The sequence below is a fragment of the Falco biarmicus genome, chromosome 1, assembly GCF_023638135.1.
Source record: "Falco biarmicus isolate bFalBia1 chromosome 1, bFalBia1.pri, whole genome shotgun sequence".
Lineage (NCBI taxonomy): Eukaryota > Metazoa > Chordata > Aves > Falconiformes > Falconidae > Falco > Falco biarmicus.
This window is the reverse complement of record NC_079288.1, coordinates 9,057,827-9,344,616: the sequence shown is the minus strand read 5'-3', so window position 1 is coordinate 9,344,616 and position 286,790 is coordinate 9,057,827. Positions and strand designations below refer to the sequence as shown.

The window sequence follows — 286,790 nt, the reverse complement described above, 5'->3', positions numbered from 1 at the left end:
ATCACATCCCAAGTGCTGGAAGAGCCCGTTATTCTCACCCACATGGGGATGGCACCTGGTGTCACAGGGGTGAGGCCCCTCATGGTGCCAGGCTGGATGGAAAGTTCCCAGCATGGGGTGTCCCCTCCATGTCAGCCAGTGGGAGAGCACCCCACTGCCTGCCCCCATGCCCTCCCCACCATGAAAAAGCAAAAAGCCTTGTAGTGTCTGCCAGGCACCTGCAGCCCTGGGCCAGCCTCCTTCAGTGGCACTTTGCAGCATGTGGCCTTAGGGCTTGGTGCTGGCAGCATCGTCCTCCTGCCCCACAGACCCTGGGGTCCAGCTGCACTCATGCATGTGTGCCTAGCCGCAGAGTGTGTGCGAGAGCGACTGAGTCTGCTGGTGCAGTGGGTTGTGCCTTCCAGCTGTCCTGTGTTACCTGCACGCTGGTGCCAGCTCTCCCCCCAGTCTCTTGGGCTCCCATTCCTCCCTGTGCTCTTCTCCTGGAGAGATGTTTCATCACCTTTGAGCAGAGCTGCCTGTGTCTGCATGCTGCCTTGCCCCAGGGACAGCCATTGATCCCGGCCCCAGGCTGTGCTGAGGCTGCCAGCTGTGGGATTTACACTGTGCTTCTCTTGGTTTCACCGCAGTTTGTTCCTCCACCAGCACAGCCTCTCCCAGAGCCTGCTCCTGCACTGACCCCTCTGTGTTAGCAGGAGGCTGCCGAGCTGGAGCCCATGTGCCACCTGACTGTGGCTTCCCCACAGTGCTGGCACTTGGGGTGGCACAGTGGTGCCCAGGGTGATCTGCTGGTACCAGTCCCCCCGACAAGCTCAAAGCTCCCTGGGGTCACCCTGCCCAGCTGCGGGCTGTGCGGTGTCACTTCTTTGCTCCCTCCTCCCCGCAAGACAACCCCTCTCTTAGGTCTTGCAGAGTTAAAAATAGAGCCTTGCTTATGGAAAGTTCATGCTGGATAAGAGACTTAGCAGGACGCCACTGAGATCCTCATCTGAACGTAAATCAATCGCTGCACTCCAGGCAGACCAGGCAGGCAGGAGAAGGACAAGCCCCCAGCACACGACAAGTCCTCTCTAATTAAAAAGAGACTGGTGAATGTGCTCCACTTTATTTTCATCAGTGGGAGAGCAGGGCAGCTGCCAGGCTATGACACCCAGGCTCTGGCTGCATCTGGCCACAAGCAGTGTGGACAAAGCTGCTAGACCAGTGTCCCCCTCCTGGCTGTGGCACTGCCAGGGTGAAGGGTCCTGCCTGGATGGGCTGTGGGCGAGACCCTGACTGCTGCTGGGGGCCCTGGGTGCAGTGCCAGCAGCCGTGCATTCGCAATGCAGCATCTCCGCTCGGTGCATCTGGCTGAGCCCAGCACCGTGTCACTGCTCCCCGTGCAAGCACAGGTTGAGACTTGTGCCCGTGGATTTCAGCATGGCTCAGGGAGGGGAAAGGCTTTATGACACTCTGCCAAATGCTCTCTGCTCCCCGTGTGACACTGTGGGTGGCTGCAGTGCAGTGGGAGAGGGGTTAAAGCAGTCTCCGGTGTGCTGTGGGCGGGTGCTTGAGCCACTAACAAAGAATAGTAATGAATGGAAAAAGTGAAGTGTTTTTTCCCTAAAGCAAACAACTCGGTCAGATTAGAAGCTCGGAGTGCGCTTTACCCAACTATTAATACATTCCTCGCTCATCTCAAACTAAACAGCCGTACTGAGCTCCAAGTTCATAAAAACAGCATCAAATCCATGAGAGCACAGTACATTTATAGTGTCAGCCAGTAAAACTGCCTGCTGGAGGTGATGGTACTCTGGCTCTCTGCCTGCTGGGGAGGGACAGGCTGCGCCAAGCAAGAGGAAGACAGTGGGCCCTGAGCGAAGGGACCCTTGCCCTCCTCAGCAGAGACTGCTGGCAGCCATGGATGGAGCCTGGAGAAAGCCCCTGCCACTGCTGTGCCAGTTTCCCTGCTTAGAAATACTAAAACACGGCAGGCTGGGGCTGTCAGGACCTGGGGCTTGTGTCCGTGGCTGCCAGCACGTCCTCTGGGATCGGCAGGGATGTCGGTTGGGCTCAGTTACTCATCACGCCTGCATCCCACCAGCCCGGACGGCCATGCTCACCTCACCTCCAGCCAAGGAAGGCTGAGGAGGGGGCTGGCTGCAGCGCAGGGCAGAGCCTGCGTGAGATCCTAGTGTGGTGTGAGCGAGAAACACAGGCAGATTCATGCTTCCCTGTCTTCTCGTGCGGAGCAGAGGGACCGTCTCCATTGAGGACCCGTGGCTGGGCGCCTGTGGCACGCAGCGTGCTGGGCCAGGTGGCTGCCCAGGGCCCCCTGCAGCGAAGGAGATCCCCCCTCCGCTCTCCTTGCTGACAAGTGCCGAGGCAGCCAGCTGCTCGCCAGATCCCCACAGCTGTGCAATCCATCTGCAGCACACGCCACGTGCCAGCTGCAGCCCTGTGCATGCGTGGGAGCAGAGGGAGGCTGCAAGGCAAGGCCACGAACGGCAGCATCCCCTTTGCCTTCTGCAGCCTGGCGGGGCCGGGTGGGTGGTAAAAGCCCTGCACCTGCAAAGGGGAAGGGGACAGTGGCCTGCTGGGGCTTTGCCTCGTCCTTGGGCTGGCCATGGTGTTCGACCCGACGTGTGAGCACTGCAGACTCACTCCCTGTGCACCAAGCGTCCCTGGCCTCCCTGCCACCTACTTAAAGGCAGATGCAGATGTTTTGTCCCTGAGGCTTGGTGCACCAGCGGGTCTGCAGGAACAAGGTGCAAAACCTTTCTACATTTGGCAACTGGTACCTGGTGGTGCATTGCTTTTTGTAGTATCTTGCCATTGGGCTGGTCTATGCTCAATGTTTTATCTGTTAGGGTAGCTCAGGCTGGGGTTGTTTGAGGTGACACAGCCTGGGACAGATGCTTGCACTGGACATTGCTTGCAGGCTGCAGCTTTCTAGAGAGAGCCGAACGGAAGGTGTGCAAGAGCCAGGATTATTCGTAAGCTCCCCCAAAGACCACCAGGCTGTTGCCCCAGGATGGAGATATTGAGATCTTCTCCTGTTGAGCTGGAGCTGAGCAGAGGGCTGCTGCTCTGAAGGAAGCTCTTATTCCTCTTCTTTGTCCTGACCCAGTTTGAGAAACTGAATCATGTCTCAAAAAGCAAAATATTCAGGAAAAAAAAGCCATTCCAGAAGTGATTAAATAGTTTCTTTTGCCTGGGCTGCACATTACACAGCGTCTGCCCTGGCAGGGCTCTACCCCTTGGAGCTGGGTGCCCGGTGCCCAGCCTGCCCTCTGTCCAGGGCTCACTGGCCAGGTGGTTCTAGCCTGCTCAGTGGCCACAAGGCTCCCATGAGGCTTACCCAATCTGCTCAGTGGATCGAGCCCATCGTGGGGGACAGATTTGGACAAGGAGCCCAGCTGACTGGGCAGACTGGGAATGCCGAGAATGCAGTGCAGCAGCTGAAGCAGGCACAGAAATGCCAAACAGAACTGCTGGGAAAGAAAAAAAATTTCTTTGCAAAACTGTGATTTTGGTTTTGTACAGGTACATTTTCCTGCAGGAAAAAGAACACTGTGGCAGAAAGCAGAGCTCACTTGTCCTGCAGAGGAATTGAGTTTATTCTGGTTTATTCTGTATTTTGCATCCAGCTTCTAAGCAGGATCTGCTTCTACGTGCACTTCTACAAAACCAAGCTGAAAGCCACCAGGCGCTTGCAGTGGGTTTGAACACAGTGGCCTTGCACGTGTCTAACGGCTGGCAGAGCTCTGAACAAACCTTCTCTGGCTGGTGAAGAGACACTTGCCAGGGTGGCTGTTTGGAAAACTAGACTTTTGCTTGCTAACTGCCTGTGTTAGGGAACAAATGAGGCTTCTTCGATGACAATTATAAATTTTGTGAGCAATAACAGTACAGCTACTTCATGCTGCCAGGGACTAGCCCCACACTCGGAAGGTTCCTTCATACAGCTCTTTATACCTAATACATGCCTCTACGCTGAAAAGATCCTATAAAGTGTGCCAGGACACAGGACTCGTTCCAGAAACCGTTGCTTATTAAATCATCTGGGTGGCAGAGGAAGAAGCTGATCAGAGATGAACTGATAAAGCATGGCTCTGGGAGCTGACTGACCTCAGTGTCATGTTCTGCCCCCTTTTTTATCTTTCCCACACATTGCAAAAAGACCGAGTCTGAAGTGATGCTATATATACAGCTTGCTGTACCATTCATCTGGGCAGCACGAAGCCCGGGTTTATATGGATCTGTCTGGCATTAGAGGATCGAAAGGTTATGTTTTTGGTACATTTCTGCACATCCAAACCATGAGTCATCATTTCCAGGAAGCCAAATACTTACTTAAAGAGCTGTGATGCAAATTGTGTTTCCCAAATATTTTACTCTTAATGCAACCCTGGACATCAAATCTGGGCACACAGTTTATGAACAGCTGATCTACAGCAAAAGGTTGAGGTAATGGGTCAAAGCTGCCTCTGACTTTAGCCTGATTTATGGACCAAGTAATTTTGTTATGAAAAATAAGTGTATAAAGTACTTGGATACTACAGTAAAACCATAAACAGCGTGCTCTGCCCTCTGCATACAAAAACTAATTGCAAGTATGCATCAGAGCAGAAAACAAGCTGAGATGTGCTTGCTAGTATTTCATACTGCTAGTTGTTGTTGCTGCTAGTATTATCATTATTATTATTATTATTATTATTACTGACAAGGGTGAAATAGTTTTTAACTAGATATGTTTTGAAACTTCCATGGCACTCTGTGCTGCAACACTAAACCATCATTATCGTCCCCCTAAGAATTAAGATAAAAAGCTACAAACCAAACCCAAACACAACTACCCAACCAGAAAAAAAAGGGCAAATTTCTTCCAAAACCATGAAATTTCAAGAAAATTGAAACATTTTCAGGATGGCTGTTTGCACACCCTGTCCATGCCCAATGGCATGACCGCTTAGCCGGGTTCTTTGCTCTCATGGCAGTAAGTGTCACGCTGCACCAGCAGCTGTACTGGCAGGGCAATGGAAGCTGCGATCTGTCCCATGGTGGCAGGGATCCTGCACGGTGCTGAGCAGCAGAACAGTCCCAGGCCTGCCTGGGGAGCACAGCCCGGCCTCAGCGCTGGGCACTGAAGGTACCTGGCACCACAGAGGAGAGATGCATGCAAAACCAGTACCTGAATGGGAAATGCACCTTTGCAGATGGGACACACCAGGGAGATTAGGCGCTTGTAGCTGAGACTTTCCAGTCTATATGCCAAGGGGACTAGATCCAGGCCCTCTTCCAAAAGCTTGTGTCTGTAAACCAGAGCTGGAAAGCCCTGAAGTTTTCTCTTTTTCTGGTTAAAGTTTCTTTTCTTCTGGTTAAATCTCATTGGAGCTGCCAGCTTGGCAATATTGCTTCTAGTAAAGATAAGAGCAGGACATCCTGGCTTGGAGCAGCCTCCTTCAATCCACCTCCCCGGCTCAGCAGGTGCCTGAGCTGAGCCCCGCTGCACGGCCCAGCTGGGTGCAGGGTCTGCCTGGGCTCGAGGAACGGGGCTCCGTGTCCCCGCCAGGATTGCCTGGGCTCAGGCTGCCTGCTGCTCGGGTAACGGCCCCGGTGCTGAGCTGCAGCCATCCATCATGTGTCCCTGTGTGTCCCCAACGTGGCTGCAGCACAGGCAGTGAGGGCTCTCCTGGGCAGTTCCGAGGCAAGCGTGGGTGAGGGGCACTTCCCAGTGGGCAGGATGGAAGAGCCCTGTGCTTTGTGGAAGAGAGTTCAGGTGTGTAGACACAAACCATGTCACTGCTGTTGTCCTTAGGGACAGAGAACAGCCCATGAGCTTTTAGTTGCTACTTATTCAGCCTCCACCTCTCCAGAGTCTCTCCAGCAATGCCCAGCCTCGTCCCCACCAGGCATGTGCTCGGATGGCAGCTGGACCAAGACCTGGCGATGGCTGGGCTTATCTGCAAGTGATAAATAATATTGTCCTGTGCCTGGCTTACCCCTCGCCAGGCTGCTGCTCCTCATTCCCACGGAGCCAGCTCTGTGATTCGGCAGCCTGACGTTTCTCAGAGCTGAACTGAGCAGAAATGACTGAGGGGGTGGATAAGACCGTTTCGTCTCTCTGGGATCTTCTGTGGTATCTATTCTAAGGTTTGTCGTATCAGACTCTGGGAATGGGCTCGGAGGCTGCCTCTCGGGCTGCCTGTGGTCCCTGGGGACCTCGTGGCTACACATGTGCTCTTCCCAGGTCGCATGGCCATGGTCCCTGACAGGGGAGATGCTGCTGGAGCTTTTCGCCGGCCGGACCTCTGGCAGGCTGCATGCTGGGCATCCCTCAGCTTTCCTGAGACTCTGGAAACCAGGCTTTGGACTCTGAAATTCATAGGTATGGCTCTGTTACCTGGCATTCTGCCTTACTGAACATCACCTCACAGCTTTATAAGCCAGGTCCTGGGGTAGGTGTCTGCAAGGAGGGTTCCCCTTGTGACTGTGCGCCGCGTTTCCTTGGTTGCTAGCAATGGGGTTAGTTATTTTACCATTTACTCAGCCTGATGCATAGGTACATAGATGCAGGTACGCAAGAATCTGGAGCACGGTACTCTAAGCATAGCACACAAGGTAGAGAGTTTCTGAGATGGGTGAGTTTCCTTTCCTTTCCCACATGTTCTTTGAGGTCTTGTCAGAAAAGTTGTGCAGGGAGTTTCAGGCTCCGTCTCTGACAGTGGTGGGACCAGGGGACCAGAGTCAGTCTCTCTAGCACCTCTGCAGTCACCGTCAGTTGGACCTTGCTGGGCCCACGACTGAAAAGAACTTATCTCCAAGAGCCAGATCCTTCTAGGACTGAAAGAGGAAAGAAAAGGAAAAGAAACAAAGACATCTATGCCAAAGTTTAATTTTAAGAATGGGAACAAGATAAAAATACAAAAGTAGTTAAAAAGGAATTCAAAAGTAAAGCTAAATGGGTAAAATATTTACAGAAGACATAAAAACTGTTTAAAGACAAAGTATTAGAGGCTCTGAATAAATATATACAACCAATCTAGAATGTGCTAAAATATCCAGGAAAAAAAAATAATGCCATGCTTTAGTAGTGAAAGAAGTTATAAGAAGAAAGAGAGATTCAGCAAAATTGAAATAATTTCCAAAGAAGGAAGATAGAATGGAGTACAAAGTATGTCTGTCAAATGTAATACCCATAATAAAGACAGGCCAAAAATATTTTTAGGAAAAACTTGCTAAAAGCATAAAAGCCAATAAAAAAAAATTTCTCAAAGCATAATTAGTAGGAAGCTCATCAGAAAGTGGCCCTGATTCAGATCTGTGTAGGAAAAGACGGAAGAAAGTGGATGTTGCAGTGCCAGAGCTAAAGAGCTAAGCTGATGCTTGGTGGGAGGAGAAGGGAGCATCCTGCGCTGTGCCCATTATCTACAATCTACACAGACCCCCATCCCATAACCAAGCAAACAGCAAGAATCTGTGATTATTTCTCAGACTGGAATGTCTAACCTGGAAGTACTCTTAGGTGCAAACCCACGTGGGATTTGATGAAGCATTTGGGAGGATGGCTGACCTGAAACCCTGTGTCCCACAGCAAGGTCCCCACCAGCACAGGCACTTGCATTCCCGGGGAGTGTGAGCTCCCACCCTTCGCCTGCCCTGCACATCTCCCTGCCCCAGTGCCACCGCTGCCACTCAGGCTGTGACACCACCCCTGGCTCCACCTGGCATGAGGGGCTTCTGACCCTGCTTCGGGGCAGCTGGGCACTGTGTGATTCCCCTTTTCCCATAGCAGAGGACTTGAATGCTGTTGCTAGCAAATCCATCGGTCCCCATTCCCCACCGCCATCCTCTGGTTTGTCTGGCTGCGTGTCCCTTACACCCTGTGCTCCTCTCCCCAGTCCCACTGTCACAGTGCTGGCACCAGACACAGCAGAGCACAGCACTGCAGCTCCTCGGCAGCGTGCAGACCGGGGACACAAGAAAAGCTGTGCTGGCATCGGAGAGGTGCCAAGGAGAGGGGGACAAGTGGCAGGGGCTCATGCCCACCCTTGGCTGAAGCCCTGTGAGGTGGGCACCTCCTGTGACCCCAGGCAACTTTTGCATGCAAACAGCTAATGAACTACTATTAGCTTAGGACTGGAATCCCTTCAGTCACATCTGAGCCCAAACGAACAGAATGAAAAAAATGTAGTGGTTGGACTCCCTGCTAACAGCACTGGGGTCTGAATTAGCAATTACTGCTGGGGGAAGATATCTGGGGGTTTTGGGCTAGGTCACGGAAAACATCAGCTCAGTAGGGGGTAAAAAGGGAAATCAGATTTTGGGAATGATTAGGGGAGGAACTGAGAACAAACCAGAAAATGCAGTTCTGCCCTGGGAAGTCCACAATATCCTCATGCCCCAAGGTGGCCAGCATATCCATTCGTGTCTCCTCCTCCTCCCTTCACAGGAGAGTTCAGAAAAACCAGAAAAGGGCAAGCACCATGACCACAAGCATTTATTGGTGTCCATAGGAACCACTAAATAGATAAGAGCTTTTTCACTTCAACAGGAGACATTTGGGTGGGGTGACAGGAGTGGTGTACAGCAGTCTGGAGCAGTCTGGTGAGGGTGGTTAGGGGATGCTCAGTCACTGCTTCTTTCGATTCAGGAACTAGGAGGCACTCCATGAAATTGTCAGGTAGCAGATTTAAAACAAACAAAAGGAAGTACTTTTTCACACAACTCATAATTCATCATGAAACTCATTACCATGAGACAGTGTAAGGCCAAAAGTGTAACTGGCTGCAAAAAGCAGTTACATTCAGGAAGAAAAATCATTCAGACTATTGAACACGAGGGTCCAGTGATAACCTCTTGCTTGCCAGATACAAAGGCTGGGAATTGCACAAAGAAGTGTCATAGCAGAGATCCTTGCTGTCTTATGTATTCCTTCAGCATACATAATGCCACCAGTGGAGAGGGCACACTGGCACAGCGGGATATAAGGCTGGCACAGTATAGCCATTGTATACTGTCTCCTATTCAAAGCTGTTCTTGCCTTCTTGACTCTCAGCCTAAGAGGAATTAATTTCTATCTTCTCTTTGAGCTTTGGTTTTGAAACAGGCCAAAGACAGCCATCCCCATCAGAGAGAAGTAGACTTCTCCAGTGCATGAGTCATTTGCCTGGGGGTAGACATGCCCATTCCCCAGCCCTCTGCAGAGGAGCTGGAAAACCTCCTCTTGCCAAGGTTTGGCCGGACCGTTTGTTCTGGGTGAACAAGATCTACTCAGGGCTGTTATTACCAGCCTGTTCCCAGTTAGGTGTACAGGAGCCATCCATCCTGCCTAGCAACAGAGACATGAGGCCAAAACACAGAACCACCAACGTGCTGGGTAGCTCATAAGCAGAGGTTAGGGGCTGGTCTCAGCAGGTTCCCTCTGAGGCTGATGTAGAAAGAGCAATTAATCCCCAGACTGATCTATTTTACCTGCCATAGCTTTCAGACGAGATGAATCATTCTCTGCAGAAGTGCACCTTCACCTACCACCCTTTTGCCATCAGGATGCTTGTGCTGCCACTGACCCGCTCAGAGCTCAGGCTTTGCAAAGAGGAATCGTATAATCATTTAGGTTGGAAAAGACCTTTAAGACCATCGAGTCCAACCATAAACCTAACACTGCCAAATCCACCGAGGAGGAGAAGGCACCTGAGATGATACCAGCTGCCGGTGGGTAGCTGCTACCTTCTGCTGGGATAAATGCACCTCCTGGTGCTGTGCCAAATGGCAGTGCTCCTACAAATGGCACTAGCACTGGCATTGCCTGGGCACACAGCTGTGTGTTGGTGGTTACAAGACACCAGGGAAACCAGAGACCCTGACATGCACACATGAAGGCTGGGTGGGAGGCACGGTGGGGGCTCTGCTAGCACTGCTGGGTGTGGGGTGTTGGGGCAGAACCGGCCCCTGAGGCTGTCATTAATGCTGTAATCACACGTGATTACTGCAAACAGAGACACAGCCAGCTGCACAGCTCTATAGTAACAAACACAGACATCTTCCAAGTACATTCAGTTCACTGCCCTGCTTCCCATCCACCCCCGCATTGGTGAATACGTAAAGAGAGGATATTCTTAGCAGAGAGGATTCCCAAGAAAATGCCATGTCTCCTTGATGCGAGCAAGGATTTAGTGCACTGGCATAGGGAAACACTGAGGTCTTCCTAGCAACAAGGGAGTCAGAGCCTATGACAGGCCCAGGGATGGGGCAAGGATTCAGGAACGCTTGCTCTGCTCTTCCCCGTACTGGTGAAATTAAAAGGGGCATGGATGTTAATCAAGTACCGGAGCTAGCCAGTGCTCGATTCATGAGACAGAAGACCTGCTAGACCTGGAGTGAATTGTTTATCTGATCTGGTGATGTGCTCTATGCACTTCTTCCTCCTACCCTGTGATGCCTTGGGGACCATGGGTACTTCCCATACAGAGCAGACGTGTGGTGCAAGCAGAGCCTTGGCCCCTGTTTAGCTGGGCAGCAGCGGGTGTCCTCCGGTGTGACAACACACTGCCAGCCTGCAGCATGTCATTCAGGGCCACCCCGGTGTGACGCAGTACAGGACAAGGCAAGGCGGCAGGGTGGGTGAGAGCTGCTCACGCGGCCGTGGTGCACACTCAGGGCTGCACAGAGCCGGGGGCCAGGCACAGGCAGCAGGGGCAGGGCAGTGCAGGCTGAGACGTAGCTGAATTTCAAGCCCAAAATAGGGACCTTTCTTTCCCTTGCGGCTGCCATGCAAGGAGCATAGCAATAGCCTCCCCAGGCGAAAGGCATATCATGGAAGCTGTGAAATCTGGGCACAGCTTCTCAACATGCCTGACAAAGATAGATGCAGAACTCATACTTCACTCTGATGTAACCCGGGGCGGTGGTGCTTGTGGTGGTGGTGTAGCTGGGATGCACCAGCACAACAGCCTGTGGGGCCTCGCCTGGCTGCTTGGGGATGTGTCACTTGTTCCTGGCAGTACCTGGTGGGCACACAGGCTGTTGTGGGGCAGTGGGTTTGGCAGGATGCTGTGCTCAGGGGCAGAGAGGTGCCGCAGGATTTTGGAGCAGTACATTTCAGCCCCCAGTCCCACGCACATCTGGACTTGCTGTGTTCAGCGGGCATGGACAGAATCTGCTCTGGGTCTGAGCGTGGTTTGGAAATGCACACAACACCTGAACTTCCTTGGGAAGTGGGAGGTTCAGGTGGGTGTTCAGCCCAGAGTGCCAGGCTGGCACGTAGTATCATAGGGAAGTACCCACAGCCGCATCTTTGTACTAGTTTCTGCCGTGGCGGTGCTGTGCGCTGTAGGTGATTGCCAGCTCTGCCTTACTGGATGTGCTGCCTCCTCCTGCCCTCAGGAACCTGCCTGCAAACACATTCCTGTGCCTTTCCCACCCTGCTGCCTGGCTGAGTCTCTCCAGCGTGCTCGGAGGAAGGCACAGAGCCATGCATGGCCCTCCTGACCCACCGCCTGCCCCAGGCGCAGGGGACAGGAGAGGCTCCGCTTGCCCTGCCCTGCCCTGCCCTGGCGGGTCCTGCCCCAGCTTGGCCGGAGGCTGCGCTGGCACTGCCACCCATCTCCCCCCCGACCCCCCGGGGTGCACCCACGTTCACCTCACCGCTCAGCCGGCTGCTCCATGCTGAAGGGTTTGCAAGACTGTTTGCAATATACAGTTTCATACAGTTCCATGTGTGCTGCTTTTCAAAATCCTACGTAATGTTTGGTCACATTTAATAACAATAAAATTCTCCTTCACAGCCGCATTCTGGAAAATGGGGCCGATTTTACTAAAAACAATGAATGTGAATAGTTCATGGTCTTCTTGCATTACCCAGAGATTTATCACATCTCTTGCATAATTTAATCTCTACATCTGTGGGACACAAATGTTTTACATTTCTTACATTTATGGGCAGACATCGAAAACATCTGTGCAGACCCAACGCACAAAAACATCTGGAAGACATCTCTGCCTTTTTATGACATACGTCTCCTGATCTTTTGTCTGGAACAAGTGTGCTGCTATCAGTAGTAGCTTTATGTGTCGGTTACTGGGCTTCCCGTTTGGGCTTTGACAGGCACAGGGGAAAATGTGATCAGCTCTGAATTTCAGCCCATTTCAGCAAGTGGGGAAGCAATTCAGGGAGCTTCCCACCCACCCACGCTGTGAGAATTTGGACCAGGATGGGAACAAAGCAGCCAGGGTTTGCTGCTAAGCTTGTGGACAAGACTGTTTCCTAAAGGTTCAGGCTCAGAGCTGTGCTGAGCCGCTGCTGTCATCCTTCTGGAGTATCCCAGACTGGGACAGCAAAGTGGCTGAGGAGGGGGTTTTCTCTGCAGCTCCTGAAACAGGAGCTGGCTTGGCAGGGACTTCAGACGAGGGGGAGGCCAGCTTGCCTGTAGGGACCTGGGGGGGCCATGTGTCCCCCGAGTATTGGACATATTGTGGCTGCTGCTGTTAATATCCCAGCCCTCTGGGAGTGAGATAAGCACCTCCTACAGGTGGGATGGAAGGCAATAACAGCACAGGGAGATCTTTTTTTTTTCTCTGTGGTTTCTGTACATTCATAGCAGTGTGTCAGACCTGCTGGCTACACCCAGGTGAGCAAACAGACCGGGGCATGGCCCTGGGCAGGCAGCACCACTGGGCACGGGGTGGCCGGGGCTCACCAGCCCTTCCCCTGCCTGTACCCGGGTGCAGCGCTGTGCCTGGCTCAGGCCAGCCACCCATCCCACTTCAAAAGTAGCCAGCCTCTTCTGGGATGAAGACAGTTTAGTCACCATCCCTAGAGATTGTATGTCCTTCTACCCTGTCATTTGGTCATGGGGCTGGGGAATAGTCCCTGGCTTTTTTTTACTTTAGTAGTATGGATGGAGCCATTGCAACCCACAGCTGGGCTGTGGCTATCACTGTTTGCATCAGAGGTTTGGCTGGGAACCTGCTGTGGCCGATGCTGTACAGAAGATGAATAAAGAAGTTGCTTTTTCCAGCATGGGCATGATGTGGAGCAGAGGCTGGTGAGAGGAACCAGTGAAGTTGATGAAGTGGCTGTGTGGGATGGAGCAGGAAGGTATGGGCATGTCCTCACAGGTGTAGCAGGGAGCCACTGTGATCAGCTGAAATGAGTTGATAAATCATGTCACTGGTGACTGATAAGGGGGAAGGGAGAACTCAGAAGAGGTTTTGGAGAGAAGCAACACCAGCAGGGATGCAACAAGACAGGTGAGCAGTACACTGGGGAATTACTGTGGCAGGTGTGAACCTGTGTTTAATGTAGAAATTGGCTTAAGTAGAACTGAAAGCTTGGTGGAAACCAAATGGTTAAGCTCTCCTCAAGTCTCTGTTCTTGGTCATTTGTGCCAGAAACACACCCTGCGTGGTGTCTGTGTTGGTCCTTCAGTACTGGCCTAGTCAGTGGAGTTGGGCTGGGGTGAGTAAAGGCAGCTGCCTTCTGCCTGGGTCGAGCTCTGCAAAAGATGGCTGGGGTGAACAAGCCCAGCTTTTTGCAACCAGTTATCCAATGCCTTCATTCCTACTTCTCCTGCCTGTCCCAGGAAGGAGTCCTGGTTGCCTGCCCTGGGCTGTCAGTGGTGTTTGCTGCAGGGTGGCTGCCCCACAGTGGTGCATGGACACTGTGGCAGAGGGGAGCTGTGTCCTATCTTCTGCCACCCTTAGGAAGACGGGGGACTCATGGTGTCCTCGCAGCCAGCCATTGATTTCCTTGCAGTGGGTTGTGTAAAGAGGTTTAGAGGGCAGCACAGGCTGCCTGGACGGGTTGGCTGAGGATAACAGGTATGGGGCAGGTGTATCTCTTGGGCATTCATGGAAATCTGGGTGCATGCTGTGCATGCCTGGTCAGGTACTGAGCATGGGCAAGTCACTGGCTGTTGCACCTGTACAGTGTTGTACCTGTTGAGCGTACAGCTCCTGGCACCAAGCCCTAAGGCCATCCTGTGCTCCCCTTCCTCCCACTCCCTATCCTCTGCAGGTACTTTCCTCAGGCCTGGTGCCTGGGCAGGTGGGGACGTGGTGATGTCTGTATGATGTCTTGGGCTGGTGGCCTGCACTGAGCCACCAAGAGAGGGAGAGGGTGGAGCAGAACCCTGCATCTCTAGGGATTAGGAAGAGGAGAAATGCCAAGTGTTACCCTTGCCTTTGTGCACCTGAGAGTCCATGGGGCAGCAGTGACACTCTGTGGGCTGGATGGGGGATACGCATGGCTCCTGGATTTGCTGGGGAGATGTGGGGTTGTCTGGAAATTCCTGAACTAGCATTATGGTTGGCACAGACTGGGGGGAGGTAGCCAGCTCCTCCAGCCTGCAAGCTCTGCTCTTTTCCCTGTGGACAGCAGCACAGAGGCTGAGCAATGGTGGATGCAACCCAACAACGTGTTTCAGGCTGCCTGTGGCCAAAGGCTCCACTGGGAGAGCCCCTCTGCCCCAACAGGGCTCTGCACCATTTGGACTTGCAGTGACTAAAGGGGGCTTCTCCCTGTGTGCAGAGCTGCTGGGGGCTGCTGGGCTCCAAAACCATCTGCCTCATCCATGCCAAATCTGTCTGCAGAGTTAAGACAGACCTTCCCAGAGCTTCACACTGTGGCACCCCTGCTCGCTTGGTGTGCTTACCCAGCCCTGTCCTGCCCCTGTGGGTGTGTGCTCACCTGGCACACGCTTGTTCCAGCAGGTGGGGACCCCAGCCCAGTCTCCCCCTGTGCAGTAAGGACCTATCTGTAAGGGCAGGGGATGCAACGAGGGTTGAGATAAGCCCCACTAATATCCCAAGTAAATCCGTGGGTGAGACAAAGCCACATGTCCTGGCGCTGTGTGCTCCCAAACCCCAGCACATCCTATTGCCCTTGGCCCTTCGGTCAGGTTTCCCTCTTCCCCTGCCCGTCTCCACATTTCTCTGAGCAAGAGCTACCCAGGCTCCAGGTAGCCCTGCCTCACGGCTGCAGCCGGCAGGCAATTTCACTCACAGCTCAGAGCGTGTGGTGTCCCAGCCGCTGCCCTGGGGTGAGCGTGGGTGCACATCTCGGGATGTCAGCACTATTGCTGTTAGTCACGTGCAAAGGAGCAGGACATCCCTAGAGGATCTTGTCTCTTTGGTTAGAAGCAAGGCAGAGGAACGTGCACAGCACCTGTCCTGTGCTCACAGCCTTATGAACACAAGGCTGTGGGGGGGGGGGGGCAGTGAATGACAGGTGAGGAAAGAGGCTGTGGGATGAAGGATGTGATGGTGGCTGCTCACACATGCACAATGCTTATAGATCTGAGCACTGAAAAGCACCGTCTGGGTTTGCTGGATAGATGATGAGCTAGGAAGGTGGCTTTCCAGCCAGGCACTCCTTCTGACATTCAAAAGATTCTGTTATGTTCCAAATAAAGAGTCGAGATAGCATTTGTTTTGCTCACAGGTGAGCACTTTAAAAAAAAAAAAATAATGCTCAGATCAGAACAGAAAAAATTTCATATTTCAGAAAATTTGAAATGTTTCACATGAGGTTTGGTCTTTATTTTTGTTAAAAACAAACAAAATGCAGCAATCTGAAACTTTAAACAATGTGTCGTTGTGAGAGGAAAACCTGGAAAGGTTTTGCAGATGTCTATGTGGGAGTTCTTACAACAACTTCAAATGTATACCTTTCTAATTCTTTTTAGCAAGCAAGATGAAAAAAGTCAGTATGTTCCTGCAGGTTGAAATTTTGAAAGATCTGCATTTTCTAATGCCAAAATATCTGACTCAAATTTTGTGAATAAATTTTCAGACTTTTCTGATTGACAAGGCAATTTCCTTTGCCTGCGTTCTGATATGATATGGCATTACATGAACAGATGCTGTTTTTTTCCATGGGACTTGATGTGTAAACTCAGACCTTTGGAGATGTTTAACTTGACCAAATGTAGCTGGGTTTTCCCAAAGATAACTGGTTATGAGCTCTTGTTTCAAAATTAAGTGCTTCAAACTTCTGAATGGTGGCTTTGAGGAGCTTTTCATCATGGATAAAGCACAGTATTTTTCCCAAAGCCTGTTGTGAGGAATCGCTGACCTGTTTAAGTTGAGCACTTGCGAAATCTTCAAGTGGAAGCAGACGTCCTGGCAGACAAATCTGGGGTTTGGCAAACCCTAAGCCAGGAAGGGTTTACAGCAGAGAATTGATTGACATTACCTGTCTATGTTAATCACAGAGCTTGTGTTTTCCATGGGGTTTTTGTAATACTTCTGAATTTCAGGATGGAAATAAAAAATCAGCACAGTAGCTTTTTCCATCTTCCTCCATGAGTAGGGGGAGACACACTGAGCACATCATGGCTTGAATAGTTACGAGGTACTGGCAGGGGGAAAGGAGAAGCATCCGTATCGTGCCTGATTTCAAGACATATTGCAGGAGCCGAGGCCAGGGTTGAGTATCACCGGGGTGGTAGATGTGGTAGTGGAGGTGCAGAGCAGCACCGTGGGCCTGCTGCTGCTGGGGAGCTATCACTGATTGAGCCTGCTCCTTACCACAAAACAATTCACCCTTGCAAACACCACATTTCATTATATCATCAGGATCAGATCCTTGGTTGTACCACGAGAGGCTGACTTGTATGTCCTCCTCAACCTGGGCCAGTGCCCGTAGGCTGGAGCTGAGCCCAGAGCTTTGGCAAGCCTCAATGGCTATCTGGCTCCTGAATCGCAGCTTTAAGATGACAAAAATTTGCAGCCAAAATGCAGCCAACTCCCAAATAACACCCTCCAGACTCCCAAGCTGACAGGTCAAGGTGACAGAGCCAGCCTTCCCGTGCCCCTGCAGCAGGGACTGTGGGAGTGGGATGGTCCCCTGCTCTGAAGCACTGCGAGAACCAGGAGGCTGGGGACATGCCCATCTCAGCCTCCTGCAGAGATGGAGCCTCCAGGGCTTTGGGAGTTGGCAGTAAAGATATAGTCAGAACCGAGACTTGGCAGGAAAGTTCTGCAGGAGGAGAGCTCCCCAGGGGCAGCCACTGCTCCCCCCAGACACAATACTCCGCTGCTTCCAAGTGCATTTTTCTCAGGCAGTGCTGGATAATCTACGGGAATGTTAAACACCAAAATGAGTAACAAGCCTGGCTGGAATTTCTCTGCAGGACAAGCAATGAGCTCGTGTTCCTCTCCAGGAGTAAGCAAAGGGTGGTGGAAGCGGTCAGTGTTCCCAGGTCACCCAAGTGGCTCAGCCCATGTTGAAAGCGCCTGGGAGACTTTAGGAGTTGAACAGTCTGGGTAAGAGGAGACTGGCAAAATCACTTCTGTGTATGTTGCTACCTTGCTTCTCTGTTGGGAACAGCAGTTCTCCTGCAAGCTGCAAGGAGCGCTGAGTCTACCCCACTTAGCAGCTCTGCAGCTCACAGCTCTGGAAAAGGCCTTTGTACCCCCAGTCTGCCCTGTCCCCCTCCACAGCCAGGCCCTGCACCAGGGCAGTGGGATCCCCAGATGGAGGAGAGAGGGCTGGAGGGTCTCCTGCCTGGGACACCTCCTCCCAGTGAAGGAAATAGGCATCCAGTCCCCTTGGAGCAGAGGTTAGGTCTTCTGCCACAATGGTTCCCAATGCTGGACAGGGACACTCTGCATTCTGGATCCCAAAAAGCTCAGGGCACAAGAGCGGCACCTCCAGCCCCCCAGGCTTTACTGCTAGAGCTGTAACCACTTGCCTCCCCTTCTCACACCGGGAGCAAGTTGTGCCCCATCCAGAGTGCCGTGCCATCTCACGGCTGGGGGGCACGTCCCCTGGGGAGGTTCCTCCTCCTGATGCAAAGCCAGTGCTCGGGGTGCAGCAGGCAGGGGCTGGGGGCCCAGCTCGCCATGCACCTGTGGCACCGCATGTCCCAAAGACACGTGGTGGCATACAGCTTCCATCCCTGTAGCATGGATGCACACCCAGTCAAGGCCAAAAGCCTCTGGAGCTATGGGGAGGTAATGTGGAATTGATTTTTCCTTTCACAAAAACATAGCATTTTCATCTTTTTAATAAAGTGTTCCTGTTTACATGGGAATACAACATGGGTTGTTTATTTATTTGCTTTTAATAACTGAGAAATATTTACTTCTGAAGGGTCCTCCTGGTTTTCTTCCATGAAAATCCTTCCAAAAGTTCAAGAGGAGAAAGACGAGGTGTTTGGCTTGGTCTTTTTTTAATTAAGATTTCTGCTTTGGAAGAAATACCACTCTCCAGTAAGGGATGAAATATCTGCCCAGCCCCAGGGGAAACAGTGCTGTGTGACAGATCTCTCCAGTGCCCATCGGAGCTGCTGGCATTTGCAAACAAGCAGAAACTCCCTGGTTCAGGACTCGTTCAGGGTGCTGGGACCAGCATGTTGAGGTTGTTCGTGCTCCAAGCCACTCCAGGAAACCTCCCTCAGATTCTTGGCGCGGGCCTGGGCTCTGTGATCTGGCATTGACCCCCTGAAAGGCACATGGAGGCTCATTATCATTTGCTGACCCAACTCCTGTTTTCATTCCTCATGACAGGAATCTGCACAGTGTTTAATGCAAACAGAGGAAACACATTTATTGCCCTTTCTAAAAAATTCTGATGTTTCAAAGCCATGTTCAGAAAGATGGAGTGACTAAAATCTTCTGTCTCTGCAACCCCAAATGAATACTTTATGCTCTCTGGTTGGGAAAACATCTTATAAAAAATATCTTAGGCAGATTTTTTTTTTTTATGTACTGGACCTTCACTGAGGGGCTGCTGGGCTCGGTGTAAGGTCAGTTGTGCTGCCTGCCCACAGGAACAGTCAGTTCTGTGCACAAAACTGTGTTTCTGCTGTAATTCTCCCCTGCAGACACCAGATTTGACAGTATCTTGATCTTCTCATGGGCTTAGCCGGATGTGTGGGTCTTCACTAGCTGCATGGCCATTTGCACCAGCAAATATGGGGTTTTCCAGCTTTTAAGAGTAAATAATCATTACAGCACTGTTAAATAGAAAGCAAACCTGACCCCAGGGACAGGCTGCTGCTGAGTCAGCTGAGATGCTTGTGTGCAATGAGCATGGCCTCAAGCAAACTTCCTGAAGAAGTCTGGGATTGAGTGCACCCTCGGGAAGTTTGCAGATGGCACCAAGCTGAGTGGTGTGGTTGATACTCCAGAGGGAGGGGATGCTATCCAGAGGGATCCTGACAGGCTGGAGAGGGAGGCCCATGTGAACATCATGAAGTTTAGAAAGTCCAAGTACAAGGTCCTGCACTTGGGTTGGGGCAATCCATTTGGGTGACGAGTGGGCTGAGAGCACCCTTATGGAGAAGGACTTGGGGGTACTGGTAGATAAAGAACTGAACATGAGCTGACAATGTGTGTTTGCAGCCCAGAAAGCCAATGGCACCTGGTCTGCACTGAAAGAAGTGTGGCCAGCAGGTTGAGGGAGGTGATTTCCCCCTTCTGCTCTGCTCCGGTGAGACCCCACTGAAGCACTGTGTTCAGCTCTGGGGCCCCCAGCATAAAAAAGAGATGGATCTGCTCAAGGGAGTCCAGAGGAGGCCATGAAGATCGTCAGGGGGCTGGAGCCCATCCCGTATGAGGACAGACTGAGACAGTTGGTGGTGTTTAGCCTGGAGAAGAGAAGGTCTGGGGAGACCTTATTAGCAGCTGTCTGGTACTTAAAGGGGGCCTGCAGAAAAGATGGGGAGGGACTTCGTATCAGGCAATGGAGGGATAGAATGAGGGGTAACGGTTTTAAACTGAAAGAGGGTGAATTTAAGTTAAACATAAGGAAAAGATACTTCACCGTGAGGATGGTGAGACACCAGCACAGGTTGCCTAGAGAAGCTGTGGATGCCCATCCCTAGAAGTGTTCGAGGCCAGGTTGGACGGGGCTGTGAGCAACCTGGTCTGGTGGGAGGTGCCCCTGCCCATGGCAGGGGGTTGGAACTGGATGATCCTTAAGGTGTCTTCCAGCCCAAACCATTTTGTGGTTCTGTGATTCTAAGAAGCACCTCAGCACAGCAGGACTGGAGAAACACTCCCCTCTTTAAAGCCTTTCTCCAGCATCTGTCTCCAATCCCCAATTTTACTTTGTCCTCTGAGGGCTTTGACTACAGCCTGCTCACAAGATCAGGGCTTAAAAGAGCTCCGGCTTTCATTGAATCTTCATCAGGACACTGCTGCATGAAAGGCAGCCAGATCACTTCCCTAAGACACCGAGGTCCTGGCATCTCCCACCTCATATGGTGGGTGCTCATGGCCAGCAGTAGTTGGGAGGGCTATGGCACATCTGCTTCATCTATGCACTCGAGGAGGCAGGGCTGAATTCCTTTGTGTGAAGCTCCCAGATAACGATCAAGGAGTGCTTTCAGCAGGAGATGAATGAAACTCAGTATCAAAGAGGCTTTGGAGGTTTTACAGAGGGCAAAAGACCTCCAAAATAAGATTTCTCTGGTTTTTAGAGACTGGAACAAAGTGGGTTCAGCTCTAATCTTTAGACCCCTTTTACTCTAGCTTAATGCCACTGACTGACGTGCAGTTAGACCTCATAGGCTCAGACAAGATCAGGATATGATCCAGCCCTCGCAGGGGTACAGCCGAAGGGGAGCCTGACCACAGCATCATTTCCCCTGCCATGTGCTGGCACAGACCTTGGGACCTGCCCCAACAATTTTCAGTCTGAGGCAGATATGAAAGGAAAAGACTTATTTTAATCAAATTAGAGCTCTGAGCATTGCTGCTTAGAACAGCCTAAAGGATAACGCATTGTTTTGAGGGTGCTTCACTGACCTAAGTGCTGTGACCTGTTAAATCATGTCAGGAAACTCATTTTGAACGGCTTCAAACATTTCTGCCATCTTTAAAGGGGTTTGTAATTTCCAGTTTATCACAGCAGAGCGATTTACACTTGCATCCTTGCAGAAACTGAGAAATACCATTTAAATATTCACCACTTCAGTCCACCCAGAGTTTGCTGGGCCTGCTAGAAAGACTCAGTTGCTTCCTTGAATGCCACAGCGTCGCAGATCTTTGGCAGTAAACTGATGCCTTTGATAAGTCCGGGCTGACACAGCTCTGCTTTTTGCTGCACAAATGAAATCTTAGCCCAGAAGATAGCAACAAGTCTTAAGTCAGTGAACAGTGGTTTGCTGTAGCTCCAAGACGCCTGTTTGTGGGACAGGGTGGAAGCAAAAGTTTCCTGTGGATACGGGCGTGTTGCACAAGACCTCGGAGATGTGTTGCCTGGGCTGCTAAGAGCTTTGCCAGATCCTCCCATTGCCCCTGTGTCTGCAGGGTCACTAGGGGCATTGGTGCTTATAGCAGCCTTGCAAAGGCTTCTGCCTCGGCCAGCGAGGACTGTTTGCTGTTACCAGCTGACTCTCTAAGGGGGGGATCTGGCAGTGATGGGCAGCGCTGCGGTCTGTGTTGCTTACAGAAAGAGTTAGGAGCACACAGCTCAAAATCCCTGCTCTTCAGTTAGGTTAATTGTGTATCTTACCAGGACTGCAGATGAAATAAAGTGCTGTCAGGCCAAAAGTGGCTTTGCAGTCTTACCCATCCTCAATATACAGATTAAGGGAAGCAGTTCTGGTTCAAGTGTTTAAGTGGGTGCCCATATAATTGAATTTCATGCTTGTTCATTCCCTCTGAAGTAGTGTACACAGGCAGTCACTTGAAAAGGGGGAAAATCTTGCTCAAACCCTCTGTGAACTTTACTACATTCAGTGAGACTTTTAATAACGGATAAATCCTGATTCAGACTCGTTTAACCATGGCATGCTGATGAGAAAGGGCTTCTTTCTGTAAATGTTTCAGAGGACAAGGGGTCACTATGATCTCCTTACATCCAACGACCTGAAATGTTTTGCACATACCAGAAGTGATGCGTGCATGTGAATTAATTGCGGCCGGTTTCCATCATTAAGTAGTGGAGTGAGACCGTGCACAGGTCTCCTCTGCCTGCCTGGCCCTTGCTAGAAGCTTCAATGTCTTCTGATGAAAGCTCCTGAGGAAGCACCAATATTCCCATTATTTGCAACCCCTGCTTCTGTAACCGTGCATCTGAACGGCTCGTAGAGATGGTGCCATGGGTCTCCCCATGGGCCTTTGTGCTGTGGTGGCATGGCATCCACCGGCCACGTTGGCCCAGGTCCTGGTAGACTGGTATCCAAGTAATAAAGAAAAGCAAAAGATGTTATATTTGGTGATAAATATAACTCAGGCTATGGGAGTCTAAAACTGTCTCTGGAAAAAGTTGACTTGCTCTTGTGAGCCCTAAAGCAGTCCAGCACAGCGGTTTGTGAAAGCGTTCAGCTGTTATGGAGGAATGTTATTTTCTTTACCACTCTGAAGAGGTGCAACACAGTATTTTGCTTTCATGACGATGGCAAGACTCCTTGCTTAGGTGCTGATGATTGAAAGATTAGACTGGACAGTAGTGGCATTACCAGGACTGCTAAGCCTAGTAGGCTTTGTGTCACAGTGCTTCTCTGGGGACATATGAGCTCTGTGGCTGTGAGGTGTATCAGCCAAGCAGTGTCACACCGCTGCAGTCCAGTGTCTGGGCCACACCGGCCAGTGAGTCACACCAGGGTGCAGAGTTTTCTTACGTCACCAGCAGGTGAGTGTAACTTGGGAGGATGCTCACACACTAATCAGTCATCTTCCTTGCAGGCTGGCAGGATCGTTGGTGCACTTGGCCCCGGTGGCCAGTGGGACAGGATTCATCCCGCCTCCTCTGTGGGATTGCCTGCCTGCAGCCACAGAGCAGGTGACCTGAGCCTCACGTGCAGTGGGTTTGATAGCTGGAAAGCAAACCAACAACGAGAGCAGACGGGAGGCCTTGCTTAGTCATACATGCTTGTGTGCGCTCAGGTGGGCAGGCAGGATAGCTGGGGAGCCTGCTCAGAGGGCACGGCATTGCCTGGCATTGCGGCAAGGCAGTTTGCAGGCAGCAGGAGCACAGGTTGTGGCCAGCCTGCCACAATGACATGTTGAGCGTGGGAAACCGGTGAGCTCTAGGGCCTCCTGGCTGATATCCCCTTTAGTGTGTCCATTTACATATATATGTATATGCATACATACATACATAGAAGTGTATATGTATATTCACTAAGTTCATGATTTCAGATCTTGCATCCTTTCTGGGTCACCTCTGTGCTTCCAAGGTGATGCAGAGCTTGAGATCTCTGGGTGTACATGCCAGTGTGCCACATGGAGAGCTGCCAGAGCCTACTCCTGCCCTTTCACTTTGAGGCAGTAAGACAGCAGCGCTGGCTGCAGTGAGGATGAGGATGATTATGGTGCACTGCTGCAGGGCCACAGCAGGACAGATATCACTGCAGATCCCAGCTGCACTTGTTCTGTAGGGCCTGAGGAAGACATAGGTACCCAAAGCAGCTTCCCTGGCACACCCAGGACATCTTAGAGAGCTCAGTAAAATTCAGCATGCCCCCCCACAAGTACACATGGCTAACAGCACCCTGCTGGGTTACAGCCTCAGTATGTCTGGAGTGCAAAAACACAGGGCAGTCATGGCATCTTCCTGGTTACTGTTGAGCCCATAGGATTCTTCCCGACCCCATGCCTGTATTTTATCCTGGTGTGCTGTTAGCACTTCTTTTCAGGGTTGTTGGAAGAACAAACAGCTTGTTTAAATGTGGCAGCTCTGCATTTCTGTTTCAGTGCATGTTTGTCTCTGGGACGTGTGTGAGTGCTGCTGGCAGGCAGCAGGCAGGTTGGAATCTGGGCGTCTGTGTAGGTGTGGGTATGCCATATGTGTGTGTAGGAGAGGGGATCTGGGAGTGGGGAGGGGTGTGCATTCACTCAGGTGTTAAGGATATGTACATGTCATCATGGGCTTTTGCACATGTGTTTGTGAAATAATTGTTTGGGAAGGTCTTTGCACAGAGGAGTGGATCAGCATCACTTGCAAGCGCAAGCTCTGTAGCAGAGGTGTTCATCTGCCCTGGTCCTGTCCCTCTGCCACTGCTGTTCCACCTGCCTGGCATTTAGCTCTTGCAGCAAAAGCTGGCCGCATAGGCAGGCTGTGGGGAAATGAATTCATGGGACGCGCAGGGCTTGTGCCACAGAGTTTTGAGTAATAGATACGCCTTACACCCAGAGGCTGGCGTTAGTCAGAAGCAAGTGCAGACTCAGGGTGTCAGCCAGAAAAGTTAAAAGCTGGGGCTGTTCCCAGTAAAATGAGACAAAAATTATCTGACTATCGGCAGAAGGAGAAGGTATTATTTTGCCCACCGTGGCATTTGGGCAGCCAGGAGCAGCGAGGAATCCAGGGGGACGACAGGGCTGCAGATACCTTGGCAGGGAAGAGCAGATGCTGTTGACAGATCAAGATGCTGGAGAGGAGGTGAACTCTCCAGTGCTTCCTTCTGCCTACGCGCTGGGGGAACTGGGAGACAGAGGTGTGTGGTGTTGATATTGGCCAGACACCAAGAGATTTCCTGTTCTTCGGAGAGCCCTTGTCAGCAAACCGCAGCTCTGCAGGCAGCAGCGCAGCGAAGTCGTCCTCCAGGGCAGGGGTCTGCGAGGCCAGGCTGCCGCTGGTGGGCAGGAGGGGATGGCTGCTCATGGCAAAATGCCTGACCTGGGGGAGCGGTGAGAGGTGGTCACTGCTGCAGCAGCCTGTCCTGCAGAGGTCAGGGGACAGGGGTGGCACAGTCAGGTTTCACACTTCTCCCAGCTGTTATCCTGCCCTCACACATTCTTATCTCCAGTTTGCCCCCAACATCATGGAAACAGGATGCTTCATCAGGGGATGGAGCCAGTAAAAGCAGAGTGCAGGGTCACAGGAGTGCCCTTCTTCCTTGTCCCCCATTGCAGGAAGATAAGCTGTGGCTGCAGCCCCAGGGCATCTCCCCGAGCAAACCTCTGCCTCCATAGTGCCATGCCTGTTGGCCAGCTGAGGTGAGGCCCTGAGAAGCTGCCAGCCCTCCGCCAGCCCTCCTCGTTCCAGGATATCACAGCAGCCGGCCCCAGGCAGCGCCTTGTGGAGAGCCCAGCCGCCCGGGGCTGATGCTTGCAGATGGGTTCCCAGCTGAAATCCCGTTGCTGCACCTCCTTGCACCCATGCATGCCATAACTGCGTTTCTGGCCCATCGTCTGTACTGAGGGCGCTTGCTGGGCAGCAGGGCCAGCGATGGAGCTGGCATTTCCCTTGAGAAACATGGAGCACCTCTGTGCTGAAAGCAGGGTGACACTGAAGGCAGGATTTACAGCTGCATTGTCCTCTTGCCAGTAGACATTTGACCAGCACCCCTACACATGACATTTGTTTGTTCAAATGTAACACAATTCATAGGCTCTTTAGGAGAGTGTTGATGCTGTGACATTAAGCAGCCGATTACTCCTGTGCTTGGCAGGCTCTCAGTCCCGCTGCGATATGGCTCGTGCCCAGCACCTCCCCTAGCACAGTGCATTGGCATAAATATGTGAGTAATGCAGGTGACAGGCACTGTGGCTCTGGCTGATTATCCGTTGCTTTTATGTAATTTATGCTCCAAAAGTAACTGTGCTCAGTCTTGTTCATGAACTTGATTCCTTTCATGTGGTTTTCTGTGCTAACGAGATTAAATCAGTTCCAATAGGCACCGTTTCAATGGAGATGATAAACTTTTATTGAACTCAAGCACATTAAAATGAAATGTAAGCAATAGGTGACTTTAGCATTAGTCTAGAGTCTTTTCCAATCTGGATCAAGCCAGCATACCTTCCCCGTTAAGCAAGAGCGAGCACCCCAGCACGTTTTATGAGCTTCTAAAAGGGCCGAAAAATCCTCCCACCAGGCGCTTCCACATTGCAGTGCGGTGGGAGGCTGGGGCTGAGCATTAGGAGGAGCAGGTCCGTGACCTGCCGGTGCAGCCACGAAATGTGGCATAAACACAGCTAAGTACAGGACTTCACATCTCACAAAAACAGGAAAGCAGGGGATGGGTAATTTGGTGTTTTACAGCAGCTTTGTCTGCTAATCTGTGATCTGTTTGGTCTGCCAGTAGGATTATTATGGTGGGTTTACTGAAGAAGTGCCAAAAATGATGTTAAATAAACTGTTTACACAATGTAACTACAGGCTGAAAAGCTAAACAGAGAGTCCCAAACTCAGCCCTGTTGCAGGTTTTAAGAAAAATAAACTTCTCAACACTTTCCACTGGACACTGCCGCTCTGCAGCGTCTGCTCTGTTTGTTGAATATTAAAACATAAAATTAATGTGTTTCCCCCTCTTTCTGGGGCTCTTTCCAAAGGTCTCATGGTTGGAAACACGATCGGCTCATTTTGAGCTCCTTGGCTGTCCTTGGAATTTGCTGTGATCATTTTATCCGTTATAAAATATTCAAGTTTCAGAATGATTATAAGACTGACTATCATTCTTTAGAAGTGGCTTGTGTAATATTATTTTTAAGAGGACAGGAAGAGCTAGTGCTTGCTCTTCACTCTCCGAGGAATTTCAAGGGAGACCTTGGGGACAGAAGTTCATGGTGCTCTTCTTTGTGGCACATGGGGAGGTTGGTCATAAAAAGTGTCATCTTCACCAACGGGTGGGTGATGTGGAAGAGTTATCCACCACCCTGAAGGGCAATTTGAAGGGATGCAGGGGCTTTCATCCCTTTCCTCTGTGTTTGCCAGTCTTTGACATGGGTGCATTCATTGCTGAGGAAGAAGCTTGAATGGAATTTGGAGAAGTTAGTGGTGTCAGGTTTTTGGCTAAGGAATTGCATGCAAACAGCTCTTGAATTCTGACTATTTCTTTTAGCCATAGCCTCCCCTCAACAATCCAGACAGTTCCTATAGCACGTGGGACAAGCATGAGGTTCGTGCAGAACCCGTCGGTTACAGCCAGTGTTCATTCCAAGTCCTTGTTTCAGTGTCTGAGGGTGTGGATTTCATTTTTTAGCTGTGGTGAGATGAACGGGGCATAACTGGCATTGACAACAGCTTTAGGGCCCCATGCAGGACAGGACTTTGGTGCTTGTGCAGGGTTTGTGAGCAGCCAGTTCTGCAGAGACCAAGGAGCCGCACGTGTGCTGGCCATTGACAACAGTGGTAGGACAGCATGTGCCTGGCACCATTTGCGCAAAGGTTGTAATAATGTTCTCTGAGCATGTCAAAACAGTGGGCAAAGAAGGATTGCTGACAGAATTCACACGGGCTTTCAAAAGTTGCTCACAAGAGGCAGCTGAAGGAGCTGGAATATTTGGGACCCAGCCAGGGGTCAAAACCTGGAGGCAGGAAGAGAAGACAGACCTCTTTGTCTTCATGCAGAGCTACAACGGGGCTTCTAAGTTTCCTGCCAGGTTCTGTGCTGTCAGGTATCGTTACAGATTTTGTACAAAAATGAAGGAAGATGATACGAATGTGCAATGTAGAAAATGCCATTTGAACCTGCCTGTGCAGTTTAGCTTAGTCCCCTGTGTGTGTGTTCTGTGAGATAGTTTTAGTCATGTGAAGACAGTATTTTTTTTTTTCCACAGGAACCAGCTTTATTAATTATAGAATCTTTGTTCCCCAAGATCTTGTGATTAGATAAAACGAAGTGCGGTGACATTATACATGCAATCGCATAGATGCCGCAGCATACAATATATTGAAAAGTGGGGAAAAAAACTGTAATTAAATGCAGTTTCTGTTTTTAAAAAGACAGCAAAACCAGATCTGCCCTCATAGCGATGCACAAAAGGTGACTACAGAATTAGTTTCCCTCCAGAACCCAAAACCAACGGAGCCAGAGCACCAGGCAGAGTGTCACCCACAGCGTGTGCCAGCCAGCCAAGCCCTCTCCTGATGGCTTCTCAGCAGCTTGCTGACAGCAGAGGAATTTGGAGACACGCCAGTCAGGCGTTGCAGTGTCCCAGCACCCAGGAGAGGCAGGGTCCCTGTTATCCACCCCAGTGGCACCTTGGGGTGGGAGCTCAGGGGCTGGCGCGGGGCTGGGGCTGCACCGTGCCCCCCAGTGCGGGGTCCGGCTGGGCTGGGAGGGGGGCGCGGGGCGCTGCAGCAGCAGTCGCAGGGCACAGCCTGGCACGGTGCTGTTTCAAAGGCGCTTGAGAAAATGTGATTTTCAGCCCCTTATGTAATTGGGTGGGTTTGTCACAAGAGACGCAAGAGTCAGCCACGGACCCAAGACCAAAGCAGCCTCCCCAAGTAATCTGGCAAATCTCTGAAAGACGGGCTTCCCAGCAAAGCCTCCATAAGAAGGAGCAAACAAAGTGTTTCTCCCTAATTTTGCTTTTCAAAAAGACTGAACTTCTTCTCGCTGAAGCTATCCCAAATTATTCAGTTCGAAGGGTTAAAGCTTGGCAGTGTTGTAAGCAACTGAACAATGGGTCATATCATGGAAACTGTCAGGCAACCTTAAATATAGCTGTTATGATCTGCATAGTCTGCAATGCTCTGGAAACCAGGATGAGCAGTAAGGGGAAAAAATTCATAGAGCCCATAGAGTTGTTTAGGTTAGTCAAGAACAGAGAAGACTGCAGGGAGCTGAAGAAAGCAAAAGGGCACTCAGGGAAAGGGGCGGGTAGTGGGAGCGTAGGAGCAGGGCAAGGAGCCCACCAGGAGGAAGGCAAGATTGAGGCAGACCTGAGAGCAGTTGGGGAGGGGGTGATGCTTGCTGCCTGCCTGGTTTGGGAAGGTCAGTTGGCTTATCTGATGGCAGCTGGTGACCGCATCTTCCCCCCAGCCATTCTCCTCATCTGGCCTCTCCAATACACCCAGACACTAAAGAACTGATCCAGCGTTTGCACAAACCAATCTAACAATGAGTCAGAAGTCGGGATTAGGCTCAGCATTGAAGTGGGGGTCCCAGATCCTCACAGGGGAGCTGAAATCCACCCCTTACCACTCACCAGGGGTGCGGCATGTGGGTGTCTGCTCCTTCCCCAGACAGCATCCCAAGTAACCCAACTGAGGCAGCCAGCAAACATGGACTGAACTTGGAGCCCGAAAACTTCAAAGTGAGTCGGAAACTATTTTATCACGGCAAGATCAGTGCAAGCCACAGTGCTGGATGTGATCGGGACTGGGGCTGAGAAGCCCTCTTATGGGAAATGGCTCTTCATGTGCTGTCTGAGCATGAGCCTGGTGCAAGGAGGGAGTCACTGAGGAGCACTGCACTGTGTAGGAGGTCAGACCCACCATCCCTTTGGCCTCCAGCTCTACAGACAGATGCTCAGCTGGAATAATGTTATAGCCATGGAGTCTGAATAATTTATACTACTAGAAGAGTTTTTTCTTTCCCTTCTTCCTCCCTGCTACCCTGCTCTCCCTCCCTCTCCGTCAGCACTGAGGCAGCTGAAGGGCAAGGGGAGCATCCAAGTGCCCAGCCGCATCGATGCCCCTGGCTCTGGCATGTCACAGGGAATGGAGCCTCATGGGATGCTGCTGCCCTGTTGCCTCTGCAGGCACCAAAGTGGTGGTTTCTCTGCTGGTTTATGGCCTGTCATTTGCTGGCCCTGTCTTCAGAGGCCCTTGGGGACAAGATGCAGCTCTGGCCAGATATAGAGGCAGCACAGTGAACTTTGGAGGGGGCTTTGCCTCCTCTGAGTGCCCTGGGGCTGCCTGTCCATTCCTCCCAGCAGCCCCTCATCCCTCTGCTGTGGGCTGTGCTCAATGCCTCTGTGGGTTCCCACAACATCCCTGCCACCCCCTGACCCACACAGCCTCCCCTTGTACCTGTCTTCTCCCCTCATCTCTAGCTGCCATCATGGCTAAGACCAGTGTCCTGCATGCCAGGCAGGGACAGGAGCAGCTCTTGGACAGATCCTTGCTCCCAGTGTCTCTGGAAGGTCTGCTGGGGCAGGTTTGGGGCAGGTCCATGCCAGGGGAGAGCTCTAAGGCACAGAAGGACACCCCCGTCCTACGTGGCACAGTGCTGACCTGAGTATTTCCACTGGCCTTTTCTTGACCATTTTTGGTCCCTTTCATTTGTTTTTGAATCTGTTCCTCCTCTTTGCCCAAGTTCTTTGTGCTAATTGGGAACTGGCTCCTCTCGGGGTGGGAGGTCTGTCAGGACTGCCTTATGACAGATCTACTTTGTCTCTCTGTCTCTGCATTTTGGCACTTTGGTTCTTCTGCAATGTTCTGGATTTGGATTTTGCTTTTCAGTGCTGATATCCTCACAATAGGCAGCCTATGGATTGACTAAATTAAAACATAACAAGCTGGAATGCAACTGGCAGCTCTGCAAGATCCCCATCAGCACGGCAGTGGCTTGCAAACGCACAGCTGAGCTGCATCTCCGGGTGGGCGTGAGCTGATGGCCACAGCCCTGCTGCGGGTGGCTGAGACCAGGGGATGCAGGTGCCCTGCTCAGCGTGCCACAGCGATGACACTAGTGTCTTGCACGGGCACCCTGCTGTGGGAAGGGGCTGCGGGTGCTTGGAGGAATGGCATGCTGCACTGCAGCAAGGGGCTGACGGGTGTGAAGTGTTGCTCAATAGAGATCAGGGGGTGCAGGTTCAGGAGGAGGTCGAGTCAGTGAGCTCAGCTGCTGTTGCTAGAAGGCAGGGGACATTGCTGCTCCTCTTCACCAGTGTTGATCCTCACACCCTACAGGCTCCGGGTGCATCAACCCTGTTCACTCCTCCCTCCTCGCCAGCCCATTGCCGTGCTATGAATGCCACCAAAGCCTTCTGCAGCGGAGTTCCCTTCTGCTGCATAGTGGCACTGTGATCGTGCCAGCCACACACCTTGGAGAGAGGTGGCTGTATCATCCTGCCCACCGCCTTGCTTCCCCGTCAACTGTAGTGTCCACACAGGGGCTGCACTGTTACCAGCACACCCTGTCCTGCTTCTGCTTCCCCCCAGAAATGTCCCTTTTCATGAGCAACAGACTTCCCCAGGCTCATTTTCAAGCCAAAGGGGCTTTGCTAACCCACTGCTAACTTGGCTCGGTCTGGCATGTCAGCAGATGCGATGGCGTCAGAGGAAAGCCCCGTTTTCTTCTCCTGTGCACGGAGGTGACACACAGGACCACTCGGTTTGTGAAGAACAGCCAGTGGGCGGAAGAAAAGGAAATCCTGGGTGGCACTGAGTGTGGGAGTCTGTGGCCAGGGTGGGATTGTGAGAGCGCTCATCCCAGCTTGCAAGGTTTCAGAAGGAGGTCCAAACCCAGGGAAGGCCCTTGAGAACTGGATAACGTGCAGGCTGTGACGGGAACCCAGGCAGCAAATGGGAAATAGCGGAGAAGGGTGAGAAAGCGGTTTGCTCTCCCTCCTGAGGATGCTGCTGCTCACTGCAAGTGAGCTCTGGAAAAGCTCTGCAACCCTCCCGCCTGTTGTGCTTGCCAGCACCTGGCAGCTGCAAATGGGAAAGCACTGCGGAGCGTATGGCATAGGTACTGTTTAGTTTGGGTCAAACACGCCAATCAGCAGCACAACAGGAAAACTGCTGTGACACATGCACGCGTCAGAGCTCGCTCACATTTCCTGAGACGGCTCTGACCAGCGGGCTGCGAGCGGGGCTGGCCGGCATGTGCTTGCAATTAGGCCACCAGTCTTCCCCAATGCCTGTCTGCAGTCAGTCATCGGAGGAGAAAGACAAGCACGTTAGCAAAATCTAGAAGGACGGGGCTGCCCGGACATGGGTGAGATGAGCGGATAACTTCTCTCTCCTGGAAGGAGAAGGGAGAGGGAGAAGAGCAACGGTCATGGAAAGGCACTGCCGGGGGAAGGGCAGGAGGAGGTTGGCTTCAGAGCAGCGGGATGAAGAAACCCTCCCGGAGCAGCTAGTCTGGGTACCCTGAGGTGTGCATCAGGGCATTTTCCTTCTTGTTTCTCATGATTTTCTCATAATTAGTGAGAATCTGCTGTTCTTAGGGATCTGGACAAACTCTGCATTCCCTCTCCCTGAGGTCTGGGTGCCCACCTTGCTTATGGAAACAGAATCCTTGCACAGAAACCAGTTCACCTCCAAACCCACCTACACTCCTTTTCCAAGGTAGTGGGACAATAGTAGGACCACAGATAAAGTTTCCAAGATTGTTCTCTTGTTTATCGCTTGTGGGACATCTCTAAATCCTGACAGCAAGGCAGGGAACTACCAAACCTCACCAGTGCTGGTGTAACGTATGTCAATAACTGAACTAGGTAACTAAGTAAAGCCAGAGGGATGGTTGGAGAAGGGGCTTAGAGATTCATTGCTAGTTAGTCCAAGAAGGGACGTCATCTGGCTTGTCTTCCTGCACAAAGTAGGCCAGTGTGTTTCCCCAAGTGAGTACTTGCAGAGCACAGATTTTCGGCAATTGTTTTTTTGTATTGATTTTTGAACTGGCAACGATAGGAACTCCTCCCACAGTCCTGGCTGACTTGTTTCAGTGCATCTTATTCTCCATCAGATCATCAAATTAACCTAATGATCAGCTTGATTAAATTATAGTATATCAAGTAACAGATCCACGTCAGCTTTCTGGAAAGACATCAGTCTTGTTTAGCTCTGAACTTCTCAAATCAGCTGTCATTTGACTATCTGTGTCTCTTCCAACCCAATGGGGATTTTGGACTAGACATCCTCCTGAAGTCCCTCCAACCAATGTTTCTTTGCTTCTATTAATAAAGTTAACCCTTTACATGGCCTCCAGCTTCTCTAGGGGACCACTCTGCTGAGCTCAGCTGCCAGTTGATGCAGTAACAGATGTAACAGTCTGTTTCTTTCTTTAAACTCAGTGTCATGTACACTAACCCCAGCCAACCTGAAAGAGTAGAGCGTGTCGCACTTCCCATTCAAAGGACAGACCTGGATGAAAAGACTGTGATTCTTATATGCATTAAAAATCTAATTTGTTACCTACCAACTACATACGTGGGGGAGAGAGAAAAACAGAGAGGGAGGGAGATGTTTCAGAGAGCAAAGCTGTGGTAGGTGTCACTACACTCACGTGTGCTAGCTTGCTCCCAGCCAGCTGGACAGGCTAACGTAGACATCAGGACCCAGTGCTAAGGTTGAGGCAATGCTGTTTGATGCTAGGGATTAGAAAAAGAAGTATGGCCCTGCAAGTTAAAATCTGCGGGTGCTGTGATTTTGTTCAGCCTCTGGAGCCTGGCTTGCTGTTGAGAAGATTAGCAGGTGATCTAGAGGACCCTGCTGCTTTGTGTCAGCATGATCACTGACTGCTGGAGATTGCTTACCCAGGGTCGGTAAATCAAATTTTGTAAGCTGAGGGATGTGTCTAGCCTGATGGCCAATTAATGGATATGAGAATATAAGCACAGGTTATCAACTGTGCTGGCATCAGGAAGTTGCAAGACTGAAACCAATATCCATCAGTGGCCCTGAGCTGCCTGCTGGCTGCAAGGACCCTTCTTTTGCCCATTTTTGAGCTGTTGTTCTGAAAGGTCCCTCTGTCAGATGTCCCTCAGTGGCTACAATAAGACACCATTGCACTGAGGCTATGCGCACAACCCAATGGATCTCATTAATCTCATTTCTGCCTATAATTATTGATTTTTGAATGAAATTTGATTTATGACTATAAATCAAAATTCATTATGATTTATAGTCATAAATCTCATTTAGGGACCTTATCTTTCCAATATTTTAAGGTCCTTGGATCAAAAAATATTCCCACTGCACAGGACTGTGGGTCTTCTGAGACCCTTCAGGAGATGGGACTCAGCCACCTCTAAAAGCCCATTTCAAACAATAATTAAGAAATGCGAAGTTTGCATGATTTTCTATTATTTCATCTCAACTTTTCACAGCTACATTTGGGTAACCTTTGCAAAGCAACACACTTACTGTAGCCCAGGTGAAGCCCTTGGAGTTCCCTATATTTATTTTGCTCTTTGACAGCTTAGCACATGCACAAGCAGCACATGAACCCATAACTAGCATGGATTCTAGCTATGGGTTCATAGCATTCTAACTGCATGAATATCCATCTCCAACAGCTGTTATGGCAGCTTTTTCAGCTGTTGCAGCTGTCCATGCTGCAGTCCTGACACGTTGTCCTACCCCTCAGCAGACACATCCTCCCTGAGGCCCCTCACTTGTGCAGCTATCTGCACAGCCAGGGGCTGAGCTGGCTCCTGCACCCTCATCGCTCAGCCAGGTACCTACTGAGACTCATGCTGGAGAAGGAGTGGCAAGTGCTGGTGCTCTCAGGGTGAAATTCAGGGGAGCATCTGGCTGGGTGGACAGAAGTGAGGAGAGGGGGCACCACGCACATCTCATCAGCATGGAAAGTTGCCAGGGTATGAAGAGAAAGAAGCTGCTAGAAATGCCTCCTCTTGACGTGGCAATGTTTGCGTGGCACCTCCTGCCCCTGCTTCCCCAGGGCAGGCAGCAGGAGAGGCAGGACGGGTATTCCCTTCCGTTAGGTTGGAGGAGAGTCCAGCTTTCAGGAGCATTGCTCACATAAGCCTTCAGGGTCCCAGCTGATGAGGCCCTGGGGAGCCGCAGCGTCCGGAGGAACAGAGGTGGGGCCGTGACCCGGTGCTTATAGAGAAACTCAGCAGGAATTAGATCTGTTCCATAAAATAAACAGTGCAAGTCTCTAATTTCCAAACAAGCCCCAATGGCCCCTTTCCCTGAGCAGTTCTGCTGTGACTAATCATACTGGTAGGTGTTGGGTCAAAATCAACAATGGCTCTCCACTAAGGTCACTCACTTTCTCTGTTTACACTACTAATTTTATCACTGCTCAGAGTGGCTAATGGTATTATTTATATGTTTAGCAATGATAAATGTCGATGCTAAATAAAGGCTTCCTGGCGTAGGCAGGTTGAGGGCTGATATGGCACATCCAGAACTTTATCATCAAAAGAATTAACACTGTGGGTAAGAGTTTTCCTGGTTCTCTGCAAAGCCGAAGACTTATGAATGGGAAGTGGTGTTAGCAATTAGCCCTGCCTGATAACAAAGCGCATCGCTAATAAGCAGTGCCTTTAAGGGGCTGGATTTCACACCGCTCCCAAGGAGACCAAAGAGAAATCCCCCAGCCTCCTTGCCACGGTGAAAAGCTGCATCACAAAGTGCTTGTACCTTCAGGTTTGTGAAAGCGGGTGCGTGGGCGAGCGGGGGGGGGGGTGCAGGGCTGCAGCCACACAGCCCCCCCTGAGCAGCCATGGGAGCGGGTCTGCATGGCCCAGGGGGCAGCTGGACCCCCGGGGGGGGGGCAGGCTGAAGAGGAGCGCTGAGGTTATTGCAATGATCAGATGAGCTTCTCGTAAATAAGGTTGTTTGGGTTTTTTTCTCTGGAAAAATGTTGATTTTCTAGTGAAAATCACCGCCGACATGATTTGGATGGGAGGCTGCCTGAAGCCAAGCAGTGTGACCCAGGATGCCACAGGGTGACTCATGGGACTTGCAGCGTTGGAAACCCCTGTCAGTGCCACCCTGCCCAGGACAGCCTGTGGGCTGGGACCGGCAGCACCCATGGTCCGGGGGGGGCTCACCTGGGAGCTGGGCTGGTGGGCGGTGAAAGTTCCCAGCCACAGTCCAGCCTGCCCCAAACACCGGGAGGCTCTGGCATGTCTTTTCTAATTAGAAAACTCACCCATTCCCAGTGAGAGATGGTATTTTAAGAAGCCTTCTGTGATACTTGATTCCATTTTGAGAGAAAACTTTTGACCTTTTTTAATGTTGGAAAAAGGAGCACAAAAGGGGTTTCAAGGCCAGGGAGGCAAGAAGATCTGGTCTGGGGGCATTGTGGCTGTGGGCAGCAGAGAAGGGGCAGCAGTTAAAGCAGATTTTGGAGAGGGCAACAGTGAACTGGTACCCCAGAGCTGTGGGGTGGCAGCAAAGTAAGCAAAGGAAGGGAGCATGAAGAGCCAATGCGCAGGAATTGAACTGTACATCAAGACGACATCCATAGTGGTGGGAAGGCTGGTGGATGTGCTCTGAGATCCTCATTTCTCATAGTGTCTGCAACTAATGCATTGTGATGCCCACAGCATCCCAAATCCAAAACTTAACATCCGAAGAACTCCTTGATCCTGATCTTCATTCGAACTAAAGCTGCCGTATACAGATGCTGCTCTCCTAGATTAAATGAGCGAACCACAATTCAGTTTCAACCCCTGGTTGTGCTCCCTGCATGTCTGCTTTCTTTCCTGCCCCGTTTCTGTCCCTTTCCCAGCTCCTTCTGTATGGTGAGACAGTGAAGGTGACTGCTGGTCCCTGGGCTAAAGAGGCAGGGAGCAGAGTCCCCATTTATGGCAGTGTATTTTTTCTAGGAACATCTGGATGTAGCCATGTGGTTCTGGGATGTACTGTAGGGCCAAGGACTGGGGTGATTGCAGACTAAGAACAGCTCATGGAGGATCTTGCCTCAGTGGCAGCTGGGCAGCATGCAGTGCCTGCAGTAATCTGGTTCCTGTGGTGGGTGCAAACAGATCCAGCTCACAGCCCAACTTCAGAGAAATTCACTTCAGGGCAGATTTGGGTCAAGGGAGTGGAGGAGGTGACAAGGCTGCATCGTGCTGTCCTCCTCCATTCATGAACTCACCAAACCCAACCCAGTGCACCACGCAGAGCTGGGTCTGTGTTTCAGGTGCTGTAGCTGATGTGTGGCCGCTCTGTGGGTCAGTCTGGATACATCATCATCCCTGTGGATTTACTCATGCCTTATACCAGCTTCACTGAGATCAGGATTAGACTGACAAGGGTCTGGATTTAGTTCAGGAGGTCCCCTGGGCATGGATTTCCTCTATGCAGGTAGCCTGCTGCTCCCAGTAGGGTCTGGTGGCTGAACCACACAGTTCATTTTGATGACACAGCCAGGCTATGAAGCGAAATCTGTCATCTATGTCCACTGAGGCCTCCTCTGGCAGTGCTCCTGCCTGGCATCACAGATTCTGGATTTGCTGAGAACCAGCCAATGGCTTTGGCACTGGACAGCAGGGCATCTCCACCTCCTATCAACCTTTTAGATGATAGGACTTTCATATTGTCTGGAAGTCCTTCAATACTAACTCACAGCAACTCCTCAGCTCTATCGCCCTGCCAATGTGATAGCAGAAAGGAAAAACCCAGGCATGTGGTCACCCGTGCATTTGACATGCCATGCCACATGTGCTCAGGGGTCATTCCCAAATGTCTGCAATGCTGCTATTTCAGGATAAATGATTTCCAGTTGTGAGAGAGGCACTGTGGTTGGTTGCATATGTCAAGTTTGTGGGTTTCAAACAGGCACCTAACATTTCTGAGTAGCCTTTCCTCTCTTATCACAATGAAGGCACTAGGAAATCCTCCAGAGGATTGTTGTTAGATGTCAAAACACTGGATGCTTTGTGACATTGAACTCAGATGACAGTTTTTGGAGGGAACTGGGGTACTTGTGAGCAGGGACATTACAGTTGTAAACCCAGGTAAAGGTGGACCTATTTTGGATGGTGATGCTTGCTGCTCCTTCTCCTAGTGTGGCACCTGACTCAGCAGGGTGTTGTTGGGTCAGGCAGCCTTGGTGTTCACTATCTTGGGCTGCGTCCTGATGGTCCATCAGAAAGCAGAGGGGTGTTTCAGTGCAGCTGGGAGGTAGAACTTGTAGATCTTCTTAATTTTGAAGACTGTAATAACTGTTAGCTGCTTTGGGTCATGTAAAGATCTTTCACTGTGACAATAATGGAGCCTTCAGAAACAGTTGCTTGATGCTGTACTTGGATCCCCTTCCCCATGGAAATGGTGGCCATGTCCTCCCTCATGTTCTTGCCCTCAGTGTGATGCATCTTGGGAATGGTGGGGTGTGTGGCCGTCTGGCATGATGCTGGCTCAGGTCTTGTCTTGGGGCTTCATCACAGGAGGTGGAGGTGACGAGGTTGAGGAATGCCAGTGCCACAGAATGGGAGGTTCTGTTCTGTCCAGCCCTCCCTGGAGAGCCGATGCCTGCAAACTGGGCTAGTCTGGGTGCATCCTCTATCCTACCAAACGTCTGAGTTTGTGCTCTGCCAGATGAAGCTGCAGTTGCAGGGCCGCCCAAGCACCATTTTTTGTTGAATGCTTCCTCTGGGTAATACAGCACGGCTGTGCTTGGTTCCTGTCCTTAGGACTGGAGTCAAGAGCTATACATTCTGTTATGTGAGCTAGCACATTAATGTAAACAGCAGTCTCCAAAACAGTGGCAGGAGAATTAACTGATGCTATATGCTGCTGCTTCATGTTTTCTTTGGAGTTGAGGAATAGGTTTTGGAGAGATTTTCTTCCCCATTTTCTACTCATGCCCTTGGACACAGCTCTGTTATCCCCAGCTGACTTGCTTAAGCCTATAATCCCTCGTGCTCAAGAGAGTGAGAAGAAAATAGGATTCAGAGTCCAAATGCCTTATGTGTCGGACTCTAGAAGATTCCTACCATATGCTTTGGCCACCAAGCAAAGGGGCTGAGCTCATTTTGCATCCTGCCATGTACTGTGGTTGTGCATAAGGAGCTGGAAAAGCCATGGTGAGGTCTGTCTGTCTCAGGTTTGGTACATGGACCTGCTGAAGCATCGGGAATGCAGCACACACCTGCCGTGAGCTGCCCCTGATGCAGTGCAGTGTCTAATAAGCTCCTATGCATCACCCCACAGAAGTGTGATAGGCAGAAAGATAGGCAGGTCCTGCGTACCCAACTCAAGTAGAGATCTTCTAGTTTGAAAGAGTTTATCTTGCATGCTTCAAACTGAAAACATCAGCAATCATTCTGCTGTCTGAGGACAGGATAGCTAATGACCCAACACATTTCCTCAGAGCAACCACTGACATACAAAGGGGTCTCCAATATCATATCCAACCCTCTGCTTCTTGCCAGCCAGAGATCAGAAGCATCCTGGTCTGCCGGGGCACCTTGCTGGCTCCTCCATGCAATGCCAGCTGCTGTCATGCTCTAGGAATGCCCAGCTGGGGAGATCCAGCTGCTTTTCTACCCGGTGTGTTGCCACAACACTTGAAAGGTGTCAAGTTCCAGCAGTGAGGATGGACCCCTATTATTTTTGACAGTCTGTGTTGGTTTGGTTTACATGCTTGGGTAAAACCTGTAAGCAGCTGTTGGCATGGAAGAAATGTTTATTGTTAGTTGAGGTGAAATCCTCTCTTGCCAATGAAGTCCGTTGCTGCCTTGTATTGCTGCATAAGATAAATTCACAGTCTTAATTTAATATGCTGTCACATACCTGGACTCAGTGCAGCCAGCACTTCCAACAGCTTGCAAATTCAGTCCTCTCCAAGCCCTGTTGTGTAATGGCAACAGCCATCACTGCTGGGGTCTAATGCATCAGGGTTATGAATCCTGTGGATGCTTTCCAGAATCATAGCACAATTCTGGGGAACAGATGGCACAAGAGGCCTTTGCTTTCCAGAATTGATGTACAGATCCCTGGCTGCAAGTCAGGGGCAGCTACAGGGCAGAGATCATGCCCAGAAATGTCCATGTGCCACTCTCCAGCACTGGTTCTGTGGAAAGTGGGGTCCAGCCACACACTCCAGGGAAAAGGAGCTACCACTGTGTCCCTTAGCTGAGATGCTGATTTTGTTGAACTGGATACCTCCATTACAGCTGGCATAGTATCACTTCCACCACCAGCTAGTAAGCCCTGTTCTTTATTTTTCCACTAAATCAAAGATTCTTCTTGTAGAGATGTGGACTTATAAACACTGTTCAGTCACTTCATCATCTTTTCTTGGATATGTTAAATTAATTGTCCTACTTTAATCTCTCACTAAAACATGCCCTTTAGACACAATGTCTTTTCTGTAGCTCTTTTCTGAACTCTTTTTTTCATTTTTCAGTATCTTAAAAGAAACTCACAAGGCTAAAAATGTGAAGACTCTTCCAGTACGGTCTTATTGATGTCATAAGCAGATAACTTTAACACTCTTCTCCAAATCAGTGTTATCCAGTTTCTGCAGGCAAGATTGCATTCCCACATACAGACAAAGCATCACTTTGGCAATTTGTGCTAATATTATCAACAGTGACCCTTAGGTCATTTTCAAGGTCGTGGATTTCCAGGGTACAGTACACTGTCCTGTCAATGACATCTTCATCTTCCTTCTTGAAAGCATAAAATTTATCTGGTTTTAGTGATATTACAATGCATGGTCAGTGATGCCTAGTTGACCGAAACCTCAGTTATCAAATGGTTCAAATGCTGCATATGCAAAATAGATGTTTTCCCACTACAACACATTTCCTAAACTTTGAAAATAACAACTGCAAGTATTTTTCCCCATCAGGAAATCTTTTCTCCAGATTATTAGTAAAGACCTTGTGTTGCGCAGGGTTTGGAGTGGGGCAGTAACGTAGTCCCCCCGGCAGCTCCTGCAGTACCATCGGATGGTGACACCTCTTAGCAGACACGTTGCAGTATCTGACTGTTGGGCAGACCTAAACACACTCAGCAGAGCAAGTGTCCTTTTTGGTCAATGAGAATCTCAAGCCCAAAATTTCACTGAGTTTCAGTCTTTGTCTTCAGGGAAGGCCGGCATGTCAGTTACTACATTTGCAGACCAAACTCCATAAAATTATGTATTGAATTCATGCTTTAACAGCAGAAACAGCTTTTAATTCTCTCTGTGTAGTCTTGTATCAGTTTACCGCAATTTCATCTGGGACTGATGTCAAGTTAAGAGGCTGACAGTTTATTCTATGCTCTGTAAATATTTGTACACTGTTGGCCTTTTCCAGTCCTTTGGAACAATATTCCAACATTTGTTAAAAATAAACATTAATGGGGCAGAGCTCAAGGCCCAATTCTTTGTAAACTCTTGTGTGCAGATTTTCAGGTTCCTGCCATTTGTAAGACAGGCTCTGCTTTCCATGTCTTGGCTTCCCAACCTGCAACCAGTTTGACAGTAGCTGCATCAGTGCTTGCTGTTTTCAGCATGAAGATGTCACCTCAGGGTGTGGGCAGTAGAAAGCATCCAGCAGATGAAAGCCTGCTGCAGCTGGGTATACTGACCCAAGAGACCTCCTCACACTCAGGTTGCGTTTAAGTCTCAGCTTCCACAAAGAGACTGCCAAGAGATGAGAGCTGCAGGGTGGGTCAGCATCAGACAAGGGAGAGGATGGGTGTGAGGCCCCAGCGGGTCATCCGGCACACAGGCAGGGTTGGAGGAATGTCATCTAGCAGGAGTAGGGGATGGTATCAAGGATGTGTGACATCTGGGGTGTCAAATATGTGAGTGGGAAGAAAGCTTGGTCTCCAAACCCATCAGCATTCAGGGATGACTTTTTCCCAACTTTGTCATTACAGGTTAGGATGTTATGCCAAAATTAAGAACTCCAGTTATGCAGAAAGGCTGAGCAAACCTGAGAAGCTAAGTAGGTTCTCCCTTACATCTGACATCAAGCGTCTTCCTCGGGACTAGGCACTGAGTTTGCCAGGGTAGCCAGGAGAAGGTGGGAATTCAGAGCCTTTTCCTGCCCCCTGCTTGTGTAAGGAAGTGGTGATCCCTCCAAACAGCCAAGCTTACTGCAAATCTATTGGGGCAACCCAGAGAAACAAAAGGGAAAGTGGAATGCTTTAAGATGTGAGAGGAGTCCTCCCCTGCCATGGACACCAGGACAACGATACTGGCCAAGGAAGCTGAGAGCTGGTCCAAAAGCTCAGTGCTTCTATGCAGAGCGCCTGGTGCAGCTCTTGACTTGCAGGGTCGAGGTGCTCAGTTAGCACCTCCTGTAAGGTCCCTGGCCACAAAAGAATAGAGGACGTGGGGGAGCACGGACACCTTGTACACCCACTGCCCTGAGACAGGGATGTGGATTGCATATGGAAGATTCCTCCTGGTTGTTTCTTGGCTTTTGCAGTATACCGAACTGGAGAAGATGCCATTGTTGCCTCTTCTGGTCTCACCTGTGTGCTTAGCACCTCTGCCCTTGGTAAGGCCGGGCAGTGGGAATGTGAATCACTGTGCTGCAGCTGGAAGATGTCCTTCCTCCTCATGGGACAGAGGTGCCACTGGCATCCCCAGCACAGAGCCGAGAGTACAGGCTCTCTGCCTTGCTGGGAAAGACTGACAGAGAGAATAAGGATAGGAAAGCAAGCATGCGTCAAACCCCAGGGAAACACTGAGAAAATAGCCTAAGAGCCTGGTACTATTATTATGTTTCTAGTATTATATAATGCCATGAGGTTAAAATAACACACTCCAGTAAAGAAACAAATGACCTACAAGATACCAAAGCAAAACACATAGGGAGGACAAGCGTGTTTGGCTCTAAATACTCCAGAGGAGGCTTGATGGGGGAACCCTCCCCAGCTGCATCTCCCCAGTGGTTTGCATGTAGCCCTGCTGTGGCTTTAACACGTGCAAAGCCAGATGGAGGCGTAAAACCATGCAAGTTTTCTGGGGGTGGGCAGGGAGGCAGGCAGCTGGGCTTGGAGGAGAGGAGGAACCCAAGTATAGACCCAGACACTGAGGAAGCAGAAGTTTCAGTGAGATCTGATTTTTGGTGCCAGCTGGAGCTGGCACAGTCAGTCATTCAGCTTGTTGGGTTTTGTCAGGGCTTCGAGAAGTGGACCATCAAGCAGATATCCCAAGGCAAGGCTCGTTGCAAAGGCTGCTCTTTTCTCCTAGAGAACTCGAATGCTGTGAGCCAAAGACCCACTACCATGGGGGCAGTACTGCTGGAAGAGTCCTAGCCTGCCAGTGAGGATTTATGAGATGTCTGAAGGGTCAGTAGACCCCCACCCTTGGCACTGCAAGGCGTGGACCATGTAGTTTGTGCCATAAATCTGTGCTGTCTTCCCAACTCCAGTACAGCTGGATCCAGTCCCTGGTATGTGTGATCCACATCCAGCGCCAGTACATTTTCAGCAGAGGCAGATGGGAGGACAACGGAATGAATCTGCCATGCATGATTGCGATTGTTGTGGGCGACTTGTTTGGGGACGGTGGTCACATTTGATCAGTGGCAGGAGAAAGTGGCAAGTTCGGCCGCACTCCCCGTGGCAGGGATGGCCCTGCCTGGTGCCGCGGCAGTGCTGGAGAGGCTTTCCCAGGGACTCGTTCCAGTCCCCTGGGTCATGGCAGCTCTTTTGATAAAGCTCCCAAGCGGATCACTGACAAAGTGCAGCCTGAAAAACAGCAAGTGAAACCTTCACACCTTTGAAGCCAATGGGATTTTTGCCTTGGAGTGCAGTGGGGTGAGGAGTTCTCCCAGCCTCTCCCCACTCCACCCTTGGCTGCAGTGTCAGTAGGCTCAGAGTGGTGTCAGCCTTCGGGGCACAGTAAGGCAGGGTGCATGCTGTCCCGTAGAGATGAGACTGAACGGGGAAAAGTGCATGCAGCCTTTCCCCAAATAGTCCCTTCTGAAACCGAGGGTTGCAATGACACAAGCTGTAGAGCTAGGAAATGCCGAAGTGCATCTGCATCTGCTCGTGCAGAAAGGCTAAGAGTAATGGAAAAGTTCCCACGGCCATCAGAGAAGCCAGCCCAGAAGGACACATGGGATGCAGCCCAGCTGGATAGGAAATCACTGCCTCACGGACTGGACGGTGGCTTCAGTTCCCTTTGGTGCTAATTCCTGCAGGCATCTCCACCTGCTCCTGGTTCCAGGGATTTGTGTGGTCAGAGCAGGGTTTCGTGGCTGTGCTGCACTTGTGATGGCTCCTCCTTGCCTTCCCCCAGCCCCAGCACAGCCCTGCCGGCTGTCCCACCCTGAAGCACAGCTCAGGTCAGAGCAGGGGGTGGGCAGCAGCGTCCCCTCACTGCCCGCAGCTCACTCCGAAGACAAATAACTCTCTGCCATAGGACCTGAGTGCTACCTGCCAGCTCTGTCACAGGTCAGCTCTCTGTGTCGCAGCTCTCCATTTCACATGCAGTGTGGTGTTGTCTGCAGAGCTGAAATCCTCTCCCCGTCTTCTTTCTCCTTTTCCCCAAGGTAGGCAATAATTTTTTTGCCTTGTTCTTGGATGGAAAGTCTTCTCCTGACGTACAAGATGAGGTGTCACTTCCACAAAACCTCCTCTCTTTAGCAGGAAATATCTCCCTGTCTGAAACTCTCCTTTGCTGGACTATCATTTATCTTTGGGTTTCCACTGGTTTCATGTTTCCTGTTTTCTTCTTCCAGATTGTGATCCTTAACTGTAGATATTTTACAGCTCTGCTTTGCTTTCCACATATCACTGCAGAGATAATCTCTGAGCAGACAGTTTCTTTTTCCTTGGTAGTTATTGGGAAAAAAAGTAACTGAGCTATCAAAACACGAGTGTGCCTTTGAAACCAAAAAAGCTCCCTCTGACCGTGCATCCGCCTGGCCCCAGCATCTTACCCAGTAATTGGGAACTCTTCATTTCCCAAGTATTTTCTTTCTGTCTGCTTCTCCTTTAAATTCCCAGGAGAGTGATGGCCGGGCTGATGCTGCCTTACCAGTGGGGAATGCCTTGCACTTGGTTTTGTTGATTCTTTAATCTAAACTAAGTCATTCACCCAGAAAGTTCAAGGCTGTGGAAAGATGACACTTTGGGCCCCATCCCAGGTGAATGTTCCTGTGCCCTGCCAGTTCCCAGAAGGGTAACGGCTTTCTAGCTCTCTGCAAGTCCAGCACTACTGGAGTCAACTGTTATAAACCTGCCACGAGGGATGAGAGCTCATGAAAGGAAAAGGAGCCTCTTTATTGTTTGTCTGCTTTCCTGCCTTTGGTGCTGCTTCCCATCACTGCACTTATCTCAGTACTTCCACTTGAGATGTACAGCAGCAGCAAAACTACATGCACACAGAAATGTTCTTGAAGCAACTGAACCCAACCCGGGTCATTTAACCCTGTCACTGGTCTCATCTCGGCCATTTCCAGGAACCTACTTCCCCTGTGTTTGCTTTCTCAGAAATAAAGTGGTTTTGGACTGTTTTTCAGAAGGAAAGACACAAGACATGGAAAGCTGTAGTCCGTGCACTGGAGGAGAGCAGTGCAGCTGGTGATATTTTTCTAGAGGCTGAACTCAGTTGCTGTGATACTGAGGTCTTCCCACTGTTTTTCCATCTACTGCTGCAGAGATCATGAGTGGGAGGTTTCTTGGGATTTTCAGATTTTTGCCCAGAAAGTACTAGGGCGAGTGGCAGCGGAGGCAGGGAGGAGGAGGAGAAATCTGATGTCAGGTTATCTTTCCAAAGGAAAAAAAAAGCAGTGGCTCTTTGCATGAGACAGTCTGGCTCAAGACCTGACCCCTGGTCATGTTTACATCTCTGCTGTTGTATACGGAGCACTGAGATTCCAGTATTGAGAGCCAGCTCAGGTGATGCTAAAGGCATAGGCAGGAGGTGCTGGATTCACATTTTCAGGGAACTGTGACCTTCACGTGGAGTTGCAAGGCAGCTCACACACCTTTCTGAGAACAGCCTAAGATACTTTACAGACAGACCAACCTTTGGACTGGCTTTCATGGTTGCCTGGGCTGGAGTCCAGCCCTTGCTCCCACTGACTCAGGATCTATCACCCTCTTCAGAAGGTGTGAAGCCCCAGGACACGCTGACAGCCAGTGACCATCCTGTCATTACAGCCTGAGTGGCTACACAGGTTCCTTATAACCACACTCCCGTGCCAACCCTGTCCCTCATGTTATATATCTTGCTACCCCCACCGCGTCTGGCATTGATACGTCTCATTGTTGGACTCAAAGCTTCAATTTGGAAAGACCTTTTCAGTGGTTTGGGAGTGCTCGTATGGGGGTCTGGGAAGAGAGGCTATGTCCATACACGTGTGTGCGCATGGTACACCAATATGCTTGTCCTCACTTTTATTGTGAACAATTTTCACACCTGTCAGTCATTTCTCACCTTGCATCTCTCCTTGCTGTAAGCAGATTTATTTCCCCAGCTGATTAAAAGGGCCCTACCTTCACAGACCAGGTGTGCCAGCAAGACCCTGCCCCAGCACTGCCAGCAGCCCAGGGGTCACCTCCCTTTCCTGCTGCTGAGCCACCACATGGACTGTGCCAGTATTTTTTTGATGGGGTGTAGGTGAGGATGAGCTGCAAGCTTGGTCTTCCTCCTGTGTTAGATACTTTCCCTCCTGCAGGCTAGCTTCAGCCCTGCTCAGGACTCTAACGCCACAGCCACATGCTGCCCTGAAATCCTTCTGTTGTTCTATTGGCAGATTAACAAGGGTCTAATTAATTCATTTATCTAATTAATGAATTAATGTGTCTAATTTCATTTTGAACTGATGATAGCACCTGCCTTTATAACCTGCCATGGCTACCTGGTATTTAGGTATTGATTAGTGGCTATAGAAATAAGTGTGTATATATATATATATATAAATATGTTGTAAGTTGGTTTTCTGACAGTTTCATCCTGTGCCCTGCTTCTAGCACAGTGAGAGTCCAACATTCAGCTTACCCACCGCCTCCATGAGCTGTAAGCTATGCTGCCTCAACCTCCTCTTCTCCAGAGCCTCCTTGCAGGTATCTGCTCATGCAGCAGCAGCTTTATCCTCTCTTCATTTCTATCCCTGCTCTCCAGACTTTCTCTGTCTTCCCCATGTCCTCCTTGACGCATAGAGACTGGGTTCTGGTCACCTTCTGTCCTGTTCTCTGTGCAGTCAGAGCTGCCCCAGGCTGGGGAATGTGTTGTGGAGGTCCCTGTAGTGTGCCAGCCTGCAGCACTTGGCAGGGCATGCAGGACTTGGGGTGGTTCATCTCCAAGCTCTCAGTACTTCCCGCATGAGCCCCGGTGCTAATAAGCCCCTGCCCTAACATACCACCAGGCTGTCCCCATGCAGTGTGGCCTAGGTGGCTGTTGCAGGCAGTGGCTGGCACCAGCGTACCCCAGTGATCTCTTCCACCTCCTGAACTTGTGCTAGACCCTACAATAATTGTGTTTGTCAGCTGGGACAGGGATGCTGGGTGGCTACTTTCCAATTCCAGCAGGACGCAGAACTGTAACCCCTGCTGCCAGCCCCAAGTTCCCCTCTGCCTGGTGCACTAGGCAGGGGCTTGAGATGCAGCGAGCGTGTCAGTGCTTTGTAGTGGAGCTGGGAGCACCCCAGGCTCATGGATGCCCTTGGAGCACACCCCTGAGCCAAGGCACACGTGGGGCAGGTCTGGCAGAGGGCATGCTGATGCGGACACAGCGCATGCATCTCTGCAGAGCAGAGCCCCGGATTCTTGGCAGGGCTGGCTTACACCTCCTACATGATTATAGCCTGCACTGCAAAACTGGAGCTGAAATTTCCACACATGGTACTTGTCGACTCGTTCCCCAGCAGCTTTGGGGAGCTGTCTCTGCCGCCTGTCACGTAACTGTTTGCTTGGAGGAATGTGCTGGTGTTTCTTTCAGGGGATTACTAGGTCTTTCCTGTCCTGTTTTTCCTTGGAAAAGCCCTTTCTGTCTGCAGGGCCCAGGCAGGATCTCTGGGCTATGTAAAGCTTCACACCACACGGCACACGCAGGGCTCTTGCCTGCTGCTTGTGTGTCTGTGTCAGCAGGGAGCAGCGCGTGGGGCTGAGCAGCTCTGCAGTGGAGAGGAGCAGGCAGCAGGCCATGGCTTGCAGTGCTGAAGCTGCCCGCTTTGTGTGAGCGAACTGCTGGGGGGGGGGGGGGGGGGGGGGGCGGTTCATCCAGAGGGACCCTCTGCCCAGAGCAGCAAGCAGGGTGCAGGTGTGTGGCAAGCCCCTGCGGAAGCACAGGGAGGCTGTTGTCCGTGCTTTGGGCTCCCCTTTGGTCCCGGGAGATGGGGCACTTGCCTACCGCGGTGCTGCGTGGGCAGGCAGCTCCTGGACTGCCTGTGCGCTCCCACTCGCAGTGAGGAGGAGCCCTTCCTTCCTCCTGGAACCCAGCGTCAAAAGCTGGTGGTTGAGCTGGACACCACCCATCCTGGGATGTCCTCACATCCAACGTACCTTGACATTCCAGTGGCGGGGCAGTACACCTGGCATGCAACAGTGGGATAACCTGGAAATTCAGACTCTGGCCATCATACAGTGGGTTTAGGCCTAATGTTTAAGCTCATCTAGAGAATTTCTTTTCTGAGGTAAGTAGCAGGAAGCATGTGACCCACTTTCTTATTTGGAACCAAGAGACATTTCCCATGGGTCCACCCAATCTGACTGTTGTTTCTGTGGGGCTCAGCTGTGCTGCATCGATGCGTCAGTCTCACAAGTCATTGAGCAGGAGGGGTCAGTAATTCAGAGCTCCCGTGAACTGCAGGCTGGAGAAGGAACTCTTTGAAGTTCATTGTTATGGAGCCCCAGGAGAGCTGGTGTGGGCCCAGGTGGCAGTGCCACCAGGAGAGGCCAGGTGGCCACCCTCAGAAGAAGGCAGAGCAGCACAGGGATGAACAGTTGATACCAGGGCTGTTCCATGTTCCTCAGGACAAGGCAGGCTTAGCCTCTGCTCAGGCTTTCCACTAGTCTTGGTGGCTCTCAGGATCAGTGGCATTTCAGACAGCAGCAGTCATCGGTTGTAAAGGCTCCAGTGCCACCAGTGGCGGTCCAGCCCCAGGTTGGAGACCCTCAGCCAGGCATCCTGCTAGAGAGCCTGCAAGCGTGCTGAGACCTTCTAGCCAGACCTGCAGGGCTGTAAGAAGCAGCTGTGCTGCCCAGTGAGGCCAGGCTCAGGACAGTGCAGCCTACCTGGAGGCATCTCCTGTGTCTGCTCCTAGCTGTCCAAGTGCTGCAACTCCTCTGACAAGCTGTACACTTCAGGCTTTTGGATTAATCCACAATGAGCTCCTATTTTCTTGTGGGCTTTTATATACTCATCTTCCTATGTGCTGACTGCTGAAAGTCACTCTTTCAAAGGATCTCTAGAAAAAAGTCTTTGTTTATGAGGCAGTTGTAAGTCAAGGTCAAAAAATATCTCATGATTTCTGTTTGCCTTATGAGTACAGAGATGAAGCCAGCACTAGCTTGCTTCTGGATCACGCCAGGTTTCATTGAAGCACAGACTCCCTGTTTGCAGCCCCAGAGATGGCGAGGAAGTGCCTTAGTCATTGCACCATTTTGAGGAAGACTGAATCATAGCTTTCCTAGGGAAAACTGTCACCCCTTGAGTCCATTCTGGGCTGCCCATTGCCTGTTTAGGAGTCAGCACTCTCCCTGGTCCTTCAGCCGATACACGAGATGCTTCTGAAGTGATTTGAAGATGTTGCTCAGGCTGGCCCATGGGCAGGACAGAGACTGGTCCCTCTGCTTTGCTTGCTTTGGGTATAGACCCACGGCAGGTGATATGCACTTGTGCTGTGTGCCTGGGAGAGAGCTGGAGACACAGGAGCATGCAAAAGTCTGCGTGTCACAGGCGCATTCTGGGGTGAATGAGAGCATGCACAGGGCTCAGGGTCTGCCTGGGACACTGCAAGGTGCTGCTGCAGACCAGGACTGAGAGACACGAGCATTCTCTGAAGCAGCATTTCCTCTCAACTGATTTCCTCAAGTCTCAAAGGGTGGCTTTTCCCAGAAGCAAATCCATTCATCTAACCTATCGCTGCTAAAAGGACTCTTAGGGTTGGCTGCTACCCTGCATCTGTCCGGGCTGCTCCCTACAGCACGCTTGTAAGTGGATCTGATCTCCGAGAGCAGTGCAGAGCTCCCGTCCCTGAGAAGCCCCTGCGTGCAGCCGCGGTCGGACAGGCTGCAGGACAGCGCAGTGCTGGCGAGAGCGAAGACTTTTGCTGAAGAGGTTAAAGAGTTACCTTGAGCTGGGATCTGTATTTTGTTAAATTATTTGAAAGAATAGCATTTCTGCTGTTTCCTTCTCCAACATGTAGAAGAAAAATGACTGTATTATGGTTGTGTCTAGCATAGTCTTTGGCACAAAGCCAGCGGGATTTACAATGGCAGGGTGAAAAGTCTAGAGGCAAGGCAGTTCATTTTGCTGTGGACAGTACTTACAGGGTCTGCAAGGACCAATCTTACAGTGGAGAAGGGGCCCGTTGAAGCGCCAAGAGGGAAATCTGCCAGCAGAAAGCTGCTGGAGAAGCCATTTGTTCTGTCCATGAAACATGAGGTCAGCAGGACCCTCCACCTCCTGCCAGGCGTGATAAGAGAGGGACAGCAACAGAGTAAGATGGGCTTTGTCAGTTCTGGATAAAAGATCAATTTTATTGCAGCTTTTTAGCATACATAATTTTCATGTTGTGCTTTTCTAGCTGGAAAAGCACATCTCTGATTCAGGACCATTTTCAGAAAGAAGCATCTGGCCTTAATCCTTGGAGGGGAGTAAGCAGCTGAATATTGATTTCTAATACTCTGCACTACATTCACATGCATTCCTGAATCAGATTTTACTCTAGATCAGGTATGGCTGCCAGGATGGGCAGGTCTCTGTTCTGCTCTGGTTCCCATCACAGCAGGTAGTGAGTCCTTTCCGGCTCTGCTTGAATGCTGTGTCCTGTTTTGTTTGCTCTCCTCTCCTCACCAAAGAAAGGAGCTCAGGCAATGAAGAGTCTTGCCCTGAGCAGAGCGTCATTTTGGAGTGTGGACGGGGGCTGTGGCACTGTGTGGACTTGTGTCTCAGCTGGGCACAAGGCATTTACTGGATGGAGGCTGCAGACTGTGCTCTGCAGGGATAAGACCTATTGCTGTCGCAGAGAGGGGATGCACAAAGCTGCAGGATGGGCTGTCCTGTGCTATGTAGAGCTGCAGGCAGTCCTGCAGCTTTGCTGCACCAAGCTGTGGCCTTGGGGGGTGAGGGCTGAAGCTTTGAAATTAATTGGCATGGTTATAAAGATAATGTGTGGCAGCTGGGACTGATGTCTCCCTGCAGGACCTCACCTCATGCTGCTGAAGGGGCACGCAACCTTATTTGATATAAACCAGTGACTCCCCCATGCTGAAGGCTCTGTGCCTTGAGACGGGGCATGGGAGAAGTTCAGCAAGGGTCGCCAGTTGTGGATGATGCTCTGAAAACTCAGGAACCCAATGGTGTTTCTAAACCACCACAAGGTGTGTGAACCTTTTCCAAAGCAGCCCTAGCTCTGCCTGTAAACCTCTCTGCCTGGCTCAGGATGAGTTAAAGTGGCTTTTCATTCCCCCCAGCACTGTGGTGGGTATGTTCATGTAGTACCCATCTGTCACGGGCATGGAAGCCCACCCCTTAGCAGTTCACTTTGTGATTGCAGGCAGTACTGGGTGGGACTGGAGAGATGGACTGTTTGCAGAGGAAACAAGGGATAGTCTGGAGGTGTAAAAGATAATTGATTTGCTTTATTGGTTTGCTCTGATCAGGTCTTACAGTGGGTGGAGCTGGAAGAAACCAGTATGTTCAGGTGGATTTCAGACCTTCAGGGACAGGCAAACCTTTTCTCCAAGGAAGGCACTGGCTTTTGGATCAGGACTGGCTCTGAGTGTTCATAGCCTTAGCTGGTGACCACAGGCAGAGACTGCAGGCACGGACACTGTTGCTCTTGAACTAAGCAAGCAGTAAGTCAGGCTTCACAGGCACCACCTGATGCAGCAAGGTGCCCTGTACCCTGAGCAGTGGTGCTGGACATCTGGATGTGGGTGGGATCCTGCCTTGGGCTGAGCACATCATCCCTTCAACGGAGTGAGCTATGGCTCTCCACTTCTCCAGCTGAACAGGCCAATCCATCACTGAGGTCCATTAAACTTCTGGCCAGAATCTTTCCCTCTGGTGTGGTAAGATCTCCAGCTGGATACATGGGTGACTGGGACACACTAGCCCTGTGTCCTAGCCACCAGGTGTCACATCCAGGAGGATCATTACAACCTGGGTTAGGCGTCCCTTCAGAAGGCACTGCGGGCTTGCTTTCTTGGAATGGACTGTAGCAGATCCGTACCTGACAGCGGCAGCAGACCCTTGTTTTCCTGTGATGAGTGGCTCAGCAGGCTGCGATGAGCAGGGACAAGCACTGATTTACTCAGCCATATCCTCAGATAGGTTTTCAGCAGTAGACAGGTGCTCTTTAAACTGCTTTACTGGTTAGCAATAAGATATATTTTAAAGACTGAAAGAGAAAATTATTCTGAGAACCTGCTCTGGGAAATGTGTAGTAAAGATGAATCCCCATGGACTGAGTAACACTGGGGATACAAGGCTGCTGCTCCCCCTTGTAGGCCAATGTCAGAAAAGTTGCTCTGAACCTACAGGCCAGTGACTGGCCTGCAGCCTGGCCCTTGGTCCCTATCCAACCTGGACACCTCAGGCTTTGTGTCAAGTCTCGGAAAGTGAGCTGAAGCCATCTCATTTTCCTTGCATCATCTTGGATTCTGGTAATGTCCTGGCTGGTGTGTGTGAACTTCACACCTATTGTGTAAATTGAAACACAATAAATTGGCATCTCTGACACCAGCTGTCCAGGACAACCTGCCACTGAACTGGCTGTTGACAACCTGAAAGTCAAGTGAGCCTCCATGCCCCAGCCAGCTGGGAAGGAGAGTTGTCTCCTAGTCACCATGGGCTCTTGGGCCAGGCTGGTGAACTTTGCCGGTCTATGGGGTCAGGGACACAGGTCCTGGCTCTGTGAAGATGTCCCCTGGCCCAGCAGAACCAGGCAGCTGTGTCTGTGAACCACTGTCCTACCTCTCACCAGGGAAGGGCAGGTTGGTGAGCTTTCCTTGTACCCGGGCTTCTAACATCATTGATGCTCCCCATCCCTGAGCACAGGTGGAGGGAATGGGTCAAAGCCAGCTCTGCTGGGGCTTAGGCGAGGGAAAGGGGAGCAGGCATCAGGGCTCAGCTCTGGTGGTGAGTGTCTGCCCGAGCATGCAACTGCCTAAATCCCAGAGATTACTCACAGCAACCTCAGCCCAAGAGTTACTGCTCAAGGAAAAACTTCAATGTCAAGAGCATGAGTAATAACCAAGCTGGCACTTAACGGTTCAAACAGAAGATAAGAGCTAAGGCTGGATTCTCAGAGAGCTCATTTTATCTCTTTTATATATGTCACAACTGAAGAAATGAAGAATATAAAAGTTATTTACTAGCGTTTCATTCTTGCAATACTTTAATCATGTCAAGTGTGCGCTGACCCCATGGTACCATGGAACTGGAGAAGGGATTAACAGATTAAGGGAATCCTCTGCCTCAGTAGGACCAGATTTGGGGTGATCTTCACCCTCTGACCCCTTCACAGCTCTTCCCCGTTCGCTGGTGAAGCTGCAGTGCTACTCCTGCTCAGCTCTGAGCCTTCCCCTCAGGGTGAAGAAGACATTGTGAGCAGGCAGGAGGCTGGAGGTGGTCTGGTGTGGGCAGCTGGCCCGGCCCACGGGTCAGCTCCTCTGGTTGTCGGAGAGGAGAGAGGAGACCATCACCAGGCTGTGCTTCCCTGCTCCCGCCGCACCTACCGGCGCACTCCGTGGTCCTGCCGAGTGGACATGCTGCAAGCACCAGCTGCAACGGTCTGGGACTAACAGCGGAGGCACAGAAAGGTGAGAGAGCTGGTGGGGGCTGGAGGCACGAAATTCAAAGAGGAAAATGTAAGAAACCATCTCTGTGAATGTACTGTGTGGGAAACAAAGGTAGGAAAGAAAATGGGAGAAAGGAGGGGGGAGGTGACAAACTTGAATTCAGTAAGTACAAAATACATCTCAGGCTTCCTTGATTCTCTGATATCGACCTTGGCAATGCTGCGTGTACTATCCTCAGCTGAAAAACGATCTTCCCTATAGTAACTTTGTCCTGGCTGTGAACGAGGTGGTTCTGAAGTGGTGACCCGTGTAGCTGCTGTAAGCGATGAGCGGAATAAGAGCGGCTGGGCAGAGCAGTGGCTGGTGCGGGCACTTGACAGCACCTGGGGCTGCGGGGCTGCAGGCGCTGCGACAGCCTGAATGCAGCCTGAAAACTGAATTGTATTCAAACAAGTTTATATTGGTGCAGAAATGCAAACCATTTAGCGGCGGTTTGAAACATGGCATGTCGAGCTGAGCTAAACAGCAATGAAAGGTGCGGCGTTCTCAGTCTACACAGACCATCAGGGTGTTTACGTGGTGCAGGCAGAAGGATTGCTCCAGGGGTTCAGGCGCAGAAAAGGTCAATAATTAATTATTGAACAGATGTGACAGTTTTGCCTGCATCTTCCTATAATTTGACTGTGAGCAGGTGGTGACTGTCTCAAATCTGTCTGTGATCGGCAATCAATCTCTGTCACTGAATGATTCTTGACCTTTGAAACATTTGCATGCTGGAAATGTAGCAGAAATTCAAGCCGGTGCCCTTTGATGGTGCCCCAGGTAGGTCCGTGCGCTTAGGTCTAGCCTCGCAGGTGGAGAGGGAAGCTAAATGTTTCTGGTCTTGGACAGGCTGTATGCGACGTACCCTTGAAGGGTGAATTTTAAATATGATAGTTCTGACCACCAGCTGCAGTGTGGGCTATTCAAGTGTTTAAACTCTAAGATCACCTTTCTTAATTATTCTTGTTGGTGGTGCTATGTGCTGGCTCATTTATGGAAACCAAGTAAGAAGCAGGTAGGAGTGGGGTACTGGGGTAGACTGCATCTGCCTGAACACCTCAGCGGGCACCAGGGGAGTGTTAGGAGAATCCTCGTGTGCCAAGAACTGTCCAAGTACTGTGATGCTCCTGGTCAAAGTCACATGCGCTTGTTATTCTGAGATCAGGACAAACGCCAGCTGGTAGATGGAAGGGTCTTCCAGGAAAGATGCATCATCACAGGATGGGCAAAGGGCTGGCAAATACAAGTCTGGGTGCAGGCCTGTCTTGGCTGATCTGGGCAGACCAAGAGTGCTCTCAATGGCACTTTAGAGAACGTGTGTTTTGACAGCTTTAATTCCTCTGATCTCATTTTACATAAAATGCCTGCGATTTTGGCATCAACATCACCCTTTACAAAATGATTGGTACCTCTGAAGTAAACCAAACCTCAGTTCAGGGCAATTAAAGCTTACATTTAATATTCAAGATTGAAGATGGGCTTGCTGGTAACGACAAGCAAGTGAGTAATAATCTTTGCAGCTCAAGTCACTCAACATCCCTCACCTCAGGAGTCTATCTTCATTTGTCAGTAAGTCTGATGAACACCCATGCCATGTATCTGCCTTGTGCTAGATTTGTTTGAAACATCGCAGTGAAATCAGTTAAGTTGTACCAGAGAATAAGGTTAGAGAAAAACAGTTGATTTTTGCCTATTTTCCAAAATTCTTCTGACTTTTATTTTGAGAAGCTCCAGCACATGCAGGCTGTGGAGCAGCATATGACATTTGGCAGAGATGGTGGTGCGTATGTCAAGATGTGCCTCTTGCTATCCTAGAGAAAAGATGCCCAAATTTGGGAACGTTAAAAGCATCTGAAAAGTCTCAGTTCACATATCCTCAATGGAAACTAGCTTGAGTTCACACCTAAAATCTTGCAGGAGTTTTTCTATGCTGCCCATGTTGCAGCCCTGTCCAGTGTGTTGTTTTCCACGAGTCCTGCTGAGGAGAGGCATGTGAGAGGAGCGGGCTCTGGACATGCCCGTCCTGAAAAGAAACACAGATCCTGGAGGGCAGAGGAAGAAAAGGTGAGAAGGATCCTGGGGTGGAGATGGACTCGGGAGCCCAGGTAGGAGCGCCGGAGAAACAGTATGGGGATCCAGGTGCGGAATGGGTAGGATGGGTACTGGCATGAAAGTCTCAGATGCCATGTCTCCACCGAGGCCTCAGCTGTCTCCCAGAGCAGCGCAGGCAGCAGCCAGGGAGACCTCCAGGCTGGGGCTTTGCCCTCCCTGCCATGGCAGCTTCACAGCTTTGGGGTCTCTGCCTGAGAAGGCAGTTTTGCCTCCTAGACTTGGAGTGATGTGAAGGAAGGACTGCCACCTGTGCATGGACAAAGAGAAAGCACTCCTGTCTGTGCAGATGACATGTTTCCAATAGTGAGACTGCACTGTCTCATGAGGATTGTTTTTTATTTCTCTGAGAAATGAAAGACCCACTTGTCCATATTCTCATCCCTCAAAAGGCACTAGTCCTTTTAGCAGCAGCATGACCGCTTCCACTTCCAGAATTGAGAGGAAGGCTTCGTGCAGCGGCTTTAGCGATAAGAATCTCCTTGAAGCCACAGAGCTATTGCTTCTGAGCCACTGTATCACTTGTGAAAGAGTCAGGAACCCTGCCAGGATGATGCTCTTGAAACACAAGCAGGCAGCAACTGTTCTGTGCTTGCAGCTCTGGATCATCTCTCTGCAGTGCAAAAATCCAGCAAGCCTCTTAGCTACCACGTGGCATTGTCTTTCCTAGGAAAGCCAGTACCAAATCTGCTGAGCAGTAGATTGCACTTGGAACATACCTGGCCATGCTGAGCTTTAGCTCTGCACACACCGTGGGGTCTGGAAGAGCTCAGCCTGGGGGAGAGCTTTCGGCACAGACAGGTTCCTCCCAGCAGCTGGCCCAGCTGCCTCTGCAGCTGCTGTAACTCAAGAACCTGTGTGATGCAGAGGGACCCGCTGCAGGCGTGGGAGCCCCTGCTATGGCAGGAGTGATGCAGGTGGGAGTGTGTGACACTCGCTGCTCTCGGGGCTGATCAGAAGAAGGAGGGAAGCATTAGGTCTGGAAAGCAGGAACATGCTGAATGCACCTGGTGACTGGATGAGTCTGTTACCTCCGGTCTCACCCTTGCCCTAAGCACAGTGTGATGCTCTGTTACAGTGCTGTGTGAACAGATGGGATAAAAGACAGGAGAGGACTGTGTGTCCCTTCCCTTCTGTGTGGCTGAGCTGGCCGCAAAGTTGTGCCATCAAAGCTCTCAGCCTGCCTGACCTGCACGCCAGGAGAAGGGCTGAGGTGTCAGCCAGCGTATGGCTGTATGGTTCCGTGATCTGTCAGGGCTCTAACTCTACACACCACTAACAGGAGAGGTGGGATGGGCAGGAGAGCTCCTGGATGACAAATAGCACAGAGACATGAGGGGCTGTGGCTTGGCTGCAAAAAGGTGGTTGTCCCCCTGGGTGAGGATAGGAAGAATTAGAAACCTTGCTGGGAAGAGAAGAACTCTTGAGCTTCCTGACATGGACAGGGCTCTCTTGTGGCATCAGCTGCCAACAAGGCAAGCTCTGGGGGTGCCGGGCCTGCCTGTGGCAGAGAGAGGAGTGGGACCTCGCTGCAGCACCCGCTCTGTCCCGATGCCTTGTGTCTGGGACAGCCTCAGTGAGGCTGACAAGCAAGCGCAGCCCAGGTCACACTCTGCTCAGACAAGCAGCATATTCCCAACTCTTACCAGCAGAGCTTCAGCACAAAGTTTAGATCTTTAGATCTTTGGTCCAGCTTTCAGCTTGTAGCTCACCCAGAAGCAGGTGGCATTCAGGTGACCTGCAAGAGGCTATTCTGTGTTCTCCAGACCCACAGCCAAATACCACTTCCCTGGTTCAGCTTCTAAAGGTGGTAGAAACTGTCAGCTGTTCTCATTCTTCCATTTAGAAATGGCTGAGCTGATTTTGCTGAGATTTTAGCAATTCTAGGAAAACTTAACCTTGACATTTGATTTCCAGCTAAGTTGATAGCAGAGCTTGCTAAAAACAAAATATAAAATCTTATCTTTTGAATACTGAAACTGCATTAGTAGCAGATGTTTGTTTTCTGCTTCTGTTTATTTTCATAAAAATATTCTGCACAAAATCTTGTTAGGATTTTTTTTGGCATTTTAGCTAGCGATACTATTATTTCAGTGCTTACAAGTGAGGACTCTCACAGAAGGCATAGGGCAGCACTAATTAGGGACTCAGTATGCTTCTCTGCCTAGAGCAGTCATGCTTAATCTTTCCTTATATGTCAGTCTTCCCAGTGTCTCAACCTTTCCCACCAGTTCCACGCTCTCTGGTCTTTGCCTCAATGCAGTAGCCCTTCTCTGTGATACCTGTTGTGATGGAAATGCTGCAGCCCTGTCCCAAACCTTTATGCAATTTCTGTATCCCCACCCACTTGACACTCTTCTAATCTGTGTGCTTGGAGTCTACAGTCCCCAGCTACAGGGTCCATCTTTAGGTGGTGACTTTAGGTCCAAGAAGACAGCAGACACTCTTGATTTCTGTTATCCCCCAGGGATGGGTGAGTCCGCTGCACATCAGGCAATCACCAGCTTCCTGGAGCAGGAGCCTGGCTGTACCAGTCCATGCAGCCACTACGATGGGAGAGGATAAGAAACCCTTGCCTTCATAAAACCAACAGTTGCAGGACCCAAGAGCATCTCACTGTGCTCGGAGGTAGTCAGGGAACACTCCTGCCCTGATGCTTTGGGCAGGAGGTGGTACTGCAACAAGGCAGGATGGTCAGGGGTCCCAAGGAGATGCCTGAGACGTAGGTTCGCACCCACCTCAGATGTAGGGAAGCTCCCTGGGAAAGGTGGTCATCTCCCCCACTCCCGACAGCGCTTCTTCCTGGCTCAGTACAGGACGCCTCAGTCCCCTTCTGCAGTGGCCCACCTCATGCTGCTGAGGTTGAACCACCGGGTGAGACAACCCTCCGTGCCCTGTAGCAGCCACAGGAGCCGGGTTCTGGTGAGCAACAAAACTTGTGCCTAAGGATTTACCTCTGCTCTCCTACAGCATACAGGGGGCTGACATACACCATCCCTCCTGCTCAAAAGTTCAGCTGGTATCTCATCAATTCGCAAGCCTAGTTCAAGGTAAGGCTGCTGTCATCCCCACGTCCTGACCCCACGTGTGATGGTGTTATTCAACAGAAAGGGTACTAGACTAAACTATCCTGCTCATAAAGATAGTGCAACGCACGGTGTACGTGTGCAGTCGCTGTGCCAGCGCTCTGCAGGCAGGTTTGCTCTGCGAAGTGTGGTCTGACAGGGCGGGAGAGTTAGATTTACGCTACTGGGGTTGTGTCATTACAGGCTGGAAGACCAGGAAAAGGAATGGTGGGGGGGAATTTAGGGAAGGGAAAACCAACCCTGGAAAAGCTGCAGGCTTGGATTCTGGGAGCCTTTCACAGCTTTCAGCCCTCTGCAATCTGATGAGGGTGAGAAAAGTCATGGGAACAGCACCCGGACCTTGGGGCAGATGTATGGCAATATGGGACCACCATGGGCAGAGGTAGGTGCAGGGGAGCCTGTCCATCACCGTGGTCCCTCCCTCACCTCGTACACCCACTGGACCCTGCTTGATCTGTTCCCAGGAGAAGGTCTCTGCTTTCTTCAGGTAGGGTGCAATGTTGTCCATTGCAGTTGCTTCATGGTTAAAAAAGGTGCTGGGCTGGTAGCCCAAGGAAGGTCAAAGAAAGCAAGCCCTGTGATCGGTGCAGAGGGAAGGTTAGCACCAGGTGAAATGGCAGGGCTGAAGAATTCAGTGCTTTCTCTGCTTGGGTTGTTTCTGGAGTTATTAACTTCAGTGAAGTGATTAATGCAATCAACTAGCTACAAAGGGGGAGAAATGTGGATTGAATAAGAAAAGAATCAGTTTGAGAGTGCTTAAATGAGTGAAATCCACTTATTTTCACCTCAGCTGGGCCTACTGAAATTCTGTGGAATTTCTCTAGATCATTTAGGGAACTGAAGCCATCTCACAGCTCCTGGCAGCTTGTCCTGAGAACAAGGGCAGGGACCAGATTGTGTCTGTTCTCAGGTGGGGAGAAAAAGGATCCAGAGATGAGGGATAATCCACATTATGCCAATTCTACTGTGAAATACTGGAACAAATAATCATATGTGCGATTTGCAGACATCTAGACTAGGACACGCTGAGGTGTAGCAGCCAGCTGACAAGGGGTTATGTCAAGAAAAATATTGATGTTGAAATACCTCCTTTCCGTTGTGCTGACATATGTATTGCAGGCAGAGAGAAGCAATAGCTGTGACATAACTTAACGATGCAGAGAGTTTGCATGCTGTCAGGTGACACCCTTGTGTACAGGCAGACAGGAGGTGGTCTGGATGGAATTGGTAAACTTTGAGGTACCAAGCATCCTTAGTGGTTGTTATCGTCCGGTGTCCATCTGAAAGGCTGTGGTGAATGAGACAGCCAAGGTCTGTCCCCAGTAAGGTGCACCTGAAGACTTCCGTGAATTAGCAGGGTGATGGAGCAGAGGGTATTTACTACTTTGGTGGTCGATCATGAGCTGGGAAGAAAAGGAAGTTCACAGCAGGGGCAGCATTAGGATTCAGACTGGTTTAGAGCAACTGGAGAAGCAGCCTGAAAGCAGTGAGGTCCCATCCCTTAGAATGCATGTGGAGGACCACCAAGCATGCATCCAGCCCAGGCCTGGTGGGGGGCTCACCCAGGAGGTAGGAAGATCATACCTGTTTTCCAGGACCTGTAGTGGCTCTTTACCCCAGGGAACCAGCAGGATGGGGACCTCCTGCAGCCACCAGCAGTAAGGAAAACCAACCTCAGGTTGGTTTCTTCAGCCAGCTGCTGCCTCCTGCAGGACTGGCCAAGGGGAGGAGAGCTCTGGTGGAGTGTCCCTGCGGGGAGCTCCCAGGTCACTGCCCACAGTCAGACAGAGCCTCCAGGGCACATACAGCTCTGCTGACAGTCATAGTTTTTCCTTCAGAATAATTTTCCAATGGAAAAGTATCCTTCTTACACTAGCTCAGTAGATTTTATTTGGCAATCTGAAATGCCATCTGTCTGGCAGCTTCATGCCTGCCTGCAGGAAGAAAGCCCAGCTGGCAAGAGCCGGGGGCGGGGGGGCACCGAGCACCCCAGCTATCAGTGTGTCCCGCTCGGGAGCACTCGGGGAAGGACATGTGGGGAGCTGAGGACCTGAGGGCTTTGGATCCAGCAGCCCTTCTGGAGGAAACTGAAGTGGCAGGGGTCAGGGTCCCAGTGACCTCCTATTTTCTCCTCCTTCCACCTGCCCTTGGGAATGGGGGATCCCCAAGGGGGTTGAAAGAGGCAGCCAGTCTGAATTGGTTTCCTACATGGTTCCTCCATCATTGGAGGTGTTCAGGACTCAGCTATACACAGCTGTGGCATGTTTTCCTGCTGTCGTTAGTCCTACTTTGAGCAGAAGCTTGGCCTAGAGATCCCCAGAGGTTTCTTCCACCAACACACCTGTGACTGCACAAGAGTGAGGACAACTCTCCACTGCGGTAGCCCCTACCACATGTGAGCCCCCCCCCCCGCCTGGCAGGACCCACCTGTGCTGCATCTGACAACTGCACCTGCACCCTCTTGCTCACCAGCGTTTAAACCTCCTGGAGCCAAAGCGGACACAGCAGTTTCAGCACTGGTGGTCACAGGCACTGAAGTCAAGATAATCACAGCAGTTAAGGCGTTTTCCCCTCTGCCCTGGCCCACCGTGTGGTGGGAAGGTCGGACACTTTCATAGCCCTTCATCCAAGTGGGGCAGCCGTTCTCTTCCCTCTCCTTGCATGGCCCCACACCTCTTCTAAGCTGAGACACTTTTTGAAAATTAAGTAGAAGAAAGATGCCGATCTATTGTTTGATTGTAGGTTGGCTGGGAGAAAAAAGATGTGTCTGTGAAAAACAAAGATGCAGCTCTTGCCTTTGCCAGGGACAGTATTTTCTATGAGAGGGGGGAATTTTGGTGCTGTTGTGGCAGGTCCTGAAGAGAACTTACCTGGAAGGCGAACATAATTTGTCATTCACTTACAAAAAGAAAATAAAAGGCAAAAAAAAAGCTGAACTTGGATTGAATTAGGTGCAGGAACTTTTTCACAGGATGAGCAGGTGTCTGGTGATGCCTGTGTGCTTGCAGTGTGGGAGGAACAGCAACTCATCCTTAGAGAGGAGCAGTGCTTGCCTGGGTCAGCACCTTGTGTGGGGAGAGACCTGGGAAGGACAGGAGCTGGGAGTGGGTACCTCTCTATCTCAGCCCATGAGAAGATTTCCATGTCTTTCCATTCCTTGCCTGCCAGCAAGGACCTAACAAAATTCCTGGCAGAGGGTCTGGGCTCCCTGCTCCCACTGCCAGCTCAGGAGGTGGCAACGTGCTGTAGGTGTACTGCTGCTCCAGCACGTGCTTTACTTCACCCCAAATCCTTCTTCCACTGGGTACGTACAGCTAGGTGGACACCACAGATAGGCAGAAGCCACTTAACGTTACAGATGGAGAAGGGGACCTGACCTGTCTTCTCGCAAAGCAGTGCAGCCCACCGCTGGGTTTCAGTGGGATTTGGGGGTGTCTTCGTCTTCTCGCATGCATCCAGGCATCCTGATGTCTGCAAAGGGCCACGAGCAGGGAGGCAGAGCCTTTTGCTTCTGGTCCACAGGATGCTGTAAATCTTGGGGAGCTGCCGCTGTGAAGCCCTTCACAGCACCAAGCCTGCTGTCTATTGAGAAAAGCCAATACCCTTCTGTCTGTCAGATGGCACTTAACCACTGCTGTTATTCTAGATGAGTGAACACTTGTGTTATATTTTCCAATAGCAAAAACTGGGGTCAGCAGGGTGTCTGCTGTTTTAGCCAAATCCAGATGGGGTTTTCCTATAAACAAGTGCACACAGAATATTTATACAGGCGATGGCACCTGACGCCTTAACACTTAGGCCATCCTATTGAGTAGCCACTCATACTATAAGTCACTTCAGTGCATTAAGTAAATATTTTAATATAGCCATGTCACTGTTTATTATATAATGGCGGGGGCCCAAATCTTGCCTAATGCTTGGTTAAAAAGTCAGTTTACACCATCCTTTACAGTGAATCAAAGAATGCATAAACGGGGCTCTTTTGTTACTCAGAGCTCTGTTTACTTTACTTTTCTGTAAACCTTTCGAAACACTTGCTTATAAGAGCTGATAGAACCCAGATTTTCCCCCGGGGCTGAGGTGTTCATGATGTCAGGAAGGTACCGCATGGAGTAATCAATGGAGTTTCCACTGAGCAGCCCCAGGCTTGTCCCTCACTACCTGTCCCCTGCTCTGGTTTGACGCCGGCCCAGGGTGGCACAGAGGCTGCTTGTGTCGGAGAGAGACGCCTGGCGGACCCTGCTCCAGCACAGGTAGCTGCCTTGCACACGGACTTGGCGCTAGAAGCAGATGGCTCCTAGCATGGGGGCATCTTTGGGAGCAGAGGTGCAGTCTGCATTAGGAAAGAGTGTTTTCAGCTGCTTCTCCAGCGGAAGGACTGCATGATCTAGTGGCCACAAGGATAAAGTAATCTCTTTTCTTCACTGCCTTCTCGCTTCACCCCCCTAACGCAGCGCGAGCATCACTGCTTCTCCTAGTGCACGGTCTCTGCTTCGCTCTGCAGTGTGCAGCCGAGACCCTTCTGGTCAGGAGACGTGCAAGTCTTACTTAAGGTCAGTGATCAGATTACAGAAATCCATGATAACATGGACTTAGAGACTGGGGACTTCAAAGGTTTCTCACAGGTTCTGGCTCAGGAGGATTTGGGACGTTGCAGAGGAGCGTGTGGTGCTCTCAGCCCTGCACATGGGCACTTCAGTTCTCTGTGCTCAACAGTAGTTCCTCTTGCAGGGGAGAGACTTGCCCTGAGCAGGACATGCATGATTCTTGGGAGGTACTAACAGGACCGGTACTCAATAATGCAGGAGAGTCCCCCAGGGTAGTGTCCACCACTCCCAGCTTGCCCTCAGCTCTTCCTTATACTTTTCCCAAGGGGACAGGTCTCAGCTTAGCAGGCAAAGGCTCTGCAGACAGGAGATGGGGTGAGACTAGAACATGGGAATAACCTGTCTGTAACCAACGTGGCTTTGTCACAAAGTGACATGCAGATCTTCCTAGTGAGAGAAAAGTTTGGACAGGAAGATGCCAGGGACTTTGGGGAAGTGGTTGTGCCTCCTTGTGCCTAGCTCACCAGCTGCACATATGCTTAAAAGGGCTCTGGGGTACTCTGAGCTAATGCACAGCAGGCATGGAGTGGTTTGGGATGGTGGATTCTCCTGTAGAGGTTAAAATCAGCTGGTTAAGTGTGTTCAGCTGCACAGGGAGTGGGGTGAGCAATGTGCATGCACCTGGAGCTGGTGGCAGCAAAATAAAGTACATGGAGCTGCTTTGCAGGGCTTCCCCTTGCAAACAGAAAGAGCACGGTCTGCAAAATGATTGCACAGCCATCCTGCACATGATATGATGCTGGGGCTCAGCTTACCTGTGAAAAGCAGCTAACTGCTGCCAGGAAGGGGCCAAAATGGCCTGGGGGAGAAAATGGGTGGCATAGCATCTTACAAGTACTGAGTAAACCCTGGTGGCCTGTGTGTCCCCCTCCGAGCTTGTCCCCGGGCCCCCATGGCTGAGGAGCGTCACTTTTCCCTAAAAAGCTTCATCTGTGCAGGAGTTCATAGGAGCAAGAAATGCACTCGAGCCAGGGGAGGAAATGCCTGCGGAGCATCAGGGGGGATTCAAGATGTGCTCTGTCACTGGGTCAGCCCAAAGGGACCCTGAAAGAGTGGGGAGAGGACCAGGCCAGTCTCCTGGAGGTGGCAGGGCTCACAGTGGCCCAGGCTGGCTGGCTCTGAACGTGGCACAGTACTTTAGGTAGCAAGAAAATCCTTCCTTGTTCTGGTAGTTTCCGTGTGCTGGGCTGTGTGTACCCATGGGGAGTCCTTAGGCTTCTCGCTGCTTGCTCCATCCAGCATCTGCTTGCAGTTACTCTACCAAAACAACAAGCCTGTATGTAATTTTAAAGCATTGGTTCTGGATCTGATATGAATCAGAAAATTACCCCTCTGTGAGTTTCTAAGGTAACCAACATCCATCTCCTCCCTTGTGCTGTAAGTATTAATGGTTACAGTACTTAGCACCTCAGCTCCCTGGAAAGAGGAATAGGAGGTCTGGGGCTAACCAGACCCAGATGAGGAGGCCCCAGGTAGATCCTTGAGCCTTTTCAGATGGGCAAAAGGATGGCAGGTGTAGGAGGACTCTCAGCTCAGTGCATGGGCTTTGCTTCTCTCCCCAGGGCTCAGCCTGCCCTGTGCTGCTGCCACAGCATGGACACATCTTCACATACTCAGGGCATTCAGCCATCCCCAAGCAACCTTTGGGCTTTCAGCTCCCCGTTGAGAGAAGGATCTTTCTCCAATGCAAAATTTCCAGAACTTGTGGGTTCATTGTGATAGAGAGAAGAGACATTTCTGAGATTGTGAAGACCTTTGTGGGTGGGAATAAAGCTCCTGCTCAACTCCCGGGTTGAGCAGAGTGCTGTGGCTGATACCCAGGGTAAGAAGCACCTACCCTCCACCCCATGGGGGAACCACCTGTCTATCTGCTGAGATGGGCAGGCTGAGGAAGAGGAGGGCCCCTGCGCATGCAGGGAAGTGCAGAGGGGGAGGTATGGCTCCCTGGTGCAGAGCTGACTGACCGCAGGACAGGGCACAGCCCAGAGCCGTGCTACCGCAGCCGTGCTGCTGCCAGGCCTGATCCCTGGGGACCACCAGCTGTGAGCTGGTCCATGGGGCCACACCATATTGGAGCTGTGTTGGTGGGACCTCACGCCCCCTTGTCCAGAGCAGCACGGGTGATGGACAGCTGTGGGCCAGGGTGCTGTGCCACAGCTCTGTGCAGGGCTCTGGTGGCCACGGTGCTCCAAAATCTCAGTGTGAGTGCCTGTCCTGAGGGCTTTTTAACCCCAGCACTACCCCAGCAGCTTTGCCAAGCCTGGTAAAGCAGTAACATATTTTCATCTGAAAAATAGCTCCTGTCCTGAGACTGATGAGGATTTCGTGCAGCCCAGGAGTACTCTTCAACCTCTTTTTAAAGGTCTTCAACTGTTTTCCAGTAAAAGCTGTGCCGCTGGCAGGGTGGTCAGGCTCTGGGATGTCCATGACCTGTTCCTTTGCCTACAGCACGCTGGCCATCACATTCCCACTCCTCTCCTGTCCCAGCCAGCTCTGTTTCCCAGAAGCCGTGTTTGACACGGGGCATTGCATGCCAGAAAAGGGCTGCAGGATGAGGTCCCTGGCACAGTTTCTTCAACCACAGCATCAGGAGCAGCAGATGTTGCCACAGCTGGTAATCAGCTTTCTCACAGTCCCTGTGTTGTCTAGCCCTGTCTCTAGACCTTGGATCTTAGGGCTGAGGGATCACAGGATAGTCATGTGGAGACAAATGTCTGTAGCTCTCCTGGGCACACAGAAAAGCTGGAAAATGCTGGTCTGAGGGAACCCTTGAGCCTGGACAACACCTGGTCCATCAAGGGGAGCCCATGATTATTTTTCACTTAAGTCATGGCTTCTGTGAGGCCTAATGAGGTGTCTAGCGCTTGGGTTTGCAAAACCAGTGCTCCCGGGCATGTCTGCCTTGCTGAGGTGGGTCTTGGTGTCAGGGCTGGTCCATAACAGAGAAAGCTTTCCTGCCTGGGCTGTGCGTGAACAAGGGATCTCCTGCAGAAACAAATGCACATTTATCCACATGTGGGTGGCCTTTAAGGATCACTGTGAGAGCACAGGACACTTACAAGGTCAGAAAGTACCAACGTCAGAGAACAGAGTCTCCAGGAATATATACACTGGGTGACAGAAATCCTGCAGAGCTGCTGCAGTATGCACATCGTTTCCTGGGGAGCAGCTCAGCTCCATGCTCCCAGGGGATGCATGCATGTGCATCCTGGGTGTGGAGAGCATAGAAACCCATAGTTCTCTTGCAGACTTCCTCAGATTTTGTAGTTAAGCTACCTTTGGGTAGTGGAAGACTGTGAGCTACCATGTTTAAAGAGAAAACGCAAGTGATGCTGCGTTATTGAGGGCCAAAATACAGGCAAACACACATTGCTGAGAGCCATCGAGGGATGCTGCCCAGACAAAGCAGTCTGGGCATGAGTACTGCCTGTCCTCCCCCTGCTGCTGTAGAGGTACCTCACCCTGAACTCAAACCCATGCCTTCCTGCAGTCTGACTTCTGTGGGCAGCAAGATGAGCATGAGACCTAGGAGCAGCCCAGAGCATGTCTGTGCTGTGTGCTCGGTGCCACCAGCATCTGCCACAGCCCCGGCACCTTGCACCATTCTCTGAGACCGCCCTGCACTTGCAGCCGTGCTGCAGAGGACAGCGACGTTAGGGCTGGTACCTTGCAGCCAGTCAGTAGCCCTTAGCCCACCCCAGCTTTCTGGTCCACAGAAGCTGCAAAACCCTCGGTGTAAGCCCCCCTCACTGACCCTGGTGCTGCAGGTGGGACCCTGCCCAGCAGTGCACAGGCAAGGGAACACCAGGGAGAGTGGATGGGCTCTCACCCTGCTGCTTTCCTCCCCTACCATGTGTGGATTGTAGGAGTAGTGGAGTGTAAATTCTTAAATCTCCTGGGTCTCTGGCCCCTGTAATATATTGTTCTCCGTTTCCCCCAGGGCGGCCTTGTTCCATTGGGTAATTGGAAAATATTTATCTGTGTCATATTAAGAGCCATTTGGGATAATTGTAAAATTGGCAGCCCCAGCCCTCCTTTGTTTAGACCAGGGTATAATTTGGTTAATTTTAATGTTTTTTTTAACTTTGCCACAAGAAGGCGGAAATTTAGATTCCATTATTTAGCAAGTAGCTCTGAGGAATGTCCTTTGGCAGCAAGGGGATGTGGTGGGGCCATGGAGATCCTCATAGCCTTGGAGCATCTGCTATGCTGGGCGCAATGAGTCTCCCCCAGGCCTCAAGAACCCTCACCACAGATCTCCATCCTTGCCTGATCTATACATGCTTGTCCTCCCTGCCTGCACTCTGCCGTGCTACAAACCAGATCTGGTAGGCAGTCACTGCAGCATGTTCATTTGTGGAAGACAGAGTGTAAGAATGGCTTTATTGGTGGTCAAAAGACAGGTCAGGCTAGTTGAGTGTCTGGTCTCCAACCATGGGAACATGGCTAGAGGAGAACACTGATTGCCCAATGACCCTTCTCCCTGTGGGTCTGTTTTCTAACCATCTGTGCCTCAGTGGCTCCTCGAACCAGACCTAGCATCTCTGTGTCTAATATCTCATGATGGATTTCTCCTTCATGATTATTTTTCTTTTTTAACCCATCCAACTCTTTGGCATGCACAGCATCCTGCAGCAAAGAGCTTCTCAGTTTAACTATGAAGTGGAAGAGAAAATCCCTCCTTTTGTCTTTTTAAACCTGATGCTTGAACACTTTGTTGGTTCTCCCTAGCTCCTGCGGTGAACAATCATTTCCTATCGGTGCTGTTTGGGCCACTCTTGACTGGCCAGTCCTCCAGACTGAGGTCTCCTGAGTCAATCTTCTCCTTCCAAGCTAAGAGTCCAAGCCCCTTTCACCTCTGTTTTGGTCATCCTCGTTGCTCTTCTCTGTGGATTGTGTGGATTGCTTTCCTCACAGACATTACTTTGCATTTGCCTTTTTATCACTCAGACGCTCAGTATCAGGATATCCTTCTATAACTCTTGATATCAGGTTTCTTTTTCACGGCACTGAGTACTTGGTCATTATAAAGAAAATTTATCTGTCTCTTTGTCTAGATCTTTATGTTGACCAGCACAAGCCCTAGCACAATTTCCTGACTTTTGCCTTCCCTAAAACAAACCTGCCCTTTGCTCATTATTTCTAAACACTCATATTCTATAATACCTGTTCAACAGCTTTTGGAAATGTTCTGAAAAGCCAAGATCACTCAAGTCACCTTTATCCAGGTACCTTCAAATAGCTCTGGCAGACTTGAGGCATGAGGCACCACAAAAGCCACATAGGCGTGTCTCGCCTGTACCATATGCCTTTAATTCTTCGTTACTATTCCATACAGCCCCACTGCAGCCTGTGCTGTGTTATTAAAAGCTCTGACCGGGCAGCTCTGTTACTTCGTGCAGCAGCAGGGCCTTGCACGGGAAGCACACCGAGGCCCGGGTGATTCAGCAGGGGAGACCAGGCACAGCTGCCCTCCGTGCAGCAGACACACAGTGCTCCAGCTGTTCCGCTTGCCAACAGTTGCAGGCAAGAAAGACAGAGGTCTCGACAAACATGGCCCATAGTTTTGCTAGACGTTAAGCAAGGGGATAACAGTGCCTACAAAGATTGGCAGCTGCCTGGCCTTTGCTGGCTTCTTGCTCTCTGGGGTAGCTGAAGGCAGAGAGGCTTCAGGTCACCAAGCTGAAACGCAGCATTGGATGTGACCCCTGCCACCAAAGGTGTTCTTATTCAGTGTCGGGATGCACAGACACAGGGATGGAGAGGCAAGGCACAGGGCATCACCCACCTGACGCACAGGTCTGCTCTGTCGTCTGGCTCAGGTTAGTCCCTGCTGCAGTGGGAGCACACCCCCTGGGCATGAGTCCTCTGCCAGCAGTCTGGGACCTTTCCCAAAGCCCTGCTGGGCCAGTCTGTGGCCTTTCCCACCCACTGAAGGCTCCCTCTGCCAACTCAAGCTGGTGAGGCCCCCCGCGCCGGGCAGAAGGACGGTCCGAGGCCAGCAGGCTGGCTCTGCCTCCAGCTGCACTCCTGTTTGAGAACCGCCTTCATCACTTTATTAATAGTGTTTGTCATTGTGGGTTTTGTTTCTTCCCGTCCTTTTGGCATCTATTAAAGAGGCATGGGTCCAGTTTGCGCTCATTTTCCATTTCAAATCTCTGCCATGTTTTCTTTCTTTTAGAAAGATTTTGTTTATTACATTTCTAAAATGTAACAAAATAAGAGAGACAAAGATCAGACACAACCGCAAATGCCGCAAAATTAGGACACGGTTAAACGATGCAGCAATAATCAAAGACATTCAAATGACCTCCTACAAGAGAAGCCAATGCTTGCTTGCACAAATGTGGGGAGGCAGCTGCTGGAAGGGGTGCAAGTGTCGCCAGGAGAGCCTTTCGGGGGCAGCTGCTCACAGCTAGACCTGCCTGGTGGCTGCAGTGCCGCAGTCCGCATGCGGCATGGGAGTCCCATGACCTGGGAGCCGGGCTCCACTGGCCTTTGGCAGACGTGCTGGCGGGGGGGGGCAGCCCTGGGATGTGGGCACACTGCACAAACCCACTGCAAAGGGCAACCGCCCCGTGCAGCACCGGGTGAGCAGGGCAGGCGGGCCTGGGTCTGAGGCAGAAGCTGCCCTGCCCAGCACTGAGCGGTGCAACTCTGCGGGCTGAGGGATCTCAGCTGCTGTTTCATTTTGGTGCTGCAGCCCCCCCCCCCCCCCCCCCCCCACACACACGCACACCAGCCTTGCGAGAGACACAGCCACCTTTCTGGTGGAAGACTCCAGCTTGCCGAGTCCAGGACAGCTCTCCACGTTAGTAAGTTTTTTCCTAAATCCAATGCAATGCTATGAGAAAACTCAGCCTGGATTTTTTGCACACCTATGCCCACGAGCTCAGGAATCCGGGAGTAGGATGGTGAGCCTGCTGGAGGGCCTGGCCTCAGAAACCCTCCACCCTTCATTGCAATGAGAGACCTGCCCACTATGTAGCTGCCAGGGCTGTGACTTGGCAGTAGAAGCAGTGTCAGTGTTAACGGCAGCAGTGATGCTGGTAGTGTTAAGAACCAGGGGGCACTTCCAGAGACCAGAGATTCCCATTTCACTGGAAAAATTGAAAAACGTGAGTTTTGGTCAGGGCTTTATTCACACCAAATTCTGAAAACAATCCTGTTTCCTTTGCCTGGGAGCATGGTTTGTCTTTTGCAAGCAGTCCAGGCTGCACTGCCACTAGCAGAAGCAGCTCATGGATAAATGTTTATAAAGAAAACCAAATCAAATAATAGTTTAGAAATAAGTGTTACTTCTATCGAAAGCTTCATCCTGCCTGTGTCCTTAGCCCACCAAGGCTGCTGGGAACAGGGCTGTCCCCAGGCGTGCAGGGCCCTGCACCCAGTGTCTGGGCAGCAACTGGGATTCCAGCACCACCAGCCCCAGCACACAGGGCTCATGAGTCAGACCTGGACAATTCACAAGATTAGCCTAAAAGCAGTTTTGCAAACAGAACAAGCAGCAAGAATAAATCTGAGTTTGATAGCCATTTTTTGAGCCTTTTCAGCATATTTAGAACATTACCACTTATTCTAAGATTTTAAAGTTTATTTTAAGATTACTTTAAAAACTACAAGCATGGCCCAGATTCGTAAGGAGGTGTTTTATCTAACTCAGAACTATTTGTGTGTGTTGTCCAGTAAAGTTACAGTGGTACATTTAATGGACTGGTTTGCCAGGAAACAGCCCCAGACACATGAGCAGGGCTAAAAACTGGTGGAAAATGCCAGGTAGCGCATGAGCTGCAAGCCTTAAGTACTTGTAATCTCAAGCCAAATGCAGAAACCACGACCACAGCTGACAAAACTCGAAGTGCTTGGAGCAGAGGGCAGAACCACAGCCCGTGCACTGGGGGCTTGTAGCCCCTGCGCCCTGCCCAGTGCTAGCCCACGTCGGGGTAGGGGCTCTGGATGGCTGTGTAGGTTTGTGCTGGGGCTCAGCTCCCAGCCCAACTTCTCCACCATTGTACTGCATTTCTGGGGACTGTATGAGCAGGTTGTAGCTTTGGCCTTCTAGGTGTTTGCCTGTCCGAGCATGGAAAGAGATTGTGAACGGGAGAGCAGGCTGGCTTTAGTGGCAAGGGGCTTGCTCACAGGAGTCAGGGATCAGCACAGGGTCCTGGAGGAAAACTCTGGAGTCTCTGCAGGGGTTGTGCCATGTGGTGTTAGGCAGCATGGAGTCTGCAGGAAGGCCAAAGTACCAGCCCTGTGTCTGCCATCCATACCTCCAATGCTGTTGCTATGAGCAGACCTGAATAAGCTCTGTACAAGAACAGGAGCTGAGAGAACTGGAGTGCTCAGGCTGCCTCACACCAAGATGGAGACATGTCCTCTGTCTTTGATATTCAGAAGTGGAATTTTGCTCCTATGGCTCCTGCAGTCTCACTGTCCAGGCAGACTCTGCTCCTTTTTCCTAAACTTTCATTCTTTCACCCTATGTGGATAAGCCTGGTTTTCCCCCCTTTCCCTCTGGAGCATTTGCTCTGTGTGTCTGGAGCACAGTACAACGTCCCTGTGTTATCACAGCCATCCATCCCTTACACCGCCATCCATCACTCACACCCTTCCTGTGGATGGGTCCTGCTAGCAGTATGCTGGCTGCAGGGATGTCTTTCCCCAGACGGTGCCAGGAGCTGGGGCTGCCTCTGTGCCAACCCTCAGCCTGCGCGGAGGAGCAGTGGTGCCGCAAGAGGAGGCATCAAAACTTGAGGACAGTGCATGTAGAAGGGGTATCCCCTCCACCCCGTCCCAGCACCCAACTTAGCCACGCTGGTGGGCTCTCTGAAAAGATTCTCTCTTTTGACTACTAACACGGGGAGCACTGACAAACTGAGACATCTAAGTATGGTGCTGATCAGTCACAGAGCAAGTAATCTGTTTGCGCAAAGATTTTACAAAATTCCCAGCTCTCTTGGGCAACGTGATGTCCAAGTGCTCAGACTTTCACTCCTGGCCATGCCAGTGATGACCATGTGTCTTGCAGCGTGTGCTGTGAGGAGGGCTTCCTTGCCTGCCTGCCTGGCTGTAGCGCGTCCAGGGCTGAGTTAAATACGATTTGGAGCAAAGAAACAATTTCCTTTTCAAGCTGCTGTGAACAAAGAGACTCCAAGCAAAGCTGAGGCTATGGGTTAAACACCCTGGAGTAATCACTGGAAGCGGTACAGTGTGGCCACTCTCTCAGCTGATGCCAGACCTCTCCATTTGAGTCCATCGCACAGGGTCTTTTTACAGCCAGTGGCAAGAAATAGGAGCGTCAGGGGGCAGATCATCTCACCTGCTCTGCATCTCACAGACGGGCACTAGAAATTCCTGTTTCACCCTGGCGAACACAAAGGGAGCCGAGACCGCCTCGCTGCAGTGCCTGTGCTTGCACCGTGGTGTTTGGTCCGATGGGTGCCAACCCCAGAGATCTCGGAGAGCTGTGCCAGGTTGCCGACCTGAGACGCACTGTTCTCAAAGCCTTGGATGTTTACTGGAGACTGTTGGTGCTCTGGGTCTGATCAGACAGCTGGCAGTGGGCACAACTCTGGATTTTGCACAGATGTCAGCTAAGGGATTCTGTGTAGCACAGGCCTCCTCCCCGTTCCCCCAAGTAAGCTCACTGTTTAGCAAAGCTTTCAAGCTGTTACCTTTTGGAAGGTTAGCACTGACCCAGTGTTTCTCTAAAAACCGCAAGGTCTTGCAGAAGTAGCAGGTAGACATGGAACAGGAGAGGTGTTTTACCATTGCCTTTTCCATACGGTTCCTCACTCAGAATGTCCCGCTGGGCTCACCCCAGATCCCATCCATGCTGCAGGCTCTGCCAGGCATGCCCACACATGTCATGTTCATGTGCAATTTGCTAGCAAGGGAAGGAGATAACAGTAGCGCCAATTCTGCAAACAGGAGGTTGAAGAGGACTGACAGCTCTGGGGGATGTCCTGAAGGACAGTCAGAAGCCACCAGGTGGGTTGCCCTGCAGGGAGACACCTCCTGCCACAGTGTTAGACTCTAGCTACATCACTGTGCCAGCACATTGCCCTGGCAGCCTTACCGTCTTGTGATGGTCACCATGTGCCACCATATCAAACCATAGTCATTCAGCCTCATTTTTAAGGTTCTTCTCAATTCTGACATTTTCTGTGTTTGCCTTCCCTTGCTATCACACGATGACACCACCTGCAATGCTGTACACACTATGTACTCTCCAGATTAGCTTCTGGGTGCTACTAGAATATAATAAAATACATTACAGAGGTCACACCAGCCTGTCTGTGCTCACAGTGCAGCATGAGGGAGTCCTTGTCCTGGGAAGGGCCCTTGGTGAGAGCAGATGTGCCACGGACATAGGTGCACAAGCAGGGAATTGGTTCTTGAGGAATTTGCAAGAGGGAATTTGATCACTATGAGTCCACGTTAACTTTAAGATCAATCATTTCAGAAGCATACAATCTGCCAGTTGGATTTTGCTCCAGATATTTTCAGCCTGTCTAGAGGACTGATGGAGATGTGGATCTCGGGACGGTCTGGGGTAATAACCCATTCCTTCATCGCCACTTCCTCCACTATTTTTCACCACTTTAAAGCTTCATTCTATGAAAAATGAAGGAGAAATCACTCCTTTTCGAAATAGTTCAAGAGGGTGGGGCTGAGGCCGGAGCTGAGATACTACTCTGAGAACAGTCCCTGGCTCTCATCATCCTCCCAGGCTGAAGGCCATGAGCTGCCCTGGGTGAGGACAGCTGCCACCCTCCCATCACTGGGCTCACATGGCCTGTGGTCAGCTTGGAGCAGATAACATTGGAAATTTGGAGGCTGGGAAGGAGATACTATCCTAAAATCCCTGGGGGTATGAAGAGTTGGCAAACTTCACTGAGCGTGGGGCTCATGATGTGACCAAGCACTGGGCAAGTTTGCCTTGAGTGAAGATTTCACGGCATCATGTTTGCACAGCTCTTTTCACTGGGTCTTGGCACTGGCCCCACAGAGGGGTTGCACAAGAAGCTGCACAGAATAACTTGTCAGTGGGGGGGGGGGGGGGCGGGCAGTGGGGTGGGTATCCAAGGCTCGTGGCAGGTTTCCTCGGTTTGTTTTCCATTCACTGGGGAAGTCCCCTGGCCGCCTTTCCAGGCGCTCCTCCTGAGCTCCGCTCCCTGCGGGGAGGTTGCGGCGGTGAGTAGGTCACTTCTCCGGGGCAGGGAAGGAATGTGGTTATCTGTGGGAAAGATGCAGTGGCCTCCACGCCGTGCCGCTGCCCTCAGCGCCAGCACGGGATGGGGCTTTCTGTGTCCCTGAGGAGGCAGTGAAGGGAATCATCCAACGGGGACATCATCTGCAAGGAAAACAGTGAGATAATAGCAGCGGTGCATTCTCTGGCAGCCCCAGCTCCAGGCAGCAAAGGTCTCTTCTTGTTCTGGTTGCAGGGGCAAGTGCTCAGAGTTGTCTTCTGCCTTGCCAAACAAGACATGGCTCTAACAAGGACCAGGCAGGGTTCCTTCTGGAGCTTGTGTGTAGCAGGGCTTGATCAGCATTTGCAATAAGGCAGTGCAAATGTCCATGGGACATTTGCCCATGGAAATCCAGAGCTACTCTTGCTGTCTGAGCGCTGTAAACATCAGCTAAAACACACAAAAGTCCGTGTTTAGTGAGATGGTTTTATCAGCAACATGCCTGCAAGCAGAAGCCCAGGAACACAAACACACCACAACAAATACATGAAGAATTTGATAAGACTGAACTGCATCTCTGAACAACCCTCTCCTGGTTTTTCTCTTGGAGTATTTAAAGTTTTATGATGGGTCACGATTGCTTAAGAGGCACTGTACATGCATTAGAGCTAAATGTATTTACTTCCACTTCAACGTCCATTAAAGCAAACAGGAAAGCAGGGGAGGATTTAGACGAATCCGGTATCTGAGGAAGCGTAAGCTATGCTCATTCCCATCTTGGTGCATGTTGGAAGGTAGCACAGGGGAAAAGGTGAGAAGGTGGAAAGTGAGGATTAGCTGTGTGGGTCTGTGCTGGGCAGGGAATAACTGCAGACCATCAAAGCTGCATCACAGTAACCTAAGCAGGAGCCAGCCTTGTGGACGTGTCATTCATTAAAACATTTCCAAAGGTTAAAAGCAAAGCACTTTTGAGGGGTTGTGCCCAATTCTATGCAGGCTACAAGCAGGGCCCAGGTGCCTGTAGAGGTGCTCAGGACCAGCTGGCATAGGCTCTGCATCCTACCTGCCAGTCGAGCAGGGGTGTCTGAAATGGCGTTGGAAGCCCCTGCTCAGACACCGGGATCAAGCCTGGAGCCCTGCATGCTTCATGTGCCAGGGAGACTCTCCATCTCCTTTTTTTCTTTTCTTTTTGGGTTGCTAGGGTGTACTGGCAGGACAGCAGTGGCACTGAGCACAGGAAGAACTGTCTGTCCCTGTGTTAGATCCCAGAGCAGTGCTCAGGAAGGGTCTTGTTTTTCTCCAGTGAGTGGCGGATCCTATTTCTGCTGCCCACCTTGGCACGAAGCCCACTCCTGGAAAGCCAGAAGGAAGCTTCTTCCAGGCATTTGCTTGACACGTGGAGACCTGAGATGTGGAAGGGGATTGCTGAGACCTGGACAGTGAATTTTTGAATTTAAGTGTTCTTTAGCCAAACCATTTTTTGGTTGGAAGATGAGCTGCTGAAGCCAAAACTGTTTCTCAGGGAGATAAGGCTTCTCCTCACTTCTTAAAATAATTTTCAATTTCAATGGTTTAGTTCATTATTCCTAAGAAGAAATTAAAAATGTTAAAAATTAAAATATATTAGAATTATCCAATGAAAAAATTATGAGTGACCTGCTAGCCTTTCCCCTCCTTCTTAATTTTGCAATATCTTCCTATCTCAATTTGGGATCAGGGAAAATTATAAAAATTTATAAAAATGGTGGAAGCTTTGCTGTGTAGGAAAACAGCTTCCTCACAGCTGTGAGCAATTCAGAGCAGCCTGCAGAGCCCCAGGTGACATGCATGTGGGTGACGATGTGCTTGAGCTCTTCCTCCACTTAAGGCTGGGGGTTTTCACAACAGCACCTCTGCAAAGTCTGAGTAGCACCAAGTATTGAGAGGGATGGGGGCAGTGGTAGCACAGGGCGCAGCCCAGAGCTCAGCAGTGTTTGGTTGTGGCTCTGGCTCTGGTTCCTGGTGGTGGGCTGCCAGGTGGCAGAGGGACACAGCCAGGGCTCAGCAGAGATGGGAAGGAGAGACTGGAGGAAACAGGAGATGCAAAGCCCCTTGCTATGATGGATGGTGGGAACAGGGACCATGTTTTCCTCCAGACAGTCAGCTTTGAGGCAGAGCTGGTCTTGCCAAGCTGCCCCCCACCATGGGGCTATCTCCTTGGTGAGTTACCCCAGCAGCACAGTGAAGAACCCTGTCACCCAAAGGGAGGTCGTGGGGCGGTGTTCACCAGGGATGCGCCTGTGATGTACTTGCCTCAGTTTCTGGTTTCCAGACTTCTCCCTCCATGCAGAAGTGTTTATCCCCAGGGAGCAGGACTGCAGATCTGTGCGTGTCCTGGGGCTGCAGGCTGGCATGGTCCTCAGGCTACGTGTCCCCCAGCAGGACCCAAAAAAGTGTGGTGTCTGTGGCTGCCTGTATGATGGGGGAGCGGGGCAGCCTCTCTGGGTGTGCTGCTTCGTGACCTCCTCCCACAGTGGCAGGAATGGGCAGAAGGCAGCACCCAAGGGTGTTTGCCCAGACCAGTCAGTCTGCACGGCATGGCCGAATGCCATCTGCTAGTGTCATGGCCCCAGGCTCAGCAGCAGCAGGCGCTGGGGACACAACGGGTGACAGTGGAGCATGTGAGCGCCCTACTCTGCTGTGACTCAGAGTTGGGGAAGGGACTATGTGAGAGAGGGCTCTGGATAGCGTGACCTGGCTGTACCCAAAAGCTCAGGTACCTCACCTGCCCCAGTCGTTGCTCCAGAGGCGGTCAGGAGAAGAGTCCATCCAGCCTGGCCCGGGTCCCAGGGCTTTTCAGGACTTTTCCTGAAAAGTTGTACATGAGATGAAGTGTCTGGCCCTTGTGGATCTGCGCTGACTTAGCCTGGGAAATGCTCTGGCCGGGGAGGTTGTGGCTGTGATGCCCCTTTGCTGACCAGACTGACGAAGACTGCTCTCAAAAGACCCTCACATTTATATGTGAGCAAAAGTCCTTGGGAAAGAGACACAACCAAGCCCCATCTGGGCCTTTATGGGTGGGCAAGCATGGCCAGGGGGAGCGCATCTGATCCATGCTACGTTGCTTTCTAACAAGGGGGCTCATAAACCAAGTGTCTGCTCCGGAGGATCTCCGCGGTCTTACCCGTGCACTGCCATGGTAGTCCAGCTTTATGAATTTAATATTTATAGGCAGAGAGAGATGGGACATGGCCTGTACTGTGTATAGCCTTGCAATTTATGTGCTGGCAGCAGTGGTTGATGGGAGATGTTCTCTGAGGCTCAAAAGTGTGCTTAAGCTTTGTAAATACAATCAGTTGGGGCTGAAGCGAGTGAACAATGTGGAATGTTTTGAGGCCAAATTTGACTTCAGAAAAAAGCACCATTGAGCCAGTGGTACTTGAATGTGTTGTGAAAGCATGCGTCTCCGGGGTCGCAGCATAACCTCCTGGCTCAGACAGTAAGGACCCCAGTATGCTCACTGCAAATTAAAACGTTGCATATGCTCTGAGTGCAAAAAGTTTGTACACAGTGCCTGTAAGAAGCCTTCCTGAAAGAGCCTTGCCTCTGCTGGTGGTCCCACAGCTTCAGCACTGCATGTCTGGCTCACACTCTCTATTTTTCAAAAACATTAATAATCATAATCCATATAAAACTGTCATATTGGTTCAACATGTACGTCACCAAAGCCCTGACTAATTTATCAAAGATTTAGTGTTCAGTTGAACAAAGTCTCATTTTTGTAAGCAGATGCAGTTTGCTGGATTGTCCTGTCATCACCCGCTGTTTCCACTGGAAAGATGCATCATATCAGTAACTTCTAAAAGTTTAAAAAAATGTACATTTTAAAATAGTAATGTAAACACTTATTGCATGTTCCATGTTAGTCATGAATTAAATAGAGAGCTTAGGGGCTAACGCTGCTTGTGCCAAAGTAGGTCTGGAGCCCTGCAGCCCCCCCCGGAGCAGATGGGTTGCCTGTCACGGTGGGGATGGTGCACTGCGTAGCAGTTGCACCACCAGAAATAAGACCATGAGCTACTCAGGGGGCTAAAATGCTCAAGCAGAGGTGGGAGTTGAGGTTGTCAGTTTGAAGATGTGGCACGCAGCACAGGCCTGGCCTGGCCTGGTTGGCTGCTTGCAGGGCTGTCTGCGTGCACCGTGGCAGCGTGTCAGGCTCTGGCAGGAACAGCTGGGCACAGGAGGTAGGGAAAGGACCACAAAGGTGAGCGGAGAAGGCAGTGGTGGGAAGCACACAGCAAAAGGGAGGGTCTGGGGGTAAGAACTGAGTTAGGATCAAGAGTGGTTTTGCGTTTTGTTCCAGAGCCCAAACAGCAGGGCTGGGACTGGGACAGAGTCTGTCCCAGTTGATGCACATGGAGACAGTTTCATGTCCCACCTGAAAAGTGACAAAATGACAGAGGCACCTTTGGGACCCCCTCCCTGGCCAGCACATTCAGCCCATGGGCACCCTACAGGGAATCTCCCAGCAGCGGAACCGTGTAAAGCAGGACAGGCAGGCGCAGCATCTGACCTGTAGCCAGTGGGGGAATGGGCAGGGCAGGCAGGGGCAGACAGGGAGGCGGATGAGAGAGCAGATGGCAAAATCCCTTCTGGTGCAGGGTAGGAAGAGGGGTGTGAGACTGCCCTGGCACACGTAGCGTGGAGGAGATGGTGTTGTATACAATGCACTATTCTTACTTCCTTATACAGTAAATTGGTAACTTTTTTTGTATTAAATCAGATTTTATCACTGAATCAATCTTGCACTTTTCTATTCTTGTTCTCTACAAATGACCTTTTTTAGCTCTCCTCAGCTCTTTCCTGATGGGACTCATTAGGAGCTGGTGCTGATTCTTACAGGCATTCACTTTCACTTAGCATCTGGAGATTTATTTTTTTTAGGCAACGCTTTGTTGAAACGGTCCTTGCAGCTTTCTTCTGCTGTGCTTAGTATCAGCAGCTCCTCCTGGGTCACGTGCCTGTATCCCACAAATACATTTGGCATGAGCTGCATCCTTCCCCTCCCTGTTTCTGGTGAGATATGAGTGTCATCAAGGGAAGCTCCTCCTTGCCCAGATGTCTGTAGAAGCACAACCTGAATTTGTAGTATTTCCTGAGAGCTTTTGTGATGTATTTTGACCATATAAACCCCAAATTAAACCTCAGAGTAGAATGATGTGGTAAACAAACAAAACACAACACACACACACACACATCCCCATCCTTCAAGAACTCTCAGAACTTTTTACCTAATGTGGTGGAATTCTTCATAAAGGCTTTAACTCTACCATATGTGCTAATCGCAACTTTGGTGTAAAAAAATAGGTTTTGCATGTGTATTTTACTTTGCAGGGTGTTTGTACGCTTTCCTGGTGTAAAAGCTAGCTGGTGTTTGCTATCTGTATCATGTAACGAGCAGCCTTTTCTGTGCTGTGTGGAATTATTTCTGCCAGTCAGTGTTCTCAGCAAACCAGAGTCTTAAATAAAGGAAGAGTGTTCTCATTTGTAGATCTGTTCTGTATTTCTAACAGTTCAAGAGCTCTCTCATGTGGGTGCTCCATGACTATGTTTTTTCATAACAGCCCTGGCTTTCTGCAAATATTCTGTGCTTATGGGTGGAAATTCTTCCAGCCAAGGGTGCAGACCAAGTAGACAGGGAGAACAGAATCAAGCACACAATAGGGAATCCTGAAGTCTTCCCCCATGCTGTGGCTAATACAGGAGAACAGATGGAGTAACTAGTTGTCTGTGGTCTGAGTGTGTCACAAATGCCAGTCTCTGTTCACTGTTCCGTGGGCTGGTCAGGGACTTCGTCCTTACCTGCTCCTTTTCCTTTCCAGAGGTCACTTTGGTGTCTGCTTCTCTACCTGATCATCCAAAGTGGAGCAGCCAGAACCTGGGCCAGTCCCTTCAGGCATGGTGATGAATGGTGTGGTCAAACAGGATCGCTTGGACCACAAAAGTGCACCGAGTGGAAATGAAGAAGAGAAAGCCCCCAAAGAAAAGACTGCCAGTGAAGTGAGAGAAGGCACCAAGCTCCAGCCACCACCCTTTGCGGAGAGGAAGAACGGTAAGTTCCTCGCGCGGCGGTGTTGGGAGAGGGGAGGTGAGACTGAGTAAATGCTGGTTCAGCATCTCCTGCGAGTGCTGGGTTTGTGGCTCGCCGTTGGTTTTGTGTGTGGTGCTTTTGAGGGTGTTTCCGATAGCAACATTTTAAGGTTTAATGGAAGTGGCTCCTCAGCTCAGTATTTCTGAGTCAGCCCTAAACGCTGTTGTCAGACTTGAGGCAGTGATCGTGTTCCTTGCCAAATCAAAGTGTTTGGTATAATTTTGGCTGAAAAGTGGCATTTCAAGGTGTTAGGAAAAAAACTGGTGTTCTGACTGGGATCGGCTGGGAATCGGGGTGGTATGAAGTTGATTAGTGGAGAAGAAATGGAAAGAGTATTTTGTTTGCAAAGGCACTGCTAGACCTGTTCTGCTCTCGCAGAGCACTGGATGCTTCAGATAACCTTGTCTTCGGCAAAAGTGCCTCAGGTCAATGTAACAGCAGAATTTCACTCAGGCCTCTGCAAGGGTCATTTGTGTTTCCTTGGCCATGGGTCCAGCAACTAGTCTTCCTGGCAGGTATTGACCCAAGTTTCAGTGGAGATCTGTTGGTAGAAAGCTGATGGACAGAAAACCCTACAATCCAGCCTGTGTAAAGCATGCTTAGGCTGAGGAGTTGTTTGCCATTTCTTTCCGGCAACTGTATAATCTATGAAATGAAGAAAATTCCTTTTGTGCACTCTAAGGCTTTCAACATTAAGTCCTCAAACATCACACAATATGAAAGCACAGCTCAAAGGCACTATTTTTGCTTTGTGTCTTTGATTGTTTGCATTATTGTACAGGATCCAATTTTTCTCAATCATTATAAATCAGAAATAATCCAAATGTTGTCATCATGGCAGTGTACTGGTGTTGGACGAGGGTAACACAGCAGAGATCCAGACCCAGAGTCTGCCCATAGCCAGACTCAATCACATCAGTGAGGGCACATCTTTTCTAAAGTCCCAGATATCAAAGTATACCTAGGATAATATGATGGTAACAACAGGAAAGATGACATGGACTTGTAAAGGGGCAGACTGTTTGATAATGTAAAAAAAATCATATTTTCTCTGTAGCTTTCACATTTATTTTTTTTTTCTTTGCATCCTTTCCCCCCCGTGTTTTTTGTTGTGGGAATGCAAAGAAAAAAACACCTCCAGGTGCCCACAGGGCAAAGCTGCCTCCCAGCACAGCCAGCAGACATGCAGATACTGCACTAAGCCCTGCAGCACCATGAGCATCTGCCTTGCAGCTGGTCTTGTGGCAGGGATACGTGCCCTGCAGGGCTGTTGGCTTGATGGTCCACCGGGACACAGCTCCGCTCCTGCAGCTGGCCTATGCTGGGCTGTTTGCACAGTCTCTAGGCAAGAAGAGTCTCCCACAGTCTGGGCATCCCATCAGCCCTTCACTCTCCTCCTTTCGCTGCTTGTCCCTCTTTTGTACATTTATACAGCGCAGGGACTCGGCTCTTCCTGCCATCCCCATTTGGGAACAGCTGGCTGCCTTCATCTCACATCATCTCAGGAGCTGGCAGGCCCACCACATGTCACGCATGTCGTGTGGCACCCGGGCCAGCCTTTGATGTCATGCTTTCTGGTGTGACAGCTCCTGGTGGAGCAGCCTGATGAGCACCCAGCCAGGGAATGAAGAGGGAGGGGGGGCACCCTGTGGCTGCCCTCTGCAGCGGTACACAGTGGTCACCCCCCTTTGCCCTGTGGGACACTGCAGAGCCCTGAAGTAGATGTGTCCCCGCTGAAGGCAGAGCCTCCTTGTCCCACTCAGCACCATTGGCTGGGTTGTCACAGCAGGGACCTCTTACCCCATCACCCCACCACAGGATGGAGGGTCAGTAGTTGGGACTGCCACGGGGAAAAAGCAAGACGTCAGTGTCTTCTTGTATCCCACCCCCAGCAAGGCCACCTGCATGAGCGTGTACACCGCTCTCAACCTCGCCCCACAAGTACAGCGGGGAGAGCAGCAGGAGGGGGCAGGGACCTGTCATTCAAGCTATGCCACCAGAGGAGACAATGCCTGGGAATGAGTTGGGCAGAAGGGATGACACTCTCATCTGTTGTCTTTAGGGATGCCAGGCTGTGTAAGGAGAAGCAAGTGCAAGGTGTGTGACCCCTCCCTCCTCCTGCTGCCCTGTTGCATCCCACCTCCTGAGGGTACAGGGTGTGCACGCCCCAGCTGGGCAGGACCTGGCCCCTGTTCTGGGCTTTTTCCAGCTTCAGGCTGGTGATCTGTGGTGGTCTGGTTGGTGTTGGACAGACACCCGTCTGTCGAGGGCACAGCTTCTCAGAGCGGACTAGCTCCAGCCTGGGTCTGAACTTCCAAACTGCAATCTTTATTTGACTTAACTTTGATTTAATAAAAACGATCTATCTAGACTATTTTTAAATGCGAAAATAGTCTTTTTAACTCTAGTATTACTAAAAATGGCTGAGGGGATTTCATTTAAATTTGTAAAAATAAATCACCTTTGAGCAAGCAGAAAGCCCATTCGGCAGGACCTCCAAAAACCTGGGACTGGATGCACAGGTCCAGGAAAATGGAGACCGTTACCTCTACAACAGGCAGGAATCCTGACATGTGCCTGCCCAGCTGTACCCCCAGCCCCTGGTGCTCTCCTGGGTGGTACACAATCCCCCAGATCATGGTGTTTATATGCTCAGTGACATCTCCTCCTAAGTTTTGGTCCACACTGGCCTAAACTGGGTAGAACTGTGAACTGTATTTTCAGGAGACCCTAAGGCAAGTGTGGCTGTGGGTCTTCCTAATGTCATTAGTGATGCTGGGTTTAGAGATGAGGTCTGCCTAGACCCCCACCCTACCCGTTGTGCGTGCTGGGTACTGGATCCATGGGTTCTTGCACTTCTGTCTTGCCGGGGACAGGCATTTTGAGCTCAATATGGTGACTTCACCCTCTCAACCAATGCTCTACCAGCCCATTTCACTTCTCCATGTAGCAAGACTGTTGAGTCTCAAGGTCAACACATGACATCTCTTAGAGTGAGGATACACCATGTTCTGCCCATGCCTCTGTTCCTCCTAGAGTTGGTTTGGTTGCACACAAAGGCAGGTACAAAAAGCAGTAAGGTAACTCATGATGCAGTGGGCATGCGGGCCTCTGCAGGGCACTGGGGCCCCCAGCAGCCACCTCCCTGGGGTGCTGAAGCCTTCAGCCTGGGAATGATGATGGACAGTGTCCGCACTGCATGGTGTGAGCTGAAGTCCCATTGTGCAGGTGCCAAGGGTCATCACGCCCTGATCCAGAAATGCTTAGTACATGTGTCCCTCACAGGCTCGGTCATGCACAGGTTCAGTGCTCTCTGACCCACAGTCTGAGCCAGAGAGGGCAACCCCCTCCCCATGGGGTCTAATTACTGGCCAAGGAAAACAAACATGATCTCTTTTACTTGTGTCTGAGTAATAAACTGAGTTGCCTGCTGGTTGGATAGCTGTTCCTGACAGCACATTAAGCGTACTTAGGATCCATAAGATGTTTTTCCCTCGCAGGTCCATCCTAAACCCTCTCAGATGTTGACATCAGGACCAGTGGTTAGTCTGAAGCATGAGTGCTTCCAGCATTATTTTCTTCAGCTAGTAACAGTTTCCATCTCACCCCATCCCATTGTGCTGCATGCCTGTACTTTACCTGTGGCAGCTGTGCCATGGGAAGAGCTGTACAACATTTTACTTGTCTTCTCTGGCTTGCATCAAGACTGCCTTTACCCTGCTCATTCCCTGGATAACTGAAGATAACGATTTCTCTGCATGCCTTCCTGGCAATGAGGAAGGCAGTGAGGGTGCAGGCTCTGTGGATAAGTTTGGCCATACATCTCTCCCAGTGTCAATTTGGCCTGGTGGGTTTCAGAAAGAATTTCATGATAACACTTACAGTGACGAGAAAAGGGGCCAGAGAACATGCAGGAGATACTTACTATGGAACAGGTCCTCCAGAACTGTGTCAGTAAGTGTACTTGATGTGTGAGGAGTCAGGCATCCTCTGGTACAGTCCAAAGTTAGCAAAGTCCATGGCTCAGAGCTACTGTCCCTTGTTCCCTGCACTGGGACTCTGAGAGTGAGATGCATTTTGCTTACGGAGCTATCGAAATGTGAGATGTCCTGTCTGATCTGATGAGGTTTCTCTGCCTCAGAAACCGTGCTCAGGATGGGCTCAGTCCCCTCTGGAGGGTCCCATTTCTCTCCAGTGACTATTGGAGTTTACATGACCAGCCCTGACCAAGACACCCCTTGGAGAAGAGATTTTCCCCACTTGTCTCTGCACACATGTCTCCCAGTCTGGGTGTCAGAGCTCCCGCTGCAGGTGGTGAATCTAATCCACAGGCGTGTGGCCAGGGGCCACTGGCTGGCTCCTGCAGTTGGGAGAGCTGAAGAGTTCCCCTTGTGCCTACTCTGGTTCAGCAGTGTGTTTGCTAACTGCTCATAATGTTTCCACATAGGTTTCCCATTGCTGATTTTGGAAAATAATGTAGTTAAACTCTTGTGTTTATTTGTGTAGTGAAATAGACCTTCTGACCACCGACTCCTTTAGCCCCCTGCAACAAAGGGGAGGATTTTCAAGTGCCCATCTGGTTTGTGTTTAATGTAATGTGCAGAAAGGTTGCACATTTTCAGGACCCGTGTTCATAAGTAGTAGATTGTACAACAGTTTATTACACAAATGGAGCTTTATATTGCTGGGCTTTGTTGAGCTGCCAGTTGGGATAAAAAACAAAAGTAACGTGCCTCATAGACCCTATCAAGGAAAATCAGAAAGCATTAAATTCTGCTCAAACTATCAGCCATTGGTGAGCTGGTAATCAAATCCAGAAAGGCTGGTGGGAGGTCAAGACTTTCTTGCTCTTGGTGTTTCTGAATCAATAACTACTACAAAATACATGTGAGTGAAACAACAACAACAACAAAACACAGACAGATGCCTGACCTAGAAATCGTCACAACATCACAGTGCATAGGCCAGAAGAGGCAAGATACTTACGGGTTTGGGGGAGAAAACCCACGTAGTCTCTGCTCAGCTCTTGTGGTAAGCATGTGTTTTAGTTTAAATCTATATTGGAATGGTTATTAAATTACTATCTAGTCCAGAAAAAAATCTATCCTTTGTTCCACATAGCCAGGTAAGAGGTGTATCTACAGGAAGATTTTCCAAATTACCTTTGGATCCAAATCAAATAAATATTGCAAACATTGTATTGAACCCAGGTGATATCTAATCCGCAATGAAATATCAGCCTGCAGCCTTGAACTGCACAGCCCAGCTTTAATGCCACTTAAATCAGAATGTAAGAACTAAAAGAATTCCAGGAATCCAATGATATAAACTGTATTTTTAGAGCTGTGAGTGGCTTGTGAGAGTGAAACATTGCAGTGACTAAAGATAGCACAAGCAAGGTTTTCCATGATTTATCGCAAGAACGCTCACAGTAAGTTAAAGTCATCGAATGTTGTGATAGCAGCACCTACATGTTGGCATGTTTTCAAGACAAGTCATTCATAACGTATTTGTCACAGAGCAAAATTTCCATAACAGAGCTCTGAGCTGCGTCTCACTTGCACAAGCACCACACACATCACTTTTCTATTAAGGCACTGAGAGGCTCATTTGTTTCCTAGGATCTATTTTTTTCTTTAAGACAGCCAGGGGGAACCCACTTGCCTGCATGTTTCAAACCTTTCACAAGCTCCCAGTCTGGCTGAGCCATCAAAGCGGCGGTGGACAAAGACCCTGCCTCGGACCCAGCCAGTCACAGTCCCACTCCGTTCCCTGCTGGCCTTCTGGCATTTAGTTATCGTTTTAATAGGAGTTTGAGTGACCCATCATTCCTCCTTGGGTGTTTGTGTCGCTCTGTGCACTGAGGGGCTGGGTAGGACCTTTCTTTGCTGAGCAAAATGTCTACAGAGGTTATTTTAAGGATAAAGTCATGGCAAACATTTCCTGACACCTCCTGATCAGCGTTGCTCTTGGCTCCTGGCCCTTGGCTAGCTGCAGTTTGCAGGGTAAAGGAACTGGTTTTTTGAGAGGGGGCTATGCTGCAGAACTGTTTTCTCCCGGTTTCTCGCGCGCTGGGCTGCAGTCAGAAGTGGGCCACCCTGCAGAGAACTCGTTGCACAGGCAGGTTGTCCTTTGCTCCTGCAGCCACCTGCCTGGCAGCCTGAGGGTCACCTCAAGTCTCCTTTTCTCATGTGTCAAGTCTCAAGTTTCCCCTCCAGCACGGGAACCCCCTGGAGGTGGGGGGCCCTGGCCATGCTCCCCGGGCAGGTGTCCCTTCTCTGCTGGATGGGGACATCACCTGCAGGGTGAGCATGGTGGCTGGGAGACTGGAGTCAGTTCCCCTCCCCCCTGTCCCTTGCCTAGCCCTGCTCTCGGTCCCACGGAGCACTTGGTATCCAGGCTCTGCCTGTTGTCCTTCCCTTGTAACCATGCCTGTAATTAAATAAACACAGTGTGCCAGTGATTATAAGCTTTCCTCTCCCTGCTGCACTGGGGAAAGAGCACTGATGTCTCCATGCACAGTTTGCATTTGTCTTTAATCTTGTTTACATTTGTGGTTATTTCTGTGTCACTTCCATGATTTGCACACCCTTGAGGCTGTTGTTTGGAGCACCTGCGGTCAGGTTGCACTTAGCATCTCACTCATTTGTAATTGATTTTGAGATCTAGCTAATAAATAGTAAGGTTCGATCCAGGAGGCATTTCTTGATTCATGATCAAGCCTGATAAATGGCATGTGAATGACATTGAGCATGTGAAACTTCTTTCTGCAACTGTGATCTGTGGTATAAAACCTGATAGCCCTCAAATCATAAAAGAAAATATCCTCTTGCAAGAATAACGCCGTGTTTGCTTCACGCATGTTTAACCTGCAGGACTCAGCAGCATGTTGAGCTGACTGACACCAAAAACTCAGAAGGATTCTGGAAAGGGTTAGGTATTTCTGGAGCTAATGAGAATATCCACAGCATCATAGCGAGCAAGCATGCACATACGCAAGGGGGGAATCTAAAGGGAATGGTAGGGGAAGACACCTACTGCAGTAACCCCCTAGGTAAGCTGGCTTAATAGAAAAATTGACTAACAAATGAGGCTTAAATATTTCTTCATGGCAATCTGTCTGTTAGGCCAGGGACTTATTGCAATTTCCAGCACTTCAAGTTTGTCAGCTGGGATGCATTGGCTCCTTCCAAAAGGTCTGTTCTTATGTAAAAGGAAGTTACAGATTTATGCAGAAACATCTAGGGAAGTTTCTCTGGCCCTTGCTTCATAGTCAGTTGCCTCAGTGCTCGCAGCTGGTGAGCAGCGAGACCAGAGGAGTCACAGGAGACACAAAGTACTATAGGTTTCATTGCACTTGGATGCAAAGACATCCTTGCTCCACGTCAGCAAGTTAGAACTGATGCCTCGCTGCTGACACTGATAGCCTTTAAACCTCTGTGTTTGTAGAGCTGGGAAGAGGTGATGATTTGTTATGGCTTTTAGTAGGAGATCACCAAGTTGTAAAGATCAGGTACTTTGCAGAGATGATCATAAATGGCGCGTTCTGTCCTTGATCAGCATGAATATATGAACATACAGGAACAAAAGATGTTTCCAGTTAATGCACCATCTGTGTTAGATCTGTCCATTCACAAAGAGGAAACATATTTTCACTCTGAACGACTTTTTAAATTAAGAGACAACAAGGAAAGCGAGTACGTAAGTTGTATCTGCGTGTCTGCGTGCGCAAGTGTTTGTGGGTGTGGACGTGCACGTGTGCATGTGTGAACCCCACTTCGCTCAGAGCTGCCTGACCTCTGCACAATGTACAGAGGAACGGCACAGAAACCGCACAGCACCACATAATCCTCATGACATTCTTCGCGGTGCAGCACAACCTCTTTTTTAAACTAACTTTATGGAAATTGTCATCAGTAGAGGCAGCGCAGGGTGAAACGCCTGGGAACCAGCCCTGCTGGGGGAAGGGCAGGTAGACTTCAACCAGGGGCTGCCCGTGTGGGTCCTGGCTGTGGGGCTTTCTTGGGCAGCTGGGCAGGCGCTGCTGCAGGGTGCCAGGCTCCTCATGGAGCCACCTCCACCTCAGTGGTAGGCCAGTATCTGGGGTGAACTGGGGCTTGCCTCCATCTTCCTATGCAGGGGATGGACCAGGGCTTTGTGTGCACCTCCACTGCAGCGGTTCACTCACTTGCAAAGCCCAGAGGAGAGGTCTGAGCAGTCAGGGCAGGGATGCTGGCTGCTCTGGTGCTGGGGGGAGACAGTGCAGACACCCCCACCTGGAAAGCATGATGCTTGGTCAGGGTTTGTGTGCTGACAGTGCAGCTGGAGCCACAGACCACGTGAAGAGCTGGAGAGCAGCAGAGAAATGCTGCCATGGCTAATGGGCAGCCGGCAAGGTCACTGTGGGAGACCTGCTCAGAGCTGGTTACATGGGGCTGGATAGGGCTAGTCCTTCCCTTCCTTTGACATTCCTGTCACAATAGCTCTGCCTGCCCTCGTGCTCCCTTGTGCACCCAGTTCCTCTGTTTGTGTGACAAGCAAAATCTCCCAGGGGGATGGACAGGCTGTGATCGCAGCCCTTGCCCTCCATTCCCACGTTTGTTGTAGTTCCTGTTTTCTCAGGGCTGGTTCTGAGCAGACTTGAAGGGGTGGCACTTCCAGGAATCCATCTCCAGACCCAGCGCTGCATCGTCTTCTGGTAACATCTGGCACATTTGCGCAGATGTTTAGTGCTGTGGCTGCTTCCCAGTAGTTCGCTGGGGTGGCGATTGGAGAACAGCTCTACAGATGGGAAAAGCTGCTTCATACTGGGGTTGGGCAAACCAGCTCATATATTTTAAAATGAAAAGAAAGGAAATTCACAGCTGTGTCTTTGTTACATGTACATTTAGGGCCAAATCAGGCCTGTTCTGGCTTGGACGTAGAGAACGCCGCAGGGAGAGGGCTGTTCCTTCTGAGGTTGCTGAGCAGCAGCAAAATCTCTTAATAGCTACTGCTGCAACTCTGGGTCTGCACACCCATTGTTTCTTCTGTGCTGCGTCTCTTAGAAGATATGGGAAATCTCTATGCTGCCTCCTCCTTGTTCCCCCATCCCCTAAATCCTGCTGTTCAGGGGCAGGCAGTGCTGGAGGCTATGAACTAAGGACACAAGATCAATGTGGGTACCAATTCACTGGCCTTTTCTGGACCCATGGGAATGGGGTATGACCTGTACTTTCCTTCCTATATCGCTGAGGTTTCTGCTTTACAAACCTTTCTTCCTGATACAGGCTCCCACGCTACCTCGCTGGGTTCTTCTGCAGGAGGGGAGAAACCTTCTGACCTCCAGAAGGTTTAACAAGTGCTTGGAAGCACCATAACCAGCAGCACCTATAGAGCTGGAGTCGTAATTGCAGATGGATTTTAGGGGTATGGCATCCATTGCTGTTAGCAATGGACATTAAATATTATGTCTGGGGCAATGAACTTCATTTTGTTCCTTTTATGGGTGCTTCTCCCAATACCACAGTCCTACAATGCTCATAACAGATGTGAAGTGCTCCCCTGGCCAGCCAGCAGCACGTGGGACAATAGACATTGTCCTCAGTGGTACGCAGTTTAGCCAAGGATCGCTGCACTGGTCAGGATGCAAAAGACTATTGGGAAATGTGACAGTAAAGATAGAGCAGCACTGTTCACAGTGAAGCGTAGCTTCCAGCTACCCAGTGAAGTTAGAGTAGAGGAAAAAGAAGGACCCAGGACATATAGACATCGTTAATTGATGACATCAGGAGGCTGGCCAAAGTTTTAGCATGCCCATAAACACCAAGCAGCAAGCCTCTGTGTTTGTGATGCGATGGGGAGCAAGAAATCCTAGAGATCCCAGCTGGAGGAGTGCTGCTGAAGCAGCAGGAGCACTAGCCTGCCAGAGCTGCTGTCGCCTGCAGCTATGAGCAGCCATGGTTTGCTGCATAGTGACAGGCATGGAGACCAAGGTGGCTGTGGATTTGTTACAGTAGTGTTGTCCAAATCAGTTACAGGAGAGACTAATGTGAAGCCAGCAGGAGAAGCACTGTATGTTCTGTGCTCAGGATTGTGTTTGCAAACTGCCAGAGCAGTGCTCGGAAGGAACATGGTTACTAGCAAAGATGTTAGTAAAACAAGAGGAATCGTAACATTAGCATAAACATGACAGATCCCTTCCTGATGGATGCATGTAGTCCATAAACATCATTGTCATATTGGAGATCTTGCCAGAGATTCCTGAAGGTGCTTTCAAGCATGCTGCAGTCTCGTCCTGTGGTTCTTGAGGTTTCAAAGTTATGGCCATCTGTTTGCAATTGAGGCCCATTTGGAGCAGAGGAGAGTGCTGCCAAGAGACTCCATTTGGGCTAAGAGTGCCTTTGGTCCTGCTGAGAACTTCCCACAGGCAGGTACTGCCAGAAGGGTTCTGCATCGTCCCAAGATGTGGCAGTCAAGCTCAGCTGAAATGCCTGTGATGGGTATGATGCCAGTCCAGTGCAAGGGTCTGTGAATGTGGTGATGGATAGAGGTTTCTCAGATTCAAGGCCCAGCCCTGCAAACATCTCCTGTCTGCTGTGCTGGCATAGGCAATGCTCAAAATAATAGCTTCCAAGGGTGAGCGTTAAGTTGGCTTCCAGAATGTGCAAATGTAGCCCGGCTATTTGAAGGCTTGGCAGCATATTTGAATTCTTGCTTTGCAATATCTGTTGGGCACAAAGGTCTGTGGGCATGATTCAAGAGGGCTGTGCAGGTCACCTCAGTTTTATCCAGACCCTGATGTGTGTCATGTAGGGATAATGTTCAGGCATCACTTTGAAAGTCCTCTGCCACCCTGGTGAGCTCTGCACAGACACCAAGGGGGGAAGGAAAACTTAGACCCTTTCCATCAGGGAAGGGGATAAAAAGGGAGAAGCAGTCCTGAGAAAGTGGGAGATTTTGCCAGCCCTTGGATGTTTCTGTTGAAATTGCAGAGGGGAAGACAGAGAATCTGTCAATCTACATTGTGTGGCTTGTCCAAGCGTGGGCTGCTGTCGTCCAGATGTGCACCTGGTAGCTTTAAACTATCCCACTGATAGGTGCCTGCTCCCCTTAGCTCTGTGCAACCTCAGGCTCTGTGGGAATGATCAGCGGCTTTGCTGTAAGCCCACAGGTCCCCTGAAGGAGGCTGTCTTTATTAGCACTGAACCAGGGTCTGAAGCGTGGGTTTAAATGTCAATCTGCCTTAAAAGCCTCAGGCAGCCCCTGACGTGTGTGTTGTGATCCTTTTCACTCAGTACAGATCTGCTCTACTGAAAATGAGCCTGAAAGTTGATAAGAGCCCCTCATTAGGCTTGAAATAGCCCTTTGCAATGTGGGACTGTCTGGAATAGGTATCATATGAAGAGGAACATTCACAGCACAGCAGAAAAGAAACTGAGGTCATGCTGGCACTTCGGTCCAGATGCAGGTGCACAGGGTGCTCAGGGGTGGTGCTCTGCTCATGCTGTATGTCACCTAGGACAGTGATGTTTTGGTGCTCCCTCTTGCTGAGATGCAATACCAAGGAAATATATAGAAAGATTGGAGATGCATTGGAGGGACAACTGTACTGGAAAAGATGCAGTGAGTGCAGTCTGGGAACTGAGTAAAGAGACAGGATTCCCACCTCTGTGGCAGCTGCAGAAAAAGGCCAGAGGTTTCTGTTCAGTTGCCTGTAGCTGGGTGAAATGTGGTGTTCCTGATACAACAGTGCCATGGCAGCGATGCATTCACTGCCTTCGGAGAGGGGGGAGTGACTCTCCTATACTTCCAGCCTCCCCTGGTACCGTGTGTGGGAAACACTGTTGACACTGTGGCAGCTGGGATTTCATTCTGTCAGAGTTTTGCTCTGTGCCAATGATAAAACTCTTCTCTCCTTGGTCCCTTTGTAGGGATGGAAAACACGCCTGAGCATTCAGGCACACTTTAAAGTCAGTCAAAACTGTCTGAAAGTATATTTTTCTGCTATAGAACATAAAAATATTATCCTTCTGGCATGCCTCCCTGAGAATATTAAAAATAGCTTACTGAGTTACTCTGTGAAAATCACCAATATAATAAGACTTTTGTGTCTTATTTCATTAATGAAGGAACTCTAATGCTGTGCTTTAATGTGATACTGCTGTAAATCAGTGAAGAATATTTTTGGAAAAACGCAATCCCATTATTCAAAGATATTTTTGTAGGGTGAAGTTAGAAAGAAACATTTATTGCCATGACTTTTGTCCAACTCAATAAGCTATTTGCATCTGAAAACTTTAGTGCTAGTTAAATAAAAGCATGCTTCTGCACAGGGGATGGCATTTGCTTTGCCGGTTTGTTTTACTGCTGTTTGTCCAGCACAGGGGAGAATCTGTTTGGCAGAGAAAGGCTTGGAACCGAATCCTGTCCTGACCCCTCACAGCGGAAACCTGTGGCTTGCTCAGGGAAGAGTCAGAGCAGGACAGGGCTTTTCCTGAACAGCATCCAGAAGGCAGCGAGTCTTGAGATGTAGCCTGACCCCGAGGCGCAGGACTGCTGTCCCGTTTCCAGCCTCCAATTGTTTGTTCATAAACCCCTGGGCCTGCGGCTGTGCTAGAGGAATGCCCCGAGAACGCAGCCCAGGAACACAGGGATGGTCCTGGCAGGGTCAGGGCAGAGGTCACTCTGGCTCACCCTCCCATCTGCATCCCTGTTAGCCAAAAGAAATGTGGAAGCCCAGGGCAAGCGCACAGCAGCAATTCTCCCACCCAGCAATCGGCGATGCAGGGCTTTCTTAACCAGGAGAAAGACTTGAGATTTAATGGCCTCAGTAGATATTTCTTCCACGGATTTGTCCAATTGCCTTTTGAACCCCTGTAAAACAGGTGATTTGCTGCTTTCGCTGTGGCCTACCAAGGGATGTAAATCACGGCTCTGCCACAATAACCAGGGAAAACAGGCAGCATCCCTCCCGCAGCCGCTTCCCCGGCTGCTGCGCCGCTGCCGCCGCTCTGCTCTCCAGAGAAGCAGAAAGTGCTCATATTTTTGGTGTTTACAAAGGCTCCTGTGATGGTCTGTGCTTTGAGAATAGAAACAGGATTCTTATAATGCCTGAGTCCCTGAGGTGCTTATTGCTTGAATTGCTTGCCTTTAAGCCTCTCTGCAAGGTGAGGAATGGCTTATGCAGCAGGAGCACAGATGAGCTGAGGGAAGAGTGTCCTCTTAGACAAGAGCCAGTGTTCAGCTGTTAAAGCTGAGAGCAAATGATATAAAACACCACAGTGTTGTCATGAGCCTGGAACTAAGCATTACACAAACCCTCTAAATCCGTACAACCAGATGGGCATGCTAGGTACATCTGGAGGAAACCTCTCCTGCCCAAAGCCAAGAGCAGCTTTCCCTCAGTCATTCCTGGCAGAAGTTTGTCCACCCTGTTCTTGAAAACAGGTCTTTTTCAGATTAAAAAAACTTATCAGCGTTCCCCTCAGCCCATTTTTCTCCAGACTGACCCTCGGGCTTTGTGTCTTCACTTGAATGCCTTATCTTCCAGACTTCTGGTGTCTCTTTCTGTCCTTTGGGCCCTCTTCTGTCATCTCTCATCTTTCATAATGTGATGCATAGCAGAACTTGGTGCTCGAGCCGAGTGCATGCCCATGCTGAACTGAGCGGGAGGTTTAAGTGATTTGTTTTGTAGCCTGTACTGTGCCAGCCCAGCACTCAGCCTTCTCACACTTGCACAGCATCACTGATGGTCCTGACCTGACTTGTGACCCAGGTCTGCTCCCACAGAAGCGTTTTGCTCTGTACATTGTGTATGTGCAATAGGCCATCCATGACTAATCCTCACTGGATTCATCTCTCTAATTGTCTTCACATCCTAAGTTCCTTTTAAAAATCATTTCTAGCTGGAATGCTGCTCTGCTGCATGTATGTGCCCCTTTACAACTTCGTCTCATTAAATAAATTTCTACTCCCCTTTGTAGACGGACACACAGAAGTCATGCGGACCCTGTGGCATTTAGTGACCCACTGAGGGCTCCTTTCTGAGCGTGCCTTTCTAAGCGTTCAGCACCACCTTGGACAGTTTCATGCAGACCATGTTTTCCCAATAAGCTTTTGAGAATGTCGTGTCAGACAGTGTCAACAGCCTTGTTAAATGGAAGATAGATGACATGAACTGCTTCTTGCCTATCCACAAGTGTCACAGAAGGATTAGATTTCACACATTCATACTGGCTGTTTTTTATTCCTTTTCCCCGATTTGTTTCAGTATTTGTTTGTTGGCTTGATTAGTCATCCCAGTACTTTCCTGGAAATGGAAGTTAAACTGATCCATAATTTCCCTTTTTCAAAAACAGATATTCTGTTCACCATTTCTGAAATCCATAAAGTGTTATACCTCTATTGCAGCCTTGTGTCTTTAATCTGTTTAAGTTGCCAGTACCTCTTAGAACATGACAACAGCTGTATATCTCCCAGTTATTGCATAGAAGGCAGAATTATGTTCATTTGTACATTGACTGATTATTTCCAAGACGTACTTCTTCCTGGGTGGTTGACCCTGTGGGCATGTGACAGCTGCTTAGAGATGCATTCTGCACAAAGGGGTATTACCCTAAAGTGAAAATACACTGATGAGAGACAGAGGACAGCTCTGAGAGTAGCTGCAGGGAGACTGGAAATTTTGTAATTCCATTTTAATAAGAAAATTAAAGTATTCCTACAGTGGAGGTGTCACTGGAAGGGTAGTATAAGAATCAACATTTTCAGTGTAGGGGAGTTTATAGAGCTGAGTCTTGTCCATTGCCAATCCTGCTGTTGCTGTGCATGACATGCATGCTGCTCTCAAAGAGATACAATAATGTTTTATCATAGAATCACGGAATCATTTAGGTTGGAAAAGACCTTGGAGATCATCAAGCCCAACTGTAAACTCAGCACTGCCAAGTCCATCACTAAACCATGTCCCTGAGCTCGTCTTTTAAACATCTCCAGGGATGGAGAATCTACCACCTCCCTGGGCAGCCTGTTCCAATGACCACCCTTTCAGTGTAGACATTTTTCCTACTATCCAGTCTAAACCTCCTCTGGTGCAGCTTGAGGCATTTTCCTCTTGTCCTGTCGCTTGTTACATGGGAGAAGAGACCCCCCCACACACACACCCTGCCTACAGCCCCTGTCAGGCAGCTGTAGAGAGTGACCAGGTCCTCCTGAGCCTCCTCCTCTCCAGGCTGAACATGCCCAGCTCCCCCAGCCGCCCCCCATCAGACTGGTGCCCCAGCCCCTTCCCCAGCCCCCTGCCCGTCCCTGGACACGCTCCAGCCCCCTGTGTCCCTCTTGGAGCGAGGGGCCCAGAGCTGAACCCGGGGTTCGAGGTGCAGCTGCACCAGTGCTGAGCACAGGGGGATGGTCACTGCCCTGGTCCTGCTGGCCACGCTGTCTCAGACACAAGCCAGGATGCTGTTGGCCACCTTGGCCACCTGGGCACACTGCTGGCTCATGTTCAGCTGGCAGTATGAAGAAGTCTTATCTTAAATGAGCTGTAAGCAAATGTACCTCATCAGGTGCATAAAGCCAGGAACATACTAATTAAAGACAGCAGTGGATATGTAAGTAGAGGCATCTTAAGCAGGAGGAAGAAAGGGTATGATTTCACATCCCCACGCTCTGCAGGGTCCCACTGTCCCCCTCACAGGAAACAAGGAGGTGAGGTACTCCAGGGTAAAAAGCAAGGCTGGGTGACAGTACCATGGGAAGAGAAAGAGCAGGTACCTGAAGCATCTCTAAGAAGACTGTGAGTATCACTGCCTGCCCAAGGAAATAAGGGAGTCCAGGAATGACATCTCTTTCTCAATCTGACTCAGAAATATGGTCCTGGTGCCTTCTCCTTCCCAGCTGGACATAATTTTCTTCTGTCTCTGATGTGGAGTTACATCTTGGGAAGCATCAAAATGCCCCTTTCACACCCTGTCCTGCACATACTACAGTCTTTGGGAAAGAGCAAGGCAGAGGATAATAGAGGCTGGCACTGCTCCTTCCTGGCTGCCAAGACCCTCTGGCAGCACCAGAACCAGCCTGGGCTCCTTTCAGGCTGCGAGCAGGAACACTGCAGGCACCCAGCACCCTTCTGCATGTGGTTTCCTTCACTCTCAGTGCTTGTCCTGCTGGAGGGAACAGCTCAAAGCCAGAAGATGTCACCTGCAGTGTCAGATGGAAAGCTTGCACCTGCACCACCTGGGGACACCCAGCACAAGGTGTAACCCCGTTCTGATCACATCAACAAGCCAGCCCTGATAAAACGGCACAGCACTATGGAAGCTGGGGATGCAGGTCAGTTTGTTAACCATATATAGCATAACCCACTACAGCTGACTGGGATCATTTTAATAACTGAGCTTTATTTCCATAAAAATAGAACAAATCTAAAGTTTAATCTTTAATTCACTCAGAAAAAAATACGGACTTGTTTTTTTGTGCCTTTCCAGCACTTCACAGTTCATCATTTCCAATGCATGCGAAACAAATTGGAATGTTACCTTGCTCCGACCAAATCTTGTTTTCAGGTCTTAATTTCTTTTTTTCTTTCTTTCTTTTGATAAGTTTCCCAAACTTCCCTCTCCCATAAATTCAGGAATGTTACCTTGGCAATGATCTCTCCTGCATCTCCTTCTCACAGATGCTGTTTAGCCACTTATGTCCTTTTGGTCCCCACTTTTCCTCCCCTCGCTACCTGTGAGGAGCTCACAGCTTCACAAACTTTTCCCCCCTTTCTCTTCATCCACCAGAAATCCAAACTCCAGCTCTGGTAAACCTGTGGTCAGCTTCACTTTTCCTGTGATGCCAGCTACAACCGTTTTAATTTCCCACATCTGCACAACAGTCTCTTTTCTGTGATTTTTAGAAGTCTGCCCTCCCCACCCTCTCTGGGTGGAAGCACCCAAAGCACAGAGGAGGGAGCCACCAGCAAGGGCAGAGCGATTCCAAGTGCGATAGCGTGATGATATCTGAGCGCAGCGTGGAGCTATGCCGCTCCAGCCCCGGAAGGGCGTTATCCCTGGGATGGACTCCCAGGGCAGATTTGGCCCTGGCTCGGATTCGCTCAGTTGCTGTCGGCGCAGGTGGGTGCTGCGTGTGCCATGTGTAAGCGCGGGTCTGGCTGACTGCAGGTCACAGACAGAAAAAGACAGAATGAGCAGAAGCCTCTCAAACTCTGAAATCTGGCAGTGAGGCGAACGGCCGTTATCTTAGTGATGCTGGCGGTCTACTGATTTTTGCTTTTCATAAGCAGGCTCCTTTCCTGCACTTTTCACCTTCTCCGCTTTGACTTCCACTTGCTCTGGGCTGCTGTGACTTTCTGTGCCATGTTTTATTTTCTGAATAAAATTCTCTGGTTTTGCTCTGCCAGCAAGCAGCAACATTAGATGGCCACCAGAGAAATGCAGCTGTATTTGTGATGACTCATGCTGGAGCTTCTCCCCTCCAGGTCCTTCAGCAGGAGAGGGAAGGGACCAGCGGACGTTCATCCTCGGGTGATCCTTGGCATAGTGTTGGCTGGAAGAACAGGGTTGAAAATATGAATTTCTTTATTGTCCCTTTTTGGATCAAGGAATTTCCCAAGCACCCAGTTGCTCACACAGCTGCAGTGAATGTTGTCCAGCTGTGACTGTGGAGGAGGATGCAGGAACAAGAAACCCTGTGAATAAGGACCCAGCTGAGTTCTTGAGCAGCCACTCAGCCCCATGGGAGCACATGCTGGCCTTGGGTGCCCCACGTCTGCTCTGTCCATGGGATTGCTGTCTCTCGCTGTCTCTCAGGATTACCCATCTCATAACCGTCCCTGTGACATCCCAGCACCCAGCTGTGGGCCAAGCAGCTGCAGTGCAGTGCTTAAATACCAGCTGCTCTGTGCCCTATCCCTCCTCCTCCCATCAAAAGGGCTCTGCATGTTTTATGAGTTGTGGAGGAAATGTTCTCATGAAGAAAGTACTCTTGTCTGCTCTCCAGAATGGCAGTGGTGTTTTCTCATGCATTTCCTCGGCATAGCATTACTTTTTTTGACTGATAAGTGACACATACTGGCAAAAGCTTGCACTGCTTTTTGGGGAGAGGGGTGTCCCCATACTTTGAGCAGGCACGAGAAAAGGATTTCTTGACCCAAAAGTGGAATGCCTCCATGGCAGCTCTCTGGGAGAACAGAGGGGAAGCCTCAACCAGCCCCACTAGTGACCAAAGGCTCCTGCTCCACAGCAGGGTTTTATAATCCAAGCTGGCAACGATTTTACTAAATCTGTGATACCTTCTGTTCATTTGCCATCCCCAATTGCTTGCACTTGGCATTGTCAGCTCCCTTTCTGCCCACAGACTTAGTGTCTGCTGCTTGCCACAGAGAAGACCCAGGTGTAGGGGGGGATTTCAGGCTTCCAGTGGTGCTTCAGCTACAGAGAGGGGCAGGGGAGGGGAGCAGGGCGCCTGATTTCTGCACGGGGACATGTTGGATGTTCTGCTTTGGTAAAACATTCCCAGCTGGGCTGCGGGGGAAGGGCTCTTGGTTGCCGCATCCGGCTCCCTGCCCTTGGGGCAAGTGAAGCCCTGGGGAGATGAGGGGGTGAGGGGAGTCCCTGCAGGACAGACAGAACACAGCCGGGTACTGGAGCAGAGAGAGGAAATCCCTGAGGAGCAGGGAGTAGACACAAGGGCAGTAGTAGAGTGATGGAAAGAAAGGGATTCCTCTCCAGACCCAGAGGTGACAGTGCAGAGCTTGCTGCCATAGAGGGAAGCCCTGAAGGTTGCTGGACATACTTAGGGTCAGAAGACACCGTGTCTGCACAGGCACTGTGAACAGTGCACTGGGGGGTTGTTTCAACCTTCTACATTCTCTTTGCTTTGGAGACCTAAGCATTTCTGCATCAAACGCATCTCAGCTGAAGTTCCTGAAGCTCCTTTCTAGGAAGGGGTGAGATTTGAGTGTTGTCCTTAAAAATCACAGACCAAACTGGACAGCAGCCACGGGGGGGTATAAAGGAAAGGGACAAGACCATGAGGATGGTGATCACATTATTGCCACGCCATGTGCAACAGGACCCTGGTAGGTGATCCTGCATGGATACAGCCACCTGGAAAGACCAACTGGCAAATCCTCAAGGGTTCTAGAAGCAGCAAGGCTCCAGCACACCATGAATGGGAGCAGCCTGAAAACTGCACCCCATACAAAGTCTTACCGAAGATGGTCTCTGCCAGTGCAAAACCCTGGTGTAGGACTCTCTCTGTTTGTGGCAGCGCAACACTGCAGAGATGTTGTCCTGCAGCACAAGGTCCTCTGCGCACATGGGGAAGGGCTGCCAAGAACCAGGAGCTTGAGGAGCTGGTGACAGAGTCATTCTGGATAACCTTTGCTCATGGATGGGCCATTCCAAGCTGACCTCGAGGTGGGGCAGTGAGCCAGGTGGTTGTGTCTGTGACTCACCATGGTCATGAATTCATGGTGTATGGAAGCAAAGCAGGAGGGATGGAGGCAGGCTGCAGTCAGGGCTGTTGCACCAGGCGGAAAGGTGCATCAGGGATCCTGCTCCAGAAAAGCTCTGAGACGTTGAAGATCGTTTGTCCAGAAGTGGGAAGTCTGTGCTAGGATACTTGAATTGTTGTCATTTTGGGAAAGAAAAAAAATACCTTCCATATTTCTGGAAAGAGACCAGACAGTTTGCCTTGCTTCCCAAAGAGAGGTAGAGGAAGCCCACAGTCCTCAGGCACCTGGTGGCCCCCAGGACTTTAGTGCATGGAGCCCAACACCCCCATCAGAGGCCTTTGCAGTGCTCAGGCTCCTGGGTTTGGAGCAGACCAGGGGACGCCGCTGTCCTGCAAGCAGACACACTGGAAGCCATGGGATACCCTGGCAGCCAACCAGTCACTAGTACTTCCAAATAACGTCTGAGTTTCCTTGTAAATTAAGAAAAAATGGTGCATTTCCATGAAATATTTTGATGTCTATGAATCAGCATTTCCCAATAAAATTGTTTCATCGAAAAATTCCCAGTGAGATCCAGCCTGATAAGGTCCAGAGCATTGGCTGCAGTCCAGACGACAAGCCTCAGCCATGGGGCAGTTGTGGAGAGTGATCTCTTCAGGCGATGACGATTATGCCTGACCTTTCCTGCAGTGTGACTGTGTGGCCTGGGCATCTGAAATGTTATTTATAGACAGGAGCAGCAAGTGCTGTGGAGACAGTCTCCAGCAGGCCTTCTAGGCAGCGAGCTGCAGCTGGACATGCAAGAGCTGCTGGCAAGGAGTTTGTCCAGTGGAAAAGCCACTTTACAGAAACACGAATAGAAACAAACTCCCTTTCAGAGATAAATCATTCCTGTTGGGGGCTTTGTTCTGTGCATGTTGTTCTATGTGGTGCAGGGACGCTGCTAGCTGTGTGAACTTACTAACGACAGTGGTTTGATCTCCTTCTGTCATTCCTGTCCCCACTCTGTGCCAGAGGGAGATCCATTACAGCGCAGGGAGGCTCAGTTTCGTTGGGTGTCTATAGCTCTGTGTATATGTACTTTCATAAATCTCAAACTATAAGAATTGCTGGGGAAAGTTTGCTGGTATGTGACTGTAAAGCCCATATCACGAAGAAATACGTTACTTTGGCTTCGCCTGGAGCATGAAACAATGAAATAAAATGACTGCCCCCCAGAGCCGTCTGTACAGGTGTTCCCTGAGTTTCCCAGAGCTTCTGAGCTCTCCAAAGGCAATTGCCTGTATTGGCCCAACATGCAGGAGCTGCCAGAAGGGTCCTGCAGGACTGGGGACAAAACAGACAGTGTCAGGACACTCAGTTGCTCCAGTTTGCTTCAGAAAAAAAAATAACCTAAACCCGTTCTTCCTAAATGAAATATTCAATTTTTCTTCCCATTAGGAAGTTAGGGCTGGTGTTTCCAGAGCTCCCACTAATTACCTGCTGCATACTGGAGGAGTAATTTTCTGCTTCTGGCCCTGCCTCTTCCCTGTAAAATGTGTTTGTTCCAATGTCCCTGCTGCTCCAAGTTCTTGACACTTGCCGATTAATTTCTCCCCTTGTGTACAATAAAACAAAGAAATCAAACCAAGATGTAGTTTCTGCTCAAGTCCCCTTCGGTCATCTGTTTGGAAGCCCCTGTCAGGGACTGGTGGGGTGACAGCCACACTTTACTGCAAGCTAACACCTTGTTTTCCCATAAGCTATAACCCAGCTGGTATGCTGCCGCTGTGAGTGATGAGGTGGTAATAAACCCTCAAAATATAAAGAAGAAGGGACTTTTCCAGAGTTTCTTACTTTATCTGAGCAAGCAACCCAAGAGGCTGAAAATGTCCCTCTGAAGAGAAGAAACACCTCAGAATATGGCACACTGCATCCTTGCTAGAGCCGTCCGAGTATCTGGCAGGACCTGCAATATGAGGCCATCAGAAAACAGAACTGCAGAAGCATCCTGTCTTGTCCAAAGCATGTGCAGGAGCTTCTCTCTCAACAAGGCTGCAGTGTAGATGTTGTTGGATCTGGTACACCCTGAGAAGCCGAGGATGTAAGATTTGCAAGGAGTCTTTTTTATTCAGTTGCCATCTGAGACCAAAAGAGAAGGGAGCAGAGGAAGGGAGTCAGAGGTGGCTGTGGGATCTTCTCTGGGACACAGGAATTGCAACAAAGGCTTGGGACAGAGTGTTTATAGCAACACTTAGGAAATGCCAGATTACAGTTTTAGGCTGAGGAAAGGACAGAACAGTATGAAAATCTGCTACTTCTGGCTGGATTACCTGCTTAGTACTATGGCTCTTGATAGCTATTCCATGCAGAAGATCACAGCCCTGTAGCAAGGGCTCCTAAAGATTTCAGTTCAATAGTGAAAGATGTTAATAGTCAGCTATTATCTAGAAACAGATCAGAAATCTGCCTGGGAAATGGACTAGCTGATGTTTTTTGAAATAAGAGCTTCCTGGTGCTTTTAATGGGTGGTCAAAAGTCTCTGAGTATCTTCACTTTCTTTTCACTTCTCCTGGCACACTGAAAAGCAGCTCTGGGCAGTTCACAGGTCCAGGTATGCAATGTATGGACTTGGGGGAACTTTGGGGTCCATAAGTTACCATATTCTTATGCAAAGTTGCATTTTAGCTTTCATCAGGACACAGAAGTCAAACACCACCACATTAAGACTGCATAATTGCATCTCAGAAAATAATAGATGGGTTTATATGTCCTTGAAAGAAAATTCTGCTTATTAACAAACAAAACCAAATCCTTTATTCCAACTGTCAAGTGACAGTTCAGAGACAGATTTATAACTATGGTTTGATGTAGTGCTATGGCAACATGTATAGTAATGGATTTACTTTGGAGAGACATTTGTTTGCATACATGGTAAAGAGAAATATTTATTCTGACAGCATATATTGTGTCTCCATGTTGGACTGATTCAGGTTTTCATTCAGTGATGGAGAGTTGTGAACCAATTATTAGTTTAAAAGGTACAAATAGACTTTCATTTTTTAATTTGTACTTCTCAGGTAAATCAGCAGTAAGACCAGTTACAATTCTTTCAATTTAACAATATTTTTGTTGGTATCTGGAAACCACTTTGAAATACACTGCCATTGCAGCAGTGCCTTCTGTCAGCCATCTTCAAAAAACTCAAGAATGAAGTGGTGGAAGGAGGCTGAAACCCCTGCCATATTCCTCAGGTGTATACTCCAAGCACTGAGCAAAACCTTCCAAGCGAGCAAGTGTACACTGAAGAGAAACGGCTGCTTCTTGCACCTCCTTGCCCCTGCCTGTTCATACTGTTAAGCATCCATGGCCTTTGGGAGCCTCCCCAGCAGCCCTGCTCTTGCACCCCTTGAGAAACACAGCACAGAGCAGACCCACCCATCTTTCCTGTCCCCTGTTGCACCTGGCAGGAAGCCCCTGCTCTGAAGTGTCCCCCCTGCCCTTGAAAGGTGCTGCTGACGTACAGCCTGCAAATGTGCAGGCTGACTGAGATCAGCCTGCAGGGTCAGCAGCAGATCCAAGCCCCTGAGCACCTCGGCGAGTGCAGGGACCAGGGACCAGCAGCCACCTGCAATGGGGGGCTGAGAGGCTGCCTTTGGGCAGGGCTGGGGGGCAGCGAGGGGCTGGCTGTCACGGGCACGGGGGCACGGCTGCACACGCAGCGCCATTCAAGCATTTTTGTGATTGCTTTTCTCGGCATGAAAAAACAGCTCCTTCAGCCTTCCCTTAATGACAGTGATGCAGTGGAACTGCAGACTGCTTCTGGTGCAAGTTATACCATAATAATTTATGTGATGGTTAATAGCACTTAGTGCTTGTGAAGGAGAGGGTTGGTTACAGCTAAGCTGACATGGCCAACGCATACTAACTCCCTGTGTGCACCTTCCCTTGACAGAGAGCCAAAAACTCCTGTATCCAATGACACAGGGAAAGGAGGTTGTGGAAAACATTTTTCTACCGATAGTGGAACCGCCAGCTTCCATTAACTCTTGTTCATCTTTAAGAGCTGTGCAATGACTCTTTGGCTTTTTTATTATCCCTGATATCTCTGCTGCTGTTTCTCACTCCCCTCCTTCTTCCCAGCATTTGTTCCTTAAAAAAAAAAGAAACAACTTCCTCATATTCAAGTTCATAGGGTCCATAATTTCAGAAATGTCACCCTTCTGCAGGGCTCTCTCCCTACCCCACTGGAGCCAGTGGTGGGTCCTAGCTATCTGATTGTAGCAAAAGAAAACAAATATGCTGGCCCAATGATCCGCTGACCATATATAGGCTTAAATAGCCTTTTTGGAAGATATGGTTGATATCTGTGATCAGTACAGGGCGATTAGAAGCCGTTCTGAAACAACCATCTTACCAGTAATTTATCAGGCAGCCTCCAACTGTTTCCTCTGGGCATGGTTGCCTTCAAGACCACCTCCTGCTCAGGAGATGCAATGGATTAATTTTTATGGAGGATCTGACAGGGAGGATGCAGAGCTCAGAGCAATAGTTGCACGAACTTGAGCGCACAGTTGCATCTCAGAAATGCAAAGTCCCAAAGGAAAGGAGAAAGGAGAGATGTAGCGTTTGTTCTCTTTGAAGCTGCTTTCTGACAGTACTTTGAGAGAGTGATCTTTACCTTTCAATGGCCTCACGATAACCACTTTTCTGTTGCGTGATGAACAAGCAGCACTTTTCCCCACTGTGCAATGGCAAGAAGGGACTGCAGCTCCCTGGGGAGCCGTGCACCGTGGCTGCAGGGAGCTCACCGCCAGGCTCCTGCTGCCTTTGCTCAGGGAAGCTGCCTGGCCAAAGCACAGCCGCAGGGGACGCTGAGCAGACCCAGTGTACTCAGCAGTGGTACTACGATACGTGCTGTTGCACATCACCCTTTGCACCTACAAGTCTGTTCCGTTGGATTTATCAAGATCTTGCTGAGGCACTTAACTTTGCCACGGGTGTAGTAGAAAGAGGCTGAAAGGGAATATCCAGGCCCAAAGAAGCTGTGTTTGAAGGTCTCATCATCATTTTTTAGTAACTTATGTAAAGCACAGAGCAAAGCGGGCAGCTGACAAGGGCTGCCAGGGTGGGAAGGGGCTGGAGGAGCAGCCAGAGATCAGGCGCGGCAGGAGTGGTGCAGGCGATAAAAACAAAGGCTGAACTGCAGACCTGCCTTTTGTTTGGAAATTCATTTGTTGCTAAGAATAACCTGCCTGGACAATGTCCTACAGCATACTCCAACCTAAAGGGCATTTTGGTCTGACAAATGAAAACTAATAGAGTGAAGTTATTACCATATGAACATGGGGATTGAAAACATGTGTTGAGTGATTAAAGGCGAAGGCTTGATGACAGGCCCATACCAGAGATGGTGCATCTCAGGGAGGAGACTTGCTGTTTGGGAAATGCCATATTTTACCATTGAGTTCATTAGTATTTGCCATAAGGAAAACAACAAAGCTTGACTCCAGCAAAAAACTCCAGCTCAGATCCTATCACTGCCTACAAGATGTTTGCTTTGGAAACACCTCGCCGGGGTTTCTGTCAGTGTTGCTCTGCGTATTCCGTCTCATGGACAGTTTAGGATTTCACCCTGCCTGTGTTTGGACTGTGTCCCAGGAGTGTGCTTGGTGTCAGGAATCCAAGCTAGGAAAAGTGTGCATTCTGGAAGGTTAGCCCCTGAAGGCTGTCCCTGCAGTGCCTGTGTGCTGGGCAGGTCAGCACTCACCAGGGCCCGGAGCACCGCAGCCAGCCATGCACCACGGGGCAACCCGGCCAGCCAGCACTATTGCATCTGTCAGCCAGGACGCAGGTAGAGACAGCAGGGAGCTGGGCCCAAGTTTGGGTTCAGTTTGTTTGTTATAAATCACTTTCTGCCTGTCTGTTTACGATACTCTGTCTTTCCTTAATGTTTTTAAGGTAATAGCATACCCTATATTTTAACGTGACAATGGTGTTTTTAGGTGAAAAAATAATTACGCATCCTTGAAGTAGATGTTAACCACAACTATAGGCCCAAACGTCTCACCCCAAACGTTGCAAGCTGAAGAACAAGAACAAATCAGTCACAGTGCAGAAACTTTGCTAGATTTTGTGACAATAACCAGTATCTCTGTGATCAGGTGTGATGCACCTGCCCCAGATTAACGTTTGACAGTCCTTAACAGTCACAGGCCTTGATTGTCCTTGATTGAAGACCTTGTTGATCTTCCATCAACATATTGCATTAAGAGCTGGTACTTAAAACCTGACTGAATTAAATATTTAGGTCCCTGAAAACACATCAGTATGCAGGCAGGGAGCCCACAGCAGAGGGGCCCTCAGTGCCACCGTATTTACAGCACAGTCCTAAGCCACAGAATTCACATCAGAAGAGCCCGCAGAAGCACTCATGCCAGCCAGCTCTCAGGAAGTTTTACGGAGATGAAGCAGCCTGCAGAAAAACTGTTAGCCGGTATAAATTCTTACTCCATCACAGATTTTGCCAAATGCCACGTTGCTGTCGTAATTGTGCCACTGCTGTGTTTGGACTGGGTTTATGCTAGGTGTATCCTCGTCATGCTTGCGTCACAAGAAATTGTAAATGATGGCTAAGAAGGGCTCATTCAGGTGTGTGCCAGGGCCTATTAATTGCAGCTTGTGCAGTGTATTAATTGCTATTAATTGCTGTGGAGTGGGATATCCTGCCTCTGTAGTCTGTTACTCGTTATCCCAGTCCACTCAGAAATGTTTCTCTTTAGTGAAATGCAATTGTTCAAAGTTTTGTAAGTCCAGAGACTAATGAATGATGACGGACAGAATTCATTTTCAGGCTTGAAGGAAATCATGTTATCATGTCTATCTGGCCTGTGTTGTTATACAGATTTAGAGTTTGCAATAAACAAAAAAACCTTTCTTTTTTTTTAACCTACACCATTTCCCTGACCTCTGTTTTGCCACCTAAGTGGTTGTGCCAGTGAAAGGGAAAGGCAGGTGTAGGGACTGAAACTGACTGTTGGCAATGGCTGTGATGGAAGAACAAGATCAAATTTTGTTTTACTTATTTCTGGCAAAGTCAGCTTACAGTCGTTGGAAATCCAGAGAATCGAGAAACCTTTCGGCTTTTGTCTTCACTGCTTTTAAGTCCGTTTCTGGTAAAACAGCCTATTTAGCTCGATTTGTTCATGAAACCCCTCTGGTTTCCTCTCCCCATCCTGAGAGCCTGGAGGGCATAGCGCAGTGCGGACATTTTGGATATCTTTGGATGGCTATCGGTTTTTTTCAAAGTCCCAATGATCTTTTGAGGTTTCAAGTGTGTTTCTAGCCGTTCCTCCCTGGGAGACTCCAGAGTGGTGTGGGCTGGGCAGACACAGGAGTCCCACAGAGGCAGGAGGAGGATGTGCCACAGAGGCAGGGTGGAGGCAGGAGGAGATGCGCATCCATGCCATGGTGCCCCGGGTGCCTGGGGCAGGGGCAGGTCCTGCAGCACCCATTGGAGGGTGACTCTCTCCGTGTTGGAAGCAGGACGTCTGTGTGCCAAGGTTTCATTCAGCACATTGCAAATTCCAGTCTGGTATTGCCCGTGACGTGTAGGAATGTAGTGGTAGAAACACAGAAAGCTGAGACATTTATTGGGCTTGTTGGTTTGATAAGGACTCTGCGTGCTCTGCACAGCACTCTGCAGTAGGGAAAATAAAAATGGGAAGATGTTTGTTGTAGCTCATGTACCTCCTCTGTTCTTCTCTCTCCCAAGATCTAGATAAAAAGCAGTCCACAAAAAAACTGCACGTAGATGGCAGCTGGAGGCTCTGGAGCTCCAGGGAATGGTGGGAATGGGGTCAGAGACAGTGAAGGGACAGCCAAAATAATAGTGAGGTCTCTGCTGCCAAACTTCCCCTGCCCTTTGGGAAAGGGCACAGGCCACAGGGGTGGCTGCAGGGAAGCGGGCTGTCCTGGAGGATGCCAGCATGCCTGCCACAGGAGGGGAACCGCTGCGTGCCCCCGTCCCAGTGAGCAGGCACGCCTGGGCACGAAGCAGGTGGCAGCTCCAGGAGGGTGGTTAGACTGAGCGTGCAGGCAGGGAACGAGAGAGCATCTGCCAGCCAGGCGGAGCTGCCTGTTGCAAAAGGTGACGATGCTCCCACAAGCTCCCAGGAAGAGGACATTTGCTGCAGGGGGATCTCCAAAGCAGACCTGTTTGCTTCAAGTGGCTGCATCCAGAAGAGCGGCGTGGTGCCTGGGCTGACGGGGTGCACTGAGCTGTCACCCCTGGACAGCCCGCAGAGTTTGCATGGACCGGTACAGGAGTTTGCAGTGTGGCAACAGCATCTGTCCTGCTGCACGCATCCAGCACTCCTGGGGCAGAATCACTCTGATGAGCTGCTCAGAAGCAGCAACGCGCCTGCTGCAGCACTGTCCCCTTCCCCTCTGCTGGACCTGCAGCAGGCTGGCAGACTCCCCCCGGCACACGGAGGCAGGCAGGCTCCTTCATCCTGGCAGGGCAGAGCTGCCTCCAGCAGCTGCTTCACATGCACCCGCCCGTGGCTTCAACATGTGCAGCTCTTTCTGCCCATCTGTGTTGGAATACATAAAACTGGTTTCTGTCTCATGGTATTAATAATCCCTTGGATGTCTTTGTTTAAAGTATTGCAGTGGGAAGTGCTATTTTAAGGCTCCATTGAGTCAGGCGGAATGTGAAACCTCCTCCCGCCGGACACTTCACACTTGGTGCTTATCTGCGTGCACGCTGGTATTTTGTCTAATACAATGTGGAGATTAGGTCTCCTTGCAATTTCACTTTCACAATTTACATTTCGTGTGTTTGCAGCAGCCACAACAGTCTGCATGAGATCGTGTCCATATGTTCCTGGTGCACAGTATACCTGGCAGCATAGCTCTTCAGTGGTAGGGCTGCACCCCGGGAGGCACGGAGGGTCAGGTCCTGCGAGGTGCTTGCTGGGCAGACCCTGGAGCTGGCAAGCTGGTCCTGGAGTCATCGAGAAAGTTCAGCTTGCTAACAATTCATCAGGCAGCTACCAACAATGTTTGGCTCTTCAGCTGGAGATAACACTCAGCTGACTTGCTGCATATTCAGTACGTATTTTTGTTTTTGAAGTGCCTCTCAGTTAAACTCCCTGTCCCTGCTGGCTAAATGGCTGCAGGAGAGGACCTGGTGTGCGCATCCCAGGTGGGACGGGATCCACTGTGTGGGAGCCAGCACATCAGGTCCGGACACTCCGCCTCGACCAGCACAAGAAGTGCTTTTCTTTACTTTTTTAAACTTGTTCTGTTTTATTGTGATCGTGGACTGAAAGTCCCTTCCGAAACTCATGGAAGGGAATCCCTTTAGCTAAAAAAAGGCATAAAAGCCATTGCCGAAAAGAAAATATTTTTATTAAGTTTGCAAGAGAAAACTGGAATAAAAAACCTGTCCAAAGAACAGTCCAGGGTGTAATTTTTGTTTAGTAAGTCTTCATGAGATGAAACAACAAGGGAAGGAGAGGTGGACTATCAGATTAAATGCTGTTGTAACTGTAAATTTTTTTGCATAATATGAATATAAAGAAAAAGCCTGTGTGCTATTAATAAGAAGAAAGGGGAGGGAAATGAAAGTGCTGGACAAAAACCTCAGAAATCTGTGATGATAGAAATATCACAAATGTTTTAATTTCTTGTTCTGGCTTTGCAGGACGTGTAGCAATGGTGTAGCAATGGTGCAGCATGGCCAGTTCAGGCTTTTCACGGTTGCAGCCATGGCCAAGACTGGCAAGGGCAGGGGCAGTTGCAGCACTGCTGAATCCTGGGGGAAGCTTCTCCCAGCCCAGCTCTCGGGAGCTGCCCCATGTGCCCCCCTGCTAGGGCAGAGCCAGGGCAGCAGCCAGGGCTGAGGAGCGAATCAAGGCTACACGGAGGCAGGCAGGTTCCTCTCCCTTTCTGTCTGTCCTCTGTCTCGGCCGCTTGACGCTCTTCTTGTAGGGGGAGATGGAAAGGAATTGTCATCAGCTCCTGCTCCTTCAGTCAAGATCTGGGACGATCCCTTTTCTCTTCTTGAAATACCAGGGCTCCTGTGGGATCCCGGCAGCAGGATGAGGGCTCTCTGCCTAACTGTGCAGGGTGAGGGGGGCAGCCCGGTGGGAGCTCCCCTCCACAAAGGAAAACCAGCCAGTTTTGGAGAGGCGAGGTTTGCTGAGCACAGGCTTCCAGGGCTCCCCAGCGCATGTTACTGCTGGATGTCAACAAAACATGTTACTGCTTTACCCTTTGCAACCTTGCTTATAAATATCGCGATCTCTGTTTTACCCATAACTCTGAAAGAACAAAGTTGATTTATTATTGTTCTTTCAACTGTGGCTAATAATAAAGTGCAAACTCCAGGCGAAGCTGATCTCTGTACCAGGGGCTCTGCTGTTATGAGCTCAGTGAATCCAAATACAGGGGAGATGGGAATACGTCAAAGGTGTTGTCGAGGCATTTTTTAAACCCGTTGCAAGGGCCAGCGTGGGGCCAGGAACAGCAGGGTTTAGAGGCTCTGGTCTCCTTTGGCAGGTAGCAGCTGGTACCTTTTTCTTTTTTTTTTTTTCTAAGTGGCACAAGGAGCTTGAAATGATTTACAAGTCAGAAACAACAACATGCCAGCGACACTTTTGAAGCACATTTTTTTCCTCTAAATCATTTTCAAGTATTTTTCTGTGGAAGCTGGAGCCCTGCTGAGGCGCACTGGCTCACGCCTGCATTTCTCCCGTTTATGGTACCCCACGCACAGGCAGTAAATGCCTCCACTCATTGGCCCTGTAGCTCCCTTGCCATCACAGGGCTGCCTTCGAGAGATCCAACCCCTGCTTCTGGCCTGGCAGGGTTTCCTAAATCACAGGGCTTCACATCCTGCCCCTCAGCCATCACATACTCACCACAAACAAGCACTTTCAGTTCTTGCCTGGAAGCTCCTTAACTCTGACCCTGCTGGAAAATGCAGCAAGATGGGGAGGACTGTGTTAAAAAAAGGTAAATAACAACCAAATCCTCCTAGGCATGACATGGAAGAAAAATTAATATTTAAAATGCATGTGTGATGTAATGGGACTTAAAATAGTCTGTATCCTGGAAAAAAGAGATTAACTGCTTAAGGCAAACTAATGAAAAGGTCACTTGGACAATACTTGCAAAGCACTCCCTGTACTACATCACGGACTTATCGGTTCTGTTTGACAGGGACTCACACATGATCCCAAGCACTTATCTCTGTTTTATACTTTATGAAAAATTGATTGACTCCTTTTGCCCAAGAATTTGCATTAAATAAGGAATAAAACATTGTTTATGGGCAACTTTCTCTTCCCATAATCAGCAGGGGCCAGTTTTATAAGAACAGGGCATCAAATCTTAATGCTGCAAAGTACCTGCATATTTGACATGGCAAAATGAACTCTTCTGTTATTATCTCAGCTGGATCAGTTCCTAAAGTTAAACAGAAACAGCGGCGAACATTTTCCATTCTTTCTGCCTTTAACCAGCTTCCAGCACCCTCTGGCACAGACCGCATCCTGCCTGGGTAGTGCCAGTCCGCCCAGCCACGCAGATCGAGGTGAGTGGAGCGGAGATCTCTGTCCCTCGCCACCCCAGTGTGGTGCTGGCAGTGCTGAGATGTCTGAGCTCCTGCCTGCCAGGCTGCGGGGTGCAGCAGGCCCCCCACCTCTGGTTTGCTGCCTGCTGGTCCCCTCCTGCTGACAGACGTGTGGTTCTGTGGTTCTTTCCTCCACTGTGTTTCAGGGGTGCCATTAAAATAGCCATATGGAGAGGACCTCAAATAAGCTTTTCTCCTTTTAAAAACATTTTTATTTTCATAAAGGAAGGATTTTGCAGTCAGCAAGCCTTCCCACCAGACTGTACCTGCTTTTCTCCATTGGAGTTTTATTCTCACAAGATTTCCTTGAGGATTTCTTTGCTTTTCAGCAATGCCACACAGCTGCAGGGTGGAAATGCTTCTTGACCTCCTTCGGTGCTGAGCGTGTGCTCTGCCTCAGGGAGATGGATTCTGTTTGACTTACTTATCTCAAAATAGGACACACACATATTCCCCTGGGTGCTGGGAATATAGCTTCTGAAAGGGATGTTACACAGTCACTCTTCCTAAAGATGGTTTTGTTTTCCCACATAAAGTGTCATAAAGCCTTCAAAAATCTTGCAATATAACTCAAATGCTGTGTAGTGCTGCAGCCAGTGCCAGGCAGAGTGTTAGATCTCACAAACCCAGAAGTGGCAGCTTATAAATTCAGGCAGCCTTTTCAAAGATTATGCTTTAAGCTGGGAGGTATGAGAAATGAAGTTGCTGTTTCAGGGGCTTACACAGGAGCAACACCAAGGCTCATCCAAAACTTGGGGCTGTTCAGATCCAGGCTCTGCCCCATCTTTGAAGTTAAAATTGCTGTCACAGCATGGTCTGAAGTGTGTTGGGAACTGACTTGGACCCGTGTCTCCTCACTTAGCCCAGGTGCTTGTAGTCACAAGAATGTGGGAGAGCCCATACAGCTGCAGAACCTTTCTTCTCCCTCCAATGGGTCTGCACCTGGCACTGAGCTGCCAGTGGAAAACCAATCCCTGAAGTGTGGATTTTCACCCACTTCCACCAGCATCACTGTGGTTGGCATGGGGTGGTAGCTGCGGCAGGAGACCTCCCCCCGGGCTGCGCACACGCTACGCAGAGCAAGAGGAAATGCCAAAAGCATTGGGAAACCGTGCCCTGCCCAAGGACAGTGTCAGGCCGAGGGATCTGGACATGAAGAGCTAGTGGGATGTGTCAGAGGTGGGCACTGAGTGGTAGCATGTGAATAGTCAAAGGGGCTGTGACAGCAACGGGCCCTTACCACAAACACTGTGAGGGAATGATTTAAGACAGCTAGAGCAGAAGATGGCCCTGCGTGCACTCGTGCAGCCTTGGTAGGGTAAGACTTTGTGAGAACTGACGACTCGGACAGAAGAACACGCTCCAGCCTGTGCTGAACTCACATCTTGTTTGCTGGGCTGCCCCAGGCTCTGCTGGAGGAGAGCAACTCTGGAGCAAGAAGAGTTGTTCTGGTTTCACCTGCTGCTGTAGCTTCTGCCTCCTCCAACCCATGTTGGGCTGCGGTTGTCCTCTGTGCCCAGGGCTGAGGCAGCCTGCTCAGAGCAGCATGCAGGACCTCACTGTAACCCCCTTATGACTGCCCGGAGGATTTCATGCTGCGGTGTCATTTCTGCAGCACCTTTCACCAATGATAAATTCCTCCAGAAACAGAGAGAAAATGACCCAGAAACAGTGTTACACATAAACCCCTCAATTATACAAAGTCCTGCAAACATCAGATAAGACAGTAACAGAGAAAAGGTCACAGCAACACCAGCTATGTCATGAATAGCAGCAACAAGTAGCAGCCAGTGCCTGATTCAGTCTAAGGCTAGAAAGATGAAAAGATAGAAATGTTGTTGGCTTTAATGCTTTTGTAGTGCGTTCCAGGCAGCTGTCAACTGCTGAACATTCGAACAACCAGGGCCCCCCAAAGGGAAACAGCATCTTTGGAATGGCCAGGCTCAAGAAAACACCACATCTTAGATGATGCATTGATGGGGAAAAATAAATTCAGAAGAGAATTTGGTGGTTTGCCGAGCAATGTCCTGCAGATAAGCTTGTACCAGTTCTTCAGTCACGCACTAATGATCTTCGGTTCATTACATGTTATAAATCATTCTGATGGATACAGAAAAGGGTAATAAATGAATAAATAAATAACAAACACTCTGTGGATAGTGCTGGTCATAGAAAGATGAATTAATCATAAACACTGTTTCCAAAAGCTATGACACGAATGAGCATTCCTTTGATATCAGCCATGCTCTTCTTCCCACCAACTTGTTCTCAAATAAACATCCCAGTAAATATTTGCCTCCTTGCTCTGGACTTGCAAATAAAATGAGAAAAGGTCACATCCCTTCCTAGCTGCAGGCAGCTATTCCCTTAGGCTGCTGCTGGATTTCAGGTTGGGATTCACCTCAGCTCACTTCAGTTAGCTTCTGGCTTGCCATCCCAGTCCAGACTGGTCTCTCTGGGCTCCCTTTGGAGCCACTTTTCGACTTGCTACCCTCCAGTATGTGCCATTTCTTTTGTCACTGCTTTACCATCTGTTGTCACAGCCAGTTGCCCTCTTCCCTGAAAAGTGCCCCGGGAAGTTTTGTTGCCGCGCTGCAGCACTGCCTGCACTGGGTCCTTTCTGACGAAGTGCTTTCCGCCAGCGTGCACCCAACTTGGGGCACCACGGTGCCCCCCCCAACCTGCCCCTCGCTCCGCTTGGTGCCCTCCTGCACAGCTGTGCCATCGCCCCACGCCGGGGCTGAAGCCTTGGAAGCAGCAGCACCGAGTGGCGTGCCCTGCTCCTCTGGGGGTGGTTTGTCACAGTTCAAAGCGGGCTGTTGGCAGGGGCAGGGGGCTGCTCTGCTGGGTCCTGCCCAGCTGCGGTTCAGCTGCTCCCCTGCCCAGCACCAGCGCTGTCACGCCAGGCTGAGCGAGGCAGCGATGAGCCCCTCTGGGATGCAGGGATGGCTCTGCTGGGTGCAGGGTGAGCCATCCTAATGGTTTCAGGGCTGGTTTCCTCTTTCTGGTGCCATATGATTGCAAACTGTTGTTTCACTCTCCGCCTGCTCTTCTTCCAAGGTGAAGCCCATTCATTATTTTTAACTGTATGGTTGACTTTCCTTTATCTCTGAACCCTACTGTTCCTCCTGCACAGACTGAATACATGACTGCATTCATTTTGTCTCCTGGTAGCTTGCCTGAGCACAAACCATCTTGCTGCTCCCTTTTTATGTTTCCGTAAGAAGCAGCCAGATCCTCCAAGGAGGCATTTCTGATGCACGGCTCTCCAGCCGGTGCCTCATTCCTCAGACTGCAGAGAGGCCACCACCGGAGCAGCAGCCTGCCCTGCTGACATCCATACCAAACCTTCCTGCTCCCTGCAGCCCAGTGTGTGACCTTGGCTATCTCCCACCTGCATTTGTCCTGTTTGACCTCAGGAATCTCTTGGCAACTCCAGCTCACAAGTGGCCTGGAGTGGCTATCACACCACACCTTCATCTTCAAGCTGTTGCTCCCACTATCAGGTTCATCTCTACCAGATTTGAAGCCTAAATTCTCATATGCCAAAGCCAAATGCTGTCTCCAAGTTGTTGGCAGTCCTAGTCAGCTGTTTTCTTGAAAGCAATAAGGGTCAGGCAATGGGAATGCTGCTGTGGATAAATGGTGCTCAAAGGGTTTGGGATCCTCTACTTGACCTGGAGTGTAAAAACCTGCATGAGCAATGCCTTTTTGCAGAAAACCAGATGAATAAATCTGGTTACCTCCCTGAGTATGGCATTCCCTCTGCTTATCCTCCATGTTAGCACTGCCTTGAGATCGCAGGGGTGGAATGTATCTAACGAGATACTTTATTGAGTAATATGAGGCAATCAGCAAGTTCTTAGCTTCCCCTGCTGCTCATTTTCCCTAGATTGGAAATTAAATTGGTGGCAAAAGAACTGGAAGATGTTTTAAGTGTGGTTCTGGCCTGCACAGATGACTCTATAATGTGGATATTGCTGCATATTGTTTCTTAATAGGCCCCTCAATTAGTTCTGCTGAGTACAGCACAGTGGGAGAACTGGTTTTATCTCCCTGCCTCCAGCCTTGATTTTAGCTCAGCCAAAGAGGGCTGTCCGCTGCTGTTTCCCAGCACAGGACTTGAAGAAGCATTGGTAAAGAGAAAGCACAGAGATCTGCACAGCTGCAGGAGGAGGGGATGGAGGAGCAGGTACCTTACTTGATGGTCTTAGCTGACAAACACAGCCATGTCTTCTTTAGCTGGCACCACAGCACGGCAGGGCTGTAAGAAACTTGCTGGGCTCCTTCCAGATGAGATGCCACCATCAGTAACAACAGACGTGCAGGACTTTGTGATGCTTGGTTTAAATCCCAGCCTCAGAGACGCCGGTACAACCCCCTTGCTTTTGCTGTGACTTAGGAGATGCTTGGGCAGGAGTACTCAGCGCTAACAAAGCGGCGCATGCATGGGTGGATGTGGAAGGGGGCAGTTTCTGACAGCCCATGAGGTTCTGTTTGGTGAACGCAGAAAAGCTCTAGACTGCAGGCACAGCTCTGAAACTTGCATGTTCAGGCGTGGAGCACAACAGGTGATGTGTATGCACTCTTCTGTGCCAGAGGCAGTGCTGTGCTCTGAGAAACCACTTGAAGCTGGGATTGCCCTTGTCTGTCCACCTGGAAACGCTGCAGCCCAGAATAGCTTTCACTCTGCCCATCCAGAAAATCGCTTCTACAAATCTGTGTGTTCCAGCCTGGATTCCAGCCTGGATTTGTATTTTTGGGTCCTAGAGGTCTGCTTGTCTTTCCTCTGACCATCTCCTCTGCCTAACCCACAGCAGTTCCAGAGGGCAAGCATGTGCCTCTTTGCTTTGTTGTTCTCTGAATATATACCCACAAACTACTAATAAAGCCATCTCTTTGTTCATTATTGTCCTTCTGCCTGCAAAAAATGAAGTAGGAGAATAATTGGACATCTATGAGAGAGAACCAGCTTCAATGAGATTAATATTAAATAATACACTAATGGCTTCACACAGCGAAGTGGAAAGTATTGTAGGTGTTGGAAAATTATATGACTGCAGTCAAGACTGGAAGGAGCCCAGCTAAACTTAGGTCAGTCTGACAAGTTAATTTTTGAGCTGGTAGTGCAAAGTTTTGCATTCAAAGGAATTATGTGTGTTGAGTCCAAACAGGAGGTTGGTGCAGAAATGCAGTCAAAAGCAACCAAAAATGGGCTTACTTTTAGTGCTACCAAGGGTAGAACCTTCCCCTCTAATAGGCTTGTGTAAAAGGCTGGCATGCATTCACCTGGGATGGATCACCCACCTTGCCTTCAGAGGCAGATGCCAGGAAGACAGAAAAGGTGCAAACAAGCAGAAAAGACAGAAGCAGAAAGCATCCTACCTGAGGACAGGGTACATGGTCGCCATGACATAGTGTATAGACACAAAACCCGAGAGACAGCAGAAAAACATCAGAGCACGCTGAGGTTCCCATTTCATTCTTTGCTGTCATCGTTCAAGTGCTAAGACACATTCAATGAGTTTAGAAAACAACACATTAAAGGTGGTGGAGAACCTGGATGCTGTAAACGCAGAAACTGCAGAGATTTTGAGCACGTTATACATTTATGTGGATAAATCTCCTGCGACAAAGCTTCAGGGGATAAATTTAAGACTTCGAAGCATTACTCAACACTACTGTGCAAAGTAGACACTTGTACTATTTGTCCAGTTTTGCTCTGAAAGTTTTATGTTCTCGGCAAAGCATCCAGTACAGCCTGTGTGCGGGACAGGCACAGGCTGCACTTTCTGCTGCTGCTAGGTTTGAGGGGCTGAGCTTCCAAGGAGCTCTCTGCAGATTGTAGGCTGACAGGCGTTCGGAAGAGCTGATGTAGCAATATGTCTGTTAATTTGGGGGTGAGGGACAGTGGCATCAGGACATTTGGGAGAGAGTTTAAACCAGCAGCGCTCAGGGGAGCACTGGGTGTATGCATGCATGTGTACGTCCGTGCATAAGGTGGCTCTGGGTGGAATTTGTCTCCCGTTACTGTGGAACTCAGTGGCCTTGCTTCCCATCCCCTGGAGAGGCAGGACACCTCTGCTGGGCCTGTTGGTAGATATTGATGTATGCTGGTAGAAGTGGGATTATCCCTGGCATATTTTGCTGCTGGCATGTTGCTGTTCTCATGGCTTGGCAAGCCAGGAGGAACATCTCTTGTCTTCACAACTCTGTGACTTTGCCTCCTAGTAGTCCTTCACCTACTAAGTTTCCTTTAGGAAACTCCTAATTGCAAAGAGCCCCAGGGTCTCTGATGGAGCCCAGAATCACCATGTTGGAGCCCGCGGTTCAGACTAGTCAGAGTCAGCAGTGGGTTTCTGAGTTCCTTCATCCAGAATTAGGATGGAGCAAACAGAGGGTGCATTTTCATTCTTGGCTTTGCATTCACCTCAGGTGATAGTGGCTCATCCAGTCCCCACTGTCTCACCCAAATGCCCTCAAGTTTCTTCTACCAGGCGGATGTGGACTCCTTGGCCCCATTCTCTGAGGTTGAGTGTTAGAGCCTGACCAAAGCCCGGGAGAATATCTGTGCTGGGTACAGCTCCAGCCTTGTCCCTCTTCAGGACTCCGACAGCTTCGGTCCATGGCCAGAGCAGAGCAGAATATGAAGGTAAACATCATACCAGTAAGTGTGAATCCAATTCCAAATCAGAACTTAAGGAGGGCATCCATCCTGCCACGCGAGAGGTGGCTCCACAGAGTACAGGAGGTCCTGCCAAAAGCTTTTTTTGGCTGTTCAGTCAAAACTTCCCTTTGCCTAATTTTCCATTGCTCCTGGGCACAGTATGTGCCTTCTTGGAGCACCCCAAATAACCCTCGCTCGCTACCAGTGAGTTATTGTTTCATTTAAATGATATTGGAAGCTCCTTCAGCCCCAGCCAGGGAGAAAGGCTTTCCCTCCTTGCCAGGGGACTATGTAATGCAACAGTTTTCTGCCAGTACTGCTCCGCGGGGGCCAGGGGAGACGCAGGAGGGACACGATGTGCTTTCCACGAGGGAAGCCCGTTCTATCAAGGTCTGCTGGGGCTCGCGCTGCCGCTGGCATGGTTGCCTCTCCCAAGTTGTACAGGACTTGATAAAGTCAGACAGCTGGATGAAAGAGCATAAATACCCTAAACTTAAACATGCTATTGAGAAGCTGAAGGCAGGACATAAATAACTACACTCTCGCTTTCATGTTTATCATACAATTGCAACAGAACCATATTTGGAATAAATATTCCAATATTTGAATGCAACATGTGATTGGAGTTTATCTGTTGTTATGTTTTGAATAAATATTCAGAAAACTCATGATTTCAGATATCCCCCTCTTCTCACTTTTCCCAAAACGAGGTGGAGCTAGGCAATTTTGACACTGCTCGAGCTGTCCGTGTTTTCAGAAGCCCTTTTTGCCTGGGATGGAGCTCAGCAGAGTTCATTCCTGAACCAGGCAGGAGGCAGAAACCGTGCAGGGCAGCGGCTGGTCCTGCCTGGGATGGCTGGGGTGGCCCTGGGATGGCCACTCTGCTGAGCCACCACTCCTCCTCCCTGGAGACCCTTGCTAGGTAGGTGACTGCGGCTGCTCACACCGTGGGAGGGGACAGTGTGGCTTGCCCTGACAAAGACAAGGGGCCAAAGCAAGGCCATGGCAGGATGGGCTCATGGCAGCTGCTCCACCCTGAAGGGGAGGCAGAGCACGCTGTCTCGCTCTCTTCTCCAAGGACAGGCTCTGCTCACCTGTAGTTCCCAACAGACTTTCACCGTTATAGGGTCAGTTCAGGGCAACCACCTCTCAGGAACGAAAGGAAATGCTGGTGTCATCTCTCAGAGCCAGGAGTGCAGTTTCCTGGCTATGTTGCAGTGGGACACCAGTGTTCAGGTGATGGATGTGTCCCTTTGAAAGGCTCTTGCTCCCCTGAACGTCTGGCAGGTGAAAGCTGCATCACTGGCCTCTTTTCCAAGGTCTTTAATCTCTGAAGGGAGACAGGATGCCACTGCTCCTCTGGGCTTTCCGGGATGGCAGCAGCTGGCTCCTGCAGCCCAGGCTGTGGCCATCCCAGTTCAGCTGGTGCTGTGCCTCCCTGGGGCTGATGTGAGGAGCAGTAGTGCCACTGTTCAGATGCGTGCCAGGGTAAAATGACTGGTATAGTTCACATCAATGTTCTTCAGTCTGTTTTGGATCCTCCAGATGCCCTTATGGTCCCAGTCCTTAACTGCAAAGCATCTTGTATGTTTAGGTAGATCTCCCTTGGCATGCTGGAGTCATGACCCTGCAGGAGCTTTGAAATGAGAGAGGCTGCCCTTCCTCCTGGAGACACTGAACCTGAGCAAAGGCACAGTTCCTTCAGGCCCTGGAGCAGACTGGCAGAACCTTGCTAGGGGAAAGACCTCCACTTAGCATGAGTTATAGGATGAGCAGGAATTTCCATGGTTCTTAAGCTGTCTTCTCTCAAATTATTCCATTAGTCAGACCCGCTTGAGAGCAGCCATGGCGCAAAGAAGCCCAGGGCAGTGGCATCAGGCTGCTGGTGAGCTGCAGAAGCCCAGGCAGGTGTCAGCATCTCCAGCAGGATGAGAGCTCAATGTCAGTGCACCGTGGTGTTCATGCTAAGGGTTCGTGTGTTGGGGATGAGCTCGGTGGGGGTGACAGCACTCCATTTCTGCTGTAGGACACGTCTTGGCCACTGATACATTTCAAACCATGAGCAGCCCATTGAGCACACACTGGCCAGAGCTCAGTGGCACTGGGGGCTGCATGGACCCAGGACAAGACAGTCCTTGCTCACATGGGAACTGTTTTTCCCTTTGAGTTTTAATAACATCAAGTGCAAGAGGTCCCCAACACTGCCAGCCATCATCAGGTAAAGCACAAAAACTTGTCCAAAATCTTTGAGAAGGATGTAACAAAAACAAAGGATCAAGTCAGCTACAAGAATATCTTTACCCCCCCAACAGCGTTGTTAACTGAGGTTATGATTATACACATTTGTAAGAAATTAAAATCTGTTAATGTATGGAGGTCGCACAGGCTGGTCTGCACCAATGCTATGAACATATATAGGTGGAGGGCTGATGTTGGCACCACAAGGGTTGCTTAAAGAAAGATAGTCTCTGGTTAACACGGCTTGCATGCGTTGTGGTGGACACAACAGCCACCGACAGCCAGACAAGGGTGATGTAAAGCTTGACCAAAGCTGCCAGCCAGTGGAACAGCTCAGGGCGCTGCAGACTCACGTGAGCCAGTTACAAGGTCCTGCGTGACAGTGCTGCTCCCAGGGTGCTTTACTCGGTTCTGCTGGCTGAGTTTTGCTCCAGCCTTTCTGAGCGCAGCTGATTAATGCAGTGGTACCTCGTTAGGACAATGTGGATTTGATCAGAGGTTGTACCCAAGGTTATCTTTGCTGGGGAAGTACAGTGTTACAAAGTAGCGTTTCCCGTGACATTCCCTTTATTTTTCCCTTTCACTCTTACTCTTACTAGATCAGATTTTGGCAGAGAACATTTTGCTTAATTCCATTTACTTTTAAAAACATGAGTTCTGCAATTAATTTATGTCTTTCTATTGTCTCAGAAATGTTGGTCAACAGCGAGAATAATAAGCCTTCTGGACTAGATTTCTAGCATACTTCGAGGTACTGCACCACACCGTGTTGCCAACTGACTCCCAGGCATGGGTTGCATTAAAGAGGAAATGGAATCTAAGGGCACGGCATGTGGGAACTCAGGATGTCTCCCTCGCACGTTTACACAATCACTAGCACACATGTGCGCTAACCACTGCCAGTGCACTCACGTGAACATTCACGCTCTTACGTGGACGCTACCACTTGCACCGAGACACATGCGTGTGCCCAGGCAAACAGGCAGGGCTCCCAGCCCAGCTGACATGGCGTGCTCCGGCTTCAGCACCCACACCCCAGTGCCACAGGCTGTCACGGTATTTCTTCCCTAATGTTTGGGGCTTTGTACAGACAGGCCACGGGGTGCTCTGCTTTCTTGGGATTGGTGGAAATGCCGCCTCTCCAGAGCCTGAAGCACAAATCTTCATCAACCCTGACGTTTGCCAAGCTGTCTGTGCTGCAGGGACCACAAGCTATGGATGAACAAACAGTTCATACAACATCTTATCATGTCCTGCTCTCTGCTGGCTCCGTGGCTACACCCCAATTCGCTTTGTGACTGGGACCACTGGGGTACAGAAATCTGTCCCTCCCTTCTCCCGAGTGCCACTGTCCCTTTGCCACATGCCCACCTCCTTCCATGCAGAAGACACTGCAGGCATGACACCAGCCCCCTCTTGCAAGAGGGTGCCCTTGGGTCTGGGTGCAGTCCCTGCTGGGTCTCTGTGTGACTCTGCATGCAGGCGGGGAGGCATTTGGAGCATTCCACCTCCCTGGGTTCATATCAGCATTCAAATGCTCCACTTATACAACTTCTTAATATTTATCTGCCCTTTTTTGAAACTTCATTTTCACCTCTCCAGAGAAGCAATATGAAGAGGGGAGCATCCAGGGCAGACAGAAAGCATTGACCCCCCCAGTCTGTTTCTTCGTGATCCCCACTGCCCTAGGAAAAGGCACTCCGGAACATCTTCCTTCGTGAGGCCCTGCCCTGAGCGTGACTCAGCCCCTGCAGGTTCGAGCTGCTCCTAAACACGGTGCTCCTTTACTTGGAGCAGCTAACGTGGAACAGCGGGTTGAATTTGTTGACACATCTCAGAGAGATCTCACTGATTAATGTGCTGAATCTCAAACACGGGCTAAGAGCATGAAATCCCTAACAGGGGTTTAGATCAGAGATAACATAATAATACACAGAACTCTTGGAAACATTTTCAAACCATGTAATGTCTATATTCTTAGTGTTCCTGACAGTGCTAATGGAACCAGCTAGTTGACAAGATCTCCTCTGTATTCAATTCCCTGATTGCGTTTAAACCCCTTTTCATGTAGTCCTGGTTCTTCCAGCACCATTTCTATCTTCCAAGCATATAGGAACTGGGATCTCGAGCTTAGCAAGTCACTGCCGCTTCTCCCCCCTCTGGGATCAGGGACAAAAGGCTGCCCCACGGGAGATGCCCTTGCAAGGGGCAGGGAAGGCTCAGTTTTATGGTGGAAGGGAAGGTGACACAGGCCAAGAGGAGGATGTGAACTTTGTTTCTCAGCTTTTGTGCGTCTGTTCTGCTTCTCAGCAGTACGGGGAGGGGAACGATGAAACACTGTTTGAGTGTTCAAGGCAGTTAGGCAATGCTTATCACTTTGCTCATCCTGCAGGGAAAGGCAGATGAGAGAGCAGACCACGCAGTGATTCATTAAAAAGCTCTGCTTCCCCCTGTCAGACCCTTACATGGTGCATAGCTTACGCCTGCTGCCTTAATCCTTTGAAGATGCTGGGTCAGTTTTTCCTGTTCATCTGGCTTTAGCTGCACGAGCTCTTGGCGCATTGAGCTGCTGAAGTTTCCTGAGCTCCCTGAAGGGGCAAAGCAAGGTTTTAACTCTTCCTGCTTATCTGCTCTGCGTTTCATGCTTTATTTCTAAAGGCAACAACAAAAGCGGAGATGGCGCCCCTGCCTTTTCCCACCAAGCCCCACATGTGCCCATGCCATCGTGCTTACTCTCTTAAGAATTCATGGGAGGCAGCTCTGGGATTTCGTGCTGAAGCAGTCAGGGATATTTTCCCCGGGTTGTGAGGCAGCGAGGGGGAAGGTTCCCGAACCCCCCTCTGAGTTCTGGCACTGGTGCAATTAAATGAGCTGGAAGAGGTCCCTTCCCAGCAAGGGCCGTGCATGCGCTTACAATGGCATGTGCTCTCAGGAAGGGGGAGGTCCCCATCCAAACCCCACACGCAGCTGGCTTCACAGCACACTTCACCTTCACCTGACTCATTTGTGGGTCTCCTTGCTCACTCTGACTTTATCTGATTTATTTTGCTTGCTTCCTGCCTTTGGCCTAGGATCGCCTTTGCTGATATGGGGCAGACACCTACTGGCAGCAAACCACACGAAAATAGAGATTGCTCAGGGAGCACAGACCCTTAGGAGCAGCCTGCAGAGGGAGATGCCAGCCTGGCGCTGGCAGAAGCAGGTTCCCTCACCTGAGCTGGGCTCCCCAGCTGTGCTCTGGCTTGCTGGTGAAAACACGGAGCACAGGTCTCCAAGTCAAGGCACCGATCACCACCAGATTTAGGCAGGGAATTTGAGGCAGCTGTGACCAAGTCCGCCAAGGAAAGAGTGCCAGGACTGGAGCCAGCTTCTCCCCAGCATCTCAACTGTGAGGGCAGGGTACCCAAAAGCCAGGGCAGCCATCACCTCCTTGCACCACACGGAGTGGTACTGAGAGGCTGCCGCCCCATCACAGGCTGCCCACCCCCATCCCGTCACACACTTCACATCTGGCAGAGGCTGGAGGGTCCTTGCAGGCTTTGGGGGACTGCAGAGAATGGGAACTACATTTGCTAGATGAAATAATCCTTGCTTTTCCTGACAGAATGAGCCCCATACACAACATACCAGTGACAGCCTTCCAGCTCCCCACTGCACAGGTTCAGTGGCACATCACAACATGAGGTAACAGCCTCACAGCAGGATTTGGCCCTCTTAGCTTCTTCCTGGAGCTCTGAATGCCCTTTTAAGACATTGCCCCACATGGTCAAAGGTGCCCTGTACTTCCCTGCATCTCTTGATGGTTCCTTGTCAGCTAGGCATGGTTAAAAAAGCATGTGATATTTGAAATGTTATTTTAGGGAGAGTGAAAATGTCTCAGCAGTCACTGTACTGCAATACTGTGGTTACTTTGCTGAGTTCAGGCAATGCTGAGAGCTCATCCTCAGGCGAGCAGGCACAGGTTGGCCAACGTCAGCATTGATCCCTGATTGTGTTTAGCTGCAGTTCTTTCAGGGCACGAGGAAACGTCCTGCATTTCTGGCTAAAACCTAGGCTGCTCTTTTCAGATAAACGAAATGGTGCTGCCAACCAGTTCCAGCCAAATGCAGTCCTGTTGCATGGGGAGATGGTCAGCACGGTGTGGTGGAAAAGTAAAGCTGGTTTTCCTCTTCATAGACACATGTCTCTCTGGTTTTGGTAGAAGTTTGTTGCTTGCAATTCTCCTGATTAAAGAAAGAAGAAATTTAGTAACAATAAATAATATGGTTTACCAAACTATGGGTACCATAAGCACTACTGTTGCTGCTATGGTAATGGTCTCAGCCATAACAGGACAGAGCTTTGTAGAAATGACACCTTTGATTAGATTAATGATATTTGATCTCAGTTTTAGTTGATCTTGGAGTAGTGGAAATTGGCTGCCACATACAGCATGGATCATGCCCTTGGCAGGTGGGCTTCTCCTCCAGGTCGGGAGTTCAACAGCTGGAAATCGTGGTGAAGACTGGAGTGCACAATTTTATCATAACACAAGTATAACCCACCAATGTAATGTCACCATGAAAGAGGCAAATGCAATGCCAGGATGCCTCAGGATGGCTCCTCCCAGCAGAGATAGGGAAAAACTGGTGCCAGGGAGCCCCGGAGACACCATGTCTGGAAAGGTGCATGCAGTCCTGCTGGTCTGCTTAGAGAGAGACACATTCATTCCTCTCTGCACATAAGTCTGTGGTAAATACCAGCGATTAACAAGAGCTCTTCTTGGTTGCTTAAGCTAAAGATCTTTGATGGCAGAAGAACAAAATAGGTATAAACTGGTCATTATGAATTTAATCTGAAAGTGAAGATATAGGGTCTGAAGGTCAGGAGTGAGATACAGGAACAGACTCCCCTATGAACTGTGAAAACTAATCAAATTGCTTTAAAATGGAGATGATTCACTGGAACATAAAGGCACTTTGCTCTCTGTAGGGTCAGGTCCAGCAAACTGCAGCTCAGTGGTTCCTTGCTTGCACAGGCTGTCCGGTGTCAGCCCACTCTGCCTTGTGTGCAGGGGGCTGCCAGTGCAGAGGCGCTGAGGAGCGCTGAAGCAGAGGCTCTGGTTATCAGCCCTTCCTCTGAAATTCTCTCATCTCTCCAGAATGGTCTGTTTGTTTTGCTCCATCTTTCATCTCCCAGGACGCACTGAAGTCCCATTTTTTCTGGAATGTTGCTGAGAAGAGGCACTGTTGCAGCATGTGCATGCAGATAGAAAGGGTTTGCTAAATATATTGTAGCTCTCTGTGCCTTGAAAATAGTAAATGTTCTCTCAGAAGTTACCCCCAGCCAAACCTCTGTACCACACAGTCCCACAAGGATCTATTTTAGGGCAGACAGTGTATCTGCCACATACAGCCTGTCACCCTGATTCCTCGCTGGGCAGCCCAGCTGTGCACAGCCCCAGGGCACCTCAGCTCCACTCCCAGGTAGGGAGAAGGGGATGCGCAGAGGGCTCAGTAACAGGGGGGTAGGAGGAGGCACAAGTACAACCCACACGGGAACTCAGTAAATCCTTCCTGTCACACACCCAGAGCAGAGAAGAGGCAGCAGCCTGCTGAGATGTGAAAGAAGGATGTGTTTGTTGCACATTAGCACAGGGTAGTGACAGCTTCTCGCATACTGAGGAGCTTTTAACTCCCCTTTCCTGGTGAGACCCAGCAAGCCTCCTCACACAAGCACTTGGCAAGGAGGAGCAGAGAGACCCCACAGCCAGAAATCAGGCTGCTCCCCCCCAAGCTCTGCCAATGCGCGTTTAAACAGCTGTCATTCGACTTGGCTATTTGTTAGCATTCGCATTGTGTGACTGATAGTGTAAATGGTCTGCCATTGTTCCTGTTCCCTAACTGGATGGCTTTTAAACAGGAGACCCAAAAATACACTCTAGTAAGAAATATCAGATGAATAGTCACTTGGGATTGAATTCACATGCTTCTGCCTTGCGAACACTTGCCCCAGCGTGGAGCTGCCATGCACATGCTCACCAGGAATCCCAGCACTCCCAGAAATCCAAGCAAGCTGGACGTCAAGCCATGCGGAGCACACATCTTGGCAAAGCTCCTGCTCTTTACTGTGTGACTGGCTCTGGGGGGTACTGAGCAACTGCTCTGAGCACTGAGGGGTGAGGCTGTCTCCAAGTTGAACCTGTTTTATTTGTCAGCTTTGTGTTCTCTTCTGCACATCTCCCAATGGAGGAGGTGTTGCTTCAGGTCCTTGCTGTGAGCTTTGTCCCGGACAACCGCTGCTGTGACAGCTCACATCACTGTACTGGTTACAGACCGCCCAGGTCCTCTGACACTGCCTCTCCAGCTTTTTCATCCAGGCTGCCGAGCAGAGGTGGAAATCATGGATGTAGTGCAGCATTCATGGTCATGGCTTCTGTCTGGGCAAGTAAGAACCGTGGCAGCCCTGTGCAATGTCTGGTGCATGCCACAACCCCTTCTCTCAAAGCACACGAACATTCAGCCCTCCTGCAAGCCGCCTCTTGGCTGGGCACAGGTGTGCACAGCAGAGAGGAGGAATGCAACGACTTCACATGCACTGACTACAATAACATCTGCAGCTATGTGACTCGGCACCCTTACCTCTTCCTACCCTGCCCACTGCCTGGAGGGAGCAAAAAGGTGTGGAAGGAAAGTGCAGTCATGGGGCAGTGATTTGCACCACAAAGTGCATGCCAGGCACCCTGCTCTTGTCAACTTCACTTGCAAATGTCTCAGTCTGTCTCTCCAGAGGCCTTCTGGAAATAGGACCTGGACCCTCTGAGTCCCTGCAGGAAAACAGGGAGCCAGGCACTGCTGCATAATCTTAGACAGGTGATAAATCCTGCTATTTGCATCAGACAGGGAGTTTCCCTGGCAGGTAGGCAGTGGTGTGCCAGGCACCAGATGCGGCTCAGTGCTCCTCTCTGCACATGGTGAGGAAGCAGCATGGTGCTGGGCTCCTCCGGTGCCTGCCCACAGGGCTGTCTGAGTGACAGATGGGGGACAGCAGGGACAGCTGCACCTCCCAGGGCTGCAGGGATGCTGCAGAGGAAAATCTCCCTTTAGCGGGAGCTGCAGGAACAGGCAGATCTGGGTTGCCTCTGTCAGTGTGGGATGTCCCAGGCAGCTGCTGTGCAGAGTGCAAATGGGAACACAGATCATCTGCGAGGGAGGCTGGAGGAGTGGCTGTTGCTCCCTGCCTGAGTCACTGTGCCACTGCCACTCTGTGCTCCGGGCTGACAGGGTTCCCACAGCCCAAACGCTGCTCAGCAGACCTGCACTTTGCTAACTCCGCCTGCGTTACATACCAAGGTACTTTTCACTTGCTAGAAGGATTCAGGACAGGTTTTATATCCTGAGTAGTGCTGGGGTGGCATTCAAGAAGGTGATTCCGATGCCCAGAGATGCATCCACCCTGATGAGGCTCTCCTTGATGGAGCTGGCTAAGCATCCCATCTTGGAAACTCAAGGGAAGAGTTTGTAGCAGAGCAGTGCCAGGTCGTGATTGTTAGGTTTTTACTGGGGAAGCAACTGAGATTCAGTTCTGGTCTCAAATCACCTCTTTCCTGCAAGCCTATCACTCCCTCCTGGTGAGAGGGAGGGTCCCGTGGACCTTTGATTCTCTGCAAGAGAAGGCTGGCCCATGTCAGTGCAGGAGAGGGCTCACAGCCAAGAGCCTGGAGCCCATCTACATTTGAAGGCCGGGTCAGGACCTGTCCCTTGCCCCAGCCTTTCTTGCTGCCACTGTATATCAGTAAAGAGGATAATATCCAGATGGGCCTCTGCAGGATGGGCTGAAGATGAGTCCTATGGCACGGGACTCCCCACCACACGTCTGGCATAGGACCTCCAAGGGGTTGAAGGACTGATCTGTGTGTTTCCCTGCTCAGCTGGGTAACCTCTCTGACATGACATCTGAGAATGTGACATGGATCTCAGAAAATCAGGGAAATGCAAATATTTGTGATATTAGAAATAGCTACAAAAATATAGACCAATAAAAGCCATGATTAGGATTATAATAAGAAATGCATTCCAGAGCTGCCGCTGTGTCTTAGCTTCCTTGGGAAGCTGGCATCTTGGCCTCCCTCTGCCAGGGCTGGTTTTCCCCAGAGGATTGCCTCGACTACATCTTTCCTGTGTCTATTGTCTGAGATGTCCAACACTATCCCTGGGGGCGAAGAAGGGGGACATGAAATGGAGACTTCTGAGGAACTGTGTCCAACCTCAGCTAAAAAGGCACTTTCCAGGCAGAGAAAACCAAATCTTTTTCTTTTCTCCCAGGTTGTAGTACAGATTTTGTATCGGTCATTTGGTGTGCAGCCAAGAAGGGATGAGAACTGTCCACCACAGCAACCTGATAGTGCTAACGCAGTTCTCTGCTTGCTGAAGGCAGCGGTTGGAGCAGCCAACAAGCAGAGAATCAAGTGAAGCTGGGTACTGTTCAGCTGGTTTCAACAGTTCTGCACTGCTTTTCATCAGATCTTACTGCTGCCTTCATAATGCCACAGAACAGCCTTCTGGAGGACAACCTCTGTCTGCAGAGACTTAAGAGTGTATTCAGCCCTAGCATGCAGGACGGGAGACTGTAGGCACTGGGAGGTAGGAGCACATGGATGCAGTCAGGATCTGGAGGAAGGGAAGTCAAAGGGGTTGGCCACCCAGGGCATGGAGGTGGGACTGAGGCAGGCAGCGATGAGGGGAGGGGTTGTGGGACATGCCTGCCATCTTGTGTTCCCAGACTTTGCTACTGCCAGGAATGCACGTGTGGTCATTCCCATCATGTCTAGTGGCTGTCCCCTTCATCACTATGGTAGTGGTGAAAACCCTCCAGTAAGTCTGTTGAGAGATACTGCTCTTTCCAAGCTGGAATGGCTTGTCCCCCAGCCAACCCCTCCTCCCACACCAACTCAGATGTGTTTGCCTTTCAGAGACATTACAAGTCTAATTGAGGGCAACTTTATATAATCCTCTTAGCCAATAGTTTTCCTCTGGAAAAAAACAATTCCTTTCTGGAAAACACTGGAATTAAGCACATACTGCTGCAGTGAGGTATGAGTGGTCTGCAGCCTGGAAGCAAGGTTTGCCTTGTGAGCGCAGCTCTGCTCACAGCACACACCAGCGCAACGCAGCGATCAGCCCCCCCAGTCCCACCAGCAGCGCCTGCCCCTCTGCCTTGGCCCCACGCACCATCCAGAACAGGAGGAGCATGTTTGCTTGTCTCAAGTGCTTAAGCATCCAGTTTAAAGACTGTCTCATTTTTCTTCATCCTTCCCCCTAGGGATTCACTTATTGCATTTTTAGGCGACGTTTTTGTCTTTTGCTTGCACCTTTGAGTGCACATGCACGCTCAAATCACAGTAAAGTAAAACTATTCCTTCCAAAACAGAAACTTGTTCTTGTCAAAATTCCCATCTAAAAATATCCCTGAAAAGGACAAGAAAGTTTAGCTTGGCATGAAAATGTGGGTACCGTGAGGAATGCCATTTTTCAGTGCTACCAGAATGGGCCCCACAATAGATGCATATCATGGATACACAGGTTCTGCCCAGAATACGTGCCTCTCCTGTGCCTGACTGTGCACTACAACCTATAGATTGGACATGCCTGGTAAGCAAAAGCCTGTGAAAAACTGCAGAGTGCTTCAGGCCATCTGACCGGCCAGGCAACAGTGCACAAATTCCAGAAAAATGCCATCCCCAATGAGGTAACAAGAACACGAGGCATTTCGATGTGGGTGTACAGACCATGGCAAGGGACACCCCCCATCCAGAGGCATTTAAACGTCTCAGTAAACCCCGTGTGAGAGGGGAAGTGGGCCAAGAAGTGGCTTGCTGGAGAGGGACTTCCCTGAGCTGGCAGGTGACAAAGGCTGGTTCCCTGAGCATCAGTGCCGACCAGAGCTCTGTCTCCTACACTAGTTTCTCCAGTTTGACATGCACCCACTCCCCCCAGGAACCGGTGGTCCTGCGCACCTACAGTCAGCACACTGCATTCCTGGCTACTTCTTGATCTCCCCTTGAGCAGTCCTTGCTTTCTCCACGGAACCCTGCCTCATCGTTGTTGGGATGTTGGGAGAACCCACTTTCCACACACCGATCCATCTCTTCCCTTCTGCCCACAGCCGTACCCAGCTCCCACCGGTGCCAGGCTGGCAGGCTGTGCTTCCACGCTTCGCTCCCAGGTAGGCACAGGCAGGAGGCTTCAGGGCAGGGCTGACTGGTACAACTCTCTGTGTGTGGTGGAAGTGCCTGTTTCTCTTCTGATAACACTTCCATAGGCAGGTGGATATCCCCTGAATCAGGTGTCTTCTCAGTAACATGGCAAGAGTTCGCCCAACTTAACTTCTCCAAAGGGATCGCTGCTTTCCCAAGTGGCTGCTCTGATGCCTCTGGCATGCCCCAAGGATCAGGAAGCTGCAAAGGGCACGCTCATCCCCTGCACACCAGACACTAAACTGGGGTCTGTGATGGCAAAACAACCCCTCTTTCCCATTATCAGCTAGATCCCTCTCAGAAAGGTTCCCATCTGTGATGGCTCTGGGGCTGCTGATAGTGAGGTCCTTAGGTCAGGCCGTTTCTGTACAAAGCTGCCTATCTCAGCTCAAAATCCTTCCCCATTCTGTGTTTTAAAACAACGCCTGGAGGGCCTGAGCGCTCTGGACAGGAGACACGTTCAGTAATCTCTGTCTGTGGCTGGCTGCTCAAAGTGCAGCTGACACCTGTCAAAGCGATAGCAGAGGTGGCTTCTCAGAGAGGCCACTTCTTAAAATCCTCTGAGGTTCACAGCAAGCAGGAGCCAGTGTCCCTCAGCCCTTATCTCCCAGCTGCGCTGAGAGGAACCTGAGGTGTGTGAAGGCAGCTTTATCTCCCCAGGAGACAAAATGCATTGAGTAAATAAGCTGCCCAGTGAAATAAGCTGCCGGGTGGGGTTAGGTCCCAGATGTGTTTCTGGGGCACATTTTGAGCCATCACATCTCCCTGCTGAGCAGGGAGGAGCTCATGAAGCGGTGGTGTGCACTGCCAGCACAAGCCTTCCTCACACACCATGGAGAGCAGCAGGACCAGGGCATGGAGCAGCCTCCTGCACTGCCCACGGTAATCAGCATGTGGTGGAGAGAGCAGGTAGAGGGGGTGTCCCCCTCCAGTGGACCTAGGTGAGGGCAGGATGACATGGTGTCACCCAGAAGCAGGTCCCTTGGGAACGTGACGTGAGCTGTCACAAAGATGTTGGCCACCTGCAGTGGTGTCACAACCTGGAAGATGCATGAGGTCCCCCTGGGCTGGAGACATCCATGCAGCATCGCTCTGGCTGTCACCAGGAGAACATTCCCACATTTCCTTTTAGACGAAAACCGGTCTGCTCCTCCTTTCCCAAGCACGGAAACCAGTCAGGTGTCCCATCAGAGGGCAACAGCTCCACCCCACACGTCTGCACAGGGATGTGGATGTTTGCTGGCCTGCGCCCCAGGTTATGCGCTCCAAGGGTGATGAATGTCAGCCCACAGAGGAATACAGCTGAGGAGGACGGGCAGTGCTGTACCAGAGCAGTCATCTCCCCCTTTTAGCTCTCTCCCAGCTGCTTCCCTCCTTCTCCTGTACGAGGGAAACTGGTGACCAGAGTCCGGGGTCAGGGCTGCACTCGGAGGAGCAGGCAGTCCTGCCATGTCCTGATTATGTCATTGGAAGCCAAAAAGAAAACCAGGTTTTCTACATTTTTTCCCCAAATGTCATTTCCATTAGGTCGTCTGTTTCAGCCAATTTAAGCTCTTAGCAGAATTCCCACCAAAATTTATATCAACTATTTTAGGGAAGGGTTTAAAAAAGTGAAAGAGTTTGACTAATTTTAAACCCAGCTTTCCCGAGGGACACTTAACAAAACATACAACGTCTAAAAACCTTTGCCGTTTCAAAGAGTTCAAAATAACATTCCAGAAGGGATCTTTAGAAAAATGTTCCTGCACCGGTCCTGTTCCCGCTGCTGGGCTGGGCCGCCTCCCTTTAATGCACCACATTTGTTTTCCATTTAGTTATCAAACCTACATTAAAATAAAATCTCAGAGTAAATGAAATCAAACTAACCTGCCTCCTTTCATTTTCAGAATATTTAAGGCATATTAAAGGAGCAGAGCCTGTCTATTTTCATTTCCAACGGGGCCAGGTACCGGAGCTTGCCCCGCTGAGCCCATGTGATGGGGATGGGACTGAGCACACCTTTGCCGTCTCTCATCCCACCCCACCGTGCTTTGCACCGTTAGTCCCAAAGCCACTCCAGGAGAGATGCTTTTGGGTGTCCCTGCCACCCCGACTTCGATATGAAGTCACCCTGGCTGCCACTTGCAGGGAATACAGTAAATCTCATTTTACACTAATCCAAGGACTCTGTGAAGCTCCCTCCATAGCCTTTGTTAGGAGACACTGGATGGGTTCAGAGATGGTTTTATTAAGAGAGGCTAGGAAGGAGGTATTTAAATCACCCTGCTTGGTAACCTGATGGAATTTTATCTGTGCTCAGCCCAAAGGAAAATCACCGCATTGCTTGTATAATCCCCTTCCTCATCTAAAAATCAAAGAACTTCCCTCACTTGACCAAAAAATATGTGATTTCCTCTTCCTGCTGTAATTTGTCACTTTTAAGGTGCTCCCCTCACTCACAACCACCCCTCTGCCACTGTTTTGCCCAGGTTACATGCTGTCAGGTCTAGGTGTGGGTGCTGGTCCCCAGCTCGGCAGCAGGGTGCTTGGTTGGGGTTTAAAGCCTGAAATTCCGGGTGGGAACCTCATGGGTGGTCTTACTGGCTGGATGACCCATTCTTGTAGCCCATGGCCTTCATGCAACAGCACAAGCAATCTTGGTGATGGCAGGCAGTGGAAAGCATTCTACATTTGTATTGGTTTGTGTGGTAGGGAGGGTTACTGAAAATATTAGCTCTTTTGGAAGAAAGATCTCTTTTGCCTGATTTATTCCTAGTTTTCATAGTATGGATACCCTTCAGACAAAAACATTTAATTCTTAATTTTTTTTTCTTTTAAAGAAATAAAAATTCAGAATTAATGTATGTGAGTGAAGATCTGCCTACAGAGCATTTACTAAAATATTAACTATACAAGTAACTCAATGTGATTACCTTCTTTTCATTAACAGCAGACGGTATTTCTTTTTGTCAACAAAGATATTTCAGATTTATCGAAGCGTAGTGGAATACGTCTGGGTCCCAAACATACAAACAAAACTATAAATAGTTAGAGAAGATAAGAAAAGTATCTTACGTAAATACTCAGCCTAAAATGAATACAGAACCCAGGAATCCTTCCTTGCTCCCCAGTATATTTAACATTTCCAGATGTGCCTGGATGACCAGTTTGGGATTAAAGTTCTGAAGCTGCGTGATGTGAGGCCCACTCTTCAGGCAGAATTAGTCAGAATAAATGTCCTACAGCACATCCACTTTTCTACAGTTCTCCCTGACTTGAGTAAGCACTTTGATATATCACAACAAAGACATCTTTCACTTGATTTTGTCTGTCCTGCAGACCATTGACAGACAGTTTCTTTTTCTTACTGTGGCTTCAAATTCTTTTTATCCCTTTGGACCATCTGGTCCTGCGGTCATCAGCACTAAACAGATTTAGATGTTATGGTGGACCAAGGACCTCGCTGTCCTCAGCAACCTTCACATTATTTTGTTTGTGAGCTTGGCCAAGGGAAAACGTCGTGTCTTGCAGCGTGTGACATTTCGCAGCAGGAGCCCTTTGATGGTACCTGGACCTTGTCGTACCTTGGGTGTGAACAGCCTCTGCGTGTGTTACAAGTATTATCCCATGCAAAGAGCCCCAGGGATGGCTTTCCAAAGCCTTTTCCAAGAAGACTGAGATTCGTTAGACAGATGGACAGCACGATCCTCGGTGCGAGACATGCCGGGTTTATTGCGCGGTGCCTAAGCTGGCACACGCTCCAGCAGAGCCTCCCCATCCCACCAGACTGGCGGAGGTGTGCTGCGCCTGTGACGGCACACAGGACACGAGAGACGTTAGAGCTAGAGCTGGGCATTTGAGGGCTTCCACTCTGGCCTGTTCTCAATGACCCGATAGCCATTCACCCAGCTCACACCCACTTCAACCACCCCGTTGCTGCATAAAGACCCCTACTGTTGTCCCCTCTGTGCCAGGCCCCCGGAGGGATGCTGACGCTACGTGACACCAGGCTGTAACTGTACAGTATGCATTAAATGCTTCTCCAGCGGTAAGATCAGGCTGAACCACCACCAGGAATCCACCCCTCACACAGCCATAAGGAGATGGGATTTGCCATGTTGTCCCAGCTAACAGGGCACGAGCTGGCCGTAGCTCCACAGCTGAAGCTCTTGATTAAGTCACGTCCTAAGAGTGGCACATTTCATGCTTTTACCATAAACACTACAACTCCTCAATACATCTACACAGATCTGGCTGGCCAGCTGGGGAGGGGTTCAGAAGAGAACTGGAGAGAAGGTGAGGGCAGGGCAGAACAGGACTGGCTCATGTTCAGACCAGGTGCTTCTTGCTCTATATCTCCAGGTTTTCCAGGCTCGTTTTGCTTCCTAATGTCACTGTTCAGTACTGCTTACATCTCTGCCTCCCATCAATTCAGATCTCTTTTCCTACCATGCCACTGCACTGCTCTCACTTCACCAGGAATCTCTTTGGCCCCCACAAGTCCATTCCCTCCATGCCCATCTCTCCATGCCATCCAGGGATCAGCTGTCCTCTCCGTCCTTTGGTCTCGGCCACGTCTGGTGGGATTCATCTCCTCTCACGTCAGTTATCTGAAAGTTAGCAACTAGTCTTAGCTGTCATCTAGGCTTCCTCTCTGCTTGATGGAAAGAGAGTGTTTGCTCCACAGACCAGCTCCTCCCAGTCTGAGCTCAGAGTGGAAGATAAGCAGAGCAGATGGCCCTCTGCCAGCACCTGCTTTTGTCCTCTGCCTGCCCAGGAGACCCGAGAGCTGAACTCTGCATCTAATTTTTAGACCTTCAAGTTGGGAAGGATGAATGTGGCTCTCACAGAACAGCAGCCTTGCTGCTTACAACAGAGCAGGGGGTTGAAGGCAGCCCCTGCTTGTCCCAGGACTGGCAGCTCCCACCAGCCCAGGGAGGAATCGCCTCTCACAGCCAGCACAGGTCACGTGCAGGGTTCTCACAGACTGGCTTCCTTCTTATCCAGAGATGTGAGGCTTTGAAAAATCCCTCAGTGCTTTCAAGGGGGAAAAAATGAGGTTATTTTCTAAAAACAGATTTGTAAGAAATGGGATATTGTAAAGAACGAGGACAGACACCTCCTTTTGGTTGACTTTCCCTCAGAGTGGACGGGGAAAGGCTTTTTAGAGCAGTGTGTGAGATGGTTTTATTTCCAGGTTTCCTATTTACCTGCATTATAGCATTAAGTTTATGTTTACACAGTATTTCAGAGACCTGTCCAAATAACTTTCCTGGTGGTTTACAAGTCAGCAGTAGGAAGCTCTCCGTTACCATTGCTTTACTCTTTCCTCATTGTGGAGGTATGACTACAGGGACACACAGCTATGTGGTTCGAAGTGCAGTGCTGCTCTGTCTCTAGCAGCAACTCTATTTCTCATCATTTGGAAAAAAACAAGCATATACTTAAATGTTAAAAGGTTTTACCTAGCATTGATTTCTGTTTTCATAATCTTTAAAACAGTAGGTAAGTCCCATGGTCATATCAAACTTGTCCCCATTTCTCTTCTTGTTTATTTGGGTTTTATTATCTTGGAAGAGATTTTCTGGAAATTTTGTGTCTCTGCTGCAGCGCCGTAACAAAGTCTTTGCTCAGGTTTTTCAACTCCAGATCTGTGTTTTGCAGACCATGGCACCACCATGGCCCTCCCCAGCTGGGAGAATTTCAAAGACTCTGCTTTGTCTCCTGCTCGAGTAGCCTAAACTGATTGAAGGGGGAGACTTGGGGAGGCTGCTGCAAGCAGGATTAACCGCCAGCTCTCCTGGCTTCATGGCAGTACAGCTCCCATTTCTGGTGAAACGGTGACCAGTGGAGGAAAACATCTCAGCCAGCCCAGGTGAAAGGCTGGCAGGGGAGGATTTTTGCAGGGGAGGGATTTCTGCAGCAGACAGACAGCTGCCCTGTGGAGGGCTGCTGGGGGTACCAGTATTCTTGGGAAGCTGGCAGCCCACACGCTGCAGACGGCGCAGCCCCTGCTGCAGATGATGAACAGATACATGCGTGAATGGAGAACTCCCTGCAGACCTGGCCTTACAACAGGTGCTGCAGAGCAGTGAGCCAAGGTGCAAGACAGTAGCAGTCTGAAATCTTATAAATAAGCAACACAGGCAGATCGCAATGAGCAGATTCCTGCTCTTGCCTCAGGCCTGCGCGGCAGCACAGGGTTAGCTGCTCCCTGAAGGCTGCCATGTGCCAGCGAGAGGCTGCAGTACACAGGGCATCCCAGGCGTGCTGATGGGTGCCAGTCCCCAGGGAGCCTGGCATCATCCATCTCCCCAGCAGCTCTGCTGGGTGTAGGCCATGACCTCACCACATCTTGTGGTGTTTTGGAGGAGGCAGAGCCCTGCAGGAGTCACAGATGCTCTGGTTTTAGGCGTTGTCTCTTCTTGAGAACAGAGGTGGGAGAATTAGGCTGGAGAAGGTCCATGTGTGAGGGAGCCTGGAAGCTAGGGCCCTTCCAGGATGCTCCTGAGGAGGTGAGTGAGCTCAGAGGGCTGGGAGCTGGGTGCTGGACACCAAAGACAAACATCACCATCCATGGGCTCCTGTTCTGCCCCAAACCACCATGGCCACATATATTCCTGCCAGACACTCTGGGCTGAGGGGACACTGAGGAACCCTTTTACACTGGTGAGGAGTCCAGGCTGAGGTGTAAGGGGTAAGATGGGGCAGGACAGGACACATCTGTGTGGAAGCATCTGTGATGGGGCTGGCACCTCCATGAGGGTAAGGACTCTTAGCCCAGGAAGACCAAAGGGAAGTCCTGTCAGGAGAGGCTCAGCTAGGATCAGCGTCTGTGTGTCCCTGTGACTGAGGAGCTCATCTGAGCCCAGAGGTACCTGGGTGGGGAGGGCTGGCAATGCCACAGGCATGTCCTCCAGGAATCTGACAGTTTGAGTGAGATTTGGGATACATCTGCACCCTCTTCCATGGCCAAGGCAAGCAAGCAATGGCACAAGCTTCAGTGAAATAATGCATCTAATCCGCCTGAGTAATGCTAATGCAAGCCTCTTGATTAGTGTTTAGAAACCAGGCAAACAATTGATTTAAAATAATTGGTAAATTATGATTAAATAAAAACATTTATACAAAAGAGTTTGTCATTGATATGGTTAAATAAATATTTGTAGAAGTAACTTATACTTGGCCCCGTGCCTGGGCGATGAGCTCTCTTGGGCTGGCTGTGGTTTCATTTTAATAAAGACCAGGAGGCATTCCAGAAATACATAATGCTCCCAGCCCACCCGATGTATATCTGGGGCTTTAGCTCTGCTCGCCACTAACCCGGGCCCAGCTTTGCTTCTTATCACTTGCAAGTGCCTGTCACATCCCCTCCCCAAAAACACTCTCCTTATTTAGGGCTGAACCACAAAACAAGTGGCTGCGTCGAGGCAGTTTAGTGGGCAGGAGGGAGGGATGTGGATGGAAATGTTCAATTCTTTGCCGCTCTCCTGTGTGGCAGGACAGAGGTAGGGCTGGGTAGGCTGCTTTGTAGCGAAACCTCAAGCTTTGGAGCTGCTGCGGGGCTTACAACAATACAGCTCTTATCTGGCCCTGCTCAGTGGGAGATTTCCAAGAGCTTTACCAAGGGGTTAGCCTCATTACCACCATTCAGAGATAAGGAAAGGAAAGGAGACGTGACTTGCCCGAAGTCCCGCTGCACTGCAGAGGGAACAGAAGCCAGGTCACTCCACCGGCCGGAGCCCTGTGGAGCCTCCACAGCTCTCAGGGTGCTCTGCCCAGCTCAGGCATGTCCTCCTTGGGTCTGTTAGCCTGACAGTTTCTGTGTTGTGTGGCTACCAAGCCACTCCCATGGACTAACGGGACTTGTGTAGCCGCTCCAGACACCTGCGTGCTGGTGAGCATCTCTGCAAACAGTGAGCAGAGGGTGAGGCGGGGAGGCAGGTCTGCAATACATGTAATCTAGGGGGTTTGGAGGTGATGCTGGCACTGCCATTGCTTCTCTCCCTCATTTCCAGCCAGCCATCAAGCCACCAGAGCTTGGAGCAGGCCAGGCACAACTCTCCTCGCCCCTGCCTGCATGCACTGCAAGCAGTGAAAGGGCCATCACTGCTACAAAATGCACCAGCTCATGCTGGAGGCTCACACGCTCCTTATTGCTCTCATATTGGTCCCACAGCTGCTTGCACAAGGCTGGCCTGCTGGGAAGCCCTGCTTGTAGAGATATCACCCCAGCCCCAGCCTTCCCCTTCTTGTGCTTTGGTAGTGGTTCCTGAGCACCGATGCTGCAGCATGCGCTGCCCAAGCTGGGGCAGGATGAGGGCTGCCTGGACGGGGTGTGCATTTGGCTGGCCTTCAAGGCAGGAGAGCCAAGCAGTTACTGCATGCAGCAGCTGGCTCATTCACCGTGACAGCCCTTCAGGAACACGCAATCGACCTGCAGCCTAGACAGGACATAGAGAGTATCTAACTGCAGGGTCTGGGGATGTGAAGGTGTGCTTGGACTCTTGCCTGGGGCCACCCATGTGGCTGGCTGCTCAAGGGAGGAAAAGAAGCTTGAAGGATGCAGGAGGAAGGCTACAGGTAGCCAGTTGTAGGCTTGGTTTGTACCATGCACAAGGCATTCACGGGGTGGAGGGAAGTCCCTGCAGCATTTCAGACTTACCCCATGCACTGCTGCAAGGGGAGCTCAGCACCTGCGAGCACCCTGATTGTGGCCCGAGACATCAGAGCAGCCATGGGTGCTAGAGGAGTCCCATGAAGGGAGCAAGTCACCAGACTCTGCCATCCCTGCCCAGCTCCATTGGGAAACCATCCACAAAAATGTCATCTCCAGCAGATTAAAATAGAAATTTGCCTGCCCCAGCTATGAGACACAGAATTACGCGGTCCCATTCAGCATATGCCTCCCTCAGTTATGCCCTCAGGGAATCAACAAAGTTTGTCACCAGTCCTCCTCCCCACCACCTCCCTATGGGGACAAGACCCTCTGCTGCCTGTGGGTCCCTACCAGGGCTGCACTCAGGGCAGAAGGTGCTGCTGTGCAGATCCCCCTGCTGAGGGCACTGCCCTGACCTTGGTGTCCCACATGGTCATGAGTCAGGAGGCAGCTCTTGGCATCTTCCATCCCATAGACTAGATCACTGATGCTTCTGGACAACATGGGCCATGTCTAGCCCCACTCCCTCCACTCTCTGCATGGACACAGGAGGTCCCCAGGTGCCTTGAACTTCTGCCAGCATGGCCCACTTGACCTGAGAGCTGTGCTCAAGCCAGCATTCCCATTGGGAGCATCACCCCTCCTGCTGACTTCCCCAGCCTCAAACCAGGCTGAGGCTTTGAGCCTTTAACTCTTCCTTCACTCCCTCTGATCTGCCCTACCCTGAGATGCCTGGAGCTGATGGAGTGGCTGCAGCCACCGCTGCCAAAGGTGTCAGGAGGGAGTCCCCCCAACCCTTCCCACTGCCCGGAGCCAGAAAGATGGGTGACTGTTGATGCATCCACCATCCCTGCAGCCTGGACCACGTGGGGAGTGATGGGCAGGGACATGGACAACCACAGTGCCCTCTGCACCCACTGTGCATCCCTGCTCGGTGAACACAACAGGCAGAGTTTTACAATCACATGTTTATGCTAGTAAAAAACATTTTACATAATCTTTAAACAGCTATGTCATATCCCTATTTTCATTCTCTGATCTCTCTGTTTTGAATTGGGAGTGGAGAATTTAGCATATTTACGGGCAAGTAAATATTATGATGAAAACATCAGGCAGCTTAATAGTAGCTTTAGTAAAGTGTTTTTGTGTTCGTGTTGTCAATTGCATAATATCTTCTGGACCTTCGTAAATTAAGGGATCTTGCTTGGATGCTGGCAACACTGTGATAAATAGTTCACAGCTCAAATTCAAGCAAGGCCTGTCTGCTGTCAGAATGGAAAGAGCTCATGACATCTCCACCATAAATTCCTGCCCTCAAGCTCTGTGAGGAGATAGGGTCGTGACAGGCCAGTTTCATGCCTGGCAGGCAGTGGCAAATTCAAAGTAGACAAATGCCGCTGTGATGATGCTTGCCAGGACCTGGTACAATCAGAAGGTAAGGATTTGTGGGTTGTGTTGGACCATCCACGCTCACAGTTTCCTGACCAAATACAATGCTCTGGGTTCAAGTCCTGAGCTAGAACCAAGCTAGGATCAGCACAGTGACGGAGACACTGCTCCTTTGCTAGCTCCAGCTCAGAAAAGCTCTGCCTGTCCCAGGATATGGAGAGGAGTATCCTGGCTATTTTCCATGAGAGCACCAGAGGACCTCTTTTCTGCGCAATTCACCCCTGGGCTCGTTCTCAGGCATGCAAAGACAAGCTCATTGCAGGTCCCTAAAGACCATGACCGACAGCACTGTGGGAGCTCTGCTTGGGCAGTCTCAGAGTAGGAGGTCCATATCTGCCCTAACTTCAGATGACTGCAGTGATCTGTGTCTACATCATTGGGACCCATTAATGAGCAGTTCACCTGGCCCATTTTAAAAGTCTGCCTCAGGGAAAGATTGCTTCTTCCACTCTATTAAGGTATGACACCCTGGCAGTAGGTATCTTCAAAGGATGTCCAGAGCTCCCTGTGATCCTTGGCTACTGGTTTCCCTGTGATGCCTGCCCTCTACCCAGTTTATCACAGATGTACTGGTTATGAATGGAAGAATGCCCCCCTCCCGATTAACATATTTGTAAAGGCAAATCTGCAAATCTCTCTCCAGCCTTCCTCCTCCTTCAGGGTTCAGAGTTATACCAGCATGGGGACATTCAGCACAGAGCTCTGTGCCAGTGCAGCTGTAACTCCCCATGGGACCTTCATGAGCACAACTACACAATCACGCAGCAAATTATCACTAGCCTACACATGGGATGGGGAGAGTCGGGTCATAACTTCATCCCATCAGATTTGTCTTCCCAGAGCATCCTGTGGAGATTGAAGAAATAAGGCCACAGCAGGAGGGATCTTCTCCAAATGGGGCTGCCAGGTGCTAGAGAGAGGAAGCCAAAGGCAAAATGGGCCCAGTCCTACCAGAGAGGATGGTCTGAGCAAATGTGACTGGCAGGATACCAGGTTTGGGGAAAAACTTTGCTTGGACAGTTGCAAACTGTTTATGAGACCTTCTTGGCATTACATGCAACCCTAAGTCTTGCAGTGAGTGTGGTTTGCTGAATTCAGGGGTTTGCAGTTGACAATGCCAATAAATACACTCTGTGCTGGCATCAAGACCAGCAGCAGCTGGAGTACATGGGTGAAATGGCAGTTCTTCCTCTGGTGCAGAGCTGGACCTCCTGCACAACGAGAAAGCAAATGGCAGAGCAGTGGGCTGGGCAACGTGAATCCCCTGCGTGAGGCTGAGAGGGCAGGAGACAGACCCCAGCCTCACCTGGCAGTGCAGCCCTGGCGGGGTCCGGGAGACATCTGCTCCTCGAGCTGCGGTTCCACAGCCCTGAGACCTGCTGGGGCTTCGCCTCCTGCAGCACAGGCACTGTGTCACGCGCGGACCACTCCAGGTCCCCAGAGGGATCTCACAGAAACACCAGCTCATTTGGGTCTTTTTCCCACAGATGCAAATCTACATAGAAACAAACAATCTGTTTTAAAATAAATCAGTACCATAAACAATAGGGTATGCTGGAAGATTAGAAGGGACTGCTTCCTAGTATCTGGTGAGCAACACAGAGCTGATATCCTTATGGCTCTGGGGTGTGACTTCTCAGTTCAAAGGAATTCCCTACCATGACTAATTTATTCTGGTATTTAAGGTTCAGTCGTTCACCCACTGCAGTCGATGTGACCCTGTTTACAGCAGAGATGCCTATAGCAGTGCTGAAAACTGGACAACGGGGAGCAGTATTGGGTTTTGCAGTCTTTGGTACCTATGTGCCTGTATCATCTTCTGAAGAAAGGTGGCAACTGGTGGTGATGCCCGCCCTTTTCAGAGCTGAATAGCGCCTGGTGTGGCACAGTGCCTGGTGGCAGATATGTCCAAGACAGGTGAAGGCTGGGCAGTGTGAACTCTGGAAACACATGAAGACCTCGTGGAGGGTTTTACTATTTCTGGGCTAAGGCAGGTAGCCTCCGGGCAAATGGCTCAGTGTCTGTGGTGTGATCTCAGTGCCTGTCCTCCTTGCCTCTCCTCTGAGTTTTATGGGAGACAACTTATGTCTGTTTCCTGTGGACATCAAGGATACATGTGGTCAGGGCTGACTCTCACATAATGACCAGCACAGGGAAACACCAGCTCTGAACTGTGAATTCAGCAGCTGAGTCATCTGTGGAGATGAGTCCTCTCTTAGAGGTTGCATCACCTCCTAAGAAACAAGCGTGGACAGTGAACCCAGAGCTTGCAAGGTCTGGATGCTGGTATTCCCTGAAGGAGGAAAGGGAGAGGGAGAGAGAGGGAGGGAGGAGGGCAGGAGGAGAAAATGTCTTTCAGCTGTTCCGAACTCTCAGCCTTTGTCAGTGGCATGGTTTTACAGGGTGTAGATTGTGGCTGTTCAGTTTTGGAGAGGGGAGAAAGGATTTCTAAGAGCAGGTCCTGGAATCAGCATCATGGGGTTTGAATCTTCACCCTCTCAGAAGCCTGGGGTCAACTAATAACACGGCCTCCCGCCAGAGCCCACGTGTGCCTGCTCCCTTCCCACACCTGCCTAGCAGGGAGATGCAGCAGCAAGACACAGGACAGACCTGTGACATTGCTCCCCATGGGGGTCCCTCTGTGGGTGCAGCACGTGCACAGAGTCCACAGGGCAGCAAGGGAAGGTTCTCCTGGCCCAGTCAGGCTCAGGCATGGTTTAACAATCTGACTGGTTGGCTTTATTACCGCTTAATTCCATCACAGGCTTATCTCTGCATTAAACAGAGTGGTAAATAGCACACTGGGTTTTAGTTAATTCTCTGAGAGGCTGTCAGATAGGTAGGTGGGAGCAGGAACCTAAGTAGGGTGCCTAGCGGAGATCATGAACTGGCTTGCTTATTCCATAAGTGCGTGTGTAACTCACCTTACCTTACTTACCCGCTTAGTAAGGGCAGGGCATTGCCCTCAGCTGGACTAGACAATTGGCATACTATGTAAAGCATCCCAAGGAGAGAGAAACAGCCATTGCAAGCACCAGCAGAAGAGCAAGAGGTGGAAAGGACGGTGGCCAGGTAATAACAGCTCCGGGGCCAGTAGTATGCTGGGGCCTGTCTTTCCTCCAAGTATGATTAAGGAGAATCAGAAGTGATTTTAGAATAAATTTGTCAAACGAGTAGTAGCAAATCTCTGGGACCTGGTAGTCCCAGAGGACCATAGAACTCTGTTCAAAGGAACACATCACTGCTGCTAAGCACAGTGTGAGTCCCCACTGCCATGAGCAGAGAGGAGCGGTAAATCTGATGCTCATTTTTACTAAAGGCTTCAGTGAGCCCAAGGAACTATAAACAAGTAGATGTTCATGCCAGTTTGCAAATTCGTTGAATAGTTTTAGCAGAAATATGGAGGAATTCTATGTACAAGGGTTACCATGCTCACCAATTGCTCAAAAGCCTTTAAAGTATTCACTGACAGTATGGGTAAGAGTGGGCCAAAGAATACCGTCGCTGTGATTTCCAACCAGCCTTTCAATGAGATTTCTCCTCAGGCATCTCTAGCTCTAAGCTTGCAGGTAGGAAGAGGAAAAGCTTTCCAGGGACTAATGACCTGTTAAAGATAGGAATAAATGGCCATTTGTCACATCTGAGTGAGGTGGATTGTGGAGTGCCGAAGGAGTGCCGGGAGAGGGCTTCTCGGCCGAAACGTTAGGGAAGAGAGGAGATGATTCAAAATGACTAAAGCAGTTAGAAATAAAACTTCCTGCGAACAGCTGCAGGATGCCCTCGCTGTGCTGAATGCCTGGAAGATGAAACATCAAATGAGATTCAGCATCAATAAATGCAATAACGCACAGAGTGGGGAGGAGAAATGACCAGTTTCTGCATCTCCACAGTCAGGAGCCCAGCTCCAGCAATGCCTGCTCAAGGAAGAGAGACTACGGTCACCTCGGAGTTGGGAAATAACAGCCCTGTGTCTGGTGGCTGCCAAAGTGACCAGCACCAGTTTCTGTAGCCTTCTCGGAAGAGCACCTCGGTGCTCTCGGGGTGGTGGCTCCAACACCACCTGGACAGGGAGCTGCATGGAAGTGCCAGAGAAGCAAGATCATCTTGAGGTGTTTGCGCTGCCACAGTTACTCCTCAGCCTCCCTAAGAAAAATCTGGTTTAACTAGGAGGTGAGTTTTTAGATAAGATCATGGCATTTATTTCAGGGCAGCACCACTCATGAGGAGAAATCCATTAGATGGGACATGTCAAACATAGTGGACTAAAATATTATGAAAAATTAGTAAGGAACAAGCCTCCTGGACACCTTGCTGGACACTGCAGTAGGGCTCTGTTTACTGACTCAGGTCAGTGCTTGGAGATGAATTTATTTCAATAACATTGTCAGACATTAAGGAATACCCACATCATCAGACGCAGCATGACCAGGAAGTCACACGTCCAGCCCCTGACAGCTGCTGGGCTCAGCTCAGGACAGCCTCGTTGCATGGACTCTGTGAGGGTGAGGGACCCCAGCACTTCTCAGCTGTAAGTGAGGCGCTGCTGGAATCGGAATCAGAGCTTCTGGGGCTACTGGGTTTCTAAGGTCTCTAGCAACATGAGCCTACAAGTCTGGAAGCCCTGAAATACCTATCACCAAGCCAAAATGTTTAAGAGGACTTTCCAGGAACCACAGGATTAAAAAACCAAACAAACAAAACGCAAAAAAAACCCCACATCCCATCCCCAAATAAAACTCACACCGCAAAACAAAACCCCAAACCAGGTGTGAGGGAGTTTTCAGGTGGGTGTTTATGACCTAGTGGGAATTGAGGCAGCTGCCCACGTGAGACGTATGTGTCAAGGAAGCTGAGACCGGCCCTTGACTTGGCTTGATTTGTACCACTCGTGTTACAAGCTAAAAGGTGTCATCAGTTAATTTTCTTCCAATTACCTCAAGTGAACCAGGCACGGGCTTGGGGAGGGGGAGCTTCAAAAGGTCTGTATCTCTTTACTCCGCATGTTTGCAAAATGTTTTTCTCCTCTGAGAGACCGTTTGGCAGGCAGAGGAGCCCCCTCTATTGCGGCTGTGCCCAGCCTGCTCGGCGGTACTGTGCTCACCTGTAGCGCAGGAAACTTTTAAGATCCAGCCCTGCCTGACGTACTTGGCATTACCCCGAGTGTCCATGTGTATTCGACAGGTAACAGGTCTGAGCCTTCATGTCCCACTGCCCTCCTGCAACACCTGCACTGTCCCGCAGCACAGCCGGAGAAGTCACAGTGCAAACTGCTGCCATTCACAATAGGTCTCCCCCCAACCCTGATGGAGTACCAGTATTAAACACCAGCCGGGCAGGCTGGCAGCAGTCTTGTGGCTTCTTTTTTTTTTTTTTTTAATTGGTTGGAAACAGAAGTGCTGAGGTGCTAACGGACTGACTCCTGTTCTTACCTATGCCATCAAGAGTGGTTCCAAAGAATGTTTATCAATATGGTGATGATATATCCTATATATATAGGATAGCCCCTTTATATATAGATATAAAGCACACACACCCCCGTGCCGCAGCCCGTGCAGCCCCGCGCCGGCCCAGCCACGGCCACAGCATCCCTGGGCTGGCTTGTGGGACCCCACACAGCCCGGACCCTGCAGCATCCCTGGGCTGGCTGGCGGGACCCCACAGCATCCCTGGGCTGGCTTGCGGGACCCCGCACAGCCCAGACCCCGCAGCACTCCTCGGCTGGCTTGCGGGGCCCCGCAGCATCCCTGGGCTGGCTTGTGGGACCCCGCGCAGCCCCGGGCGACCCCGGGCCGCTGCAGCCTCGGGCGCAGCCCGCTCGCTGCGCCTGTACACGGAGCGACCGGGCGAGGGGCGGCAGCAGCGGCCGGGGTCCCGGGGTCCCCGAGCGCCGGGGGGGCGCCCCGCGGAGGCGCTGCGCCGCTCCGTGCCGGGGGTCGCCGCGCCCGCCCCGCCCCGCGCCGCGAAGGGTTAAGCGCGGCCCCGCGGGCGCTTCCGAGCGGCGGCGGCGGCGGCCGGGAGCGCCGGGAGCGCCGCGATTGGCTGCGGCCCGGCCGGCTGCGCTCGGTGTCGGGTGACAAACCGCCCGGCCGGGACCGGCCGCGCTCCCGCCAGACGATGGCACCCGGCGGGACGCCCGGGCGCTGGTAGCGCGCTGCGGGCCGAGGAGGGTCCCGCCGGCCCCGCGGCCACCGTGCGGCTGGGCCCGGGGCGGCGGCGCGGTCGGTGCGGGCCGGGGCCCCCCAGCTCCGGCGCCCTGAGGGCACCCCCGGGGGTCCGAGCCCCGGGCGCGGGGCTTCTCCCTGCGGAGGGCGTTAATGGTTTAAGCGAGGGGCGCCTGGACCTGGCCCCGAGGCACCATGACGCTCCTGGGGTCTGAGCACTCCTTGCTGATCCGGAGCAAGTTCAGATCAGGTAGGGGAAACCTTGGCGTCTCTCTTCAAACCCCTCTCCCCGGCCGGCCGCAGCCACGGGGGGCTGCACTGAACGTTTGGAAGCAGCATGCGAGCAAAACGTGCAGGGGGTCACAGAGCTGCCACAGCTTTGCTCTCAGCTCTCGGGCTGTTCCGCCAGTGGAGAAACGCATCTTCCTTCCTTCTCTGTCGTTTCTTTCTTTTTTTTTTTTTTCCTTTCCTCTTTTCTTTCTGCTTTTTCATTGTCTTCGATTTATGTCTGGGGTTTATTTCGGTAAAACTGCAGTTCCCGGGTCTCCTCCCCTGGCCCTGCTGCAAGGGATTCAGGCAGGAAGCCAGAAGGGCATCTGGGACACACGGAGCACCCGGTGCCATCCCTGTGTTCCAGGTGCTGGTGCGGGTCCGGTGTGGTAACGGCAGCCAGGACGGGCCCGACGCTCTGACAGGCAGGCAGCTGACTCGGTGCCATTAAGTTGTGACTAATTGGAGAAAAATGAATTTGAAGAAATGCGTCATTTTTAGAAGTAAAAATAACAAATGGAACATGAAAAGTATTTAAAGTGACATCATCAGAGAAATAAAACCAGAGCCGCGCGATTGATTGCCGCTCTCGGAGGGTTCGCAAGTAAAACATGCCTCCGTGCCGTAAGTTAGGGGAAGCACCAGTAAGGGGCTTCTCAGAGGACATTCGGCGTGAGTGAAGGTGAGTGAAGGTGAACTATGGGACGGTCACTTCTAAATCAGACCCTCTGCTGGATATTCGTGCCTTTATTCACGGGCTTTATTTATAGTAAGTATGTCGTGTTTGCGAGTGGGTATCTTTACTTGTAATTTTGTTTTAATGACCGTGATGTACTATAATATTAACAGTGATGTCAAAAAATGTTCTTGAGGAGCTTTCTCTGACCTTCCCAGAGGTGAAGTCCTCCCGGGGAGTATTATCTGTGAGGTTGTTCAGACAAACCAGCTGCATGTGCCGTACAGGATGCTGTAAAACCGGACCCGGGAGTCACACTGGAACATGCCCCCGGTCTGGCATGTCACCCACGCTGTGTGTGTTTTTGCTTCCTCAGGCACTGCAGATAATGAAATTGGAGATTTATGATACTGATGGTAGACATGAGTGGTGTTATCAGGATCTCTTAGATAGCTGGGTGGTCAATTTAAACTTTGTTTTCTCAGCAAATACAGAGTTGGCAGTTGGTTGAAAACCCAAGAGTGTGTGTGCAAACACAAGTGTCCTAGTCTGGCTGAATTATACAAAACTTGGGTCCAGGGCTTTGGTGTGGTTTCCATATCGCTCTGATCTTACATTTCATTTGATTAAGTCATTCCTTAGATTTTGTTGGTATATTATGGTACATTGCTGTTCGTCTGAAAAAAATTCTTAGTCTGTAACAATTCCTCCAGCAACTACAAAGCAACACTGCCACCTTTCTGACGAGAGGCGGCTGGGCTGCCTTACATGTCCCCGCATTCTTTTCAAATGAACCAGTATTGTTTTTAAGGCTCATTTCTGGTTTATTTGTAAGCTGGCTTTATTATGGAACCAACAGTGGGATCTCTAAACATATTTTTCAAATGATTCTCCAGTAAAAGTAAAACTTTGTGGGTCTCTCTGTCCATAAATTCTCGTGCCTTTCAGCATTTCTAGGGCAGTCACTTTGTGGGGCATTCTTTGGTTCATGACTGAATCCCACAACTGCCATCCCTCGCTATTGCCTGGTGAAAGACAGGTTTCCCATTTGACAAGATTTCTCTGCCTATTTGTTTTGTTTGCGTTGGGCTTGCCAAACTCCCAAATGCACGCCTGCAGCTCGCTCTCTGCGCTGCTAGGACCGCTGCAGGTGATGCAGGACCTGGTCATCACAGTCTGTGAGACGGGGGAGGAAAGCGGGATGCTGAGGAATACACATAAATCAGTAACTGCTTTCAGTTTGTGCTGGTTTTTTAATAACGTGGGGAATGGAGAAGAAAAGCTAACATTTAATGGTTGAAGTGGTTGAACCTCTTTTATGTGCAAAGACTCTATGGGACAGAGTTTCCTCTGGTGTCCCTGCTCCGTGTGCTGACTTCGGTAGCTGTAAAGCCCCACAAGGATGGCAGGAGGTGCAGTGCTCTGATTTACTGTCCTTCACTCACCTGGAAGAGGGATGAACATCTCAACCCATCGCCCTGCACCACACCACCCTGCACAGCTCAGGGGCTGTAACACGCTACGGGACAGCAGCAGTTCACACAGAGAGTCATGTAGCTCACACGGAGCATGTGAAGGAAAAACCAGGAGGGATCAGGCCCCGAAATGCAAGCCCCAGGGAGCCAGGCTTCACCACGCACAGTTGCTTTGGAGATGGTCTTGCTCAGGCAGGTGTGAGGCTTTGCTTGCTCCCCAGGTTTGGGAAGGCTTAGCTGTGCTCCGTGACTCATGATGACTCTGAATCCCTTTTGAAGGATTCCAGACCGATGTTAATAAGGGCTGAAGTAAATCTTAATAACTAAACTTTTGCTGTCTCTCCGTGGTCTGCACACACTGAGCAGCTGGAAGAGCGATGTGTGTGTTAAAGGGTGCTAGAGATTTATTACTTGCTTTTTGTTTCCTCATCCCAGAATCCCTTTAATCTCTGTGGCACAGAGCAGGGAGAAAGTGGAGCAAGGAGGTGGCAACTAGAAGATGGTGGCACGTAGATGTGCCCCCTAGAGTGGCTCAGGGGTCAGCTTTTCAGTCTCTTGCTTTCATCTGGCAGCATCGGTAGCAAGAAAAAGAAAGTTTGTCCAGGAAAGGCTGAGCTGGTGGAGGCAGCAGCTTTTTTCACACAGTGCCCAGTAATCCTGTCTTGAGCCCCACAGTGTTTTCTCCTGCTCTTCTCTCTCCAGTGGTCCACAGTGAAGGACCAGCAGAACTGCAGTATGGCGAGATGGTAGCTTCCCCAGTGCAGGGCACAGGGAGCTGCTCCAGAGGAGACGGATCAAACCAGCAGCAGCATGCTGCAGGCCTTCAGGTTCCCCCTTCTCTTCCTCGAGGATTTCTGCGCGTGTTTATTTTGTCTGTTTTGCCAAAGATAAATATACTGATCTGAGGTCATCCTGACAAATTTTGCAGGAATGATGATTCTTCAAGCCTGCCATGCTATCCCATGTGCTCCAGTTATCAATGGGTTTGCACTAAATCAACTAGAACATCTAAGGGCTGTTCCAGAAACACATTTAACTCTTCCCAGAGACGATCATTTATGTGAAGTGCTCTCCTGCTTTGAACACAAACCAACTGTACTCCAGCAGCAGAGAAGCGTTGTCATCAGACGGAGCAAACAAAGCTGGCAAATACAGACTTAACCTTAACTCTGTCCTTTTCTGTCCAGCCATACGGAGAGTTTGCAAGGCCAACATCTGCATAACATCAGTGGTAGTTCAGATAATTGGTGAGAAGTGAAAGTTTAACACTAAATACAGTTCTGCATGGATTGACATGGGGTAATATCCAGACCTAATTGTGGACACATGGGTGTGAATTTGCAGAGAAGACGTGCCTGGCCCTGTGGAGGAAGGGCTGCATGCTCACACATCAGGCTTGAATGAAGCTGGTTGAGATGGGAGAAGAATTTACTCTGCCTGCCTCTGGTGGAGAGAGTGATTTGGACCAAAATCAGCAGGTTAACAAAGGCAGAAGAGAGCAGGTCTTGGTAGGGTGTTAGGCCAGGCATTTTGGCAGACCCTTTATTTTCATTTTTCTGGTGTCCAAAGATAAAGCACACACATGTGTTTTCTCTCAGATCATGAACTCGTACAGTTCACAATCAGTGTGTGTGTTCAAACCCTGGCCTCTCTGTGACTGATGACGCTGTTTTGTTATTTCATGAAACTTTTGTAAAACACTGACTTGATGTAGATCAGTTTGTGCTTGATTTTTTGCTTTTCCAGCATCTTATACCTTGGTATTTTAGCTGACAGACATATGTTTCTGTGTCAGCCAGGCAGGTGTTATAGCACAGATTGAAACACACCTTGCTGTGCTGGAGGAGGATGTATAGGCTGCTCATGGGGGTGCAGAAGGGATGACTTCAGGAGGGCTGGTGACAGCCTGTTCTCAGGACCGTGGCAGGGTTGAGGTTGCACATTATGACAAACACAGCCCTCAGTGGGATTTCACAGCTGGTTGTTCTGTAGTGGTGGTCTGGGCTCCTTGCTAGCCAGGTGTGGTCCTACGTGTCTTCTAAGGCACCTGCAGGCCTGGACATGGGTTTAGATGTGTTGTTCCCACCGGTGTAGATGAGGTATTTGGTGCAGTGCAACCTCCTGGCTAACACACGAATTTGTAGCACATCTGCCCAGGAGAAGGCAAAAGGCTCCCACCTCTGAAGTGCTGAGCATCACAGGCAGAGGGAAATAAAGCTGCTCTGGCTGGGCCCCAGGCCGAGGCAGTGCCCAGCTGGGTGAGGACTGACCGGGGCTCTCCACGGCTGTCCCAGCTCAGCGGTGCCATTTTCAGCTGGGCTGTGGCTGCCTGAGCTTCATCTCTGTTCACAGGGGTCCCACGCGGGCCACATTGTCAGAGGATAACATGGGCCTGGAGATGTGATGCTACAGAGAAATCACTTTGTGGCACCTGGCTGTTGGCAGAGCAGAGGGGCTGAGCGCCATGGAGGGGCTCAGAACGGAGCTTGGCCAAGGTGTTTTTGCAAAACAGCAGCTCCAGAAAAGGAGGACCTGTGATGCTCTGGTGGACCAGTGCTTCATGCTGCCAGTGGTGGTGCCCAGGATGTTGGTCAAGGACAGGGACAGATGCTAGGTCAGAAGCTGAGAAGCAGTGATAGACCTGGGCAGCTCCTCTCGGCTGCAGGGCTGGGCTGAGTGCTTGAGAAAACCTTGTGCAGCCTCAGAGTTTCCAGGGAACCTGCTCTGGCTGCTACGTAAGTGTTGGACGTGCTCTGAACCAGCCTCCTTCTTGCAGACAGACCATCACCAACACTAGGTCAGGTCAGCTGTGGCTTTGCCTGCTGCCCTAGTCCTGAACCCTGCAAGAAGGGCAGTTTCCCCAGCTCCCTGGCCAACATGCCTCCGTGCTGCTCAGCCCCCCTGTGCTGTTAAAGCCAGTTCCCCAGAGAGGATGGTGCTGTGAGTGCTGTGGCAATGCCCCAGCATGGGGGATGCCCTGATGCAGGTGATAAAATTCCTATCCTGACTGTCTGCTGAGGATTGGACTCAAAGTGACCCCGCAGACTGAAGCAGAAGGCCAGGTCTGCCTGCTCTGGGGACGGAGAGAGAATTTGAATGTGTCTTTTCCAGTGCATCACCAGGCCAGGCAAGGCCCAAGCTGTCCTCTTAGCTTCCTAAAGCTCTGAGGTTAACTCCTAGGGAGGAGGGTGAGTCATGGGCAGTGCTCAGAGCCTGGGCCACTAGAGCCAGTTACGACTGATGCCAGGAGGTCTTCTCTGCACCGATGACACAGCCCCACTGCACAGGTTTCTAGAAGCTGTATCACTCAATGGGACTTGGGGCTAGCATAGAAAAGGAACTATTTCTAACAGAAAAAGTTAATGAGCAAAATCACTGGAATATCTCTGGCATGCCTGGTATCATCTGGGGAGGGATTTCTCATCATGGAGTACCACAGGAGGGAGCAGGGCTGCTGGAAGCAAGGCTGCTTCTCAGGGCTTGGTACCACAGGGTGACCAGTGTGTGTGACTGCTGCCTTGCGGGTACTTCTCACTGTTCAAGCTGATACAGACAGGCAACAAGTATGCTGGGGGTGTCGGACCAAGATTGTCTCATCGGTGCTCCAGCCATCACTCTCTGTAACATAAATGTTCTTCTGAAGTGTTAGCAAAGCAGTTTCCTTGAAAAAATTAAGAATATTCAGGAAGAAAATAATTCCCTTATCTGGAGGATGACAGTATCCTCAAAGTGAGTCACAGGCAGCACTCAGAGCTCAGACCTCCAGACGTGTAGCAGAGGAAGAGGACAGGAATGCAGCGGGGCTCAGGTACAGCTTCAACAGATTTAAAGTCCCCTTCAAGAAGCAGCTAAGTGATGGTGGTTTGGATGATGCCGGGGGCTCCTCCAGCCCTGTTTTTAAGCACTGTTGGTTGTAAGAGAAGAGTGCAAGCCTTGAGTTGTTGTCTGCCAAGCTGCAAGCTACAGCACTGACTTGGAGGCTGCCGAAAGTAGTGGCTGCTTTACCTGTTCCTGCAGGGATGTTTAGTGTTACGGTCTGATGCTGTCCACAGCTATGTTTCTTCAGATGCTTTGCAGCAGACTTTAGAAGCTCATAGAGGTGGTATTTGGGAGTCAAGGCATGCATCCTACTGCATGAGGAGGTCCAGATCTGGATGAATATTCAGTAGCTGAAATAACTGTTCCAACCGTCAAGCCTGGAATGCTCCTGGAAATGGCCAGCGCTTGCACTCACCTTTTCTGTCAGCATGACCTCAACAAACAAGGCTGGATAAACTTTTCCTTCATTCCCTGTGGCTTAAGGATGGGCCGGGATGTCAGCTCAGCGTGGCCCAAGAGGAACCACGTGTCTGTGGGAGGTCGCATGGCCAGCCCGTAGCCACTCACCCATGGAATTGCTTAGCTCTCATGCTCGGACCAGCTTGTGGCATTGCTTGTTCACAGCCTGTCGACATGAAAAACATTTTGGACACTTTTTTCCCTACACAAATAAACAGCATCAGGTCCCCTCTGTGCTGGTCCCTCTGCGGTGCTTAGCGCAGGAGGCAAAGGAGCACCTGCGGTGGGGCAGCTCCCCCGGGCAGTGCACTGGGCGCTGGAAGGCAGCAGGGTCTGGGAAATCTGGGCTCCTGGGTGCTGATCCTGCATCCAAGCAAAGGGAGAGCTGTGTCAGTGAAACCTACATGTTTTCAGCACTTCTTGCATCAAGACTGATGCTGAAACTTATGGCCACCACACTGGAAATCATCATCACCTTCCAAGCTATGCTTCAAGGGAGTTTGTGCCATCTCCTTTCTCTCTGAACAGGCCTGGCTGACAGCTGACCATGCTCTAAGGCTGTTAAATTACTTGTCTGCTAAGAACGGCTGTGAAATAAGCAGACGCAGCAGAGAATGTGGGCTTTGAATGTATGGTCATCTGATGGATAGCATCCCCCTGGCTCATGTGGGTGTGGTGTAGCACTTGGCCTGGCTCTGTCAGAACTCGGACTGAAATGGTGCAAAAACTTTGGCAGATGTGGGAGCTCTGGAGGGAAGTGATGGAGCATCCTCACTTGGGATGTTTTACAGCTAGATGGGGCAGACTGCCGTGTCCTTGGCAGGGTGTTGTATATGGCTCTAGAAGTCTTTGCTGTCTCTGATTCCCATTTGAAGATGGGATGTTGTATGTAAATTGCCTCAGTTTAAAGCAAGATGCTGTAATGCCTGGGACACTGGACCAGGACCTAGAAGAGTAGAGAACTATTCTTGGGTGAGCTACAAATCTTTATTCTTGGACAGTCTCTGACCTCTGTTAGGTCCCCTATTCCGTAAAGTTACATCTCTTCCTCAGCAGAAGTGCAAAGCTCTCTGTGGTTGTCCAATATCATGACTGATCACAAAGAAGGTTCCACACAGAGAAACCGTGGTCCACCTCAGCCTGCGTAAGATACTACTACGAGCTGGTTACTGTTAAACTGCCTCTATAGTCAAGGATGAAAGAGGCATTCCTCAAGCACGGTCTGTCTAATTTGGTTTTGAGGTCCCCTGAGGGGGGTGACTCCTGTAAAGGAGATGCAGAAAACTGGGTCTGATGTAGATACCTGGAGTGCAAGGGTATAAATATGTGTCCATGGGCAGAACCAGCACTGACTGGGGGTGGTGCCATGGAGCCATGGAGGGCTACACACTTCCCTGGCAGCAAGGTTTGCCAGTGACTTATAGCCACCAGCTTCACTCTGGCATGAGGGGAGCAGCACGCATGCAGACTTTACTGGGTACTGAAGGTGACGTTTTTCCCTTACTGCAAGAATCTATCTTTGGTGTCCCAAGAAGTGCTGGAATTTGGCAGGAGATCATTGTCTCACGTGAGGCCTTCAGTAAACATTTGCTGTGAGTTGTGAGACAGGATTTGTACCGAGGACATGGAAAAGTCACAGGCAATGGCATCTCGGGGAGCCATGTGCTGTGGAGACTCCTCTGGAAGGGATTATTGTCCAGCTCCATCCCACATCCGAGGGAAGCTGCACTGTAGACATGAGCTGTTGACAGAGCTCAGCAGGTTGCTCCCAAGAGCAAAAAAGTTGTTCTTCCCTCTTTTCCCCTTCCAATACCAGCTCTCTCCGGGCAGCTAAGGGGATGCAGTCTGGGGCTGTAATGGCAGGCAGGGGACGTGCATGCAGTTATATTGTGACCTCTGAAAGAGACATGTCCTCGTGGCAAGCTGTACTGAGTTTCCAGCAGGAAAATATGGAAGTGTGGTTTATGTTTTATCTTGTGTTACGTGTCTATATTCTTGAAGAGAAATTTGCAAAAAAAAAAAAAAAAAAAGTATGTGTAGAATATGTTACTGACTCAAAGTTCAGGCAGGGTTAGCTGAGTGATGGGATGAACTAATTTGTGCAGTCCTGGGCCACACAGAGGTCTGTAGCCTTGCACAAGGCAGGCTGCAGGTGTATGGTGGGTTGTCGTTACGTGCTCTAAATATAGAGAGGTGCTTCTTTGTTAGATGTTTAACTGATGCTCTGTAGCTGAGCCCATGCCACTGTGGCACTTAGTGACCCTGATCAGCGGTTCGTTCCCATCTGCCAGTGCCTTGTTTCCAAAAAGAAGTTATACTGGAGGTTGCAGGTCCTTGGAGCACTGGGTTCATACAGGGGTGGCACTAATCTCTCCTCACCACACCATCTGCATCCCCCTCAGTACATTAAGCATATCTGCATCTAGTGCCAAGCCTTGCAGGGCTGGAAATGTGCTGCCAGGCTCTCAGGAGGGTGGTGGAGTTGGAAAGCCTTGCTCAATCCACAGTGCTGGGGCAAGGGAGGACCTCCCAGCTTCAGAGTTCAGAACTGAGTAACTATTTGAGCTAAAGCCGTGGTCACCTGAGGCTGCTGTTACAGGTGCCAGGCAGGGACCAGTCTGCCCCAGGCACCAGGGCACTGCCTGCACCAGCACCAGCCCTGCCCCACTCATCTGCCTGCAAAAGTGGGGACGGGGTAGGTGCGGGCTGCGCAGCTCCTCCCTGGCAGTCCCCGTTGCTTGCAGCTCTCTGCTCCACCAAGGCTGATCCAGCAGCAGCAGGGATCAGTGCCAGAGCTCTGTTCCATGCACAGATCCCTCAACACGTTGTCCCAGATAGATGTCTTAGCACCTCAGTAAAATCCTGCATCCTTCCCTGACACTCTCTCTCTCTCTCACAGTTTTACAGCTACGGCTTCAGCAGAGGAGGACCCGTGAGCAGCTGGCAGACCAAGGCATCATGCCACGTGAGTATCTTTTTCTGCCTTTTTCACCCACCCCTGGCTCAGAGGGGCTGGGCTTATCCTGGGCACTGCTGGGGCACTGTGTGGCACCAGCTGCCTGCTCAGACCCACTCAGCTCTGAGCAGATTGCTACCAGGGGGGCTTTGCTTCCTTCCCTGTTGAAATATTATGGTCCCTGGTGCTGTACAATAGTGCCCAGCATTTGCCACGTGGGTTATAATGCTGCTTCTCAAACTGAAGTAGGAGACATGCTTAGCTTACACCATCCAGAAACTCAGCTGCATAGCTCCCTGTCCCAGAGGTCACTGTAGCAGGACAAGCACATCCAACAAGAAGACTCACACAGCTGTCGTGTAGGCAAGGGCAGAGAATCTCGTGTCCTCCTGTAAAAGCCAGGAGTCTCCGTGGCAGGCTCAGACCGACAGAAGGAGGAAAAGGTGGAGAGGGCCTGTTCTGGGAAGCTGTGGCAGAAGAGAGGGTAACTGCTTGGCCCCAGTGAGGAGAGGCAGCCCCGGGGTGAGTGAGGCTTGTTCAGATCTGTGCCTGTGCCCGGGCAGGACTCCACAGGGCAGAGCTGTCAGGGCACACTTGAGGCCAGTGGGATCCCACCTGGGCCTCCCTGCTGCAGACTGATGGGTGATGTCCCTCGCTGACCACGTTCGCCCTCACTAACGTGGCATCCATGCCTGACGGACGAGCTCCAGGCCAGCATTACCTTGTAGTCATTCAGGACCGGCAGCCAGGTGCCAGAACCCAAAAAGTGAGTGAATGAAAATGCCCCCGTTCTGCACCTGCAGGTGCATCATGAATCCTGTAGCACTGCCAGAGAAATGGTGCTGGGAGCTCAGCCCTGCTCGATGGATAACTCCACCCTGACCTAGCTCAGCTCCATGTGCATGAATCTGTGACCTGGGACCCAGGTAGAGGATTATCCTTCCTGTCTCATCAAGGGCCCCTTGGGTTCACTGCTAAGACCACAACTTTCCAAAGGCTGTGTCACTTTTGTCTCTTCTGGCTGACCTTGAAGGCTGTGACGCAGCTCCTGCCTAAACAACAGAACGACAACTCGCTAAGAGCATGGCTCCGGCACTGCTTGCTGCACCCTGCCCATCCCTCTGCCCTCCTCACGCAGCTGCCTTCCTAAAGGATCCTATCAAGGTAGCCAGCAACAGATGCCTTCTTAGTACAGTATTGCCAGCATCAAGCATTAAGTAAACTTGAGCAGGATGACAAAAATCATGACTGTCAAAATGATCACACAGTTTTAAGACTGATAACGCACATGCTTTCAATTTTTCTTCTGTTTCTTTAAGCGTGCAGATTTTATGCTGCCTGCCACCAAAGGGCAAGCATTCTCATCACAAGACTCCAGGAGTTGGAGCTTTAAGCAAAATATTGTGATATTTGTTATAGCATTGCAAACACTGGCGATACAGTCAGTGGGCAAAAAATATGTCTAACATCTCCTGAACTGCTAAGTCTACTCCGTACAAGTGGGCATGCTCAGATAAGGTGCAGGACGCCCCGTTGCACACATATGGAGCAATAGGGCCGACTGAGAGGTTTGCATACCTGACACGGCTCCGCAAGGCTGAGTGCGTGCGACTGCACTTTTACACGTGGCACCTAACAATTAAACCTTACATGTTGCAGTCCACATACTAAGCCAAATTTATTTGATACTAACTAAAGGGTATTTTCCTGTTCCTTATGGCTTCTTTGCACTCCCAGCTTGTAGGCTGATATTTTTGCAGTCTGGTTTCTGTCCAAGAAGGCCATTTTGGGAAGCTTGAGCACAGTTCACTCAAAGTAATAGAAGAAAAGGCACTTTTGCCATTATAAAAACAAACATGAAGAACTTAACTGCTGAATTTGACCTCAGGAGGAAGTGTCAGACATTTAGCATTTAATACATGGAAGCCCCAGCCAGCTTCCCCATGACTTGAGCATGTGCAGTCATTCCTTATGAAAAAACAAGTCTTTGTTTACCACATCTTCCCATGCCCTGTTGGCTCTGGGAACCACCGCATCTGAGGAGAGGTGGGCTCTGGGAGATGCACCGGGACAGGATCTCGATTCATATGCCTGGCAGGAGGGTAAGAAAGGAACCCATATGGCTATAAGCTACAATAGTTAATAGCCCTTCTGGAAAGAGAAGAGATGGGCATTGCTGGTCTCCCCGGTGAGAGTCAGGTTTGGTTCCCAGCTTGGAGCGTGCACTTGGCCCCACATTGCACATCGGATTCTCCACAAGGATTGCTTTCAACTCATTGCATACATTTTCTGCTGGTATAATGTCAGGTCAGAGAAACTTTTTTTCCCTACTGGTCCATTTTATAAAGAGAGACGGAAGGTCAGAGTGACAGAATACCACTGGACAGAAGACTTGAAGGTCTTGTACAAACCCTGGTAGGAGGGGGAGTTGGTGACTATATGCAGAGCCTCCTGAGCTGTTCAGCAGTGCAGCTATAGCACAGTAAGCACGAAACATTGGAGTAAGTCCTAGGAAACTGTCTGGTTTTGGGTATCCAAGAGCGTAGCGCAAGGAGAAGTATCAGTGTTACCCAAGCATAGTGCAGTGAGATGAATATCCTTAGCGAAGCCCGGTTTGTGTTTGGTTTGACTGGAAAAGATTAATGCCATTGCATTACCTGAGCTCTGTTCACACTCCCCTGGATGCTGCTCTAAGAAATGTGGAATATTCAGATGCCCCGTCACTGGAGAAGGCAGGAAACTGCCTAAAGGAGGATGCTCAGGAGCTCAAGACTTCAGGTTCAAGGCTGGACTCTGATTGTCTGATGTTTTCAGGTAGTAAATCGAACAACTGGCTGGCAAAACAACCAACACTACTGACAAAGTGTCTACAAATAAAAGACAGGCGCAGACTGGTAGGCAAGAGCAGCCCCTGAGTTCCTTCAGCCCTGTGACTGTGTATGGAGGATCCTCTGAAAGCAAGGGGAGATCCAGGTTTGTTGAGACACAGCCACGTTCCTGATGCATTGGAGCGCAGGTGAAAGCAAAGCCTGCCCCACTCTTCAGGCTCACTGAGTAGGAAGTTTCCAGTTCATGCAACAACACAGGCAGTTTTATTGTCCCAGTGAAACTGGTACAGACCCAGCAAAAGCATTTTAAATCAAGAGCATGTGGAGTCATTTGCAGAAGGGCAGGCTGTAGGGCTGAGAAGAGAGGAACCCTCTCCCTAGACCCACACAGATGCCTGCCCTGGACCCCAGCCAGATCCTGTTCACCCACCCAAAAAGAAGGGGAGACAGCCTGCAGGATCAAAGATTCCTCAAAGCAAGGTTCCCCCTGTCGTGATGGGCTGCAGAAATAGCTGTGCTTGAAGTAAAGACCTTCTTGTAACCAGCACCTCATCCTCTAACTGAAACCGCAGAGGCAATAGTGCCAAGGTTATCAATGCTAAGCACAGCAGCTCTGCCCTGTTGCCTCCAGAGCCTCAGCCATTTCAAGCTGACATGTCATCCCCTGACAAATTGTCTGAAGAACCGGTGCTAGCGATGTCTTTATTTGTTTTGCAGACTAATACAAGCTGCAGCATCCACATAATTCCTGCAAAAATCTTGGTAAATGACTAAATTCTGCAACATTTTCCTCTTGAATAGCATGGTGTTTGGTCAGTGCCCATAGCACGCTCCCAGTGGCAGGACTTCACAGTGAGCAGGGCTGTAAAAGTCATCTCTCTTGCTAACTTCATTTTCTCGTGTGCACCATTTTATTTTGCTTCTGATTAAACCAGCTGTCACAAGCCCTCACGGCTGCTCACCGGAGCATGGCACAGTAACGCTAGCTTGTCTGTATGTCTGCTTTCCAAATGTTAGGAGCAGGAATGTGCCTTCTGTGTTTTATCGTGATTTACTGGAGGTTATGGGGGTTGCCCTGCGTGTTGCCTGCTGACAGCCAATTCAGAGGCCCCCCAGACAGTTCCTATCTGCCCCCAGTCTTCTCTTTATCCTCCTCTAGACCGATGGAGAGTAACATGTCCTGCGTGAAGATACTTTCTGCCCCTGTTGGGTCCCATTCAGAAGGTGGAAAGGGAATTCTTGGTGCCAAACAAGGAGCTGTAGCAGACTGGTTTTGTGGGTCAGGACATCTTCCCCTTCCCTGTCCTGATGGTAACAGTTAATTTTGCCTGCTTACACAGACAGAAATTTTTTTTGGCAGGATCTGAGAAATATTAACCCCTTCACCACACAAATTCTGCTCCTATTTCTGCTGAACCAAACAAGGAAATGCGCAAGGTTCTCCATGACTCCAGTGCAGACTGCTCCATGGACTGGTGATCACTGGTCCAAGAGCCAGGGTTCACTGGCCTTTTTTCAGGAGCCCCTCTGGGTTATTCCTCCTTGGTGTCAGGAGATGCTGGGGGCATGGTCTGCTGTCTGGTACCTGGCCAGGCAGCTGCCTGCCACATGTCACACATGCTTCTGGGCAGGGGATGGGACAAATGTCCAGTGAGAGACAGAGGGGTAGTCAGTGATGGAAGAGGGACAGAGAGCCACAGCTGGGGGGCCTTGAAGTACCCTCGCTGGAGGCAGTGCTCACATGGCCCCAGGGGGCAAGGCAGGTCTTTTCAGTTTTCCTGCTGGCCTCAGCCCTCAGTCAGGTTCAGGTTTGCCTTGCAGGTGAGATCCCCTCTCAGATTGTTGCTCTTCCCAGATCTGTCTTCTGGGGCTGTGGTGCTCTCCACGACCTGCAGGAAGCACTCAGGGAAAAGCCACATCCACTCTCTGCCGTGTCCCACGGAGCACTACGTTTCAAAGCCTGCACCCACTCCCTGACTGTGTGCCTCTGGCGCTCCCCGTGCTCCGCGTCCCCCCTGCTCTCTTGCCACAGGCTGGCTGAGAGCACGGGATTTCCCAGAGCTTTCCTGAGTTATTTTTAGTCAGCGCAATAAAGAGAACAGCTAGTTTGTGTCGCTATTTTTATAGCACTCATTAAAATGCTGTTGCTGAATATCCTGGTGGCTGCTTGCTTCCGCTCCTGTGCTGACCGCTCCTCTCTCTTTCCTGTTGCAGCACTGAAAAGCCCATCCGCATTCCATGAACAGCGAAAAAGTCTGGAGCGAGCCAAGGTAACTCCTGCAGCCGTTCCGATGAGGGAGCACGTGGGCTCGCTGTGCATGAGTTGCGGGGTTTGAAAGCACCTGCCACCACTGTCCCCTCCTCGGGCACCCTCCGTTCAGGCTCTGTGGCCAAGGATGAGGGTCAGGGCATGTCCCCTGCTTCCAGATGTGGTGGGGCCAAGACAGGGTTCTGGGGCAGCCTTCTTCAAGCAGGGAAGCTTCAAAAGGGCAGAGGGGCCATCCGTGCCCTGAGCTGTGGGCTTTTACAGCAGCCCCTGTCTCTCAGCAGCGGCTGCGGGCAGAGCGTGGTGCTGTTCCCCTCTCCGGCCAGGTCCACAGCCTGCTCCTTGCTGTGCTGGTGGCTCTCTGCTGCTCAAGGCAGCGGGGTTAAAGCAGGGCCAGCAGCAAAGAGGACTGCAGGAGCCTAACTACTTAGCAAGTGTGCAGGAGGAATGCAGATGTCCTTTGTCACCCGAGTCCCTAGGGAGCTCACGCTTGTCATCAGAGAGGAGCCTGGCTTTTAGCTCAGCAGTGCAGCTTGGCCATTAGGGCACACAGCATCCAGGCAGCTAAGTGGGCCAGGCTCCCACCAGCCCCATTATCTAACTGCGCTCCGGCTTCCCTAAATATTGCTGAAGGCATAGATAAGATAAGTGGCCATTTCCAGAACACATCGAAACACTGCGATGCGATCATTTTGGGAAATCACGCTGCTTTCCGAGCGCCCACCACCCAGCCTTGGCCAATCTGCAGTGATGTCCACTGAAAAGGGAACAGTCAGCAGTCATGCAGGTTTTGCTTAAACACAAGAGTTTGTTCCGTTAATCTGCAAAAACGTGCTTGCAGCCACACGGAAAAGGACTTTTGCAAGGAAGAATGATTGTGAAATATGGAGAAGAGCTCTTCTGAACTTAAACACACTCCAAATCACTTGCCCCAAATCTGCTGCGGTAATAAACGGCTAGCATAAGGAATACAATATGACTCTGAAAAATTAGTATGCTTATGAAATTTCAAGCAATCCAAAGTATCCTTGAAGTGTCATATATTTTACAGTCTAAGTATACATTTCTGTCTCTTTGTCTTTCTCTTCAAAAGCTTTCACTGGCTGGTTGCCTGGGGAAAAGGGAAGGATGGTCTAGTCTCTCCCAAACTGCATGCTTTTTTGGAGCACACTAACAAAGACACTAATGAGCACAGCCCATAACAAACATACACTCCTTTGCAAGGATGCCCTGCTTAGAGCTGTCACAGGGAAGGAGCAGCGGCTGTTTCCAGATAATTACTCAATGGCATTTGTTGTTTAGCTGATATTCCTCCAAACCAATCTTCTGCAAACAGAAAGCAGATAACAATAAACATTTTCATATGTTTTGAAAGCTCTTCTGCTTCAGCTGACACTAAAAAACCCACATCTGAAGTCTTTCTCCACCATTTGCACCCCAGTGACACAAATACAGCTTATAAACAGCAAAGGTCAAAAGGAATTGAATTCACTGCAGAAAGTCAGGCTAACACAGTGTGAACGCTGGGTTCAATACAAACAGTGCCACAGCTGTAGGACAGCAAGTCGGGACCTGATCTGAGGATTAGTTGGATATCCATCAGGAGAATTTAGTAGCGTATGGGTGCAGACACCAGCTTGCTCTGACCTGGCACGGGAACCAGGCAAACCTACGCGTGGCCCAAGCGAGGGATCGTGCTGGTGAAAATAAACTAGGGAAAAAAAATAGGGAGGGGGAGGGTAAGGAATTGTGAAGACTTCAGTAAACAAAATGTCTATTATTTGTTTAAACGTGTCAGTGGCTATGTTAGAGGCTGGCATCAGGCCAGTGCAGCAGACTTTGAAGTCAGTGTCCTGTAACAGATTGCTGGGTTGGAGGACGGAGGGCAGGCTGACTCTCTTCGGCAGTCTGGCTCGGCAGGGCTTCGGCACACACTCCCAGCACCCCAGCAAGCGTGGCAGGGAGGGACTGGGGGGGGGACAGCTGTCGTGCCTCTGCCTCAGAGCAGAACAGCACTGTCTGGGTCATTCCTGACAGATGTGTGAGCACCGAGGGACATCCCACCCCAGCTCCTGTGCCCTCTGTCCTGTGCTGTTAGCAGGTGTCCCCCAAGCCCCAGCCCAAGCTGCTCTGTTGAAGTTTCAGCCCATTGCTTTTTCTCCTATATGCATGTACATGCAAAACTGTCTATCTTTTCTTATAACACTTTTTTAAAGTATTTTGCAGCCTGTTTCCCCATAGCTATCTCACCCCTGGCCTGACCAACCTCCCCTTCCTTCAACCTCTCCCATCTCTGGCTCAATAACGACTTCTGTAGCTGTCACCCAGACCCTTCTCATGGACCCTTTCAGATGCAGGGCACAGAACAGGCCCCTGCTATTCCCAGGACCTATCCAACATCCTTCGTTGTGCCTCCTCGCAACCTGCCTGCTGGTCTCGGCATGTGGTTCAGCTGCTGATCACTAGATTCTCCAGAGCCTTTTATATTTTTTTCTCTGTTTATGGAGAAAATGATTTCTGCGTAAGGCCACTGTCCAGTGACCACTACAGAAGCATCTCTGGTGAATTAAGCCTTCATCCACCCCAGTGCTTAATCAGCTGGCTTAGCTGTGGCTAGCTGTGACCTGAACGCAGCCCTTTCCAAATGTCCTTCTTGAAATTACATCAAATGTATTTCAGATACGTTTGATACTTCAGTTCCTCCAAATCGTGTTGCGTTGTGATCTGTTAGCCTCGAATGATTCAGAGTTAAGAAGTATGTCTTCTGTCATCAAAGGCATTAATGAATACATTGGCTAGTAGGAAAAATTGCTGTGTAACATGATTTGATATATTCTTCTGCTTAGACTGCGAGCCATTGCTAATTCCCCTGGTGACCCACAGCTATGCTCCTTTTTTATGTTAGTCTTATCCAGACCAAATTTCTCTGGCTTGAATATGAGAAAGCCATGTGAGATAATGTCAAAACATGCTTAAATTCATGCTACATGACATTCATGTTTATTCCTGTAACAGAAATCTGTCATCTCTCCATAGAAGAGAATTAGGTTGGTGTGATGTGGCTTGTTCTTGATGAATCCATCCCGGCTGTTACTCACCTCCTTGCTATCTTCAAAATCCATTTATATAGATTGTTTGATTACTTGGTCCAATGTCTTGCTGTTTTATAGTTTCCTGGTTTCTTCTCTCCAGCTCTTTTAAAGCAAGAAATTATGCTCTCCCTTGCCTGGTTTCCTGGAGACCCACAGACAGTTGCTATTACTCTGGCCTTGTGTATCTCAAACTGTTCGGGAACATTTAACTCATCTGAGTGTTCTCCAACCTGTTCTCCAACCTGATAACTGGAGGTTCTTCTCTTTTCTTGCTGAAGGTTCTTGGCTGAGTCATCTGATTGATAAATAGCCGTTTATCTTTTTAGTGAGGATGGTTTAAAAAGGCATTAAATCCTGTAGCCATCTCGGCAGCGTGCACAATTATTTCTCCTGTTTATGGAACACAGACCGCACTTTCCACTGCCTTGTCCTAGCTACAGAAGTCCTTATAAAATCTTTTTCTCATGATTCTGTACATTTTGTACTGTGGGGTTTCAGTTTTGCTCCAGCTGCTTGTACTATTCTTTTATGTTTATCCTGAAGATTTCAACCTCTTTGAACCATGTACATTTTTTGTGCTATTTATTTTTGCATCTCAACTTAGCAAACAGCTAATAACTTGTCCAAGTTGTGCTCTAGCTTTTTTTCACCAGGGATAACCTTATATCTGTATTCTTGAGGTCAGCTGCCCTCAACACTGACTTCTTGGCCCTAATGGACAGCGTTAGTGTACCTCTTTGTGCCTTTCTGTTCCTAAAGCGATGAGGAAGTTGGCACAAGGCTCCAGGACCATGTTCATCACAAGCTCAGCTGAAGTGATCTGCAAAGTGGGTTTTCCCAACCCCACATGATAGGCAGGGTGAGGAATCACAACACACAGGAATTGCAGGACTGCGGGAAGGCATAGCCTCGTGGCTGACCTGGGTAAAGACTCTGGGCATCTTCACGGCTTGCTCAGCCTTACAGCTCACCCCAGAGTGCCAGGCTTCCCACGGGAGCCATTGCTAACCGTCCACACTGGAGCTGCTCTGGTGCAGCTCTCAGGTGACACGGTTTGCTGAGCTGGGAACAGATCCACCGCTCCCAGTGAATAGGTCTCATCCTTCCCTTGAGCTGTCGTAATACTTCAGGCATCAGAAGCCCACGGGAAATTGGGAAGGACACAGCTTAGGAGGGGATCTAGTGAGCAGTCAGCAGCTCCATGCACATTGTTCCTTTTCTGAAGAACACCTGCCCAAGAACAAGCCAGTGCCTGAGTAAGGAAAAAAAAAAAAAAAAAGCCATTTAGGAGCTCACTCAACCCAGTTTGTAATAAATCCAAAAGAAACATGGGATGGCACAGGGGCAGCCACTCTCTGTACCTTATTTCTGCTCTAGCCAGGTAACTCTCTGCATTTGTGTTCTGCAGACTGAAGATTATCTCAAGCACAAGATCAGAAGCAGGCCTGAGCGATCAGACCTGGTCAGTATGCACATTTTACAAGGTAAGACTGCCTGAGCTTCTCCCATGTGCTCCTTGTGCCTCCTGCTTCATGTCTGTCCTGCCCCACTCGGGTTCCCTTCAGGACTCTCATCATGATAGACTTTGTCCCAGCTGCTCGTGAGAGGCAGATTCAAATGGGACACATGTTGTATGGAGTTCAGTCCAAACCTGGTCTTCAGGAGGCAGGACACACGTTTATTCCCTGACAGAAGCAGACCCAAGGCCATCTAATCTTTCTCCCATCTCTGGCAGGGACCAGTTTAAGATGCTTTAGAGGACAGTGGGGTCGAGGACAGCTGTGAGAGGACTCTGTTAGATAGACTTGCTAATGTCTAATCCTCAAGAAAAGCACACTTGGGGCATTTTTTGTCCAGGGCACTGAAATCCCTGTAGCAGGTGGTGACAATACCCTCCCAAAGCTGGGCATCTTTTGTTTTGCCATAATTCTGGATATGCTGTGTGACAATTCATGGCGATGCAGTTGATGACCCAAGCAGAGCCATATGAAGAGTGAGCCCTGCTATCAGTCCGTGAGCCACAGCAGCTCTTCCCTGTCCCATCGTGGCGTCCCCTCCCAGCCAGAGAGCTGGCATGGCTCTGCTGCATCCCATCACAGACTGCAGCACACTGCAGGGTCCCTCCTTATCTTCAGAGATAACAAGCTCCTTAGGGAGGAGGATGTGCAGCCTCTCTCCTCCGGTCCTGTCAGTCACCTGGAAGAAGCAGATCACTCTCTGGCAACTGCAAATGCTGCTCTCGACATGGATGAAGTCCATATTTCTTTTTCCTCTGGCACACAGGAGGGCTGAGCCAGGGCCCGTGCTGGGTCAATGCCGCTGCCTTGCTTTGCCCTTGGGTCTCCATCCCTAAGATGAGCTAGCACCATTGCTTGCTTAACAGGTGGGAAGTGTCTTTCCCTTAGTTTAAGTAATAGAAGCAATACGGACTGGAGCTGGGGCCTGGGGGCTGTAAACCAGATGTGGAGGCAGCTGCAGTCACTGCGCAGGGACCAGGTTGGCCAGGCACAGCTGGAGGAGAAGCAGAGGCTGCCTGGCTGTGTATGGAGCAAGCTGGCTGTGCTGTCCCACACACACATCTCAGCTGGAACCTCTGCTCACACCTCTGTATGTCGTGCCCTGCATTTCGTGGAGGTGTGCCCTGGAATATCAGGGACTTACATGTCCATTTGGTTCATAACAGGACCACCTAGAGGTGATGGAAACTGGCCAGCTAAGACACTTCACATCATCTAAATGCCTCACAGGCATACATTCTGGTACCATTCACCTCAAGGAGCTCACGTGTGTTCGCTGCTCTCTATAAGTTTGAGGCCAGAAGTGAGCCTAGATCAGCCCTGCTGACCTCCTGCAGAGAATTTTTCCTGGTACCCAGCCCTGCAGCTTGTGCTGCCCACAGCATCTCTTCTAGAAGGGAATCCGGTCTTTGAAGAGAGCACAAGCTAGGTGCAGCCCTTCTTACTTCAGACCCCTGAGGGTATAGACAAGGTCTGGCTTAGGATCCCACTCCCTCACTACTTACCCCTGCGCCACCAGAGGTTTGGGAAATTGTTGTGTTTAACTGGCTGCTCTTCTGTCACACTTGATAACTGGGGACTTCTCAGCTGGCTTGGTAGGGCTGTGGCTTCCAGATCTAGCTGCATTTTTTTGTGCTCCCCTCCAGCTTGTTTTTCCCTTGAGCACCTGGAGCACTGTAGTCATGCTGCCCCCAAATGCCCACTCCCAAAGACTCAGCATTTTTTTTGCCAGTGTAATCTATTTACTCCAGTTGTCAAATGCTGTTCATGTTTATTTTCTCCAGCTGTTCCCCAGAAGCAGGGATCCATCTGCACTAGTCACAAGGGCCAATGGGCTCCTGGTAGGCAGGAGCTGGAGTCCGCTTTGGCCCTTATGTTAGTCACAACTTTTTGATGAAGTTTCCTTTGCAGATCGTTCCTGGGCTTTGGGGAGGATGCTGCAGCTGCAGGCTGAGTTTGCAAGCCTAGGCTGGTAGGCAGAGGCTCTTGCTTGGGAATGGAGAAGCTGGATCTAAGGCTCAGAGGAGGACCCGTTTCCCAAACCCCACCAGCCCTATCCAATCCAGCATCCTCCCTCCCAGCCCCAGAGCAGCTCCTGCTGTGCACTGAGCCATGCTTAGGTGCTGGCTGCAGCCCAGAAAGACTGTGCTGAAGGGGAAGCATATTCCTGCTGTGCACTGTGCTTAGAGATGCCCCAGGTCCTGAACTGATGCCTTCCTTTTGGCCTTTTAGACTCAGCTGCAGAGGGGTCCATTCAGTCTACTCAAATGAAGCTGAAAAGAGCCCGACTGGCAGATGATCTCAATGAAAAGATTGCTCTCAGGCCGGGTCCTTTGGAGCTGGTGGAGAAGAATATTATTCCTGTCGACTCAGCTGTGAAAGAGGCCATAAAAGGTAGTGGAAGTGAACGTACGTGTTGTGTGGTGTGCATGGTGCAGGGCAGGGGCTGGCAATGTTGAGGATGTACTGCAGCGACTGTGGGAAGTGGCCTGCCTGGACTTAAGAGCTACATTTATTGCTTAAATTTTATTATTTTCACAGTGAGTAACCCAGTCCAGCACAGTCTGTGCTGTCTTATCCAGACCTATGAAAAGAGAGCTCCCCCCTTCTTAAAGCAACAATCACAACTGCTCAGCCATGTGTCCTCAGAACTCCTTTCTTAAACCCCTTCCCTCCCCAAGGCTTTAAATGTGTAAACGTTACTGCTGGAGACAGGACATTCCTCCCTCCCTTGCGTGGGAGAGGACCTGGGTGCACGTCAGGTTGTGAGGCCAGCCTGGACTCTCCCACTTGTCCCCCACCAAGCTTTTACATCCCAGTGGGTGAAGGGGAAGTGGTTCCAGTTCAGGGAGGCTGCGGGTCTCTTTTTTTCCACCGGTGCTAGTGGGATGCATTGCTGGGATGGGGAAGCATCCCTGGGGTGCTAGACTGCTGGGGAGTATGGCGAGCAGCCTGCGCCCCAAAGCAGGGTACACTCCTACCTACTCAGTGCCTGGCTGATGCCTAAGCTTAGTTTTCCTCTATCACCTGCCCCCGGCTGGAGGAGGGAGGCAGGGTCCTCCACAGTTATGTCCCCCTTGCTGCCGTAGGGAGGCTGGTGTGGCAGCTGACACAAAGCAAAAAAGGAAAAAGGTGACTTAGATTTTTCGAGGGCTTGGTGCCAGGACAAGGAGGTCCAAAAGCAGAGAAAGAGCAGGAACGCCAGCAGCGTCCTGCAGTGCCAGGACAGCAGCCCGTATTTCTGAAGCCTGGGGGCCATCCCTGCATGTCCAAATTGGCCCTCAGGGCTCTAGAGAGATGCTCTGCCCCCTGGGAACTGCTTGTTCTGTGGCTTCTGCTTCCTCAGTTCATGGGATTCTGTCCATTGGCACAATCCCATGTTAAGTGTCAGTTCTGGGGCTCAGAGCAAGCTGGGGACAGTGGCAGGGCTCTGGGACAGGAGGAGCCTTTGAACGACAGGAGTAATGCCAAAAGCGGGAATTGGAACAGGAAGCGCTGTGACTTCCATTGCATCTCAGAAACCAGGATAAAATGACATGAAATACTCCAGGCTCGGATACATTCTGCCCTGCCCCGCAATCGTTCCTGCTCTTGGTTTTGCTGCTGTGAGGCGCACACCGTGTACGTACGGCGGCTTCTCCAGCCCGGCCCCGCAGCTGCTCCGTGCCAGCATTTCGCAGCTCTCGTCTGTGAAGGTGAAATGTTCCAGGACTCTGCCTCAAGAGGAATTTTTAAGAAGAGTTCAAGGAAAATTTCCCCAGCCACTTATCGAAGTACAGGACAGTGGGGGGAAAATCTCTCCCCCCCCCCCCCTTTATAAACATTTGAGGCAGTTTGAGCATGACTTTATCCACTGGAGCTGAGGTTGGGAGGCTAAGCCAGTGTGCCTGAAGTTTGCACAGACTTTCTCTCCAGCTGCCTTGTCAGGACCTTGTGGTAAACGGAGATTTACAGGACAAAATTGTTAAAAATACAAAGTCTGGCTTAAAATGATTTGCTCAGCTTTAAATTTCTCCCTTTCGCAATGACCTTCTATCACATTGCTGGCGAAAAAAATGTGTCCTGTAAGCCAGTTTTATCCCATTTAGGGTGAAACACGCAGCACATTAGGGTCAGAGCTATTTGGTACTGTTGGGTGCCATGAGAAAGAGGTGGTGCAACTGCACCAGGAACACAATCCCAGCCCTCAGGTTTCTGCAGTAGAAAGCCGCAAGCTGAAGGATCCTCAAGTGGGTTTTTGGAGTCAGAGGCATCTTGTGGTGCTCAGGGTTTGGGGCAAAGGGTTGAACACAGAGCAGAGATGAGCACTGGCACTTCTGAATGTTAAGCCTTTTGTTTTCGCAATACCAGAAGGATGACAGGGTTTAAAATCATTTTACTTTAACCTTGGAATCTCAACTGTTTATACAGTGGAAAGTTCAGCTGACGTGTTCCTCTAATCACCTCCGGCAGGGTGAGCAGAAAGTGCCAGACCCCAACAGAAAGCCCTAACGTCCCAGTGACAGGAGGCTGCCAGTGCTCTGCATAGCTCAGCAGTGATATAAGAACCTTTTTTTACCAGGTCCTTGTCATCACTTTGTCCAATTCGCTTGAGAGGACAATACCCAGTGCATTAGAAACAGCCCCGAGCAAACACCATTCTCCCTGAGATTACAGCAGAGACACAGGATCATGAAACAACATGGCCAGCCCCGGGCTGGGCGAGAGCAGGACAGATAAGGGCAGCGTTCCCACCCGCGTGGGCCCCCGGTATCAGGGAGCAGGATGCAGCACATTCCTGTCATGCTCCAGGCTGCCCCTGTGTCCTGAAGGTCCCTTGGGCTCCCGGCTTTGGCTAAGTGACAACCCAGCAGTCTTGCAGATCCGCAAGTCCCCCTTGCTCGGTGTCGTTTTTCCCGAGGGAGGATGCCCCGCTTGGCTGCAGTCACGGGGAGCAGCTCCCACCGGCCCAGGTGGAGGACCCTGCAGCGTTGCAGTTCCAAAGGGAAGACCCGGGTTGGGTGCTGCTGTGACGGAGAGGGGACAGGCCTTGCTCCAGGGCCGTGAGAGGAGCCCCGTGCCCTGGCCAGCAGGGAGGAGAGGCTCTCCACAGGACGCAGTCGCTCTTGTATCCCCAGCCCCACGGTGGCTGGGCAGCAGTGCGGGGCAGGGAGCCAGGGCGCCTGCCTCGTCCCCCGGCAGTGCCCGCGGAGCAGGCGGAGATAACGCCTATCTCCCTGATAGGGGCAGGGGCAGAGCCGGAGGGTGCGTGTTGGTGAGAAGGTGCACATTGCCAGACCGGCGGCAGGGACAGGTGGAAGCTTGTCCCCGGGCCCTTCCCACTTCCCCCTTTGTCACCTCGCTATCGGTGTGCCAGGCTGCCTGACAAACGCCAGACATGAGCACGAGGAGATTATGAGCACAGCCACGCTGCTCCTTCCTCTGCCCCCCACCTGCAGCCCTCCCGAGGCTCACATGAGACCTTTTGGGCTTTTTTTCAGCACTTTATCAGCAAAAGCTGGGAGTCAAGAGCTTTTGCCCATCGTGCCAGGAGCTCTGCAGGGGGGAGAAGCCATGTCAGGGAAGCAATGGCAGGAATCGTGTCGTGCGGGGGAAGCCCTGGGCAGGGACGGGGCCATTTGGCTGCAGCCAGGTCCACCGGTGCTGGCTCTCACACCGTGTGGCCAGGTCACCCTTCGGGTTCCTTTCAACCTCAGTTCTGCCACTGAGAACCGCTTGTGGTCGGGGCGCTCTGCTGATGGAGGGGGTGGCTCCAACGCCTGTCTCCCTATTCCAGCCCCACCTGCCTGCGAGAAACCTCCTGCCCCGGGGGCCGGGCTCCCCCTCGCCCCCTCTGCTGAGCAGCGCGGCCCTGGCACTGGCCGGGAGCAGATGCTGCCCCTCTCCCACCAGCCGCGGCCATGGGGCACAGCCGGGTGCTGCCCCGTGCCTGGCTGTGGACGGGGTGGGCAGCGGAGCTCCCAGGGCACCATGTCCAGGTCTGGAGGAGGTGGGCACAGGCATGGTGGCACCCCATGAGGCTCACCCACCCCATCCTTCCCACTGCCACAGTCGTCTCCCTGCTCAGTGCAAGGCGCTGATCGCTGCCCCTTCTTCCCTGGCAGGCACCCAGGTCAGCTTCCCCAAGCCGGCTGATGCCTTTGCCTTCGAGGAGGACAGCAGCAACGACGGGCTGTCCCCGGAGCAGGCCAGGAGCGAGGACTCCCTCGGCTCCACCGAGCCGGTGACAGGCACCAAGGCCCTGGAACCAGCCCCTGCCACCCCAGCTGGGGTACCCCAGGTAGGGCCCAATGCCCCCTGCCTCCCTGGGGGACGGGGCAGGAGACCCAGACCCAGGGACATGCCTCATGGCCATGGGGGTCCCACGGCCCCCTGTGGAGGGACACAGGGCTGCACGGGCCACCATGTCCCTGCTGACCGGTGACAGCACCAGAGGCAGCTGGAGTGACTGGGGGCAATGGGGTGGACTGGGGGGGACTGAGGCAGACCGGAGGGACTGGGATGGATTGGGAGACTGGGAGGAACTGATGTGGGCTGGGGTGGGGTGGACTGGAACAGAGGGACTGGGGCTGGCCGGCGGTAGGCTGGGGGGACTGGGCTGGGCTGGAGGACACTGAGCAATGGCATACGGGGGCGAGTGAGGAAACAGGGCTGAGTTGGAACGGAGAAGGCTTGGAGATGGGGGTGGACTGGGATGGATGGGGGTGACAGAGGACTGGGGGAGTGGGGGTAGTGGGCTGGGATAGACCTGGGGGGACTGGGATGGACTGCAGCATCTGGGATGAACTGGGGACAACGTGGGGCAGGGGAATGGGGTACCAGGTGCCCCTTGCAGGCAGAGGCCATCCAGGCTGGCCAGCCCCTGGCACCTGCCCCACGTCCCCTGTCCTGTGGCATGGCTCGCCTCTCCCTTGCAGGATCACGCCCACAGCGCCGACAGCCACGCACCGGAGCCAGCCTCGGCACAGGGCAGACAGTGTGACAGCCCCAAGCAGGCGGCGGGGCAGGAGAGCCCAACCCTCCCAGTGCCCTCTGCCGTGAAGGTAATGCTGGTGCCACCAGGCTGCCCAGGAGGGGGATCAAGCCCAGAGCACCTGGCCGCATCCAAGCCTGAAGCACCCGTGTGCTGCACTCCGTGTGTGGGAGGTGCGGGGGTTTAGCCTTAAAGGCTTGGAACAATTCAGGAAGACAAACCTTGTCAAAAACTGTAATTCGATTAATTTCGTAACAGTACAAGGTATAGCTAGAGGCAAGTGCTCAGGTTCTGCACTGGCAACGTCCCCTGGGGCTAGCAGCAAGAAGGAGATACAAGGCAACACTGAAATACCTTCGAGGCAAAGAGGGCCATTGTCCATCTTCTGTGTTCTCCAGCACAGCTGAGCTGGGATGTGGCCCTGAGGGAGCCCCCCACATGCAGGCTCAGCAACTCTTGGAGCTGGAGTGTCAAGGTGCTGGCAGGAGCTGCCCTTGCCCTGTCCCAGGCCTCTGAGCTCTCACGGGGGTGGCAGGAGCTCTTCTCCCAGCTAATTCCTTTCCTTCTTGGACCAACAGTCCAAATCATCCAGTGACAGCAAGAACCGTCACAAAAAGCCCAAGGACACCAAGCCTAAGGTGAAGAAGCTGAAGTATCACCAGTATATCCCTCCAGACCAGAAGGCAGAGAAGTCCCCTCCACCCATGGACTCTGCATATGCCAGGCTCCTCCAGCAGCAGCAGCTCTTTCTGCAGCTCCAGATCCTCAGCCAGCAGCAGCAGCAACAGCAGCAGCAGCAGCAACATTTCAGCTACCCAGGGATGCACCAGGGCCAGCTAAAGTGAGTGGCAATGTGCCAATAGCAGTGTTTAGTCCTGTCTCTCTCTCCGAACTTTCCCCTGCCGTACCCGTGTGTGCCAGTGCAAGGGGGACAGACGCGTGCAAATAAAATGTAAAAGCTTGGGAGCAGCACTCCTCCTGCAAAGCCGTTCTGGCTTTGCACACTGGCTGGGGCACCTGGCGCCTGCTGGTGGATCACCAGCAATCTCCTTCTAGCCCAGCCTGGCTTTCCTTGGGGCTGGAGTCCTTCACACAGGAGATAGCAGCCCCAAGGGAGCAAAGAGATGGTATGCTGGGCGCAGAGACCCCAGGGGGACAGAGAAGTTACCCCAAATTTCCTTTGTTATTTCAGGCAATCAAATGAGCAAATGGTCAAAAGTTCAAATTCTTCATCAACTTCTGTCAACAACACCCCTCTTTCTCCTGTGAAAACCACCTTTTCAGGCCAGACTTGTGTCTCATCTATCAAGCCAGGCCCTCTGCCGTCTAACCTGGATGATCTGAAAGTGAGTGCAAACTTTGTCACCACAGGAGCAGAACCTTATAGCCTGAAGGTGCTTTGCTACCCCTGAAGCGTGCGGTGTGGTGCCGCAGCCTGAGCTACCTGGGAGCGACCGCGTGTTACGGATCAGCAACCCAGAGCCACCGCGCTGTGAGCAAACCCAGGAGTACATCACACTGGGTCGGGAGGTGGGCGCAGCAGTGGCAGCTGAAAACATGGCTTTGCGGCTCTGCAGGTGCTGTTGTGGGTGCATTGCTCCAGAGCATGCACCAGCAAACCTTAGGTATAATGTGACATGGCTGCAGGCAAGGCATCAGGTCAAGAACTAAAGGATGCTCTGTGCTGCTGCTCCTGCAGCTCATGGCTCCATACCTTCTGTGGTTTTCTGGTGGACATCACGGATGCTGCTAGCAGACCAGCCAGAAGCATTGAGGTCAGCATGGGCTGCACTGAGTGACTCAGCTTCTCAGTGGCCATCGCAGCCAGCCCAGCTCAGCTCTGCACAGGCAGGTATCTCCCGGAGCCTGCGGCTGCGAGCACTGCCTTGAACAGTACCTAAGTCTCGTGTAGGCAAGACAGGCAGGGCATAAGGGAGAATCGCTTGCATTAACAGTTCATTCATACTTTGCTAATGGAGCCTCAGCCATGGGGAAGGTCAAGTTCTTTTAGGAGCAGAGACCTGGGGGCAATACTCATTATTAGAGGAAGAAATAAGATCAGGTAGAAATAACATGAGTTTGGCCATAGCAATGCCCCAGCTCAGATGCCTGAACCATGTGCAGATGCCTGAACACGAAGTGTGTGTCTCCAAGGTATGCGCTCGCATTCTCTGAGCTAGAGGATGCCAGCAGCTAGTTCCTGGTCTGTGTGAAAATCCTCTGCTCGTGTAGAAACCTACTGCTAGGAAGGGAATCCTGGGTTACCTCTATGGCCCAGGGACCACTGCTGCTTCGTGGAGAGCAGCCTCAGTTCCTGGAGGAAGAAGGAAGGTGTTCCTGCTGGGAAGGGTGAAGATCCTGCAGGATGTGCGGTGCTCAGGGCCGTGCATGGGGACTCTGGTGGCTGCAGCTGAGACAGTGAGTACCTGGGAGGTCGGAGCCTTAAAGCAGGAAGCTGGGAGCCTGTGATCTGAGACAAAGTTTAGAAACTTTGGTTTTCTAAAGGGCTCATCTGCCACTGGGACTGATTGTTGGTCACTTTCCTTCTAGGTGTCAGAACTGAGGCAGCAGCTCCGAATACGAGGCTTGCCTGTGTCAGGTACCAAAACAGCACTGATGGAACGGCTGCGGCCCTTCCAGGAGTGTGGCAGCAACACGGTGCCAAACTTCAGTGAGATTACCACTGTCACCTTCCCAGTCACTCCAACAAGCACCCTGTCGAGTTACCAGTCGCAGTCCTCCACCAGCATGTTATCAAATGGCTTCTATCACTTTGGCAGCACCAGCTCCACCCCACCCATCTCTCCAGCCTCCTCCGACCTCTCTGTGAGTGGCTCTTTGCCTGACACATTCAACGACGGGCCCATGTCTTCTCCACAGTTTGGTCTCCAGCCATCTCCGGTTCATGGCAGTGCTGAAGAAAGCCTCATGAGCAGCATGAATGGAGGGAGCATCCAGCTGGAGCTGGAAGGGATTGACACAGAGAAAGACAAGATGCTGGTGGAGAAGCAGAAGGTCATCAATGAACTGACATGGAAGCTGCAGCAAGAGCAAAGACAGGTGGAAGAGCTACGGATGCAGCTTCAGAAGCGAAAGAGAAGCAATGGCCTTGAGGAGAAGCAGGGGCCTGCTCAGCATTTCTTTGGTGTCCCCATCAAGCAAGAAAATGCAGTGGCCAGCTGTCCATTTGCATCCAAACAAACTGCCTTGAAAGGCCAGGCCAGCAGCTCGGATAAGTTAAGTAACTGTGGGGTGCCGCAGCTGCCTCACATTGTAAATAGCCACTGCTTGGAGCCTGCAGGGCAAAGCACCATCACCTCCTCGACATTCCTGAGCCCGCAGTGCTCCCCCCAGCACTCTCCACTTGGGGCTGCAAAGAGCCCCCAGCACATCAGCCTGCCGCCGTCCCCCAACAGCCACTATCTCCTCTCGGTGTCCCCCAGCTCGCAGGCAGAAGGGCGCAGCGGGTCCCCGCAGACCAACAGTTGCCTTCGCACGGGATCGGTAAGTGGAGAGCACCCCAGACAGCATCGCGGTGGTGAACGCACTGATGTCTGTGGGCAGTCAGTCAAACATCCCAGTCTGAGGCCTTTCCTATCAGACCAGAACTGCTGGTGCCCAGGGTGGGTACCCGGGGGCCGTGGCAGCATGTGGGGCTGCCTGGAAAGGCAGGGAGTGTCCTCGATGGCCAGTGGGTTGGAAGCTGATGGCACCGCAGGGTCCTTTGGAGGGCATGTCCTGGGGAACCCTGCCACCACTGCACCCAGTTGCTCTGGGGGGGCAGCTCCCATGCCACACGGAGCCCCAGCACAGCTCCCCTCTTCCCCAGGGGACCCCAGCGCAGCTCTCTCTGCCCCTGGGTGAGCACTGGCAAAGCTCCCTGTGTCCTGGAAGAGTCTTGGCAGAGCATCCTCTTCCCCATGGAGCACTGGCACAGCTCCCCCTGCCCCTGGTTAAGCACTGGCACAGCTCCCCCTGCCCCTGGGGGTGTCCTGGCACAGCTCCCCCTGCCCCTGGGGAGCACTGGCACATAACAGAGCCCTAACCCAGCTGCCTCTCCCCTCAGGGGGAGGCCCTGGCACAGCTCCTCCTGCCCGTGGAGCGCTGGCACAGCTCTCTGCACTGTGGGGAAGCCCTGGCACAGCTCCCCCTGCCCCATGGAGCCCTGGCACGGCTCTGTCCACAGCAGGAAAGCACCAGCACAAACCCCCCCAGCCCCTGGGAGAGCACTGGCTCCATTCCTACACCCCGGGAGAGCCCTGTCGCAGTGTTGCAGGGTTTTTCAGCATCTCGCTGAGCCATTGCAGCTCCTAAGAGTGTGTGAGGGATTTTGATCACTGGGTCGAAGGAGGGCAGTTATCCTGGTCTTACGGCAAGCCCTTTCTTGAGAAGGTAGCCTAGGGCTTGCAACTGGGGTCTGCAGTCAGATAGAGCTTGTGCCTCCCCATCAGGCAACCAGCACAGCAGAGAGTTGTCTCTTCACCATCCACCATTTCTCACTCAGCCGTCTGGACAGGTACAAAAGCTTGGAGAGGAGCACACGCTGCCAACACACAAAAGCAGTAGAGGGTTCCTCCCAGCCGATGTCCGCAGAAACGTGGCCAGGATGTGTACAGCCAGGCTGAGTGGCCTCACCGCTGCCCTGGATCCGCTTCCGGATCCAACCTGCCTGCCAGGGCCACGCTGGTTCCCTGGTGCTGGCTCTTACGGGGTGAGGCAGCTGCAGCCAGGCAGTGAGGAAAGGCGTGCAAAGGTCTAAAGTCAACAGGGACAGCAGCTGGCAGGCAGTGGACCTTCAGATGAGGTCCCTCCTAGAAGGGGGAGTGGCAAAAAGCTGGCACTGATATATACAGGTGTTTGGCACAGGCACAGAGAAAGCCTACGTGCTGACCGGGCAGCGACTCTTTTGAGCAGTCTTCCCTGGCCTGGGCTCTGTGAGATGCTCCTGGACAGGTGATGATGGCGAGGCTCCCCAGCAGAGGGGCTAGGAGGCAGCCGGGGAAGCGCTTCATCACCAGCCGGCTGCCGCCAGCCACCTGCGCCCCTTTCCCTCTTCCGCTGGCTCTGCATGGTCACGGCTGGACCGAGCACCAGGATGCTCCGCGGCATCGTGCCTGTGCTCTGGCAGCAGCCGGGGGTCAGCCTGGCCCCACATCGCACAGCCAGCCCGACAGAGCTCGTTCACCGCCCTCTCTCCTGCCAGGAGGCCAGGCACTTTACCTGAGCTGATTTGACTCAGAAAATCATTAGTCTCCCTGGCACCACAGTGGCTTCAACAGGGGTGAAAGAGAGCTGGGCCTCCCGCCGTGCCTCCCTGTGCATTGACTCCGTCTCCCTGTATTTCCCCCATGCAGATGGCTACGCAGGCAGGTCAAAAGTTTTCTATTCCATCCCCAAGTTTTTGTAAGTCAAGCCCAGCCCTCTCAGAGGTAAAGCAGCCTCCACCTTATGAGGATGCAGTAAAGCAGGTAACTGCATGATTTTTATTTTCTATAGGGCTAGGTCTGCGCAGGGTATTCTTCTGTGGTTAATGTAACTCATACGCAGGAGTTACAACCCGTTATGGGGTCTCTGGGTAGGACAGACCTCTTCCCATAAGGAATGGGCTTTTCTTAAAGAATTAGTTGCTGGATGATTGCCACAAAGCACTCGGACACCATGCTGGATGGGATAGCATCTTTTGTGCTGGTGAAATGTGCCAGTCCACCCTGGGGTCCTGACATCCCACACAAATACCCCAGGACCTCAGTATACTCTTCTTTGGAGTGCTCAGGGCTATGTGAGAAACAGACAGACTCTTGAGCATTCCCAAGTCACCAGGAAACCTCATCTTCTCTACTTAGCCCATTAGCAAAGTGCCCTGCTTGGTGCCATCTGCATCCCTTAGCCTTATCCTGGAGTGCTGTTCCCACGGGGAAGACTGTCTTCATCACCCATAAACCCCTCACCCATGAGAGTCTGTCAGCAGCCTCAGTGCTGGTCACGATGGTGCCTTTAGGAATACAGTGATGCTGTTGGCAGTGATAAAAAAAGGGCTTATGCTGGCTGGTAGGGAGGCGTCTCTGGTCAGGGAGCGGAGGATGATGATGATGCCTCAAGGGAGCTGCAGGGAGTGCAAGGAGGCACGTGCCAGTGCAAGGCGCTAGGTCCAAAAAGTCAGTGTGTCCTGGTGGCCTTGGGAAAAGGCAGTGTGTGGTGGCCACTGAGCAGAGGGTCAGTGGCAGGGCGGGGGGAACCTGGCACCGTGCTCCCCGGATTCACCATGCTTGTCCCGGGTCCTTGCAGTGCTCACCTGAATGCCGCTGCCAGCCCCGCGTTGGTGCGGCACTTCTCCTGCACGGGAGAAAGCCATCTGTGGGGTCTAGAGCCACCTACCTGGCTTGTGGCTGGAGGGACTCTCCTCCTAACGCCCTCTACTCTCCTCTTTGTCGTTTGCTGCAGCAGATGACACGAAGTCAGCAGATGGACGAGCTCCTGGACGTGCTGATTGAGAGCGGAGGTACGCACTGCTTCCCTGTTCCCCTCCAGGGCTTCCCCTCCAAGCCAGCGTCAGTCCGTGGGGCTCAGTGCACTCTGTGCACCCCAGCAAAGCTGAGTTGAGTGCAGCTTTCATTTGCCCTCCCTGTGCCAGCAGCCACTGAAACTGAATTCAAAAGCATATTGGCCCTCCTGGAGCCTGCTCCTGCATGTGCAGACCTGGTGGGGTGGTCAGGGCTTGGTTGTCACCTATGCAGACTGCAGAGAGAAGGGATGACGGGGCAACAGCCCTGTGCACAGCACTGCCAGCACCCTCCCCATGCAGACCCCCCAGTATCCCCCGCCGTTCCCAGTGCTGCCAGTGCCATCTCCTGCGTAGAGCACTGCTGGTGCCCTCCCGTGTGCAAAGTGCTGCCTGTGCCCTTGCCCATGCACAACCCCTGCCCAGCCCCATGGGGACAGCTGCCAGTGCTTGTGCCCTAGGGACTGTGTCCAAACCCAGAGGAGCAGAAGTCAGACAGGAAGAACGTGCGAGGCGTCCCACAGGGAGGGTGGGTGAGCGATGCCAAGGGGGTTGAGTGGGGAGCGGGTCCCTGCAGGCATACCCAAGAGCCCAGCTGGGGGATGTGGTGGTGCCTCTGTGTCCAGCAGTGGTGGGCACTGCCAGAGCACCTCAAACCCCTCTCATTTGTTGACAGAAATGCCAGCCAATGCCAAGGAAGATCGGTCCTGCCTCCAGAAAGTACCTCAGATAACGCTGTCTACAGGGAACTCCAGCACCTCGCTCCCGAAGTCATCCACCCCATTTGAGCAGGTCTCCTCAGCCCAGCTCTCCTTTGAGCACTGTCCGGGCAGCAGCGATGCCCACCTCGAGGTCCTGCTGAACGCCCACAGCCCCCTGGGGAGGGTCAGTGAAATCGCCCTGCTGAAGATGGGAGAAGAGTCCCACTTCGAAGGGATGATGGAGGGGTTCTCTGGCAAAGCCGCAGATGAACTGCTCACCTCCCAGGAGATTTTACAGACTCCCCTCTCGCCCATGGAAACCCAGCTCTCCCCTTCCCCTGCCGACGGCTCCGGTTTACAAATGAGTTTCACTGAGTCTCCGTGGGAAACAATGGAGTGGCTGGACCTCACCCCCCCCAGCTCTGCCACTGGCTTTGGCTCGCTCACTCCTGCAGCTCCCAGCATCTTCAACATCGATTTCCTAGATGTTACCGATCTCAACCTAAACACCAGCATGGACCTGCACCTGCAGCAGTGGTGAAAGGGAGGCTGGTGGAGGCAGCGTACTATGAGCCTGCAGCAGCCAGCACAGTGTTTCTGTCGTGCCGGAGAAGACGCAGCGCTAACGTGCCCCATCCAGGGGAAACTGGAGTAATTTTCCCAGCGTATAAACTTGTTTGAATTTCTAGTTACTGCAAATTAACAGCACAACAGCTCTGGTACTTTGGTTTTCCTCCATCTACAGGTCCCCACAGAGGACACCAGTGCCTTTAACAACACTTTTTTGATTGACAAGAACTGAGTTTTGCTTCTTTGATCTTTCCCCCCCACCCCCGGTTTCAGCAGTCACTCTCACGAGAACTGGAGCAGCTCATGGTGAAACTGTGGGGTGAGGAGACCTCACCTGGGCAGCAACGGGAAATCATGGAGAGGAGAGCCCATTGCTGCCCTTTCCTCTGCTCTCCTCCTGCCCATCCAGCCCTTCAGGCAATCCTGGCTCACCTTGGCCATGCCCAGGCCAGGAGGGTGGGAGCAGGGAGGCTCTGCCCAGCCAGGGCAACAAGCACACTTCTCCATACAGCCAGGCTCACCTTGCTTCCTTCCCCTTGCCCTTGAAGCTGCGTTGCCCAGTCCCCGCACAGCTCTGCTCCAGGTGGATGAAAGATGGAGACCACCATGTTCATGGTGCCACCTTGTCATGTCCTCATGGTGCCTGGGGGTTGGAAGCCCAGGAGCCATCCCAGCTGCAGTCTGAACTGCATCAGGCTGAAGCCTGTGACCTTGGAGCAGAGAGCTCTGGACACTGGAGGCAGCTGCTCAGGCTGCAGGTGCAGGTACCACAGGCATGTGGCATCCCAGTGGACCTGCCACATCCCAGCTAGTATGGTACAGATGAAGAGATGTGTAATGTGTTTTGGTCCAAGGGAGGAGCAAGTGGTATGGAAAACACAGACAGGCTTTGGAGGGGCTGTCCTCTGCACAGCCAGACATCAGGATGGGTCTCTACCTCCTTGCATGATCTGGGAGCAGGGGGAGCCAGAAATGGACACTCGGCAATGTGGAGCAGGGCTGAGTGGGTCCTTGCGTGGCTGCAGTTTTGTACAAGCGTCTGCTTTTGTTGCCTCCACTCCTCTGCCATCCATCCCTCTCTCCGTCCTTCTTCCCATTCCTCCCCTTCTTCCCGAGTTTACTCCAGCATCACTGTTCACTCAGCCCAGAGCAAGGCCATCCGGAGAACAGCTGTGAATCACTGGGCCTGGAGGAGCTAGTTCTCCTAAAGCCGGCAGAGATGGATGCTCTCCTGCAGTGATGCCTCCCATTTGAAGACACCAGCATTTCTCCTACGAGTCTCTGTGCAATATACTTCCTCAGGCTCTGGCGAAAAGGAGCCTCTGCTTCACTTCTTGGCTTCCACCAAAGAACTTGCTGCAGACTGTTTGACGGACACGTCTACTTCTTTGAAATTCTGGTTTTGCCAAAGTAAATATTGTTGCTGACAAAGATTGTTAAACTATTTACAGACTGAGCGTATTTAATATTTGTGTTACTGGAAGGACAGCACACGGAGATGCAGCAGCCGGGGAGGAGCCCGACGGGAGCCCCGGGGCTCCCATGGGACACTGCCCCAGGGGTGCTGGAGCTGGCAGAGGAGGCTCCGCAGCCCCTGCTGTGTCTCCAGCTCATGGCGTTGTTGCATGCTGTATAAAGCACGTGGCAGTAGCTTTCAAGTCACTATTTAAAGCACCACTTTTCTATTGTACAAATGGTCACTGTGCACTGCTAGGATAGACAATCACAGGTTGTGTTTTGTTGGGGTTTTTTAAGAGAATTTCTTTTTCTAAGTGAGACATTTTTTGAAGCCGGTCCATGGAGAATATTAATAGCACTTGAAACAGAGTAGTGTTAGCTACTACACTGCGTTATTGTACAGGGCTTTCCAGGTAACTTTTTCCTCTCAGCAAATATATTTCCTTATTTAAAGGGATGCTGTCAGCTTCAAACTTGTAAGCAAGCACATTTCCTTACCTATGTTACCAGCAACACCTTCATTATTAAAACCCTTGTCTTGCCACCCTGTCTGCTCACAGTTTGCTGTTTGATTTCACCAGCTGGGGCAGCCACAGCCGTCCCCGCTGTGCCTGTCGCGATCAGCTCTGTGCCCTGGGACAGCTACAGTCCTGCAAGAGCAGAAGCATTTCTTTCACAGCAACAAGTTCCTCCCAGAAGATTTCTAATCAAGCTAGCCAAAGTCTCCTGTTTCTGAAGGCTTCTTCTTCTGTCAGCTCTGGTTTTGCTTTGTTCTGCAAACCCCAGCTCCTTAGAGGGGCCAGTGTCCCTCTCAAAGGCGGTGGTTGGCACCCTGCCCAAGTCCCAAGGGATTTTAGGCACCGTTTCCCTCCCCAGTCTCGTGGGGAAACATCTGTTTCTCAGCCCTTCTGGGCTCAGCGGGGATACCCTCCACCCTAGGGTGTGGGGTGAGGAGGCGGTGGGGGCAGGAGCTTCCATGTGCCCATCACAGACTCCTTCAGCGTGGGGGGAACCCAGAGCCCAGCACCACAGCTACCAGCGCCTTCCGTCACCCTGTCACTGACAGCACACCAGCACCCCTCGCTGCTCCCCAGTGCCACCTCGGTGCCCACAGCAGCCCACAGCCCAGCAGCCCACAGCCCAGCCCTCTCGTCCTGCGCACCGGCAGCCCTGGCACCCGCGCAGAGCCCCCGCCGCTCCCCCCACCAGTGTGTGTAGCCCTCGTACCTGCTTATCAGCACAGGACCCTCTCTGGCACCCATCCAGACCCCTCTTCTCATCCCCGGCCAGTTCCCCCAAAGCCTCTACCCCCCTTTCACACAAACTCACTTGGGGGAGGCGGGGGGGGGATCAGGGCCAATCCCTGCCCATGCATGGACCCCCCTGCACCCCTTGACATGCTGTCACCCCCATACCTGCAACACCTAAAAGTAAGCCACAAGGAAGGACTTACGGCTGTGCAGGATGCGCTGAGGTTCTCAGGAGGCTTCAGCGTAGCTGATGGCTTATTTTAAAGCCCAGACACTTGTTCACCCTGGAGCACTGGCAATGATACAGCTGTATGGCCGGGGCGGGGGGGGGGTTGAGATCACCGAAGCTGTCATCTGCACATCTTGGCTTACCAACAGGAGGACAAGATGGCCTTCCTAGCAATACCTTTTTATTTTTATTTTATTTTTTTTTTTAATCACAGCACTCCCACCTTCAAACTTATACCAACTCATTGCACGCAAGTCAGGGACTAAGCTCCATGTATTCCTATCAATTTCTTACACAAGTCTTGTTGTATGCCAAAGGAAACATGCTTTTCTACAAATCCATGAATTTATGGTTCGCTTCATTAATGTCTTAAGACTTGAACCAAAAAAACTAGTTTGAATCCAGCTACAATGACACTAATCGTTGGTGTTAGGTACAATTAAAATCAATGCTGACAGACCCCCTGGTGCTACCCCCTTTCCTGGGGGCTCTGCTCACCCTTTGCTGCCTCTCTGGGGCTTCAGCCTGGAGGAGGGTGCGGGGTGCCATGGCCATCGGCAGCCTCAGGCTTTGCCAGAGCCAAGGCACAGGTGTGGCTGGGTCTTTCCTCCTCACTCTACAATCCGCTGTAGAAAACCGGGGTAATTTTTACACCTTTGCAAACATGCTCATTCTTCCTTGGCACCTAACTCCACAGCACACCTGAATTTACAGTACTTGGTGTCATTTACATATGTCAGAGGCTTGTTCTTTGTTCTCTTTGTTTAAGGCTGGTTTTACGCTACCCCCCAAATTACATTCCTCTGATGACTGGTGACTGGCCACCGATGAGGTGTTTATAGCCCTGGGGCCTCTGGCATCACCCTGTGCCTGTTCCTTCAGGCCCCTGCTGTCATCCGCTGCCTGTAGTCCTCTACAGTGCCTTCTACTATAGAGGCGTAGACAGGTATCTATACCCAGAGGAACTACTTGGTATTACTTGCCACTAGTTACAAAATGTATACAAAGCGATGTGGGACATCATACAATCCTAGAAGAGCTAAAACAAAGCAAGTAATGCTCATCTTGTCATTAGATAATTGCTGTTATATCTCAACAGCCTAAAAGCAAAGCTCCAGGGAGGCTGGGACTAGTTCAGACAGGCCTGATAAGCCCCGAGACCCCTTTTGCTAACCTAGCACAAGGCTGTGGCCTCGTACAAGCAGCAGCACCACGTTTCCTGGGCTTCAAAGCTACAAAAGCATGGGACCTCAGGAGAGGCCACAGAGCATCTCCTTCCTACAGCGATTGTCAGGTAAGAAAACAAGTTCTCCAGGGATGCCTGAACCTCTCCCATTCCAGTAACCCCGCTTCCTGGTGCCAACCTCAGTCAGCACCATGTGAAGACCTGGCTCTGCCCACCCCTCGCTGGAAGTGCCCCTACCGATCACACGTTGGTGGCAGTGATCTCATCAAAAAGGTGGCTTCAGTTGCACTGGCTTTCCTGCAGGCAGTAGGAGTTGCCTGGATTTCAAGATGGTTTTTCCACCGACCTCTCAAAACTGAGGTCAGATTCAAACATCTTCAGGAAATCACTGTGAGGTGGAATCCCAGGATCTGAATCTTTCTGTCCTCTTTCCTTACCTGCTTCCCTCCTGCTTTTCTAGCTCAAACCCAGGTGCAGAGGGAAAAAAAAAAAAGAGAAAGAAACACAGGCTCCTGTCACTGGGAACCAGGAGAACGGCTGTGGTCTGCACTATGCAGAAGATCGAGCTACAGCTTCTCACCATGCACCCACTGCATGTTTTCCATGTTTTGGTTTTTTTTTTTTTCCTCTTAAAGTATCTTCAGCTGGCCAGGGTGCACGCACTTGATCACATGGAGCAGCACTCCCAGGTCATGTTTCTGGGGAAGCACTGAGATTCAGCATGCCACCTGAGTCAGTGGGATTAGAGGTGGTCACAAACTGGATGGCTTTTAAACCAGTTCTGCAAATACCTGGTGGGCCTGGTAATGAAGCTCCCTCTTCTTATCTTCTCCAAAACCTGCAGCAGCCTAAGGCAAATCACCTGTCATCAGTCCATCAGAAACTGTTAGTGGTTAGCAGGTGGGTTCTCAGCCCGTTCTGAATCTGCTGAGGAACCTGCTTTCCTTGGAACACCAGGCGGGCTCTCCCCTCTCCTCTCCGAATAACCTGACTGAGCGCACGCGGGATTGCCGCCAGGTCTACCCAGCAGGCTGTGCTCCTGTCTGGCCGAGGGAGGGAACTGCCCCCATGGTCAGCCACTAGAGGAAACTTTCTTCCCAGAGGCACAGAAGGAAATGAGGCACACACAGTTTGCTGCCCCTCCTTTTCTTCTTGTCCTTCTAGCTGAGGTGGCTGACATGTCAAGCATGGACCAAATCTGGGAAAAGAAGGGACAGAGCAGCAGTGCCCTGGGCAGGACAGTGGGACACCAGGGCCAAGGAGCCTGAGCAAGTCCCTGGTGTCTGACACAGGCAGGTAGGCTCACACAAAGCACCTTCTCTGATGGCTTTCGGCGCAGCTCTGAGGGCTGCAGCCACTCAAGCACACGCATGGACACCCACACACCCACACAGACACCATCCACTTCACCCCCCACCACCCTGCAAGCACGTCTTCTCTAGCGTGAGCAGATGGCCCTTCCGGACACACCAAACCCCTCCAGTCCTCGCACCCTCCATGCCCGCACGTGCTTTTGGGACTGCTAGCACAGCTCCACCTGCAGAGGGACATCCCACGTCCGGAGATGCTGCTTTCTCGTGGCAGTAGGGCCTGCCCAGCCCTTCCACCTGGGATTTACGCCGAGGTCACGGCTCTCGGTCACACACTGTGTGGCAGACGCCCCGAGGGCCAGCCAGCCAGCCTGCTCTGCTGTTTTATTCCCAACACAAAGGGGCACTGTGTGTATCCAGAAGAGGGAGCCTGCGCTTCATCCAAGCATTTTCACTGCCTTAAACATAATGGAAAAATTCAAGAGCTGCTTTCCTTTCTTACTCATCAGAGCAGCCGCTCCTCCTCTCCCCCGGGCCTCATCATGTTCAAAGTAATGACCACGCCTGGGATCTGTATCGGGAACCAAAGTGAAACTGGCGCTTTTTTTTCTAAGCAGCACCTACGGCATTAACCAGGGCTGAGCACTGCATTTATCCTCACCCGGGCACCAAAGGAGCCAAGAGGCTGGGATGAAGGCTGGGGGAAGCCAAGCAGAGCTCCAGTGGAAATACAGACCACACAACTCAGCGTGCTCCGGCAGGAATAGGTGGTGGTGCACGGCTGTGTTCGTACTGCTTGGGTCCAGGCAGGGATGTGCTTGAACTCATCCAGACCTCACAGCTGGTCCTGGAGTTCCACAGGCACATAATAATCAGAGCACAGCATGGTTTTTTGGATGTTATGTAATACTTGGTGAAGATCTGGGAAACACCTCAGCCATCAAGTGGGCATAAAGGTGTGAGGAATTGGGATGAGGTGCCAGCCTGGACCACTGGGCACAAGGAAAGCCCACCCGGAGGATAGCTCAACCACCCCAGTCGAGCCATACGGACCTGGTCATGATGCCCACAGGGAGGACTCCCAGCCCCAGGGCTGGAGAAAGCCATCATACATCACTCAAGCAAGGAATGCTGGAATTGTCCAAGGGCTCAAAGAAGCAGCCACAGTGGCACTGTGCAGGTATGGGACACTCGTGCCATCTGGGATGTGGGTCAGAGGTTTTCTGTACCACCTTCAACAGTGACAACGGGGGTCCTCAGCAAAGGCAGTGAAGTCAAAACAGGCACGGGGGAAAAACTGAACATGAGTTCAACAGAGAGGAACTGAAATGTCAGCAAATGCAGCTCTTCTGCATGCCGCACAGTCACAGGGGAAAAGAGATGAGAGGGATCCTCTCCCTCCCGCAGAGACGGGAATACCCAGGATGGGACGTGCAGGTGGACTCGCATCCAGCCACCAGCTCCTTTCAGCTCCCTCAGCTGTGACAGCTTCCTCAAGAACAAACCGCAGGATGTGAAGGCAGGTCGCAGTGCAAAAGGAACAGAATCCCAGAGCAGCTCTGATTCATGGAGAAAGGAGCTGAGGTGGGGAGCTGGGTCCTCCAGCATCTGCCCAGCAGGGAGGGTCTGGTGTGTGGTTGGAATTTGTCCTCTACTGGGAAATCATCAAATCAGGGATCCTGGATTCTGGCTGAAGAGTGAGGACCACTGGTGATCCAAAAATGTCCAAAGTATTGTGCTGCAACAAGAAACCTCCAGAAAAAGGCTCAGTCTGGTCGAAATGCTGAATTTCTGCCACCTGACAGACTTCAGCCACTGCTAACCTTTCACACTGTGTATCCTTATGCAGCCAGACTTTCTTCAGCTCCCTTATCTGCCTTCCCTTGATAAAATTGTCACCCTCCAAGTGAAGAGACACTGCAAAAGCCAATGCCAGGTTACTCCACCCGCTGGTAAGTACTTCTGCTCCGGAGCTGCAGTATGATCGGTTACGCCTGCCAGCGCTCTCGGGCTCACCCCGCACCGAGCTGGGCACTCCTGGGGGGGTCCATGAAGCCAGTTCCAGCACTACAGGCACTCATGGCCAGGCCCTCTCCTCTGACACCGTCTTCTTTCCCAGTGGGGATACTGGGGTCCTGCCTACTTGCCTGGACAGTCTCCAAGCCCTCCATGGCTTCCAGGCAGGAGGGACACTTCTCCCAGCACTAGGAACCTTGGCAGTAGGAATCACCCAGGACTTGGTACTCACACATCATCTGGACTTTGCAGATATTGACTGCTCTGGCAAGAATAAAGCAGCCTGCAAGGCTGTGAGCGTCAGCTGCCCTTTTCCCGGAGTGTGGGCACAGCCACCTGCCCTCCTCGCAGGGCCGAGGTGTCCTGAGCCACCAGAACCTCCCTGTGCAGCAAGCAGGGCTCACCTGAGAGGCATCCCAAGAGCACAGAGAGCTCAGCAGTCTTCCAGAGAAAGAAAATATATCCAGGTCTCCCTACAAGTTTGTTTCTTTCTTTTTGTTTTTTTGTTGTTGTTGGGTTTTTGTTTTTTTTTTTTTTTAGTTTACATAAGCAGTTTTGAAGGCTGCTTTTCTCCTGCACAGCTGCCTCCACCTGGAGGAGGGGCCTGGGAGCCAGGTATTACAACGGCTTTTAATGAATCTTCCCATTCCTGTCTGACCTTACAAAATGAAAATAACAAGGTCACAGTTGCATCCTAGTTTTATTACAACTGACCTGCAGGCAAAAGGATAGAACTATTACATAAACACTCTGATCCATGTATAATATTTTAAATAGAGGAGGAAGTCAAACCAGGATACCGGATAAAATATTCTGAAGCTCTTTGAAGCAGTTATGTTCCTGAGCTCCATTTTACAGACAATAAGGCAACATCCCTGCACATCAGCTTTTTGATAAACTTTATACATTTTTCTATGGTACAAGGAAAAAAAAAAATAACCAGAGTTCACAATGTACAGTTCTTACACTATTTTCACAGCTTCTGAACACTATACACCTTTTTTTTTCTTAATAAAGATACATTGTAATAAATGGTGCACCCTTAATAGTTTATAATAAGCTATGCTTAATACGCTAAACCTGCCCTTCTGTACAGCCACACACGCCACAGCACCTCAGCCCTGACTTTGTCACTGGCAGCTCAAAGCTTCATGTTTCCATTTCCCACATCAAAAGCAAACTGGTCGCGCTGCTGAAGAGGAGCTCCGGACAGGGTTGGCACCAGAGGACAGAGCCCAGCCGTTCCCAAGGAGCAGAGCAAGACAGTCGCTTGTGCTGGGGGGGGAAACGGGTTTTGGGGGGAGGATCCATCTCGGCGTCAGCCCTCAGAAAGGTTTTTGGTCTCCCTGTCACTGGGGAGATGTGAACCGGACTTAAGCATCTGCAAGGTGGGGGCAGAGGCAGAGCACCTCTGCATGCACCCAACTCTGCTGGATCCATCTCTGCATCCCCCAGCCAGCACCCTGCAAGCCCCCGCACCCCGAGGCCCCGTTACGGGCGGCTGAAGGCTCCGTGAGGAACTGCAGCTGTGGGGATGTGCCCAGCCTGAGAAAAGCCGCCTTTTCCAAGGCTGTGGGGCTGGGGAGAGCATTACCGCTTTAGATAACACCACGTATCTTGTTGGGCCGATCCTTCCACGTGATTAATCAGAGCTGTTGGGAATGACTAGTTACTTCAGAAAGCTCTGCCTCGTCCGTTCTGGGAAGACTTTAGTGATGCCTTGCCTGATGAGCAGCCCTGGAGGGATGTAATCCAGGAGGGGCAGGACAGCACCTCCCTGCCCGGCTGGGCACGCTGCACCCCAAGGATCACATCGCCATCAGCCTTGGTGCCAGAGGGACCAGCTCCGACAGCCAAGCGGGAAATGCACGGTGCTGCCAGCCTTATGCGAGGGCATCACCTCCGTGGCCGGAGAAATGCCAGGTGTCCACACGAGCACGGCCTCGGGTCTCCTTTCCCAACCGAGCAGCTGGGGCAGGGATGTGCTGGTCTCCAGTGCTCCCGCAGCAGCCCAGTTTGCGCTTGGTAGTATTGGTTTGACGTGGGAAGCCCTTCCTTGGGAATCCTGCCAGTACCGCTGTGGTTTCACTCCCATTGCGTCTCTAGCCCTCTGCATCCTGGGTCCAGTTTTGCCAGAGCTTTGACAGCAGGCTGCTCTAACATTGATGAAGTCCTACCAAGTGCCTGAACTAGACAACTCAAAATGGAAACTGGAGACCCTGCAGCCTCCATTTTATCCCTGGTATGCTACTAAATGCCTGAAAACAGCACTGTTTTGGAAAAAAAAAATGTTTTCAGGAAAATGTAATCTTCGAAAAATATGCCAATTCAAAAAAGAAAAAAAAAAAGGCTGATGCGCTTTTTCGCTGAGCAATGGGCCAAAAGGCAACAGCTTGCCTGGCTTTGCTGGGTCAGCTAAAAGCCCACAATTCATTAGACGCTCCCTCATCTCCACCTCACCTCTACGTGCACCAAAGCATCTCAGTGAGGTTCACTCTAGGGTGCAGTAACAAGAGCTACAGAGGGGCACAAAAGCGGTGAAGTACACCCAGAAGGTGGTGGCCAGAATCTCCAGCAAGCGAAGCAGAGCAGCCGTTTGCAGCGGCGGGGTGGGCATGGAGCCCAGCACGGTGGGGCACGTCCCCACCACCCTGCCCACAGCGGCCAGAAGGAAACCAAGGTTTGGTCCTGTGAGGGACGCTGGGCTGGGAGGCGGCAGCGCTGCCAGGCTGGTCTCGGGGTCAGTGAAAAGGCGTGAGCATCAGGGCTGGGGACAGTGAAGAACATGAGAAATAATGAGAAAGGCTAGAAATTACAGACATTCACTTGCGGCTCATTAAAACAGCTGCAGACTTTGTGAACAGCACTTGTCGAAGTCAAAGCAAAGCCAGCTGGTGGTGAGCACTGCAGCTATAAATCAGGTCACAAGCAGGTTAAATTCAATCGAGTAGTTTAATAATTCTTCAGGTCAAAGGTCTTATCTTACCAGGTAACAATTTACAGGACACCTAGTTAAGAGTGAAGAGTGGCTGGCTTGGTAAAAGGAGAAAGAATACATTATGTCCCATCTCTGAATAGTTTAATGTTAGCCTCTTTCAATGCAACGTATTTTTGGTAAAGACATATTCACTATATTTAACATGATCTCTCTTTAACAGGAAGTTCAGCTGAGCACACTGTCCCCAGAAAGTACACTGCGACTGTAAAGCAACAGAATTCCATAGCAGTAAATCTATTGCACTTTGTGAAGAATAAAATTCTCCTTTGCCTTTCTAGCTCCAGAAGGCAAAGCATCTCGTTGGTTAAGCAAATTCTTCTCCCTCCAGGCAAAGTCTCTTAATGTTCAGACAGACAACGCCTAACTTTTGTTTGTTTGCTTTTTATTATTACTTGAAACAACAATTGGAAGAGTTTGAGAGAAAAATCTTTCCAGTAGCTGCTGAGAAGTCTCCAAGTTTTGAGTCTAGAAATGAATTTTAGGTGCTATCCAATCACGGTCAACAAATAAATGTACTTATTTCCACATTTCATGAATATGTCCACAAAAGAGCAAGATGAGGTCTCTCTTTGACCAACACTAACACTGTGTGATCAGGTATTACAGGGATGCACTTTATATGTGACAACAGTATACAGACAGGATGGAAATAACACCAATATTATTGCACATGGTGTCTGGGCGAGCATTAAAAACACTGCAATATGTGATGAAAATTCTTTACAGCTTGTTTTCTCTCAGCCCTTTTTCTAGAGTTTGATGTAGCAGCAATATCAATCGACGTACATTGGAGAGCTGGGAGTTGCTGGCATTTGATCCAGGATTTTACAAACATAGCATGCAACATCCACTGTGCGTTCCTCATACATCAGGATGAAGGGATGTTTCTGGAATCAGATAAAAAAAACCAACAAGGTTACGTTCACCCTTCCGACACATGCTGGCTCCCCCAGACAGAAGCTTAGCGTATGGATTTGCCTGATGCAAGAGCACAGGGGCTGGCAGTGGCTGTAGGACAGGACATAGCCTGGCCCATGGCTTGCACATACAGAGAACCTGCACCCTAAGCGTGCAGTACAAAGGTGGGACAGGACTCCAGGGGTGTCAGGAACTGCTGGGCAGGAGGCAGCGAGGGTGCACGCGTGTCTCCTCTGTAGCATGGACAGGTACCAAAATACTTTCAAAAGAGGTTTCATCAGCAGCCTTGTCAGCAATGGGGAGACAGGCTTGTGGAGGTCGAACAGGAGATTTGGGACTCAGACCCAGTTACCCCGAACCCTGACCCTCCGCTCTGCCCAGTGGGCCGTACTGGCTAGACCCAACACAGAGCTGGAAAGTAACAAGCAGAGTGACCCTCTGGGCCAGGACACCAGGCAAACTCCATTTGTATCACACCACGGCCGGCAGGGAGCCAGGGCATGGTTTCACACCCCGCTGGAGAGGTGGCTTCCAGATGCCCAGAGCTCCTTGAAGGTGCCTGGTTGACAGGGGTGACTTATCCAACCCACCCAGCAGCATCGCTGCGTTTGCTCCTTTAGGGCCCCGCAGCACAGACAGACTCTGCTGCTGTCCCACCCAGAGCCCGGCTCCTTCAGGTCTCACTTTTGCCCGAGCAGTCCAACCTGCGTCGGAGGTGTTTACACGTGACAGCACCAGCCAGCAATTTGACAGGGCTCCTGCACGGTACCAGGTGCTTGAGCAAAGGCAGCATGTCCACGGCACGTCCAGCGTGCTCCTGCCCCAGCCTGCCCGCTTCAGGGAGCCCCGACACTGCAACAGGGCATTTCCCCGGCGCCCATCTCCTGTGTTCATGCACAGATGCTGATGATTTCAGCCACAGGCCAGAGACAGTGGCATGGAGGTGATGCTCTTTCCCAGGCTGTGGAGCTGAGCACCCTGCCCGATGGCCCAGGGTGACAGGGAGCGACCTCAGACGCGTGACCCACCCCCACTGCGTGACCAGCAGAGCCACGACGGCCGGTGCAGGCAGCCACGCTTTGCACTCACCAGAAGCTCTTTATACTTTGGCCTTTTGGACTCGTCCTTTGTAAGGCTAAAGGAAGCAGAAAGAGAATTAGGAGAAGGTGGGATTGGGGAAATTGTTACAGGCATCAGATGCAAAGTTTTGCAGGACACAATGTTGAACCTACTGCTGCCGTGGTGGGACTCACCACCTTCTGTTTCCCGGAAAAGCCATCCATGCGATGGGTCCCACCGGGCTCCCCCCTCCCTCCTCACACGGCTGAGCAGCACATGTGGCCACCAACGAACCCTGCTGGGGACCAAGCCCAAGGGAGCTGCCAGCAGAATGCCATCCCGGCTGCCGCAGCCCCCATATGGAGCTGGGTCTGGCCGCAGCACAGTCGCAAGTTCTGGGCAGCAGCCACAGCCCCCTCCCCACCCCTCGGGCAGCAGGGCAGAGGGGCACCAGCACTGCCTGCCAGGGCGCAGACAGAGGGGACAGGGACCACACCATCACCTCGGCAGGCAGGGGCAGGGGCCAAGGCTGCAGCAGGCAGCCAAAATGCCCTGTGGGGCCAGGTCCGGGCTCCCGGCCCTCCTGGCTCATCGAGGTCCAGCGCTGAGCGGGCTGCAGCTGCTGGGATGGGACAGAAGAGGTGACATGGGGGGCCGCTGGGAAGTGTCCCCTCCTGCAGGGACTCTGGCAGCCCAGCCGCCTGGCACACGGCACAGCAGATGGCAGCAAAGACCAGAGCAGGGGACTGTGGGGGCAACAGGGACCAGAGGCAGAGGGGCTGCGCGCCAGCTCGGCCATGGGCAGCACCAGCCCTGAGCCGGCAGCCAGAGCTGCACCGCTGGGAAGGAGAAGGGCGGCTGTAACATCTTTTCCAAATGAGGGGAGTTAAGTCTAGTTACCAGCAGCTGCATTTCCATCCCCACGGGCTCTGGCTGGACCGTTCTAAACCTCCAGCACTACTATAGCGCAGCCTCAAATTATTTAGAGAAGCAGAGGGCAATTAACGCTGCACGCCCGGCACTGCTCTGTCCTGTGACCTGCCTGCAGAGTTGTGCAAGGGCAGAGAGGGAAGGAAATCCCATGGCTGCTGCACAAACATCCTTGCTTCAGGCTTTCGCTACCCAACAGCGATCCATTTTCTGACCTCGGCAAGTCTGGGGGTTCAAATATGCTCCTCGCAACACCTTTAAGGCAACTAACTAGTCAGAACTTCAGCTCACAGACTGAGTTTTACCCTGTCACAGGAGCATCTGATCTCCTTCCGCAGGCACGCTGGACTTCAGGAGCCCACGGCTCTACCTGCAAGCGATGGCAGCTCCGCAGCCGCCAGCACCAGGCTCCCAAAAGCCAGAGCCTGGATCCTCCGCAAACTCTGGAGCACCCAGCTGAATCACTCCTAAGCAGTTCCAGGAGGAGTGTGACTTCAGATAAGCATCTAACACAGGGAGGTGGGCTGAAGGGGAAAAATGTTCCACCCAGGCATTCACAGCGCTGTTGGGATCCAAAGGAAATAAAAAAAAAAAAAAAAGAAAGAAAAATCCCTGAAACTTTTTAACATTATTGAAAATATCCCTTTGGCACTGATCTATCATAGTGAGCAAGCAGCGACACTGCAGGACTCTCAACATTCCTCCTGACTCTTGAATGCACAAAAATAGATCATTAGATTCACACGTGTAGGGTAATGCCCAAGAGATTTATGCCATCACCCAAAAGCACAGCCTTTTGGAGACTCACCTGCCTGCTTAGTAACACCAAAGATTACTGTTTGCACTTAAATAAAGGTTATTAAAATAAATACTTATTACAGTGTTGCTATGAAGACATCATAGATGTTCCAGGCAGAAGTCAGATTACTTACAAAACCAGATGAAACAAAAACCAGAATTAGAGTGAAACCTGCCCTGTGGCCTGTGCATTGTAGCTGTTCCAGAGCAGCGACCCCCGGGAGGAGTCAATGGGCAGGAAACCAGACCCATGGGCCAAAGATGCTGTTCAGCAGCGGTGCCACACAGGCTTCTCAGCTGGGTGACCTGGAGCCAAACTCACCAGTGCCTACGGGGCAGGACAGCAAGCTCCTTCCTGGCTTTGCAAACTCCGTAATAATACAGCATCTCTATGGAGAACCATAGGGGAAACAAACCATCGCTTGTACTGCATGCGGGGAAGGCAACTCTGACTTTCTAGCCAAATACTATTTTTGACTAAAAAATGGAAACTTCTTTTGAGTAGCAAACCGGTTTGATGCTCTGTTCTGTGCAGCCCAAAGACAATAACCAGGCCTGCCTTACAGCCAGCTGGAAAATGAAACTTGGCCTCCAGAAAAATCCGTAATTCTGAAATAGAGTAAAATCCAAACCAGCAGATGGAAAATCCTGAAACAAAACCTCTTGAATGTTAAAATTGCCTAGAGCTGAGTCTTCCTTTGTCACAGAGCTTTGAGATGGATACCCCTGTGCTGGGAATGTCCATCACCTGAGTCTGCCCAGGGCAGAAGGTCCCAGAAGACAAACGCAGGTCACACCGATGGATCTCCTATGTGCTTTTTTTAGGTTAACAAAACTATGTTGACCACCTTTCACATTTTGATAGAAAAATACTTCATCAGAAAATTCACAATCAGCCCTTAACCTAAGCAGGACCACACACATGTGACAGGCACATGGGCTGCCCAAAGCCTCCTGCACAACCACTGCACACTCTGCACCCAAAGCTGACCATGCTGCAGAGGCCCTTCCCTACACAAAGCCGTCTCTGGTCTTGATCTTGAGCTACAGTTGACACAAGACATGAAGCCAACAACCGCTGCAGGCCCTGAGAGTCACTGTGCTGAGCAGAAATGGGCAGGAAGGCTCCTGGTCCTGCCAGGCAAAAGGCAGGACCAATGCAGATCCTCTGCCCCACCCCGAGACAATACTGTCAGGTGCCTCAGGCTTCTGCCTGCAGAAGAACAGGCAAACATCAGGTCTGTCCCCAGGCTGTCACACCAAGGATGTGACAGCCCGACAGAATGCATAGGCCAGGCCCTTACCTGGTCACGCAAACCTCCTGCCGTGGGTCTTATCACACCTCTCCCGAGCACAGCCTCCCAGAGATTTTCTCCTCATTTCTTCTCTGAAGAACAGTTCCCAAAGGTCTGTCCTTCAGCCCTCACCCAAACAAGTCTCCCATCACCTCCAAACCAGCAAAACAGAAAAGGTTCTCGCCCCCAGTTGCATGTCCCTGCACCAATGTAAGTTAGGAAGTGGAAGCACTTGGCGCACGACCCTTGCCACATACCTAAGCAATGACAAAAGAAGCCAACCCCAAGTGCTTTCAGTAGGAAACACTTACCACAAGTTGACGAAGTTGATGAAACTTGGGGAGAACTCCCTTTCCTCTGAGTTACTCAGCTGCGGCGGGTCTCCTTTTACTACTTGCGTCAACTGGTCAAACACACTGTTCCACTTGGGGTAGGGGAATCGCCCTGTGGCCAGCTCATACTGCAGAGAGACAGCAACAGCACGGGGCAGATTACACAAGGTACGTTCAGCCAGGGTAAGAAAACATCTGTGAGGACCCTGAACCCCCCAAAAGGAAGATGAAGATGAGATTCTTCATCCTATTCCCTGTATGAAGCTCTCAGTTCAGGGAAGAGGTGAGGAATTCCCACCCGGTAGTAAATTCTGCTGCCTACGTTAGGAGCACCTCCAGATTTAACCCGCCTATGCCGTGCTTTTCAAGCTGACAATATCTTCTCCTCCAGAGACTATTAAATGAATCAATGCTCTCATCAAGGTGTTCAAAAGCAAGAGAGTAAAATCCTCCAGCCCCTTCCCAGGCATCCCAACAACCACTGGAGAAAATGGGGAATGAGAATCACACAACCACAGAACATCTGTAGTCTGAAAGGACCCGTGAGTATCATCGAGTCCAACTCCCTGCTCCTCACAGGACAACGAGCATTTTAAAACACCAGTGGGGAGGACAGAAGCTACTGGTTCATCCTTATTGCTCCTGCTTTCTCTTCTACTTCACCGCCTCAGGAAGGGAAGGTCTTTTCAATTTATCACCGCGTGCACCCAGCAGTGCTGTGGCTAAGCCAGAGAGGAATCAGCAACTGGATCCAGGATTAACTGAAGTCTTCTGCACAGCTGAAGTACACCAGATGCCAGGGCTGAGACGCTTATTTACACAGGCTGGGTGCTCTGTTCTGCCCTGCCACGCTCACCCTCCCTTCTCATCTGAGATTTCGAAGACAGAATTCATTTACGATCCAACACCTCTTCCCTGCTCACATCTCTTTCTCTGCAAAACACAGCTACAGCTAAATATATCCTCAGGGGTTCGGGAGAGCCATCTGCGTGGAAGGGATCCGTCCTGCTCCTGAGCCAGGAGGGGCCCGCTGCAACCACAACATGCAAATGCTTCGCAGTGGCAGAGCCGGGCTTTGCTTCAAGCACGTGTCTGACACCAACCGACTGCCTCGCGCTGCGAAGCGCAGCAAGGCTGCCCGCCAGCGACGTACCGCGCAGCAGAAGGTTTAAACCCCGCTCACTCACCAATGTAATCCCCAAGCTCCAGACGTCTGAGCGGACATCGTAGCCTTGCCTGGATGCACTGGGATCTATCCTTTCAGGCTGAAACAGGAAGAAGGACCAGTCAAACACCATGCCATGCAGGAAGGAATGAGAAGCGTCTGCAAACACTGAAAAAACTCCTAAGTTCATCCTGCCGGGCAGGGCCTGGCACAGCTGTGGAGGCAAACTTGTTGCTAGGGCAGACATCCAGCCCCAGCAGAGAAACATCTTAAGGAATCAAGCGCTGATTTTATGGAGGTATAACGTAAAAGGTGATCCGAGACAGCAATTCAGCACAGTCCAATGCTTTTTTTCCCCCCTTTTGTACAAGCCACTTGAATAATTTTTACTGTCTACTTATTTAGTTTTGTTTCACATGGGGCTCTCTTTAACACAAAGTCTTGCTTTCTCTGTTTTTACAGCAAAGTTATCCCTAGGGAATCATAAGAACTAGAATAAACATCCCCTCATCCACCACCCTGGGGAACTGGGGTTTAGCAGCAGATCCATCACGACACCTGGAGCTACCACCAGGAACCAGCCAGCACAGGGCCACACGAAGTTCTGGGGATGCTGGCCTTGCCAGTGCCAGGACGCCCACGCCACACATCCATAGGGATGTGCCACAGCAAAGCAGAGCAGTTCACAGGCTGCAGAAGGACTCGCTTTCCGTGCAGCACAGTGAATTATAAGCACCTGTGCAGGGGCAGCCTGCTACCACCACCCAGCAGAGCGCAGACGGAGCAACAGGGACATGGCCCTAGACTGGTGGCACAGTTAAAGGGAAAGCAGGATGGACCAAAATAAATCCCATCTAAATCCAGAGCAGAAAGAATCCTGGGAATTTTCCATGTAGATGACATGGGAATAATTAACACCAATGAAGGACGACTCAGCATGTCACACTCCAGGCACCTGGAACGAGGGCTGCAGACGAAGCCCAGCCCATGCCAGGTGTCCCTCTAATGCCAAATGCAAGCAAGGAAAGGGAATGGCTGGGACCCACCACTGGGTGTGCTGCCAGTGGGAAGAGGGAGGGTATGAACACATCTAAGAACAGTGCAGGCTGCCACAGGGCTTCTCGCTATTCCAGTGTCCACCCAGGCATCCACACCTTGACTGAAACACAAGCAGAATTGGGCAGCACTGACCCTCCCCGTCCCCCACACCCCAGCTAGGCAGGGTGTGACACAGGGGCACATGCACACTCAACTCCCTGCAGTCTTCAGCTGTTTCACGTTGCTAAAGAGCAAAGCAGCATTTCTGGGAACACCCAATTCTTGAAGCTCAGATCTGGATTTTCACTGGTTATATGATCAGGGAATTTTATCCCACATGCACTGAAAATTCAAAACTGTCTACATGGCATTAAAATGTACATAACTGTTATTTGCCACTTAGGCCAATGCATCCCTAAACTAAAAGAAAGTAAAAGGAGCAAAGAACAACCAGAAAGAGTAAGATTTCCGCAAGACAAAAAGTAGAACAAAATCTACATGATACAAACTCTCACTCCGCTCCAACCACGGGAACAGACGGATGCTAGACACAAGTTGCCTGCCTCTGTTGGAGGCTACCTTCTCTCACTTAGATGTGAAATCAAGTCCAGGGATCTCCCTGGCTTTAGTCAACAGTGAGACCAATGTAAAGCACCACACATCTGCAGCTGCAGCACCATCTGGGTCAAGTTCAGCTGCAAATCACACAAGTGAGCTACGAACTGGGGCAGCCAGAGTTAACAGCCCTCCACTGCTCTTGACACAAACTAGATACGAGTCTTGCACGCAAGAGCAGCAGCTCCCTAGCACGCTATTCTGCTGCTCTGTTAACCAAAACACCACATGTATTTGTTTCAGGACACTCGAGACAAAAATGCCATCTCCCCTGCGGTGGTGACCCCATTACCGTGGTTTTCTTGTTTGCCCTGCAAGGGGTTCAACAAGTGCTCGCAGAGAAGCAGCCATCAGTGCCCGAGCGCCTCAGCTCCTGGAGCCAACTCGAAACCAAAGCCACAGCAAGAAGGGGAGCGATGTCTCTGAAGAGCTGCCTGCAGGGTTGTGCAATGGAAACCATCTTCAGGAGCATAACTAACTAGTTTGGGAAATTCTTCTGCTGTTCAGTAAAGGAAAATGTTGTCACTCACTTCTCACGTTGCTGCATTTCTCAAGAATATTCCTACGGTGAAAAGCAAGTTGTTCTGCCTTCAGGGCTCTGCCCCGCACAGGTGTCTCGCACGCTCAGCTGGAGCACAGAGCGATGGACAGCGTGTCACATCCCAGCCCAGGCTGGGACACAAGCGATGGGCACAAAGCAGGACAGGCAAGGAGACACTGACACACTGGGCTCTCAGACCTGCTTCTCCTCTCTCCTCCTCCTCCTCCAGAGTGCGAGGATACCGTGTGCTTGCTGAGACCTCCAAATGTTTATCCCTGTGAGCCCCTTCCCTATGTTCTCCACAGGGCTGGGCTGGCAGGTCAGGTCCTGTAAGGCTGAGGAGGAGTCTGACCACTAACCATTCCAGGAGATGTTCACTGCCAGCCCTGTGGACATGACCACCACCTCCCAGAAAAGAGGCAGTCCCGCTCCTGAGGTGACTGTCCTCGGGGGACGTGCCGTGCTGGTTCTCAAGCAGACCTTGGTGCCCAAGATGCAGCCCTGCAGCAGGTGATGGAGCTCCAGACAGATGGGACCTTCCATCCACTCCTGGCTGGTGTTCCTGCTCTGCTCTACAGAAAGTTTCCGAGGCTCTCCTTTAGGTGACACTGATCTCCCTTAGAGGACAGCGATCTCCCTTTGGTGACACCAAATTCTTCTACTGGCTGCTGAAGAGGTGAGGTGCCTAATTTCACATGGTTCTCGATTTTTATGTACAACAAAGCCTAATAAGCTTTCTAGATCTCCTCCTGGGCACGTAGGAGCTCACAGGTGACCTCAGTGCTGCAAAAGCCTCAGCCTAAGAGCACAGACATGAGTCATTCACATAAGCAAGTGAGGCATCACAGTCACACTGTGCTGGTGAAGTCTTTTCTAAGGTTATACCCCTCCTCTCCGGTACTGGGTAACTGATGAAAAACCTATTAACACTTTGTTTTCTCTGGGCCTGTATCACAGTGCCAATTGCTACAGAGGTCGTGCAGCATCCTATGCAGCAGCCTGCCCTGGTCGCAGGAGGAGACACAGCTCCCTGGCCAGGGTGCAGTGCAGCAGAGCAAAGGACACACAGCGTGATGGGTAGAAGAGATGACAAGGAAGTGGAGAACGTGAGTTCTTCCTTCTTTGCTGGCCAGGCAGACCTGCCGTTTCCCCCTGCTCCTCAGTCTACCACCCCTAGGACAGCTGCAGTAACACCGTCTCCATGTGTGCACCACTTATACACCTACGTAGGAAATAAGAGTAATATTGTCAAAAAATACCTCGGCCAAAACATTCATCCTTGCTTAGACTTACGAATTCAGACATTCCTTCCAAAATCCCCTCTGTTCTTTGATTTCCTGTCCCTCGCCCAGGTCAGCCAAGCAGCCCGCAGCTGCACAGAGATTATCAGCAGAGATCATGTTTCTACAGAATAGCCTTTCCTCCCCTCCTATTTCCTTTACATATTTACTCCGAAAGAATGATTCATTTAAAAACTTCTCCAGCAGCATTTTCCAGGTGGAGACGCTGACTTCCGTTCGTTCGCATGGGATTACCATCCCCTCCCAGCCAGCTTTCCTAACAGCAACTGAATTCCTTGATCTCCACAGCAGGGAGATTCACAGGAAAGCCATGGTCTGGTGGATGGGGGATACTTGCTAAGCACAGAAAGATTGGCAGGAACATTAATGAAGGCAACGAGGTCCTGTCGGGCTTGGCACAGCATGTTCTCGATGACCTTACTCCTCTTGTTAAAAAAGGTAAATGTGTGGCTGTAATAAACTTGAACTAGTACAGTGCATTGTCTAGACTGCAACTAAATGAAGCATCAATAATTTGCATTAGTAAATGGCTTCACTCATAGAGTTCAGAGTGTAACTGCTGTTAAAAGGACTCTATTGAGTGGAAAAGACAGGATTTGTAATGGGACCTCAAAGGTGACCTTCCACGGCCCACTGCTGATAATATCCAAGAAAATGTAAAATTAGTGGTGCTAAGTTCTGCATATTATAAAAATATATGTGATAAATAGGCTAGTGTGATAAATAAGGCTTCCTGAAGAACTAGAGTGATTTGACTGTTCGGTAAGCTGGGCTCTGGCTGGATGCTGACTCATTCAACCAGGCAGGAAAAGCAGCGCTCTGGGGTGAGAGACAGGCTCCTAGGAAAGGACAGGAGAGCGTGAAATCCCAGAGAAGCATCACGATTAAAGGTGTGTAGATGGAGTGATGTGCTAGGAACTGCTGCTCTTATTACATACTCCACAGGTGAGACAAACACTGGAAGTTTGCTCAATTTCAGGGTCTACATTTGTAAAAGGATGCTAAGAAATGGGGGGTTTATAGCACAGCCATAAAATACAATCCAATCTGCCTTAAGAACGTAAGCTGCTCAGTTCCTAATCTCCTCAAAGAAAAGCTTAGGAGATGACTGCATCAGAGTCAGAAAGCACCTACTGGGAAAAGAAGCTGTGGCAAGCAAAGGACTCCTTAATTCTGGAAAGAAAGTAGGAACAGAAGCTCACAGCCATTCATTAAAACAAGACTTACTCATATTAAAGAGAAAGTATTCACAGCAAAATTAATGAGGAGGACAACTTCACAGGCCCTACGGCAGATTCTCCAGCACCTGAAGAGGGATCGTTAATACAGCACTTTGGAGGTCTTCTCTGGTGTTGCTTTGGAAGGCCACCCTCCAGCACCCAGAGCTCAACGCATCCCCTCAGTGCCATCTCCACTGCTGCTTCCAGGAACTGAGTTAGACTAACAGAGCAAGCTCTGGAGATGCGGCGTCCTGCGGGGCTGTAAGGTATTGTTTCAGCCCCACTACGTAGCTCTGTCACAGAACCTTACACCAAGGGTCTGACCCCAACCCTTCCAGTATTATGGAAATATAGGAGCCTCTGCACTCCACGAATGCTGGAGTACCTGGTCCTGACCAAGGCGTCGTGCCCTGCTCCTGCCATGGCCCTGGCGCCCTGCCTGCTCCAGTGCGCAGGTCAGGCTGCACGCCAGGGAGGGGGTGGCAGGGTGGGGGGGCAGTGGAGGTGGGGGCCGGTCTCGGCTGCACGCGGACAGCACTGGGTACCTGTCGGGGGGGACTGGGGGGCTGCCCAGCAGCTCCAGCAGCCCCCAGCCTGTGCGGAGTGTGCAGCAGGCAAGCCGGGCTCTCCCACGCTTGGTAGGAAAAGGCTCAGCACAGGGGTGGAGAATCCCCCTGCAGATCCCTGTGGGTCCTCCTGAAGAATCCCCCCCGCCTCACCTGCGAGAGCCAAACAGGCTCAGGGAGGGCTCATGCCCGCCCGCGATACTTCTGGACAAACAGTCTGCTCACACAGGCTGCTGCCCCGTGTTCCCAATTTTAGATAAACTGCCTGTGCAGACAGGTGGGGAGAAGAACCGTCCTGCCGTGTCCCTGGCACGATGGGGATGGAAGCACGGAGGCAGGGACACGAGCTCCGCTCTGCAGCAGAGCTGCTCAGCGTGGGCTCTGTGCCACCTGGTGTTAAGGAGCCAAGTCTGGACAGGAGAAGTCCCACGGTGGGTGAACCTCACAGACTATTTTAGCCGGTGAATGAGTAAGCGGAGGTTATCATCTCAGACGAAACCCCTGAAGTCCGTGGGTGACAGCAGCAGCACGCGAGCAGGGAGGGCTGCACTCAGAGCTCAGGCATCTCCCCTGGCATTTACTACGCCGTGGGCGGCAGAGCCTGGATCCAGTCTGCACTGCTCGCAGGGGAATGGTGCCACACGTCTCCTTGTCTCCTCCCAAATTTGTTTTCTCAGTCATAAAAATTACGGCTGGGTGCCAAGTTTCAGAGGAAAAAAAGGAGAAAGAAAAAAGAAAAAAAAAAAAAAAGTCTAAACACACAGCAATATTCAGGAGCATCCAAGATGATTTTAGCTGCATGAATTCGAACCAGCAGCCTGCCCGTTCAGATAAATGAATGACTGAGCCCAATGAAAACCTGTGCATTGGGTCAGGAAAGTGAAGCTGAAACAGAGGCTCTTGCTGTGTCTCTGCTTGGGTAAAGGATGCAGAGAGCTCCTGCATCCCTGCAGCCTCTCCCTCCACGTGCGCAGGGAGGCCAGGAGAGCAGGGCTCAGAGCCATCCCTGTCACCTGCCTGGGGAATTTCTCCTTTTTCCATTCATGGCCTGAATCCTGCATGAGCCACCTGAGTGCAGGGACGGAGCCCCCACCCGGCCCTGAGTACCGATGGCAGCAGCAACTGCCCATATTCCCCAGGGAGAAATGACGAGCTGGAAACACACCCCGAGTGCCAGCCAGCAGCGGCACGGCTCTGGCGCTGCCCCTCATGCACACACAGGGACAAGCACAAGTGTGTCTGCTGGGACACGGGTCATGCATTAGCACCAAGGTGGCTCTGCACCCCCCAGCACCACGCACCCCCTCATCTCAACAAGGCTCCAGGCAGACCCCAGCAGGCAGCCCAGGGGACAGTGGGCGACGCGGCGCAGGGCACAGGCACAGCTTGCAGCAGGCAGCTCCCAGGCGACCTGGGAAAAGGACCTGAGGGACCAAGGATGCGTGTGACACCATCAGACTCTGCCCCTGGAGAAGTCCCAAAGGAGGAGGGCAGGACAGGACATCCATTCTCATGCTGGCTAGGTCCTCCCCGCCTAAGCCAGGCGAGCAGCCTCATCCCTCCTCTCTGACACAGAAACTGGGTTCACTTGAGCATGAAGAAGGCAAAAAGCAGTAATGCCACAAAGATCACCAGCTTCAGAGTGGCACAGAGCCTCCCCCCTTGCCCAAATCCGCAGCACCTGCTGCAGCAAGAGGCAATGCAGGGATCACCAGGGAGCAGCAGCCAGGGAGGATGAGGTGTTGGCCAGGAGCAAGCTCACCCCCACTGCTGGCTGCAGGCTGCTAAACCCGCCTAGAGCAGACCCACAATGCTGGCGCTGGCACAGGGCACAGGTCTCCGGAGGGCTCAGCAAACGAACCCAGCTGCCCTCGGGGAGCCTGCAGCAGCGCGGGGGCTCAGTCCTTCCTCTCTTTCTTTCAGAGAACTCAAGGCACCAACATGTACGCCTTTACTTCAATATAACAATCACAGGGGAATTCAAAGCCAAAAGCAAAACAACTTCTCCAGCACTGGCAGCTCCAAGGCCGATACGCTGCTTTCTGTGACAGCTCTAACAATTTTGGTTAAACCACACAGCATTTGCTTAGCAGCTGGACACGGCTCCTGCTGCCTAATCGTATTGCTCCCAGTCAAACTGGCCACCATCCAATGTTATTGTTATCAACAGCTATTTAGGGACCCAGCTCCAGTGAAGTCGGTGTTATCAGGTTCCTTCAGCGGGCAAGTGCTCATGCTACAAGAATTACTGCAAGTGCCACAGGCCATGTGGGTCTCACAGAGCAACACGCTCTCATCGTCAGGGAGCATCACCAAACAGCCCTTATCAGAAACTCCCTGATTGAACACAGCTGATGTCCTTTGCCTATTTTACACTTAAAAAAAATAAATATTATTTTCCTTCTGAAAGGAGTGTGACTGGCCTGACTCCTTCCCAGGTATATTTAGGTTTGATCACAGCATCACTACAGCCATCAGCCTCTGCTGGCTTGGAGAAAGAGCTGGCAGATGTGCCTGCATGCTGGGGACATCTCCCCATTTCCCAGGCTTCCCAGAACGTGGAAATGCCCATGTATTTGGAGAGGAGACGCTGAGTCCGAAGAGCAGAAAGGAAGAGGCCAGCCGTCTCCCACACTGCTTGCCAGCTGCTGGCTTGTCCCACAAACTGTGTACCATGCCAAGGCTTTTAAAAACACAAACCAAACTGAAACACTTTCACTCACTTAAAAATCCAACAGAGTGGAGCTGGTGATGGAGATGCAAAGAGAGCAGAGTGCATATGCACAGACAGGGAAGAAAACCAAGGGGCTATCAGAAGCACTTACCCACCCAAGTCCCAGGGGAAATGAAGCAGTCCGACTGTTTACTGACATACCAGTAACTGTCACATCATAACTAAACCAAACAGCCTGAGTAAAGCTAACCATCTACCCACGGTTCTCAGAAAAAGCAGTTTTCCTGTATAATATTCCTGTAATTATAGCCCACTGAACTTGGGAGGGGGAAAGGAGAGAGCAATTTTTCAAGAGCCCTATTTACAGCCCTGATACACACCTAAGAGGACAGGGAAGAGTCAGCAACACTCCTATCCCCACTGAGCGATGCTATCAGAAGTGCCTGGAGGCCGAGATGCAAATACCCAGCCTCGCATCACTCTAGCTCAGACTGAACTGGCTCCTGTCCCCTCCTGGGGCACCTGTGCTGCTGCCCTCAGCATCCTGTGCCCCACCAACACAACAAACTGGGCAGCTCTGGCCGATCCTCCTCCCTGCAGGGAGCTCCATGTGCTTGCCAAAAGTGCTCAGAGCAGAGAGGCCTCTGCCCTCTCTGCAGCCTCACAAAGTCTTTATTTAAACAAACTGCTCTGCTTCACCTTCTTACATAGGTCAGGAGCTTGCACACATTTCGCTGTACCAGAGCACTGGTCTCCAGTAACGGATCTCATCTGTACTATTCTGTCCAGCTTACTGAGTAACGAGCTCTGCTATGAGGACAGTGAAAAGCAAAGGTCCAGTGCCCCAAGATTCAGACTCTGTGCTGGCACAGAGCAGCATCGGGGTAGACAGGTTGTGCCGCCTGTCGGATAAAAGCCATTTGAGAGCCGTTACCTAGACGAGACGGGCTCTGTACCTTAAAAGCGAAAGATTTTCTTTTTTGAATTCCTATGCGGTAGATAAGAGTTCAGAAAACTGTATTTTCCAGCATACAGAGCCATAAGATAAGAAATGACAGTTAAATACAGCCACTGAAGTTAAAGTTACATTGACAGCAGCAGACACACAGCTCCCTGCACAAAGTACCATCGGCTCATGTGAAACCGAGAGATGCATTTTCAAAGCAACCTGCTGCACAGAAGTGTTTAAAACCCTCAGACAGCTTCAAAAGATCACCAGCACAGATTTTCTCCCTGGGAGGGGGAGGGTAGCACACAAGCAGGACAGACTCCCAGGAGCCACGGCTCAGTGTGTGCGATTTCCACGCAGCTGCTCTGCCACTGCCGCTCTCCAGAACCACATTCTCCTGGAGTTAAGTTATTGTACACTTTGGAATTAAAGTGGTTTGCAAAAATCACTGTAATTCTGCTCTGCGCTAACTCCTGCGACATAATCTTACTGTAGCAAATGGATTTCTTGCAGACCAAGAAAACCCCGCAGCCAGGCAGTGCTGCCTGCCCCCGTGTGCTGTTTGGTTTGGAGTGTGAGCGGGCGCCGCTGGAAGGCACAGCGAAGCTCCCCGCTCTGGTGCTGCAGCACTGGCGGCAGCAGAGGAACCCAGCTAAAAAAAACAGGGAATTTGGTCACTTTGCCACAGCCTGGGTATCTTTGCTGACGCTGGCAGCGGTAGCGCTCAACCCAGAGCTCGGTTTCATCCTCACACCAGCTCATCCTACTCACCGCCATGTATGGCCGGCACCCTGCATCCCGCGTTTTGGCAATGGAGTCCACAAGCTGTCCGCTAATGCCAAAGTCACAGAGTTTAATATTTCCATTTCTGTCCAGAAGAATATTGGAAGGTTTGATGTCTGCAAGGGAAAGAAATTTAAACCAGTAAGTCACGGCTAGAGGTTTCAATTTCAAGAACAGCAGCTGCAGAGAATCGACACCGGCAGCGTCGCACAATTGCCATCGCCCTGCGGCATGGGGGGCACTCCGCACTCGCCGCCCCTGAGGATCCTGACCAGGAGCAAGAGGAGATGGAGCCAGCCCCAAAGATGCCACGTGCCCAGAGGAAGACACCCGATGAGCCTGAAATCATGCTTTTATGGAAAAGCACGGACGGAAGGGGATAACAAAACAGCCACGGGAGACACACTTGTGCAAAACCTGTACTCACACTCGCGGTAGTAGGCATGCTAATTACAGTTCAACTTGAAGCAAAGGCCGCTTAAAATTCTTGCAATTATTTTTGTAGGCAAGAAGAAAAGACGCGAACTCACCTCTGTGAATGATTTTCAAGTTTTCTTTTAAGTGGTTTAGTGCTTTCACAGTCTAGGAAATAAAAACAGATTAAAAATAAGCAAATGTCACAAGATTCCTGTGATTATTAAACTTCTGGAGCTCCAAGAATGGGGGGAGGGGGTGGAATTTAATATGTTGAGGTATCAGTGCTGTAATATGCCATGCAATACAAGCATTTTTCTCCCCATCTTTCCTGCAAACAGGTGATACAAGAGAGGCCACATGCTTAAGTAAACACAAACCACTTGTTGTAACCTGGAAAGGTCACACTCTGGGAGAGAGGAGCCAAGGCATGAAGTCAAGAGATTTCTGATGTTAATTATCTTGAGTATAAACTTATTTCAAGCCCTATGCTGTACTTTTTCAGTAGGTAAAAACTGTTCCCGTTCCACTGGCTGAGAGGCAACAGCGTGGGGAGCAGCAGAGGCTGCTCTGACTTAACTGTTCACCACCAAATGGAAGAAACACTTAGGAAGCCCGATTTCACAGGACGATTTTAAAAAAAACAAACTGAAAGTTCACCATTTTAATTCATTTTGCTTCTGCTGAAAAGATCATCAAAACCTATGTCCAAAAGCCTGCCTGGAAGAAGATGGCAAGAGAGGGATGGTGTTGTGCTACCAGGCTCTCTGAAGCCGTGCTGCTCTAAGGATGAGGTCTAGCACTGAGGAGCAGCTCCCAGAGACTGGTCCCTCCTGCCAGCCCAACGCCACGTTCAGGTGTTCAGGCAATTAAAAGCTCTGGCAGGCTCTGGGGCAGCTGGAGTGCTGCCTCCTCGCTGCCCACCTGGCTCCTCCCATGCAGGTTTCTGCTCTGGCAGCAGAAGCTACCACGGTGGAATGAGACTGGATGGCCTCCTTGGACCTAAGCTTCAGCCAGAGAAACCCCGCTGGGCTTAGTCACTGAACGTTGGATTAAATCCCAGCTGGCCCTGCCAGAAGCTTCTGTACCCACCCTCAGGCAGGTGAAGCAGAAGCTCACAGCTCAAGTCGGGGTAAAAGAGCTCTGATGTGAAAGGAAGGGTGGCTGGCGGAGCACACTGAGCTGTGAGCTGCAGCACGTACCCCCCTGCACATGATGGGGCTTCCAGGGCAGTGCACAGGTAGACCTTCTGGACCTAGATGCCCTCAAGGTCTAAGATACTCAGGGCCAGTACTCTCATAGTAGAGTTATTAAATGCCATTTTCATTTGTTTTCTAGAAAAAGATAGACAGAAATGAACCCCAGACCACAGACACCAGACCCTTACTCTCAAACAGTTTGGTGGGGTTCACGTGTCCTGGCTGTAAATGCCCAATCCTTTGGTTCCTATACAAAGAGAAGAAAGGGAGACAGCTCCTCTATTTTAGGCACCTTCTTTGGGATGAGATGACCGGTGCCCAGCTGCCACTGATGCCACCAGCAGTGCACATGAAGCCATCCCTGCGGAGGGGGCCAGTGCCTACAGACAGAGCAGGAAGATGGTCCTGGGGTCTCTAATGAACTGATTACAGACACAAGGACCTTCTCTTCCATCACGCAATGCGCTGTGGAAAAGTCAGAGTACGCTCACGGAACATTAAAAGTGCGGTGCAATACAAGAGCGGCAGTTCTGCTGCACACATACTAACCAGTTTTCTCACACCTGAGTGAAAGAGATCTGAATTTTTCACATTAGCTTCAAAAACACACACAAAAAGGTTTAACAAAATACTCACAGCTAAAGTGATTTTGCCTAGAATTTCTTCTGGAATAACATCATCTAATACACTATATACATATTTGTAAAACTTATCAAACGAGGTAGACATGAGCTCCATACAGATCCAACAGTCACCCTGGAAAGAGAAGAATCTGTGTTAATGTCAAGATAAAAATGAGAAACAAAAATCCAGAGAGCATAAAGAGATCCCTTGAATACAATACAATACATTAACAGCAACAGGCATTTGAAAGGAAGGATAAACTTCATCTTGATTAATTTTAGCAATGGAAGACTCTCCCCTACAGACACCTCTCCCCTACTCCATTCACCAGCAGAGGATCTTGCTGACCGGCCTGGACCTGTATTACATTTATACACATTAACCTGTATGAATCAAAGTCCCAACAACTGTCTGGCTCTCCAGAAGGCTGCAGGCAGAATGAAACACCAGCATGCACAGGCTAAAAAAAATTCCATCAGTTTATGACTACCCTGCAGAGGACAGAAGGCATTTCACACAACATTTGGGGACATAATCTAAGCCAGAGAAAATGAAAATAAGCCCATGTATGTGGGGAGTTTCGTTGACTTGCATCATTTAAATAACACAAAAAACTGTAAAACATACCAGTATCTCTGTTAAACCAAGCTAAGCTTAATTTCCATAGGAGAATAGCGTGTCTTTTTATCAAACTCTCTCCTGAGTTCTGTCAATCAACTCCCTCACAACGGATTCACTGGGGATGAGAAATGGAACCCCACAATATAGAAGGACATCATCTTTTGCTTTAGCATGTATCTACCGTATGGGGATGGACAGCTTAGCCATGGATTGATCTTGGTTATTTCAACCTTTCTGAACATTTTAGTTCCAGTTGAGGATGACAGAAGGCTTTGTGTGAGCCATTTCTGTAGACTCTCATGCACTTCAGGCAACTCTTAATTGCTACAAATATTAACACACTAGAACTAGACCTGTCCTCACCAGAAAGGATATGCTCATACCTGTCTTCTATAGGCTCTATCACAGTGAGTGTTAAAACCACTTCAGCTGTCCAAAGCTACGTGCAGAATGGAGCTATTAGTCTGGTGGTCCCATCCTGGCTAAACACCACCTAAAACACCCGTGTGAGGAGCAGCAGCTCATGCAGGTTGTGCTGCCCTGGGCTGGCTGGCTGGTTATGACTTAGCTGCATGCTCCTGTGATGTAAGGAGCAACAGAGGAGAAACTTCAAGTAATCATCCTACAGAAGGTAGATTTTTCCCAACAAGATAAAACACAAAGCGACCAAACTCTATGTTAATAACACGGAAATAGAATTAGGAAAAAACACCTAGGGTACGGACATGCTGGAGGCATGGCAAAGCCCCGTGCTCCCATCCTGCACAGCCAAGTCACTTCTGTTTGAAGCAGCCTCCCGGTACTCATGAGGGTCAGGAGCAATTCTCAAGTTATATTTAGCTGATGGAAAAGCTTGCAGAGCCACAGGCTTTAAGGCCAAAAAGGGCCTTCCTGCCACTCGGAACGACCTCCTGTGAAACGCGAGCCAAGGAACTGCACCCCAACATGCTTCCAGTCCAATCGCTTGGTTTAGCAGGAACAGAAGTGCCCAGCAAAGGTGTTGTCAAACATGCTGGTATCAGCAGAGGCTGCGGTACCACCCAGCTTGCTCTTGGGCTGCTCACACACATGCAAGGCTGCTTTCGGCAGTACAGACAGCAAACTGCCAGAAGCATCCCACATGCCACCAGTGAGTGATACAGGTACTGCTGCTGCTGCTGCTGCAGGGACAGCGCATCCATCACTGCCTCCTGCTAAAGGAGGGATGCTGCCTCCACGAGGAGAGCCTCTTCCTTCTGACAGGAGGGGATCTGCTTTCCCAGGAAGAGCTGAGCCACTGGTGGGCTGGCTGGGGAAGAACACCGTGGTCTCAGTGCCACAAGCAGCCCCATTTCACACTGCTCGTTTAGCACCAAGCTTTTTACATCAGCACAAGGCAGAGCAGGAGCTCATGTCATCCACCCACGGGAAATGGCTGCTACAAGCCTAAGCCCAGAAAACACACATTTCACCCAAAATAAAGCAGAAAGGACTGATTGAAAAGGTGCTGTGCCAGACACAGAAGCAGAGACACCACAGTGAAAGAGGCAAGTGCAGCACAGGGGGAGAAGAGCACGACTGGCATTTCGGAAGACATGGAGAAAGGTGAGCTTAGACTGCTGAAGAACAAAAGATTGGCTATGGATGAATTTGGCAGAAGACCTGTTCAGATTTAAAGTGCAGAAATGAAACTGGGCAACGCAAGCAGAAAGTTCCCCTTTTCAGCACTGGCAACAAATGCAAAGTGCAGCTGAGGCACTTCCACATTATCAAGAGTGTCTTAGAGAAGGCAATGTGGATCCAGTGCTAGTGACGTGCAATCAAGTGAAACTGAAACCATACCAGACCCTTACAAGCAATCCATAGTGAAAACAAACATGGACTTGTTCTACTGGCTGCAGGATCATTCAAAACATTGCTTCTGTTTTGACCAGCTTTATAGAAAAGATTGGTACTGCGCTATATTCCCATGTTACTGTCCTTAGACTGCAGGGGACTGGATTTGTTCAAGAATGCGAGAATACTAGTGACCACCCGCAGCCTTGTATTTATGTCCATTTGCAGCAATACCATGTCTTCAGTCACCCAGGTTACAATGCTGGTATTTGTAGAGCAAAAGCAAACTGAAGGGAAACAACAGGCAACCTTATTAGAGCCATTATCATAACAAAACCATCACAATATGCAGTGTGCATCTGCGGAGCAGGGATGTGTGTTACCAAAAACTCAAACAAGTAGAATAAATTTTTATCCAATGTTAATTTAAGCATAAAAAAACTGTAAATGATCAAAAACACCAAAGGAAAGACTTTGTTTACTTGGTTTCTTGAAGTATACCCCATATAAAAATCCTGGATGTGGGTATTTATTGATCTGGTAACATAAAATCTACCTGATCAACATGAATTCATGTCAGCAAGACCAATGAAAAAAGCTGACAGACCTTTTCAGTTATGCAGCTTTATTAAGGCTGGTGGAAAGACCCAAAACTACAGGTTTTTAAATCTTTCTGGGACTTGAAAGGGCTTATCTATTAGCAAAGCTGATAAATTTTACTGAGAACCAAAAGGAAGACTGGCAGGGATGACTGGGCACCAGTCACCCATGCCCTTTTCTGATCAAATACAAAAAACTGCTGATGTGCATGGCAAACTGAATTGGGAGGACAAAACTGTCTTAAAGTTGCTCTTCAATTTATGCTCTTAGGTTGATTTCTGATCATAAAATGACAAAAAAAGCATTTTCATTTTCTCTTCCTGTTAGAGCCCAAAGAATGTGTTTTAGTCCTTATTGGGTATTGAATTATCAGATGCTCGTGCACACCTTGTAGGCATTCCAAAAAATGTCCAGGAATACCCTGCGCATTTAACTCAAAATATCGCTGTCCATCTCCAGGACATACACAGAAACAGCTGAAGCAGCAACTGGGATGCCTCCACTGCTCTGTGCCGAGTCCCAAGTTCCCGGTAAACAACCGAGCATGTCACGAAGATGCCACCCAGCTGGGGCCACCGAGTTGAACATGAGCCAGCAACATGCCCTTGCTGCAAAGACGGCTACCAGCACCCTGGGCTGCATCAGGCAAAGCACTGCCAGCAGGGCAAGGAGGAGATCCTTCCTGGTGAGCCCACACCTGGAATGCTGGGTCCAGTTCTGGGCTCCCCAGTACAAGAGAGGCATCATACTGGAGAGACTCTACTAAAGGGCCACTAAGATGACTGAGGGACTGGAGGAAAGGCTGAGTGAGCTGGGACTGTCGAGGCTGGAGAAGAGCAGGCTCAGGGGGATCCCAGCAATGTATATAAATACCTGATGGGAGGGCACATAGAGGACAACGCCAGGCTCTTGTCAGTGGTGCCCAGTGACAGGACCACAGGCAATGGGCACAAACTGACACACAGGACGTTCCCTCTGAATGTCAGGGCACTGGCACAGGTTGCCCAGGGAGGCTGTGGGGTCTGCACACCCAAATGTTCAAAAGCTACTTGGATATGGTCCTGGGCAAGTGGCCTCAGCTGGCCCTGCTTGAGCATGGGAGTTGGAGAAGGTGACTTCCAGAGGTCCCTTCCAACATCCACCATTCCGTGTCTCTGTGGAATCTAGTACTTCTAACACTGAAGGCTTACTACACGAGTGCACTGCAGGGAGCGGCCAACTTTTTGTGCAAGCTGCAGCTGCGCTAGTGAGAGAGAACGAAGAATGTCATCACCCTCACATACCCTTGTGTGGCGCAAGATACTTGTCCTATGGACTGGGGACTGATCGTGGGGACAGATGCCTTAAGTAATGCCAGCACAGCCAAGGAGTTCCACAGGAACAGGGTGCTGTGCGTTAACAGCAAAGACAGCAAACACCTTGTGTCAACTGACCAAGGATACAGCCACAATCCACACCACCAGCAGCTCCGTGCTGCTGACACATCCGTACTAGCTCTTCTCTCCTACAAGCAGAAGCTCCCCACGGGCTAATTTATCTGGCTTCCCGGGCATGTTTTGCAACTGGCAATGAATTTTTCATTGAATAAACTTTATCAACTATTGAGCTTCTTGTTTTAAACTTGGCTTGGCTACACTCGCACTGTGTAGGAGTCACTGCTGAGATCCCAAGTCAGACAAGGCTTTTTTCCTCTCTCCCTCTGGAGAAGAACAGGAACAGGAACAGTTGCTTTGAAAGAGCAATTAGTGTGGTCACAATAACAAATGAAACATTCCCAGCCTTACAGGTACTGTCTCAAACTAGATTAGCTGTAAAACTTCCAGCAGACATGCAAGAATAGAAGCTTATTTTTTTTCTCAGACCTAGAAACCTTCTGAACAGCAACACTCGGGGTAAAAGTCTCAGGGCTGCCCAGCGCCATCCCATGGCTCAGCCAACACTCCTCTCGCTAGAAGAAAGGGACTCAAGTGAAATCTTTGCAGAACCCCTAGCAAGCATCTTTTTTACCTCCCCCACCTAGCACGTACTGCTTTGAGAGGAAACCAACAGACACAAGTGACCAGCTCCTCTTCAGTACAGCATCTCTGACTGATGGGGGAAGCTGTGTACACCTGCAGCAGCCGGGCCCTCACTGGTGCAGCATGGAGAAACCAGTTCGCCTCGTGGGGCCAGTGTGAACCTCATGAAGTTCAACAAGGCCAAGTGAAAGATCCTGCACCTGGATCAAGGCACTCATCAGTATAAATAAGGACTGGGGGATGAAGGGATTAAAAGCAGCCCTGAGGAGAAGGACATTGGGATATTGGTGGATGAAGAACTGGACATGAGCTGGTAACGTGCGCTTGCAGGCCAGGCAGCCAACCCCATCTGGGGCTGCATGAAAGAAAAAGCGTGGCCAGCAGGTCAAGGGAGGTAAATCTCCCCCTCTGCTCTGCTCTGGTGAGACCCCACCTGGAGCCCTGCATCAGCTCTAGGGCCCCCAGCACAAGAAGGACACGGACCTGCTGGAGGGGGTGCAGAGGACGGATGCCAAAACAATCAGAGGGATGGAACACCTCTCCTGTGAGGACAGGCTGAGAGAGCCGGGGTTGCTCAGCCCGAAGGAGAGAAGGCTCCAAGGAGACTTTACTGCAGCCTTTCAGTACTTAAAGGGGGCTCATACGAAAGATGGGGACAGACTTTTTACCAGAACCTGTAGTGACAGGACAATGGGTAATGGCTTTAAACCGAAAGAATGTAGATCTTCACTTGGACATAAAAAAGACACCTCTTACAAGACGCTGAGACACTGGAACAGGCTGTGTAGGCCATTTGCAGACACCCCATCCCTGGCAGTGTTCGAGGTCTGGCTGGATGGGGCTTTGGGCAGTCTGACCCAGTGAAAGACGCCCCTGCTTATGGCAGCCAGGGGACTGGACTCGACAATCTTCAAAGGTTCCTTCCAACCCATTCTACAATTCAATGATTTTATAACTCAACGGCCACCAAATCCCTTCTATAGCCAGCGTAACCAGGAGCACAGCCAGTGGTGTAACTGTCCCTTCTGCACTTTCCTCCAGGCCTTTCTCCTTCTGATTCTCTTCATTCTCCAGCCTTTACTAAATGCAACTTTCTTCTCTGTTTTGTTAAGTCAGGCTGTGGACACAAAAACCATGTTAACTGCCAAACATTACCATGTCAGTGCTCAGGGATTCTTTCTGTTACTGAAAAAACAATGTTTGGGGTTTTTTCTGCCTAGGATAGATAAGAGAACCAAGTAATAGGGCAATCCCCTCAACAGCTGCACTAGAAGGATGAAGGATGCCGTACATCATGGAGAGGTGCAACACAGCGGCATGAAGGCCACAGCACCAACAACAACAGCAGCAGCAAGCAGAGCACTGACCCGTGGAGGACCTGACCAGCACATGCACTATCTGGCATCACTGCATTGAAGCCTCTAACTCCATGCAAAGGCTGAAACACTGTCTTCTACCTTTTCAGCTTTGTTTCTGCTTCATTAAAGAGGTAATTTCATCTCATCTAATGAGTGCCGATAAACTCAAGCAAAGTCCCACACTCGGCTATCAACCTGTAGGTTTTGCATTCTTGCACGTTACATTACATACACAGACATATATAATAACAGAAGAATGGCCCATATGGTTGAAGAACAACATGTGTTAAGATGCTGCCCACTGAGGGAGAAGCAGGAGCAGTTCCAGAGAAGAATTTCGCTATCAGAAAATGCTTGCTGAACAAGTGAGACTGAATACATATAGGGAGAAGTATTTGTGTAATATTTGGGGATGGTGCAGCGTTGACCTGGATTGTTCACGATTTGGAAACAGATCTGCTAAGTGGGGGGTGGGGAGGAGACAGGTTCAAATGTACTGGTGAAACTATTTTCCCTTTCTGTGCTTCTCTGCTGTCATAGTTTCCTAGCATTACAAGATGTAATTAATATTAGAACATGTAGTTAATATGACAACACAGAAAACCTTATCCAAGCATACCAGATCACCCTGTATACCTCTGAGGTACTTGACTTGGAACATCACCTTGGCAGCAAGGGACCTAGGAGTGGGGAAGGTTGCTTTCACCTCAGAAGCAAGTACCATGGATGCTGAGGGTGGGAGGAAGGGAATTCAAGGGGCCAACACGATATAACCCAGAGTGACCTCACTGAAACCTTTCCCAGACGGGTACGGAAGGAGCCCTGCTTGGCTGCAGAAGGACAGGATTTTGGACATGACAAAATAGCGCAGCAGAAGCCAGGCTGACATTTGGGTGCTGATCAAAGTAGGTTTTTGTACTATTTATGTATTTATACTTACATCCTCGGATGTGCCTAGAGCTGCAGAGGGGTTACAGGCTTGAACAGCTCTGAACATGTTGCTCATCAGCATCTGGCAAGACACTGCCTTGCCCAGAGACTTTTCTTCACACCGGTTGACAGCCTTATCATTTGTATTTCAGCAAAGCTGGAAAATTTCAGCCAAAGCTGAGGCTCCACACTTGGAAGGAGCTTGTACTGTGTGAACATGGACAATGCCTCCTGGCCCAAAATGGTTTTGTGTTTAAACAGATAAGAATAAGCAGAGCATGGGGAAAAGGAGGATTATTATCCTTATTTTAGAGACTGAGATTTAAAGCCAGGGGAGTGACCTGGCAAAACCACAGAGGCAGACCCTCTAGAAGCAGGAACTGAATATTTAGTCCCAGTTTGGGGCTTTAACTACAACATTGACCTTATTTCTCTAACAGTTCCTGGGTAAAGCCCCAAAAGACTGCACAGGCTGCTATGCCTGATAATATGCAAAGACAAGTAGCTGCCAGTAGGTCTCTATTTTCCTTCTTCCCTTGAGCAGATTTACTGGATTTGTGCTGAAATAGTGGAAAACAGGCAAGGCTACATGTCTAGCACCCTACACTGTGTCAGCTTCAACACCAAAGCAATTAGAAGAGGAAGAATAATCCACACCTGTGGGAGAGCTGCAGGAGCGACTGTTCTCTGGAGAAGGAGATGCAGCAGTCAGGTTTTGACATCCATCTTCTCCAAAACTCTTTTCTTGCAAATGGACCAAATGCTTGCAACCTAGTGCTGCTCAACAGCACTGTATTCCTCTTCTGTCTGTACTGAACAGACTCAGCTCAGCCTAGTGACTGTCTGTGGGCTCCAACCACTGTGTAAGACTGTCCGGGCTGCATGCAGGAGGCCAGCTTCCCAGCTGTTTTTACCGGTCATTCAAGGTTAGATAGGAATGGAAGTGCCCGAGTAAAGCACAAGGAGATAGAGGGATACCTTCTGCGGCCCTGCAGCATAATACCTACCTTGAATTACAGTGAGTGGACGCTAAAACAGTCATAAACATGCAGTGATTAACACCATATTCCTGGCCACGAACAGCTGAAGTATGTCAGGATTAACAGTGGTCAGCTGACATAGCTTTCAACGCTCTTAATTCTGTTTTCACTTGGGAAGCACTCATGGAAGCATCATGCTGAAGAACCCACTCCACAGCACACGCTACCTGTGTGCGTAAAAGGACAGAAAATTCCAGCCCCTAGGCGAGCTATAGCAGGTACTGCTCCTTTCAAGAACAGTCATGCAGGTTTGGTCTCTCCCAAAACGACAGAGCAGAACCTGAAAATGCCAAGACTGGCAGGAAAGATGATCACAGGTCTGGAAGGGGTTCCATGTATGACACAGGCTGGCAGTTTTCAGGCTGGGTAACACACAACAGAGGGGGAATAAGGCACTGTCCATAAAATCCTAAGTGGCCTGGAGAGGATGGATGAATATCAACTGTTTACTGCCTCCTCAAATACAAAAACTAGGGGAAGCAATAGAGGCACCACTCAAAAAACCAGCAGGGTGAAAATTCAAAATTAGTCAAGGTGATTTGCCTTCAAATGAGGGCTGGACAACCAAGGCAAATGCCTCTCAGGGAGCACCACGGATGCAAAAAACATACATGTATTCAGGAAACTGAATACTTTAATGGAAAAGAAATCCAGTAAGAATCACTGAGCACAAAGATGCCACATCTAGCTCACAAGACACCCAGCTGCACACAACTGAAGGCTACGGCGAAGTATCACACATGCTTCTGCAAGCAGACCACATGGGCCGTTGCCAGACACAGAACAACCCGCTGGGAGTTTTGATTTGACCCAGCACAGTTGCCCTTGTTTGTTTACATATCTGCAGGTAGAAACCACTTCAAGAGAGGTGCGTGTCAATTGGGAGCCTCTGACACAGCCCTGGTACATACATACATACATCAGATAACCTTGTAGGGAGCTGGGACTACTATCACAGCAGCCACCTCCGTGACAAGGACACAGGTCCTCCACATGGTCACATCTGACAGTCACTGGCATGAACCACATTTGTGTCCAAGTGCCATGCTGCAGAGCTGCGCCCAGCCTGGCAGCACGCACTCTGTCTGGGGGAGCCAGGGACCAGAGCTCATCACAGAGAAGAAATGCAGGAAAGAAGGAGACTGAAACATGCAGAGGGACATAACAACGAATGGGAATAGCATGTGTGTGCTCAGCAGCACCCACTTGTCTGCGTCTCCTAGTTAAGTACCCTTGATTAAAAGTGGAGAGCTAAGAAACCTAACATAAATTGACTTTCTCCTCCTTACTGCAAGTTGGAAACTGCAAAGGAAAAAAAGGTAAAAAACAAACTCTGCTATAAATGAAGCAAGTTTGGAGTGCCCACCTCTCTGAAGAGTGCGCCATAAAACTGAACAATATACGGGCAGTCACTGCTTCTCATTACTACATCAAGGTCCATCAGAAGCTGCTTCTGTTCTTTTTCATCCACTGTCGACCGAATTCTCTGAAAGAGGAAGAGTGGCAGAGACTTTATCACTTACATGCCATTACTGTATCCTCAGACCCACTTCTGCAGAAACATGCCAGGGACCCCAAACCCAAGGCTGAGCAGGCAATCCCCAAGGCATGCTCAAACACACTCTAAGAGAATTAACCTGGGTTCTCAAACAAGAAATATAACTGAAAACCCCTAAAGCCATTTAATTCAGACTATAAAATCCCCATTCCTCTCATGAGCATCAACATTTTCAGACTAAATGTTAGATTGAAATTAAAGAGCAGAAGTTTCATTGAAAACTACATAACCAACATATTCAGACTTTCGTTTCAAAACAAATTCCCACACAATTCTTAGCCATGTTGGACAGGGATCGAAGGCTCTTTTGAAATATAACCAAGGAACGTTATGTTTAAAATTTTGAAGACAAGCACAAAAGACAAAAAGGTTCCTTCCACCATGGCTGGCATGGTGAAAAGGGACCATCACATAACCAAGGGAAGACATTGCTCTGGTAGTGCTAGTGGTGGCCAACAGTCGCGTGAGCTCTTCTCATTAAACTAACAATTCTTTACCTCGTACTGGTCTAGGGAACATTAGCATTGTGTAAAAGACTATCTATATATACACACACATATACACACTATGTGTATATAATAATATATATACACACACTATACTTTATATATAGACTACATATAAAGAAAAGTCTCATTTGGGCTTGAAAGAACAATGCAAGTTTGAAAATTGAAAACTACACATTCAAACATGAAGCTTGTTAAATGAGGGATGGAGAAGACCATCCACAGTTTTTCACGTGATTTTACAGACATATTTAACAACTCGCACTAATTAATGCATTCCCTGAATCACAGGTAAGGAAATCGTGGTCCTGAAGGGGTGACTCATGTTGAAAAATCATTAAAAAAAAAAAAAAAAAAAAAAAAAACAAGAAAAAAAATAATTTGGCAAGAAGTCCAAAGCAACAGAGGTAGCCTGGACCCTTCTTGAGGAGAAAAACTATTTGGCTATCCAAAAACTTATTCAAGGTTGTGGGAAAAATCTGCTAGATACGAGTACTCACTCCCACTGCCACTACTGCCCTGTGAACTGGTGGCATCAAGACCACACACATCGGCAAGCACAAGGCTAAGTATCTGAAGGTACTTCCAAGGTTGGCCATTCATACAGCACCATGAGAAACAGTGCTCGATTATGGACCTTAAGACTATTTTGTGATGACCCACACAGAATGAGGGCAGTATCAACACTATAATTTTCCTTACCTTTAGTGTATCCTGATATTTTGGTATTTCACCACTCATTCTTAAGTTCTAGTAGCTCTAGTTTGGCCTAGACCAGTAACTGTCATGTTCAAATTGCCCTTTTCCCTCCCAGTGAATTCTAGAGTGCTCAGCAAAGCTGGCAAGAGACTTGCCCAGCACAACCCCAATCTGTCACACCCACACCCTGCGATGCCACTGGGAGGATGGGATTTTGTAGTTACAAACAGAACAAGAAGATTGGCTCAACGGACTAGTCATGAAACTGAAACACTTCACCTCTAGGTCACTGGTTCAAGTCTGTTCCACAGTTCAGACATACCACTGAAGAAAGCCTGATGAGTCTGATTATTTCTTTGCCTTGCATCTACACCACGTAAAACTCTGCAACCCCTGCTGAGATACCAAAGGCTGAGCAGATTAACTGTCTCCCTTCTAGATGGCACAGCACCAGCACTGCGTGAAAGGGTAATGCCACTGCTCTGACCTCGACAGAAGACAATGGATGCCCAAGCCACCATGGTGGGACCTATGAGGAACTGTTTCAGTCTCTCATCGAGATGCTACGACTGCTCTGAAAAGTTCACCTCTTTGGTGAGGAGCAATACCAAAAGGAGCTTTTCTCCACACTGTAACTTGCATCTCCCTTCTGTGCCAACTCTGTGTCTGTCTCCAAGAAGCCTCTTGCCTGGTCATCCAGGCATCTTCCCAGCCCCATTCTGCATTCCTCTTGCATGTGCATAATCCTGTCACAGCCATCCCTGCAGCATGCTCCTCAAACTCCACAACCTCCCCTGGAAGGATCTCCTCCCACCTCTGACATCCCCCTTCTCTGCTGTTACTACTCTAACTCTGGAAAGCATCTAATACATGCTATGGAGGAGGCAATTTTAATTGCAGCACAAAACAACACTGAACTCAAAAGACTCCTCCTTTTCCCAAACACCGTCTCCCCAGGGAGAAATGGAAAAGGCACACAGAAGACCCAGAGGGTGGGCAGTGGGTCAGCTATAAGGCAGAGCATCCAGGCAGACACCGGAGCCAAAGGACACCGTGAGAAGCCAGCACCACGTCCCCAACAAACACTGCTTCAGGGAGCAAAGTTAAGGACATGATGCAGGACTGGGAGGTCTCATACAAAAGTGCTGGAGACCAGAGACTGGCAAATTCAAGAGGAGGGTAAGCTGTCGGGGCAGCATGCCACACAGCGCTGGGCTGGGGTCAGCCCAGGCTGGAAAAGATGGCTTTGCTTAGCTGGTGCACTAGGGAGTCTGCTGCAGGCCAGTGGTCCCAATTCACCACCTAAGGAACCAGTGTTCACCAGCAAAACAAGAACAAAACAGCAAAAGGTGACTTGAAGTAAACAGCAGCCACCATCCAAACAGCACACGCGCCATCATGGCAACCTGCTACCTAAGTCCAAGGCAGAATGCAAGACACTGCAGCAGCTACCACAGACAGACTCCCCAAAGAACACGGGAGGTGGCAGGGAAGGAAGACACAAGGTGAGGCAACAGCCTGAAGACACCATTTAAGACAGGGATGAACAGTTCTGACAGCTTCAGTTCTCAGACCTTCCCGCCTGGTCGCTCTACTGCATGCAGGCACTGACATGGCCAAACTAGCCACATATATAAAAAGTGGCGTTTGTAGTAGAGCTTGTGGAAAGTTTCTTTGTTAATGGTTCCTTGTTGGCCTCAAACTTAAAACTGCATCAAATCCTCCAGGAGGAAATTCTCCAGCCCTTTTAATACAAACAGAGGTTAGGACAAAGCCTCCTGATAGCAGGAAGAAGAGCTCCGAAAGCTGTGCCCTGGGCAGCATCAACAGCAAAGGGACAGCCTATGCTGCGGACCAGACCACGCTCAAACCTAAAACCAGACAGATGCCAGAAACCAGACCCAAAACAGAAGAGACATCACCCAGCCCCAACACACACACAAAAAGATTCAGCTGCAGCGGGTAGCGACCAGTCCAAAAAAGAAAAGGAAAGAAAAGAAAAAAAACCCTGTAAACACCAAACTGAACACCAACCCCTTGGGCTACAAGACCAGGCGGAGCCATCCTGCGCACAGGGCTGGCAGCCCCCGGCAGGCAGCGCAGCGGGGCTCGGCAGTGCCACGGTGGCCTGGTGCTCCCAGGGGATGGCAGAGACCCAGGGCACCCAACTGCAGGAGAAAGAGGGTTGGCCCACTTGCTGTTGAGGACAAGAATATTTATCTACCCATCTGAAACACATTTACTGCCGACACAAGTATGTCAGTCTTCCACTGGTCACAGCTAGTTTCCTACCTGCAATAACAAGGTTCTCGTTCTCTCCCACCATTTCCTTCTCGCCCTTATTCACTCCCTTCCCAACGTACTTACTACCAGCAGGACTGGCTTCCCCAACTCTCAGTCAGCTACCCTAACGGATGAGCAAAACAGAAAACTCTCCTCAATAAACCATAAGGAGTCAACTTGGGAGAGGGTACCTAATTGTGCGAACAGCGGATATGATGATTTGCCATGAAGCCAACTTGCAAAAAGCCCCAAGGCTTCTCTCCAGAAGTCATATGAGAAATCCAAAGGACAGAGAAACTGCCCCCTTGACTGAGCTTAGTGTCAGTTTGGTGGGGTTTTATGAGCTATGAGGCATCCAGGTAAGGATGGAGAGATTATGGAGGTAGAAATAAATGTAAAATTTTCTGTTCTCAGGAGTATCTGATACTAGCAACCTATTTCAGCTGTGAGACTGCCATCAGAGAAATCCTGTGAAAGCCAAAGACATGAACATCTGTTTTAAAGCTATGGATGAGAGAGTAAGCACCGACTACGAGGCAAAATGATGGAAAAGAAGCACTGTGCTCTGAACAAGAAATGGCTCCACAGCTTCCTGGCTTCTCCAGGAAGAACAGGGATCCGACACAGACACCTCACAGGCTCGACGCCCTGCTGAACTTTCTGTATCTCTGTGCAGTGCCTCAGCCAGCTTCTCTGGTTACCCAACTGATCTTGAAATTGTTTCTGATTTTCTTAGGACAAGTTTAGAGCAGAAGAAGAGGAGGACCACCTGTAGTCTGGACAAAAATATTACCAGACTGAAGAGAAAACAAGAAACCAGCAACAATATCTGAGGACATTGGCTGGAACCGGAAACTAGACCAGGCAACACTGCAGAGCAGGACTACATCAGCTAGGCTGTTATACAGTAGGTATCAGAAGATACAGAAAATTCTGGTACATGGCTGAAAATCACTAAATCTTTTGGGGAGGGGGAAAACCAAACATGACGACTGTGGACAAAAATACCCTCTGCTGGATTACTCTTCTGGCTATAACTATTTCTGACAGAAAATTAATACAATTAAAAGAAGATTGTACGGGGCCACAACAAGAAGCTGAACGGTCAACCAAAGCACAAACCACTCCAGTCATCTCTGGATGGTGTATTTTTCAGCCAGCTGAATCATCAAAAAAGAAATGGGCAGCTTCTGCTAATACTGAACCCCAAACGCTGAAGGCACTCGCTGCTGCAGGGCAGAAAGCCCCAGGGCTAGCAGAGCCGAAGGGGAGAGGAGTGGGAGGCAGGGGGCTCCTGCCAGCCGCCAGCAGGCTGAGGACATCACTGCCGTGCTTGGGGTCCTGACCCGCACAGGTACCACCTAACAGATTAAAGGCTGGCTATTTTAAATATTCACTTATTTATCTTGTGAACTCTTCAAACAAGCAGCTTTCCTAGCCTTCAAGAGGCCTTTGTAAGTACCCTGGCTAATAAAACCCACACCAGGTCTTACAACACAGTATTTAAGTCAAAAGCAGAGCGTTCTGCTCCAACAGGGAGAACACTCCCCAGCTTTCATTCCAGTTTGGGCTCTTTTTCATTTATGTATTTTTACATCAGTCTGGAAAAAAATATGCCAAAGATCTTTTAAAACACTTTTTTTTGTGTGTGTGAGCTATCACCAGTGCCAGGGAAAAACCTCAGGACAGAAAGAAACCCCCCAGTTGCTGGGTGAGCTTCCCAAGAAAACCTTTTCACCAAAATAAAGTGGGGCTTCTCTACGGTTGCTTTGATGTGCCAAAGGCAGTCCTGTTCCTCGGATTTGTGGTGTCCTCCACAAGATGCACAACCCCCTTGAGCAGCTGGGATAACACCACATGGTGATGCTGGAGGGCAAATACTAAAGGGGGCTGGAGAACTGCACTTACTCTGAAGCCTCCAGGATGAAAGCAGGAGTGATGGCACTGGAGCACATCCTGAGAAGGGATCAGGGCTCTCTGCCAAGTGAAGCAGCCCAGGAGATTATTCACAAGTCACTTATGAACTGCCACAGACCAAGTGAAAACAGACTAAAGAGAAAATGAGAAACCAGAAGCAAAGTCGAAGGCCCCTGGGTAGAACTGGAAGCTGAACCAGGCAGCATTGCAGGGAGCTGGTGGTGCTGCAGGCAAATGCCAGCCAGGGCAGGTATTTCTTCAAGGAAGAAGAGCCCAGAAGAGAAACCTGCCAAGGAGGTGAGGAGTTAACGTACGAACTGGCCTTGCAATTGTGAATTTGCAGAGACAGAGCTGGCACTGGACAAAATTGGGCTGTTCTCTTTCCCACCTGGAAGAGTGTTGACCTCATATGCCAATAAATCCTCAAGAAAATGAACAGGGTTTTTTTTCTTCAGTGAGAGGAAGAGCACAACGCCAGCTGACCCAGAGCAAATGGATTTCACATCTCTAGGAGGACCTAAGAGAGGAAGGGACCACATGAATAAGAGGACTGTCTTTTATAAAGATTCTGGAAACGCAATACAACATTTTTGAGGGGCAAAAATAAGAAAGGTCTGAATACAAATCCTCCAAGTTGGATTCCTCTTTCCTATTTCCTCCCCCCCTCCTCCTGTTGGCTCTAGGAAGAGGGCCTCTATGGCAGAAAGGGTAAGGGATGCAAAAAAGCCTGGGGGCCTGTCAGTCCTTCCCGCTGGAGCAGGTAGGTACCCTCGCTGCAGCTGCCAGGATCCATACGCTGCCTGGTAAGGTCAAAACACATCAAAAGGAAAAATGAAAGAAAACAGTGCCTCCACCGGCAGATCAAAAGTAATTTCCATGATATTTCAGCACTCAGGAATTATTTTCCTGCAGTGGTAAGAAATATAGGCAGGAAGCAAACAGGCTGTGCTTGGGCAGCTCGGGGGGTCCCAGGGCAGCAGGTGTGGGTGGGCTCCGCAGCAGCGGTGCCACATGTGCCAAGGGGGGAGAAAGCAGAAGGCTAAGCAAAACCATGCTTCAAGGAACCAAAGACTGCTCCCTGTGCAAAGGCATGACAAGCTAGAAGAAGCCAGAGGAAGGAGCTCAGAACAGGATTTGAGGGGATGCAGGCTGCGTAGGCTGAGAGGTGAGCAGTATGAACGCCCAGAGGCACCAGGCTGCTTTAGCACAGCAGGTGCTGCCATCAGCCACAGAAAGACTCCAGCACGGGGGGGAAGAGCAACATTTCACATTGCATGCTTATAGAACAAGGAGGATTTGAATCTGTCCACAGCAGAAGGGGCTGACAAGCCACAAGGGGTGCAGCCTGGTCAGGGCAGCTGAAAACAGGACTTGGCCCTTCCAGGAGTAGGGTAGGAAGATACCTGACTGCGCTGGAAATTTGCAGCCGTGGTAGTAGAAATCTGGGTAGTGGTGGTGAAGGATGGAGGAGCAGCTGGGGGAGGCCCCCATACCAATTTTCTCTGCATCTAATTAGCAGCTTCTGGAGCCATTGCTAGTGAAACACAACTTTTTAGAACAGACGACAACTTTTGGCTTGCCGTCACCATAAAGCTATTTCCTACTGCTGAATGTCCTTCCAAGGATGATTTGTCTGCTGCACCAATGCTGCTCTTAGGGAAGCACAGGAGAGGGACAGCAGCACCACCAAATAACCAGAGACACGGGCTTTGCAATCCAGCCAGCTGCAGGGCAGCACTCCTGATGCCCGCACACAGCATGGTGCCGCGCCACGGAGCTGCAAGCAGGTGTCACTGAGATTGTAGCCAAGACCTCAAATCGCTAGTCTGGCACGTTTTCTTCTCAAACCACCATTCCCCTTCTCAGCCTTCTCTTCCAGAAGGGCATTATGTTGAAGGAGAAGAAAACAAGTTGGAGTTCCTGCCTGTAGAGCAAGGAGAGACCACGGAGAGGAGCTGTTCTCCCTGAAGGCAGGCAGGGAGCTGGGGCTTCAGAAGCCATCAGGACACCACAGGGAGGTGGGAGACAGAGCAGAAGGCGGACAGTCCCAAACACAGATGGCCTGTAGGGCAGACTTAGAGCAGGAGCAGGGAGATTAATGTGCAACCTCAGCAACCAAAAGCAACAGCAATCTAGCAAAGAAAAGGCTGAGTAGTTTGGGATGAACTATTCACTAGACCAAGACCAACCCTGTCCTGAAACCTCATCTCCAATAACCACACCATCCAATCTGTGGAACAGCTGCTGCTGCCTCAGAGACCTCACTTACTGTTCCACCCACAGGTCTGTCTTTGCTTGGTTTACTGTTTGATCCCCACTGGGAAAAACAGAACAGTCCCTTACACTCACATTTTAGAAATTATGTGGTTGCCCAGACACTCCAACCTTCCTCCTGGAGGCCCAGCCATGCCTGCCCCAGGGGAGTGGGTTCAGAGAAAAGAAGGTGGCACCATTCCAGCCCACAGTTTTGATATTTCAAAGTTTAGACACTGTAAACCTAACAGGGTTTGTTTGTTTAAAAGCGAGCCCCCAAGCCCAGCACCCCCCTGAGGCTCAGACCACCTCTCCTCCTTTGGGAAAGCCAGTTCAACATGCTGTGCAGCGTCACCTCCAACCCTGTGCTTCAAGAACACAGCACTGCTGCCTTCTGCCTCTCGGATGGGAGCTGTACCTGCACCACGGACCCTTCACACTGACAGGGTTATCACCCTACAACACTACCAGCCCTTGTGCAAACGCAGTCTGGGACAACAAAATTTCTGTGCCAGCAGACACATCTCCTTCTCAATAATGTTAGCTAATCCAACAAAGCACTCTTCCCAGCACAGCTTTACCCACTGCAGGGCTTCGGGAAAAAAGCCACTCAGCCAGAGGTATGCCTTTTTCTCACCTGTGGTTATCATCATCACAGTAGCAAAGCTAGAGCTGCCCAGGTGACACCCCTTGGGTTTGAGGAGCTGGGAGTCACATCACAGCACTACCTCAGCAATTTTCAACCTGTCATCTGCAAACTCCATCTAAAAGTTCCACCAAAGGCAACTGAGAGAAACAAGTCTTTAGCTACGGGCAGTCTCTAGCTCCACTGGAGACTTTTAGGGATTCAAAACCAGGCTGAAACACCACTGCATGGTGATCCAAAACACTCAGACCTGGCCAGCGACGCCACCTCTGTGAGAAAGTCAATATTTAGTGAAGAAAACCAAAGGACGGTGGTTACTCCAGTAACCTGACACACTACGGACAAGTAAATTATAGTCACAGCAGCTAGAGTCAGGGCTGAGGCACATCTGCCTGGCACGTGAGAACAGCAGGAGTGAACGTTTCCAGATCAGATCAGGGAATATTTCAAAGAAGACAGAGATTTGGAAAAGGAGCAAGACTGTTACATAGCTCACTGCTATGCTTTCATGGGAGCTATGGGAGCACTTACAGTTGATATCACCAAGTTAAAAGACTGACGTAGTTTGCTGCCAGCCCACAGCAAGCACAGAAAAGGGGGGGGAGAGAGAGAGAATGGCTGCCGCCCACCTCAACAGACAAGCAGCTCCTCAAAGATGCCCAGGCAGCAGCACTGCTGTGGCAAGACAAAGATTACTCCACATTGCCCAGCTGGGAAATGAGGTTGCATACTGTATCTGGTTTTCTAGTGAGTCTTTGGGTAGTATAAGGTAGAAAATGGACAGTCCAGAAGACTGCTACGCTTTCCACCTCCACAGCAGGTCCAGCATGGCAAGCACAAAGCAAAAGATGCTCCATTACACATCAGCCAGAGCAAAACACTCCCTAAAAGATGTCTGCTCCATTCCAGCTCCTCCTGGTGAGGCTATACCATGGCACATGCTTACATAAAAAGCAAATTTTAAGTCACTACCTTATTTCACAGAAGACACCGAGAAGCCTCAGAAGATACCAACTTGCGCCTACCACCAGCCTAGGCTGTATCTGAACCAGTGACCCAGAGGTGAAAGGCCCATGCCCCGTTATCGGTCTCCAGAGACATGTGATCCCCTCAAAACAGTAGGTTCCTGACAGGCATTTTCAAAAGGGCACAAGCAGTTATGAGAGCTTCACAAATCACTTGACAATATGCCCATTATACAATGTATTTTCAGCAAATAGCAGCCTTTACACTGGAAATAAATAGAAAAGAGCAGTAGATGGGTGCTAGATGGAAGAACATTAATTCTCCATCACATTTCATCCCTAATGGACTGAAGTACAAATGTAAGTATGGGCATCACCTACTTTAACTGCCATAATTTGCCCACTTGGTTTGTGGACCATTTTGTTGACAGAACCATAAGCGCCTCGTCCAATTTCTCCAAGGTCTTTCAAGTCCTCTGCTGTAAAATCCCAATGTTGTTCAGGGGAAATCTTCAATTTTCCTGATGATTCAATGCTGTGTGTTCTCAGTCTCTCTCTGTCAAAAATATTGGGAAGCAATTTTTCCACATTTTAAATAGTCTGTAAATTTCTCTTTTCAGCACTTGATTAAACATTAGAAGAGAGGGGTTCACAAAGGCTACAGCAACAATCTGACTCCACGAAGGATTTTGGTTGGGGTGGGGGGTGCAGGGGTAAGGGAAAATGTTAAATCAAAAATGACATACACTTGCCCACAGCTTCAATTAAGGATAAGTTTCTCCAGCTGCGGCTTAAAATTCAATGTGTCTCATATAGTAGAGTCATTCTAATCACTCATTCACACAGTTCTTTCTGCTTTGTACAAAATACATCAGGCCTCAAACAGGATCTGGTATCATGCAGAACCAAGAGCCTGAAGAGCACTCCCCAGCCCCATCTCCCCAAAGCTTCTGCTGCTCTACACCACCACGCTCCCAGCAGCTGTCTGCCTTCTAGCTGGGCTTCTATGCAACACGGGGAAGCTCTTCTGTGGGAATCAAGGGGACTTTAGAAAGAGTTTGCTCTTAATGGAAAACTGCAACTTAAAAAAACCCAAACGTTTTAGGTCATCATTTAATTTATATTAAAAAAAATAAAATAAAGATCCAGTAATTTATATTTATAAAAACCAAGTTGTTGTGACATAAGAAAACAAAACCTGCCTGTTCAAGTGTGTCTTTGCTAAACACCTAAATTAACATTCTCAGGCAAACACTGTCCCTACTAAAACCACCAGGACCTGTCCAGGTAAGGAGCAGACCAATGCTCAAAATTTGTAGGACAGAAGAATTCAACAGTTGCTTTAAGGTACCCCTAGTTACTCATTCAAATGCAGCAATGCCATCACTGAATTAGTAGGAAATGCACAAGTATTTTCAACACTTTTCATCTTCAAATGCCATGCAAATTTTCAGGTTTTCTTTAATTAATTAGCTGGTTCACACTTCTTGGGTCATAAAGTAAGCCAAAAGCTTGAATTTCCCACTTTCAAGTAGCATTAACAGCATTAAAGACAGTTCCCACTGCAGGGCACACCCATCTCACGCAGACATGAAAGCACACAGGTTCTTCTGACCACCCTGTGCATGAGGGAGATTCTGTCAAACTCATCCCAGGGACTCCAAGCACTTCTCTTGGGGATTTGATTAAGCCACCGCTTGCTCACCCAGGGTCCAGCCCAACGAGCAGAACATACATGAAATATTCTACCAAATACATACAGCTTGTTGAGTTTATCAGCCAGAGGAATAAACACATGATGGCCAATTCCACACTGATAAATGCAGTCGTTTGTCCAGCAGCAGCTGCCAACGCTACCCAGCTGGATGTGATGGAGGACCCATCACAACCTCCACTGGGTTTTATTTGGAACTTGGGTTTTGCGAGGGCAATGAGGTTACGTCCAAAGGTCAACTGACTGGAGGAGCTACGGTTCAAACGGCTTAATCTGTGGCACTTTGGTTCAGTGCTTCCCAGGCTTCAAGCAGCTGCATGTCCCGCAGCCATGAGCCAGCTGCTGCAAGCCTGGCTGAGCAGCTCCTCTCACCACTGGGCTGCAATGCCCTGGTCCCCCCTGCTCTCCAGCCTGCCCAGCCTGAGGCTCTCACTCTGCTGCTCCCTGCAGCAGGCTCTCCACTGCCCTTAGGAACAATTCGGGAAACCTACCACTAGTGCTACAATACAGCACAGATGTGACGGACACAGCAGCCCGCGCAGCAGAGGTCACACCCCTTCGTTAGCACTAATAGCATATCTTTGAGCTTCTGTACATAATAAAACACTGTATTGAGTAGGGTTCTCCATGGAATTTGCTTACTAAAAAGCAAAGAATGAAAATAAGGCAGTAAAATGACCAAAAGAAAAAAACAAACCCAAACCAAAAAACAAACAAAACGGAGGGAAAAAAAAGAAAAGAAACATGATCTCCAGACTTGCCAGCTGTCTTGCAGGCAGCTTATGTTGGAAGCTGCATGAATTAGTTACTATCTAACTGCTCAATCATCCTATTTTGTCACTGCCATAAAAATAGTTCTTCTTTCGAAGGAAGAAGGTAGGTGAGAAGCTTGGTGCCAAGGAAGCACCAGCAAACAGGCGTTTCCTGCCTGCCTCCTGCCAGCTGGTGGGCAGGAAGAAGCATGACCATTGAGAACTACATCTTGTTCAAAAAGGCATGGGAAAAAAGGCAGAGGTGCTACCAGGAGGGTGAAATGTAAGGTTTGATTTTCTGAGCAAACCCTTTCTGTCTCTGGTTTCAAAACAACATTTCACATTGAAGTTCTCAGAGTTAAAAAATTTAAATGCTGATGTGATTTGTTCAGATAAGGCAGTCAAACCCAGCTCCACTCTTCCCTCTGCCTGTTTCTTTTCCCAGGAAACTTTGCTTTTCTTACCCTACGTCAGAAGATAAAGCAAATTTGAATTCATTATGTCCTTGTTACACAAGAAGCCTGTTTCTCCCCAGCTGTAGCATGAAAGCAGATCTGTGCCATTGTTCCCGCAGCTGCAGGATGGGTGGTTCGAGCAGCCGGGAAGAAGATGTGAGCTAGGAAATACCCGGCCGCCGGTCTGCACCAAGTGCCCTGCGCAGCTGGACTCGGGCGCAGAGCAGCGGAGCCCCAGGGGTTTGGATTGAGATGTGCTGTCACCATCCACCCACAAAACCTCACGTGCTGCAGCTTAATTTGGCTTAATTTCCATTATGTATTTATGATGCCATCTGCCTTGTATTGCAATCACAGTTCCTACTTATCTTTTTTCAAATACCCAGGGAAACGGCCATATACACAAATGACAAGTTTGACAGTGTGACAGACATTTTAATATAGGTTTTGCTTGTTCAGCTGATTTGTCACGTGTAAACAACGCAGTTTTCCTTTCAGCAGCATGGTCTATCTTAAGAGTCAGTAACTGGAATGCAATGATGACTTTCAGCATCAAAAATCTACATTTTATGTTAGGATTTTTCCAGTGTAAGTCAAAATGACAAGGGATTTCCATGCCAAGAAAGCAGCTCAAAAACCTCAAATCTAGAACATAGACACTTTGCACTGAGATAAAATGGGCATTTTCTGATGTAAAACTGAGGGAGGCAATAAGAAGAAATAAATCATCAGTGCACTACACCTATTACTAGATTTGCACTGCTGCAGATACACGAGGACTTAAATCCACAGGGCAGACATGCCCCCAAGCATACAAAGCGCCTGCATAAACCCTGCGCTGCGCTGGACACAACGGCCTGCTTCAGGACACAGGAGGGTGACCACACAAAGCGGTGCCTGGCGAAGGTGAGAGGTGACCGTGCCCAGCCCTGCGGCTGCACCCGCTGCCACCCCCCTCCCTCCCCCCAGTGCTCGCACAGGCGCGGGCGGGCACCCCGGTTCTACGCCGTGCAACCCACAGCTCCCAAAGGCTAGGGATGCGGGGCAAAATCGGGCACGTAGTCTCCAAATTACCAGCATGTGTAAAATAGATTACTGCAGATTAACAGAAAAAAAATTGCAATAAGCAGCTAGAGGGCTAGATACCCCTCAAACATTCAGAAGAAGCATTTTCAAATGCACCGTAGGGACTATAGCTCCTGACACTTGTGCTGGACTTGAGCCTCCAGCTCCCCACCTGGCTGCTGGGAGGTTTTAAAAGGAAAAAAAAAAAAACCAAAAAAAAACCCCAACAAACAAAAGAGGCGTAGGCAGCTGCTCCAAGGGCAACAATGTATCACAACTGGCAACAATGTATCACAACTGGCAACAATGTATCGGCAGTGTAGCAATGCTATGTAGCAACAATGTATCAATAATGTAGCAATGACATGCGGGGACAATGTAGAAACAATGTAGCCATAATATGTAGCAACACTGTAGCAACAATGTAGCAATGAGAGAGTTATATAGCAACAATGGGGCAACAATGGGGCAAGGCTGTAGGGTGTCTGGCGCAGGGGTTACTGTGGGGTCCCAGCAGTCACCCGAGGGCTCCCGGCACCAGCCAGCCCACAGCCCCCGCTGGTCGCCCCCTCCCACCCGGCGCAGGGCTCAGACCCACGCGGGCTGGGGCTGCCCACTGCCAGCCCGGTGACCAAGCCCCTGCCACAGCCACAGGCCCAGGTTCTTCTCCTGGGAAGAACCATGAAGAGCACTGGGAAGATCTCGGACAGGCTGTGTTAGTTCCCCTCGCCCTGCTGTTAGCACCAAACTGCAGGGAGGCCAAAACTTTTTAAAACAAGCGCTTCCTTGGCACAAAAAACAAAAAAGGAAGACTAGGGAGAGAGCAGAGAAAAGTTGGTGGATTTTTTTTAAGCAAAAATGAAAGTTATCAGACATGAAGCAAGGCCAGAAAGATGCTGTAGTAGCTACCTAACTCCTCTTTTCTTTAGTTCGGTAGGAGTTCTGCAGGACTCAGCCCCAGGCTGAGGTATCTGACATGACAATTGACATGAACCAACCAGCTCTGCAGAGTCAAAGACCCCAGCGAAGCAGCTGCGCTTGCCTGCGTAGTGCTGCTGGATTCTTCTAGGAAGTCTCTCATTAAGGCTCCTTTTTACACCACGTTAATAAGAACATATTCTACTTCTCCACAAGTTTGGTAAAACGCTGCTCAGCACAATGGGACTTTAGAAACTGATTTGTGGTCAATCAGCCAAAGGAATGCTAAAATGTAAATCCTAACAAAAAAGCTTCCATGCAAACCGCAGGGGTTTAATAACACTGTGCACGGCTCTACGTTCAGAGTAAAAACACAGCTTGTGGCTCTGGCTAACATGTTTCTACCAAGTCTGTCAAACAGCTTAGAGAGGCTGCAATGCTTCTGTCTCGTTGCCTGTGTTACTCATAAAACAGTTTTCAGACCCTGCAGGCTACCACTAATGAAGTAGCAACCCTACTTTAAATTTCACTGGAGAAAGTCTCCAAAAGAAATGTTCCACTTTTTTTCCTAGAGGGCTGCAAATGGTGGGGCCCTCACAAATCATTCGGATTCTCATGAGAATAAGAATAATACATCCAATAAGGGGATGGGCAACAGCGCCCTTGCAAGAGGGGCAGCACTACATCAGTTTTGCTCTGACCTATGTAAGTTGTCCTGAGGCTTAGTTACATTTAATAACAAATTCCTGCGCATGAATAAGAGATACAGAAAACGTGTCAAAGGCATTTAAATTACTTGGGTTTGTACCTCTTACCTACACAGACTGAAAGCCAAAGTACACTTGCTCCCCTTCACCATGACCAAGTGGCAGAAATTCTCCCTATCGTTGCTCTGGATTTCTACGCTTTCCAAAACGTTAAAATAAAGCTATTAACAAAAGTATGGAAGATTGCACAGCCCCTTCCACAGCCCTCAAGACTTGGTCTAGCACACACTCAAGGCTGCAAAGAATCTCCCTGACTTCAACGGTGTTTGGCTGAGGCTTTTAAAATGTCAATATTTTGTATGAAGCTCCCCTGGTAAACTACTGAGTTACAATGGATTTTGATTAACCCTGCCCTTGACACGGAGGAAACCGCTCGATTCCTCGTGGCGAAGCCTGTGCCAAATTTAACTGAGCATATTAATCTCAAACTCATTTTGATTTGGACATGAGCCAGACTGCAGCACAATCACTGAACCCACCACAGCTAAGTATTTAAAGCTTACACTGGATTCAAGCATTTCAGCATAGTACCAGAAAAAACGGAGCTAATTAATTTAAATAACCCTCCTGAGAATGCTGACTCTTTTCCTGAAACATTATGCCTTTGCAGGAAACAGAGACATGAGCACATCTGTAAGAATCAACAAAAGAACCCAAATACCCACTTTAAATAATTTGCCAACTGATACTGAGATGCCACATCATTATCATTACACAAAAGTCACTCAGTGGAATGACACTATTTCTGAGACAAATTCCATTAATTTAATAGATGCCATTTTTGCGGGTATGGAAAATATTTCACAATGGCTAACAGACAGTTAAGCTTACTGTAGCCTGCTGGAAAGTTTCTGGATGAGGTCCGCTTCTCTCCTTTTGAAACTGAATGGGACAATGTGATTACTACCCAGGGTTGCTTGTGTATCACTTCAGCCAGGAAAAGTTGTGAAAATGACAGGAAAACATGGTGCTGTTATCACATGACACAATAACGTACAACACAATACTCAGCTAGTCACACTACCCATGGAGTGCTCAGTGTAGATGTCAGTGTGCTACACATTCTTCTTCCAAATTTTGCCTAAGCGACCTTCCCTCACTGGAAGCAAAGCCACATCTGATGATTTGAACTGCATTTTAATATATTAAATTGTAACAATTTGGTTTTCTTACAGCAACAGCAATTATTATTTCCAACTGTATTATTGCTATGATTAGAAACATGAATAATTGCATTCAACTTACTAACCAAATACCTGTATGTTAGTGACATGCTGTTCCCTTGAGACACATTGACCATCACTGCTCTGTTTTAATTCTGGTCTCTAAAGCAGAACTTATTAAATTTTTTTTTTAAAAAAAGTATCTAGCTTTCATCCTGAATCCACCAATCTAGGACTGGTGGTGTCTCCCAGGGAGGCTTGTCGTTCACCTTACACCCTCTCCTAACGAGTAAGTTTGCATGACTTGAAAAACTACATCCTTTCTTACTGCCTCCAGAGCCACACAACTGACTGATAAATGAAGGTTAATTACCACTCTGTATTACAAGACTTATCCAAGAACAAAAATCAGGTTCTGGATCTCCGAGTCCCTCAAGCTGTCCAGCTTCAGAGATCTCCATTTCCAGTGTGAGGGCCTGTTATCTCAGAATGGTTCCAGTAGCTTGGGCAAGACAGGGTCCTGCTAAGCACTTTGTGGAGGGCACACAGACAACAAGCGCACAGGTGCTTGTACAAACGCCCACAGCAGCTACCTGCAAATGGTCAGCAACGCAAACTCAACAGTTTCGCTCAGCTCCTTTGGAAACACTGGAGGTAGATAATGAGCATTGTTATTACAAGTACAGGAAACATTTTTGTTTCAACTACTCTAACAAGCAACTTTTCTAATTTAAACTTCTGTATGTCATAAAATTCCAGTCCTAGTCCAGGAAAGCTAAAAGCCCTCCAACTTCTTCTCCTTTGGGATTTATTTTCTATTTGGGATTAAATGAAAACAACTTTGGGCTGCACAACAGCCTGAAATAACCTGAAATTCACTGCCAAGAATGCACCCGGCGGTACTTTTCTTTCTGTAGCAGACAAGGACAGATGGGAGTCAAAGAAATCGCCTAACCGCAAGACAGAGATTGCTTTCTCAGAGATGCAGCTATCATAAACACAGTGACCAAAGGAGAGCTCATGACAAGACCAAGCAGACCAAGTGTGACATATTTTTAAAGCATCCCTTCTCTAAGACGTAAGACTCTACAGGCCAGTGAAAGCAGCTGCCTGTTGAAGGTCCCCATGCTCCATGGTGTAGTAGCATGGTGAGATTTTAAACGTCGGTCTCCTCCGAGGTAGCTGTGCGGCGCAGAGTTTTCTCCACTGACTCTCAGGAGCCAAGAGGTGACTGTCGGTAAGGTCTCTTACAGAAAATTAAGGATGCTGTAAGGAGTTAGGCCCCAGAGTCACCTTTCCCATCCTTCACTAGTATGAAATGACCACCTAGAACATCAGAGAGACAAAACAAACCCAACTGGATCATAGAGAAATCCCCACATTCCTCAGAGAGGACAACCGCCTTCACGCTGCTGTAGCAAGACGTATTTCAAACAATCACCTTCAGCTGATCCACGCTTGTCGCTGCAAAGGCATCAGTGACACTGGGCACGAAAGACCGATTGCTCATCCAGATTTACTCCAAGCATATTTTACAAAGGAGGGAATTAAAACAGTCTCAAGGAGAAGACTGTTTAGGGTCACCATAATCCACTGTAGACTCAGCCATTTGCTCTCTCTTTTCTGAGGTTTCCCAAACTGGGAAGACCTTCCTGGGAGGCAAGAACATCCACCAGAACCTCAGAGATGATGTCTGTAGTTTTCACCAACATAACATACCACAAATCAAATTAATCCAAGTCCTTTTCAGAAGTCATTCCTCAAACAAGCAGAAGGGCAAAATCAATTCAGCCCTGCAGGCCAACCCCCACCTCCATCACGTCCATCCAACCCACCACAATGTCCTTCCCATGATCTCTGTACAGCAGCTCTTTTTCCTGGGTCGCATCCTATTCATTCAGTCCAGACGTCCTCCATGGTGCACACTGAAAGTCACTCATTTATGCAAAGGACGAAAACAACAGAAGTTGTTGACGATGACCTGAGGGGTCAAAGCAGTCTCCAAATCTGCAGACCCTCCTCTCTTTATTCTCCGTTTCTTCATGTGTACAGAAGTCAAAAGGGATGATTGATTCCTTCAGTTTGAACCCACAAAGCTGAAGAGTTGGCTCACTTCTCCATAGCCAGGGTAAAATTAAAGATATTTTACTACGAGGTGGTGATTAATGTCTGAAGAGATAAAAGATGTACTCTGATGAAATGCAGTGTGATCCTGAGTATGCAGAACAGCAAGGAGCGAAGTTTATTCCTCTACCAGCAATGGCAGTTTCTTGGGGTTTCCTGAAGAAATGTGGTTTGCAAGGTCCACATCTGGAAACACAGGGTTCAAGTCCAACTTAAGTCACAGATGTGACTACTGGTGGTCCATACATAAAATCCTTTCTGACATTTCTGTATGTCACACAAAGAAGAAAAATACCTGAACCTGACCATCCCAGATTAATCGGAATCCAACAGTGACAGCCACTTCGGGTCAGAAACCAGATACACCATCTGCACAATACAGCAGACACCAATCCTACACGCAGGCACCAAGCCAGACCACTGTGTAAGCAATCTCCCACTTTGTTACTTGCAAACAATCACTGAACAACATATTTATCCAAAAAATGGGCAGAGACCAAACCCGTGTATGCACACACAGACATATATAGCTATATATTCAGAGACATTCAATGTAATAACCTGCTTCATCCCATTTTCCTCTGCAAACACCAGCGTGTTTGGCATATTACGTTAGCGGTTCCTGTATTTGCCCAAGGAGGAGGGAACGTGGGAATATAGGCTCTCCTCAGCTTCAGGATTTCATCCATGTTCCAGGACACTGGTCCCTAGACATACAGGTTGGGTCATCTATTGCCCCTGTTGACCCAGGACTGACTCCCAGCTCAGAAAACCAGATTCATGGGTCTAGGAGAAAAGAAGCTAAAGAAGAAAGGCCAGGAAGGTAGTCCAGGCTCTCAGATGTTGTATAAAGATGAGCAACAACACCTCCTGCTCCCTGAATAAATTACAGCTGAAATCAATACTATCTGGTATGTTTTTAGAGCATGCCTTACAAACTGGAAAGTTCAGATATGGGGATGCTCAATTCCCCCTCCTAGGTGGGACAGCAGTGATGTGCACAGCTCAGGCAGTTGCTGGGATGCAGAAAAGACACGGGGACCACAGGGTATTTTTGATCCAAAAGCTCAAGTCTCAAAGACTACTCATTGCTGGAGGAAGAAAGGGAAAAAAATTGGCAACTCCCAGTTCCCAAGTGGAATGCTGGATCTCACCTGTACCTCTTAAATCACAAAACATCACTGCTGAATGTAGCTAATCAGACCATTTCAAGGCTCAGAGATGGCAACGCATCGCACCTTCTCTGTAAAGTATGAAATACAAGTTTTAGAATGGCTTAGAGAATTTACCAGATAAAATGGTAAAGCACAGACACATAGGTCTTAAAATACTTTGAAAAATACACTGACAGATTCAAACATTATTGAAAAGTCCAACATGAATGGAGCTGTGGGTCTACCATTTTCTCTCTAACCCTCCAGAGAAGATTAGGGTATTTTGGTGTACTGAATGCTTTTAAAATCTCCATGCACCAAGATTTACAACCAGTTTGCATAGAAAGCACATACACTGCTGCCCTTGCTAGGGGATGCCGCACCTAGAAATAAAGGAAAGGGAAAAGGGAGAGAAAATCATGCTTCTGTTATCACAACAGTATGAAGGGAACAGAAGAGCTGATACAGACTCTGCAACTACTTGAGCTACTTTCACTTCTCTTAAATAAGCACTGCAGTAGTTCTATCTTCATGTGAATAGCATACAGCTATGCCAGGACCAGATGTGTCTCTCCTGATGGGTGAAGACAGCTTTAACTCAGGCACCCCCGGGGTCACTGAACACTAATGCGGCAGCTCTGCTCCTGCCAGACCCCATGCCACCTCTGAACCCTTGGGACACAAGCAGCAGAATTAAATAAAACCAAAATTCTTAAACCACACTGAACCCCCCGTAGCCTGAAACTTTGGACTGCTTTCAAACAAAAGCAGCACCATCTCTTGTCTCAAACACAGCAAGGAAGCAGAGGGAAAATTCCCACTCTCCAATGGTCAGGACAACAGATGTTCTCAAATCATCTTCCCCATTAAAGCACGCAAATTACTGAAGCACTGACCTCTTACTTAGGTTTATAAACCTGGGCTTTCTAAACTAAGCTGACTAAGCAAGAAACACAGCTACCCCTGGCTCTCCTCCAGGCTCTGGAGTGTGACAGGTACCTCAAAAGTTTGGTCCTGAGCAGGCTGCAGGCACCCGGCTTTTGCCATCAGCATGGACGGCATTGAGGATGATGACTTCTGTGTCTCAGGGAAGGATCTGGCCAGCCACAGGTCACCCATGGAGCCGTGTTACTAGATAAAGGGTGGGCAGCACCTCAGCACACGTAACTAAAAGCCAGGCACTAGAAGGAAAGTCTATGGCATACTTCTGTCCAAGGGAGACTTTGCCCAGCTTCGCTCTGCTGTGCAGCTTCTCTGTGTCCCAACGTGCAGCCACACTGATGCAGTTGATGGCAAATGAGGCTGAGTTCGGTTTGCAAACAGACTTCTCCACCCCACTGCTCTACCTGGTAATTTTCCAATTTCCCTCGAACCGGAATGCTCTGCCTCCCCCACACACACACCTTTCAGCTCAGCAGAACAAATACAGTAGCCAATGCAAAACTGCTGCTCTTCAGGGACTCTCCTCAGACACCACCTCAGTGGACCTGCAGGAGGAAAACTGTGGACAGCATCACTAGAAACACCTTCACAGGCAACACAGGATGGTGGCTCTGCCTCTGCCACATGCCTTCCTCCCTCGCCCATCGTGCCAGTGAAAGAAGCCCTGAGGAGGCAGCACGAGCATCACACATCATGCCCTGAACTAGGAAATGCTGCACATCCATGCCTCAGTGTGCCTCTGGCACCTGTGTGCCAACTGCCAGGGTCTGTAAGCCACCGAGGACGGCAGGGGGTGCACAGAAGCCAGGCAGGCACAGAAGCCCCCAGCCTCCTGACAGCCCCTGCTACCACCACGTGTCTTCCTCCACTCCCACGACCCGGGCTGCCACCCCCGTCTGGGCAGGCCAGGCCAGGTCTCCACACTTTGGAAGGTAATGGCCGCTATCGCCATCTTCGTACAGCCTCCCACCATGGGTCACCCCTCCCCACCCTGGAAGGGACAGACTTCCCTCGCACACCAGGAAGGGGACCTGCCACACACCGAGGGGACCGTGGCTGTGGGGGCAGAGTGCTGCTCCCAAATAAGCAGCTCTGACCATGACTGTGCACACACAACAGCTCCGGACTGCAGCGGGAGGGGGACAGGTCACACACAGCTAGCCTGTGGACCACAGATCATCAGGAGACCCCCGTTGAACTCTCTACCCTACCACAAGCTTCTGGCCCAACCTTTACCTCTTCCCAAGCCTCCCATCTGCAAAACAAGGAACGCAGAGTTTTGTGCAACCATTCAGGTTTGCACAGCTCAATCACTCAGCACATGTGAAGCACTCAGAGCCATGGGAGCCAGATTAGTTTATAACATCAGGTTGTATTTGACTTAGACACCCAAATGTAGGTGGTTAAGGCTTCCAGAAGTTCTGAGAAGCCCAGGTCCTAACAGTGTGGCAGGAAGCCAGGTGCTCAGCACCTTTGAAAAATCAACATGAATAAGCTTAACGGAAACATACAAGCTCCAAATCTTCATTCCAGGCATGGACAGCCTAAATTCAGAAGTGCAGTGCTGAGATATTAAAACCCTTGCAGGAAGAAGAGAACAGTCCTACTACAGCACTGATGCTCCACGGGACATGGAAGTTGTTCGAGAAATTTATTTTGGAAGCAGCAGATACAAAAAAGCTCCTCTGCAGAGCCGGATTAGCGCCTTAGAGAAATACCAAATCTTAGAAGGAAGGAAAAAAAACCAAACAAAAAAAACCAAAAAAAAAGACAGACCCTAATGCAGCATGTTCAGTCAAAATCTCACATTAACTTAGGCAGCACCTTCTTGGAAGAGGCGCCCTACTCAAATTTGGAGATACTGAGCATGGGTGTTTTACAAACCATATCACCCCTTTGTCATCTAGCCCACAGAGATCACTGGCCAAACAAACTTGTAAACTTCTGAAAGAAACAGGGAAGTTAAATACATGACAAAACTCATCAATTCATCAAGAAAGTTCCTGATAAAAACTAAGAAACACTGCTCTAGCACTTAAATAGCAGGGACGTTTGTATGAAAAGTGAAAGCCTGTTTGCGACAGGCTCACTCAAACATTTAAATGTAGTTCTTGAGGCCTTGGAGGTAACTATTTCACTTGTGCTTACTTAAATATATAGGTAAGTTTCCCAGTGATTACATTCAGATACTGTAACTTTTGGGAAATGTTGCAGAACAGTCACAGAAAAAAAAAAAATCAAATTCTTAACTGGTACCTTTTACACTGAAACATCTCTCTAACGCTTCCAGGCATCACAGCCTGTGTTGGGAAGGCATCATGCAGCAGAAAGGTATCAGAAATCAGCGACAATAAAGATGTGAAATGACTGTGATAGAAACGGGGAACAGACAAGAGAAATATTTACAGGAAAAATCACACAAGTAATTGTGAACATGCCAATTTAGGATATTCCAACTTTGGTTTTTAATATTTTTTAGACAAATGGTAGTAACTCTCACAGGTTGTCTCCTAACGAACTCAGCCAGCTTTAAGCTATGCAGCAAGAGAGCCTGACACCACGTGCCAGAAAGGTTTTGAAAAGCGTAAGAGTGGATTAAAAGAGAAGTACACACTTTAGAGAGACTTGGGACAGCCAGAAAAATCCTTTCCAGGAACAATGACACTGAACTATACAGAAAAAAAGGAAGCAGCAGAGTTTGGCGTGCAACTGGGCCTCCATTTCTTTTTGAAGAATCCAGCCCTGAAGGTCTGTTAAACAAACATCTGCCAACAGACTCTTGGGGCATCTATCCAGACAGCATGTGACTCTCCCAGGTGTCACAAGGAGAAGGTGGTCCACACAAGGCACCTCTGGAAGCTTAAGGCACAATGAATCCATGAAGAAACCCACGTGCTCCAGGGAGGCTACGCACCTCAACAGGCCACCAGACAGTTCAGAAGTTGGAACTGTCAGCATTAGAAGAGGTCATTTCATTTTGTCACCTTTCCAGATAAGACTGCAATGCTCTGGTGTTCAGGTTCTAGAGAGATGGCACCTCTGACAGTCAAGAGACTTCCCAGACAGCAGACAGGATACTTGAGCAGCAACATGCTGTGAAACATGCCAAACAAATTCTTTGTGCATGCTCCTTAGCAGGTAGATCTAAATTCTGTAGTCTGAAGTCAAGATCAAGGCATCACTGCACCAGAAGAGCACATTTTCCAGAAAACCGAAAACTCATCTACAGCCAAGTGAGCAACTTGGTCTAACGGATGCCAGCTATGGCCAGGACAACACAGACAACTGCCAGGCAAATCTGCCATGCACAGCTATGTAGTCACATCTCACCGCATCATTCCTGACTCAGTGTTATTTGAATCTCCTTTCAGCAAAGGCCACCAGCTGCAAGTAGCTCTGTAGAGCTTACACACAGATAACCAAGTAATCTAATTTTGTTTGTGACCTAAATCCTACTGGGGCACAGAACAGATGAGGTGAAAGGTGGGATGCTTTTCAGGAGGTTGGAAATAGCAATTGAAAAACAATGGGTTGGAAGTTTTAAGAGCTCACCCTAACCATGGCTTGTGTCCTCCAGCCTCTACAGTGCTTGCTGCAGGGAAAACAAAGCTAGCATTTGTAAATCTGGTCTAAGTCAGAAATACAGCCTGAACTGAAGAGAATTGTGGTCTCAACTGACAGTTCTCCATAGCCTCAACTGTTACCTGGCCTGCAGAGCCCCTTGCTGACTTCACCGGGTGCAAGCAGGACCATACACTTCCCTGGACTGGGGCAGCAGCTTTCAGTAAAACACATCTTCTCTAGACTTCATCCTTTCCAAGTAATAGTTTTAATCTTGAACCACTCTCTGCAATTCAGGCTCTGTTCTGCCTTTACCCTGTAGTAAAATAATGTGTATCGCTGTGCTAGGTACCCTACAGACAAGCTGGGTAGCATGCCGTACCTAGACAAAACCTGTCTTTGCACTTAAAGTAGATTTGGTAGCAGCAGTCACAGATGAATCAAACAAAACACACATCCTCCGGAGCTCCATCAGTCACGAGCAGTCACAGAGCAGCAGGGACCTTCCTTCCAACCCCCTGCCTCACTGCCTGCTGCTCAACACGTCATCCCGGGGCTCTGCCCACCTGACCCACAGCATCAGCACAGGAAAGACATTCGTGGTGTCTTTTAGTTGCAATAAGGGATGTCTCAGCCCTCGGCATCACCAGGAGGGGAGATTTCAGGGAGCCACAGTCCAAATTCTAGCAACTAGAAAAGTACTTCTAGTTTCTAATTTCATTCAAAGCCACCCTGCGTCAGCCTCCTATTTAAAGGTCAATTTAAAGCCCCCTGATTTTAACACATGTTCTAATTCAGAAAATATTTAGGGCAAAACCCTAGCAGCACTGGAGATGTAAGGGGGTTTGCCACTGGCGCTCCAACCTGAGAAGCTGTAACCTCTGCTCTGCTAGTTTCCTCCTCGCTTAGTTTCTCGGTCGACTGTGACAAAGGCAACGCCCTTCAAGATGTCCCAACACAGCTGGTGGTGGATGCCCTGGGAAGGGTTAAGGAGGGAACCGTCCTGGGCAGGGTGCCGCTGGGCAGGGACAGGACGCTGGGCAGGGACAGGACAGGAGCAGCAGGGCCATGCCACCTGCTGCCACTTGGCCACTGCAGTTCTTGAAGCTGTCAGCTCCAAGGCCATCACAGAGGTGGCACAGCAAAGCTCAGAGGTCCCAACCACTCACCAGCTCCTCCACGTGATCTCGCATTCCTACTTGTTGGTCTGTATCCTGCCCTGACACCCACCTCCTGTGCTCCTGAGCGCCCGTGGCAGCACACCCACACATCCCGGAGGGACACAGCTCTAATCTGAGACCCCAACTATAAGACATGCCTCAAAACCACCACATACAGGAAAGAAAAGACAAGGAGGGGCAGGAAAAAAATCTGGGAACGCATGTCCAAACTTTCTGCATTCAATAGTGTTTAATTTATGCTCTCTGCCCCTGGAAATAGTACTCCAGGGCACAGCCTATACAGCAACAAGAAGCCTCTACCTGTGAGAGCAGTGAAGGTCTGGGAACAGCCTCCGAGCAGGAGTACAGTTAGCACGATGCTCACCCGACTAACAGAGGGTATTCTGTGCCATGGGAGGCAAGGCAACTGGGAAGCACTGGTCAGAGCCTTAATAACATCAAATTTTGCAACTGAGATTCCACAGTCTTTTAAATCGTTCCTCTAGATAACATGGCATTAAAACCAAGGAATAGCAGGAACGAATGGAGTCAGATAGCGCATGGATCACCTGAGAAACCTCCCTGTGGAAACCACACCAAGTCCCCTCCAGCCCCTGTGCACACCATCCCTGTTCACTGGAGCTAAACTCCACCCCGGCTTACAGTGATTCCAAAATGGTTTCCTCCACACTCCCCAAACTCCTTTCCAGCACTCCTGAGATCTCTCGGACCAAGAAACAAACCCGAAATGAAAGCCAGACTCACACCTTGACAGGGTATGCGGGGTCTGTACCCATTTTACCAGGGTAGGGATCCTCAGCACTGAGGAGGAGCACAGCTACACCCGATAACCTGAAATTTCCAAGGCCACCTCTGGCACAATGTGCCTTCCCTGCGCGGCAGCAGTGTCTTTGCTCCAGTGATGCAGTTTACACAGAGCTCTCCTCCCTCCTAACACACGCATGGGCATGAGAAGCCCCATTTGCTCCTTTGCTTTCTGTCTACGTAGTAAGAAACCACACTCTTACCTGAGCATCCACCAATCCAGCCTGATCAGTTCCCCGACCAAAACCTGTTAATCAAGCAAAATACAGCTAATAGGCAATTTACATCTCATGGCAGCTGCTGGTCACCGCTGGCTGCCTCCTCTTGTGCCCCAGCCAGAGCTTGGCGCAGGCAACACGCATTTGATGGCAGGACCCTCTGCCCTTCTGGAAGCAGGAGCAATGGGACACCTCCGGATCGATGGATCCAAGTCACAGAAACCGAAATTTCATGTGAGAAATTGACCTCTCTGTATCTTCAGATCCACCCATCTGGACCAACAGGGTCTGCACAGGGAAATCCCCAGCAGTGTCGAGCCAGCACTCATCTGGGGAGGGTGCCAAGGCCACTCCGCTCCATCAGGCTGGGGAAGAGAAGCGACTTAGTGAACAGAAACACACTTTGCACTGGGAATGCATCTGGACCAGGAGGTCTGGAATATCCAATTCAAATCTGAAGTATAGAACAGTTTCTAGACAACAGAGTAAAAACCATTCCAGCCTCTCTGGGAAGCAGGCGGGAGATGCAGATACACCATTGTGATGCACCAGCTGCAAGACAAACTTGAGAGAAGCGTGCAACCAGGAGATGTGAACATTGCTTTTGAGGAACAGCATCCACTACGGACAACACAAAGGACATGAGGATGAATTAGCTGTATCCAAGCTTAGTCAGCCTCAACACAGAGAAAGCAATCCAACCAACAGCATCCACCTCTTCCAAACAGAAACGGCTATTACAGCTTGTAGCCTCCCAAGAAAGCTTTAGCGCAGACACATCACCATCATTGCTGACACCTGAATGGCTGTCATAGCCAACCCAAAACACTTTCAAGCCCTCGGAACCAGCTGCACCATTAACCAGACCAGGATCAAGCCCCTGCCAACAACCGCAATTCCCACGGAGACAGAGCAGTGCCTTCTCAATGGACAATGTTGACAGTCACTTGCACAAACATGAAACTTAAGATGTCACCGACTAACAATGATGAAAGCTCTTCTGCACTAGACAGAAGCCACTGTGAATTCCAGTGGATCTGACACAGAAATCCATGCAGATAAACACAGAAAAGCCAACTCCCTATACATGGCTGAATGGTGGGAACTCACTAGATGACATTAACTCTTTTATTTAACGGACTAGGGAGGTTTGAGAGAGGAAAGAGCCCCAAATGGGGTTCTACAGAAAATTACTACAAGGGCTGAATGATGTGATGAGACAGAAAAAGTGAATATATAAATGCTAGCTCTACAACCTGTAAGAATACTCTATTTCAGAGAGGTAAAGAGAGAGAAGGAGAGGGGAGGACTTGCTGGAAAGGTCACTTGGGATGGTAAGAAGAACCATCTAACAGAGGTTGTAATTACCATTGATAACTCATCAGAAACATGTTTCTAACTTGATAAAGGCTTGCTTGAAAATCCCCAGCATAAAGAAGCTACCAGGAACAGGAACAGACCCCAGAGGGTATATCCCGGGAAAGCAGAAGGCATCGAGCTCAAGAAGAGAGGCAGCAACATGCAGAGCCAAGCAGAAGCAGCCTACACCCAGGGTCACCTGAGCACCCACGCAGCCGGGGAAGCTGCAGGTGCAATTTCTGAGACTCGCCACTGACAAAACTTTTGAGTCCTGGTGGGGAACTGCGGAAAACTTCGGGGCATCGCTGCATGCTAGCTGCATTCTGCCACACGTACCAGCTATGGGTGCATCGCCCATCCATCTAGATTGGTGGATCTGAGGATACAAAGCTAATGTTTTCTGTAACGATGTACTACCACTATTTACCAGTGTCAGGAACAGCTCTGTGCCACACTTGCATTCAAACTTTGGATAGGGATATCCTGTAGCTAGCTGTCTAGAAAACTCAGTGAGCTAACCACTGCGTAACTCCCTGGCATCTCCATGTTGGTAGATAATCCTCAAACCTTTGTTTATTTTAGTGCTGAAAAAAAAATAATCTATCACAGTTATGTCTTTCACAAGTTAACACAGAAAGAAGAACTTCTCTCTAACAAAAAATAATAAGCACTGAATAAAGAGACAGGAAAATGACAGTTAATAGGTCTGGAAATTAATTATAGGCATATCTTGCATTATCAGCTACAATTTATCTCAATTTCATCAATTCTGAAAGGCAGTAGATCGACGTAAAAAAGGAAGATCTCAAACTTTTTTTTTTTTTTTTTTTAATTCTGGGGCTGGGAGGGTTATAAATATAATCTTCTACAGCGACTCAAACTGACAGATTTGAACAACCTACAAATAACGGAAGTAATCAAACTACATTTAAAATAACACTGCGTGTTAGCTAAATAATTTCAAAGTTCTTCCACTAGTGCCTTTGGATTTATACTCACATGTGTGGATTTTGGAAAGGAACTCCAGAAGTGTTTAGAGTAAATCTTGCTGTGGACTTGAAAGGTGGATTTGCAAAATTTAACTTCAGCGCTTTGCGTTTACCTGGGAGACAACGAACATAAAGTAAACTTTTTGTCAGCAACAGAATATTAAGAGCATCTGGAAACAAACAGAAAAAAAATACATATTGTAAGAAAAGGAAAATGCATTTTCACAACAACATTAGCAAATCATAGCTTCTGTTAGGGACACAAGGATGGAGAAGTGGAGTCGGGTCTAGCCTGAGGTCTTCCCCCCCCTCTCGTTCCAGCTCAGCTGCCAAGGCAAGGTGCACGAAGCACCTCCTGTCCCCGCTGGGGTACAGCGCTGGCTGCCAGGGCTACCAGCAGCCACAGGGCACCTCCGCACCAGTGCCCCGAGCATCCTCCGCACACCACCTCTCCTTTAAACACATCCATGCTGGCAGGCTCTACTCCAGCCACAGTGGCAAAGGGTACCCATCTGCTCGGCACAGCCTGGGCATGCCCCCAGACCCAGGTGGGTGGTGCTGAGAGGGGAAGGGCACCGTGCCATGTCGTTTATGTAACACCTCAACCCCAGGAGGGCTGGTGGGACTGCCGACCCTCAGCTAACAGCAAATGGAGATAACCGGGCTTGAGCAAGGACGAAGGTCTGCTGTGCGGTCCTTCTGCCAAGTGGGTCACCAAGCAGAGAGCAAAATTCAGCCCGTCAGAGGGGTGACCAGGTGAGAGAAAGCTTTGCTCTGCAGCCAACTGAGAAAGCATAGGGAAAAAAGAACATAAATAAATAGTAGGGTGGGAGGGGTTCTGGTCACCACTCCAGCCACTGGCAATGCATTTTTCATTGAAGTTATGATCTGCTCTATCAACAGCAGGATCAGGGACTATGAAGGAAGATGTCCCTTCCTAGCCCTGCCACTACGTTGCAGAAGACCCTATCTTGTTCCTGCCCAGCTGCAGGAAACCTCTGCTCCTCCCCACCAAAACACTGAGACCGGGGCCTCTTCCACACCCCCTTCCCAGGAGCCTGTGACTGAACCCGCCCCGGCTCCCTGCTGCTCATCTCAGGAGGCACCTGCCACCTGAAGCTGGTATGATACCTGGATTCCTCCTTCACCTGCACCCTAAAGCAGGTGTCATATCCCCAACCACCTCGCAGCTCTCCTGGGCAAAGCCAGGAGGCACCATCCTGCTCTGCAGCATTCCTCTACCCTTCACAAAGAAGTGTTCTGGGCAACTCCAAGACCAAAAAAAACAAAAGAGAAAAAAACTAGTCATAGGTCAAAGCACTTTACAGCAGTTTCAGGGCACGAAATATTACAAGGATAATAAGATCATACAATCACTTCAGTTGGAAAGGACCTTTAAGATCATCCTGGTAACATCATCTAAAACCAGCTGGATAAACAAACCCAACAGACCTCAGAATTAAGGATGCCCTCAGTCTGGAAGCTGTGGAAAGCTTGTGGCCAGCAAACACCCCTATTTGCATTCTGTTCTGCCTCGGAGTGCTGCTGCTGGCATGACCTGACCTACAGCACGTGGTACTGCAGCACAACTTCCATGGCTCCCCATTTCTGTGATCCCCATTTCTGAGATCCCCACAGAGAGGGCCACCGACTTCCTCTATCATACCTTTCACTTTTAAATTACTGGGTACATCCTTCCAGTTTTGACCCTGCTGCAATACAATAGTCTGGAAATACCTGCATACGCTCTGCATTTTCTAAAAATTCCCTAACTCGTTACACATAAATGCCACACAAGAAACTTGTACAAACCCCAACAGCGTGAAACCAATTACATAAAGCTTCACATCACCCACCTAAAATAAACAACACATCACCATTTTTTGGTGACAATTCACCAGCAGATTTCCATAAGGTCCCAGTCAGCGATACTGGGCCTTTCGCCACTAATACTGGTGGAGAAGAGGGAAAGCAAGGACACCCAGCCTGGGTACAACTGGTTGGGGTAAGGACTGGGCTAAGAACGCAGGATGGCCTTGGCTTTGGCTGAGCTGAAGTGGTAAGGGAAGCATTTCCTTATGTTTTGAGGGAATCTAAATAGGATTGTATCCCAAGTTATGCTGCTCTCAGAGAAGAGTAAGACAGCTGAAATAGCCTTCTGATTGTAAATAAGTTATTCTTCTATCCATAAGGACAGCAAACCTTATTTCAAATCACTGCAGCCTTAAAATGATGTTTTTCTCATTCTCAAATCTATTTTTAAAAGGATGTTGTTTTAGCAACAGGCTGCTGCATGGAACTGAGGTAAGGGAAGACGTGATCCCATGTGGCCCTGCTGTTCCACAAATGCACATCCCTTGGCATTTCACAGATCACAGCCAAAATGGACACAGCAAAAATGGGAAGCCTTGCCAAGCTCACACTGGACACCCACCTACACAATGGCCACAGGAGAATAATTCAGGCTCACAGCACGCATTTGTTCCTAGCTGCACTGGTGAATGGATGCTAGGTTAAGTACATAATTACTTATGTGCTGCCATCCATCTCAAGGATTAATCCAAGCACTTGGCTCTGCAGTCACGCTCCCATCACTCTTTTTGAGGCCACTTTACCACAACCACAGCCAACCAGTCTTCACACATGAAGAAATAATCTAACAGATAACATGCAGTCCAAAAGTATTCCTCCAGAGTTATATTCTGTATTACTATTTTTACTTCACCTAGGACATCTATGATTTCTTCAAGCCTCTGAGTCACCACCTGTTGGAGAAAGCAGTCCTAATTTCTTCCTATAATTTCCACATCTCAACAACACTGCTAACGATGTTCAGGTTACACATAACTTTCCAAGCAGTAAGATTTTCAAAATAGCAGTAGTTCAAGGGATTTTTTTCATGGTTTCTGTCTTGCAGGCATACAAAGTGATCCCTGCCAAAATGCTTTCCACTCAGTTCAAATCTGCAACATAAACCTCTTGTCACAGTGTGAGCACGCCTCTGCCATACTGCAAAGGTGAACATTCTCTCTGGCCAGAAGCTGAAGTCTCTCTGCTGTTTGTGGAACAGCAATATGCCAGGAACCCAGCCTGCACTCCATTTCCTTACTCTAGTATAACCAGAAAAAAAAAAGACGAAATACAAGCACAGGAAAATGAATTGTGGCAGCAAACAGCAGGAAGGATGACCAAAGGATTTGCAATGATCTGTGCAACCCTTTTACCTCTCCCTTGTAAAATCAAAACACATCAACAAAAAGACAATACAAATGGGGAGGAAGGGATGTCAGGGGCCCAATGGGTTGGGTGACTTGCTTCCATTTGGAAAGGGAGTTGAATGTTTAAGGTTATCTTCTTAAGAGAAAACTATCAGGTCTGATCTCTTCCAGGGTACCTCAAAGCAAAGCTAGTGCCAACTCCCACCGGAGACAGAAAAAAAACCCCAGCAACACAGATCTCTCTGCTCTTCCAACAGCTTTTACTCTCCAAATTGTTAGACCTCGTCTACTAATAAAATGCTTGCTTTGATGTAGAGACAGCAAAGGAGGGTTTACCCACGCTCGGAGCTGCAGCCCTGCAGCTGCAGTGATGTCCTGAACACACCCAGACTCGCAGCTCGCGATCCCCATAGCTGCTGGCACAGCCCTGCCTTCCCATGGACCCTTCCAGTCACAGCTCCCTCCTTTCCAGGCTTGCTCGTGGATGTACTCCAACACCAGCACAGCTCATTTGGGAGTAAAGTAGGTTTCCAGCCTTGCCCTCAAGACAAACCATTTTTCAAGAAAAAACTAGTCACATTTTGAAACAAAACATGCAGAACTTCAGCATATAGCGCAGTTATATTTGGAGAGTCTGAATGAAAGAAGAGGCCTGGGGTCTGAGTTATTAGTTTTAAGAGCTGTAACTATAGAAACTCACTTTCGAGGGTACAAGTACCTTCAGCGTGTCTGTCTGTTACTGACATTTACTGCCCTTCAGTGAAACCTTCAATTTAGTATAATCCAAGAGCCAGTATTCAAATCAGAGATGACAATTTGGCACTGCAGGCATGTGCTAAGTATGCTTTTTAGAAGTCGCCTCATTAGAAAAGAGTATTTATCCATAATTCACCTACAGCCTCAAGTGTGCTTCACTTCCAGAGCACAACAACACGCAAGCCCGGATCAGCCAGGACTCTTGAAGGGTTTACACAGTAAACATTTGTACTAAATAAAACGTTAGCAAGACCTCTCAGCGATTGCAGGCTGAGAGGCAGCTCGCATTTGCACAGACGCTCCCCGCACCAGCAGGCATGCACCTCTGCAACTTACAATACGTGACTGATGCTACATCCAACAGCACTTGCAACAGCTTCTATAAATACCTCCACTATGAAACCTGGATAAAGTAGGTTAGACTTCGAGTGCAAGAAAATGCAATCAGATTAAGATTAGTTCCCTCACACTGAAAACTCCCAGCAGTAAAGACCTGAGAACGAACTCTCGGAAATCTCCAAAATCCACCATCAACCTTTAATATTTATCATCCCCGATGCTACCCTGAGCATGGAAATATTACTTGTATGAACTGCCACAACCAGAGTTAAAACTACCCAAGTCCTGGGAGCCGATCAGCTCTGGTGAAAGAGCTTCAATCCGTGCTCGGGCCAGCGCTGTGCGTGGGCTGCAGCACAGGGGCGCAGTGAGGCGCATGGCTGTGCCCTGCCAGGCTGCGAGGGGCAGCTCTGCTGAGAGAGGAGCACATTGCGCTGGCGTCAGTGGCAGCTTCCCTCCCAGGCGAGAGAGAAGCAACTTCTCACTGAAGAGCATCACTTAACACACTGCTCATCATCACCGCCAAACGCCAAGCCTGGTGAAACATGAGGGAGGGAGCCTGGAGGGTCCAGTTGTCCCAGGCAGCCTGCCGGAGGTGTCACCAGAGCGGACGCCTGCGGAACCAGGGCTGGCTGCTCCCAGCGCCGCGCGGCAGGCCAGGCACAGACACCGCAAAATGCACACACTACCCTGCTCGAGGCACCCATGGCATGGTCCTGCCGAGACGGCACCCGAGCAGCTGTCAGAAGGAAACGGTGACGCTGCTCTGGGAAATTTATTGCGAAGCACCTGGAACCCTTCCTGATGTAAAACAATAATAAATTATGCAAAGGGTCGTGCCAGGTACTTTTTCATTATGAAATAGCACAGCATGAATTATAAAATACACTGTAGGGAAAAGAACTGGGGAGGGGGTTGGTTGGTATTTTTTTTCTTTTTAATTTTAGGAGCCTGCACTTCGACTAAAAGCAAGGAAAAAATCTGCCCTTGAGCCCTTTGCTTAAGGTCAATGGAAAGGATTTAGTTTCTTTGGATAAAGCAACAAGTATGTTTCCATCATCCCTCTAGCTAGCTTATGCCAGAAAAGTGGCAATGTCAATCACAGCCTGCATCCCACCAGCTCTGGTAAACACCTCGGACCCAGCCACCAAGAGCCCTGCAGCCACAGGTCAGGAAAAAAGAGCAGGAACCAGAGCACTGGGGAACTTTCACATTTTAAGGCAAAATTATTTCGGGGGGAGCAACTGATTCTGTCCAGTTTAGTGTTAGTATGCCAGGTTTTTTAATTCTAAAGACAAAGAGATCAGAAACAAGAGACAGCATTGGGAGTTAGGAATCGATGTCCTGATGTCTGTAGAGAAGGACAAGGAAAGTCCTTGGCCACCAGGACTTTCAGGCATCTCCTGACACAGCAGTTCTGGATTTCCTACGTGTAATTGCTGAGAACTCTCTAACAGCAAAGAGGTCCACGGGGCAGTGACTTGCTGATGTCACAGGTGGGATTAGCGGAGCAAATTGGACTCATATCCCCCAAGATGCCAACAGAAATGAGGGATGTGTCTGACTCCTCCTGCATGTCGCCCCCTCTTGCCTCTTGCTTTTCTCCCAGGGGCCATCACACAGGAGGTTTCCAGCCCTCTGCTCATCCAGTTGTCATTTGCTACCTTTCAGGAAGAACCAAGCTGTGAAACGGACTCCAGTGTCTCCGTCTTCCCCCTCCCCAGCTCCCTCCCTGGCCTGATGCTGCTCTCCCCCACCACAGAATATTTTGCTCCACATCCCTGCAGTGCAGGAGACTTCACTTTTGTCTCTCCCCATTAAGCCTGTTAAACCAAGCAGGTATTTTTTGATCCTTATGTCATCTACGTGGAGGACGCTGCCTGACGCTGCTTTTTTACAAGTGGTTTTGGCACAGGGTCAGCCAGGGAACACTGACCCCAAAAGACACTGCTCCTGGTGCAACGCTCACATTCACATCTCCCCTTAAAACCAGCCCTTGGCCACCTCTGTGCGGTGTGCAGGTACCAAAGTGCTACCAGGGGACAAAGACAGACCCCTCTGCTCCGATGGGAACTGGGATCGTACTGCAGGCAAGCAGGCGGGACAGGACACAGCCTTCTCCTTGAGCAGGTAGCCCAAAATGCAGCTCAGCAGCACAAGACAACCCAGCAAGGCAGGCAGCAACAACAGCCCTGCACGCCCAGCCAGACCTCAGCCTCAGGACCCCCTAAGGATGCTGCCACTGCTGCACTGTCTCCTCGTTTTGCTAATCCACATGCAGCATATACACATAGGGCATATTTATGAAAATGGATTAAGTTGTTTTGAAGATACAGCCAGTCATACTGGGGAGGGGAAGGCTGAGAGGAACATCTCAGGGATCCTTCAGAGTCAGGGGAAAAAGAACAGTTACCAGTATGTGTTATCTGTCACCAATTGGTTCAATAACCAGAAAGGTAAAGCAGAGAAAGCACATGTGTCTATGTGAAAACATTTGAATTGCACCAATATGCACAAGTAAAACTTTGGAAAGTACTTGTGCCATGGTGAAGAGACTCCCACTGGAGCAAGGATTTAATGTGCTCCAGACTCCACTGGGCAGGCTTTCATCCCAGCACCGGGCTGCTTCTCCACTTGTTTTTTTCTTGTGGAACCAGCGGTGCTTTGCAACACAAGAGCAGCAGATCTCCATGGCTGGATCCAAAACTTCGCAATATATGCTTGTTTTTCCAAATACTATCAGCTGGTACTTATGCATAGCTAAAAATACACAAGCCAAATTTCAAGTTAGGATCTGCTTCACATAAGCTGGTTTCTTTCATTTGCGAGCTCCCACGTGTCTTGTTCTTTTGAACATCTAATCATCGGTTATACGGACTTACACAGGAGCTGAGCCTTTCTCAAAGCGTGATCTCAGCTGTGAAGTTCTTTAAAATATATTTATCTGCATTATTACGTTGGGAACGATTTTGGTCTGGATCTTAAAACGCCTAGGAACACATGGTCCCAAAAAGCATTTTTGCTTAGTTCTGCTGAATTATAATGGGAGTATGTATGACTGCTAAGCAAGAAATGAAAACACGTCTACAGAACATACAAAGCTTTTAGATGTCTTTGAAAGTACTTTCAGGGTTTTTTTAATATTTATTCATTCATTTATTTTTAACTCCTTCAGAGAACTTCTAGACACTAAATCCAAAGCAATTTCATGCTAAACTTCAAAAGCAGAATCTGTAGATAGGCAACGATCTAATTTTGTACTTCTCCAATCTGGGATTTCAGAAAAAAATTGGTTTGATTCAAGAGGTAAGGGCTAGACCCAAAGACACAGCGCATAAGAACAGCTGCAATGGTCCACCTAGCACAGCACTCTGCACTCTGCCGAGCCCCCAGGGAGGTGCCAGTGAAAAGAGCACCCACCAGCCCCGTGACATCCTTCTTCAGATACTCTCTCAGCCTCCAACCACTTTAAACTCAAGGACCTCCTCAGCCAGCCGTGGTATCCCTGTATTTAATAACCGTCACCAGGTTTCACTTCCCTGCTTGTACCACATCCTCTCGTCTCCTCGGGAGCTGTCAGACCCTGTCACTCCTGGCCAACAGGACTTCAGCTTCAACAACCCATACTCTGCTCTCCAGCCCTTGGACACAAAGATAGTTTGAGCAATGCAATCCCAACCCAGCAGCTCAGCTACGTGCAGACTGTCAGAAGAGGCAGGAGCTGCCACCCATGCCCAATGCCCTGTCACCATCCGTCTCTCCCACTGTTGTACAGGTCCTTTCCCGAGCACTGCAGTTACTTTGCTTTTCAGGGAACCAGAGAGAGAAAACAAAGGAAAATCCACATTGCAAGGAATAAAAAAAAAAAAAAAGGAGGGGGGCAATAAAAAACCCAAAAAAGCCTTAAACTTTTGTTTACTTTCCATGACTTTGCTCAAACCCTTCCATGTGCTGAAACCTAGCAGAAACAGCCAAATGCATCTGTAAGTCCAATCATTTCCCAGCACCAAAATAACACACTTTAACAAGCACTAACATATGACCACTGGACTGAGAACACCAGGTTTTGGGTTCACATTTTTCTTTCAGAAAAAAAGAATTAACATCTTGTGCACTCATAAAAATTCAAGCTTTATGCTGTCTTCTGAAACCTTCAGGATGAATTGGTAGCATGCTGTAGCAAGAAAAGCATAGGAAGGAGCCCATTTCACACTGCAGGGACATGACGGGCAGCGTCTGATGATCGGTGTTTCCAACAATTTGCAGACCAGCAGCATCAAAACCTTTTCTGAGAGATGCACGGTGACAGCACCCTTGCCTGACATTTTCGTTCAACTGCCAGAATACCCGAAACGCCAGGAGTGAGCCTCAGCGCTCTGCTGCTCATGCAGGGAGGACAGAAGGCAGCAGGTACCAAACCTCCTCCATGCCTCAGCTGAAGCCTTGATGCAACGAGGGACCTGGTCACGGTGCTGCTGCTTTCAACAGCTTGGCAGATCGCTGAAGCCCCCTCTAACAGGCCAACAGCTGGCTGCTCTTGTAATTTTTGTGGGTATTAACCTATGTGGCAGAAATCTTCATTTTTGTTAGCAAAAACAATACAGATGGAAGCATTACAGCTTTTAAATTTCTTCCTGAAGGAAGAACTGGGTAGCTGCACACAACCCACGGACCCGAACCAGCAGCCAAGGTACCCACGGCAACAAGCTACACGGCCAGGCTTTGGTGTACCAGCTGATGCAACCTCAACGAAGAGCTCGCGTCCGGTCAGTGTAGAGAGGATGGATCTAAGAGGATACAAAAAAATATAACTACTGATGTTAATATAGCCACTCCTAATGAGAGCAAACACTGTTCAGGAAACGAGAGTATAAAGAAATGAAGAGCTGCATCGCGTTAACCTGCAAAGCAGGAAGCTGATGCTTTTGTGGTTTTCCTTTTCTGTGTGGTTCCAGATGAGTAAAATCCCAGTGTTTCCAGATAGAACAAACCCAAGCCTCTGAAAAGCTTGGCTCCAGCACATGAATCACAGTCAGGACGTGTAACTTCTGTCGAAAGCTCTGGTCTCCTCCCACCACCCAGCTCAAAGTGCACTGCTCCATGGCACGTACTCACCTACAGGACACAAACCCATCCCTTCCCTAGCACAGGAGCTCCGATGACAAGTTGCCTTTTCATTACCACACCTTTTTATTACTGTAAAAACCTGCTTTTTAATACTACTAATATTTAGCCTGCAGCACTGTTCGCAGGCCCTGAACCTAGGGCTTGGGTTGCACTGTGCTCAGCAGTGTAAGATCACACCGAAGGAAGATCTGCCATCGCAAAGATCCAGCACAGCAAGATCTCCAGTTGCTTCTCACCTGGGTGACCCTCAGAAGCAGCAGCCCTGTCTTGTCCCAGATGCTCAACCCTGACATTTTTTCCCCCCAGGTTCATTTTAAACCAGACTGCTTCCCTGACCATCCTCCCTGCCAGCTGCTCCTGCTGTGAGCTGCACAGGAAAGGGTCAGAAAAGCAGCGCTGCCTCTTTCAACACCGCCACTATTTTTCATTTACTCTGGAACCAGAGCATTAAATCAGACACACAAAACAGATGGCTGAAAGCCTCCAAGCCAGCTACCTCTGCAAGAAATTTCACCTTACCATCCCTTTAAGACCAATGGTTTTTACTTTGTTTTTCCTTTGCATTTCCATCATGCTGGATGGCTCTGGGCATGGGAGAACATGGGGAACACAGAGCCCACAGCCCTGAAAGCTCATCGCTGCACGAATTGCTCAGCGTGAACATGGAAACACACTCTGTGTATCTCATCAAAACCTGACGTAGCCACCATTTCCCAGACTGTCTTGGAATGGGCAGGACATCACTTTGGCCCTCAAGACCCTTGTGACCACGCCATGCAGGAGATATTGCAAGGGACACACTGGCATTGCTGCTCAGTTGCTTAGGAGATGCAAGGGGTCAGCATCCCTGGAGAAACAACGGTTCTGGAGCGCTCAGCCCACGAATCACAGCTCTCTCCAGCTGCTAACTTCCGAATACACCCCATGGCTTCCTTCTCCCGCAGAGAGACACTTTCTAGGCATTTTATAAATCCAGCCCAAGGGGGAGCAAGCCATGGCCACACACTGTTTTGAATCTTTACCTAAAAGTCCCACATCTCTAAATGACACCAGGCAGGATCAAACTGCCACTCTTCCTAGTATAATCAGGGTTTTGTACTCCTGGGAGGGGCAGGGGACTGTCTGGAGATGCAGATCCACTCTGATTTTCATCTTTCATTACACACTCAGGAGAAGTGGGCAGTGCCCATAAGAAGTGAAATTTACTTGTGCAAGTCACAGCCGCTTCTGGCCATCCCTTCCTCTACTGAAACTTTCTTCTTCCAAGGCTCGAGGATGAGGAAACAGAGTCTGAACAAACAGCTATAAATTACAGCAAATAATTCAAATTCCTAATTTATGGACAAAAGGTGGTAAGAATCACACCAGGTTATTGTGCTGCCAAAGAAACCCCAAGACATTTCTACAATGAACTGTTTCTATCTTTCAAGTGGTCCTCTCACCGTGAGATGGTCCAGCAAATTTTTTTCATGCTTCACCTCTAGCTGTCTGCCAGCTTTGGTCCCTGTCACAACTATAAATAAGCCATGTTATACTGCAAAATGTTGTTCCCCTCCAAAATACGTACTTCTAGTTACTGCTGACAATTCTGAACATTAAGTGAAAGAAGCTATTTAACCAAAAGATCCCAATACAGCCACATATACAAATTACAATAAATAGTACATTTTATCTCACAGAGGAATACAATGATTCAAGTGTTCTACACATTCTCATATGCAAATGTACAAAGCACCTTGAAACTTCTCAGTTTATCTGGTTTTTTATCTGTTCTTTTTCCCAGGCTATAGCAGACAGCACTGTATAATCTATGTTATGTAAAAAAACCCAAACAAACAAACAATAAACCAACCCCACCCATGCTTTTTTCCAAAATAAATTCTGTTTCAAAAAAACATGTTATTCTGTTTTTAAACACAGTCCCAAAATTTAATACAGTCAGTTTAGCAAATTCAGCAAACCCAGTCTTGTTAAAGCAGGTAACTTTCCCCTAAAGTATAAAGCATGTCTAAAATTGAAAATACACTGGATTCAAATAAGCCAGTTCTAACGCTCTTTCTGAAGTTCATTAGATAAGACTCTCCTTTGAGTTGTTCTTGATTTTGTTGGGGGGTTTTTGGTTATTTTTACTTCCTCATATCTGATTAGTCTGATTGTTTCCATTTCTTATTTTGCCCAAATTTATTCAATCAGCAAGATAGAATACAGCAATTTCACCAGCAATTAAAAGCGTAAAGCAGACTTTTTTTTTTTACAACATCACAGCTTTAGCTTTCATACTGGCTACAGAAAAAAAGAAAAAAATCACATGTACACTAATTTCTGGTGTCCTATATGTTAAGATTCATGGTATAAGATAAAATTATTGATATTAAAAAAAACAGGTCTGTATCCTGAAAAGTCTATTCTGATACGTATTAGTAAAGAAAATATGCATTGGGAATATCTTCTGACAAAAGCCTCAGTTAAAGCTGGATCTGTCTTCACTTATAGGTTGTATGCAGATTGCCACTGAGAGGATTAAAGCTGAGCTGTGGTCAGCAGAGGGGCAGCCATGCAAGCCTAACCCTGCGCAGGACGAGCAGCCGGCTGGGAGCTCAGCGCCTGTGGTCCCAGAGCACGTCACCCACCAAAAGAACAACTGCCCCTCTGGAAAACCACCCTCACTGACCTGCTTGCCAGTCCCACGTCAGGGTCCTCTCCCTCATCATCCTTAGTTTTGTTAGGAGAACACTCCCTGCCTCTTTTATTCAGAACACTCCCGAATACTAACACATATAATGCCCATTAAACCCTCTAAACACAACTTGTCAAGAACAGGATAGGCATTAAACTGTGTAACATGTATGCTTTTGTTGCTTTTACACAACATAACGTTTTATTCCACATTTAAGTCTCACATGTCCCTTTGAAGGGCACTTTGTACCCAACACATGATTTGCTAAGTATCGTTCAGAAAGATCAGCAAGTTGATGCTCAACAGCACAGAAAGTTACATGAAGTTAATTCATTACCGAAACAAAACCAGAGAAAGTAGCTGAAGCGAAGCTTAATGAAAGCACAACCTGCTGCCATGGAAATACAACAGCTGTCACTCCAAAAAGTGTCACTGCACACACACACAGTATTTTTTTATAAAAGGTAGCCAAAGCACTGAAACAGCCTGTGAAAATGTACTTCTTCATGACATTCCTTTAATGGTACAGAGATACTTCGGAGGACAAATGAAAGTACACTGGGAAGTGATCTTAATATCAAAGTCTGGGAAGTGCACCCCAGGGTTGAGGTTTGCAACCCCGAAAGAAACAGCAAAGAAATACTGAAGAACTGGCCCTGAGCCTTTCTTTTTTGCTATATGGACTTGGCAGCAAAAAATCAATGGGAAAGATGACCCCTGGGAACAGCGCAGGAGCCCCGCTGCACCGAAACAGAGACTCACCTGGGCTGTCACCTGGGCAGGAAACGCCACAGGAGAGGGATGGGGACAGGGACTGCAGCCACAGGAGGCTCAGCACTGGTTCAGCTGCCTGGCCGAGCTGCACCCCAGCGCGCACAGCAGAAACTGCCAGCAAAAAGCTGCTCTTTTTAGGACAGCGGGAAGTCGGGTCGCCTTGCAACTCTTCCCCCTCATTCCATAGTTTATTAATAAACTGACTGCTTACCGCTGTGGTGGCTCAAGTACAGCTCAACAGAAAATGAGCCTCATCTGACAGCACACGGGTTTGTCAAATTATTCAGTAAGGCAAAGCCGATGTCCTGAACTGAGATACTTGCTGCTGGTTTTCCGTGAAAAGAGCTGTGAAGAGCTGGGAATCAAATCTGCCACTTCTTGATGGCTTACAAGGGAAATTCAGATATCTGTGTCACATTCCTTTCATTTACAACAAAGAGAGGACCTGCAAAGCATCCCCCCTCCGCCACACACCTTCGATCTTCCAGCAGAGAGAACAGCAAGAGCCTTTCCCTTCTCAGCACAAAACCACCACCTTCAGATTAAAGGCTAGATGGTGTTCTGGCAAAGTGGATCCACAGCAGAAACCATCACTTACTGGGAAAGAGCAACAGGTACGTGCCATCCAGTGCCAGATCCAGCAAGATTCCTCCTGCCCACTGCAAGTGCCACACATTTTGCCACCAACAGTTACCAAGCACTGACTGTGGACTTGGGAAAAAAAAAAAAAAACCCAAACAAAAAAACCCAAAAAAACCAATAGCTTCTGACATTCTCATTAATAGCTGGTAAACAGGACCTACAAAATTTACCTATGAAACAGAAAGCCTTTAAGGACGTAAAAGAATTCACAAATATATTAATGCTTCTATCATCCCTTCCTTCAAAATAAATATGGTTGCACATGTCACATGCACAAAGTCAGCTAATACACTCCTAACACTTTAAAATGCATTTTAAAGAGAAAGCTACAATTATAATATACTCTAAGGGGCAATTCAAGCAGACACAATGTCACTACCTAACAGTCAAGAGTATTTTTCACAGAAAATCGTCAACATCTGTCTTTGCCGTAAACAGTTTTTGCTAGGAGGAAATGGGTTTTTTTCACCATCACAAGAGCCTTCTTGAGTATTTTCCTAACAGTTCACGTCTTGATTCAACTGGTTAAAACCTACAGGGAAAGCAGCCACCATCACCCCTCTCTGCAGCTCTCCAGGCTGTCCCACGGCACAGGCGGCTGCTTGGCCACGGCTGTGCCACGGCTGTGCCACAGGAGGGTCCCCAGAAGACCCCCGCCGCTCACCCCACACTCCCCCCCGGTCCCGTCCTAGGCTGCAGGGCCCCTCCTGTCACACACTCACTCCCCCAGCACCTCACCACATTACATGCAACTCCCTGCTGACAAAATTCAGATCTTCCATCTCTACCTTCAATCGTTGCAAACTGGAGGAGGGCAGGTTTCTACTGCACATAAGAAAGTTTTCTTACGATGAAAGGTGGTGCGACACTGGCACAGGCTGCCCAGAGCAGCTGCGGGTGCCCCATCCCTGGAAGTGTTCAGGGTCATGTTGGATGGGGCTTGGAGCAACCTGGCCTAGTGGAAGATGTCCCTGTTTGGGGCACAGGGGTTGGACTCGATCTTCAAAGGTCCCTTCCAACCCAAACCATTCTGTGATTCAACAACAACTCTGGGTAACAGCCAATTCACCTCGTTTTACAAAGACATCCAAAGCAGCAAGGAAATCGGCTGGCAAACCTGCAGCATGCACAGAGGCACTCACTCTTCCCCCTTAGCAGCACAGGAAACCTGCCCTGGAATAAAACTCAGTCCACAAACAACTTCAGGCATTCACAACAAGACAACCTGCCCTCAGATGTGCAACAGATGCTGCCCCTACAGAAATGCGCATCACTTTCACCACAACCCCTCTTGGGGATGAAGATCTCCACCACGCAACACTTCAGGAGGTCCCCAGCCAGCAAAAGTATCCCATGCACAACCCCACTCTTACACGTCTTCCCCATTTTTAAGGGAAATGCCAATGCTCTGGCAGGCAGGTGGTAAAGTATTGGTTTAGGGTTTGGATTTTTTTAATGCCTTCACCCTCCTGGGTCTGACCCACCTGCATTCCTATCTCCAGGCACAGGAGTCAGTCAAGTGATTTTAATGAAAGTGTTTTATAGCCTTACCCACCGTGAGCCCCTGCGCAGGACCCATGGTGACCACATTGCTGTGGGGAGCTTACAGCACGTACCTCCACGCTGTCAGTGCAAAACCACAGGTGGGAAACCATCCACTCACCCCCTCGGGCTGCAGCAGACTGCTGCTCATAGGACAAACCACAGTACAGGTTTAGAAGCTGGAAACACTAACAAATTTTCACTTCAAAACTACCAACATCAGAAATCCATGGTGACGATGGAGGGGGTTTTGTCACTACTCTTGAAGCCCTCACAGCAGCAGCCCCAGCACCATGCTGCTAGCAGGCATGCTGCGCAGTCTCCCCTGCTACCAGCAAAGCAGTTCACATGTTTTTCCTGTGCTTCCAGATAACCAACACAGTCAACCCAGCTGTTAGAAAGGATTCACTGGTTACACGGTGCTCAGTTTACAGCAGCCTCAGAGCCAGTCCACTATGGCAATGGGAAAACACCAAATTCCCTTCCCTAAGGCCCCATTCCTTACCAGATTGCTTCAGAGGCCACCTACTGAGCTCTGGAAAACCTCATTACTTTGCAAAACCCTCTGATGACAAAGCCTTTTTTCTCCCCCTCCTTTTTCTTTTCTGAAATATCATTTATTGAGGATTTTTTGTTTTGTAGCAGACTTCAACCCTTCGAATGCATACAGATTGTCTATGCCTGAAAGATCCCAGCTTCAGATGAAAATCATCACTGGGGAACTAACTAAAACCCTGCAGAAGAATTTACATTCTTAATGGGCTAGACAACTGGGAAATGGCAAAAAGACTGACACAGAAGCCAGCCATTGTCCTCAATATTAATCAGCCTTCTTAAGCTGCCGAGGTTCATCACGTGCCAGCTGTTCCCAGCAGCAAGTCTCATCTCTAACTCAGTCTCACCTGCACAGCTGTTAACGCAGCTCCACCATCCAGACTTCAGCAGACCACCACTCCATCTGGGCAGATCCTTTTCTTCCACCTCTTTTCACATTTCAGTCGCCATCATCTCAGGTATTTACTACAAAGATCTACAAGTCTAACTCTAATCCCACCACACAGCTCTAGCTCACAAAAGAGATATGAAATTCCTGCTTCAAATATCAAGTTTCCTGAAGATTTGTATATCCCGTGCCAATAGAAAACTATTAAAGAACAAATATGTGCTTTCCAACTCTGTCCTAGGGGAGCAATCCTGACATGCAGGCTCGCTCTGCGCTGTAACGCTGGAGCATATGTCCTCTGCTCTTCCAAGACAAAAAAGCATCAGTCTGTGAAAAAGCTATGGCCAACAAAGGATTTTCTATATACAACATCTCAGAAGAAATCTGACTGAACACTGATCACAAAATATACGAGATAAAACCCAAAGACACCAATTGTTTAAAAAACATTAACAATTACCTCTCTAGATATTAGAACTGCTGTAACATATGTATATTGAGTGCAAACAAAAATATCTAAATGCAAACAATGAAATGCAGAGTCACAATATTTCTATAACTCAGATTTAAAACAAAAACAACAACAAAACCAAATCATGCAGAGACTTGGTTTCTAATATGCAGAGGGTACTTCGGATGTCTGAGCAACGCACAGCCTAAGCTGATGACAGAAAAGAGAAAAAGGAATCCTACAGAGCTCCCCGAGCCCCCTCAGCACAGCTGGCAGGAACATCGTCTCAGACCTCTCTGCCTGCTCTCGCCTCTCATGAAGAAGCAGAACCAGAAGCAACCCACGAGAGAATCCAGCACCCACGCATCCCGCACCCGAGAGAGAAACGTGAGGTATTCGCCTGTAAGTTGACAACGGACACCCTCCACCGCCATGTAAAAGCATCCCAGAAGTCAGGTCTTCATTCAGCAGAAGTTGTAAAAAACGCAAATCAAACTGCCAATCCTACCCGGCTGGTATTTCATGGCAATTTAGCACGCAGCAAATTCCCGTACACACCATACACAGACACACTCCGTCTGCAATTAGCGTAACTGCACACTGACAGAGCGCTGCTCTTTTGATACAGGTAAAGCAGAAGGCATAAAGCCTCCTCAACAATTAGTGACCTTTTTAAAAGTCTTAATTGAGCTCTTGCTTCACTGGCACCATGAAAAACGGAGGGGCTCTTAGAAGCAGCTCGTTAGTTGGAAGAAAAAGCAAATTACCAGACTGATTTAAAAAAAGCAAGCAGGACAATACTAAAACAAATGCATAGCTTGCTTTGTGCCTTTCCACAGAAGTTTATCTGAAAGCCTAAAGCAAGAGACCAGTTCTTACTCATTTGCTGAAAGTCAAAGTGACTCATTGCTGTTAAGGATCTCCTTTTATGTGTCAATAAACTCTATCACCATAAATAAAACTAATTTTTTAGATTAAACTTTAGACTGCACTGCTCTGAATACAGCACAACCCCATCGCGTCAGGATCCACCACTTTCTGTAAACGAATCTCAAGAAACAGAGCAGCTCAACACACCAGCAAGGGGACCAGCACCTGGCAAGCAAAGAGGAGGGCAGGGTACCCCAAGAAATATTATTTTATTAATAATAATTTATTAACAGCTCCAGCTGTTAATAAAACTACACCGGTAACTATTTGGGAATTTCTTGCCAGTTGTTATAAAAACCTACCTGAATAAAAAAAACCAGCTCTATCATGAGAGTTTGGTGGTAACAAGTAACACACTAAGAGTGAAGAGGTTGGTGCCCCCCCCCCCCCCCCCCCAAAGCTGAAAGTTTAATGTAAACTGCTAATATTAAGTAGTATTTTGAAATACACAGTCCAGCAGCACGTGCGCAGGCGATTCCCCACGAGGGACCAGCTTTCCTACTGCAGCAAGAGGCCAGCCCTGGTGAAGCCAGCAGCACTGCGCATCCGCAGAAAGCAAGCCTGCCTGGAGCCGGGGAGGTCACGTACGACTTGCTGCAACACCCCCCATGGGTGCTGCTCACGGTGGGCCATGCGGGGCCACAGCAGCGCTGCCCGCAGCCCCCCCGCTGAGCCCGGCTCTCACCAGCAGTAACTGTGCTTCAGGTCTGGGCACCAATCCATCGCCTGAGACAAAGGGCAGATCGCGGCAAAGCTCCAGCTCCTCAAGCAGTGAGGACGAGCCACCAACACTCACAAGAGGCACGGGTGATCTAGCAGGCTATGGTGACGCAGGCATTAAAGCCACGCGGCAGGGGAACCCAGCTCCACTGCAGGCTTTCAGCTTCTATTTTACCTTAACGCTGACAAATTAAGGGTAGGGGGAAGCAAGCATCGTTCAAGGGGCATTCGACACCATGCCTGCCAAGGGTAGCGCCAGGCTCCCTGCAATGATGCACTGAGCACCTGGAGCACAGCCGGCATCTCCCTCAGGCACAGCGGTCACCCAAGGGTGGGCAGCAGGCGCCCAGCCAGCAGCAGAGCCAAGACCAGCCCACCCCCCCTCGCCCCTGCTCACCAAGCTGATGCAGATGGGCAGTACCTCTGACTTTTTCTCCGACGTCTACATCTAAACCAGTACCAGTACCCAGTGAGAGCCCTGTTAAGTCCACACAACACATTTTGGCCACAGGGGACAGCGGCTGTACTTTGTACCAGAGCAAACACCATCCCTGTGCTACCTCCACAGCCTCGCCTCCTTGTACAGCAAGGAAAGCTTCGAAGGCACCTGGAGTGGGCACCAGGCTGGAGCTCACTGGCTTCCCCGTAGCTGCCCAGAAGTGCATGGAGGCAGATTTCTGGGAAGCATCTGGCACACTGAAGGTGAGTGCATCAATGGCATGGCACATGCACACATGCCAGGCACACAGCAGAAAGAGCCCTGAGCATGTCACCGCACGCCAGCCATCAGAGTAAGAACCATCATCCACCAGACACGAAACTGGGTGCTCATCCTCCAGCCGAGAGGCTTGACCCAAGTGGCTATTTTAGCTCTCAGAAACGACTATGTGCTACAAGCACATTTCAATTTAACGTAAACTTGGATACCAAAAATATGGGATGCTTTTGGCTCTGAATAAGGAATGAGACATGCACAATAACTGTGCAACCCAACACCATGGAGACAAGAAAAAAAAGCGAAACAGAATCCAGCCTTGCCCTCACCCACCATGGGTCCCAGCCGGCATCCCCATGCACTCCCCACAAGCACACTGCTGCCTGCTCTGGACTTTACCATGAGTCTCACAAGACCTGGTGCCCCCTCACACCAGCAGCTACAACTTACACAGCCTCCTGAGTAAGACTTAATATTTTTTTAATTGGTTTTCTCTCTACAATAGCATACAAAACCTGAAAATTAACCAAAAAACCACCACAGCAGGCTGGCAATATTTTCAGAGGCCAAGAATCAAGCATGAATTGTAACTGAAATTATCCACAGAAGTCTACTACCATCAATTTTAAGGTTCTGAAGTCTTATTAATAATACTCATTAGTGAAAATAAGAAATGCATCAGCTAGCCACCTGACTGGCAGGAAAACATAAAAAATATAAGAATTTTTTCTCTTTTTATTATTCTTCAAGTAAAGTTCCTTTTACCACTACAAAACCAACTCAGCTTTCTTTATGAGCTTGCAATTTCACTGTCTTGCCTTAAAACTTCTTCCCATTCCCTTGGCCCAGTCTGCACCCATCAGCTCTGCTCTCCCCTTGAAGTATTTTGTTCTTTGCCTAAGGTTGAGGGATAAGCATGCAGGCTGTCATGCTGCTCAGCTGCACTGTGGTTCTTAGAAGAGGTTTTGAAGTCAAAACTGATACTCTGAATATATTAATATTTTCAGAGATGGTGAATTCCATTTTTATCTGCTTGGGTTTTTTCTGTTCATCTCCTTGCCTTCCTTTTCCATCATGTTATTATAAGCTACTATACCAAACATGATTCTTTTGAGGGTTATACAAGTTTTTCATCCTTTCAAAGTCCTAGAACTGGGGGCAAACACAAAGTTCCTCTGCTGAAGAAACAGGAACCAGAGTCTCTCAACAAAATTTCCCCAAGTCTGCTGGATTTTGAAAGTCCCCGGAAAAAAGCTCTACTGCTGTGCAAAGGGCAGGCAGGTCTTCAGCACAGGAGGAGCCTGACAGTCTGCCCGGCTAATCCCCACGGTCTCACGCTGGGTAACAGAAGACTGCTGCAAAAATATCAGCCAGTAGCCCCAACACAGATCCAGCTATCTTCTTCCCTTGCCCTTGTCCTCATTAACTCCTTCTCCCTCAGAGCTCCCAGGAAAACACCAAAGGGTTCTCCTGGCCCTTGCAAGGTATCACAGCACCACAAATACGTTTTCTGCCTTCGCAGCCATCTGCGCACAGCCTGCGGCCAGAGCCAATGCTGCTCTCTGTCCGCTTCAGGTCTCACCCCAGAGAAAACTGGCCAGCAATGACTTGGTTTAAGACGTCAAAATTTCTCCACTACAGCAGGACTCACAAGTTTTTGCTGAGAAGGTGGGAGCTACTTAACGCCATCCTTGTATCAGCGATGCAATGCTCTCCTCTGTTTGTGGCTGACCAAATGCTGCACCAGCACAGCTGGGGTCTGCTGCTGGTGCTGCTGCCCTGGGAGACACCCAGGGGAAGCTGGAGGCATCAGCATGGTCCTGTTGCCCACATTTTCTGCCCCACGCAAGGCCATCAGCAACCTCTAGAGCCAAAGTGAACTCCAAAGGCATAGCAAGAAACTCCCCATCCGCAGGAAGAGAGCGCCTGTTTCCTGGAAAGGGTAGCAGAGGCCAGTTCCTTGCCTAGCCCAAGGCACACCAGGGCAGGAATATCATCACGCCCTGAAACACCTCCAAAAAGCAGGCATTACAGAGGAAGCAGCAGCATGCATGTTAAAGATGACCGATCAACAGCTACACAGTTGTCATGAAATCACCACAGCCTGCCAGCTGAAGGAACATCTCCAGCTAATGACTGAAATTGTCCTCCAGAAAGCAAAGAGTCAAAGCTGTTTTTAAAAAAAGAGCTTGACATGCTTATATGTGAGGTAGAAAGGGGTAACTACTGGAGACAAAATATTAAACTTGTGGTAGGATTTCTTGTGTATCCAGCTTGCTATAATCTCTGTGGCAGGGAGTGAAGGGCTTACCATATTAGCTGGGATCCGGCTGATACTGGTAGAGCGAGCATGAGTGTTTGTGCACACGTAGCAGGGGACAGAATTCTCTCATTGCTTTTCCACTGTGTGATTTTATTTTTTTAAAAAGAGATTTTCAAGGGTCTTTGTCTTTCTTTGAGCCCTAACATGGACCAGAGCATCTCAAACTCAGTCATCTAAAACAACTGCCATACTTGGGACTGAGGGAACTTTTCTCCTAGCATATACTGGTTACCTTGTTCCTCTGAAGCACTGGGCAAAATTACTTCACAGGATCACTTGCCAGTTCTGTTCACAATTACAATTTCTGCAATATCTGAAGTACCGGGAATAGCCTCTTCCTCTAGCACATCACAGCGACAGCTTTTGGACTTTTAACTATGAGTAGAAACTTAGAAGAAACTATTGCCGTGAGACTGCTTCAAATGCAGAGAACGCTGTAACCCACAGCAAACAGGGACACTCTGTCACCCTTAGTCATCCCATGGACCTCTCTGGATGTAACACGGACCGAGCAGTCCCTTGTTCTCCTGGCACATTCCTGCTGGGCAGTAAAGCAGCAGCAGCTGCTGCTGGCCTGGACAAAGATGACCCAACATTCACCTTCACCAGCTCAACTGCCAGGGAGCAACCAATACTGGTTGCTAAACCCACATCTCTTGAACACAATGCCCAAAGGGAGAGCAAGATTTTGACCCCAGTATCATTATTACACCTGCAGTCTGATGCATTGCTCCACAGTGTGGACCATCAACCAGCTGAAGAACATCACCACAAAGCATTTATTGTGTTTGGTTTGGGTCTCAAAGATTCAGGACATGCCAGCACAAGATTACTCTGAGGACATGAACACTGAGCATTCGGAGCTTTGCTGCCAAAGTCAGAGTATTAATCAGTTTTGAGAGGGAAACCCAACACAAACCTTCCCAGAAAGCTTCTATTTACTAAATGGAAATAGCACCGTGGACAAGCAGCTCCTGGACTCCATCCCAGGTGCTGCGAGAGCAGCACAGTGCCCTGGCACGAGGCAGGTTGCAGCTCAGACCTTTGGCAGCTCAGCAATGAAGCAGGTTCCCTGCTGCCAGTTCAGTTACGGGCTCCTGTTCAAGTCAGTCGTGACTAAGACTCATCTATATTAAAGCAAATGACCAGCCCCAGAAACATTTCGTGTCTTCACTGAAATAAACCCTGCATTCACACATTCTTCATTTACAGTTTATTTTTGTAGGGCAGGAGAAAAAGCAGCCGTACCGACAAATCAGACTTGGAATTTCCAGTTCAAGTCACAGAATATCCCAAATGATGTCCCTGATGGGGAAACCAGCCAAGCCTTCCCACACAAGCATACAGACACACACGCGTGGGCCACAGACACCAGTTCCCACCACTCCTGTCTCAACCTTCACTGCTTTCACACTTGCTGAGAAGATCCTTCTCCTGTTTGTTCAGCTGTGGTCCTCATCAGCAGGGATGAAGCCACAGGAACAGGCCAGAGAGTAAATTCTTCTTCTCAGGCCCAAGGATGCCAAGCACTAATGCACAGTGGCAAAGCTTAACCTGTAGGAAGTACACTTGGCCGCAGCTCTGGCATAACCAGCTGGGCAGATAAGCTCCAGGATGGTACTTCAACTCTTCTCAAAAAGAAATAAATATATTTTTAAATATATTTTGCTTTTCCAGGAGAACACTGGCAAGCTTGTTCAGATATTCAGCAATGTGTGCCTCCAGTGCAGCAAGAACTCAACTACCATGCTGCTGCCTAAAGCAGCACGTCTCCAAACCTTTACATCAAACTCCTTTTTCTTCCAGTCAAAAGCCAAGCTCATTCAGAACTCCTTTGCATAAACTTGCCTACATACTTACACCATACAGTTACGCTTTATAGTTACAACAGCTGGGCTACATCAGATCAGAAAGGAGAGCGCTGACCTCTACTTTTCCCCCAATCAGTGAGGAAACCAGTTCAAAAGTAAACATCTAAACACCCCGGTTTCACCATGCTGACTGTTCCTGCCACCCCAAGGCAAAGTGTACCTTGAAGAATGGACAGAACCTCCATGTCTATCCTTGGCTCTGGGCCACCACCTTGGCCAGCCCTACACGAAGCAGTTCTAGTCATCTTCTCCCTTCCTTCCCTCTGCCCATCCACATATCTAAGTGGGACATGAGGAAAGAAGAGGACATCAAAGGTAGGGCAAGGTTTCCAGTGTTTGGCATGAGACCAGGTCCTGAACTGACACTGTTCAGAAGAGGAGAACTGGTCTTTGCAGGAAAACTCAAACACTGTCCCATCGCTCCCCAGAAGTGATTTCCAAATGCAATGCTTTTATCTTAGTCCATAACCCCTCCCAGGTCAAAGCAACACAGCAATGTGTTTTTAAAGGAAACTGTTTTATCTCGGTCCACAAACCTCTTCCAAGTACAAACACTTTAAGCTCTGGTCCAAAAGCAAAGTGATAGCTAATTCAGTTCAGAGAACCGCTTCCAGAGAATTAAGTCCAAAGCAAACCATAAAACCCTTTTGGCCCACAGAAAAAAAATAAGCCTAGACAAAAACTGATAAAAGGACCTACTCCTTTTGGCTCAGCTCTGTCTGCTCCCGACAGCTGTTCTCCTTACGCCACAGGGTATCTTCTGAAGCACCTCAGAAAGATCAGATATATTATTTAAAACACAGACTAATTCCTGGCGCTTGGACTCTTTGTTCGCTCCAGGATCAGCGCAAGCTGTCTGCTTCCTGGAGGGCTCGCCCTGCCTCCAGTAAAGGGCAAACACAAAGGCTTCGATTTGCAGAAGAGGAAATCAATTTAGCAGCTAATAAATACGCAATTTGTGCAATATACATGCTCTCCATCTCCCTTGATGCTCATACAAAAGTTAATGGACCATACCCCGCTAAGCACAGTTATTGCACGTGTTCATGTGAACAGCAGTTTAGCTCGTTTGAGAGCAGAACCAGGAGGGAGACGGGGAGGGGATGCTTGGCAACACCGTGTTGTATTTCCTCACAAATAGCAATAGCAGAGATCCCTCCACGGAAGGCTACAGCCTGAGGAGTCAAGGTCATGCATTCTGGAAGATGCTCTACAGCATCACATGATGCTCCAGATGCAAATCCAGGCCAACGATAGCTCATGCCCTGCATGGGGTCCATGCAGGCGTACAGCAGGCATCCAATGGGCAGTGCAGAGAGCTCCACAAGGACCTTTGCTTATTGAGTCTCATCTCCTCACAAATTCACAGATACTGCACACAGGAACTTAAATAAACCTATGACATTTGATAAAAGTCATGCCTGCACCTTTCCACCCAACACGAGGAGGCGCGAACACTGCAGCTGCACTAACTGCAGAACTTATCTCAAAGCAATGGCCACCTAAGTAGACCAAGAAATGCACGTCATGCTCAAGATCTAAAGCCTCCCCTCAAACAAAAGGAATCCTAGTAAGATTGCAGATGCCCATAAGAGATGGGCATAAGACTTAAAACAAAGCAGAATGAAAAGTTTAAAACTAAAGTCAGCAATGCAGCCTGTCCAGAACACCACCTCCCGCACACAGACGCTCAGGCCAACACAAAGCTGTGTCGCCGTGGCTGAGGAACGCTCAAACACTGAGGCAGAGCAAGTTTTCAATTCTCCCTTCCCCCCTTATTGGCATTTCCCAATGTATACGGCTGGCAAAGTTTATTAGTCTCCTTTTACATCCTTTGGTTTAAAATTAATCCCTCCTGTGCTCCGGGTGCTCCAAGTTTACCATATTAAATCATACGAATGAGTTCAAGTCTGTCCCACTGCAAATCTCCCTACAGTCTGTCCTTCCCTTCAAGAATTGTCTCAGAAAAAAAGACCAATCCGGTCAGGCACAGTTACTAAGAGGAAAAACACTGAGATTAAAGGCAGGGAGGAAGATTATTAGCCCCAATACGGTGCTCTTCTAACTCCTAAGGTTACATCAGAGCACTGATTTCTTACGCTTGTGGCTTGCCAGCACAATGCAACTGTGGAAATTTGCTTGATTCCTGACAATCAAAAACACACATACAGACACAAAAACCATAACCTCACCAAAAGAAGCCCAAGAAAAATAGGAGCCAGATGAACTAATTGAGCCCACCACCCACATCAACACACCCAGGAAAGATGGTGGCTGGGGAGGCTGGACGAATTATTTTGGCAGAGGCGCAGCCCGGCAGCAGGGGCTCCTCAGTGAGCCAGAAGCATCAGGCTGTCCCGCAGACAGCACGCAGCTCTGCCCTGCCCGCACTATGAGGGCTGTCTGGCCTTAGACACTGACAGCATCCGCGCCCGACAGGAGCTTGTGAAGGGACATGCTTCCCAATGCAAGCAACTGACTTCGGCTTAGATTAGTTTAGCGGGCACAGGATTTAGGATAAGCATATGTGCAGTGTGCCGCACAGGCACGCTTTGAAAGGCGATGGAGCCAAGCCACCACAGCCCCCGTCTGCCTCTGGAAGGTCGGCTCCCTCCCTCCTGCCACCCCCAGCAGCAGCATCCTACCCCCTCACCGGCACCACAGCTCTGCCCCCTGCGAGGGGAAGGCTAGCTCCCGAGCTGGGACCGCTCACAGGGCGAGGGGACCAACCCGGCCTCTACAAGGGAGACAGATGCCTACAGGGTGAACAGATAGATGGGCTGTGCACGTTAAAGGTATCTCTGTATCAGCACCTGCAGTCAATACAAAGCTCATAACTCAGGAATACCCCTTTCAAGAGGCTGCCACATGTGGTGGCACTTTGCCAAGCATCTTACATGCAGTTTATATGAGTCCACCTAGCAAACCTCAGCAAGGGATTTTTAATGGGTAACTTGTCCAACAACTCATCAGTGGTTGAAGGAGGTGGGTTACACAAATCCTTCCTGCAACCTTGTCCCAGGAGAATGAGACGAAACACTCTCCCTGCAATTTCAGGTTTTATGGACAATGACTTAATCCCTCAGCACCTTCAGAATAACTTAGAGCACCTTCTCAATGATTTTGATAATTAAATATCTTGATATTTTAACAATCACCCTAAACAACTAAGTTAGTTGCCTACTGAGGGGGGTGAGCCTCACAGCTTTTGTTTCAGATGCCCTCCAAACAGAAGTGCCATCACCACCAAAGAGTGGCACGTGCATACGGACCGGTAACTAACATGCATTAGCTATTCCACTGTCAAAACCTAGCAAAGACAGTATTCAAGTTACCTCCAAGTTGAACTGAAGAAACACAGGTGAAGTGTCTCTCACTAGGGATTTACCATGAGTTAACTGCCACACATTAATTAATCCAGTTATAGCAACATACCTTTTTTAAAGGAAGAATATTTCAGTGCTCATCAGGCACTACGCTATCATCTACCCACTGCTCACACATTTCTTCTGCAAACAAGCCTGCAACATAAAAAGAAATCAGAGGATCTAGAAGACAAACAAAAGCCCTTAACAGGGAATGCCAGCAGAATAACATGGCGCAGGATTCACACTACTGAAGACGTTGGCCAAGTGAGCAGCACGGTAACTGCACAGGGAGATTGCTGGAGGAGGGCTCCTCCACCAGCAACCAACAACCAGAAACTGACCAAACTGATAAAAAAACCCAACACAAACTCACCTAAGAATGCAATAACTACTGGACCACTTGACTTAAAGACACAGATTCTCCTGAACTGGTGCCTTTACAAGGACTGGGTTTCTGACCAGGACCAACACAGGAATCCCCCAAACATTTGTTCATCCCTCCAAAGCAGGAGGCCAGACTGTACAATAGTAATAATTTACCCTGACCAAAATATCCATGGAAGAGCCCAAGCCCCAAGATGACAACCCCTGAACCACGATGAAAAGCTTCCACTGCCAAAACCAGCTGGGTTTTCTTTACTCTCCTGCTGCAGCACAACAATTTCCACCTCCCTGAGCGGGATGCTGCTGTCTCAGCACAGAGCAGAACGGCAACAAAAACATACACATCTAAGGAGGCATTTCTAGCTTTGGTGAACACAGTGCAGTCCATTTTACATAAGGTACACGAGATCTGGGAACATAACCAGCACCTTTTGAAGGCTGGTCCAGATCACTACACTCCAGCTTCTGAGAGCATGCCAGAAGCATTACAGCCATTCAGATTTTTGTACCTTCTTTATAAACATCACTCCAGTGAAACTTGGATGAACACTGGCTGCCAGTTCCTGCCCTGCAGGGCAGAGCACTACACAAACACCTGATGCAGCTTCCTTCTCTCATGCAGTTTTTCTTTCCAGCCTCCACAGGCTACAGCAGCTACTCCTTCCATTCATTGAGAAGCAGACAGCAAAAACTGAGGTCACCTCACACAAAATCTTACAGAATCACAGAATTGTTTAGGTTGGAAAAGACCTCCAAGATCACAGAGTGCAACCATTAACCTAACACTGCCAAGTCCTTATCTAAACCTAAATCCAATAGAAGACATCTGACTTCAAAGGCAGCAATCGCATCCCAGCTGTACGATGCTAACAAGGTGTTTATGTTTGATACAGGCAAAGCATGATGTAGTTCCGCAAGACTCCTGTAAGTAACGCTTCACCGTGTACACACCAGTTAATGATTTTGTTGAGGAGTCTCCCACATTTAAGCTTGGAAAGAACACATTTTCTTTCTTTTTTTTTCTTCCTTACAGAACTCATTTTTCTCTTGCTGGACGGCTCTCATTTTGACACGCAACAGTGTGATTTCCACTCCTGTCAGCTCCATCAAATCAGCATAAAATAACTGAAAAACCCTCCCAGCATCTGATGAGACTAACTACTGCTTTTGGGCTGCCCCTTTACCAGGAAAACAAACATATTAACAATTACAAGTAAACCAAAATGGAAAGCTAAAATGCAAACACATATGCTTACCTATGAATACAGTCCTACATGCGCAGGTGTACGCTAAGACCTGGGCACAAGGCAGATATGCTTAGCCATGTTCTGGCAGAGATACTGTACAGGAATAAACTGGTAGGCACAAACAAACTGTAATACATTGGTTTGTTCACCACACAACTATCTTTACCTTCCATAATAAATACAAACATGTCTAAGTGAACAAACACCCATCAATCTGACAGCTCTGCCAGTGTCAGCTTGCATCAGCGGCATACGTTAACACACACTGGTTTTATAATTCCACTGTGGGCAAGGGTAAGTGCAGTCACCTCCTCATTTTATTCAGTCAGTTCCCACCTGCTAAAGATACAACTCACTGCCTACATTAGAGTAAGAACAGGTAATTAATACACAGTGACAGAAAAACCTTATTTTACTACCTGCTGAGGACAAGGACTAATTCTTCCCTCCAGCCTCCTCTCTCTCCTTACCTTGTTCTCTTCTCTTTCCCTTGTTTTCTTATTTACATCGTATGTTTCATTTTACCTGGCCACTCATAAACTGCTTTGCAGGCAATCTGCTCCCTTTGCTTCACAATGCTTCCACCTCCCCACTGCCTTCTTGTTCCCCAAATTCCCCTCTCTGAGGTTCCCTGAGCAACCTGCCACGTTCACTGGGGCTCCTCTTACCTTCAGCATGCACTGTGCCCCTCTGCTCAGAGAGGTAAGTCTACCTGCCAGCCTTTTGACAGTCCCCACACTGCACCCCAGCAGATCCAACATCTCAACATCGAGGCATCAGCATCCCGTTCCTCTCCTCCTGCCAGGCCTGGGTCCAGGAGCACCTTCAGCAGCAGGGAAAGGAGCTGCTCCAATCACTCCTTGCACTTGCAAAGGCAGCAACACAAAGAGAAGCAGGATACAGGAGACGTGGCATCTTACCAAATTCCCATACCAAGGATCATACTGGTCACAGTGATGCCCACAAATGGTTTCAAGTAATATTCTGCTTTTGACAGCAGTCTGTCTGAAGTAACTATGATTACCCCAAAGACACAGTGTTTTCAAAGTCCGTTGCAGCACTCACCAATACCATCATCTGCCAAACATGAACAATCCTTGGCCTCTCAAAAAGCCTCCCAGCAGTTCTTTCCTGCCAGGCAGGGAAAGGTACAGAGCTTCCTTGTACATAGCCAGAAACTCATTTCCTAACTCCAGTAAGTTACTGACATCCTGAATGGCATCCAAGGGTGATAGCAGGACTCTGCTTAGTCTCTTGGTGCATGCCAACAGACACCCCCAACAACCTCCCTGCCCAGGTTCCTTGCCTCATATCCACAGAGAACTCTCTCACCAGATATGGACCTTCTCTGATTTTTGCTAAACAGAAAGGTTATGGCCAGAGTGGGGTAGAGAGGGCAAAGGCCTCAATGGGGGACCAGACAGGACCACACATGAGAAGGGAACAGAGAACACCAAATTCCAGCTGAACAGGTCAGGAATTCCCACCCAACACATCTGAACCATTATGCATACTCCAAAAAGACACATGCAGTGCATACACTTTGCTTCTGAAAGACATCAGAGCATCCCAAGCAACAAGTACTTTGAGAAGTCCCAGCAGTCTTCAGTATTCCTGAATGCTGAAAGCAGGAGCTGAATTCCTAACAGCCAGTTAAAAAGGGGTTCCAGCTCCTGCTTGGCACTGGAGATAGGATAAGTGACTCCACAGATTGCAGTTAGAATCAAAATTCTTCCTATGCCTTGGAATTAGTTACAATTCTAGATTTAACAGCACCATTCTTCAAATCATAGTTTTCTACATAATGTCAGCAGTAAAGGTTATTACTAATTTTGGCAATGAAAGAAATGTAAAATTCCTCCAATTACAGTTTGGGTGGCTTTTCTTTTTTTTTTTTTTTTTTCTTAAATCACTGTCAAAGTGGGATATCTAACTTCCCACAGAATCTCTCTTTTCTCCACAAAACACTGGGGACATAAATATGCAGGACTGCTCCTGGACTTTAACATTACACATAACTAAGGACAACAATTCTTCACACCAGCAGTCACTGGCATTCAGACAGACTTCAGTTAGCACGCAACAAAAATTTCAAAAATTATGAAGTCGGATCTATTTTCAGTACTTAGAATTCCAGCTCTTCTTTGTCTTTGAGCTGTCAACCATGCCCTGAACATGGCACCATCAACACCAGGCAGGGGGACGCTTAGGGAAGAAACAAACTCCCAGGTTCACGGGCATTAACAGCTGATGTAGTGAGCCAAGAAAAGACAAGTGAAGCTGGGGCACGCAGAACACTAAGGGTGACAAGAACCAAAGCAACCCCTTGCTTGATTGCAAGACTGGAGTGCCGTGGCTGCAAAAGTAAGCCCAGCATGGGGACACCTCGGTTTGCCATCATCTCAGTGTTGTCACCTGGAGGGGCTTTAGCTTGTGCACATCAAAAACGCTGTAGGATACTGAATTAAAAACAGAACACAGTGGCCTGTAGAGACCTTCTGGATCTGCCACCCTAGCTCCAGACATCAGTGTGATGGGCCTCAATTTCCATGAAGACTTCTCCCTACTCCCAGCTCCTGCCAACTCCCCCATACAAAACCGTCAGCCCTCACACCAAAACAAATCTCCTGCAAGAGCTCCCACCCCAGGCCAGCTTGCCCCAGCACGCGTCCTCTGAGTACAGCCTCCAAACGCGATGGATGGCTGTCCAGAGGAGCACTGCCACAGCACCCCGGCAGCGGGCACAGGCTGCACTCGTGGGAATTGTCCCACCCCCCCCCTGTGCTCACCACCTCCCTCGCAGCAGCAGTTGCACAAGCCAGGTCAGAGAGCGTTTCTGGCTGAAAATTAACTGAGCAAAACTTTTCTTCTTTTTTTTTTTTTTTTTTTTAAATATAATTACTTGTTTCCAGCTTAATGACTTCCTTGCTCCACCATACTGTTTAAGCCAATTAAGTCAACACTGATGAAGTCCTACCTACTTTTCTCCCTACTCAGCAATGCATTCCAACACCTTCCTTGCACCAGTGCCTGCCCAACGCCACCACAAGCAAACGCTGGGCATCCAAACTGCAGAAAACTCACCGCTTTTTGGTGGGTTTGCTTTGCCACAGCTCAGCTTGCCTCAGCGTCAGCAGGGAGACAGTGCCAAGTGGGACACATGCTTGGGGCAATGTCATGGTACACCTCTGAGAGCTGTCAGGCCTGCCCTGGCAGACTGCAGATCACCTGCGGACACATCCAGCCCCTTCCCATCACACCCACAGCCTCCCCTGGCTTTGCACGAGCAGTTGCACGGCAGCAGCGAGGCCCTGGCAGTCTGCCTGGGATGGAGCTTCTTGCTGGTCTGAGGAACCTGCCCTCACCACCACTGCCACGGCAACCTGCTCCTCCAGAGCCTGCCCAGGATGCCACACTCAGCTCCTCCCAGGGCACCTCAGCTGCTCACTTAAGAAAAAAGCACCCTAACACACAAGCACTTGCATATCATCAAACTGGCCCCACTGTCCTGATTTGCCACTTTAAGCCAAATTGCCAGTTTAACCCAACAGAAATAACTGCCCTTCCTTCACCTGGAGAAAAGATGCAGCTGCTACATCATCACAAGCTTACAGAGCATCACAGGTGCTGCACTCAGGGTGCAAAAGCAGCTCTCAGCCCTGAGGATACACAGGATTCAGGGGAACAATTCATAAATGTGAAAAACAGGGGTCAGGTGGAAACACAAGGGGACACATGGAGAGCTGCAACTGCACTGCAACAAGGCTGTTTCTTGTCTTATTGGAACCACTGTGGCACATCACATTTTTAATCCAGGCATTTAATTTACAAGGTTTGGGATTCAGGTTTTTGAAAGTTGTTATAAACATGGCTAATACCACCCTCCCACGGCCCAACAGGTAGCCCACTCCTTCACCTAGCGGGCACCAGAGCTCACATAGAGGAAGTTGCAAACGGCAAAAATTCACCTTTTTATGCCAAGTATACCAAACTCTTTAGTTTATATCATCAGTTCCCTGCCCAAACAGGTCCCCACCAGTCCCAGCACAGTCTGTACTAGCAGGACACAACAGGACTACAGCAAAGAACTGGGGAAAACATTATTTGCTGAGAGTGCCTGCAGCTCTCTCACAGAGTGTGCGACCTTTCCTTCTTCTGTTGAAAAAGGATGAGAGTGCTCCCAAAAGAGTAAACTGCTTCTTCAGCGTTGCCATCTCTATATTGAATTAAAAAATAAATAACCCAGCACAGCACTGCCTCAGCCCAAAATGCTGCTCAAGCAGGGAGCGTTTTCCAGTGGTCTGACTTTGAGGGAGAAGACTCGAAAAACATCTGCCGTGGCTTTTGCAAAAAATATCCCCCGCTTCCGCAAGCCCGCTCAGGCACCAGCAGGCCGGGCAGGACGCTGGCACACCGGCCTCGCTGCAGCACCGCGAACTGCCCCCGGCACACGGCAGACCTGAGCCACGACTTCACCCCGCGCTGCTCGACCGAGCACCTGCCCGAGGACGGCGCACAAAGGCCGGGGCCCGCGCAGCGGGGTGGGGGCCGGGGCCGCCCCGCCAGGCCCAGGCGCCCAGCGACGAGCAGGGCCCCCCGGCCGCCCCTCCGGCCGGGCCCACGGGTACTGCCGCCCGCGGCCTGGCGCCGGCCGGCCCGGGGAGGCCGCGCTGCCGTCCCCGGCTGGAAGGAGCCGGAGCGGCGCCCGGGCGGCCTTTGTCCGGCCCCTCCACCCGGGGCGGCGTGGCCCCCGCCGGGGCACGGCTCGGGGCAGCCCCCGGCGCCGCGGCCCCGCTTCTCCCCGGGAGCCCGCCGGGCGCGGCGGGAGGCGGCAGCGGCGCGGCAGGCCCGGAGCGGGGCCGACCCGGAGCCCGGGCCTGCGGGGGCCGGCCGAGCCCGCCGCCCGCCCCGACGAGGCGCTCCCGCGGGCAGGGGCCCGGCGCGGCGCCGCCGCCCGCCGCCCCCCGCTCCCCACCCTGCTCGGGGCTCGGCCCCGCGGCGCCCGCACAGCCCGGCCGGGGCGAGACCCGCAGCGAGCACGGCGGAGCTGGGGCCCGGCCGGGCCTAGAGCGGGGCGCGCCGCCCGGCCCGGAAGCGGCGGCCGGGCCGCGGCCTAGCGCGGGGCTGCTTACCCTGCATGCTGCTGGCGGCGGCGTGCGCCGGCGGGCCGCCCGGGCCCGGCCCGCTCCCGCCGCCGGCGCCGGAGCCGCCGCTGGGGCTGGGCGTCGCCATTGTGTGCGCGGAGAGGGAGCAGCGCGGCGGCTGCAATGCAGCAGGGACCCTCCCAGGCAGGACACCTAGAGCCCCGCCGCCGTATAGCAGCCGCCGCAGCCGCCCCGTCCGCCCCCGGGCTGGGGCCGCCGCTTAACCCCTCCCAGGCGGGGCGCCCGGCGGCAGCCGCTGCGGCGGGGCGGGGGGAGCGCCCGCCGCCCCCAGAGCCGGAGCCCTGCCCGCCGCGGGGTGCCCGGCGTGCCCAGCCCGCTGGCGGCAGCCGCGCTCCGCTCCCTCCCGCTTCCCCGGGCCGGCGACGCGCCCCCGGCCCCTCCCCGCGCTCTGCCCCCGCGGGCCTTCGACCGGGCCCGGCCGTCTGCGCCCCCCGCCCGGGGGCCCGGGGTCCTGCAGCCGCTCCGAGCGCTTGAGCGAGTTCGGCGCCTTCGCCGTGACTTCGCCCCCCGCCAGCGGCTCCGGCCCGGGCAGCGCAGCGCCCCCGCCCCGCATCCCGCTCCGCCCGGGGCACCGTCCCCTCCCGCCACCGCCGCTCTGCCCCGGGCCTGGCTGCCCCCTCGGGCACCGCTGCCCCTTCCAGCTGCCGTTCCCATTCTGCCTCCGACTCCAGCGAACCGACCGCCCCTCGCAGGGACAGCCTGGGCCAGGGCTCGGAGCAGCGACACGGGTCCCGGGGAGGTCGGCCTTCCACAGACACCTGCCTGACTGGGGCAAGTCCCTGCACCTCTAAGAGCCCCCACTTCCCTGTCTGTGGAACACAAATAACACTGACCTCCTTTAGGAGCCGAGATCCACTGATGAAAGAGGCCAGACACACTCAGGCGGGCTCTCCCTGCCCCTCCACTGCCCAGGGTTCTCCATGCTTCCCAAGGAAGCGGTGATGGATCAAACCCCTCAGGTCCTGAGCATGCACTGGACTTGCCTCCAGAAGCTGCTGACTGCCACCCTTTGTGCAAGTGCAAATGCAAGAGGGGAAAAAAGTTGGGGCAGGAGCTGCCTCCCTTTCTGGCCTTCATTTTTTCTTCTTTTTCCGACAGCTCAGCTCATATTTATTTATCTCATTTTGCACTAAGGCCAAGATTTTTCTTTCCTCTTGTGCTTCAAGCTTGGGAAAGCATCATCTCCCATCCTAGAGTCTTCTGGTTTCCCTGCTCAGTTGCACATGGGGTCAGGGAGACAGGCTGAGATCCAAGTAGTCCCTGGGGCACAGAGGGAGCCCAGCCCTCAGCCCAAACCCTGCTCTGCACGGAGCATCTCACACTTCAGAGCTGCCTTTCTCAGGAGTGGGGGAGGGCAGCAGAGCTGGTCCTGACCATCTCCCTCTTCCTGCTCCATTCTCCCAACTCCTGCTAATCCAGCAAAGTCATCTTCCTCCCTGCCAGGGATGCAGCTTCCCTTTGCCTTGGAGAACACCACCACCTCCTCACACACTCAGGCCAAAATCCCAGTAACCTGTTGGCTGGGTCTGAACTTGGGGTGCTGCCCCAGGCTGTCCCACCCTGGCCCCTGCTTTCCCTAGAGGCACTGCTGACTCTTCAAAGCTGCATACAGTCTGTCCCCTCCACTGCTTTGCTTGGAGAAGAACAGGAAGCACTTGCACCCAGAGCTTCCCACAAGAACAGCCCTTCCCAAATGTGGTTTCTGTGGGACCGTGGGTGGTAACTATCAGTGCCAGCGCCTGGCAGAACTTGTACAAAGACCACAAACCTCAGAGATTGCAGCAGGACAAGCACACACGTCCAGGTGAAGGTGTGCCCTTATCCTCTTCTCCCCTATGGGATGCTCACTGCCTAGCACAAAGCAGGATCCCAATCCAACAGTTTCACCTACCTAATGCCAGGGAGCACCAAGGACGGCTGCTCTGCAGGAAAGGAGTCAGAGGGGCAGAGCATAACATGGTGGATGAGGGGTGGCCTCAGCAGCAAGAGCCCAGACCTGGGCAAGGAGAGAAGGGCAGGTCCCATGACAGTAACCATGTTCAGCTGGGGCTCTGGACAACCCTACTGCAATGAGACAGGTCTGAAGTTAAACCAAGGCCCCAGGTCAGAGTCTGGCCCATAGCCCCAGGACACAGCCAGGCACAGCAACACAGCTGTAACGTAACTTAGGTGGGAACCACAGTAAAAGCTTTGGCTAAAAACAGCTCCCAAGGAAGAGTGAAGAATGGTTTCTCCACACCTCCCCTTATCCTCAGGCTCCTTCCAGTTCTCTCTCAAAGTGCTCCAAACCCACCTGATGCTTATTAAACCACTTGCTCTTACCAGCAAACTGGCCTTAAATGCTGAGTTAAACTCCTAGGCAGTGGTGTGTGGTCTAGGTCCTGACACAAAAGGCATTTCCACCCCCCCACCCCCCCAGCTAGTCCTGCAGCTTTCCTTTCTCTTCTCTCTCTTGTGTAAGCTTTCTGGCTTAATCAAGAGTGCAGGCATCTTGCAGGCTGTAGTACAGAAACAGAGTGCCTGCTGGCAAATGCTGGCAGAAGCTGACAGCTGGCTTCCACCTCTACTCTGTGCCACCTGCACGTGGTTTGCTTACAATGAAGTAAAATTATACTGTTTATCCTCCTTCCCCCCTGCAAATCCGGAAGGATCAATGCTACCTGTCCTGACATGTTTGTGAAGCCTGTTCCTATAGGCCTCTGCTGATGGAGATTGCACCATCCCCCAGCAAGCTGCTCTGGCACGCTTCTGTGCTGACATTATCTGAAAACCTAAGGTTTTTTTTTCTCTGAGCTGAAATCCTTTATATGCCATCCTGTTTGCTATGGCCATGGCCTTCTTAGGAATGACCTCTTGGGCACCTGATGACTGTAATGTTTCCCTTCCCTTCCTTGATTCAGCTTTCTCTTCTACAGACTACAGCAGCTTGATTCCTTCAGCCTCTCTTCATGTTTTCCGTGCCCCCTAGCATCCTCACTGATTTCCTTTGACTTCTTTTCTGTTGAGTTGCATTTTTGAAGTACACTGTCCCTAGCCAGGCATATTACTCCACCTTGTCTTGGAGGCTACGCTCATATGCTCCAGGGTGGTGCCTGCCTTTTCCATTGCAAGTGTTCAGTTTGCTCTCTGTTATACCTTGGACTGTTTTTGAAAAATTGCATCCACCTTGTTCCCTCGCTTGTGTTTCTCACTGTTCATAAAGTAATGCTCAAAGTTGTATCTGTTGAATCTTGCCCCGTGGTGTTTAGCCCATTTCTCCCCCTTGTTCATCTAGTGTTGAATTCTGTTGTCTTTCTATACTTCACAGCCTAGAGTGATTCTCAGGTTTAATAGGGCACTCAAGGGTGTTAATCATCCAGGCTGTTATCTGAAGTAATTAAAAAGATGTGGTGTCACAATGGACCCCTGCAAAAATCCCTTCAATATGTCCTTCCACTGATAATTAGCACTTGAGGCACAATTATCTCACCAGCTCTGCACTCACCATGTGGTCATACCTTCTTAAGAGAGAGTTAGGACCGCCAGTGTTAAAAACCTTCCTAAGGTCAACATACATGACACCTGCTACTTTTCACTTTATGCATAAAATATTGTGCCATAGCAGGACATTGGACTGGTTTGTCAGCATTTGTTCCTGATGAGTGGCTGTCATCCATTCCCTAGCTGTACTCTATGTGCATACAAGTGCCTTGTTTAACAAGTTGTTCCAGAACTTTTTTGTCAATTTGAGAAGGACTTTAATTTAGGATTAAAGAAAGCAGCTGACAGAGCATAAACAAGATCGGTTTGGGTGAGCTCTATAAAACTAATGAGGTAGGAAGAAGGTTGTTAATACAGGATTATAACAAGGACAAGAAGAAGGCCAGTCTATCGAACACTTTAGACATGTATTGCCTGAAGTTAGTAAATCAGTGAACGTGGGGCTCCTCCCCTTCTCAGTAAGCGGGAGCTCCATCCTTCCCTGCTCATGGCACCTGATCTACCAGTTAGGGCAACTGAAACCAAAGCCCTTTTAGCAGTATCAACTGTGTAACCATGCGTTTATCTCCAGATGTCCCAGTCTGAATTGAGTCAGGGTCCTGGGGCCAGGAGCACACCAAAACCCCCAAGCCCTTCCCCTGTCTGCCTAGAGCCTCTTAACAGGTTTTCATCCCATCAAAACCAATCCACAGTCATTCACAGCAGTGTCATCAGTGTGCACGAGGATGAGCACTGTTATGGAGTGGATCACTGGGATGGGTGGCCATGGTGATGTTTCAGTAATATCTCTGGTACAGGCTCTTGGGAAACAGCCTGGCTCTCCCCATATCCCAGCTCGGCTGCTGGGTCCGTCACTGCAGGACTCTCATTTGAAAGCCTCTGCCCTTTACAGACGGAGCTGCTGAACTGATGATAAGCTTGGGCTTCTATGGGCTAAGCAGCAGACTCCAGAGAGGCAAAAAGAGGTTTTACCTAATATTGAGGAACTAATTTTCAAGTAGCTCGAATTATACTCGAAGGTACTAAACGTGCTTGGCCTCCCTCTTAAGGGAGAGAGCAGTACTGCTGGAGACACCCTTCAGATAGTCCCGTCCACCGTCCACCGTCCACCGACAGGGCTGGTGATAGGAAGTGCTTGTGACAGTTGGTAAAGCTTTAAAGTGAACAGCCTCGACCTTTTCTTTGCGGTTTCTTTGCACACCAAACACTAAGAATCCTTTATATTTGTAAAACACATTACAGCCCGATTGCTTTTGAATTAGAGCAGCAAAGAATGAGAGAGATTCAGATGCCACAGTTTGTAACCCTTCCCCTCCTTCCCACCCTACGCTCAAAGAGCCCGGCAGGCCTTTTGCCCTCTCTTGCTCTTGTGTCACTGAACTTTGCTCACTCACAGGGTTGCCAAACCCTCCACGCCACCCCTCCCAGGTGCACAGGAGAAGCTGTTTTCTGCTAGTCCAGCAGCCCCTTCCTGGTGGCAGAAGCCCTGTCCCACCCCCACAAGGGGCCCTAGATGTGCCAGTCCAGCTGTTTCTCTGCCTCTCTCCCAGTATCCACCAGTTTCTCCCAGCTGCTTTCCAGAAGCTGCAGTCTCGCCTCCAGACCTGCAGCCCAGCACCCATGACATGGCAAACAGCACCCCTGTCATGGCACAGAAACCAGATGGGCTCTGTAGGCTTGCACCGTAGCTTATGACCAGAAAAATGAGAGAGTCATGGAGTTTATCACAGCTGAATCTTCTTTCTGCAAGATCAGCTAATACGGTTGGGAAAATGGACAGTGATTCATAATTTTGTTTCTCACATGAAGAACTGGTGTGCCTGAAAAGCTCCTCTGCTTTTATTTTCCTGTCATTTAAATTACTCAAATGAAAGATAGTGTCTCTTACATTCTTCTCTGTTATTAATGCCACTGTTAATGTTTAATCCTTGACATTTCCCTTTTCTAGCCTGACGTACCTCCATTCCCTTGG

At 50.0% G+C, this 286,790-nt stretch overlaps 2 protein-coding genes across 5 annotated transcripts; one reads left to right on the top strand and one right to left on the bottom strand.

The window, feature by feature from the left end:
* Positions 1–80,111: 80,111 nt before the first annotated feature.
* Positions 80,112–182,905, top strand: MYOCD (myocardin). 3 transcript variants are annotated; one of them, XM_056326521.1, is made up of 12 exons: positions 80,112–80,312; positions 156,401–156,466; positions 161,500–161,555; positions 166,052–166,127; positions 168,393–168,554; positions 172,265–172,440; positions 173,078–173,203; positions 173,712–173,974; positions 174,326–174,479; positions 175,684–176,637; positions 179,575–179,632; positions 180,309–182,905. In XM_056326521.1, the coding sequence occupies exons 1-12, from the start codon at positions 80,159–80,161 to the stop codon at positions 180,872–180,874; spliced, it is 2,811 nt and encodes a 936-aa protein (XP_056182496.1). In that variant the 5' UTR covers positions 80,112–80,158; the 3' UTR covers positions 180,875–182,905. The 3 variants fall into 3 exon arrangements, with proteins under 3 accessions (XP_056182496.1, XP_056182497.1, XP_056182498.1); XM_056326522.1 differs by lacking the exon at positions 80,112–80,312 and adding an exon at positions 146,763–147,052; XM_056326523.1 differs by lacking the exons at positions 80,112–80,312; positions 161,500–161,555 and adding an exon at positions 146,981–147,052.
* An 8,380-nt stretch (positions 182,906–191,285) lies between these two features.
* Positions 191,286–281,526, bottom strand: MAP2K4 (mitogen-activated protein kinase kinase 4). 2 transcript variants are annotated; one of them, XM_056329871.1, is made up of 11 exons: positions 281,306–281,526; positions 248,157–248,259; positions 229,362–229,536; positions 219,520–219,639; positions 209,784–209,903; positions 208,065–208,116; positions 207,523–207,650; positions 197,870–197,947; positions 196,662–196,810; positions 193,358–193,403; positions 191,286–192,237 (listed from the first exon to the last, which is right to left on the bottom strand). In XM_056329871.1, the coding sequence occupies exons 1-11, from the start codon at positions 281,403–281,405 to the stop codon at positions 192,124–192,126; spliced, it is 1,185 nt and encodes a 394-aa protein (XP_056185846.1). In that variant the 5' UTR covers positions 281,406–281,526; the 3' UTR covers positions 191,286–192,123. The 2 variants fall into 2 exon arrangements, with proteins under 2 accessions (XP_056185846.1, XP_056185852.1); XM_056329877.1 differs by lacking the exon at positions 281,306–281,526 and adding an exon at positions 245,784–245,827.
* Positions 281,527–286,790: the final 5,264 nt, after the last annotated feature.

Coding starts and splice junctions, on each gene's coding strand:
- MYOCD (XM_056326521.1), top strand. CDS start 80,159: ATGGTGATGAATGGTGTGGTCAAACAGGATCGCTTGGACCACAAAAGT. Junction 172,441..173,077: donor CCCCAGCTGGGGTACCCCAG/GTAGGGCCCAAT, acceptor TCTCCCTTGCAG/GATCACGCCCACAGCGCCGA. Junction 173,975..174,325: donor ATGCACCAGGGCCAGCTAAA/GTGAGTGGCAAT, acceptor TTGTTATTTCAG/GCAATCAAATGAGCAAATGG.
- MAP2K4 (XM_056329871.1), bottom strand. CDS start 281,405: ATGGCGACGCCCAGCCCCAGCGGCGGCTCCGGCGCCGGCGGCGGGAGC. Junction 197,948..207,522: donor GGTGCCGGCCATACATGGCG/GTGAGTAGGATG, acceptor TTCCTGTTTCAG/CCTGAAAGGATAGATCCCAG. Junction 193,404..196,661: donor ATCAACTTCGTCAACTTGTG/GTAAGTGTTTCC, acceptor TGCTTCCTTTAG/CCTTACAAAGGACGAGTCCA.